The sequence below is a fragment of the Pithys albifrons genome, chromosome Z (assembly GCF_047495875.1).
Source record: "Pithys albifrons albifrons isolate INPA30051 chromosome Z, PitAlb_v1, whole genome shotgun sequence".
NCBI classification, from domain to species: Eukaryota; Metazoa; Chordata; class Aves; order Passeriformes; family Thamnophilidae; genus Pithys; species Pithys albifrons.
Genome location: NC_092497.1, coordinates 24,818,027 through 25,025,079, shown reverse-complemented (window position 1 = coordinate 25,025,079; position 207,053 = coordinate 24,818,027). Strand labels below are relative to the sequence as shown.

The 207,053-nt window shown below is 38.9% G+C and overlaps 2 protein-coding genes across 4 annotated transcripts; one reads left to right on the top strand and one right to left on the bottom strand.

The window, feature by feature from the left end:
* The first annotated feature begins 34,099 nt into the window (after positions 1 to 34,099).
* Positions 34,100 to 100,889, top strand: JMY (junction mediating and regulatory protein, p53 cofactor). The gene is made up of 11 exons (XM_071579827.1): positions 34,100 to 35,218; positions 53,655 to 53,828; positions 69,202 to 69,352; positions 71,376 to 71,545; positions 76,636 to 76,801; positions 78,884 to 79,071; positions 86,136 to 86,222; positions 88,645 to 88,740; positions 89,941 to 90,490; positions 92,010 to 92,320; positions 95,489 to 100,889. The coding sequence occupies exons 1-10, from the start codon at positions 34,379 to 34,381 to the stop codon at positions 92,315 to 92,317; spliced, it is 2,730 nt and encodes a 909-aa protein (XP_071435928.1). The 5' UTR covers positions 34,100 to 34,378; the 3' UTR covers positions 92,318 to 92,320; positions 95,489 to 100,889.
* A 655-nt stretch (positions 100,890 to 101,544) lies between these two features.
* HOMER1 (homer scaffold protein 1) lies at positions 101,545 to 204,745 on the bottom strand. Of its 3 annotated transcripts, XM_071580763.1 has the most exons (11): positions 203,612 to 204,745; positions 199,255 to 199,368; positions 196,459 to 196,573; positions 178,986 to 179,142; positions 171,368 to 171,499; positions 166,619 to 166,711; positions 157,042 to 157,184; positions 132,517 to 132,673; positions 118,457 to 118,567; positions 116,794 to 116,874; positions 101,545 to 112,045 (listed from the first exon to the last, which is right to left on the bottom strand). In XM_071580763.1, the coding sequence occupies exons 3-11, from the start codon at positions 196,497 to 196,499 to the stop codon at positions 111,857 to 111,859; spliced, it is 1,104 nt and encodes a 367-aa protein (XP_071436864.1). In that variant the 5' UTR covers positions 196,500 to 196,573; positions 199,255 to 199,368; positions 203,612 to 204,745; the 3' UTR covers positions 101,545 to 111,856. The 3 variants fall into 3 exon arrangements, with proteins under 3 accessions (XP_071436864.1, XP_071436865.1, XP_071436863.1); XM_071580764.1 differs by lacking the exons at positions 196,459 to 196,573; positions 199,255 to 199,368; XM_071580762.1 differs by lacking the exons at positions 196,459 to 196,573; positions 199,255 to 199,368; positions 203,612 to 204,745 and having other exon boundaries at positions 178,986 to 180,768.
* Positions 204,746 to 207,053: the final 2,308 nt, after the last annotated feature.

Sequence of the window (207,053 nt, the reverse complement as noted above, 5' to 3'; positions counted from 1 at the left end):
CTACATTAAGGCAGCTACCTTTATGGAAATCCCGTATGTCAGGTATCCTTTTCAGACTGTTTTTGACATACAGATTTTAGAAAGAGCCATCTCCCTCCGCCAGGTTTATAACATATTGAAATACTAGCTGGAAATTTTGCCTGAAAGCCAAAAGCAGACAAAACAAGAAAGTAGATATTTTAAAATGTAGATTATTTGGAAAGCACCCATTTGAGTATATATGCACTACATTAACTCCTTTCTAAATGTTTCTGGGCATTACCTCTGCAGAAAGTGGAATAATGTAAATCTGTAAAACCGAAAGGCCAGATATTTCATCAACACCAAAATGCATGCAGCATGAGTCATATGTGTGATAAAGTGGCTTAAAATACAGGCTACAATCAGTAAAGAAATGTTTTGAACAATCATTACCAGTTTAGGTACTTCCTGTGGCATAGAATGCAGCTTGACCATCATACCCAATCTATGTAAGCAGCTGAGCTGATTTTTTGGAAACTGTCAAAACATGCAAATATTGAAGTGAATGACTTCATAACAGAAGAACCTAGTAATTATGAAAAAATTTTAATGTTTAGATACCCAGTTTGAAAAGGATGAATTTGAACACACCAGTGATGAAAAATATTTAGAGATAATTTCAAGACATTAAAAATGAGATCTGACCCAAGGAGGAAGCTATATATTCCCTATTTGACTCATGTCACAGGCTGGGCTTATAAAGGAATTGACAGTGGGATGAAAACAAGTTGTCAGGGTGCTTTACTCATGACTAAAGAGGCCCAAACTATCAAAAATACCACAACAAAACAAAAAATCCAACACTTTCTGACTTAAAAAAAAAACCAAAACCCCAAACAGCAAAAAAACACCAAGCAGCAAAGCCAACCAAGCTTTATTTCCTATTTATTTCTGTGTAACATCTTAGTGAGGCACAAGGGAACTATTATATTTGTTACAAGTTTCACAGAACATGCTGAGTTGGAAGGGACCCACAAGGATCATCAAGTCCAGCTCTCAGACCTGCACAGGACCATCCCCAAGAGTCACACCATGTGCCTATCACCCAAACACTTCTTGAACTCTGTCAGGCTTGGTGCTGTAGCCACTTCCCTGGGGACCCTGTTCCAGAGCCCAACCAGCCTCTGGGGGAAGAACCTTTTTCTTATATCCAACCTTAACCTCCCCTGACACAATTTCATGCCATTCCCTTGGATGCTGTTACTGGCCGCTACAGAGAAGAGATCAGTGCCTGTCCCTCCTCTTCCCCTCACAAGGAAGTTGTAACTGCAGTGAGGTCTCCCCTCAGTTTCCTCTTTTCCAGGCTGAACTGACCAAGTGACTTCAGCAGCTCCTCACACAGCTTTCCCCTCAAGGCCCTTCACAATCTTCTAGTGATTAACTGTTAAGGAAATAAGACAGGCTGACAGCACAGACCTAGGAAGTTCATTTCTTTAGAAAGCCTGCCTGAAAACTTAGTGTTGTAGTTGTAAAATCTTTCATGGAATTTTTTTGGTATCCCTTACCAACACTGTTGTTTGGGAGTTGGAGGCCAGGACAGATGGCTTGTTGAAGCCCAGCCCCCACTACCTGCTCCCAGAGCAAAGTAACCATCTAAAGCCTAAACAAAGCTATAGCCAATAACTTTGTATTCCAGCGTGATGGTTGGGGAGAGGACTGGTGGCAAGGTGGCAGGGGAGGCAGGTTTCCTGGGGCTTGCCACTCTCCTCCAGCTGTGTAGGTGGCAGATGCCACTTGCTGAGGTGGTGGAAGCACTGGGAGGTGTGTCCTGGCTCGCTCCCTGACTCCATGTGCCCTGTGCTGTTCTTTGGAGGGAAGAGTGGCCACTGCCTGGATTTGCTACAGACTCCTTTGAGGGCTGACACCATCGGCAGAGGAGTTGCTACCCATCCCACAAGCTTTCAGACAAAGGACAGTAGGAAAGGGTCTTTACACTGCCCAAGGGAAAGGTTTCAGCCTGTCCCAGTGGCCACCATTCTCACACAAGTTTTCAGAACCAGCATCTCTCACTACCCCTATCTTTGCCTTGCCAAAGCCCATGGGTCATTGCAGCCTCTGCCTCTCAAGGCGTAGCATCACCACCTGCTGTCTAATACAATTCCACCGAAGGGGCAGAGATAGGACGTGATTTGTTTGAAAGTTTTGGTTACAATGTTGCTGTTTGTTCTGGTTTTCCTGGTTTTTATTTTGGGTTTTTTTTGGTATATATTTGTAGTAAAGAACTACAATCCTTTTTCTCTATATTTTCTAATTAAAAAGTCTCTTAATTTCAAAGGTTCTGGTGGTTTTTCAGGAGAGGCCCTCTTCCTAGTTCAGAAGGATTCCTCACTTTCCTTGATAGACATCTTGGTTTCTTTTAAACAGAGACATTTAGATAGGTAGTGAAAGGGGATTTAGAATGTTAGCTCCTGCATTTGGTACCCTAAGGCAGGATCATTTATTCCTAAAGGAAGGTATTTGTTTAACCTGTTTGGAAATACAGCTAATGATGAAGCTTCCATGCCAGTGCCAGGCAGTCTGGTTACTTCACTCTTCTTAACAAATTTTTCCTAATTTGAATATTCCTTGATGGAATTTAAATCCGTATTTCTTTCCAGCTCATTAGAGACACGAAGAATTTCTTTCTCTTATCTTCTGCGGAAGTCTTTCACATATTTGAAGATTTACATACATTGCTTGTTTCTCAATCAAACAAACCTTGTTCATTCATTCTTTCCCTGCAGCCTCCAAGTCTGTGGTTCATCATAAATCCAGAGATCACCTCCATCAGAACTCTTCCCAGAACTTTCTGTCTCTGTGCTTTCTTTTGCCTGCGAGCAGAAGTAAGTGATCGGAACCTTGGAAATCTGGATCCAGAAGTGAAAATCCAAAGTTTTTGCTATCTAAAGAATAAATCTTTACTCAGGAGGCTGAATGTTAGGACAAGAGGGATCAGAACAAACTATAAATTTATGAAACTACTAGCTATCTGGACTAGATATGAGAAGATGGCTGCATATGTAGTCAGGTCTGAAGCTTCCAAGAACCTCATACAAAAAAAAGGCCTAAAAATCCACTGTGTAAGGCCTCACTTATATGTAAACCACAGGAATCCAAGGAGGGGGTTGTAAAGAAGGAAATTTGGGAGTAAGTAATAAAATGTACAGAAAACACAGCATTTTCCTTGTTCTTTTGAAAAGAAATTTTTCTAAGAATCCTACTGAATCTGACATCTCCAGGTACCACCAATTTCTTCTTAAAGCACTTTATGACTCTGCCTTTTCTTCCAACTCTGTATACATATAAACACAGTGGCAGGTCCAGTGAAATTTTTTTTAAATCTAAATATCAAAAGTGGATTCACCTACCTGTCTTGTTCTATTCCATTGACTTTATGAAATACTGAACACAAACTAATCTAACTTAAACCTGTATTAAATTAAGTATAGACACCATTGAAATAGGATGGGCAGAATAATATCATTAAATACATTACTTCAGCAACTTTCTTTGTTACAGAATTCTTCATTGCCTTTTCTTTATATTCCACTTTATTGAGAGAAATGGTATTTGGCATAAATTTTATGGAATCATGATACTAAATTTTGCTAATTGTGTGTATCTCTATATGTACAACTCCTGACACGGATAGCAATTAATTGCATCTCAACATTAGGAATCTGAAGATGGACTTACCGTATATTTTGGCCATCTTCACTTCAGATCTTCTGTGTCCAGTAAAGTTGTGTATCTGAAAAGAAAAACAAGTTTGGGTAATGGAACTTGATGCAATCAGAGTGAAGAGTAGTTGCTAAGAAATTAATATCAAAGCAGATTGAGAAATGTATGTTTTGAATAGGGAAATGAAGTGTGACTCTTATTGCACAATTAAAAAAGCAACAGCAAACATGCATCAATAAAATGAAGCTTTACAAGCATTACCAGTTGTCGTTGGGTGGTTCAAGAGTGTTTTGTAGCATTCATTTGCAAACATTTGCATGTCATTGTTTCCGTGCACTGGGGAAAGGGGAACCTCAAATGGCTCCTCAGGTCTGTGTACACAGACAGAAATTAGAACAACTCTTAATTTCTACTTAATTTCAGAACAGATTTAATTACACCTGTATTTGTTACTTGTGAAGGAAATGTTTTCTTTACAAGAACTGTAACAGCTAATTAAGTGTCCAGTCGTGCTACATTTCAATCTAATGAAAGGAATGGTCCAAAGTTTGTCCTTGAAAATAGCCAGATCCACTCTTATTTTAAAAAAATCAAAGGCATACAACGTAGACAAACATTTTAAATTATTAGGAATGGGACAGTGGAGAAAAAAGTTGGAACAGGGACAGGATAGAGGCAAAGAAGCATTGCATGCAATAGTAAATGCTAAACAGCACTGCATCTATCACACAACAGAGCAGTCTTAGATCTGATAGGCGTGAAAAGCTCTGTCCTCTGCAGCCACTGCTTTTTGCAGGGCTACACTTTGTCAGGTTTCTGTCGTTATGCTGGCAACAGTGCCCCATAACTGAACAGCAAATTCAGGCTATATTCTTTAAACCTTCTACTGCTTTTCCTAATGCTTCTTTTCATATGAGAGCTCATCTCAGACAAATCATTGTTATTTCACCCTACTTTCACACTGCTACACCTGTGTTTAATGTGACTGGTTCTGCTGGTTCTGCTAGACAGACAAGACTCTTAAAGATAATTAGTATTTGCACCATTGACCTGAAAGATTTTTTTTCCAGGCCTGATGCTATATGTACCCCATTCTGTTCACACTGATAAAGCAGCACAAAGAGGCAGAGACTGGATTAGATGTGTTTGCCCAGAAATGCAGCAATCCTTGTGTGTCATAAAGATGATACAATTGACTGTTACCTAGGAGCTTCTTCCCACATGTGGGAATATAGAACATTGCAAAGTGTGTGAATGTGGCCAGGACAGCTTATACTGCAGTTGCCTTTGGCTAGAAAATTAAAATAGTTCATCCATCTTGTCATGTTAGCCTGTGGAAGGAAGGCTGCATAGGAGAACGAAAGTAAAGAATTATAATCTGTACATGCTTCACATCTATACTGGACAGAATTGTTATGAACTGCACAAGATGTAACAACTCAAACTTTTGATTTTTCATAGTAGTTAGCTTAATGTCCCCAGGTGTTACTCAAAAACTGTGTCCAGAAGTTGCCCTCATCTGAGAACAGAAAGGACATAGAAATATGTCTAAATAGTGATTGTCAGCACTTTTAAAAATACACGCAGAAAATTGTTTGGTTGAACAAGTATTTGGCCTTTGGTCCAAATCTTCATGCAGAAATCATGCAGAAATTCCCTGCAAACCTGATTAGCTATTCTGTTCTCAGTAATAGATGAAGAAGAATCATAGATCGAATTAGACAGATCACTATTTCCTTGGGTTATTAAAAACTGGGGATATCACACAGGTAAGCATCCAATGCTAACAGGCCAGTGTGTTTCCTTCCAGACCCATGAGATGGTCTGAGTCCCTATAGTGCAGCTGAACAGCCAGGACCAAGGCAAACAGACAGTAACATAAGGTAGCTAAATACAGCAGATGTCCTAGAAGTAAGGATGGGCTACATTCACTATTAGGTATGTCTTTACTGTTCATAGCTCAGCTTAATATTCTGTCTAGAACAGGATTTGTTTTAGTAGGGTGTCTGACTGTTATTTATCTGAAGTGTACAGAGATTTCTGAGTAATATAGCCTATTCTGTTAGTCAGCTTGTTAGCTGTAATAAATCTAACTAATAAATCAAAGCTGTTCTCATTCTTTTGCCCTAATATCCTGGCCTCATTTCTAAAAGTAGTGCCTAAATGTGTGTTGTGCATGTGACAAACTTACTCATCAGTTGAGTCCTATGGGCACTCTACAGCTATAAACGGTGCTTTACAGACATATCTGGTAGAACATTCTTCCGTTTTTTCCTACTAATGGAGAAAAACTACATCAAGCTTGAACAGACCAGCAAAAATCACATTCATTTACAGGAGCACAGAGTGACATTTTTGTTATAATCTTCAGCAAACTGATTGATGGAATTCATTACAATAATAAAATGTGCAATACTCACAGGTCAAGATTTCCTTACACATAAAAGACGGTAATATTTTTTCTCCGTGAAAACCTGCTGCCCCTCGGCGGTTTCTGAAGGAAACAACAGAACAATGTCATCGATCGCTCAGAACAATGGCAATGCTTAGAATACAGAGGTCTTGGTCAAGAATAAATTAACACTTTATTATTACAGTGAATTATTCGGTTAATACTAAAGACCAGCATAATGCCAAGGAATAGTTTGTAAATAGTGTATTGATGATAATGCCAGCTTGGTCTACTTATTTCCCAAACCTACTATGTCCACCTCCTTCCACACAAATAGTGTCTGTTGTCATTTCCTGTAGGGTGACAACGACCTTTGAGTTAGATGCTAATAATAGGTCCCAGTCAATCCTGAAAATGTCAAAGAGGAAAATGCTATAGTAAAGAAATTTTAAAATTCAGAAAAAAGACCCCAGTGTTTAGAAGCATTCAGTGTTTGCAATTTTGGATTGAATTAATGCAACCCTGCAATTTGCTTGACCCCAAAAAAATTCTTCACTGAGAAAAGAAAGTAAGATTGGGATTCATCATCTCACCATCTATTCTTTACAATTACTAATAGCATGAATAAACAATAAGGATGTAGCAGAAGGCTTTGGTAATGAAAGTGCAATTCATCTGAAGAGCCTTATATAAATTAGATTACATTTATATAACCTCATCTCTTGCAATATCTCAGTGCTCTATATTGTTTTAAAGTCTTTAATTTTACAGGAACCCAGTCAGGTAAAAAAAAATACTGACCACCTTTTTAACAGCTGGGAGGCCAAAGCAAAAGTATGAACAGAGGCTACATTCAGACTGGCTCACGTAAGTTTACTTCACTATCATAAATATGTCCTCCACTGGTGCTATGGGAATCTGGATCCTCCAGGCTTGTATCCAGTGCTCTGAATTGCTGAGTGGCACATTCTTAAACTTAGATGCCACAGCAGTTGTGAAACCAAAGGTTTGTACTGACAGTGAGTGTTTGACTATGGCCCTAAAGAGCTTGTCCATGGTCATGCTGAGTTTGAAGTAGAACAGAAAGTTGACATTGGATGCTTCGCAAGTCCAACAGGTCAGACAGGAAAAGTCTTCAGAAAGAAGGATTTCTGAAAATAATCCTTTAATGCAATGGCTGTTTAGGCAAGTCAGAGGGAAGCACGGTGCCTTTACCTAGTTTCTTAAGTTCCTATAGGCATTCTTGCTGAAGCCCAGTTTGCCCTGGGATTCCTTTTTCCCCAATAAGAAGTTAGCTCCCTCTGTTCTCTGTAAACTTTTTATTTTCCATTAAGAGACCAAGAGCCGCATTTTCAATTCAAGTGAAGATGATTATAATTGATGTGAATTATGCAAAGCTTTTGTTGTGTTTTCCATTCTGGCTCAGTCAAAGACTTGGATCTGAAACACCACTCCATATTGCTGTTCCAGGTTTGAATCTGTAGAGCAATCCTATTTTCAGTTTCAGAAATCTTTGTCTGGTTGATTCAAACTAGTAATTATGATTAATATGAATATAAGTCACTACATTTATATTTGAGTCAGTGGATGAATACTATCAAATTAAACTGTCCTTTAGGAAGCTCTTTGCAATCCATAAATAACTCTGCTGAGAGCCTAACAAAGGCCCTTTGTGTTATTGCACAGTGGAGCCAAAAATGTTCTTGAAGCAAAGTTTGTTTTCAGTATAATTACATACAGCTCATACATAAAACAGCTTGCTGTGCTGAAGCCAAAAATGTAGGCCCTTAGATGCTATGAAAATCCTCATCTGTATTAACAATAGAAACAAATGTATGGCAAGACCATTTATATTTCACTGGTTCATTTTATTCTGCTTGAAATATTACTTCTTGTCTAAGGACACAGTCCTGGAAGAATCTTACTGCTGGCACAAATGTCTGCCTGTACAAATAGCCTTGCAGCACTGGGAGTTCAGTCAGTGATTTCAGGGCCATTTTGATATCTTTTGCAGTAGAGCCTGTTACTGATCCTGACTGGAGAAAAAATCTTCAAAAAATGTCGAAAATATATTTTAAAATACTCCAGAAAAAGTTGAAAATAAGTACCGAGGGTTTTATACATATATATACATATATATATATACATATATATTATATATATATGTATGTATATATATATATAATCTTCTCCGGGGACACCCCCTTGTCGCGGGGGAGAAGCTTGCGTGCCCTCATGAGGTTGAGAGCTATGCTGGAGGTGGTTTGTGCCGCCGGTAGGGTCTCCCATGCCAGACAGGTCTCAGCTGAAGGGTCAGACAAAGTGTGTCCATAGGCAGGATGGACTCGCTAGCCGTCTGGCAACCACCCTAGGAGAAGGACAACTCCAACCCCAAACCCAGGCAGATGGAGCTCATTTAGCTCTGTAAGGCCATCCATCTAAGAGAAGGATACTCTAACCAAACCTACGTCCTGAGGTATTCGCTGTCACTGTCCAAGCTCGCTGTGCCGTGGCAGATGAACCTTAGGAGTAAAGGATGGGGCCAGTTCTGTGCACGCTGTGCCTCACGTAAAAAACCCATTGCGCGGGCTTGAAGGGTTCACCCGCGTTGCAAAGCCCTGTAGCAACAGGTGAGGGTCGGAAACGGCAGGTGATAGGAAGCAGCTGGAAGCCGCAGACCCAACCCTGCATGCAGGTGGTTCAGGATATGGGTCATTAGAGACTTGATCCCGGAGATGACAGTCTCTTGCGGCAGCATCCTGAATGACCAACCAGCCTTTTCTAGGGACAGCACTGCTTGCTCCACACGGAGAGGGGCCTAGCAAAGGTGGCCTAAACAAAGCTCATCTCCACACCCGGTTGGATAACCGTGGCCAACCGGCATCTTCCATGCGGTCAAACAAAAACAAAGAGATTTCAAAGGCATACACCTGCCTGCAAAGGTGTGCTCAAACTAACACTCACATGTTGGAACATCAGAACCATGCTTGATACTGGGGATAGTGGGCGTCCTGAGCGTTGTTCTGCTCTAATTGCCCATGAACTGTCATGGCTCAACATTGACATTGCTGCTCTCAGTGAAGTTTGTCTTCATGAGGAAGGCAGCCTTAAAGAACATGGTGCTGGCTACACACTCTACTGGTCAGGCAAACCCAAAACCAAAAGACACCTTTCAGGAGTTGGCTTCATGATTAAAAACTCCATTGCCTCCAAACTTGAAAATCTGCCGACAGGTCATTCCGATCGCATTATGTCCTTACGCCTCCCTCTACACAACAAGCAACATGTTGTTCTTTTTAGTGTATATGCCCCAACTCTCCAAGCGGACACAGCAGAAAAAGACAAATTCTACACAGACCTGCACTGCCTCACCCAAAATGTTTCTGCAGATGATAAGGTCATAATCCTTGGTGACTTCAACACCAGAGTAGGTAAGAATTCTGAAGCCTGGAAAGGAGTCCTGGGCAAGCATGGCATTGGAAACTGCAACAACAACGGACGCCTCCTGCTAGAGTTTTGTGCAGAACGGCAGCTCACCATCACCAACATTGTCTTTCAACAGAAAGACAGCCTGAAGACAACCTGGATGCATCCTCGATCCAAGCACTGGCACCTCATTGACTATATCTTAGTACAACAGAGAAATGTCAGTGATGTCCGTCATACTCGAGTGATGCCGAGTGCAGAATGTCAAACAGACCACTGCCTTGTGCGCTGCAAACTTAACCTCCACTTCAAGCCCAAACCTGAGAGGTGGCATTCCAAGGAGGAGGCTCCAAGTCAGCAATCTTCAAACAGCCACAGTGAGAGACAGCTTCCAGGGAAACCTTCAAACTAGACTTAAAGATAATCCCATAGATCCCTCTCCTGAAGCGCTTTGGCAACATATTAAAAGTTGCATCCTGCAGTCCTCTGAAGAGTCCCTAGGGTTCTCCTCCAAGAAAAACAAAGACCGGTTTGATGAGAACAATCAAGAGATCCAGGAATTGCTGAAGAAGAAGAGCACTGCTCACCAAGCACACCTTGCTCAGCCATCTTGCCATATAAAAAAAAGCCGCCTTTTGTCTTGCATGCAGCAAGCTCCAAGAGAAACTTCGAGACATCCAGAACAAATGGTGGCTCGACCTAGCAGAAGACACAACTATGCGCAGATTTGGGTGACCAAAGGGGATTCTATGAGGCCCTGAAAGCAGTGTACGGACCCACACACCAGGTTCAAAGCCCCCTACTCAGTGCAGATGGTCAAAGTCTTCTAACAGATAAAACCTCCATCCTGAACTGATGGTCTGAGCACTTTCAGACTCTCTTCAGTGCCAACTGTGTAGTCCAAGGCTCAGCAATTTAGCACATTACACAACAACCGATGAAACATGAATTGGATGCAGCCCCTACTATGGGAGAGATACTCAAGGCCATACAACAGGTGAAAACTGGCAAGGCAGCTGGGGTTGATGGAATTCCACCTGAAATCTAGAAGCATGGAGGTCAAGCACTCCACGCCAAATTCCACGAGCTTGTTGTGCATTGCTGGGAACAAGGGGAACTACCACCAGATCTCCGTGACGCAGTCATTATCACCCTGTACAAGAAGAAAGGAGAAAAATCAGACTGCTCAAATTACCGAGGTATTACTTTGCTCTCCATTGCTGGTAAAATCCTTGCAAGAATACTTCTGAACAGACTAGTACCCACTATTGCAGAAGGTCTTCTACCTGAAAGCCAGTGTGGTTTCAGAGCCAATAGGAGCATCACAGACATGGTGTTTGTTCTCAGACAACAACAAGAGAAGTGTAGGGAGCAGAACAAAGGTCTCTATGTAACCTTCACTGACCTCATCAAAGCTTTCAACACTGTGAGCAGAAAAGGCATGTGGCAGATCTTGGTATGTTTAGGATGTCCCCCCAAGTTCCTCAAAATGATCATCCTGCTACATGAGGATCAGCATGGACAAGTCAGATATGACAATGCACCCTCTGAGCCCTTTCCAATAACCAATGGTGTGAAACAAGGTTGCGTTCTTGCACCAACTCTATTCCCAATCTTCTTCAGCATGATGCTCCAAAGAGTCACAGCAGACCTCGATGAAGAAAATGGCATCTACATCCGATATCATACTGCTGGAAGCCTATTCAACCTAAGGCAACTGAAGGCCCACACCAAGACCCTGAATCACCTTGTCTGCGAGCTGCTTTTTGCTGATGATGCCGCCGTCGTTGCTCACACAGAAGCAGCTCTGCAGCGCTTAACATCCTGCTTTGCAGAGGCTGCTGAGCTTTTTGGGCTGGAAGTCAGCCTGAAGAAGACGGAAGTTCTCTACCAACCTGCACCTCAAGAAGTCTTCCATCATTCTCATATCACCATAGGCAATTCAGAGCTTAAGTCAGTCCAGCAGTTCACCTATCTGGGAAGTATCATTTCCTCAGACGGTAAGATTGACAAAGAGATAGACAACAGGCTAGCAAAGGCATACAAAGCCTTCGGAAAACTCCATAAAAGAGTCTGGTCCAATAAACACCTGAAGAAAAGTACAAAGATTAGTGTCTACAGAGCCATTGTACTGTCTACTCTTTTATATGGGTCTGAATCCTGGGTCATCTACTGCCACCACCTGTGGCTTCTCCAACGCTTCCATCAGCGCTGCCTCCGTTCAATCCTAAACATCCACTGGTCTGATTACATGACCAATGTGTCTGTTCTTGAACAGGCAGGGGTCAGCAGTATCGAGGCCATGCTGATGAGAACGCAGCTGCGCTGGGCAGGGCATGTCTCCAGGATAGAGGATCACCGCCTTCCGAAGATTGTGCTCTATGGTGAACTCGCCACCGGCTGCCGCAAGAGAGGAGCCCCAAAGAAGAAATACAAGGACTCCCTGAAACAACACCTCAGCCTTGGCCATATTGACTGCCACCAATGGTCCACTCTGGCCTCAAATCGGGATTCATGGAGACACACCATTCACGACGCTGCTGCTTCCTTTGAGAATGCACGGAGAGTCAGTCTGGAGGAGAAAAGACCACGCAGAAAGAACCGTTCCTTGCCAATGTCACCTAGGGAGACGTTCCGCTGTGCCTTCTGTGACCGGACCTGCCCATCCCATATCGGCCTTTTTAGCCACCAGCATGCTTGCAGCAAGCGTGGGTAGTGCCCTTCTCAAATCTTCGTTCGCGAAGCCTAGCCATGATATATAATGTATCCTGAGATGGGTTCAAACTTTCCAGTCACCGCTTAGGTGGTTGAGATTTTACTCTAAGAAAATGAATATGTCCTCAGACATTCTATTGGCATCTATGAAGCATCCTGTCAGGGTGGTCCATTTTGAGACACTTCCACAATCAAATAATGATTCTGAAGTTGAAATGATGGAAACAATTTTGTGTTCCCCAATGTTGGTGGGAGAACCAGACAATACTTCCTATCAGCAAGTGCCATAATTCAGCTAGGAAATTTTGTTCTTTTGTTCCTTAAGTCATTTGTCCTTAGATCCCTGTATCCATGCATTCCACAGTATAACAACTATTTAGGAAGATGTCAATAATATCCTAATTCTCCATTGAGTTCATTCCTGCATTTCAGCATTCAGTATCTTTCTTTTTGAGAGCACTAGCGGGAAAACACATGATGATATTCCACAGTGCTGTCTTATTCCTAAGTAGTATATGTTTCTCTGCCATTGTAACATCTGGGTTTGTATCACTCCAGACAGAATCACATTTTACAGAAATAATTTTCCCTTTATAGAAATTAGTAGTCATCAAAGAGCTGCTTTAGAGACCCATCCTATCCTCTTCATTGCTCCTAGTGAAAGAACAGAATAAATGCAATGGCTATGCACACTGAGAGGTGGAAGGACAGAGGGAGCTGAAATACTTCATATAAATGATACCCTTCTCTGCTGGTGACAGGTCAAATTCCTGGAGGCCTTAGATCAACATAGCCAAGACTTGTGCAGAGCACAGCTGACTTTGCTAGGAAAGCATGAATGAGATGCCACCATTGGAAAAGTTCTCCTTTTTCCATCTCAAAACTCTTTTCCATCTCAGTTCATGTTTTTCTTTTCCAAGAAGCAAAAGGCAGTTCTGATTCTGACACAACCTATACAATTGGAGCAGTATGTAGCCAATATTCCCACTAACAGGATGAGAATCAGAGATTCTTAGTACTCTGATTCTTTCCTTTCACTTTCTTGCACTTCTATGGGAAAGAAAAGGATTCTTTTGGGTATGCTACTTTACTGCAACATAGTCTGGCACCTAACCAGGGGAGAGGTAATGTTTGAGCACCAGCTGGCTCACCTCTGTCAGAAGAGCAGCTTGTAATAGGAAGTAGTGGCTTTACAAGAGTTCTGCAGTATGTTATAGTGGTTGCTTTGCCCCTCTACTAATATCCCCTGCATTTGTTTACACTTCATAGTCTCCTCACTCTACTGGTAGCAACAACTGGAAGAAATGAAGGCATCAAAAAGCCTTTTGCATTTACACACACACACACAAACACACAAGCAGGTCAGACTAGTCTTGTCCTAAATCACAATCTATATAAATGCAGCTGGGAAATTATAGAATTATTGAGGTTGGAAAAGACTCTTAAGATCATCAAGTCCAACCATTAAACCAACACTACCAACTCCATCACTAAAAGGTCCCCAAAGTCCACACTTACATGTTTTTCAAAGACCTCCAGGGATGGTGACACAGCCACTTTCCCGGGCAGCTTGTTCCAGTGTTTGACAGCCCTTTTGAGAAAGAAATTTTTCCTAATATCCAATCTAAAACCCAGATCATAATATTGTCATTTTAACAATGGCAACACAGAATTGTGACACAGCAAGAAAGAAATCCCTCGCTGGCTCACAGACTTCTGGCTTTGATAAAAATGAACAAAACTCTAAAATATGTTTTTCAGCAGCACTTAAAGACAGGAGCTAGAAAGAAACAAGATAAAAGAACATATATTACCTAGGCATACACAGCCTAGAACCTAAAAATAGCCTATTCATTACCTTGCAGAAAGCTAAAATGCAATTTCTGGGGGGGGGGGGGGAAGTAAGTTAAGTATGTAAAATACAAGGTCCCTACCCATGATAGATAATATAACTGCATGGAAAGTATAACTTTTCTTGTTCCATGGTAAGGAACATCACAAGGAAAGAGGTTATTTTGTTGGTATAAATCAAAGCTCATAATCAAAAAGAAGACTAGCTTCAAGGGTCAACATGCATTTTATATTTACTGATAAATCTCTGGAAATAAAATAAATGACTGCTTGTCTAAGCAGTTTCAAGCCAGTTTATAGGTTGTACTGACAAAAATACTTCTTCATATGAGAGCCAGAGGAAAACATACACTATGAGGAGTATTCTGTGTTAGGGAAGGAAAGCTCCTTAAACAGATTTCAAATATTTGTCAGAAATAAGGGCTGGTAGATATGGGATCCAGGAGAGAAGAACCTACAAAACTGCCTTTTTAAATTTAAAATTCCATCAGAAAACAAAACTGAAAAATTAACAAATTTTTACTCTTGAAACTTTAAACAGTGGGGAGAGTCTAACAAAGCAGGACACCTGCAGCAAACTTCAAGGTAATGCTGGACATAGTCTCAGCATAACCATCCATATGTCTCTGTAAACCACTAACACACTGGAAGGATGGGCCCTAATTCTATCTTTAGGCACTATCTGCCTGCATTTCAATTAAAACTTCAAAATTAAATAATGAAAATAATGATCAACACTAGATACCAAAGAGGAAAAATTAGAAAAGCTGGTCTGAAATTTTTATTAAAAAAAGTCATTAAAATATGTGGCTTTTAGACAATCCAGTGCTCACTGAAAAGCAATCCTAGAAGCAGAACTAAAGCCTGTGTTTTACTTGGTTTCCTAACACAGAGCCATAACGAATATCCTGTAGTTCTCCATCAGCTAAGTTCGCAAGGAATGAGGCTTTGATCTGTGGGCAATGGCAGCACTTCAATGAAGTTGCTGGCGCGATAATTATTTTCCATTCAGCCTATTTCAGGAAACAATTTAGAGGACCCTTGTTGTTCAGCAATAGGTAAAACAGCAGCAAACCAGTCACACAAGGACTAAGCCACCAAGGGCGGAGCAACAGTTGAACTGTAGGGTCCCATGAGAACACTCTGAGTGTGGGAAATGGTGCAGAGATACGGGATGGATTTGAAAGCAGAGCAAGGTGTGCGTGAGTGTGTGTAGGCATTCACATATACATGAATGCATGTTTTTAACAAACAGAGCAGCGAAGAGAATCTCTGAAAATGCAGAAAAATAAGTCAAGGAAAAAAAAAGCAAGACAGCCAATGAAAGAGCAGCAAGAACATGACACAGCCATGAACAAAAGCAAAGCAGCTCTTTAGCTGTCTAGTCTGCAAAAGGCTTGGAACTGAGAACAGAGAAATTTCACCCTGTTGCTTGATCTCAAAAATACTCATGGAAATATGCTCAGCCTCTCTAAAAACCCTGGATTGCATCATAAAATACCTTGCTGCATCTTCAGTTTCCTCTTTCAGTGGAAATATCTCACAGTTCTTTCAAAAATGAATTATTCATGCCAAATTGGTGAAATAATATTTAGGCAGAAAATTTGCACAGGAACTGGAACTAAATCCTAAAATCAGAAGATTATCTGGAATGTATAGGCAACTAGTTTAATTTGAAATTGAAATAAGGAATGTCTTCAACTACTTGATTTATGAAAATTGCACAATCCTATGTTTGTACTTTATGTTTATGTAAAACCATTGAATAAAACTGGGTTGGAATTCAGTTTTGACGCAAACCCATCTCCTTGCTGCTTTGCAGTAGCCAAACTGCTACCTCCAGGGTGATGTTTTACTCTCACCTGCTCCTTCCTCACCTTGCCTACCAGGAAGTAAACTGAATGCATATACTGACCTCTGTAGCAAGAGCAGTAGAAGCTATTACTTACTGAAATCACTATGTTGGAAAAGAAACTATACCACATATATATTACAAATTAATTAAAGAATTTTCTTGATTAGCAAGCAAACAAACAAAACTTAAAAAGAAGAGACAAGCAATGCAATGACTTAATCAATATATTACATTGTATTTCAGGGTGTCTGTGCTGATTGAAGTCCACACTTTTGTACCTGCTGAATACTGAAATATATTCAAAATATTGCTTTCCTCCCTATTATTGCAAGAGCTAACAGAAGTTGTAAATGATGACCCTTTCATAGAGATGACTAGACATTGTAATCAAAAGACTACAATATGTCTCATAGGAACTGGGAAGTGTAGCTAGAAATAAAAAATAAACTCTGCAATTGGAAGTGCCAATTGCAAAATGAAAGAAAACAGGAGTAAAAAGCTTGCAGAAAAGAGATGATCAAAGATGAGGCACAAAGACTACTGCTGTGATTTAAATTTTGGTAATTTGTGAGGGAAGAAGATAAGAAAATAAAATACCTTTTTCTCTATGATCTATATGCTTATAAGCAAGTGATAAAACAACTTGGAACCATTAAAATATAAAATCAAGATTTTAATCCAACTTTGTCATCCATCAAAAACATTTTAAGCAAAATTACACTGTCTAAGAAAAATGTAGTAGAGGAAATTTTTTCAAAGCCAAAAGTGTAGTTGGATTTCAGTTGGAGCACTCAAACAAGGCCAAGCGACAAGAATACAAGTGATAGAGATAGCAAAGAGGAAAACAGCAACCAAATTAGGAAGAGAAAAAAGTAGAACAGGAGAAAAGAGTGAAACAAACCACTTACCTTTTGATGCAGTACTCTGAAAGATTTTCTGTTTCACAACTCTTTCACACTGACCGTGACCTTCCCAAGGACCTCAAAGTTTCATGGCTGTAGATATTCATTATCATGAAAATGCATTTGTATGGCAGTATATCTTACATTTTTTCAAAATTCATTTTTCTTGAGTTTCCTCACACCTCCAACACTGACTAGTCTGCAAAAAATATTTAGAGTGCATTTGTGAGCTATCAGACTGTCTCCAACAGTCATGATCACGGACTTCCACCCATCAGTCTCCCCTCTACAACTGCACCTTCCATTTCCCCCGAGGCTGCAGATGCTCTCGTTGATAGAGTTCATAGGTAGTGAAATGTATTCATGTGGCTAAATTGGAGCAACTGCTTCTTTCAGAGCAATGAAATATCTAATTACACAACAGTCCCCAGCCCTTAGCCAGGCACCAATTAATTCCTTCTAGGCCCCAAAATCCTTTTGTCTTCTACATAGAAGGCACAGTACCTCCTATTGCTTCTTTGCCCTTTCCAAGCCACAGTATTTCCCCAAAATAAGTTTGAAACTGCTCATTATTTCACAAGAAGAATGTTTATATTATTCAAAAGATTCCTACCTTTTCACTTTCATAATGAAATAAAAATGTTTTTGCCTGATCTTTGAGAAATAAAAGAAACAGAAAACCAAAAACCTATTTTCTTTGCATTTCTTTCTATTGTCACTGAAACAGCTTTTATTTCCAGTCAAACTGAAGAAGAAATTTGAACAAAATTTAAAAAATGTCTTCAGTTTTCTTCAAATCTTTTCATATAAAAACAGCAGTCTTTGCCTACAAGCCCAGGGAAGCGAAGGGGCTGCGCGTCCCACCAAGACCCTGGCCTGAGTGGCAGAAACATGCCTCAAGTTGTCCAAAGCACAAAAGTCCAGCTCAGTGGGTATGAAGAAGATATGCAGTATAACTGATATTGTTCAGTAAAGGTGAGAACTACTTACTAGACTTTAGGATGAAAATGAAATATCTGATTAAATGTAGATGAAGAACACATTTGCTACTGGCTGAAGAGAAACATGGGCATTGTGTCCTGTGTGAGGCACTGGAACAGGTTTCCTAGAAAAGTTGTGGATTCCACTTCCCTGTAAGTGTCAAGCCAGGGATGAATGGGACTGAACAACTTGGTCTAGAGGAAGTCCCTGTCCATGACATGGGGAGGTTGGAACTGGATGTTCTCGAAGGTCCCTTCCAACCAAAACAATTCTATGGTTGTCTTATAAGTTAAGGTTTCTTCCCAAGGTAAGGAAGAAGATGGTTAATGAGGGGTAGTTGATGTTTGCCCTGTATCCATTCCAGCTCAAATAAAAGTGTAATGGTTCTTTAAAGAAAATACAGTCAGTGGTATGACAAATCACAGTATTCAAGGAGTTATGCATGGCTCTCAAACGGTAATAGGAATAGTTGTTCAGATTATCTAATTATCTGATATTCAAAGGCATTTGCCCTGAAAGAAGCTCAGACAGGGAAATAGCAGCCAGGAAATATCAGTGTTCAGCAAGTTGTCAAATAGTGTTATCTATACAAGCCAGAGAAAATTAAAGAAATTAAAGATCTCCAGGTACCCATCCAATGACCATGAAAAGATTGTGTGGCAAGCAAGTACACCCACTATGACCTCTCTAGGTCTTCTTTCCTCAGTCCCAAGAAACACTCTGACTAGAGCAGTGGCCTGGAGGGGTGTGTGCATGATACTGACTCTTCCTACATCTTCAGCAAATGCAGCTGCTGGAAGACAACTTGCATTTCTGACACCACATCTTTTCACTTGTGCCTCTTTTCTTTCCCAACATCTTCATTCTGGTTCTCCTTGCTATGCCTTCATTGCATGTCTTGGTTGGCTAGATTACTCTTTTTGGCAGCACTGGTGCAGAACTAAAACAGGAAGACAGAGTAAGCCAACATGTTTGAACTGCTGAATGCTCATAAAAGCCAAACCTTGAAGTCTCCGTGTGCTACCCTCAGTCTCCTCTAACAACAATGCTATAAATTAAAGTCAGAGCTGAAACAGAAGATCCATTTTCTAGCTTGGCTTCCCCCCTCCCATCTTTCCTCTTTGTGTGTGCATCTCTTAATTTATCATTGAGGAGGCAGATTCAGGGTCTTGCCACAACAGTAATAACATTGACTCTGGCTCATCATCTTAACTTCTTCTTAATCCTAAAAGAACAGTTATTACCATCTTTAATACCACCTAAAAGGCCCCCAAATACAACAGTTTCCCTTATCATAAAATACAAAACAAAAGTAACAGCCTCTACTGTAGCTAGGGGGAGAGGAAATAAGAAATGTGATTAAAATCTCCCCAAACTGTTTTTCTGCTCTTTAATAAAGGTTTAAACTTCTGGACTTTCCTTTTTTTTTTTTTTTTAAATATGAGTGCCTGTTGATAGATGTTTGGGTGTCTCTGAATGGCCAGACTTTAATTATTCAGTATTTTACAGTGGATCATTCAAATAAATACCTTTGACCCTTCTGATTAATTTGTTCCAGTAAAACAGGCTTAAAGTTTCTAATTAATACAGTATGCCACCATCATTTCTCCATCCCCTACAGATGATGCTATAGACACTGTGCCATTGTTTCTTCATTATTTTCTTCCTTCTAGCGCTCTTCCTCTCTCTGCTTAGCTGCCATTATTTGGATTATGCCCCCATTCTTTCTAATTTAGGAGCCTAAACTGTGTCTGCTGTCCTTAAGCAAGAAGCAGCTTCTACTCTGATATCCTTTATTGAAGTGAAAGGCAGTTTGATATGCTAAAACTTAGAGTCTTTCATTTTGTTTATATAAACCTAATAAAACACAAGATGTTTTTTCACAACAATTGAGGCCAAGTGCCCTTTTATCGTTTAAGTAATTCATGTTTTTGCCTTCCAGACTCTGGTTTACAACTCCAGTATAATTTGTTGTACTGCAGCTCTGTCCCTCCCTTCTGGCCTCAGCAGCCACTGCAGGATCTCCAGTTCTTCTCACAACATCACTCTACATTGTCTTCTGAGCAGAAACTTTCCTTGGAAAGACTGTCTATGCATGCCAGGCTCCCAAGCATATGGGAGGCTTCCTGCTAATATGGGAGATTCTGGCCAAATATAGAGCCAAAGCACTTCATCCAGCATTCAAACTGAAGAAAGTAAATAAGTTAGACACAAATAAACATCTTCCCATCCAAAGAAAACTCAGTGGTATAATAGTTCACCCAACAAGACTGAGGAATCTTTGTTGTTGGACACTCAGAAAACAGATGGCAAGAGTGAGTTATCTGTAGTGGACTGTGTTCTGGGGCAATGGATGTTCTGCCTGATCTGTCAAGGTCCTTCACGGACATAGTTCCTGATCCTGTAATAAAAGTAGCAATATCTGAGTTCTGTTCAAACAACCACTTAAAAATCCTGGTCAAAGTACACTACAGCCAAGCTCTTGGGAGAAGTATGTTGCCACCACCTATGACCCCATTGCAGGTTGACCCTTTTATATCAGCCTTTTCCCAGGTTGCTCCCTGCTTCTTAGTGCCTGCTAAGACAGCAAACAGGTCATGAGAAATAGCAGGAATATTTGTCATACTACTTGGAATGGAAAATATTCCTTTCAAGTCAGTGAGACAATACAGGGTAGTAAAGTTAAGCACAGAATGTCTGTGAAATGTAAGTATAATAACATTGCAAATTCGAGGGACTGTGGAGACTCACATTCAGAATTACAAATCAACTACATTGAAGATAAACTTTTGATGAGTGAAATGGCATTGAAGCTTTCAAGGTGCAAAAATTAAAAATAAGATCTTGCATTAAAAAATAATTTTCCTTGCTATATAAAATAGATTTATAAAATAGCATGAAGAATCTTCTGGATAATTCCAAATGCAACTTGTGAAATTAAAATGAAGGGGTGTTAAACAAAAGCATCAAATGGGAAGTCTCCTGTCATTAACAAGGTGAAACAGGCATTCCCAGAAAGAAATGATCAGTATCTCAGTGAAGCAAAGGTAAACTAAAGACAAGGTGACAGGAATTCTTGATTCAAGATGTTAAACTTCTCTGATATATCCAATAAAATAAGAATACAATCCAGCTGCCTTGAATTAGTTGCAACTGGTAAAGTTCTTCAGTAGATCCATTTCTGTCTGCAGACATATTCAAAACTTTGACTGAAAACTATCAAAATACACAATAAGCTAAAGTACAACAAGTCTTGTAGAAAACAGGAAGCCACTATAAAAAATGTAGTAGTTAATTACAGAAGAACTACCAATATTTCAAATAAGCAGAAACAGAGTGACTAATGCATAAATGAGTTTTCTGTGTGGGTAAAATAACAATGAATTACAAAGCAAAATAAATAGGGCCATCTTTCAGTGTTCAACAAATAGCAAATAATATAATCACAGAGAAAACAAACTTTATGCTACCAAAAAGGATCCTGTAAACAGCGTAAGAGAAAGAGAATTTAACAGCTACAGATGCTATCCATCAACAATATTTAGAAAGAGCATGCTTTCCCCCAGCTGTATTTGTCTAATAAAAGACTTGTCTCCCTTATTTTAACCATTGTTACTCTAGTTTTTTTATAACTATGGTTTTGACAACAATACCTCCAAAAGAAGTAAACACACAGAATATAGCTTTCATACAACTTAACAAAGGATTTGTCATGGGATGATGACAAGAAATTACCAACAGGAACTTGGATAACAACCCTGAATTCTTTAGATCTGGCATCAACAGCAAAGGATGCGAAGATGTATTTGTCATATGGTGTAATTCTAGGAATAAAGACTGACTGGAAAAGGTGTTAGCTATTAATAATGACAAGCACATGACAAATCTGAATAAAAGCTATTCCTATGGATGACCAGTTTCTCTGCAAAAGGAAACAAGACCACAGTCACAAAGCAAATATACAATACCATAACAAAAATTGGCTTCTTTTGCATTTGCTATACTATGTTAAAACCAAACCAATGACTGTTAAAATATATAATAGCCCATAGAGTTATTAGATTTCATTTCAGTAATGTCAGGTATGGAGCAAATTTACTGAACAGATGCTGATGGTAAACTTTGGTAACATGAGAAGCAGGGCCAGACCCAGCAACACTGAAGGGACAGTCTTGGAGTCCACTGCTGGGTATGCCACACTAACACTATCCTCCAGGAAAACAAGGCTTTCACAATCACCTCCCATTACTCTGCCTCACTGCCATTCCACATCTAATAATACTTGAATGGCCAATTGTTTAATTGAATTGCAAAATAATTCAGATTGGATGAGTTTAACTGCCTAAGAATCCAAAGGTAAATTAATTTTAATGATTGAAATCACCAAACAATTTGGATTGGATTAGATCTCAAGAGGTCATCTGGTTCAGGTGGTGAAGTGTCACTGGATAAATACAATTTTTTCATAAGTTTAAAAAAAATTCTGCCATTAACATACATATATACACATAATTTATGCTTTGTATCAGCTGACTGACCAGATACACGCATGTGTACTAACATAGCTTTAGGTGAGTCACAGCACATGCTTAGGCATACCCAGATGGGATGGCACCTTGGGGGCTGCTGGGTGACTGAGAACACTGAATTGAGGATATAGGACATAAAACTGTAAAAAATTAGTTTTGAGCATTCTATTGCTCATAGAATAAATTGTTTGCCTGAGGCATAAATGTAAGAACTGAAACCTGTAAAACTTACTAAATGGGCTAGAGAATAGTAGCATAAAAGCTGACATAGGTAACCTTCTAATTTCAGTTTTAAAGGCCATGTTTAATTTCTGCCTACAAAAAACTTTATAAAGTAATGATATGGACATTGTTTCTAGCCTGAAGGGCCCACAATCAAAAGGTGAATTTTTATGCAGTTTGAAATACTGCTTAAAAGGAAAAATATTTATTTCTAAAATGAAAGCTTCCTCTCCTTTTTTACAAGGTTGATTTTTTTCAGACCAGTTATTCACCAGCAATCACATGAAAGTAAAAAAGAATCAAAGAAACAACCATCCTATGCAAATGCTAAACATAATTCAAAATGATGAAAAAAATACATACCCCCCTTCATCAATTTCATTTAAATTACACATTATAGCTCTGTATGATTCTCTTAGACTTTGCTACTCTTCAAAATTTGATCTTCTGAACTTAAAGAGGGATTTTATCCATCTGCTGGGAAGCATGAAGTCCCCTCATCAGAAGATTTGTACTTCTTTTTACCAGGACTGTTCCACTTTCCTCAGTGCTGGCAGTGGGATCACATGGCAATTCATCTGAAGATGGAATCAGATGAAGATACCATCTGTTTCTCCAGTACTGGGTAACTGGATCAGACTCAAGTATGTAGCAGTAGCAGCTTTGGGTGTAGCTTTTTCTACAGAAAGCAGCTGATGCTATCCGTTACTTCTCCAGAAAAATTTAATCGGAATGAGAACTTCTTTGGTAAGTGAAGGTAAATGTCATGCCTTCTATTGCTGCAGAGCGAAGAACACCTCATATCTCCTAGTTGTAGGTGTCTCATCCTGACGTGGTTTGACATGAACACTCGCCTGTACCATCAGCAGCATCCTTGTCACCTTTCACTCCGTAAGTTGAGTTTGTGCCGTTATGTGGAGTATCCCTACAATATTCTGGAGAATTTTGTTGCAAGACCTTCTCACTAGCATGCATTTCCTTACCCAGGAGGCTGTCGTCTGTCTTGAACTGCCACCAATCTCACTGGATCCCAAAATGCTTGAACACATATTTGCCAAACTATTGTTGTTACCAGTAGTTATTTCTGCTCAAAAGCTGCTAAGGCTTTCAGCTTTACTCTAGCCTTTTGACTTGTGCTTTAATAGGAGACAGAATTCCAAAATGACTAGGAAAATACTCTATGCTTAGTAAACCTCATGGAAGTCTAATATTTTTTTATGTTTCAAAGTCTGGTAATACAGGTGTTAGCTTGCTTTCATTTTAGCCTCAACTCTGCCTCTATCTGAGCATACTCTGTTGCTCTTCTGGCAACCAAAAATGAATTTTCTAAGATGTTTCTCTTCAAAGCCTTTAAGTATGTCTGTATTGCAGTCAGAACTATGACTGATCTCTGTACAAATGTATACAAGGCAGCTTTAACAGAAGCACACAGGATATTTCGACAAGTACAGCTGACACAGCAGGGACATAACACACAGGCTGGAGATACACTAGTTTTTTGGTGAGGCTGCAAAGTGACTCAAAATGTATTGGACACCCTCGGGAGAGTGAGAGAATACTACAGAAAATCACCAAGTATTCATGGTCTTCCCTGACCTATATGAAAGCTGAGCAGAATGATGTACGTCAGAATACTGTGTTGAAAAAAATTAATGACAGTGTTCTTGTGATTATAAATGACAAATACTTAATTTTATTGTTGTTGCCATTTAGAATCTTAAGAAATACAGATAAAGCAATAAAGATTAATTGAACAGGAAAAGACAAATTCCCAGTCAATCCCTGAAGGGGTTGCCTTGATTGGACATCAAATTCCTTGTCTGTTCATGTAACTTTGAAGATACAAACAATGCAAAATTATGCTTTTATGGATTAATGATGATTTTTGTCACTTTACTAGATTAAATTTACCAGGTTTGAGCTAAGACCTCTTGAGTATTGGCTAGAAATGCTACTCTTGCCCCTTAATCATGTAATTGAGCAATTTAGGTTCATTACTCAATATATTCTTAGCCTTTTAGAGAAATGTATTTAGAAGTTTTATGATCCAAACTGTGACCCAAGGACAGCACTGGCTATGCTTACAATAGTTTTACAGATCCATCTCAGCCAACATATAATGCAATGACATAAGCCTTGCAGAATCTTGCACAGGTCAGATGGCCTAGAAATGTACTGGAAATATGAATGACTCATCAGAGCTCAGTTTTCCTCCCTCAGACCAAAGGAACAACAGCTTAAATGTTTATGGGATATGCCACCCATGAAAAAGATAAGGAGTTGCAGTGGATTGATCTCTGCTGCCAGGTGGCCACCAAGGCTGCTTAATCACTGCCCCTCCTCAGCTTGCTGAGGGTGAATATGATGAAAGGCTTGTGGGTCAAGGTACAGACAGGGAGAGATCAATCACCCACTACTGCCATGGGCAAAAGAGACTCAGCTTGAGGAAATTAATTTAATTTATTGGCAATCAGATTAGAGTAGGATAAAAAGAAATAAGAACAAAACTAAAGGTACCTTCACCTCACCTCTCCCTTATTATTGTGGGCTCAACTTCACTCTCAGTTTTCAGTACCTCCTCCCCTTCAGCAGCACAGTGGAATGGGGAATGGGTCTGCAGCCAGTACATCACATACTGCTTTGCCCCTTCTTCCTCCTCATACTCTCCCGCTGTCCCAGTATGGGGGCACTCCCATAGGAGACAGTCCTTCCTGAACTTCTTCAACATGGGTTCTTCCCATGAGCTGCAGTTCTTCGTGAACTGCTCCAGCATGTGTCCCTCCTGCAGGGCAGTCGTTCAGGAACAGGTTGCTCCAGTGTGGGTCCCCCATGGGGTCCCCCCATGCCAGCAAACCTGCTCCAACTTGGGCTCCTCTCGTTGTGGGGTAGGAGACGGTTCCCACAGGTCCCTCTGAGGCAGTCAGCACATGAGAGATCTGTTCACTCAGACAGAATGGAGGCAAAAACCATCTTATTGCACAACCACAAGGGCTTTATAGGATTGTGAGGGGAAGGTACTGGAACTTGGACAGGATTGGGTAAGGGCTTAGCACAAGGAGTGACTTGGGTACTTGGCTAGCCAATAGGAGAAATGGAACAATCAAATCCAATAGGAACCAAGGGACGGGGGATACACAGAGGCAATAACCAATACCTCACCATGGTCTGCACCACGGGGGCTTTGATGCCTTCGATGCCTTCGATGCACCTCCTTCTTCACTGTCCTTGGCGTCTGCAGAGCCGTTTCCCTCACATATTCTCATTCCTTTCTTTGGTTGTGTTGCACAGGTTATTCCCCCTTCTTAAACATATTATCCCAGCAGCTCTACCACCTTTGCTGGTGGGCTTGGTGTTGGCTAGTGGCAGGTTCATGTTGGAGGAGATGGCACCGGCTCCACTGGGCACAGGGGGAGAGTCTCACAGAGCACACCCGCAGCAGTGCTGCCAGTACCAAAACCCACGTAAACCCAATTCAGAGGCCAAAAGCTAAGTGGTCTGGAATCCATTCTTTTCCTTCAAAAGTCGATCCAGATTTCTTCAGCTAGATTTTTTCCACACATTCAGGTAATTTTAGCAGAGGCCTGGTGTGATCTTGCAGACAGATGAGGAATGTCAGGCTCTTGCATTGCATCAGGGATAGAGAGGATGACACCTTCAAAACATCTCAGCTGTTCTCATACATTCCACTGATTAATCAGAAGGCAGATTCTATTCACTGCCACAGAAACTACAATTTTATTTTTTTAAGCTTTGTGTAGGTATTTTATCTGTTGTAACTTGATGGTTGTTCTGTGGTTTGTGGCTACCCTGCCCAGCTGCAAATGTTCTTGATTGAGTAGAATTGTAGATGTGGCTAAACATATTGCTTCCTCTTTCCTTGAGTAATATTTTCCAGTGCTCCACTACAGTTTTGCTGTTGCTACACAGCTCAGTAGACTGTACTCAGAGACAAAAAAACATCTTCTTTATAGAGCAGCTTTTTGAGATTCCTCAGCAATGACTTATGACCAGAGTTTTTCACTCTTGTCCTCAAAGAAAATAAGACTTTCAGGAAATGGTTTGATAAAATTATCACTGTTTATTTCTCAAATATTAAGTATGACAAAAAGTAATTTTTATGCTAGAAATATGTCTTGCATTTTTGCATCTAAGACAAAAATCAAGTATCTGAAAAAAAATTGCATTTATCAAAGCTCAAAATTGTTCTCTCTGTCATCAGGGTAATTTTCCCTATCCCCATATACTTTCATGGAGCAAGTAATAATAAGGTTTTTGTAAATAAACAAGTTGACAAATTGCTTTCTAAACTACCAAAAAAGCTGCAAGCACCACCACTCCAAAAGCATCCAGCCTGGAAGACAGGACTGTTCCAATTGTCTCGCTTGTTGCAAAACATTTTCTATCTACCACAGAGACTAATAACTTTCCTGCAATGTAGTAAAATTCTTATTAGTTAAAATAAAAATTAGTTAAATGGCATGTTTACATTGGAAACATAGGTTTTTACTCATCTGAACTTTCAAAGAGGAATTTTTGAGTATTATCAATATTATATTAACTCCATTACGTTAATTTTGTCTTTCACTTGATCAGACAAACATATCATTGTCAGTGTACTTGTTTGACTAGAAGGAAGAAGATAAACTTTTATGAATCATTCTTTTTTTCAGGAAAAATTTAGGCTGCTGTGTCCTCTCAACACTAAGGAAGAGATTACATTACAACTTCATTTGTAAAGCTTACCACACAGTAATAACTTCATGTATTCTACAACTGCAATAATATTTGGTTGCAGAAAATTTGGAGCCAGCATAAATATTCAAACTATACAGTTTTCAACCATAAAATGGATGGACTATCACATGCACTGCAGCTATACTGGTTCTGCTGTATAGTGCAATTTCTTGTTCCTGGAAACAACCCCAAATCTCTTCCATCAAAATTGTTAAGGGTAAGCACTTCCACAATTTCAAGTGCAGATACAATTATTATTAGAAAGTAGGCTTTAGTGTGGATGTTTCATGGCTACTAAGACGTCACAAAGTCAAGAGTGCTTTAATGCAGCCAGCTTCTTGTCTCAATTCACCCAAACAGAAATTCAGAAACATGACTAAAACTTTTGCCAGAAAAGAAAAAAGACTCCAACTAATAACAAACAGACATGGTTATTTGGCTAGCCCACATTAAAATTTCATCATGCTATCAACAGAAAACTACTAAAAATGCTTGTCCAGCATAGCTGTGCTGAGGACAATACATAACAGCAACTGCAGGACACCTAAACCTACTCCTGATGCTATGGGGCTTTGAAGCATGCTATTAAATAACCCCTCACTTCCATCTCAACTACCGTTGGGAATTGCACAGCTGGTTAACTGAGAATTCTACAGTCTTATGTTTGGACACAAATAACCTTGACACAGCAGTTGTTTGGAATTGATCAAACTTTAAACTAGACTTCCCAGATGAGATCTGGTTTCTCAAGAATGCTTTGTACTAAAGGTAGTTTATTCAAGGTGTTCAAGTATTTAGATCAAGACAGGTATAACTTTAGTTCAGACTTCAGCATGCTGCAGGAGTCACAGACCAGGTGCTGGAATGCTTGGACAAACACTTACAGGAATATTTCTGTTGTAATTCACAACATTAGCATGCAGAAGACAATTTAGGCAGCATCAGGTGAGGTCACTTTGCAGTGGTTCAGGTTATTCTAGCTACAGAGCACCCAATCTTTTACACCCAGCAATTACTAATCCTCCTTACACACATGCAAGTAAGTGTGTATGTGCAGTTCCATAGTATTTCATACCACTGCCACTCCGGTTCCGCATTTATGACACATGGACCTGCCTAGGCAGACTACCTTTTCTGCCATATTTAGAGTCTGTAGTTTCATTGTTCTCCCACCACCGGCCTGAACTGAGATCATATTGGAGAATACAGACACAGGCTCAAGTTGATGACAGTGCAAGGCAGAAAAAGCAGAGTTAACTCCTGGAAGTTTGCAATCCTACTCTTCACTGTCTTACTAGTTCAAGATCTTACTAAATATCACTGCTTGGACACTGTCCAGGAACAGCAATGACTCAAAGTACTCCCTGCCTTAAAAGTTCTAGTGCTTGACCCACTTCTTACAAAGAAACAGGACATCAATTGAATTCCTAACCTTATATTTCAGCTCACAAGTGACAGGACTCTTGTGGCTCTCAAAAAACTTTGGATCTATAAACATAATAGTCTAGCCCAGCAGCTAATTAACTGCTACTTCCAAAAGCCCTGTTGGTAGGGTAACTAGGCCTCTCATGCATCTACTTTCCGTGATAACAGCAAGATCCTCATGTGCTGAAGGGTCATGTGCTCGGCACCAGGATGGTGGCAATTCCCTTCTCTCCTGACAGCTTGGGCTTTTTTCAGAGACACTCCCCAGCAGTTCCTTCAGTTGCTGCTAACTTGTCACGCTTTTAAAGCAGATGAATTCACCAAGTTCAGTGGATTGGCCACTATCTAATTCACCTCTGCTTAGTGCTGAAGGGTACACCCCACCACAAACCCCCTTCAGAAACAAATTGAGGTATTTTTGAATGCAATTTTAATGTTTTGTTGATTTGTTCAGTAGAAATCAGTGATGTGTTTCCTTCAATCACCTCAAGAACAATTCAGCAACATCTGAAAAGACTGCCCTTTGCTATTTCCTTGCAGGTTTTTCTGTAAGGGTACAATTTTAGTAAAGTATAGCAGCTACTGAGAGCTGATGGTTTAGAATCATAGAATCATAGAATCATAGAATCGATTGGGTTGGAAAAGACCTCCAAGATCATCAAGTCCATCCCTTGGTCCAACTCTAGTCCATTTACTAGATCATGGCACCCAGCGCCACGTCCAATCTGTGTTTAAAAATCTCTAGGGATGGTGAATCCACCACCTCTCTGGGCAGCCCATTCCAATGCCTGAGCACTCTCTCTGGAAACAATTTTTTTCTGATCTCCAACTTAAATTTCCCCTGGCAGAGCTTAAGCCCGTGCCCCCTTGTCCTATTGCTGAGTGCCTGGGAGAAGAGACCAACCCCCACCTGGCTAGAACTTCCCTTCAGGTAGTTCTAGACAGTGATGAGGTCACCTCTGAGCCTCCTCTTCTCCAGGCTAAACAATCCTAGCTCCCTCAGCCTCTCCCCATAGGACCTGTGCTCCAGTCCCTTCACCAGCCTTGTTGCTCTTCTCTGGACCCGCTCCAGCACCTCAATATCCTTTCTGAACTGAGGGGCCCAGAACTGAACACAGTACTCAAGGTGTGGCCTCACAAATGCAGAGTACAGGGGAAGGATCACTCTGCTGGTCCTGCTGGCCACACTATTTTTGATACAGGCCAGGATCGCATTGGCCTTCTTGGCCACCTGGGCACACTGTTGGCTCATGTTGAGCTTCCTGTCAATTAGTACTCCAAGGTCCCTTTCTGCCTGACTGCTCTCCAGCCACTCTGTGCCCAGCCTGTAGCGCTGCAGGGGGTTGTTGTGGCCAAAGTGCAGGACCCGGCACTTGGCCTTGTTGAACTTCGTCCCATTGGAATCAGCCCATCTCTCAAGTCTATCCAGATCCCTCTGCAGAGCCCTCCTGCCTTCCAGCAGGTCGACACTCCCTCTCAACTTGGTGTCATCAGTAAATTTGCTGATGATGGACTCAATCCCCTCATCTAAATCATCAATAAAGATGTTAAACAGGACTGGACCCAATACAGAACCCTGGGGAACACAACTGGTGACCGGCCGCCAGCTGGATGTAGCTCCGTTCACCAGCACTCTCTGGGCCCGACCCTCCAGCCAGCTCTTAATCCAGGAGAGGGTACACTTGTCCAGGCCATGGGCTACCAGCTTCTCCAGGAGTATATTATGGGAGACAGTGTCAAAGGCCTTGCTGAAGACCAGATAGACCACATCCACAGCCTTCCCCTCATCCACCAGGTGGGTCACCTGATCGTAGAAAGAGATCAGGTTGGTCAGACAGGGCCTGCCCCTCCTAAACCCATGCTGGCTGGGTCTAATCCCTTGTCCACCCTGAAGGTACTGTGTGATTGCACTCAGGATGAACTGCTCCATAACCCTGCCAGGCACAGAGGTCAGGCTGACAGGCCTGGAGTTGCCAGGGTCCTGCTTGCAGCCCTTTTTGTGGATTGGGGTGACATTGGCCAACCTCCAATCACCTGGGACCTCCCCAGAGAGCCAGGACTGTTGGAAGATGATGGAGAGAGGTTTGGCAAGCTCTTCTGACAGCTCCTTCATCACCCTGGGATGGATCCCATCTGGTCCCATAGACTTGTTAGGATCCAGCTGGCTCAGTAAGTCAGTAACTATTTCCTCCTGGAATACAGGAGGGGTATTCAGCTCCCTCTCCCTGTCCACCAGCTCCAGAGGCCAGTTGTCTTGAGGGCCACCTGTCTTACTGGTGAAAACTGAGGCAAAGTAGGTGTTAAGTACCTCAGCCTTCTGAGGTACTTAAGGTACTTAAAATACTTAAGCAGCTTTGCTGCTGCCTGAAAAGAGGCCTATCAGAAATTTGATTGTAGATAAGTACTTTTCAGACTAGTTTTCAGACAGCTCCCAAATGTGATATTTACCTAATGCCTGCTCTAAATCACACTGGCTTGCCCCTCTACAGTCTGATTGCATCCAGGTTAATACTGCTTTGAAGATCTCAGCCTTGAAGTAATGTACTTGAAATACGAGGACACATCCTTTGCCTGATGAGAAATTTTGGATCGTTAAATTTCCTTAAGCCTGGAGATATATGGAGATATATATATGGATATATATATATATGTATGTATGTATGTATGTATGTATGTATATATATTGGGCTGCTGCTTACATTCATCCCCTCAAAATTCGTTTAGCAGAATCACAGAATCATATAATCAAAGAATAGTTAAGGGTGGAAGGGACCTCTAGAAATTATGTAGTCCAACCTCTCTGCCAAGGCAGGGTCACCGAGAGCTGGTCACACAGAAACATGTCCAGATGGGTTTTGAATGTCTCCACACAAGAAGACTCCATGACCTGCCTGAATACTTAACAGACAGATTCTGCATTTCCTCCACCAATGTATTATTTGCTTGCTTGTGTGGCCACTTCTGCATGGGGTATAATCGAATCTTTTTCACACCTTTTCACAGGTGCTTTGATCTGATGCATAGGTTAACAGTAATAGGAAAGAATGCTGCACTCCAAGATGTACAGTATACATCTCCCTTTAGTTTAAGCACACACATACGGTCTGTCTTCTGGATGCTGAGTCATAATTTCCTCCTTTTTTCTAACAGCTAGGACTTTGGGTATTTCAGACATAACCTCCATTCTCCTGTACACATGAGGTAGCTTTGTTAATGCCCAGAGAATGTTGGAACTGCCAGAGGCCCTCCTCAAACACTTCATCCTTGAAGGACAGGATGCTAGTCAACACAGAACTTTAGAAAAAGGCTGTTCCTCGCTCTTGCTTTTCTGGCAAATGGAAACGGAAATTTTTTATTTCCCCAGTGCTTTCTCTGACTTGGAGTAGGAAATCAATATCACTGATGGACTGTAATGGATCTGGCTGAGATGGAGCTCCTTTCCCCACAGCAGCCCTCACAGTGCTGTGCTTTGCGTGGGTAGCTACAAAGGTGCTGATAACACACCAATGTCTGGGCTACAGTTGAGCTGAGCTGGCACAGGATCAGTGCTGGCTCCCCAACATTCTCCCCATCAGCTGGCTGGGGATGGGCAAGATTCTGGGAAGGGACACAGCTAAGGCAGCTGACCCAAAGTGACCAAAGAGGTATTCCAGACCATATGATGTCAGCATCAGCTAAGGAAAAGAGGAGGAAAAGCATACATTTTTTATTTACATTTGCCTTACAGAGCAACCACTATGCATGCAGAAGTCCTGATTCCCAGTAAGTGTCTGGACATCACTTGTTGATGGGAAGTAGTGAATAAGATTTTTTTTCATTTGCTTGTGCACATGCAAACTTTCCCTTTTGCTTTAGTAAATTGCCTTATCTAAACATACAAGTTGACATCCATCTAATTTTCTCTCCCTTGTCAAGCTGAAAAGAGAGACTGATGAGCACCTGGCCTGGTGAACACCTGGTGTCCAGGCAAGGTGAATGCACCACAGTCATTTTTGGCTGCCACTGTGGGGCGAGAGGCCAGTTTTATATTATGCATGCTATAATTAAAATAGCTATTAATTATCAAGCTTTCATGTGGAACACAGAGTGTATGAGCTGAGTTTGCTGAGTTTGGGAACATGGTAATCTAAACAATATCTCTGTGCTTTGCCTTTATATTGGTGGCTTTGCCATGCTAGGAGAGCTATTTGGCGGAGATGATGATGCAACACATCTCCCCCTCCCTACCTAGAGTTGATGTGGGCAGTTTTATTAAGCAGTGTTCTGTGGTCCTTGTTCATCCTCACTTGTGCTGTTTAATACTTTTAATTAATACTGTTAGTGTGTTATGAAGTTCATGGAATCTGCTGCTGATTTAGTGTTAGGGAAAACAGGAGATGCGAGCACTACATATGATGAAGCACCTCTTCCCAGGAAGTGGCCAGGCACCATTTGCTTTGCTTATGGAAAGCAGAGAGTAAAATCTTTTTCTTTTGCTTGTGCACACACAGCTTTTCACTTTTGCTGCAGTAAACTGCCATATCTCAGCCTATGAGTTGTTTTCCACTGTTTTTTTCTCCCTTTCCAGGGGAGAGAAAAGCTGAGATGGGTGACTGATAAACTGGCTTGGTAGGCACCTGGTGTCCAGCCAAGGTCAACCCACCTCAAGGGCCAATGCATAGTGTCCTTGTTTGTGATTCTAGTATTTTTGGATTGTTGTAAGTAAGAAGCATTTTTTTTCATTTGTACATGGAGAGAAATGGGATATCAAAAGGGCACCAGGAAACTGGCCCTTAAGGTCGGAATCACTCCTTTCAGACAAAGTTATTTGACTTGGCTGTGAGTGAAACCTACATGCTTTGTAATAAGCTTAGAAACCTTGGAGAGCACCTCAGTCCCATGAAGAGCTGGCCAATGCAGCACAAGAGGCCGTACCCCAGCGCAGTTTGCTCCAGCCATGAAGCACACACTGCCCAAGGCCGCTGGGAGTTCTGCCTCGCCGCCAGGTCTCGTCACAGAAGCTGCGCTCTTTTGCAGCCTAACCAGAAGTGCAGATCCCCATCTCATGGCGTCTGTCGTCACGGTCTCCTGGTAACTATTCCTTTAAGCAGTCCCCTTCAGTGCCTCATCATAACTGAGCCCCACAGCGACAACTAAACGCAGCACCGCTCCCGCCCCTCCCCGCGCGCATGCGCCCCACGCCCGCCCCGCGCGCCCGCCCCCGCGTTCCGGGGAGCCCCGCCCACCGCGGGAGTGTGAGCGTGGCGGCCGCGGGGAGGGGGCGGGGCCGCGGCGCGAGGCTCCGCCCGCGCGCAGGGCCAATGGGGTGCGGCGGGGGCGGGGCGGGGCCGCGGGGGCGGGGCTCGCGCGGAGTTGCCGCAGCGCCGCCGTCGCTTGTAAACAGATCCCGCCCCACGTGACGCGCGCGCGGTGCCTGCGCGGGGGCGCGGGGCATTGTCCGCGCGGGGACCGGGACGCGCGCCAGCTGCAGATCCCTCTCCGCCCTCCCTCCCGCGCCGCTCCGGCCGACGCGGAACCGGAGCGTCCCCTCCGCGTCCCCCTCCGCCCCGCGGCCGCTAAGATGGCTGGTGGTGGGCGGTGAGGCGTCGCGGGGCTGCGGGGCGGCCGACGGGGCGGGATCGCGGAGGCCGGGCGGCTGTGCCCGTGTGCGGAGCCGCGCAGCGCCATGTCCGCCTTCGCCCTGGAGGAGACGCTGGAGGCAGACTGGGTGGCCGTCAGGCCGCACGCCTTCCAGGAGCGGGAGAAGCACAAGTTCGCCTTCATCGTGGCCTGGAACGAGATCGAGGGCAAGTTCGCCATCACCTGCCACAACCGCACGGCGCAGCGCCAGCGCAGCGGCTCCCGCGAGCTGCGCCGCGGCGGCCCCGAGGCCGCAGCCGCCCCCAAGGCCGGCGGCGCCGCAGCGCGCAGGGACGTGGGGCCGCCCCGGAGCTGCGCACACCCCCGCGCCGAGGCGCTGCCCAGGAGCCCGCTGCGCGCCAAGGGCAGCCCGGCCCGGAGGCCGCAGCGCGGCTCCGAGGCGGCAGGTGCCGCCGAGGATATCGAAGTGCTCGAGCTGGGGAAGGAGGACGCGGTCGCCGCGCTGTCTCTGCCGCCCTCGCCTCCGCGGGCGGGCGAGCCGAGCGCTCCCGACGCCGAGCCCGCCGGGGAGGAGTGCAGCTGGGCCGGCCTCTTCTCCTTCCAGGACTTGCGGGCCGTGCATCAGCAGCTGTGCTCGGTGAACTCGGAGCTGGAGCCGTACCTGCCTGCCTTTCCCGAAGAGCCCTCGGGCATGTGGACGGTGCTGTTCGGAGCCCCGGAACTATCTGAGCAGGAGATGGACGCTCTCTGTTACAAGCTACAAGTTTACTTGGTCCACAGCTTGGATACCTGTGGCTGGAAGATCCTTTCGCAGGTACTCTTCACCGAGACCGATGACCCCGAAGAGTATTACGAGAGTCTGAGTGAGCTGCGACAGAAGGGATACGAGGAGGTGCTGCAGCGGGCCCGTAGGCGAATACAGGAGGTGAGGCCGGTCCAGATACCTGCACTTTAGTGTCACCTTCAATTCAGTCTGTGACATCTTTTTTAGTCGTTTGAATCCTTGTTCTTGTCCCATTCCTTAGTGAGAAAATGAGGCTTAACCTTTCCAAGGTCTCTAGGGCCAGGATTTAAGAAGGTGCAGGTTTCGTTGCTCATCTGAGTGTGACTCGGTACTTTATTCTGTGCAATCAAATGTAGATGTTTGTGAAGAAGAATCTGATGGATTTGGCAAGATCCCGTATTTTTGTTCTTGCGTTGTCTTGGATGGGGTGTGTTAGAGTCTGAATTTTTCTGTTAAATGGGAGCAGCAACATGTGGTGTTTATTTTGACAGTACCATTTAGGCACTTGAGGCCAAGAAATTCAAGGTTCCTATAGGCTCTGGATGCTCAATATGGTATTTATATAGTGAGTTGTTTTCCGTTGGAGTAAGTACAAGTTTTGTTAAGCAGATAAGTTCCTGGAGTTGGAATTCTAAAAATCAAGCTGTCTGGCTCTAGCAGTTAGTTACTGTGTTGCCCTTGGTAGTGTCTGTCAAGACTTGGATGTTTCAGGACACGCCATGCCTTTCCCGTACCAAGTAATGTTTAGACAAAGTAGTTGAGGACTTCCTGCTGACTCGCTTCTGAAGTGTATGAGGACCAAGATTTCTCCGTTATAAAAGGAGAATTTTATGTTAGTTTTTTTTGTTCCACTGGCCTTGGTCCAGAATGGAATAAGATCTCTCTAGGTGTGACTGTGCGTATGGATCAGGTTATGGAATTTTTAATTGTAATTTTGTTGTATGGAAATAGGTCAGGTTTGGCTGGTTCAGCTACCTGCATGTATCCTACCAACCTTGTGTTCAGAAATGTGTGGTGGCGACTGTTTTTTCCATGATAGAGTGTGAGCATATCTCCTCCCTTCTGTTTTCATGGCATAGTTTTCAGTCTTTGTAGAATTCAGGCTGAGCTTTTCCTTGGTGATTGGAGTTAAGAGTATGAGAAAATTGTTTTGTCAATGATGTAGTCATGGTAAGAACATCCAAGTACAGCATTGTCAGGTAGAAGTCTATTTCTGAACTATTGTGTTAGGGTATGTAATTTTGATCTTTTTTTCATGTCTATTTAAAGGGCTAAATTAGTTCTTGCGATTTGGTATGTAGCTGGTAATTAGTCTGGGGTAACCTTCAGCAGTAGTTTTAGTCCAGAGAATAAGAAATCATATTGTCTTCAGTGTTTCATTTGACTGCGTGAATACTTGGGAGTGTGTGCTTAGATTCGACTGAGTGTTCAGCTCAGTAGTTTTTACAAGGAGCTGTGCAGGACTAGAGAAATTCCTTGTAAACATCTGGAATTTAGGAACAGTGTACCTAACTCAAAGGCATGTGGTGTTTTTGAGGAGGTACTGATTAGGAATTTCTAACCAAGAACCATTTGTTCCTTGGAGACTCTCAATTTCTATTTTGTTCCCACCAATATCGTTGGCAAAAAATAAATTGGTTATCAGTATACAATGCAAGCTTTATCCATCAATATCTCCACACCACAACATCTTATTCTCTGTGAGTGTTCTGAACTTGGTGCAGACAAAATGCAGGAGCCTGTGTATGTATTTGACTACAGCATAACCTTTCTTTACCATGGTACCCAGTCCAGTAGTATACCTAAAGTCAATACAGCTGTACTTCTGTCACTGTCAGTTGTGTAAGTTGATCCTTCTTTAATTAAAGCTAGTTCATGTTTAAGAAAAGAAACCAGTGGAATGACCCACTCTTTCCCTCTTGGCTCTCAGGTTTCTCTTTACCTTACCTGTTAAAAGTTTGCTTGGTCTACAGGAAATGTCTTTCTTTTAAGCAAATACTGATACTCTTTGTCATTGCAATTCTAAGCAAATGAAGCAATGGATGATGGGTACTGCTTGGTATTTCTGAAGTAAAGGTTTTTCTACTTTAAAGCAAACCTGCTGAATCCATGTTTGATCTCACTCTTTAATTTGCTTCTCCATCTGTTCTTGAAGTCCGTCTGTTAGCTGATTGCAGGAATGTGCAGTTTTCAACCATTTTGTCTCTTACAAGAACTTTCGGTAAAAAGAGGAAGTGATTGAGCAGCATTGGTAACTGGAATGGTATCTAGGAGCACAGGGAATGTGAAGAGTCTTCATTAATGAAAAATTGTGCAATAAACGAATTTGGAAGTCACAAGACCTTGATTTAGCATCATAAAATATGCCTCTCTGGTTTATAGTTATGTCACATATTTCTTTTATTTCCTAGGACAAATTGTTCTGTGCAGTTAGAGTATTACTTGAGAAATGCTTGCTGTTTATGTTGATTGTATTCTTAGGGGTGGATAAGCAAGTGAGCCACAAAACTTCATGTTCATTGTTTTAGCATCCCCTACTTGGCCATTTGTTGCTTTCTGTAAGTTCCACACAAACCAGTTATTTTCACAGCAGTTAATAATTGTTGCTTTTTGTAATACTAATTTTGATCTCAGTCTGGATTTTAAACTTTTAACAAGCCTGAAGAATGTTGCAAGTAGAAACAGATCCAGGATGAGTAAGTAAAATAGTTGTAGAGGAAGTGTGTGACCTGGAATTAATTTCTTCTGCCTGATTTGCAGTTTTGAAATAGCACATCTTTTACTTTTTTCAAATAAAACTTTTTAAGTCTGGAATAGTTTAGGAATTTAATTTGCATTAAAGTAAAAACCTGTTCATTAAGCTTGTATCTGTTTATAAAAATTCCTCAGGTGCTCAGCTAAAAACATAAAGAGCTGTTATTTCAATAGACAGTATGCCACTGAATTCTTATTTATGATTCCTGCTTCAGACAGTATTTCCAAAATTTGTGTCTAGAAGGCAGAAAATGTTTGCCTCTGTACTTTTGATCCTGCCAGTTTCCTGTCTATGTTCTTCCTATGTGTGGTTTCTCTAGGATGAATGTACAGGCTTGTAATTTTTTTTGAGTTTGGGGATACCAAAGATGGTGCTGTATCTTGCTGTCCATGCCGCGTTCCCAAAAGGTTGAATGTAGTCACGGTTTTCCTGAATAAAAAGTGGTGTTAGTGTGAACTATTATTAAGAGGGTTTGGTGGCTTAGTCATGCCTCAGACATAGTTCATTATTGCTCTTGCACAGGGAGTTGAATGTTTGGGAAGCCTATCCGTGCATCACATGTCTAATTCAGCATCTTTGGTTAGTGGCACCTGGGAATGTTCCTATTACTGTGAGCTGTGACAAACCAAAATTTGATGAGTGATAGTCTAAAGGATCTTAAATGCCAGGTATGAAACTAGTCAGAGGCTTGTTTTGGTTTTCTTGTTGCTTTATAAAATCTATGGATCCCAGTGTCTGCAGGCAGACAAAGACCATTTGGTATCTCTGTTCTGTGTGTGTTCTTTTGAATTGCTGTAATACAGAAGTTCAAACACTTTTAAGTACATAATTAAATTCTGAAGAAATTTTGAAAGCGTCTTACCTTCTGTAGCTGTCCTGAGAGTGTGAACCTACTACTATTTTTAATCTCCATCTCCTGTGTAGGGATATATTCACTAAGCATGAGAATAGACCTGAAAACTTCTATCTTGTCTTGGTTGGCTTAATTTTCTTTTGATTTAAAGGACTGGAAAGGCAAAGTAGAAATAAATATTTTTTACAGTAACAACTTGAATGAGAAGAAAATACAGAGGTTTTTGACAGAAGGCTCTATGGTCACTTTAATTTCTTCTTAAATCAGACACAGGGTTTTTTAAACTACTTCTGCAGCTTTAGTAGGCAAATTTTTTTGGTTGTTTCGAATGAATGTAATAGAATGTGGTAAGGAATTGGTTCAGTTATATGTCATGGAATTTCATATTTGTTACTTTCCAACATGTATTTCTTCAATATTGTCATTCATTTATGTTTGCATTAAAAAAAGCTAAATATCCAATATTCTGATGTTTTCTTGAAGCTATTAGAGTATTTTAGTGAAAAATAATACTCAGGATCATCTCTGTGACTAGGAGAATTTTATTTCATTGCTTTTGGTCATATATGTTTAGTTCTAAAATAAATTTATGTATAGTAGATAGCGGGACACTGTAACAAAAATGGAAGTTTTCCAAAAGTAAGATGATTGGTTGCTGTTTAGTGATCTACTGCTAAGTACAAAGAGATTTAAAGACAACTTCAACATCAAACTCAAAAATAACGCAAAAGTAAATGTAAAACATTACAAAAAATTATTCAGTGTTCCAGGAACACAGAAAAAAGTGTTAGCAGCAGTATTTCCATCAAACTAATGTAACATCTTGTTAGGCAAGAAGCAACGATAAGTGAATATAGTATGTGAGCTCCAGAGTTACATTTAGAAGATAACACAGGGTGTCTCAGAGGAGAACAGAACACTGGTTTGGATTTAATTTTGGGAGCACAGGGGATTAAAATAAGATCTACTGTGCATTTCCCCCCTATTGATGTGAGTAGAGCAGAGCTAAGACTAATGCTGAGCATTCAGGAAATACATGCTGTTTTTGTTTGAAAGTTTGTATTTAGATACTCGTTATTTGCAGTGTTAACACTTGTCTCCAGTAAAACTGTTTTGAATCTGCATCCTTGGTAATTAGGCTGTCTAAGTACTGAACTAGTACTGTAAGTTAATACTAACCAAAGGAAAATACGTCAGCAGCTGCAGGGCGTGCTCTGTGGAAGAGCAAGTAGCCTCACAGCTCTGAGGAGACACCTTTATGGTATTACTACTCTGGCTAGTACTGAGCCAATACTCGAGCTAGCTGAAAATGACTACTGCAGCTGTCTCTGAAAACATCAGAATGCTAAAATAACATCGATTTCTTCAAAACAGGGACAAAATTGTGTTGTACACAAAGAAAAGGAGGACTTCAGCTTGAAAAATTGAAAAAAAGATTTTTCTTGACAGAATTTAAATCTTACATGAACAAGAAGAGTACATTCTATAGAACATAACAATATTAGTTATCTAGTAACCCTGGACTTAATTTTTAGAAACTGAAGGCAGCAGCTTGCCAGTCTCATAATTAAATTTCCTTATCAAAATACTGGGGAGGAAAAAAAAAAAACAAATGCACTGCATGCTCTGTTTAACTGCTTAAACTGGAATTGGGGAACCATTTATGTTTTGTACTTGGGGGAGTATTCTGCTGCTCAGATTATTTTATCTGATATTCCACTTGTTTCCACAGATGTAGAGATAGACTTTCCCCTGGTTTTTGTTTAAAGTTGCAGCATTTCCATATGACAGAATATTTTGAAGAGTGTGAACAATTATGTAATAAACACTCTGCAACCCATTGTGCTTCTCAGGATTCACAGCCCACTTCATTTCTCTAGCTTTTAGAGATGATGTTGGGTTGTCCTTTTTTTGTTTGCCTTTGTCTTGCATGCTTTTTCTCATTTTTTCCAGCATTATTTTCTTTCTCTTCAGTTGAATGTCCTTTCAAGGTAAATGCTTTTTAAAACATCTTTCTTAATCCAATAACATCTTCTTCCTCTCCTCTTCTGGCTGAGATAGTATTCCTCAAGCAGCTTCAGAATTTGAAAACGGATTCTTTCTAATAATTTAATAATTTTATGTTTCTTTCTGTAACATGACAAGATACTGTTTACAGACAGTCAATGAGGTTTGTGTTCTTTGCATATATAAGTATTACTACTGCAGAGCTGAAGAAGGCATAATGAAGCAAGGATTTTCAGAAACTACTTCATTTTTAGCTCCTTGAGGTTGTGCTTTTAACATTTCTTCTTTAATAGTGGTAGAAACAAAGCATTGCAATCCACCAGGATGTTGCTGTTACTGGAGAGAACTTTATCTTTGCAAGAGATGAAAACCTGGCCACCAGGAATACGGTAGAGAGGGAAGAAAGGGAAGGTAGGATAGGAAGAGAGGGAAGAAGAATTGATGATATTCTGAAGATACACAACATCACTGTGTTAGTTAATATGAATGTGTGAGCTGTTGCTCAAGATCATGGTCTGCTAAACAGGCAGTAGAGTAAGAGGGAATTGTGGAACGTTGAGCCTGTGGCTTCAGTGGTTCAAAGTATCTTCTAAGTTGGCACAGTCCTCTTTCTCCTCTATTTTCTCCAGAGAAGAATCTCAGTTATTAACATTTGGTGAATGCCATACTGTATTTTTTCAGTATCCTACAAAAGCAAGTGAAGAAAATGATATGCATTGTGCTCTTTAGAGAAGCCTCCATCTAGAACCTATTTTGCACTTTGGTGGCAATTGGAGGTCTTAGGACTTGTCAGTAATAAACCTGCTACATTGTTTCTTCTCTCTTTCAGAAAACGAACACAAAAATCACCCTGAGTTAAAATAACTATTTTAAAAATCTCACAAGTTATTATTAATGTGCTCTGTTGTAAAAGTTTGTAAATAGTATACTCTGCTGTTGTAAACAATTCATTGTGTTAAAAATTCTGTGTCCAGAAGCTTTGTCCTGCTACTGTCCTTCAGTGTGATGGCCCTTCTAGGGAAGGGGAAGGGACATACGAGTCTGGCGGCAACTGTCCGTTTAACTGTGTAGTGTCTGCTGATCTAGATGAGCAGATTGGGAGTTTCTTGAGGAAGGGAGATGAGGCCAGTAGGTATTGGAACAGTTCATGTAATTACTCATACACCTTGCATAGTGCGAACATCACTGTGTCCATTCAAAACTAAGGTCTTGGGTAGTTCACTAAAAATACTTGCTTTAAGAGTAGTGCTGTTTTAAGAACGGTGTTGGAAGAATTGTGACTTTGCAGGAAGCAGGAGTATGAGCTCATCAGGAATCTGTTGGTGGGTGTTATTTGCTAGAATATGGGTTAGTCTTTAAACACTTTGATGACTAGGGACAGGATCATAAAAATAAAGAGAACAGTCTGAATTTGTTGGAGAGGAAATTGGATGATCTCATAATATCTTCCAGTCATAAGCTGTATCAACTAATAAAGGAAATATGGTTTTGTTCTAATTAGTTTGCTGTTGAACCTTGCCTAATTTCCATTTTAAGAAGAATTTGGATTATTATTACCTTGTTTGAAAACCTCATGAAGAATTTTAACACAGAGTAATAGATGGTGACTTGATTTCTCCACAAATGTCTCCTTGTTTACTCGCTCTTGCCTGTCAACTGTGTAAATAACCTTTTATTAACGGGTCATTTGTGCAGTTTGGATTTTACTTTTGAATTAGCTCTGGTTGTAGACAGAAAGGTGTTTTGAAGTGAATAAAGCTTCCCTGGCCGTCTAGTCTTTGAGAATGATCATCTGGAGCCACTGAGAGTAGATGTAAATAGAACACTGGTGGTACAATGCATGTCTCCCCTCGCAAAAATTTGGGCAGATATTCTTTCACTAACAGACTTTCACTGGTAAGACCCCTCTCTCTGGGTTTCCTTTCTATCCTTTTCTGTTTGTGGTATTTTTGTAGTAGTATCAAATATATGATTGTGATTTTTTTTTTTTGGCAACATAAGGGACAGACAAACATTACCTATTCCGACAAATCTGAACACTTAGCAGACTGTTTTGTTATGGGTTTCCTTCTGGAAAGGTGTTACAAAAGACTTCCAGTCATTCAGCAAACTGTTTTGCTTTGTTTTGAAGGAAATTGAATACCTCTGCTTTCTTTAATGCATAAAACAAGCAAACAAAATTTTCATTATCTACTGTTTCAGTGCTTTCCAAAATGCTTTTGTAGGCACATATTTATGACATTCTTTTGGAAAAAATGCTGTGGTATTAGTGTGAGGGCACTGGATGAGTTTGATTTTTTTTTTCCTTTGGAAAATGTTTAGATAATCAATTAGCCTTTGTTTGTGTTGATTTGCAGACTATTTATGTGGGTCCTCTAAAATTAATAGGCAACTTTCCAAATAACAGTATTGCATTATGACTTGTTTTGAGCTACTTTAAGGAGAGAGTATTGTAAAAGATTTTCAATAATTTAATCATAGATTATTATGTTAGAAGGAACCCTCATTGTGTTTTCTCTTTGAACCTCATGCTTAAAATATAACTAGTTTTGATTAGGATTTTCTTCTTTTAAAAGAAACCCCAAACTTCAAATAACACTGTGTTTTATATCTGTTGTAGAGAAATTAAAAAAAAAGAAAAAGAAATTAGTGTATTAGTGAAGTTAAGAAATTTTCAAGTAGATAGTTCTAGAAGTTTCTGAGAGTTTGTGATTTTTCTACAAGTAGCACTGTGCTTCAGAGCTCAGCTCAAATTTCTCAGCTTTCAGTAGTGTGATACTTGTTCATAATTGTCAGATGTTAGAATTTTAAGTTCTACCATTTTGTCACTTTAGAGTAGTATAATTCATGAGAAAATTCGTATATGGATAAAAGAATCCCAGAGTACTGGCAACATTGGATCTGTTCTGGAAGAGTTAATAGGTAAATGGTATGAATTATTTTGATTTTATTTTATCGTGCTGCTTTATCACGCATAGATTTTATTTTTCTGTAACATTTAAACTCTTTATCCTTTCCCATTCATTTCTCCATAAGGATAGGAATAAACCCAACCCAAACAGTTAACCCCACAGAATAAAAGTCTGTTCACCTGGTGCTAATGTAAATAAATTGCTTTTGCCTGAAATACTGTTCTGTTATGAAAGTGATATAATAGCTTATAATTTACATAGTATTTGCTGTTGAGGTAGGAGGAAAAGAAGTGTGCATGGTATAAGATTTAAGGATTTTCTTGGTATCTTATTTAGCCTTTTGCTATTAATAGTGGACTGTAAAGGTGTCCTTTCTAGTGTGCTTTTTGGGGATGTTTTATTCCACTTTTAAATAATGAAAAACAACATAATTTGAGCTTGGAAACTAAACATTGCATTTAGTGATGCAAAATGCTGTTTCCTTCTTAGGCCTGCCTTTCCATGATTTCAGTTGCATGAGGTCCTGTAGAGGTTGAAACAGTGAACTCTTAACAGGTGGAAAGAACAGGCAGAGGGCCATTGGAGTTACTTACCAGGAGTCACTCAGGTTTAAAGGCAGTTCATCAGCTGTGTTGGTGAAGGAAGCTGAAGAACTGGATCAGGAGCTTGCTAGTGTTGAAAGGGGGGTTGCTGTTGCTTTCTCTCTGCCCCCCCTTCAGCTTTGTGTTTGTTCCTGTTCTGCTTCTCTGTCCTTGCGGTGTGCTGATCCAACTCAGTAAACCTCAGTAAATTAATCCAAGAAAGTACAAAACCAGCTTTCTGCCAGATGCTGAGTTAGTTTATTGAAGTGTCTTCACCCAAGCTTGGCTTTAAGAAGTAGATTCACCCATACCAGTGCTTAGAATCTTACATTACTGTAATGCTAACCTGCTTTGAATTAGATTTTTAAAAGTCTAACAGAAGACTTTTTATCAGACATTTGAGAATTATCTGTTACCATGCCAAATGCATTGTACAACTGCATCTAATTCCGTACTGCTGATCTAATTCCCATGAGCTGACTTCAGAGTGAAATTGACTGTACCTCTTAGATTTTTTTTTTTCGCATCAAATGTTCTTTGTTTTCATAAAACACCATGTGCTTTTTAGTGGAGGTGGGTATTTGGCTGGGACTCTGTCCTGACATCGTAAATCTTACATGAAATGAAGGATTTTAAGAGTAGCACTGTAATACCTGCTAAGTAAATGTATTCATTCTATGCAAATATTTTTGTTTAGGCAATGGCCAGTTTTGATGCACTTTGAGTGTATTCTCCAGACTAACTGCATAGTTCAAGAAGCACAGAAGAATAGGATCTGTGGACTCAAAGTTAATGTATTTTATGGCACAGCATGCACACTTATGTAATGTATGTTCTCAGTCTTCTGGCCTGCAGAAAAAAAATTACTTAGAACTCATTAGGACATGTGTAAAATAAGTTCTTTGCCAAGCCTTCAGGGAAAGGTGTTGTCCAACTGATCAGTGATTCATCAGTGACTTTATCTTTTAGTTATTTTGCCCCTTTCCAAAGGAAAGAAGTCATGGGGTGCCATAATAACTCTGAAGTACAGTAAACAGCTCTATTTCATTCATCAAATTACATTGCACTGTAAATATCTATTTCTGTGTTAGTAACAGAGTAAAACTCCAAATGGCTCCTATGCAATTAGACCTTGTTCATTCACTGTGATTTCTGTAGCTTATCTGTGCCTGTGCTATTCTAAGTAATAGACTAAATTCAAGAAAATGCCCAGTTTTTACAGGCACTCATTTGCCTTGATACTTAACTCAGGAATGGTACAGGCACATCACGCAGGAAGGTAAGTTGACCAGACTAGTGCCATCTTAAACAGAAACATGTGCTGTTACATATTTGTCTTGTTTACAGGAAAGGAGATGCGTAGTTTTCAGTTGTTGGCCTCTCCCTCTCGAGCATTAAGAGATAAAGTTGGCTATATATTGTTGTCAGAGTTGGCAGCTTTATGCCTGAGCCTTGGGATAGTCCAACAAGTTACATATATATGCCTACAGTTCTGCAGAGATTTTTATTTAGAACATTGTGTGGGAGGAGAGAAGTGGATTGTTCGGCAGTGATACATGCATGCAAGTAATGTTTTGGCTCACTTGACTACATTGAAATACTACTTCAGTTTTTCTTAGTTCAGTTCTTATCCATGAAGTTATGTTTTGGGTAGCACGTTGAAATGAAGTGCATTTTGTTAGGCAGTGTAAATGAACTTGGCAAAAGTAATTGTTTGTCTCCAGGTGCTATTAACCAAAGTATAAGAGAGGATAACTGATAGGAGTGAAAAGAGGCCAGGCAATCTGCAGCATGCTGGTTGTCGACTTCAGATGTGTTTGTTCTCTTGTAGTGGGTAGATGTTGGCTGCCAGGTGCCCACCAAAGATGCTCTGACTCCCCTCCTCAGCTGAGCTTGGCAAGAAAATGATGGGTCTCATGGATTGAGATAAGGAGAGAGAGATCACTCACCAGTTACTGTCACAGGGAAAACAGCCTCAGCTTAGGGAAATTAAATTAACTTATACAATAATGAAAAATAGAACTGAATCATGAAACACCTTCACACCACCCCTCCTTTCTCTCTGGGCTCAACTTCCTTACTGATTTTTTTAGCTCCTCTCCCTAGGTGGTGCAGGGGGACAGGGAATGAGGGTTGTGGTCAGTTCATCCCATGCTGTCTTTACCACTCCTTCCCATTCTCTACCCCTTCTTCAGCATGGTGACCCACTCAGAGGAGACAGACCGACCTCCATGAACTTCTGTAGCATGGATCCATCTTACAGGGTGCAGTCCTTGGGAAATAGACTGCTCTGGTATGTGTCCCCCATGGGGCCATAGGTCCTGCCAGAAAACACCTCCAGTGTGGGCTCCTCAGTCTGTGGGGCCACAGGTTGCCAAGGAGCCTGCTCCATCATGGGCTCTCCATGGAATGACGGTTTGCTTCAGGGCCCATTTACCCACTCCAGTGTGGGCTCTTCCACAGGCTGCAGGGCTATCTCTGCACGCTGCTTGGGCAACCTGCCCCTGCTGCTTCATCACTGACATTGGTGAGTGCAGAGTTGTTCCTCTCACCTGCTCTCGTTCCTGTCTTGGGCTGTAGTTGTTGTGCCAGCAATCTTTCTCCCCCCCCCCCCCGTCTCAACTGTGTTACCCCACAGTTGCAGCCGTAGTTGCTGAGGGGCTTGGCCTTGACCAGTGGTAAGTCCATCCTGGAGGTTGCTGATACGAGCTCTGTTGGACATGGGGAAAGCTTCTGATATCTTGTCAGAGATGCCACTCCTGTAGCTCCCCAGCTACAAACCCCTTGCCACCTATACAAAATACATACCTACACAGATATGCTGAGGAACACAGGCCCTCTGTACCCAGGTAAATAACTGTTTTAAAAAGGGTTTAAAGAGAGTTGTTGTGGCTCACTTCCTATTAGCAGCTCTTCAGAGGCCTAGAAAAAACATCTTACTTCTTGTGTGTTAAGCACCCTGTATTTTGCTTTCCAGTGTCTTTGTTGGGTTTTGTTTGGTGTGTATGGTGTTTGCTGTTTGTTTCTCAGAATAACTGCAAGCTTTGAACTTGTTATGTGTGTTTATATGTGCCTTTGGTTTGATTAGTTGAATTAGCTTAGTTTTTCCTTAAACAGCCATTTAGAAAACTCTCTCTAAGTCCAGACAATAACCTTGGCAGTGCATCAGCGTACACTTCCAATTCCCTGTTTTCAGAAACCTCTTTGAAAAAAAATTGTGCTTTTTGTCCACTTACTAGGTGGTCGATTGCTGTTCTTTCCAAATAAGTTGACATGGAATTCACTTGTTCATGTCTTCTTTTAATCTTAAGAGGTTAAACAGATGTAGTGGTGGTACCAGCACTTCTCATGCCGTTTAGTATTTGTTTATGGCATCCTCCTTCTGTATCCATATTTTGTATTTTCTTAGATGATTTCTGCCCCAGCAGTAGAATATACTTTAGATGTGTGTTGGAGAGTCAGTCTGTTACTGCTACAGTAATCCAAGTGGTCTTTTTACACAGCAGAGTTAAGAATTGTTGATGGCAATTCAATCATGCAAACTAAAAGCTGGATGTCCTGGCAAGGCTTGATCTTTGAACTGTGATGAGTGACGTTTAAGTACAGCACTGTGAGTGTAAGGGAGAGAAAAGCTGTTTGCCTGTAGTGAAGATTTCATGTAGTTGAGACTCCTGTTTATTTATTGACAGGACATGTTGGGAGTGTGTTTGCTTTTAACAATAATTTCTTTTGTTTATTTATAGATAGCTTAAATAAAGGCAGTTTTAAGCATGTTCTGATGCAAAAAAATGCAGTCTAAATTCAGTTGCTGAAATTCCACATACGGATTTTATATACTGTTCAGTTTCACTTCATTGTAACTCTGTCTGAAGCTCATTATGGACAATTGCAAGTGTATCAGTAAGAGGGTTTGGTATTTTAGGACTGCTGTTCTGGGCAAAGGAGGGAGTATCTAAAAACTACTGTGTTGTAGTGTACGTCTCACTGACAACAGCTGTCTGTAGTTTTACTTGTGATACTGAACATGCTGCTTCAATTAAAAATCCTGGGAGTTCTTCCTGGAAATAACAGATAATACTGTCAGGCCTCTGAGAACCTAAATTCTTAGGAAAATAGGGTATTCCATAGTTACTATTATCCTGAAAGTGTGAGAAGCTTAGGAAGATACTGAAAAATATCTTCATGGCTGGTTTTACCTAAAAATTTGTATATGCCATATCACAATATCTTTATAAAACATGCAAAATAAAGTAGGAGTAACAGCAAAAGTTTTTGGAGTAATAGCAAAGAAATTTTAGACTTGACTGTTCAGTGAGTAAATGAAGCCTTGGATTATGTACCCAACTGAGGTCAATCTGCCCATAATTATGCTGCTGTAATTCTTTTAAAGCTTTATGGACAAAATATTTTTTTTTAAAAATAAATAAGAAATAACCTTAGTTATATAGTTCAAATATATGTGCTTTATAGTTTTATTAAAAAAGTGTTTCCTGCTGCTTAGAGTGTATCTGCATAATAGTTGCCTAAAATATATGGATTCATTTAGTTGTGAACAATGTAACATCTGTGAAACATGATTCTTAAAATAAATGCAGTATTCAATGGATATAGGACTATCACGCCTGTACAGGATGTTAGGTCTACTCTCCTCCACCCACTGTTGTAATATAATTTAAAAATTGTGAAAGTCAAAAATTCATATTGAGACTGTTGAAGTAAATGAGCAGGAAGACTGAATATGCTGAAACTAGTCTTAACTGGGGCATAAAACTTGCCACAAAAATTGTTCATGTACTTTTTGCTAACACCTTGAAAACTTTGTGGTTTTAACTTACCAGATTGGTCTAGACATTTGGCCAGGTACTGATTTAGATACTGCCTGTGTAAAAATTGGAACATACAGAATCAGACTACCTGAGAGCCTGGTTTCCCTTGTGGCATTGTCAGTTCTGTAGATTCTGTGTTAGTCCCAGCACTATGGTTATTTAGTAGTCTGAGTAGTGTCTGGGTGGCAGCCAGCTGAAAAAATGGTTCAGCTGACTTTGATCCAGAGCAGGAACACTCCTCTCAGATTGCATTATAATGGAAGTTGCTGCATGCAGCCAGTTTTGCACCTTCTGTTTTTCTGTCAGTGTCTTTGGATTGGTGGCAGTAACACAGCCTGGACTCTTCATCAGGCTTACAGGGCTCTGTTTAGCAGTAGAATCAAAGCTATCACGCTTCTGTTTATGCTACACTGTGTTGGTGAAGACTTGGTGATTAGTTATCATGTCTGTTTCAAAAGGTAAGAGAGAATAGTTCTGTATTCCTTTACGTATATAAGATAATTTAGATTGGAGAAGACCTTTAAGATCACCAAGTCCAACCACTAGTGTAGCCACTGCCAAGCCCACTGCTAAACCATGTCCCCAAGTGCCACATCTGCACAGCTTTTAAATACTATGGGAATGGTGACTCGACTCCTTCCCTGGACAGCCTGTTCCAATGCTTGACAACCTTTTCCATGCAGAAATTCTTTCCTGCTATCCAGTCTTAACCAGGCACGATTTGAGGTCATTTCTTGTCCTATTGCTTGTTACCTGGGAGGAGTGACTGCCCTCCACCTGGCATCACCCTCTAGTAAGAAAATTCAGACACCAGTAAGACAAACTGTACATTTAGTGAAGAAGTAGCACTTCATTAGGACAATCCACAGCAACCTCCTTCGTTAGGCAAGAATGTAATATAGACAGTGGTATTTCCAAGTGCTATATTAGATATACTATCTATTTCCCTTTGTTTAATAAACTTACGGAGTTGATTTTGATATTTCATATTGTCAAGGTGATCTACTCAGTACTGGAAAATTGGATATTTACTAAAACGAAAATACACCTTTTCAAGTGGGGCTTTAAGTTAGCTATCATACCATTTTGAGAAGTGCTGTGTCTAGCTGTCCTATCTATTTTTTGTAGATATTTCCCCCCTTCTGTCTTTTCTTAGGGGAAATGCAGCACAGTACAGTTTGACTGCTTCTGCTTCCTACTTACCTGGGAGCTAGTAGGGCAAGCAGCAATTTTTAACCAAAAATATTTAGATATTTTGATTTATTTAGGCTAACCTCATAAGACATATTCTCTAGACAATTCACCAGCTCCATTCCCCTTCTTCAGTTTTGTTCTGCATCTCAATGCCTTTCTTGTAGTGAGAGGCCCAAAACTGAACACAGTATTCAAGATCAATGTTCAGATGTTTTTCATGAAAACGCCGAACGAGCCTGTGGGTTAATATAGCGATGTTTGTAATGTAGCCAAATGTAACAAGTACTAGCAAGCTGGTAACCTTCTTCTCTGCTTTGAAAAGTATCCATCTGTACAATAGCTCATTGGTCTTTGGACAAACCAAATGAGATGGTACCTTTGGTCTCCAAGTAATGTTTCATGTTTCATTAAGTCTTTTTTGTCAATTGCAGATTAAATGAAATTTCATCACTGTTTTCTTTCAGGAAGTCCACCTTAGTCACAGGAAAAATACATTCTGCATGTGTCATTGCCTAGAGAGGAAGAATGGAAGCTTACCATGTGTTAATAGTTTAAGAATATCTGTCTGTCTGTCTGTCTAATTCTGTATATATAACTGCCCTGAATTCTGGTTTGGGTTTTTTTTTGTGCATGTGTTTTTTATTTTATTGAGGGTTCGGTATTTCTGAAGGAGTTGGGGTTTAGGATTGGATTTAGGATTGGGGTAACCCCAGCAACAGGCTCGGTAGAACTGGACAGAGACAAGACCATGGAGTTATGGTCATTTACTTACCTTCTATATACACAGGAATGTATTGATAATTCATTACTTTAATGCTGTGGTTTCCACAGATGGACATGATTTTGCTGAACAGCCAACTAATTATAATTAGCTACTAGCTTTTAGTATCCTTAAGATGTCTTTGTACTGTACTGATAGTCATAAAATTGTAATGGTCCTTCATTTCTTGACAATTGCACTCCAGCTTCTGCAAAGTTCACCCTGTCTTTCAAAATATCAGAACTATTAAATAGGTCTTAAGAATGGTCTGCACAGAAAAACCCCAAAGATCCTGCATTGTCTTGTTCTGTTCCTGGAATTAATTTACCTAAGAGTCTGCTTTAACTGGTAATTAAATCTTCACTTGTCATTTTTGCCCTCTAGAATTTGTACCCTGGTAGCTCTGTAGGGTTTCACAGTGCAACAAAGGTGTTAATTTATTTAATACTAAGATACTAATAGCCTTAGCAACCAGAAGGAAATTAACATGATAATGTTCTGGTAGAGTTGTTGCTAATAATGAAGACCCTTGTTGCAATTAGTGGCTTGAGAAGAAAGATTTAGTTTTTCAGTAGGTTAACGTAAGGATAATTACAGCTTTGGGACTGCAAGAGGTTTTTCTGACAGTGCCAGGGAAAGCAGGAGAAAGCTGGAGTACAAAACTCTGCTTGTAGACAGCAGCGTGCAGAAAGAGGAATGGAGGAAGAAGGTGGCTTCTTAGACTAGATGGTTAAAACAATTAGTGGGCTGGAATAATGTGTGAAAACCATAGGGACTTAGTACTCAAATCCAAAAGCATTTGGGGTGACTTCTGTCCCAGTAGTTTCAGGTTATTTTAATGTGTCTAATCCTGAAAGTTCATAAAATGCCTGTTTTACAGATTGCAAGCCACAAACCACTACTCAGTGGCATGTTCTTAGTGAGAACTCAAATGCTACAAAATAGTAAAGAGAAGAGTAGAAGGGCATAGTAAATTACTTGAAATAGCAACAATTCTCTGTGTGAAATCGTTTAGGTAATACAACCAATTGCCTTGTGCTGCTGAGGAATTTCACATCTGTTCTACACCATCTGCCCCAGACCTTTCTTTTCTGCAAGCTTTAATGAGGGAAAGGTCTTCCTGTCTTGTCATCTGACCATTATTTTAAAGCTGAACATGTAAATGAAGCTACTGTGAGCATCTCTGCATTCTGCTCTGCATTTTCTCTCTCATTTTAACCCTTCTTTAGTGCTTCAAAGGCAGGCCAGGTGGAGAGTTAGAGATCTGAAACAAACTTTCAATTATGAAGAAAGAAATTTTTCTTACCTGATCTGGAATCTGAAACATAGCATAATAATCTAAGTGTAATGGAGCAAGCTGAGTGAACAGTATGGTAATCAAGGCTTCTCTTCATTGTCTTGGGGTTTAAGTGAACCAAATATCAAGGCCTCTTAACCAAAGCTTTAATTTCTAATCTCTAGTTCCATCCATTTTGTCTTCCAGTTATAATACTTGATGCAGTTCACTATACAGAGAGTATTCCAGAGAGGGTTGGCATCCAACTTGAGCAAACAGACAGAAGATATGATGTGCTCATTCTGTGGGGTTCTGATTCTGTGTGAAATTTAAATAAACTTGCTATGAATATATGCTTTTGAGATGGTAACATAAAGGACAAGCAACTTTGACTTAGAAATTATATGGGGGAATTAATTTCAGGTAATCTTGTCTTTTTAAATACATCAAGCACTCCACATGTCTGTCTGTATGAGATTAGTTTTTATTGAACAGCTGAATATTTTTTTTAGAAATGGTCAAAGATTTCCAGCAGCATGAGAGGTCTGCCCAGGCATATGCCCAAAATAGATGCAAAACAAGTTTATGAAGTAAAAAATATGCCTTGTAGACAATTTGTACAAAGAGATGAATTTTATTCTTCCTAAGAACTAAAGGAAGGGACAGACTTCAATGTTGTGCTTTCTTATATGAATTAAAGTATTTTTATACTAACATCTAAGATGCTTAGAAAATACCTGTTGCAAAAAAAAAATGAAATCATCACACATTTGAAATTTCATAGATAAACTGTGTGGGAATTCAAAACTGGAAGCATAAACTGAAAGGCAAAATTACCAGAAATACAGATCAGTGTTTTGTTTCATAGAGATTCCTGTCTGTGGCTGAAGCCACACTGATATGTTGGAGCTGTGTGAGTCCAAAGAACAAACTGGCAACCCCCCCAAAAAAATCCAAACACCAAAAAACCCCCAAAATGTAAAAAATTCAAGATGCGACCTTTTTTTGTCTCCTTTCCTGTCACTCCTTTTACTCCAGTGGTGATATCCAGTAGTGGGAAATGCACGAAGTAACGTACTTGATTGCTGTGTTGTAGATTCTTTTACTAAGTTGCTTTTCGTGCTGTCTTTGTGCTCATATTCATTACTTGCCAGAAAATTTTGGAAACATAACAATCAGTAGGAGTGCTGCTCATTCTCAGTTAAGGTTATCAGAGATGTGCTTATACTTGACTGGGTAAATTGAACATGTATGTTGGGGACTTGAGATTTTTTTTCTGTTTGATTGTCTGATGGTTTTGTGGGAACAGGAAGATGGTACAAAAGAATAGACTAAAAAAAGTTTTTTAAAATTACTATCACTTTTAGCAGGAATGTTTGAATATTTTCACTAAAACTGATGCTTTTTCTGCAGCTTCTGGAAAAGCATAAGAATACAGAGAGTATGGTAGAGCTGCTTGAACTGTACCAAATGGAAGATGAAGCCTACAGTAGTCTTGCAGAAGCTACCATGGAGCTGTACCAGTACTTACTGCAACCATTCCGAGATATGAGGGAACTTGCCATGCTTAGAAGACAGCAGATAAAGGTATGGTAAAGGTAACTGAGCTCTTTAGTTGGCAAGTCCAGGTTTTTAGTTGCCTGTTTTTACTATGCGGTACATGAAGGCATGCTTTTTCCACTTGATGTTGACCCTGTTTTTCTGGATTCACCCCTCAGCTGAGTGCTTTTGAAGAGTGAGAACAACTGACATACGTAACTAACCACCACCTCTTTATCTCACTGTCTTTTACTGTCCAAATGCATGGCTGAATTAAATGGGTCAAACTCAAAATTTTGTGGTTACTGGGAATATTGACTAATATATCAAGCAGAAAGAGATGTGCAGTATATATACTACTGTTAATTCTTTTAAAAGGTCACATAGGAAGTGACTTTTCAGTTTAGTTTTCTGAGATAATCTGATAAACCATGGGAATTCAGTGGCTTTTTATCTGATACTGTGAAACACATAAACAGGGAACCATTTTCCAAGTGTATAATTTGTTGTAACACTTCAAAAGTGTATTTTCCTACAGGCTAAAAAGGTGTGCACAGTTGAAGAATACTGAATTTTGGTAAAACTGTTTTAGAATGAGTATGCTTGTTTTATTTAAAATAATTCTAATCTTGAATACTTAGCCAAAATTAAAAAATGTTTTCTTTATTGCATCTCAGAAATACTTTTGAAAAAATTATGAGTTCCTAAGCAGATTATTAAGAGTGCAGACTTCTGATTCTAAGGTAAAATGGTTTTGTTTCATTTAATCTGTATTGCAAATGCCATTTTATCTCAGCTTGACACCTTGTTTAGTTTGTCAAAATCACTTCTACTGATTTCAACTTAAAAATAGTGTTAATCTCTGGTTTTGAGTATAGAATGAGGTAGAGAGGCAAAAGGATTTACGATTCCCAAACTCATTTTATTTTGATGTGTTGCTTTGTGCCTAAAGTAGTTTTTCAGAAAGCTCAGCATATGAAATAAACTCGGTGTTATAATGTCATAGTATTTGAATTATAAGTGCTTTTTTTTGTTCTTAAATCTTGCTACACAGAGAATTAGCATATTTTTTCAGATGTATTACACAGCTGAAGATTCTGAATACTACATTTATTAAAAAGCTTTCTTCAAAGTGTGGTAAAATAATTCCCATTTTATTTGAATTTGTAGCAGAGAAAAAGATTTTTTGTTCTTTTGTCAAATAGGAAAACAATATTACAGTGAGCAGGAAATATGGATTGAGAGTTGGTTTGTTTTGCTTTCTTTTGTTTTTTAAACATCAATGATCTCTTGAATTCTGGTTTTAAAATACTTAATTTCATATTTTTCCTGAGAGAGTAACCTTGGTAACCTTAAAAGGTGTGTTCTTTTGTAGATTATTTTAGTCGTGCATAGTTGTATCTAATGTACATTGTGTTTTCTTCTTAACTTGGAAAGTCTTGAGTTAAAAAACTTGGTCATCTATATTATGTGGTAGAGAAAGATACCATCTCTTGTTTTTCATTTCATTGTTTGAGGGAAAGCAGTACTTGTATCTATGATGACACAACATATCTTACAGCTGGTGTTGAAGAATTGCTTTATAAATAGAACTTGTGCATGGAATGGTTTATATTAGCTTGCTGCATATGTATTTCTGGCAAGCTTTAACATTTTAGACTTTTTCTGTATTAGGTATCTGTTTTTGATTTGTGGGGAAGTTGATTTAGTTTGGTTTTGGCTTTGTGGGTTTTAGTGAATTTCGGACGTTCTAATAATTTCATTTTCACAGTGAGTTGAGAAGGATGTTATTTGCATTACCTGTAATCTTTGAGAAGAATGTTTTGTGTTTTCTCCTTTTGGATCAAGATATAAAAACTGAAATATCTATCATCTGGGTGTTAAATTTCTGCTATTGCTGTTTAAGCAAGATACAAGCTTACAGGAGACAAGGGAGAAACAAATTCTCTGTGATCAGTGGAGACTGATTAGTGTAGGGCAGCTGTATTGTAGGCAGATTCCTTCTTGGGAAAAAACCTGCCACACAACAAACTAGCCCAGAATGGAAGTTCATGACAGTTCAAACATGTAGAAGCTTGGAAATGTAGACTAATTTCATCCATTATAGACAAGAAAGAATCTTGGTTTGGTTTTATACTTCAACTTCTTTTTATGTTTTGGGTATATTTTGTCTCATTTAGTATAAAGGATGGAACATTTAGTAAGTTTGAGGAGTCAAAAGGTATATTGTGATGTACTTAAGTATCTCTGGGTGTGGGAAACATAATTTAAAAGATCAAGATCATGGAAGGAGAAAAGGTTGGCTTATTACGAAATGAAATGTCACTCTGGAAAACTGACTTCTGCTGAAATTCCTACGTAATTAATGAACTAGTTATCTGACTCTAGAACAATGTGTTCATTAGTGAAATACTTCCTTTTTTTGACTTCCAGCATCAAAAATGTAGTTTTGTTTGTATGAATGCTTAATATTTGTAAGCTGCTCAAATCCATGGGGACTTCCCTCTAAGCATGTCAGAATACTTACCAGATACCGTGGGTTCTTCAAAGAGATGAACACTGCAAGCACAGCTGTGTTTTGGACTTAAATTTTATCTACAGGGTATGGGAACAGTCTTGCTCACCCCAAGACTTTTATGGAGAACACACAGATGAAAGCCATTTCGTGATTAATGGTATTATCAAATTGAGAAATGCTTATCAAAGAAGCAGCTCTGAACTCATTTAAAGATTAAAATTTAAGATGTATTCAGTATGATCATATTTTGTAAGATAAGTCTGAAAAGTTGTATTGATAAACCAGGCAAACAGTCAGGACTATGGTTATATTCTGAATGTTCAGAAGGTATAATAAAGGAATTAAAGACAGTATTATGAGTAATATATACATAAAAGCTGTGCTGAATTCTTTGGGCATTTTTAAATTTGCTTATGGACTTTCTGGTTTAGTTGTAATATTAATTAAAGACATCCAGCCAGTGAGTTTTAAATTGTTTTCCTGTATGTGTTACTGGATCATTTCTTTTGATTTTAGACTCTCAAATATAACATAGGGATCAGGAAAGTGAAACTTGATGTTTAAATGCTGTGTTTTGGGCTATCTATATTCCAAGAACTGGGAAGGCAAATATGAGCTTAAAAACCACAGGTCATGCTCTTTTGCTAAGAATGAGACTCCTTATGAACTAAAAACCCCTCTAGCATCTTTGATAATGTTTCATGATTATACCCAGAAATTTTTCATTAATCAAATTAGATCATTCCCTTGAAGGGAAGTTCTAGCCAGGTGGGGGTTGGTCTCTTCTCCCAGGCACTCAGCAATAGGACAAGGGGGCACGGGCTCAAGCTCTGCCAGGGGAAGTTTAAGTTGGAGATCAGAAAAAAATTGTTTCCAGAGAGAGCAGTCAGGCATTGGAATGGGCTGCCCAGAGAGGTGGTGGATTCACCATCCCTGGAGATTTTTAAACTGAGATTGGACGTGGCCCTGAGTGCCATGTTCTAGTAAATGGACTGGAGTTGGACCAAGGGTTGGACTTGGTGATCTCAGAGGTCTTTTCCAACTCAGTCGATACTATGATTCTATGAAAATTCTGCAGTTTTTAATGTGAAGAACATACATTGCCATAATAGAAACGTGGGAGGTGGTAGGCATCAGGAGGTGGAAACACAAAAGTGAGATACTTCTGAAATTTAGAAGCAGCAGAGTAGATACTTGTGTTCTAATGCCTTAGATTTCAGAAAGTTTAATCTAAATTTTTTGAGATCCTCCATATATAGTGCAGTGCTCTTCTCAAAGTTTGTAGGAGTGGTACTAAGTTAGTTGTGGATATTTGGCTGTAGGACTTACTGATGGGTGATGGCTGCTAATGGCAGAGACGGCTCCTCGCACACACTCCACGTGGGGCAGTGGAGAGGCGTAGGAGCAAGTTTATTAAGGAGAACAAGGACTTTTATAGGGTCGAGTAGGGAAGGTGCTAGAAACTGGGAGGTGGTAACAAGGATGGGATTGGATAAGAACAGGGGTGGAATATGTAACTAGGCAACGAGCAACCAATGAGGGAACAGCCATCGAAGAACCGATGGGAACAGAGTCCTGAGCAAGGTGGGAAAAATGTCTAGGGGAGAAGACAACACAGAGGGAATGACTAAGGGAAAACAACAGCAACAGGAAAGCCATTTTGAAACTGTGGGAGGGGTAACACTACAACATTAGAACCATGCAACTGAGAACCATACAATTAAAATGCAATCATTAAACTTGTATAACATCAGTCCTGGTATTTTTTAAAAGTCTCAGTGAGTTCCAATCCGTGGCTGTCCTTGTAAATCCATTTCTTGTAGTGTCTTTTCCAGTCTTCGTTAACCATTCTCCCACAGATAGGTTAATATGATTAAGCTTTAAGTCATTTAAGTATAAGATATGAAGTCTTCTTTGATGAACGATACCAAATCTGGTTGTTTAGGAAAAAAATACTTCAAAAGAACAACTTCGTGGGTAAAACCCCAAAACCTTTTATGTCCATACAGTTGTGTTCACCAGCCCTCACACAGAGAAAGAAACTACCTTGCAGTGTTTTTGTGGCCTTAAAACTGTGGACAGTACTTCATAGGCATGATAAATAGGCACTCAGTTTGATCACACACAAGGTGATACCGGTGGAACGCTTACTTTTTTCATGCAAGGTTGTTGTCTTTAATGTCCTTGGTATTGGACTAAAGATAAAATGTAACATACTGTTTCACAGCTACTTGTATACACCAGCAAAAGTTTGACACAAGCATTCTTGAAGGTCTGTGGACTGAGAACTGATGCTTGTTACAGGTGAAAGAGTACAGCCACCATTTCAGTTCATCTCCAGGAAATGAGACTATTAACATATTTTCATATATTAAATATATTAAACACACTCTTAGCTTCATTGCATACATAGTAATTGCTGTTACTGACATATCAATTCACTTGAATTTGGGGAGGCTTTAAGGAATTTAAATACATGAATGTTGAGGTCTAGCACTGGAAATTAGAGATTAGAGAGGATAAACACTGAGAATTCATCACATCCTGTTTTTAAATAATTTAAAATGCTTTATCTCTCTGTTGTGCTTCCCTTTCAAGTTCCTTTATGTAGATTCTGGTGTAGTTGGCTCAGCTGTATGAGGATTTATTTGTTTGTCTAATACATGATGGTAGATTGCAGTAGTGAACTTGATAACTAATTTAACTTTGACTTGTGCAAAATTACATACTTAGAAATAGCTTATGTTGAATTGAACATGTAAAATTTTGGTTAAAAAATACTTTAAAGTATGAAACAAATTCAGGGGTGTAGAAATTTAGTGATGAGAAGAGCTAGTAAAGCAGAGATAATTACTTTGCAGAATATGTACAGAATACCTTAAAAAAGTCTCACCATCAGCTAAAGGTATTTTGGGAAAGGAAGTAGATGTCTGTGCTTCAATTTGGAGTGTTGCTCTCATGCATCAAACAGACCAACTCTGTATTACTAAATCCACATTTTTATAATTGGCTCTTGAATAAGTGATGTCTTAGTGAGCTGTTTTGTGAACTCTGCTTTTATTAAGCATCTTACAATATTTTGTAGCACCGTCATGGTGTTGAAGTGAAGAACATGAAAACAAAGGTACAGAATACATACTGGAGGACACCAAAGCAGCACTGACTAAAATGTATAGATTGTTTGCATGGCATTCAGCTCAATTTCCTTCACTTTTGTGAACCACACCCTCCAGTACTCAAACCAGTGACTTGCTGAGAACCAGTTGGTGAAAAATGTCTGGTAAAAAAAGCCACAAATCAATACTTGCTGGAGAAACTGTTAAGACTTCAAAGCATTTTTAACTTTCTTTTGTCTATTTGTAGTTGAAGATGTGTCCTCCAATCATCAGGAATAATAGTTGAATAAACTTTTGAAAAAACTGTAGAGTAGGAAAGAAATCTTGACTTCATACAAAATCGCTGGATTTGGAAATTAAGGTCATAAACTCTCTTGAAAATATTGCTTTCTTGTTTGAGAAACTGATGTAATATGCTGAGTTATGCTGTGATCATCTTTATAGACTCCAAGTCTATTTCAGAAGGATTCTATGTCAGTCTCTGTTTACAATCTGAACTATAAATCCTCTAGACTGTTGTATGAACTCAGAGCAGAACATTTTTCTGACTTAAAAGAGCCAGGGGTTTATGGACTTTCTCAAAAAAAATAATACCCTAAACAGGTGATATCATGGAAGGCAGACTGGGAGTCTGAATCACTGAGGAAATTTAATTCATGGTAAGAGGTTGCTGACTACAAAACTCTGGCATGTATCTCATAGCTTAAATCTGCCTGTCTGCAAAGGGAATAGAGTCCAAAGCTAGTCTGGGTGTTCAACTGTAGAACTGATTATAAGACTTGTAGAAAAATCTCATTATGTATGAATGCTGAAAGGTTTGTTGTTTTGTTTTTTAAGAAGTTGCCTTACAAAAAACTTGGCTGGATAATAAAATGGTAAGTGAAATTTCAGTAAATAAAAATTAATGCCTGTGCAGAAGGTTGATGGCAACCCCCAAAAGTGTATATGCACATTCATACACGACTAATTAACTATTACTCCTGAGGAAAACTCCTGAGAGTTATCTTGAGGGGTTTGCTGAAAATATCTTGCCATTCAGCATTTTGAAATAAGAAAGAAAAGTTTTGAATTATTGGGGAGATAAAAAAAACTTAGCACAAAAGAGAAAACATCACACTTCTATATATGCTATACTTGCATCTTGAATGTTGCAGTTTTAGTTTCTCCCTTCCGAAAACATCCTGTAGTATTAGAATAGTTACAGTATGGATGATGGGTGTTTCCCTATAAACATCCTCAATGCAAGACTAGAGTAAATGAACCAGATTATCTTAGTTTGGAAACCATGTGATTCATCTAAGATAAGAAAGTTATGGATAAATCTTTAATGTTAAGGGGCAGAAAATTTTGAGTGTTTTCTTTAATCTTTCTTGTACTAAAAGAAACCAAATAGGGTCCTTCAATGAACTTGTGGTGCTTTAAAACTACCCGCAAATAAAGGGGAAAACAAACTCGTAGTACAACTTAATGCACCAAGTATAGATGTGTTCCAGAAAGAGACAGAGCCATCAGTGGCTACTAATGATTCTGATTAGCCATCAGCTGAGGAAGCCTCTAAGCTGTTTAGTAACAGAAGTTGTGAGTTACCGATGTATCCATACCTTCTGTCTTAATTTTTTTCCTCAAGTGCTAGTGGTAGAGGAAATGGTAGAGAAAGACGCAGAATCAGTGTGTCCCTTCAAAAAGGCATCTTAAAACTTTCAAAGGCTGTTAAACATGCAAAAAATACTACATTTTGTGTGACTGGAGTCAAGGAGGGTGAAAACTGGAGATCTCTGACTTTTGCAGTGTTGGAGATAGGGAAAGAGGAAAAAAAAAAGGAGACTTTGATGCAATGTTATTCAGGCTGTGGAGGTCCAGGATTGGGACTCAAGACCTTCAAACTTAAATAAAAACTTGATGAGAGTCTAAATTTTGAAAGTCTATGCAATCTGAGTCTGTAAATAGTGTGAAATTTGGTACTTTTTTAAGGAGAGCTCTAAAAAAATTATTTCTGTAAGCTTTCATCATATTTGCTGACTTTATACTGAAACTTACAGGGCTGTATTTGCCAGTTGTTACTCTTATGTTCTGTATCCATGTTCGTGGGTAGTTGTATGTCTTTAATCCGATTTCTTCGTCTCTAATACTCGTGCCATTATTTTTCTTATTTCAGTATATCAGTATGTAAAAACGTCAACCGTATTTTGATGAACACTTGATAGATGTGATTAACATTTTTTCTGTTGTATATATTGAGAGTTTTTAACTGACTGTTTAAAAACCCATCCAGTCATTTTTGTGCATAAACAGAATCTGGAATGTCTGGAAACATTCAAGCCCACTTGCTTTACTGTTGAAGTTAAGTTGGCTTAAACACCATTTTCAAATAACCAGTAGAACATGTTGTATTAAAACTGTATTTTTAACAAAATAAAGCCTCTTTATTCAAGGTGAACTCTTTTTTTAGCCTGGGGCCCCATCAGTGAAGCAGAAATGTAAATAAATGTTTTATGATATATAGATGGGTACATAAGGATGGCATAACGCAGGGTGCACCATCCAGTTTAATTCTGTGAATTGCCAATATAAAATACTGTAACTTAGTGTTTTCAATGCTCCTTTATATACACACTTATGTGTCTGCAGGAAGAAAAAACAGTTGAATAAACCCAGTCATACCTCTTACTCTTGCCATAACCTAAATCTTACATGATTTTTCACTTCTGACTACTTCTTAATTTTTCAGCATTCTCCATAGTTCTGGAAGAAACATTCACCAGAGCACTTTGCAGTATGATGGCATTATTGTTTCAGTCCTGTTTCTGCATGTCCTAACATCTTGGTTGCTTTTTAATTTGCTACTTCCATTATGATCTCTACTGAATTGTCTGTTGTTTGTATTTTTATTCCCAGTGCCAGATTTTTTAAGGAATCTACCATATAATCTAAGTTGCCTTGTATATATTAACATTAAAGTTCATGTCAGTATTCCTTTGGATAAAACCAGTAAAACTGTAAAGCCCCATTTACAGCTGAGTGCTTTCACTTATATTCAGGGGTGTATGTATGGAATTAGATTTTGGAAAATACTGGTGGGTTTGTGTTATTAACTGGGAGCATAGTTAAATTAAAAACCTGTAAGACTAACTCTGAGAAGTCCCTGACTGGATGATGAAGCAGACATGCATGCTTTCTGGCTCCTATGTCTATCATGCTATCATTTATGTATGAAGCCTTTCCTTTTTGTCTATTGCTTCTGTTGTCTAGAGTGCTCCCTCAGCTTTACTTATTTTGCTCTTTGAATTAACTGTCCTGCTGTTAAATCTTGCATTTTTCTCCTTTTCTGCCTTTACAAGTCTTTCTAGGTGAAGGATAGCAAAGGAGGCTGGAGGGATGTAACATATCCCTGCATAAGCTTTTATGTGGCCTGGCGCAAGTCTGTTTCTGTGAATCTTGTCCATTCTTCAGAATAAACCTGGGAAGTATTAAAGACCGGCATTTAGTAGCTGTCCACTGCATGTGTATCTTGTAGTTGCTGGCCTGTTTCTTGTATTTTCTTGCCATAAGCTTACTTTACTCTCTTCAAAACTCAACAACAATTGCAAGTAGTTCCAGAGGAGAATGTTTCCAGTAGAAAGGTCTTGCCTGTGTTGATTCATCCTCATTTGCTCACAAGCTAGTTTAAGAATCTCCTTTCAGTTTGTTTTCTATGAAGAATTAATTTGTTTTTCTTCAAAAACATACCAGAACAGTGTAAAAATGTGTTCTTTTATCTTCCATTACTCTGAAGCAATAGCTGATGAAAACAGCTGTTTGTGTGATGTGTGGAAGTTAATGGCTTCTGCTGTTTCTATCCCTTCTTGTGTTGTTTCTGACAACCACTTTTGTGAAAGCTGTCATAATTTTCTTTGTTTCAAAGCATCATCTGAAGTAAAGCTTGCACAACATGAAAGTATTCAACAGCAGATTTCATAATCGGGGAGGGGGACGTGGAGGAGAACTCAGCCATTTTTACTGTGAAGCTTGAATTCCTCTCAAGAAGAATATAGGAGTTTTTTTTAAGGAAGAATAACTGGAATGTGTTTTGGGGTTTGATTGTGTTGCGCTTTGCCTTTTTTTTTTTTTTTTTGAGAAAGTTATTACCAGAAGAGAAACTGTAGATTTGGCTACGTGGTGTGGTTGTGAGATAAAGGGTTTTGCTGATAGACTGTGCTTTCTCCAGAACTTTGGGTCCAAATGAGGAATTCCAGGCCAAAAGCTCAGTTTGAGAAAATGTTAGGTAACTGAAAAGCCTTTTAGGTTGGGAAAAAGCTTCATCTTTATTACAGCTTCTCAGTTTTAACTGAAATTTTTACTGAATCAAAAGGAGATACATAAGTTTACAAGAAGGGTCAATTTGATGACAGCACTATTTAGTTTTTCTTTCTTTGTCCATTTCAATTCTTTGTTGTCTTCTCTTTTTCATATCTAACATGGACAATAGTAATTTAAAAATTCTGTTTCTGTTTGATCTCTAAAATGACCCCTGCTCTTTTATGAGCAATAAAAACTGAAGATGTTTGCATCATAAAGGTGAGCAAAATAAAGCATAAACATGTTATGCGTACATTGCAAACAGTAATGGAATGCAGAAGCACATAAGAGCTTCCTTTAATTCCATAACGAGAGTTATTGTCTTACATCAAGGGGGTTAATTATTGAAGAGAATATGGAAACAACATCTTCACAACTCATGAGCCTGTTCATGTTGCTATTTAATGATCCATATGATTCTCTTTTCATTTTTAAGTTCTTAGGATAAATTCAGAGAATGGTCACTTCTGTCATGAAGGTGTTTATAGGTGAGGAGGAAAGTGGACTTACATTCTTCAAACCTCAACCTCCATAGGCATGATCCCTGTCCTTCCTCCCCAACTTTTCTCCCTATTACAGTGGTGGTTTTCGTTTAGTTAAACTCCATTTTTTTCTTTGTGGCTTACTTTCCTATTCCTGTGTTAACATATACTCTAAATAATTTCTATATAAATATACCCAAATTATATTATTTAAATTGAGTATTGTTTTAATGGATATTTGCTGTAGTGGTACATAATGCCCAGACAACCAGTTTGCAAGAGGACCATATGTATTTTACCACTGTGTCTCAGTTCAACTCAGTTTTTCTCTGAAGATTGTCTGTTCTGCTCTGAAAGGATGACAAGCATAAATTTCATCAATGACTGGTAGATTATAATAATTCTCTAGGTAAGTTGCATTTGAGAACTAGTAATTTTTCTGTTGAGTGATTGGTGATTGGCAGTATTTGCACTTGCAATATGGTCATCTCTGTTTCCCCAGAGCACGCCAAGTACATGGCTGAAAGTGGCTGTTTGCATGCCCTTTACCTTTTAGATTGTCACAGTTATTTTGGTTTTGATTATGAAGAACGGCAATAGTTGCGTTTGGAAAGGTTGGTATCAGTATTTTCTTTTACACTGGGTTGTTGGGGTTTTTTTCTTTTAAAAAACAGGTATTGTTTTTTTTACCTTCTTGATGGAGCAGTTGAATCAGGTGGAATGGACTGGCTGGATGGGAAGAGGTTGCTTTTTCCACAGGGAACGTTGGAGCACACTCAGGTCAGTGGAGAGGCTCTGACAGGCCACAGGGCGTGTATGTCAGGCAAACCCAAAGAAACAAACTTCAGCAGGAACATCGCAAGGCTACTGTGAGAAGCAGGGAGCAGCAGACAGCTGGACTTGAGCAATTGCAGCTTTTAAGGTACCAAATGGAACTCTTACTTGTTGCCACTCAGAAAGTCATTGACCTAATTGAAACAAAGGTGGGAAGCAAGGACCTGTCTTCAAGGATGCAGTGGAGGCTGTATTCACTGAATACCATTTCTGAGTCTCCTTCTGACAAGTCTGCCTTTCCCAAAATTAGATCCTTTCTTTCATGGATCCAAAGAGTAGCAAGGATTTCTGTGACTGAGGATTGTTACTCCAGGAATCAGCCTGGAAACTTGGATCTTCTGAGTATTTGCAGCACATGGTTGTTCTTGAACTTTCTTATTCTGAATTTGCCACCTTGAACCTCAGTTGTCTCAGGCTGGCATAGATGTGTAGTGGTTGTGGGTGTGGTAATCTGGTCTAACAGCTTCAGAAGTAAAGGGAACAAGCATTTTCGTTTAAGGCTCATCCTTACCTCCTAGCTAGTCACCCTTCTTAAGAAAGCAGCTGGGGTTTTTCACCTGTCAAAGACTGTTCACCACTGGCACCTAGATTTCGTCTTCACCTGTAGAGCTGACGCTCTCTTTGTAACAATGAGAGCCTCTTTCCTTGTCATGGTTTAGCCCTAACTGGCAACTAAGCCCCACACAGCTACTCACTCACTACAACTCAGTGGGATGAGAGTGAGAGAATCAGAACCGTAAAAGTGAGAACTCATGAACTGGGATACAGTTTAATAGGTAAAGCAAAAGCTGTGCATGTGAGCAAAGCAAAACAAGGAATTAATTCACTACTTCCCATGCACAGGAAGGTGTTAACCCATCTCCAGGAACACAGGGTTCCATCATGGTTAACAGCGTACTTGGGAAGACAAATGCCATCACTCTGAACAATTCCCACTTCCTGCAGCATTATTGCTGAGCACAATGTTGTATGATATGGAATGTCACTGTGGTCTGCTGGGGTCAACTGTCCTGGCTGTGTGCCCTCTCAACTTGCTGTGTACTTTCAGTCTCCTCTCTGGTAGAGCGGGGTGAGAAGCAGAAGAGGCCTTGGCTCTGTGTCAGCACTACTCAGCAATAGCGAAAATACCCTTTTGTTGCTAACACTGTTGGCAGTACAAATCCAAAACATAGCCCTATACCAGCTACTGTGAAGAAAATTAACCCAGCCAAAACCAGCACATCCCTCCTCCATTGTTTCGTAGCTTCAGAGACAGAAAGTTAATGCTGTATGTCCCCTATCAAGCTGCAAAGTCCACACATGAACATTATTTGTACCTTTGGTGTTTTGATTGTTTTGTTTGTGTCTTGTAGTAAAATCTTCATCTATTTATGTTCACACTCACTAGTTCAAAGAGTCTTGACGGGCTAGATAACAAGCTGTGTAGGTGTGGGCTAAGCATGAAGACAGGTCAACTCAAGCACATTAGGGAAATGCTTGTGTCTTTCTGGGTCTCCTTTCAGCATACTATTCCTGCCACCTTAAGAAAGGTTGTTTGTTGTTCTTGTTCATTCAGCTGCTTGGGGTCCTGCTTCCAGAGAGCAGTGATTTGTGGAGTATGTTCCTCCGTGTCTTTTGGATGTACATGAGGATGTGAACAACTGCATAAAGCGAAAGGGAGGACACATCAGTGCCAGATTGAACTGGTCCATAACAATATTTACAACCTTGTGTTCTTCCTTTCTCTGTTCCCTGAGTTGCTACAGTTTTGCAGGAGCTTTATGACCTGTGCTTATGGTTGCATATAATTATGCATATTTGTATGGGCATTGCTAAAGCAATACTGGGCTTTTCTGTGTGTTGCTGTGTGAATACCTTCAGTGTGAATGATGGTATGGATGGCATACTTGGGATTGCGGTTAATGAAAAGGTGCTTCCCTTTTTTGCTACTTGTAAATACATGCTCTGGGAACACAGATACAATTGTATTCGGCAATCATAAATCTCTTTGGCTTGCACCGTATGTGAATAATGTTTTGGCAGGGAAAACTTCATGAGAAAATGTTACTTTGAGGCTTCTTACTCTTATTCTCCTAGAACTCATGCCCAACAACGTTAGTCACTTTACTCAGTGATCCTGTATTGATTCAGTGTCAAATTGCCTCATCCTTACCAAGGAATAGAAAAATGAGACTTTTAATAGTGTTGGGTTTTATCCAGCTTTTCAAAATAACTTGTTTCAGAGTTCTGTGTAAATGGAAAGCATTCATATTTCTCCAGTCATCATTCACTGGTGTGTATACACACATGCACAGTTTGACATTTGTTTGGAAACTCCTGTCTGTCCACTCCTAAGTATTGCTTGTGGAAATCATGGGACAGACATACTCCATTGAATTACATGTTACAACCTAACTAGTAAAATGATTACTCACTTACCACTTTTCTCCATTATACTTTGCCTGTTGCCTTTCTAAGGGTTTTGGAATTACATAAGGAGTAGGTTAAAATACCCTAGTTACTTTAGACATTTTTCAAGAAATGAACAAGATACTTAGAAGGCGCGTATGTATTTTTACTTGGTAAAAAATTATCCCTCTAAGAGATGGGACAAATGGATATGCAGAGGTATGACCTGAGCAGTTACTTAAAAACCTCTTATTTGCTATGGAATTACAGAGTGGAATGGTTTCTTTAGACCAGATTGAAGCTTTGTGAAATCAAGATTGATACTTGAGGCATTAGCACTTCAGATTTAAATATTTGAGGACATACAAGGTTATGAGCCCTTTTGGGAGGTTTTATCTCTGCTACTGAGGTGTCTTCTTGACTAATGTAAATTGAAAATATTCAAAATTAAGACTTTGGTATTGCATCAACAGGCTTAAGATATATATTGTCTGTAGTGGGAAAAGTGTGTCAAAATTTTCAGTTCTGGGAGAGAAAAGTACATTTTTATTAATTTTTAAAAATTATCTCCAGATCTTTTGCTTGCTTCAGACAGTTGTCATCTCAAAATAAAATTGCCTTGATCTTGGCAATGAAAGAATATTTCAACTCCTAGGTACTAGGAAAAAATATTTTTAAAAGTCATCTGTGTGCTGGTTTAAAGGTGAACCAGCAGGGGAAATGAACTCACCACGAGAGAGATTATAAGTCAGAGCTAAAATTTAATAATAATATTACAATAACAACACTGACACACAAGGGAAATTGCTTTCAACTCACAAAACCCCAGCAGTATAACCCAGTGTCCTGGAGCACAAACCCAAGGGGGTTTGTTTGCCCTTGTGCTGAGACCCCTGTGGTTCGCCCAAGTCCAGAGCAAAAGGAAAAGAGAAACCTGTTGGTGCAGGCGAGGGCTGTGGTCTGGGCGAGAGCGGGGATCTCCTCCTGTCAAGGTCCTGCTGCTCCTCTGGATCCGACAAGAAGTTCCCAAGGTCTTCTTACCCACCACTTATGTACCCTCAGGGAGCACCCAGTCCCTCCCCCTGGGCGGGGACTCACACAATGGGTGATTAACTCTGGGAGCCAGGGGGTGTTGAACTGTTGATGGCCCATTTGCAGCTCCGCCCCCTCAGGCTGGGTGTGAAGGTGATAATGGCTCCCTGGGCAGCTGCTGCTAATGGCTCATTGTCCTTGGGGAATGAATAGAGGGGGTAGAATACACAGCTTTGATCACCCCCACACAGGGTTAGCTGGTCCCTCCTACTGAACTAGGACAATCTGTGACAGAAAAAAAACCCTACTAAAATGTTGATGATTATTTGCCATTACTTCAACACATGCCTAGTTTTCTGGCTTTGTTCTGACTGAAGATCATCTATTTACTTCAGATTTAAATCCTCCAGGCTAGAAGAAAGCCTGGATGAAGAATGGTTGTTATCTGCAGGTAAATAAGATACTTAACAAAAAGATGCTGACAAATCAAACTTATATTTGAGTTTATTATGCTTCCAGTTGTGAAACATGGGTGTACTTTTTCAAGAGAAGGGAGCACTTCCAAGGAGTTTTTTACTGTTGAATAGAAGTTGTAGTGTTATGCTGGTAGTTTTATCTCCTTTTTGTTTTGTTTTCCTTAATTACCTGGAAACTTTGCTGTTGGCAGAATAGCTGCAATTAATTGTGTTGTTAATTATGGACTGATTTATTTTCAGATCTCAATAGAGAATGACTACCTAGGCCCCAGAAGAATTGAGAGTCTGCAAAAAGAAGATGCTGATTGGCAGAAAAAAGCCCACATGGCTGTGCTTTCTATTCAAGATCTTACAGTCAAATACTTTGAAATAACAGCTAAAACACAGAAAGGTAGTTATTTTCTGATGTCCATCACATAAAAGATTAAATTATTTAATGTTTACCATGTTCTGTTTTGTATCAGTCCTCCATGAAGAAAATGCAGTTGTCACTCCTTTTTTTTTTCTGTGTCGAATCTTTCACCAGTAAGCCTTTTTAGAACATCATCACAGGTGAGCAGAACAGAAATTTAGATGAAAATTTTAGAGTCACTTTCTCAATGTGATTGTATTAGCAGCACTCTATACTTGCTAAAGATTTAGGAAGCATAGATTCTGTTTTCTGTACTGGTATGGTAGACCCCTAGAGGAAGTGTTTATTATCTTCCACTTATTTTCTTTTTCCTGTTGCCCATGTCTTTCAGTAATTTTTTTGTAGCTCTAAATATTAAGCAACAGCTCAGTTTTAAATACTCAATGAAAGATGCTGTGTTATTCAGAAGTCTTCATGGATATAACATGGGCATTTTTGTGCTTGAAGAGTTGAGGTGGTTTTACTAAGTAGCTGGTGCAGTAAAACCATATACATTGCCATATACTTCTGTGCTCTCATCCTTGTACCATTTTAACTTAAATAATCAATTTATCAGGACAAACACCTGAGGATGAAGTTTAATGCCACCTTTTTCAGTTTGACTGAAGGCTGCTAGTGACAGACCTTTTCCTGGTGTCTACCCCTGCCTGACTGCAGGTCTCTTCTTGGTGTTGGGGTTTTTTTGGTTTTTTTTTTTTGGCCTTGGTGATAGTGATTGCTCAACCAGATAAATGAAAAACCTGGTAGGAGAAAACATCTTTTGACTGGTAGGTTTCCTGTCCTTTCCATGCAGGACTGCTCTATGTGCCTCAAGAAAGGCAGTAACGGCAAAATTACTCTTTTCACTGACAACCCAAGTTAAGGATAATGTAAAACTTCATCTTATTTTGAAAAAGTGACTAAATTGATTAAAGCATGCTGGAATGAATTTAATTAGAGCAAATTCTGAAAGTATTGGTTGGCTTCACTGTGTTTCTAGTATGACGAGGGCAGAAAATAAGATAGGCCATTAGTTGATAATGCATATTCACAAATATTTACTTGTTTTGTTTAAATGCTTTTTTTATGTACAGCAGACACAGTCGTGGAAAGTGAAGTGCCTGGAGACTGTTTACAGACCTTTAGTATACAGGTTGTTTGCCTGTTTGGTTATGTTTTGGGTTTTCCATGGCCTCCTGCTGACCACAGGGTGGTCTTGCCTACCAAAATACTAACAGATGGCAGAGGAAAAACACATGAGAACGCAAAGGTGTTTCTTACTACCTAACATCAGCATGTAATAGCTTCTAGCACATGGGGACTGAATGCTAACCCTTTGATTCTGTGATTTTTGTGGGTTTTGCTTTTCAGAGCTACGCGTGGTTGTTCTATATTTTAACAATGTTGAAAATCTCATGTGTGTCAGCCTAGATGTTGTCTGGGACTCATGAATAGTGAATCTGAATCAGGCAAAGCACTCCTGCATTTTGAGTTAAAAGATAGGTATTATTCAGTATTCTTACAGAATTGTGCCTAAGGGTAAGGTAAACTTTTTGTTTTAAATTGTAATTTTTTTTAACTCTTCAGATCTACCTAAGTTTCTAACTGCACCATAAATATTATTAAGGGTGTCTTCAGTAGCTGATAATTGATTACAGAAGTGGGGGAAATTTTGGGATGCAGTCTAAGGCCACATGGTAGCATTAGTGAGTTTTTTATTAAGAATTTTGAACCTGTGGTTTAGGTGTTGAGGTCTTCATATTCAGAATGGTCCATGTGTGAATAAAAAAAATTGAGATTACAGTGATAGAATAATCAGCAAATAGCTAATTACATTTTATGAGTATCCTAAGAGTACCTGTATCCTGGATTTTAACCTTGGTACCCTGTAGAATGACTGTTCCCTGCTAAGAGAGGTTTGGATGCTTTTGGGTACAAATGTGTGCGTGGTTTCTGCAGCAGGGTCATTAGTGATCTGAGGAGAGCAGACAAGTAAGCCAGCTGTCTTTTTTCCCCTCTGTAGCTGTGTATGATCGAATGCGAGCAGACCAGAAAAAATTTGGTAAGGCAGCATGGGCAGCAGCAGTGGAACGTATGGAAAAGCTTCAGTATGCAGTTTCCAAGGAGACTCTGCAGTTGATGCGTGCTAAAGAAATCTGTTTGGAGCAGAAGAAACATGCGCTGAAAGAGGAGGTAATTTTTCATGCCAATAAATAGAAAATAAAAATGTGCAGGAAAAAAGCGTTAGACATATGGTGTTGCAAGGTAGGTGTGGTGAGTTTTGTGCCTTTTATGTGTGTTTTCTGTTCACCTTTTCCTGGTTAGTCAACCAGAAGGACTGTTCTTACTGTTAATTTTTACAGCTGTCCACTGAGATAAATGAAAGAAGATAAGAGATAGGACAGAAATGTGCTGCTATGTAATCTCCATAGTTCAGCTCTCAGAGGCATGACCACCTTTTTTGAAATAGTTCTGACATTCCAGATGAAGATGTCTGAACATTACTAAATAGAAGATGACTAGCTGGTTAGGCTGCATTCACTATCTCTGCTTATCCTGGTTATTAGGGTAGTCTTTTCAGTGAGGGCTGTGCTAGCTGCAGCTTTCCTGAGGGAAGACTGCATGCATAAAACCATGTTTAAGTGTCTTAGCTGAAAAAAAATACACATTTATTGGGTTTTATGACATCTCCTCAAGCCTAAAAATGCTTCAAATCCTCTTTTAAACTTTGCTATCAGATGGATATTTGGTGCTAAGAACATTTTTGTCACACTAATGTTAATGTACATTCTCTCAAATCCATTCCTTGTTTTAAGAGAACTTTTCAAATTTTCCAGCAGAATTTTATTAAACGTCTGCCCCTGTTACATAAAAGTTGTCCAGAGAACTCACAACTTTAGCACTGTATAGCCTGGTAGGTGTGTAAGCCTGATAGCCTATTTTAGGAGCCTCTGTAGAAGACAGCTTGATCTGCAAGGAGAAGAGAATACATGCAAGACTCAGGGCACAAAAATAATTTTACTGTATTTCAATGCTCTTTAGATTTAGAAATCTAGAAGTTGTGTGGAAACCTGAGTTTATGAGGCTGTTGCCATTGTTAGCTAAGAGTGGATGAGACAATCCAGCAGTATTAACGAAAATGGGGTATTGAGTATGCTCACATATTTAGAGTAACCATACATCATCTTTTCCATAGTGCATCTAATTCTTCTGCCAGTGTAGACCTTCTGTGAATGTTTTTTGAATGACATCTCACTCTGGTAAATGGGTTATTGTTTTGAAATGCTGAAGCGTTGGGAGCTGCATGGGAAAAGGAAGGGTTAATTATAGTATACTTTGGGGTGAAAGTGCTGAACTGGAAACTGAAGCTTCTGAAGGCAGAGAAATAACATCTGATGGACACAGTGCTTTTGGATGGTGTATTAACAAGGCATAGAGAGCTCTGGGCCTGAACATGGTGATAGCGAGATATGAGGAACTGCTCTGAAACATTGTTTTGTTTTGAAAATGTAAAAACTCTAAGTATACAGAGTTGAATGTGAAAACATGAGTAGGTATCCCATCTTGGAGAAGGGTGGGTGGCAGCCTTACAAAGAAAGTATTTGTAGACCAGAAATACCTTTTCTGGCAAACCATCTAGCTGCTATATTCCAAAAGATAAAAACGGGATGCTCCTTTAAAAAGAATAAAATTCTCAAGAAATTAATATATCTGAATTTGAGATGAGAAAGAGTGACAATTCTGAACGAAGATGGGATCTGACAGTTTATAAGGACACTGTTGGTGTTCAGCAGGTTGTCTATGGATTTTTGCACATTCAGTCTTGAAAAAAAAAATTTTTACAAGGGCATATCATGATAGAACAAGGGGGAATGGCCTTAAACTGAGAGTGGGTAGGTTTAAATTACATATTACAAAACAATGTTTTACTTTGAGGGTGGTGTGACACTGGAACAGGTTACCCAGAGAAGCTGTGGTTCCCCATCCCCCGAAGTGTTCCAGGCTAGGGCCTTGGGTGGAACACTGAGCAACCTGGTCTAGTGGAAGGTTTCCTTGCCCATGGCAAGGGGTTGGAACTTGATGACCTTTAAGATATGTTCCAACTCAAGCCATTCTGTGATTCTGTGACGTTCTTTACTTGGTATGAATGCAACAACAAAGACCGTAGAGATTAAAATATATCCTTTTGTTAATGCGGGAAATTGTGGCATAGCAAGAAATTGAAATTGTATCTCCTCAGCCTGAGCTTTTTACTCAACTGCTGGCTGATTTTAATGTAGCTGCTCGCTCACTTTCCCAAGAGTGGGATCTGTGAGAGAATTGGAAGCATAAAAATTAGAAAACTTATGAGTTGAGATAAAGGCAATTTAGTAGGGAAAGCAAAAGCTGTACATACAAGCAAAACAAAAGGAGTTAGATTCATTTCTTCCCATGGGCAGGCAGGTGTTTAGACCCAGAGCTCTCCAGGAGAGCAGGGGGGGCCCATCACGTGTAATCATTTCTTGGGAAGACAAATGCCATCACTCCAAATCTCCCTTCCCTTTCTTCTTCTTCCCCCACTTAATGTGCTGACCATGATGTCATGTGTCACAGAATATCCCTTTGGTCAGTCTGGATCACCTGTCCTGGCTGTATCTCCTCCTAACCTCCCAGACACCCCCAGATTCCCTGCAAGCCTTGCACTGTGGAAAGTAGAAAAGGCCTTGGCTCTAAGAACTGTTCAGCAGTAACAAAAATATTCTATCTTACCAGCACAACCCCAAAACACAGCCCCATACAAGCCACCACTGTGAAGAAAATTATCTCAGCCAAAACCAGCACAACTGCAACATTTTTCTTTCTGTAACATTCTCAAATTAAACTTCTAGTGTTTCTTTCACTGTGTTGATCAGCCTGAGACCTCTCACCAAGGATGCTGCAAGTTAATAGTAGAGATTGGGGAGAAGAGAGTCTTGAGAATTGCTATCAATTAACAATAGAACCACTCTGAAATTTTTAACAGAAAATGCGGAAATATTCTCGGAAGTGATGATACTGTTTTGAATTATCACGCTTGCACAGTATCTTGCCTGAAGTTTTAACCTGAATTGTTCAAATTCATAGTCCCTATTTTAGTTTTTCACAAGGGGCTAGGATGTCTGTCCATGTAGCTAAGATACCTGCCCATGAACCATACAATAGTCATTTCTGATTTCTGTTGCAGCTAAAAACTGAATGTAGTGGTGTTGTACCCCTAAAAAAGAGCAGGCAACTAGTATCATCTGTAATGTATGCTGTGTACAGGACTGAGATACTGAGTTGTTAGGTCCTTTATCAGGCAGACAGCAGTGCAACTGAATGAAATACTCAGCTGCTGTAACTTGATAAGCTGATACTTTTGAAGATGGCCTGTTTATGTCTTTGTCTCTCCTCAGTAACTGTACAAAGACTGTGGATTTAAATTTGGTAACATCTCTTTTGAAACCAAAAACTGAAAATTTGGGGGTCAGTTTCACAGTTCACTGACAAAGCATAAGTTCTTAGGTGTGGTCAAGTTTGAGTGACATTACCTTAATTTATAAACAAACACTTCCCACCCCTACCTCCCCCACTTCCAAACCCACCAAATCTTACTGCATTTTTGCAACAAGAAAATCCTTGAAAAGTGTTAAAGCCCTTGAAAAATGCCAAAATGCCAATACCCTGCCTGAACAATAAGCATTATCCCTCTTATATGGAAGACCTTAAGAGTTCAAGAGAATCAGTCCTTTGCTTGAAAAGTAGCCTCAAATTCACTCCAAATATGCCATCATTATGTCATGTACTATTCTGGTCACAATTAGTAACTTAATATGGATGCAGAGTAATAAAATGACATAACAAGACATTTTTGTGTAACACTAGGCTGAAACATATGTGTGATAACATGATTGGTTAAAATGTTTATGGCGTTCATATAAGAACTTACTGAGCTTTTCAGACTAATAGTTGCTACACACAAGATGCATTCAGTAAATATACAATACAGTAGAAGAAATTTTTAAACTTGAAGTTACAAGAAACGAATCACAGGTCTTCTGTCTAGCAATGTTAAAAGAAAATAAGCACAGTATATGGAACTGTTTGAGTTTGGTTGAGCTGTGAAATCCCTGTCAATAGGTAATGATGCAGGTGCCAACAGCATATAAAAAAGGGATAGGCAATTTTTTTAATGAAATCCAGTAAGTCTGTTTTGTTTAAGGCTTGCTGCAAGCTGTGCTAGAGACTGGTGACACATTTTAGGGAGGTATCACTGCACTGCCTACTATGTTTCACCTTTCTGGATATTTGCAGTTAAGTGGTTTTCTGAAACAGAGTATTGAGTGAAATGGGTCGTTGGTTTAATTTGGTACAGATATCTTTCTAGTTTAATATAGTTATGTTTAAACATATCTCCAGTAACATTTACCATTACTTTCATTCATTATCTCAGCGAAACTATCAGATATACTTTTCTTGAGCAGGTAGAGAACTTGGATGTGTCCTTAATTCTTCTGCATGCAGCTTTTAGAGCTTTTAGAGCTGCAGTATTTAAGATCCGCTTACGTTGGTATTTTGTCAATATGGTCTGAATGGCCAACTGTAGTGAGCAGTTAAATCTCGTTTGACTGTATGAAAGAAAGTTGTTGCAGTTCACTTTGGTTGTTCACATCACTGTTCTGTGTCAAACATGTAACATGAGTACGTACAAAAGTAAGTACAAAAATATATATAAATATTATAAACTCTGTATTCATTCTCTTCTGAAGGACTCCAGAAACAATGGAAGTCCTTGGTTAAATTGTGTTTACAAGAGCATCAGTGCATATATTTATCCCTGTTTGTACAACCTTTCACATTTTTTCCTCAGTTTAGTGTGAATGACAGTTTTAACTGTACCTTTCTAGATGCCAATAGCAAAATAACTCTTGGATTAAAGATAAGAATTTCATTATGTATTTTCAGAGAATCAAATAGTATAAAAGAGCGTGATGGTTGTTTCACATTTCACTTGTCACTTTGACAGTCACAAAGTGTATTTCAGTGGCATGGATTTTTTTCATTGCCATATAGAAAAAAAGTCAGATATTAAAGGTCTCTTAAGAGTGCAGCTGATTAGAACCAATCTTATTGACTTGATGTGTGCAATTTTAACATGTTACATTTAATGTACTAGACAGTATCCAGCTGTAATCATAAAGTCTGTGATTTTGTTCTTCTCATTATCCAGGAGTTGTATGGTTTTTGTTGCTTTGTTGGTTTGTTTGTTTTCTTTTTTCATTTAGATGCAGAGCCTGAAAGGTGGTACAGAAGCCTTAGCCCATCTGGACCACTTAGAAGCTGATTATTATGATCTACAGCTTCAGTTATATGAAGTGCAGTTTGAGATCTTGAAGTGTGAAGAGCTGCTGCTGACAGCACAACTTGAAAGTATCAGAAGACTCATGTCAGGTGCTTTATTTATTTTAATTAATTCATAATCTGTAAAAGGTAATTTTGTTACTAAGAGTCTAGTAAAGCTTGTGTGAATGAAATGAGAACAGAGTCTTTGCCATGTGAAGAGCTGCATCTTCTAACATACATACTGTTAAATTCAAATTTACTCCTGCTGATAAGGCATATGCATACACATACAGCAGTTTTGGTGTGGGTCTCATTACCTGTATTTGGAAGTAAGCATATAGGATACTGTATAAGTTTTGTATTGCTGTATGCAAAACTTATGTTTCCTGAACCTATTGTATCTCATGTACTTACCAACAGTGGAAATCTTACAGCATTTTTTAAGCCAGATTTATCCTTCAGACCCTTTGTTTGATGTTTCTGTTTATACAAGCTCTGTTTTACTGGTTTTGGTGCATGGGGCTTGAATAGCAAAATTTTGTTACGGATAGAAAATTCTTGTAAGAAAGATTTGAAGCTGAATTGTACTGGGAGTTGCCTCTGGAAAAGGAGAAAACAAGAGGTATCACAGATTCTTCTCTCTGTTACGCGTCTCTCCTTTAAGGCTTGTGATGGAAACAACTTGTATTGCATGTATAGACGATGGGGTTTGGAAGCTCTGTAGATGACTTACAGAAATGCAGCAGCTTTGACTGGATGGTTCTGTGGAGAGCTAGTTAGTGCTTTTGAGAGGGATAGATTTTGTACTTGGGAAATCAGACATGTAGCTTTGGTACTGAAGATATGGTATGGTCGGCTTATCTATAGACTGAAAGAAATCCCCTGAATGGGAAACTAAGAGGGAAAGTGTATCAAAATCATTTGTCTTTGAGGTAGTGATAGTAAAAACCATGGAACCTCAAAACATCATAGGTCATTCTGACTTACGACAAAGGTTTTCTCCAGAAATCTCAAAGCACCACCTAGCTTTTGTCCAAATAAAACCCCAGTCAGCTAAACAACCATCTTGCTCGTTTCCTCATATCCACATAATAGTTCACTGTTCGGGTTTCCTTTGCTGTTTTGAATTTGTGAAATACTGTTTAGTAACAAATGCAAAACTATCTCATAGGATGGAAAGTGAAAAATATGTGGGAATTGTTCAAAGAATGCAATTACCTCTTCAGACTTTACTTAGATGAACAGAACAATTAATATGAGGAATAATGTTATGCTGAAGTGGCTATGTATGTTCAAGACTGTTCAGCACCAAATCTGAATTAAAACATCTGAAACACACAGTCTTTTAACATGTGAGGAAAACCCTGCTCATCCCCAAATAATCAGTAGATGATGTAAGGGAAATTACAGTCTTGTTGAAAGTAGTTGATGAAGTTGAAATAAGAAGGATGGTTGGTGCTGTGAATAGACACTTGACAGTCAAGCCAACTGCATCTGCTTGCTTCAGACAGCATTGTAGTGCATATTCCTCTTGGCGTATTACAAATATATCCCACTTCATATGCTAGTGAAATAAAGAGCAAGAGGTCTTTGCTTCTTCTTCATCCAACATTCTACAAGGATTTATAATCATCACTCTTTCCTTCTTGGCAAAAGATAAGAAGGCAGCATTCAAAGATAAGATTGCTGTTTTTCTGAATGCTTTACTCAGGAGGCTAAAAATCATGAATGATGATAAAACTATTACTAATTATCTCCTTGTCAGGCCTGTAATGCTTTGAAGGATTGCCTTGAAGTTTCCCTTCCTTCTTCCCTAAAGCAGTGACTGGGACATCAAAAACCTAAGAGGATTTTTAGTGTCCTGTTGTCTGATTCCCCTTACATGAAATTAACAGCTGGTTGTAACAGAAGAATCTCATGTCAAAGACTTCAGAAAGAGTCTGTCTGTCCTGAACTTCATGGTGAAGACCAGAGGAAATTACTGCACATCAGGGGTCCCTTATGTTAGTAAAGAGACCCAAAGACATGCATGGGCATTGATTTTTTTTGATCGTCCCCTGAAAGGGCTATCATATTCTTCTACATAAAATTTTGCAACTCATTGGGAGGGTGGTCTTTGAGGAAAAAGAAATGTTAAACAAATACAAACTATGGAGTTTATTTTTTAAATTTCTGATATCTTTAAAACAGAGAAGAGAGATGAAGTGGTGTATTATGACACTTACGAAAGTATGGAAGCCATGCTTGAAAAGGAGGATATGGCAACATCTATACACTTGCAAAAAGAGGAGCTGCAAAAGTTACAACAAAAAATCCGCCAGCTGGAATCAAGGCGTGGACGTATTTCAGCCAAGAAAGCCTACCTCAGAAATAAGAAGGTAATATTTAATTACCTTTTAAAAAACATGATTAGCAAATCTAATAAACTTCAAAACGTTTCATTTCAGATACAATTTTCAACTCTCCCAGAGATTTTGTGGATTATATTTACTTCTGGCTAAAAGTTATTTTATAGAACACCAAATGCAACAGCATGTATTATTAAATCGATATATTTAAGATTCAGTTTACCTTCTTCTAGCTTTAAAGGAACTTGTAATTACTTTGAAGTCAACAAATAAACTTGTTTCTATTAACTATGAATACTTTCATGTGGGAAGTGCATGCTAAAAGTCATGTTTTCACTGAGAGTAGTTACATACATGTTTGTAGAAGAGACTTCTCATGGGTGTTTGCTCATTAGTGTCTTCTGTTTTCATTCATGTACCTCATCCTTTTAAACTTAGATCATATGTCTTTGGTTCTCTGTATTCAGCAGATATATATGAAATCCAGTCTGCAGTCTTAATTTGTAAATCTAGGTGTGCTATTTAGATGAAACTTTTGAGAGCACATTGTAATAATTTTTAGAAAATGGATTTCACCGCATGTTTGTACTCTAAGGGTACTGTCAGTTGAGGCCTTACTCTACATTGGGATCAGTGGTTGGTTTAGTTGGTTTGGTTGTGTTCCCAGTCCATGTCCCTTTATGTGGAAGATGACCCCTTATATAAAGAGTTGTAGCAGATTGAGGGTAAAGTGTTCAAACTAATGTATCTATTTCTATACCTAAATCTGAAGCATAACAGAACAAATAAAACAGTAGTAGACACATTTTATATTTTGGATTCTTTATATTCTTCAGGCACTGTCTTGTCTCTGATTACCCCAATATAGAGAAGACTGCAAATAAAGTATTAAAAGAAAGGTCTCTTGTTAGGCAGTTATGGGAAGTAGCTCGCTCAGATTCATTGTGTTTGTTTTACAGGAGTTCGTAAAAAGAAAAAGTATCAAGAAGCTGCACTTTCGAGTATTGTAAGGAATGGAACCTTTTTAGTATTTGAAGGAATAGAACCTGTCTGTTGTGTTATTCTAATTTGTGTAGGCTACATTTTAATACAGTACTTTCTCCTGAATATGAAAAGAGACTGCTGGCATCTTAAGAAGTAGACAGACTTGTTAACAAAGATGGTCTGGTTGCTGTTCTTTACTTACCTTACTGATGTTAACAGGTTTAAAAAGCAACCCTGAAGCAGGAGTAGAGATTTCTTAGCGTGCCTATTGATCTGTATCATGTACTAGTCACCATCAATGGCTCATTTATTTCAATGTTATGCTGTGATAAAATACCTTGATTAAGCTGAAGGAGTTAGTTTTTGGCTGTAACAGGAGTTGCAGCATGCCTCCTTCTGCACTGTGCTAAGAGGCAGAGTTGTATACAGCAGTGTTGCTTGTCTTTTCCTGTGTGCAGGAGTGACATAATTATGTCTGCCCAACATTGTGCTGGAAGAATGTGGCTATACTGTTTTTAGGACCAGAGGTAATGCCTCCATGTGGTACTCAACTGCTGGACATCACATTGCTCTCAGAACTAGTTCCAGCTCTCTTACTGAGTTCATTGCCCAGCATAGCAATATCTGCAGCTGAGTGCTGCAGTGAGATACTTAGCTTTTAGCTTCTAAAGATGTCACAGATTAGAATAAGATGCATTTAAACTTGCAGGGAAAAATCAAAGATCTTTACTTGAGGAAAAAGAAAGGGCAGATTCTGTTGTTGTGTACCCTTGTGTGGCACTTTAGGCACAAAATAACAAGCATTTTGTAGCTTCTCTTCTTACTGCTGAGTAATGCAGAGTCCTATTATGCTTACTGGCAATTACCTGAAATCAAGACTCGCAGCTTTGACTCATCATAAACAAACTTTGTATTTTCAATGACAGTTCTAGCAATACTGCAAAACATTGTTAATGAATGCTATTTGAGATGCCTGTTGTGGGTAGTTGTACTTCTGGGAGTTAAAATGGGTTCTTGCTCTCACGTGTTTGCAGTTTCAGTTAAGCATGCAGAACAGATACAGATGGGATACAAAAGCAGCCTCTAGATGGTGAGAATGAGGGCAGTGATGACTGAATGCTATGTGAACAAAAGTGACTTTTTGAGGGTGAATATGGAAAGTACATACTGTGTGGCAAATCTCTTTATTGATGTCTGTCTCAATTAAGAAACATACATTGTTGATCTGAGATTAGAGTCTACTTAATGCTTTTCAGATTGTGTGACTGACCTTGCTTGTTTCAGCAAAGTATCTTAAAAACAGGCTTGTAAACAGGGGTTCTTTTTTGGATAGGATTGGTGAGATTTCAGTAGTAGTGGGGTTTTTTTCCTTTTTTTTTTTATTTTGTTTTTATACCTTGTCAGTTTTGTAGTTGAAAACAAAAAGTAAGCTGTGCATTAAGTGGTGTATATCGCAGTCATTTGATATATAGAAATTATAATCCTTGCTTATTATTACGTTTTTGGCAACTGAAGGTGCCCTCAGGAGAATGTCTCCTTTCTAGCAGCAGATATCAGGATTAAGGTAACAGTAGGAAATTATTTTCTATCATTAGTTTTGTTTTTTCAGAGAAGGTAATTTCATCATCCAAGCATTTGAAAATCTTTTCTCTTGAGGAGATAACACGGGGAAAGGAAATAAATTACTCTGTGTAGAGTAATATTATATGTAGTAAAAATTTGTATGACTTTTGTCTCTATTAATTTTGTTTTTCAGAAAATCCTTTACTGATTTTGCAAATTGTGATAGTTTACTTTTCAGTGATGTCAAATAATTGTACCAAACCTTTATTTAGAAACTTTTGCTAACAGTTGGTTAGAAACATAATTGAGTTGTGACTCTGATTAACTGAACTGGCATTTTTAAAATCCATAGTTTTACAGAGGTTGATGTTTTTTCGCTGTACTACCATGAGTATAAATTCTTCACTCTCTTATTTTCTAAGACATAACCATTTGCATTAGTTAAGCAATCATTTCCTGATGTTCCTTTGGATTGATGACAGTGAGTTATTAAAAAATAATTTTTTAATAGCAGTTTCACTTTTTTTCTTATTTCTTGGCAGCTAATTATAGATTTTTGATGCTGGATATTGCTATTGTTATGCCAGCCTACCCCCTGCTGGCTGCACATTAATATTAATTAAATTATCATACAGAAAAAGCAGCTGATTTATTGGGGAGCTAGATTTATAGCAAAGAGGCAAGGTGAAAAAATGGTGTAGAAGGTATCTAGAAAAATATATTTGTATAAATAGAGTTGTGATGAAATTGATCTATTTGGCACCTAGGAAGAGTATTCCTTATCATGACTAGACTGGGAGAAGCAATTGGTTGGTGAAGCTGTTTGGGGTATGTCACAATGTGTGCTTTGATCTAGAAAGCTTCCTCACATGCTGTTTTCTTCATTTAATTAGACACCTTTATTACTTGGCAAGCCCACAGTTTAAGACATAGCCCATGCCAAAATAGGTGTTAATTTAGATGTGGTGACAGCTGGCATAAGATCACTTGGGATGCTGCTATTATTATTATTTAGTGTTACAGCAACAGCAATATAAGAGCATAACTACACAGAATGGTTATCACAGAATTGCAGAATATGTTGAGTTGGAAGGGACCCTCAATGATCATTGAATCCAGCCCTTAGCCCTGCACAGGACCATCCTCAAGAATCACACCATATGCCTGAGAGCATCATCAAAACACCTCTTGAACTCTGTCAGGTTTCGTGCTGTGACCACTGCCCTGGGAATCTGTTCCAGTGCCCAATCACCCTTTGGTTCTAGTATCCAACCTAAACCTCCCCTGACACAACTTCAGGCCATTCCCTTGAGTTGTGTTACTGACCACCACAGAGAAGAGATCAGTGCCTGCCCCTCCTCTTCCCCTCCCAAGGAAGTTGTAACTGCAGTGAGCTCTCCCCTCAGTCTTCTCTTCTCCAGCTGAACAGACCAAATGCCCTTAACCACTCCTCACACAGCCTCTCCTCAAGGCCCTTCACCATCATTGTTGCCCTCCTTTGGATGCCCTCTAATAGTTTTAAAATAGTAAAATATGGTTTCTGCACCTGAAAAGCTAACAGATGGTTTTTTTATCTGAAAGCAAGGCTCACTAAAAGTAGTTAAATATAATACTAATGCAGACCTAGTACATATATTACATATTACTAGTCTTAAACATTGTAGTTTATCCAGAGATGAGGATTGGCTCCTCAGCTCTCCCTTTTTATATCTTTAATAGAAATACAACTTGATCCTGTGAAATCAGTCAGGTGATTAAAAGAGAAATGAGCATTACTTCTTTTTGCTTTCCCAGTCCCATATGGTTGATCAATATATTTTTTGAGGTTGGCTGTCACTGGACATTTTTTCTCAGGGAGGTAGGGGAGTCAGCATCCTAGGAGGTGTTCAAGAGGCATCTCAGTCTGGCACTGGGTGATGTTTTAATGGTTTAGGGTTTACAGTGACAGTGCTGAGTGGATGGTTGGACTGGATGATCTTGTAGGTCTCTTCCAACCTTGGTGAATTCATAATAATGCACCTGCTTTCCGGTGCTGTGAAGGAAGGACTGCCTCACATGTGCAGCAGTCTACATTCCTGCTCATACACCCAATTATGATGTTTTGGGGTTTTTTTTTGCCAGAGTTTGTTATGTTCAACTTGTCATCTGCTGTAATAATATAGATACTTTTCTTAATGCTGCCATCTGGCAGTTTTTTATTTCATCCTTTGTTTGGAGTCACTTAATCATGTCTACAAGTAGAACCCTGCATTTATCCCCATGAAATTGCAACCCTTCCTTTTTTTCTTAGACCATTTCTGTAATTAGCTAAGATGATTCAGATTTCTAATCCTATCCTGTAACGTCTTTCTAGCCCCTCCTAGTATGTTTTGTTGTGTCATGTCTTAGAGATCTAATTACATTGAAGTAGGTTATCTATTAATATGAAGCGAGCACCAAATACATTTTGGTCAGGTTTATCCTCTGTACATATTTTAAAACATCTTTCATTATTGCATATAATCAAAAAGATTTAAATACTGATCCTAAAGAGAAAACATCATATAAAATTGGGCCCCCCCCCCAAGTATTTGAGACATGTCAAAAAAACCAAATGTAATTTCTATTTTCCCATTATTTTATAATATATATAAAACCTAAATAGAGAATAAACCATAAAGATGCATCAGTAGTAGCATTAGAAAAAGTTGTGCAGATTCTCTGCTAGTATGATGAAGCCATTGCTGTGTCTTTGCAGTTACAAATGAAACGGATTGATTTTTCCAGATTTAATTCTTTTCACCAGGGGAAGAGAACCCTCCAGAAACAAACATAAAACCCAGCAGTGTTTAGCTATATATATGTGTGTGCGTGTGTGTATTTTTATATATATTTAATATGTGGACCTGGTAGAGTGAGTCCTGAGTAGGTCCACAAAGATTATCAGAGTGCTGGAGCACCTTTCCTTTAAGGGCAGACTAAGATGGCTGGTATTGTTCAACCTGGAGAAGGATCTGGGAGGACTTCAGTGCAGCCTTTCAGTACTTCAAAGGAACTTACAAATAAGAAGGAGTGTGACTTTATTCATGGGACGATAGTTTACATGGACAAGGGGGAACAGTTTTAAACAAGGAGAGGTTTAGGTAGCTGTTAGAAAGAAATTTTTTATTGTGATGATGGCGAGACGCTGGAACGGTTGCCCAGAGACGTTGTAGATGGCTCATCCCTGGAAGTGTTCAGGACCAGGTTGGATGGGATCCTGAGCAACCTGATCTAGTGAATGGTTCTCTGCCTGTGACAGGGGCATTGGAATTGGATGAGCTTTAAGATCCCTTCCCACTCAACCCATTCTGTCATGACATTTGATGAAGCTGGGACAGTATTTCCACAGAAATCTTTGCTTTTGTGAGTGTCCCATATACAGGAGTAATATTGATGATTTTACTGTTCAGAAACATTGAAGATCATGTGCTATTCCTGTTCGTTACAGGAACAGTGGCTGCATTTTTCTGTGATTACAGCATGTCCATAGTCAGCTTGTAGGAGAACATAGCTTTTTCTGCATTTTTTGGGCATCCAAAATAGTGAGCTTATCCCTTCACTCCTTATGTTTATGCTTTCTACTGTGACTGCAGTGCCTTTGGTTGATGACTGATAACTCTGTCAGCTCCCTCAAGCAATGCTTTCAATGACAAAGCTCTTTTCTGGATCTACCCACTAAGTCACACTGACTGATGCCTGGGAAGCCCATGACTTTCATCTTTTAGCTGGAGTCACGCTCCAGACTGCTTCCTAACACTATGCCTGCTTACACAACGGTGATATTTGTTTATGACTGCACATCTGACTTGGTTCTAGTTCCATGGGGTCCTTATACTATGTCTAATTTCATTGCTCGTAATGTCCAATTTCTTGGCCTGGGGTATTGTCCTGTGCAGTTGTTTATCTACCTGAAGTTTGACTGTCATCCTGTTCCTTGTCAGCTGTTTCAGCATGGCCTGGTTTTTTGTTCTGTTTTGTTTTCTTTTTAACCTGTTCTTATTTGCAGACAATGTAATAAATGGTAGTTTTTAAGCCAGATGTTAGAGATGTGAATACAGTATAATAAGTGAACATGATGAGATTTGAACAATTTTATTCATGTTTATACTTGCAGATTGTACATGGAGAAGATGAACTGACACCTGTAAATGGGAAGCTGCCTATTTACATAAACATTAATCCATGGTGTAGTCAAGAATTAATTATTATCCATGTGTGCAAATACATGGAGTTAAACAAGGGCTTTGTGAAGTATCGACAAATCTGTGTTTGTACCAGTACTGCAGAACAGACTTTCAAGCAGCTGTCATTTGTGTATATTCTTTCAACAGTTAAGAGTAATAGGTTTGGGTTTGTCTGGCTTCATTTTGATTCCAGTTGTGGTTTATTGTAAATTAAACTTGCTTGCCTGAGATAGGCTTTTCAGGTTTAATTTTTCTAGGTGCTGTTTGCTAAATATGACATTATACTCTGTAAATCTGTATTTGAAATATATATTTTATAGGTAACGTTTTATGTCTCTACAGGAGATCTGTATTGCAAAGCATAATGAAAAGATCCAACAGCGTCAGCAGTGTCAGGAGGAGTACAAAATGCACCATTCTATTCAGCTTGTAAGTTTGAGTTTTCTGCTGTTGAGTTTAGCCTGTAGTTGATAGTTTGCATTCCTCGTTATACATTTATTAAGAGAGCATTCAGAGTGATAGCTCTTTTAAAAAGATGGTGTGTATCCCTGACCTTTGCACCATGGATTTCTGTGTCCTATATGCTGGTAAGGGGCGTATACAGCTATGTCAGGATGACCCTGGAACCAAGCAAATAAAATGGTTCTTCAATACCAGGTTCACTGAGTGATTACTACTAGGGTGGTAAGCTGCATGCAGTTTGTTACTGTGTGCACATAGATGGTTCTGGACATCTCTGAGTACAGCATCAGGTAGCTGGTATGAATAAGGAAATGATAGACATTTGTTTTTAAATCTCAAGCTTCTTTGTTGTTTTCCTTCTTTCTCTACAAGAAATTACTTGTATTATGTTGTATTAATGTGTAGTTCCAGCTGGATGTTCCATGATTCTCTGTGTACTCTCATCACAGAGAATGGGCTAACTAGTCTAACTCTTGTTCTGAGCATAATTGACTTTATCTTAAAGAATATTCAAATTCTGGACTGGGTCTTGGGAGCTGATACAGTATCAATATTTAATAAAGGTCACTGACAAAGATGCATTGAAATCCAAGTCTCTTTCATTCAGGTTTCAATTAGATTAGTGAAAGTGATTCTATTTCATCCTTATACATTTTTAACATTGATACATTTGTCCAGGAAGTCATCTGCATAATTTATTTTATGGAAAGGCTATTTTTCAAAGGTAGTATATATTGGAATACTCTTTCAGGAACTTAAAAAAAATTTTTTTTCAGTTCTTACAATAGGGCAAAGAAATTTACTGTGTAGATTGTAGCCCATTTATCACTCTTAAAAATAAGACTTAACAAAGCCAAAGGATTTTCCTGTCTCTCAGATACTACAGTGCTTTATATTATGGAGTTGCCTGTTTGTATTATATAAAGAATTTTTAAGTTTGTGGGGGTTTTTTCTGTTAGTAATGTCACTGAAAATTTCTAACATTATTGTAAAACACATTGAAAGTCGCTAGTTTTCCAAATCTGAAACCAAATAAGAATTGCAATTTCACTATTTTATTTAAAAAAAAAAAAAAAACCCCTAAAAACAACAGAAGAAAACCTATTTGAGTTTGCCTCTACTTCAGGAAGTTGAATCTGAACACATGTAACATTCAGATTCAGTAGGCGGTAGACCTACTCTTTCTTCTTGTTATAAGCTCTTCTTCATGTTTCTGTTTTAACTTCTAGCCCCGTTGCTCAGTTAGTTTCCTTTTACCACATGCTTCTTTTCCTCTTCACCTCTTCTGGTTTCCTGTCCTTAGTATTTTTCAGACATATTCTCCTCTTTATCTCCCTATTGTATCTGTAATTTCTTCCTTCCAAATGACAGGAGGTGGCTCTTTATGAAGGACACCAGGCCCCTGGCTCACTTATGAAAATGGCAGGCAGGCAAACACTGCTTTTGTGTGGACTGAAGGACAGTAACAGGTTCACAGAAGTGATCAGAATTTTGAGTTAGGAAGCTGTTCTTTAAAAAGTAATAATACTGTGAGTAATTTAAGGATTAAAACTGCTGCTTTTCTTCAGTCAGCTGTTTTACCACTTTTCCTGGTGGCTTCCAAACTTGCATGCAGTGAATTTCACTGTCTGATAACTAGCTTAGTTTTTCAGTAAATCTGACTTGAGGAGTTATGGTTTGTAAATTTTATGAAATTTTGTGAGAAAGGATGACTAGTTAAAGGAAATGGATCCAGAGGTGTGTTTTTGTGAATATAAGATTGTCAAAAAAATGTGCACAACTGTCTTAGCTGCAAGAAAGAGCTTCAAAGCTCTACTTAAGTGCAACTACATAAAATCAAACTGGGTGAAATAATGACATCTTCAGTTAAGTAAATACAAATAAGAAAACATCTACATAATTTGCTTAGTATTGGATTCAAACCCTTGACACACTGAGTTCTATGACATCTTGTACTCTGAAAATAATAATATTACTTGTTTAAAAGATCAACCTTGCAATTTGGATTGTTATTTTGTTCTTGAAATGAGCAAAACTGGATACTGGTTTGCTGTGTAACTAATATATGCAATTTTTAATTCTAGTAGGCTTCTTTCAGTACAGCATTCTGTCACAGTCCAGTTATTATTTCTCAAAGTAACAAATCTTCTCAGTGTTCTCATGCAAGATTGAAATATTTCTTTACTGACCTTAGTGTTTCTTTGAGATTACAAACCAGGAAATGCATGTTAGTTTTTAAGGGGAAGACAAAGACCAAGTTTTAGAGTTTGGGAATGTGTAACTTTTTAAGTAATTCTTGACATTTAGTAGAACAGTTACTTAATTTTTTTAATAATGCCAAATACAGTGTTGGGTGTAATATTTACAAATTTTCCATATATTTTCTCAGAAGCGAGATCAGTTGCAAGATGAAGAAGAAAGAAAAAGCTCCTGGGTTAGTCAGGAACGACAGAAAACACTGGACAGACTTCGTTCATTTAAGCAGGTAACAGAAGAGTTGTTTTTTTCTGCCAGTTTCCTTTGCAAAGTCATTTCACTCGCTCCAGGGCTATACTGTGCTTCATTGTGCAGCTAACTGTTCTTTGGAAAATGCATAACAAAATACGGCACTGGGGGTAACAGATTCCTCTGGCTGTTGCATTCCCCGCGCCAGAGTAAGCTTCTATTCACTCATACCTATCCCTCGTGACAAGACACTTACCAAATGTTCTTAAAAAAGACGTAATCTAAAAGGTATTTCCCAGAAACAGCATTACCATCTGACATACCCCCTAGCACTGATTACTCGAATACCTGCCAATACCTGCCTCTTCCTATTACAATGGAAGCATCAGAAAATGGATAGAATGAAGGGGAATAAAGGAGAAGGATAAGGAAAGGGCTGAAAGTCCAGGAAAACAGAGACTGTTTTCATGGGTGAAGATATGTTTTTGTTTTGTTGAATACATAAAAAAATAAAGGTAGGAGAAGTTTCTTTACTGGAAAGTTGTCTTGTTCAGCAGTACAATCTTCATGTCCTTATTGTTTGCATGATTCTTGAATTGCATAACTTCTGTAAATTAAAGCAAATTTACTTACATTGTTACATATTACTACTTTAGGCCTCCTACAGTTGTGTAGAATACTTGTCTTTAAGAAGCAGTTTAATTTTTGCCTAAAAAGGCCATAGATGAAACTAATATGAAAAGACAGATAATGAGGCAGCAAATTTAAGAACTAAATTAACAATACTTTGAGTGTCTTAAAACATTTGATGTTATCAAGACATATCTTTTAAAGCAGTATGACTCACATCTAAGGCCAGTGTATTAGGTCAGAGAGACTCTTACTGGTGTCTCAGATCTAATGCACTTTCAGAGGAAGCCACTGACTGTTGCAAGAAGGAATTTATTTTTTTTCTGAAAACTAAAAACAAATACTATCTGGTTCTTAGATAAATCCTAACAACCGGCCATGTAGATCCCTGACAAAATCAATCACATGTAAATTGCGACTTACCTAAGAGTAAAAATGAAGAAAATGGATCTTTTATTTTATAAAGGTCAGGTTATGTTTGCTTTGGTTTTACATCCAGAGCAAAATGAAATCTATTTGTCAGAAAGGCAAACCCTAATGACAGGTACTTAAAATCTACAACAGTTCATTGTAGGTACTTACCTAATTGTCAATACCTTATTGACTTTAGCGGTACCCTGGGCAAGTCATACTTAAATCAACCAGACTACGACTGGCTCATGCAAAAAGAAAATGTGCAGCCAGCTCAGTGTCCTCTGCCGATCAGCCTCAATCTTTGCCAGCAACCATAAAAGTCCAAGAGAAAAGTGAAGAGGCAGAATTGGAAAGTGCAGTTCAGCCTTTGCAAGTGCAGGAACCTACAAGCTTAAAACTTCAAGATATCTCATTGCCTCCTAATGGTGTTACCTCTGAACTGCCCCATGTCAGCACTTCTCCACTCACCAGTAACCAGCTTCAACCAGAGACTGTTACTGGAGAACAGCTTCCAGCCCCTTTGCCTCCACCACCTCCACCTCTGCCTCCACCTTTGCCCTCCAAGGAAGATGCCACCAAACCCTTAGTGAAAAATGACAGCTTTGTTAAACGTCAGAGTGTGGAGAAAGGAGTCCAGCACTCTTCTGGTGTCCCACCAGCACATCTGTTTGATAGCAGTCAGCTAGTCAGTGCCAAGAAGAAGCTTAAGAAGACTGGTGATCTAGAAGGTTTACAGAGGAGGAGAGGTAATGTTTTAATTTCTGCATATTTCATTTATTGTTATTAATTTAAAAATTGTAATGCACATCCATTTCTCTTTTGAATTGTTCTGTAGGAAAGTGTGTACTGTGATTAACTTACTATTAATGGGGAAGTTGTTAAATCCTTTTCAATTGAGAGATACTGGCAACTCAAACCTTAGGACCTTTATGACAGAGTATGACATACTTGTTCAGTTAGAAAATACTTATGAAATTGACTCTTGTGCTATACCATGTTAGATTAGGTAGAAAAAGGAGCCAAATGTTATAAAAGAATCTTTATGTATCTATTTACTGCCAGCACTGCAAATACTATATGCTTCACCTGAGGGTGCAGTGTTTTTTTAATAACAGAATAACAGTAATTTTTCTGTAGTCCTATTGTTTATTTTGCAGGTACACATTTTATCTTGGAATTTCATATAAAGCAACTATTGTATGTGTATGTACATCATAATATGCCAAATATAGTCACATTATATCATCACTGTTAAAGAGTATTGTTACTGTCTGCAGCAGTACTTACCTGCTGCTCTGTATCCCCTGAGATGTTCAAATCTCTACATGGCTTCAGAAAGTTGTCTATGTGCGACAGAAAGCACTTGCTTTACAGTCCTTCCTTCCTCTCTCAAATGTGTAGCTCTGTATGCTTTTACTTCTCTTTTGTCTATTCTAACTGTCCGGCCCATTAGTCTGCTGGACAAAGCTTACTCATAAATGCAAACCAAGTTTTAAAAAATGTATTCTACCATATAACAAAAACCCCTGGAGATGGATATTCGAGCATTGATTGTTAAGTGCTGTACATTTTATATTCTAGTGTATGCAAACTGTTTAAAACATTGTAACTTTATTCTCACTCATTCTCTCGGATGGAGATCTTGCCTACTTGCAGCTCTTCAAAAAGCCAAAGCCTGGGGTCTTTTTCTGCAGAAAACTAGTTTCAAAATCAGTGGTAAAGGAAGGATTCGCCACAACATTTATCTTTTACTTCTCTGTTTTCATCAGTTATAAAGGAAGGGAATTTTTATAGGTATGCTGTGACCAGGTGATAATAAATACATGAAACCAGAGAAGCAGTAAAATGCATGCTGTTGCAATTGGCTATATTGCTGTTTCTCTCACTGGCATGTCGTAATAGTCATGCAGCAGGCAAAATTAGCCATAAAATGCAAGTGGTGAGAATGGATTGCACAGTCCAGTACCTAAGGTATGTATTCATTAACTGAGTTTCAAAGTTAAAAAAAAAAGTTACAAACACTTATCATTGTGTTGGATTCATTTCAGCCTATTTCAAAAATCATAATTGTCTATATAAACCACTTTTGACCTGGTAGTAAGGAAGATAAATTTAGAGGCTGAAACAATATTGAAGCTACCATTATACTTACTGAATGGGACTATCGCATTAATAGTGTGTTGCTATTTTTTGGTCTCTAGGAAATAAAAATTAAGACTGATAAAATGTAGTAAAAAGAGCACTGAATCTTTTGATTTACTGCAGTGAGTTCCCCGATGGATGAAGTGCTGGCTTCCTTGAAACGTGGCAGCTTTCACTTAAGAAAAGTTGAGCAGAGAAGTCTTCCTCCTTTTCCTGATGAAGATGATAGCAATAACATCTTGGCACAGATCAGGAAAGGGGTGAAACTGAAGAAAGTGCAGAAAGATGTTTTGAGAGAATCCTTTACAATTTTGCCTGATACTGACCCTCTGACAAGGAGCATCCATGAAGCACTGCGGCGGATTAAGGAAGCATCACCCGAGTCAGAGGATGAAGAGGAGAGTTTGCCTTGCACAGACTGGGAAAATTAACCTGTAATTAAACTACATTTTAAAAAAATATTTCTGCAACAGTTTTTCTATAACAAATAGCAAATAAGCCTCACACTGTGCATTCTGAGAGACTTAGCACAAATGTGACTAAACTGCCTGACACCCTGTGTGGTAAAACATGCACATATGAATTGAGTATCAGTGACTTTTCAAAGAATTTAAGGTTTATAATAAGGAAAAGTTTGAGAGACAATATCTTTTTATTGTTTGAGTACTTTTGCTAAATATTGACACGACTGCTCCCAGAAAAAGCTCTATTTAATTTAGTAAATTTGAAGGGATAGTTCCCCAGTTACCAAAAAGCTTTAAAAAGCAGCACAACTGCTCTTGAATGCACCTTATACTTATTTTCTAATTTCTTCTAGCCTTGTAAAAATTTGGCATGTGTATCACTTTCAGACTGAGTATCTCTGAAGAGCAGTTAGACTTGAATGCTGAACACATTGAAATCTCATGGGTTACCCTGTGACTGACTTCATGATAGCTTGGTTTCAATTTCTAAAATCTCTGACTTAATTGAATTTCCAGGCTACAAACAGTAAATACACAAAAATAATTTATACTTCTGCTATTCATATGAATTCCATGAACTTGCATTATACTAAGCTACAATGCCTGAAAGTACAGATACTAGATTTCAGCAGATGAAGTTAATGATTTCAGAACAAACCAAAAATTGGCAAGAGATAAGTTTTCACAATTATGGCTGCACCAGTAGCACAAAGAAATTCTTGATTACGACAGCAGCATAAAGCACTATTCTGTGGTCGTTCTTTTCTGCTGCTGGAACTTGAGTATCAATGACGGTTCCCACTGAACTTAAACTTTGAGAAAACCAGAGGTATTACATATCTATAAAGAATTTAAAAATCTGTTTAGAAATCAAAGGCTATTTTAATAGGAAGACAAATATTTGTAATCCTTGCAACACAGCTCACAGTAGAAAACAGCTAATTCTTGAAAATTCACAATCTGGCATTTTTACCCCACTTAGTTACTACCATAGCTGGAGAGTGATTGTTGGTAAAGTGCTACAGATGTTTAAAAACTGATTGTGACATAGCACATCATCTGCTGAATGTTCTTGTGTATATGAAATACTATGTCTCAAACTGTTCTATTGGTATGCCATTTTCAAATAATATTTAAAATTTTTAAAAAGGAAAATAAATGTTGCCTTTATTTCCTCATGAACTAGCCATTAGCCACCCTAGTCATTTAATATTATTTAATCATGGCTTGCTCCTTCTATTCCATACCAAATGTACTGCTAGTTTGGGAGTTAAAAATCCAGGAGTGGAGATGTACTTAACTCTTGCTGAAATTCAAAGTGAAAATAACTTTTCTTGGGTATAAATTTTTTCTACCCTTGCAATACTGAAATCTCCCACTACCACAGCCCTTCAGAAAACAAGTGACAGCTGTAAGAAACGACATGCCTTGGAACTGGCTTGGCTTTCTTACTGAAATTATTCTGATTTCCTAAATAACAGACCAAATTTAAACTTTGTGCTTTGAATTTATGGTTTTAGTAAATCTGTTTTACTGTTTAGGATCTTGTTTGTATTTTTTTGGCAAGAGAAAAAAGAATTTTCCAAGAATGACTTACAATTTTTTTTAGTCTAATTGGTTGTCCTTCTTAGCATTTTCCATTGGAAATACATTGTCTTAGAATTCTTCTACGTTCATTGCCATACAATATAACTACACATTTTCCTCTGCTATTTGCAACCCCGTAAAAGCAGTTCAGATTGCAGTCCCTGTAGTACACTTGTTGTTGTTTCCTTTTTACCAGTCTATATCCCTCCGAGGTCCCATGAAATCACTTGAACCTAAAAGCAGGTTGCCACTGTCAGAGTTCTGAGTGTGCTCCTTGGGAGTTCTTCACATATCTGGGACCTGCTTTCCCTTACCAATGTCCTATTTTATTATGAAAACAATGCTCTATTTATGAGGTGAGATTATTTAATAGATAACAATCTAATGATAAATAGTTGTACAAAACAGCTATAGGCACAGAAAGAAGAAGTGGGCCCCTGCTATCGAAGCACGTGAAATGTTTTGGGAGAACAGAGATGGAGACAAAACCCTTGAGAAATTCAGCTGAATAAATACTTTCCTTATTAGATGAGTGTGCTTGTTCAAATAGACAGGCTTACTAGAATTCATTATACAAAAGTAAAATGTGATGAAAGACTGTCATAGAAATTGCAGACTAGTATTTTTTACTATAGGGCTATCCATTTAATACAATGCTTTAAGACTGACCTACTGATTTTTAAGTGGTAAGTTCTGCACACACCAAAAACTAGCAGAGGGCTTTTTAGGTTGAAAACAGTCACATGACAGTATATTGGCACGTGTTAGGAATGATACTTAATTGCATGTTTATCTATATCTGTATAGGCACTTATTTGCCTTAGCAGTGAAGGCTAATCTGATACAGTGCCAAAAAATGTCCTGATGTATCTGCAGAGAGTATTAACAGTGCTCACTGAAGTGGTTTCATTAATTATTGAACTTTGAAGACAAACTAATAGTAACTAATTCTTGCAGGAGACTTAGTAATTTCTAGTATTACCTTCTACATAAAATTATGACTTACTTCTTTAACAACAGTTCCTTCTTTACAGACACTCTAAACCACATGCAAGGGTGTTGAGGTATTCTGTATATTGAAGCAGCTGAACAAGTCGTATAAATATGCAGTAACTTCTGTGTGAAAAATCCAAGAGATTAATGGTTATCAAAAGTATCCCAAGCATATATGCATATGTGTACATAATGGTACACATAAGGCACAATGGTACATTAAGAGTACTTCTAAGGAATGCAAATCCTGGGTTGCTGTGAGTGGTGGACAAAGCGATACAAAGTGAGCTTTTGCTCTCTGTACTCTTGTAGTGCAGTACTTTGGGCCTGTTTAATCTGCATGCACTGCCAGTAACACCAGAAGGCAAAAAAAAAGACCGGATCATACTATGTGTGTTCTGGCTCCAGAGTATGTCATTACCGTGGGAGTGAAGAGAATCTTTGCTCAGTGCATGCTGCTCAGTATTGCATGTTAGAATTGCCTGATAAGTTGATCAGAGAATATTTGTACAGCCGTTTAGCTTTTCAGATGTTCCTTTTTCTTTTTTTCTCAAACAGGTGATTGACAGCCACCAACGTGGGAAAAGAAACGCCAGCTGAAGATTACTTTTCCTCTGCATTTCTGAAAATTTAGAGCCAGCAGTAACGACCATCAGTTCCACAGGAGGCTTTCTTTGGCAAAGAAATAAATAGTCTTTCTTTGGCAAATAACTCAGTACATGGAAAAAATGGCCTGAAATGTTAATTTCAGGTCACTTTTTTCTTTATTTGTTCAAACAAATCCTGGTTTGGGCAGAAAGCTAAGCTGTTTAGATGTGCATTTTATACTATCAAGGTTGGCCAATTCTTAAGCACTTTTTATATTTGCGTTAGTAATGTGTGGCCAGTTAAGTGAGGGGAGCATTTTTAGTTGGGTGACTACTTGCTGTTAGAGTAACCTTGGGATTCCAAACCAGCTATAAAATGTCCCCTTCACTGCACTGAGTATCTCATGTGCTTGAAAATTCAACCAAGTGGCTCCTGGAAGAGAAGCTTGCTTTGTAGCAATGTGTATTCAAGAAAGAACAGAATTTCTCGTTGCACTACAGTAGCTGAAATTCAGTAACATGCAACTAAGACTTTTTTCTTCTTAGTTTGAAGAACTGTATGTCAGTATGAAAAGCAAAAAGTGACCATAGCACAATGAGAAGTAAGAGTTGAATTCAGTACATATTCCGGAATGTGTTTGTTTCTATCATGATACATTAGCAAGACATTCTGCAGCACCTTTTTAGAAGGTCATTTGTAGTCTGACATCTTTTTAAAGTAGACATTTTCATGCTTTTTTAAAATAATATTTAGCTATGCTGAACCAAGTTAGTTATACTTTAATCATTTGTTATAAGAAGCAATATTTTGTAATTTCATACTTAAAAATATTTTTCTCTTTTGGTTTAAAATGGCTCTTGATTAGTCTAAGCAGCCTTCTTTAATAAAGATCAAAGCACTTAAATGTACTGATAATTCAATTGTGAAAATCATGCTTTTCCTGCTGATTTTCATTATTCCCTTAGTGGCTACAGAAGTGTTTGTATTTCATACCCACAAGCCTGCTGGCTGAAAAACGTTTCTTTTGATTCTGACTGTTTTATTTTTAAAGGAGGGTTACAACTTCCTCTGCAGTGAATACTTAGGAGTAGTCCTAAACTTCATGACTAATGGCTGCAGGCAGCTACTCTTACAATACCACAGTACCAAGATATGTGTCAATACAATGATACAGATAGCCTTGTACCACCTAAAAACCTCATGTGGTATTAAAGTCAGCCCATTCACTTCTAAGAAAACTGAATTTTCACTAGCATTTTGTTTTTACTAGTGTGACGTACACTGTGTTTGAGAAATACACAGTCCTTGTCCTTTGTGTAATGTGGTCCATTCACTGTTCCTCTTTTGACAGATAAACTACTATGGGGATTCGGGTTCTTTTAAGTGGAGTTACTCATTGCTGCTGTCACATAAAGGAACACGTACTGTGTTAAAATTTATAACAGGGGATTTTGTGTCTTGCCGTTTACTTATAGAAAGAGGAGCGGGAGAACTTACTTTAGCAATAGGCTGTGTAACCTAAAGGAACCTCAGCTCTTGGACCCTTCAGTTGTTTTGCTGTGGCTGTCCAAAAATTAAAGCTCTGTCAAACATCTTGAAAGGATTTTCTTAACCGTGTTGCCTTACTTATAAAGTTAGTGAGCATTCATTTTCAAAGCACGTGCAACCAGTGTTACTGCAGAGTTGTATCGATTTTGCTGTGTTAGTTGTCAGGTCTATTTGTCTGTCCTGAGATCAGCTCTGTGAAATACCTGATACTGGCTTTCCATAGGCCTAAAATAGCTACATGATGTTTTTTTCTTAAACTGCTTATCTGCACTCTGAGTTACATGGTATGGTTGCAAGCTGTCTAATGCTGTGTTCGTGCAGCAAAAGCATCAATTTCAAAGTTCATCATAATTATTTGACACTGCCTATACCATAAGCTGTGGTGCACTTTTGTTCTGCATTTGTCTGTAATTTGTCACCACACATTAAAACCAAGGTAATCAAATAAAGTTTTGGCTGTAGCACAGAGCAGAACTATGACATAGAATGGTAATTCACATTATACAATTCATTTGAAACTTAGTGCTAAATTAACAGTGGTGAGAAGCAGCTTCTATATCCATATTTTCATATTTTTCAGCCTGCAGTTTTATTCCTTGGCATATGCATATAGGACATGAGGAAAATTACAAGCCAAGGAAAAATAGTGTAATTTTTAAAGTATAGGTGCAGTGGTTTCCTTGCACAACATGTTTGTCTGCAGTTTACCACTGTGTTGTGATTTATCTTAATAGCTTCATGCTGTACTGTAGTACAGTTTTCAGATATGTTTACCATGTGATCTGTCATCTTTGCCTTGAAAAATGTGTGCATGATTGATAAAAAGTTACTATGTTTCATATTTAGCTGAAATCTTAGATTCCTGTAATAGCTTAGTCTGTATAGAAATGGAGTTCTCATATGAGCATGTATTTTATGCGCACACAAGAAGTAGTTGTTATGCTGAGCATAGCAGTATATATCAGTTCAAAACTGCCATCTTCTGTGTGGAAAGTGAATGTTTGGTTTTTTCACATCCTGCTTTAAAAAAAAAAACCAAAACACCTGAATTTTAATCCTCACTGAGTCACTAGATGTCACAATTTCAAACTAACTTTTCTCTTTGATATAAAAGTTGTGCATATGTAGTGTACAGGGGCTGATGCACAAGACTTACATCCTTTGTAATGTGACATTTTCCAGTGGGTTGGCTACAGCAGCAAATGAGGAAAGTTTATTTACAAGAAACTTACGGAAATGATGACAGTCCCGCATTGAGGTCTGTTCTTCCATAGCTGAGAAAAGTGTAATAATTGTGTTGGTTCTTGAGAAATCTTGGCAAGCATCACTAAGAAACAAGACATAAGCACATGCAAGGAGCCTCCATAAAAAGACCTCTCTGCCTATTGGTATTTTTTATTTCATTGTTCTGACTGCATTGTTTTGTTGCTAGTTATTTATCTTACGCAGTTTGTCGGCTTTTGGGCTTTTTCCATTTTTAGAAACTTCTTTCCTTGCTCAAATTAAAACTTTTACTATGGTGTAATTGATCCAGTGAGGTAAAGAGTTGGAATGCATAACGTTTATTGTACAAATGCTTATGTAAGGACTGAAAAATATTTACTGAGTGGGAACAAGAAACTAAATACTCAGTTTCTACTAAAATAACCAAAATGTAAGGTGAAGAGCAGTAGTCTTTTGTTCAGAAATGGAATTTGCATCAAAAAAATGTCATGCTCTCATTCACAGAGGTTCCAGATCCTTTACAAATGACCAATAGTCTTACTCATGTTAGTGTATTTTTGTGTGTGAGTCACCTGTCTAGGGTAGATGAAGGCTTTTTTATTTTTCTCAAACATCCCTATCAAGGTTTGTTGTTTTTTTTTTTAAATCTGACAGTCTGCATCCTACACCAGACACTTGTAAAATAAATTAGTATGATTATATATTGTGTTCTTTTGTGACTGCATTGGGGATAGAACTTAACCTACTTCACTCTATTATTTGTAAAGAATCATTTTGAGTATAAGCACTATATTCTGTACTGTTTAATATTAATGACAGATGCATTATTGAAGATGCAACTTATTGAGGAGGCAGAAACCTTATTGGTTAATGCTACTCTTATTCCAGTTGTTGCACTGAATTTCAAGAGTGTAATTTGTAAATCAAGTTTGCTCATGCATGTAATCAGATTTTATTCTCACTGTAGTGCTTATGTAATGAAATTACTTGGATATATTTCTGGTAATGATTCCATAAGCATGGACAATATGTTGTTGTGTTTCGCATTACAGAATTAACATTAGAAACAAGCAAAGCTTCTTGCAAAGAAAAGGAGTAATGGAAGCACCTTACTGGGAGAGTGTGTTGCATGATGTCAGTGCTGTTAGAGCTGACAAACAGTAGGTCATCCTAGACTTGACTGCAAACTGCTCTTTGGTGTAATAAGCACATTGACCCTATTGCTATCAATGCTATCAACATCAGTGACTATTTTTAACCTATAAATCTACTGTAACTTAAATTTTCCTACAAAATGAATTTATATTTAATTGATTCCTAGTACATAAATACTTAAAATTAGAGCTTTTGGGAGGGTCGAGGGAGGGAGGGCATGCCGGTATATTTGTGGGAGGGGCTGTTTCATGTACAGTTCTTTGCACTTCCTGTTCAGTTTGACTGTTAGTCCAAAACTCACAGCTCTGACTGTGGTGAATCTGTAACCTGACATTTAAGTATTTCTGTTGTGATTTGGGTCTTCTATATTCTGTGGCCCAGAGCTTTAGAATTTGACAGAAAAGGTCAATTCTCAAATGTGAATGCTCTGTTCCTCCTTTATGGGAAATGACCAAGCAATGAATTTTACTCTGCTGAGTTTCCAGTATCAATGTAGAGCATTATTTAAAGCTGTTACCTAAGGCTGTTACCCAGCATTTTGTCCCTTGAAAGCAAGTAAAAAGGTTGATTACTGTTTTGGTGCATATAGTCCAAACTCTGCAGAGATTTTATTCCAGAGACTGTTGCCTATTCAGCAATTTGTTGTAGACTGGCTTAATTTTCATATTACGAACTTATTTTTGATTTCTGAATTGGGAAATAGGTGTTGGGCAAACATATTTTTATTTCTGAATTGGGAAATAGTTATTTGGCATTGGGGATACTCAATATCTGTCAGTGTGTTGTTGCAGTTGCCATATGTTTTGAATTTCATCTTAAGTGTATACAAAATGCATCATCATAAAAGGAGAGCTTAAGAATTGCAGATGGCTGCAAGTTGTCTTGCATGAATGAAGCCAGTGAAGCTTTGTGAAACTAACTTCTTTGTTAAGCTGTTGAATAAATAAGAAATAATCTAAAGAAAACAATTTTCCATTCACTAGCTTTGTGCAATATTATCATTAGACTCAGACACTACTAGCACATTGTGCTTGGCTTTAAGAAAGTTCTTTAACTCCATTATATTCAAAAGGACATATTAAATGCGTATTTTATTGTAAACAATTCTGCAACTTTACTATGCCTGAAAATGCTCAAAGTTATACAGTGTTAAGCACATGTCTTAAAAAAAAAGGATTAAAAACTAAACAGACATTTCTAGCAATACCTAAAAACTAAAAAAAGTTTTAATTGTCTGCTTTTTGTTTTTTTTCTTTAGTGCAGCTTTTCTGCAATGCAAGTTTATTTCTGTGTATTTCATGTTTTTTTTATTATCATGATTCAGAAATATAAACCTGTATGCAAAGTACTGCATTCACTGTATTATACATGCAATGTAACATCATACTCACAGTTTTGGTGCTTTAAAATTATTCTTTTTCTTTATTAAAGGATATTTATTTGACCACTGTCTTGGTTTTAATTTGTAATATGTACCAACATTAAAAAAATATTTTTTGTAGAGTTTGGTTCCCACAAAAGATTTCCGATCTAATTCATTTAGGTTCCCTTTGTTGCTCTTTTAACTCTTCAAGATGCCTGTTACTCCTTAATGGCAGGTGGTTAAGTCTAAGCTATGTTGCAGCAGGGAATAATTATATTTAGGTAACACCTTTGTAAACAAAGTCCCATGAACAATTTAGTATTATAGAAGAATCTTGCTCTTAAATAAAGCAAGATAGTTGTGCGTTAAATACAAATCACATCCACTTTCCATCTCTTAGTCAAAAGGCAGAAACATTCTATGAAAAAAGGTAAAAGTTTAAATCCAGCAATGTTAAGAGCTTAGCTCTGGGCAGCGTGTGACCCTGGTGTGGGGGCCTCTGCAGGACACATTGATGTGCCATCAACTGGTATCTGCTTTGGCTTTGGCTTCAGTAGATAGGTAGGTGTTTTTTATGAGTTTGGTGGGTTTCCCTACAGACTGGAAGTGTATTTAATGCATGGATCAAAATTGCAGATTAGTGATTATATCTGTAGGCACACTTGGAAGGCAGTGCTGTGCTATGCAGAACAAGGCTTAAATGCTTGTAAAACACATAAAAGATGAAAGATACATATAACCATCCTTTATTATTTTTCCTGTTCATTACATGTCAGATATAAAGCAAAGGTACATTGTAAATAAATGTTCACTGGGCCACAGTGCCTTTGGAACTTCTAGTAATAAATCCCCTCTTTATCACGGGAACCACTGATAATATGCAGGGTTTCTTTTGGTTCCACCACTTGCTACTGAGCAGAGGCAATAGGTACAAGGGAGAGAAGTAAAAATGGAACACAAGTTTGTCAGATCTATTTTCCAAACAGATGAACCTTTCTCAGCATTTCTTACTGCTGCTTCCCGTCACAGGGAGAAGCTCGTCTCATAGGCTTCATTCTTCCTGCTGTAAGGAGGAAGCTTACAGGAATCCTGGACTTCTGCAGTATCTGAATCTCCAAATCACCGAGCCACTAGCATGTCACTGCCACCACCACAGTCTGAGCTCTGCTCATGTCACAGATCACTATCTTGAGTCTAGTGTTGGGGAGTTTTGCCATTGTTTTTACCTTTTCGGAGTGAGGGTTATAATTAAGGATAAAATGGCCTCTGCAAACTTTAGATGTACCATGTCAGTCATTAAGCTGTTAGGAATCATCGCTTTGGTGACACAAACTGCCCTGGAGGAGAAAACCATTCCAGAAGTTTTACCAGGAAGGTACAGCAACATTGCCCTATAACCTACCTTGCTCACGGAAGTGCTGCAAGTTTGTGTCAAACTCTACATCCTGCAGTATTGTTCCCATGGAGATGCCTTCCTGCCCTCTCCCCCTCTGCACTAAGATTCTCAGTCTCTCCTACTTTCTCTAAACTTTTTGCAAGTCTTCACTACAATCATGCTCACTGTCTGGACTTTCATCAGCTCAAAAGACAGCATATCTGCCTTGAAACGTTGCCTCCAGAGGAAGGGCTGGTGAATAAAAACAGGCAGAGATTATTATCTACTGTTAAATCTGCTGTCTGTCTGTGTTGGTGCTGGGGTTCACTCATTAATCAACCAAAAATCTGGGGGAAAAAACCCAAGCCGGAACAAAAATTACATTTGCATTTATCTGTTGTCTTATCCCTTTATTCGTACTGTAGTTGTGTGCTCTCTGTGGGATGTTTGTTGGAGATACTTGTGCCACAGGCAAATTACCTGTATTGCCTTCTTGTGACCCTTTCTCCTCACCGTGGAGACAACAGACTTCTTGACATCTCTGAGACATCTCCCTACACTCCATATTGCTTATATAAGGCCACGCGCATTGATGGTCTTTCAAACAAAAATCACTGTTTACTTCATTCTTTTTAACTATTTCTCTAATTAGCATCACAGTCCCTCTGTACATTTGCTGTTTAAAAGTCACAGGAATAAGAAAAATTGAAGAACCATGCAATTCATACAAAGCACTTACATTAACTATACTTTTTGTTCCTCAGTACTTTATTTTAACCCCATTAAATTCAAGTAAGAATGTAACTGAGCTCTTAGCATACAGAGTCATCAGTGCATGCTCAAACTACCATGCATGTTATATGCACAATTTAAACAACACAACAGACGTTTCATGAATCAACTTCAGTTGAAGCATCTTAGAGTAATGGCCTTTTTTCCCCCCACACTCTCTTGCTGTGAGTAAAATAACTGTTGGAGTGGATAGAGTCCTGTGAAAACAATTTCACAGTGAAACCATTGCACACTGCTCTTGGTTTCCAATGATATGTTAAAAAAAAAAGCAAACTGGCATTAAAATATAAATTTGATAGTATTTAAAAAACATAAAAATCAGAAATCCTATACTTCTGTTGCTGATACTTTTGTTGTTCCTGTAATGGTTTCCTTAAGATTTCTACTGCTAAGTAATCCACTGAAGTGCCTACTGGTTGAAGGCCTCTCTTAATAGCAAACTAAGATGAAATATAAGCTCATTACTTCCCCTTCTGCCCAGCACCACTGTATGAGCAAATTATTTCCACCCCATCTGCAACAGCATTTTATGTGTCCTGTCATGCACCCTCTGCCTTGCTCTGTCACTCAGCTTTAACTCAGCTTTAACTCAAACTGTGCTCAGTGGGTCAGGTTCTCAGCTTTTGCGAGGTCTGGCCATTCATGAGCCATTCTTCTGGTGCCTGTGGCCAGCAGACAGGGTCAAGAAAAGCTGAGAGACACTTGCAGCATGTCTACTGTCATTAACATATTCTGTGAAAATATGGGAGGAGTGCAGGAATTGCCCTGCATCAAAGGTAATATTAGTTAACTATGCTTGACTGATAAAGCAAATCTCTATTCAGGAGATTAGGTTTGCCACTCTTAAAAAAAAAAAAGGTGTCTATTTGGGCCATATTTTTGGGGAGAACATGAGACACACATTGCCTACCAGGACAAGCTTTGCTTAGATTTGAACAAATATTACATCTAAACCACATTTAAGTACTCAAAAGCAGTTACAGTTGCAAGCAAATGCTCTGTCCCATTTTGTAGAAAAAAACCCCAACCCTTCAAGTCTTCAGCTTTTAATCTCAATTTCAATAAGAAACTTTGAACAGAAATTTGTGTCCCAGCCAGTATTTGTTGAGACTGCTATCAGTCATCTGGGATAAACCTGGGCTCTGTTCCCAGCCACCAGCCCAAGATAACTAAAGACTCCCTGCCTTTTGAGGCCCAGATGATTTAATCTGCTGCAGTCCTTGAGGAACACTTAAGGTTGCACCAATGCTTCTGAGTAAGAACTACTTGATACTGTCAGTACCAGGTTGACTGAAGGCAAAATTTAACTTCTGCTCCCTTTGGAGCTCACCCAGTGGACAGAGCCTAACTGTTTTCCAAGAGCACACTACAATGTTTTTCATTTATACATCAACATGTCATTGCAATAGCAAGTCATAGAGTTTTGTTTAAAAAAACCCAAAACAACAAAAACCCCCAAACTTAGCCTGAAATACTGTAAATTAGAATCTGTCAAGACCTTCCAGGCAATGAAGGCCTGATCCCTTGACACACCACTGTCACCAGCTGTTTTCCAAGTAGCTACATGCCAGCATTAATGTCACAAAGGATGCAGCACCATGCTTGTGGGGGTCAGGGAGGTCAGTTTATGACTGCCTCTAGTAGCGTTCCTCTCCTGGTGTAGCGTCTCAAAATAGAGACTTCAAATGTTACAGCCAGTTCCACTGCCACCTAATAGCTACTCTCGAGCTGTAAAACCAGCCTCAAAGGATGGTGGTGAATCCATTCTTATCCTCTAAGTAAACCCTCATCACTGCCAAGGTTACAGGTGGTTGCCCATTCGGACATTCTGGCAGTTCCTGGTGCAGTTGATTGTCCAGTCACAGAGCTAACACTGCGCTCTGTGAGGCCTTGTTTCCTTATGCATTTTAGATACCTATGTCCTTGTTACAGCTTCAGTACTACAATTTGGCCCAAGTGTCAAAATTCCCTTAAAACTCTCGGAAATGACAGCACTGTTTGCCACCTGCCCAACCTGCCAGTCTGGACTGTGTCCCATAGCAGAATTTCCTGGTCTGACTTGGGCACACTGCAGCAGTTGCACAGAGATGTGCTCCCATCTTTGTACTGATTCTCTCATGGAGGTTTCCAATGTTGGAAATCTTTGCAAAAGACCTGTCACCCATCCTAGCTGATGACAGAAATTCTCTGGCTTAATGGGAATTTTTGCTGCTAGGTATAGGATGCCTTTGTTTTAGCGGGAAAATCAGATTAGTTTCTTCTTAAAGCAGCCTGCCAGTCCTAAGACATTTTTATATTTGGACTTCAGGAGTTACATGTGCCTTATTGGGATTTGTGCAATGCAGTCATCATCAGCAAAACCAAACAAACTCCTGTCTTCTGAAAATATTTGCTTTGGTCCCTTTTAGTCCTCATGGCGTGCTTCAGTCGTGCTTGTTTAGAACATCCCCAATGCTTTTCACTGCCTCTTCTCTTGGCATGTTTGGCTGGCTGGCTCCTTCACTGAGGCTGAGATGTTCATTTACAACAGTCAACACTTCATCCTGACAGGTATCTTTTATGAAGGTGGGTTTTGGAGGTTGCTGATGTGCCTGATAGGTAAGCTTGGACACTGAATTTTTATGTGTCCTATCCCATAAGCAGTTTAGGACTTATATTTACTGTAAACATGTGCTTTGTTGCTCCATGTTATGCAGGAGAAAAGAACATAGGAAAAAAGGAAAAATACAAGATATACAGGATAAAGAAACTTTTTGACTTTCAAATGGTAGCAACAACCACCTCTAACAGAGCTTTCATAATTTTTTTTTTCAAAGAGGTGGGGGAAAGGAGCTTGTATCAAACCAGTACATTACTCTGCTTTTTTAAGATATGCAGAATGAAATTTCCCGTTTTCTCCCTCTGCAAGCAAAACTCTGAATGTGCAGAATGCTCTGGACGAGAAGGGCTTGACTAGCAATGATGGGGCTGCAGTTTGAACAGCAGCTTCTGAGCCAAGGACAACTAGCCCTTCTGGATTGCTTCTGGGACAGACACAAGTGCAGGTAGCAGGTGCAGCAGTCAGGCTGTGCAGCAGGGACTCAGTGCAGGATGCTCACACAAGATACTACTTGAATCACTCAACTACATAGCACTACCCTGGCTCCTCTCACTAAGCGAAAGTCAAAGAGAGCTGTGCCTTTCATGGATAGATTTCTGTTTTCCATTGCCTAAAGATTACTGAGAAACAAAACTGCTGGAACTATAAAAATAACTGTACATTCAGATGTGGACAAAGTAGATTTCATTTTTACATTTCCATCCATAGGTAAGGGTTGTGATGTCTTTCCTGCAGGCAAGTACAAGATCATTTTGCTTCACATTTCTTTTGTTTAGAGACAACTCCATTGATCATTTAACAAAATACAAGCTAGACTCAAGAATTCCGTATGTCTTGTTCCCTCTCTGAAAATATCAACCTTGCAATTATCTGCATGACCATATTTAACTCAACGGGAGGAAATCCATTATATTTGCACATACCTTGTCAGTGTAGCTCTTCCTCTCCCCATAGCACCTGGATGCATGTATTGTTTGTGAAGGTCCTTTTTTCTGCCTTCTTCTTGATCTACTGGGAAAAAAAATCCTTCCTCTTCAAGAATTACCACAGTCACAGAAATGCAACTTGTCTTCCAAGAAAATGTCTAGGTTGCTATTCTCAACCTAATGAAAGCAAAAGCAGCTGGCACACTGCAGGATCCGTGCAGTGAGATGAGGCTTAGATAAGAGCAGATGAGAAGCCCCAGAGCAGAAGTGGACAAAGTTGGAAAATTCTTCCAAGTTAAAAGAAAGAAAAACCCTAAAACCCAGCTCAGAATTCTATTACACAAACACCACAGGTGATAGGAACTGATGGCAAGAAAAAATGGGGAGCATCATCAACCGCTACTGATGACTAATACTGGTACCAAACCTCTAGAGATGTAAAGGTAAAAGACCAAAAGGACATGGGGTTTGCAGACTGTCAGGACTTCAGCCATGTTCATGAAACACACCGTCAGTGCTGACCTTGAGAAGCCTATAGCAATCAGAACAGAGTTTTGGCAAGCCAGGTGTGCTCCATGTCAGGATGACATGAACACTTAAGGAAAGTGAGATCCTTTCAGGTGGTTTGTCCTTCCCTATGCAAACCATACTTGCCTATTTTACAACTACACAAGGGTTCCACACTAGGGAATCTTTTTGAAATCTATGTTTCCCCTGCCCTGCCCCAAATTGAAACCATCTTTGACAGTTACTCTTCTTCCCATGCCTTTATGTGAAAATGATTAAACCTGCCGGATGTATTGTTGCATCTGAGCTTTGCTTGTGCAAGACTCAGCAATGAAGGAAAAAGTTATTATATTGTGTTTCTTTGGTCCTAGGATGAGCCACCAGCAGTACAGAAGCAATACTGGCAACTACAGGTCCCTGAGAGGTTGTGGCGGGCAAGCTATGAGACCTCATATGGTGTAAAAACCCACTTCTGTCTATAGTATCTAGAGGTATTGTGATATTTACACTGGCACCTGCTTTTTGGCTAGGTTGTATGGCCACAAGAGTGGACATGAGCTCAACTGATTCCAGGATCTAACAAAAACCTCTGCTCATTGTTCCAAAACATTTAGTGTAATGGGGCAAATTAATCCTACTTGTCTGAAGTAAGTGGAGTAAAATGAGGAACTAAGGCTACTAAGCAAAATCAGATTTTAAATAACATCTGTTATGTTGTGATATGCTCTCTGCTCAGCACTGTTCAGAGGTAGTGCACATATGCAGCATTACTAAGAAAATGTAAACAAGACAAATTGAACATTGCTTTGCAGAGTCAGGTCCATTTCCTGAAAAAAAAACCCTAATGTATAGGTGTGCACTTAACTGGCATGTCCAGTTACTGAGACTGAACTACACACATTTGGATGGAGTTTCTTGGTGGTCCTTTTTTAATTGCTTTTTTTTTTTGTGGCAACCAGACCTAATTTCTAAATAGATTCATCTTTGGCCTCAAGATCCAAGATTTCTGCAGTCAACCAAGTGAAGTGCTTTTACTGATATCCACAGTGCTGCAGAGAATTAAGATCTGTAAGAGCTTTCCATTCCTCTCTCTATGTGGCATTTCTGAAAAATGGTTTTGATTTTTGAATGCGGTGTTCACAGAGTGCTGTTCAGCAACCACTTCAGTACAGAATATATAAGATGATATAGAATGGAGCCTGTTATTGAAGGTAAATCTGATGTTAATCTCTAACTGGTAGAAAAATTAGCAGAAATCAGAAACCTTTTGCAACTGACAAGTGAAGACACATCCCCAAATATTAATCTTTAATTGATGCATTGTTCATTCTTGCAGGGTTTTCTTTAAAGGAATTATCCTGGGAATGCCACCGACAGCATTAAACAATACTTGTTTGTGTAACATCTGGTTTAGCCCTTTATTTATTTATTTATTTATATTTTACCTGAAAATGTATTTTCTTAGAGACCTTATAACAGCATTTCTGCATTATCAGTTCATTTTTTTCTCCTCTTTCCTGGCCAGGAAAAGGAACTCCCAGTCTGCAACAGACAGTTTAATTCACATGTTTTACTTTGTCCACAAAGAAAAACGCAGTTTCTGGATCATTGAGGCAATATGGATTATGAACAAGACACTCCAAAAACTAGCTATCCAGACAGGGATATACTTACAAAAAATCTTTTATGTCAAAGTCAGGATTTCACAACATAACATGCTAATGCAAAATCCAGTAGCACCTGAAAGAGTAAGGTAGCTGCTGCTATCACTTGCACATACTTGAAAAAGATTTAAGGGAAAAAAAAGGTGTAAAAGTACATTCGCCAGAGAAAAACACGTGTTTTTCAAAATAAAAAATTGTGGGTTTGATTTTTTCTCTTTTTAACTCTTTTTCTCTTTTCCTTTTTAAAATTTTTGTTATTACTCTTCCGTATTTCTGTGAGGCTTACGGTAATTCTTTTTGCTTTGTTCAAGACTAGTTGCCATGTAACAAGTTATACACAAAGTGACTGCCTTCCCCTTCAGTGCAAGTTGATGGTCATGTTTTCAGGCTATTGTACTGAACACTGTTTTCTTGTATACATATTTCCATAGTTTCATCAAAGATAGATACAATGTACAGTACCTGTCTCTCAGACAGTAACGGTTTAAACCGTAAAACTTTTATCTTAAAACAGAAGTGGAGAGGCTACAGTAGGTATAGCCACCTAAGTATGAACTTTAGATCACAATTTCTAAACACTTGCCTACTGTACATAAACATTAAAAATAGTCTCAGACATAGGATTTTATTTATATGTGCACGTATGTCCACCTTATCCCACATTTATGTTTGGCAACTATTTGGGAATTCAAAGGTGCAGCCCTCAGTAATTGCATTATTAAAAAAAAAAAAAAGAAAAAAGAAATTAAGTGTATCTATTCTATGAGAAAAGAAATTCTCAAATATCAATTTCCAATTTTAAATTTAATTTGAATAGGAAAATATTAAAAATGTGCACATCTAAATTTTTCCATGTTCTCTATATACATATGTGTGTGTACTTATACATAGAAATGCTCATGTACCACACATATTCACAAAATTTAAGTGGAAATATTTCAGTCCACTATCTTCCCACACGTATGACATCATATCTTTAAAAATGTCAATAATAGTATCATTAAAAATAATATTACATTTATTCCATCATTAACTTTTTATTCTTCATCCTTATTATGTCCACTGAGCATTAACAGGCGAAATTCTCCTTGCACTTCCACAGATGTTATGCCAACGAAATGTTGCTGACATCACATCAAAGACACATGGTTTACAGCAGCACAAGTGACAGGAGAATCAGGCCCAAATATCCCCAGGAAAATTAAAAACTGGCTGTATCTGCTCAGCTGGACCTGATGAAGATATACACATCACTGTCTAAAATCCCCTGAATGAAAAACATATAGTTCACCACAAAGTTTTCAACCAGTAGCACAATGACACAAGCTCCCCCCACCCCTTTAATAAATGTGAGAAAATACCCTAAAAAATATGGAGAAAGCGTAAACATTGTGTATATTACATACCATATAATACAAGACAGTTTAGCATTTGACCTAAGCCATTTCCCTGACTAGTCAGGGGAAACCTGAAAAATCACTGGTAAATAAAAAACCCCCAAGGTATTTTAGAAATAAAGCATGTCTTTCCAATATAAATGACAACCCGTGTGTATTATATGGTATATACACACAGTACACACATGAAAACAAACTTATCTTTTCTACTTTGAATATCAGTCTCTAAGTGAAGAAAATTGTGTTGTACAAATTTAATAAGCAGCTAGACTTCATGTTTAACATTCAAATTAATTTGGGGAGCAAACAAGGGTTCGTGCATCTTTCAGCTCTGAAGTCTGAAACTCATTCATCCATTTTAAAAAAGCCCTCTTCAACATTACAAGCAATTTATGGCAAGAATGCACTGTGATGCAAGACATATGACACTTGGCTTACCTTTCAAAAAGCTGGGTCATTTTAAATAAATCTATTATATAAAGAAATGTGTGTTTGCCAAAAGTCTGTTAAAATTACATCAAAACAACCTTAAAACTTGCTCACGGAGGGTAATAGAATGCAATTTCCTGTTTTTAAACACTTAGTTAACAGTTCAGAATATTGCCTGGTGTAGTTTTGATAAAGATGTGATATGAAGACCCATAAAAGAGTAAACATGTCTTCAATTCAATTTGCTATGACAACAGAACTTCAAGAACTGGCCTTCTTGGCTAGACAAGTTCAGTGTATGAGCAATCCCTTGCAATTGCTCCATAGCTCTATGCCCTTAATGCAATCTGTAACAAAACAGTGCTCCCCATAAGTCATTATTCACAAAACCTGAATTTCATGTGACATTCTGAAAAAGCCTCCTGCAGAACAGGTTAACAGTTAATTGAACATTCAATCTATGTATCAAGGCCAGAGAAACAATTGGCCATTCCTTGTTATTTGTGCATGTCAATTTTAAAATTAAAAATTTCCATTTAAAATTCCCAAGGGGTTTTGGGCTTTTTTTCCTCAGGGGACTCACCTTGCATCATTGGTTGGCTTGAAAATATGGTTAAGCGGAAGATAGTATCTCACTGTAATTACATGGAATTCATATGAAAAATTACACCTTACATCGGACAATATTGTAGAACACCAGAGTAGCTCCATAAAGAAATACGGTATCTTCCAGTATATATATATATATAAAAAATCAAAAACCAACCAACCAACCAAAAAAACCCAAAAAGAATAAGTTTATACAAGCAGTTATAGTAAATTTGTTTCAATTAAAGATGCAGCTCTCTCTCATTTCTGGCAAGAATAAATTGGTACCAGCACTGCTTCTCCACAGTGCAATGTATCCTGAGAAATTATTTAGAATAACAAAATACTGGGCTGTCATCACTAAGTTCTTGCACAAAACACAGCAATTAAATATCTTAAATAAATAAAACAGCAGAAAACCTCTATTGTATCTACAACAAAAAGGGGATGTGACCTGGGACACTGCTAATTCTTCCATCACTGATAATTAGAAAAGGATTGCATTCAATTATTGTTAACATCTTTCAAGTTATCTGTGGCCAATAATGTACAAGGAGGTAATTTGTAATTCAAGTTTTTTGTTTGTGAATTTTCTTCAACTAGGTACAAGCTGAGTTCTAAATTTTACATTGAAATACAACTCAAATTTAAAACAATCCCTCTCAGAGGAGCATTGTCTAATTTTGTGCAACTTTGATGCAGAGCCCAACACAGTCCTATGAAGAGAGACAGTGCATCTTTAAGCTGATTGGCACTGAAATCCCATTTTCTTTAACTGCATTCTATTAACTTGGCCAAGTTATCTCGTAATTCTGTTAGTTCAAATATTTTTCCATCAAGAATTTCTAAAAGGGTCTTCAAGTTATTGCGAAAAGCTTCTTGCTCATTCTGACTTTTCTCCAGACGTTGCTCTAGATCAGACAGCTGGCCTTCCAGATCTTTGTTTCGAATTTCTACTTCCTTCAGAGAAAACACATAACATGTTAATGTGTTGTCTGCAAACAGAAAGCAGTCTAACCTCCAGCTGATCTTTGTGTGCTATTTCTGTCAATGGCTTTTTAAAACAATTGATGAACCTTTACAGTTTCCAATAAGCCCAAACCAGAACCTGAATTGTTACTGTGATTCCATATATACTGCCACTTCCTCCTTGATTTCCATAATTATCTGAAGGACAGAAACTTTTGGAGAGGGATAAAATTTAGTCAGTGAAAAAATTATACATCTACTCAGGTAAGTTACTACTTCTATCATTTAGAAATCTACCGCCTAATAAAAACAGCTTCTCAGAGGTTTATTTAAGTTCAAGTATGCCCTAATTTATACAACATGAATTGCTCAAGGACATGTTGCCTGTCAAATAGTCTCATGGAGAAACCCCCCCGGAACACTGCCTTACAGACAGAGGAGTATCTGACAGGCCTTTGTACTCTGAAAATTCAGACGGGAACATAACCTACCAAGAGTGATGTCAAGGTGACATTGACTGTAACAAATGTAAACCATGAAGTGCAAGCTGCACATCTTGCCTTGCTGCACAGGTGGAGCCGCACCTGTAAACCCCACAGCAGCGCAGCTGTGGCAGCAAGGATAGCGAGACACCTGTCACTGCTGTATGGACAAGCCATTCCCATACAGCAGGTGCAAAGATGAAGAGGCAGCATTTTAGACACAGCTGAGGAATCTGACCCTGGGCAAGCTCAGCTCTCATTCACAAGGAGACACCCCTGGCATCAGCCTGCTGGGACTCCATGCAGCTCCAGCTTGTATCTGACAAGGGAGGGAGGTCACGGCTGCTCAGCACTCGGCAAACCAGGTGCCTGCTCTTTGATCAGATTACTAATGTAGCAGTCACATGGGTCTGGAACAGCATATTGTTCTTTGTTCCACTAATCGCACACCTCATAAATTCATGCTAAATTTTGTCATTTCAGTTACAAAAATCACTTTCAAAAGCAGCACGGGGACAGTGTGTTTAGCACACCATACATCCTGCGTGGCCATTCTCTGGGAAACTGCATAGTTAATTCATATTTATGTATAGTAACATGTTATTCAACACCTCTTCCCTTTATGGTGCCTTTGTGTCACAAAGCTTTAATGCGCCTGCTCTGAGTTTTTACTAGTTTCACAAAGCAATAGGGAGGAAGATTTGGCAGCAGGCACTGCTCCCAGCATGAGTGACTCCTTTTTCAGCCCTCCAACTCTCCCACAGTTTTTGCTGTGATTTTTCTGACACCTCAAACCTAAGAAATATATTCCTGTATACAGTGGGTTAACCTATACAGAAAATATATCTGGGCATTCAAGAGTAGCAGGTATAAAATGGCAGCCCTGTGTCAAAGTCCATGGCCTGAGAAACGTTTCCACTTGTTCAGAGGGGTCTGATGGCAGCATTGATTGTGTGCTGTATCCCTGGCTAAAGGAAGGATGGGATGATGCGGTCAGTGCTCAGTTTCAGCTCCCAACCACTGCAGCAGGTGGGAGCTTCAGGACCCCTTCAGAGGTGCAGATGGAGAAGACAGAATATCAGGACTGTCAGTGCCTCATAATTGCAGCTGCTTGTGGAGCCAAGGGTTACATCTAAGCCAAATTGAATACCTCCCTTACTTCTTGTTTGTAAATGAGCAAGTTAAAAACTATGGAGCATTGGTCTTGAACATCACAGCTGAGAGCAAGAATTACCCTTTGCTGGCAGTGTCAAAAGAATAAATAACATCTTTAGCACTGAACAATATAGTTGCCAAAGCACTAAAAGAAGTTAAATGAAAAGAGCATTTGTAGAAATTATATAAATAAATTACATAAACATGTGTGTAGTGATCAGTACTCCACAGCTGCTACAAATGAAGAAGCAAAGTGGTTATAACCCAGTCATACCATACAAAGGCTCCTGCCTTCCAAGCTGAGTACTTACAAGTACTGCCTGGAGCAGTGATTGCACAGGTTAAAGACCCTCTGAGGCCAAGTGACTGCAGTGTAGGACAAAAAGGGAAATCCAAGGTCCTCTCACCGCACAGTCCTTTCTTTTCACAGAAAACTGCTTGCTGTTTTTCAGTATTTGTTCACACGTACTGTGTTTCCTGTCAGTGCTCCCCTTCTGCTTAACAAATTTGTATGCACTAGGAAGTCTCCTCACCACTGCTCTTACCCCAGAGGTAATCAATCTTTGTAAGCAGGCAAGCCAGTGATGAAAGGGACCACTTTGAAACAGATCCATAGATATATATAAGGTTTAATATTGTGATATCTGGGCCTGAATAAAGCTGTTAGCCTGTATCTAGCACTGAAAATCATCTTTCTGGTCCTCCTCAAACAATATGCCAGAAACTGTTGCTTTAAATTTCTTGAAAATGCTTCTTCCCAAATTGTCCTTTGATCCTTAAGCATATTTGCCTTAGATTAGTAATAACACTTTTTGCAATGTTATTGCATTGTAAGTTCATGTCCAGCTTACATGCAGTTTCCTATTGCAAATCAGTCTACTTCAAAACCATAGCTTCTTAATTGGAAGAGTTGGAGAGGTATCCATATAATGTAATCTATTCCCCTTTATTTGCAGCTGATCTCATCTAACAATAAACTGACTCTTTGACAAAGTCAGGCCCTTTGCAGAGTGTATTTTACGCTGTTTTTTTCAAGCTCTTGCATCAGATACAATGATTTCTCTTACTGTTTTCTCTTACAAAACATATAAATTATTATTAGTTATATTTGTTGTTTGCACTGTAATAATCACTTACAGATTTCAGTGCAAGCATTTGAATAAAATATTCCAAGCATACACATTAGGTATATTTAGGCATCAGTCATTCTAATAAAGATATCCTGACCTATTGTGAGAGTCACACTTATTGTGACTCATTGATCTGACTTCTCTACATTGCTAATGAAGTTACTAAGTAACAAGGGCCCTGGTACTTCACAGTAGTAACATATTGGTCTTCACTGGAGTTTGCCATTAATTGATTTCTATTTAATTTGCTGATATGAGTGTATCAGAAATGCAATATACATTGAAACGGTAATTTTTTTATATAGCATTTTTTATACAGGGTATTAACCTAAATATTTTAGAGCTGCATTTTGAACGCACAAGAGGGAAAAATAAAGCACAAGAACAAGTAAGACAAACAGTATAAACTCTGGAGAGAATCACCCTGAAAATAAATGATGAGTCAAGTAAGTGAACAGATGTGAAACAGTCTGGAGCTGAAGAAAACACCATTTCACTGATGTCACAGATGCAGGCTGAAGTGGCTTAAAATCAAAGCAGACAATTATAGCAAAGCGCAGACTCATGATCTTTTAGATGAGTTTCATCAGATCAGTAATAAGGCTTAAGCTTAAGAAAGGCACCTTTTAACTCAGATCCTAAGTGAGCTTTAAATTTACTCAAATAGAGCCATATGGGACTATTTCCACAAACTGATCACTTGCAGTTTGACATATGCACATACACACAATATATCCATTTTACCTAAAAATATAGAATCACAGAATCATAAAATGGTTTAGGTTGAAAGGGACCTTAAAATTGAACTGGTTCCAATCCTCTGTCAAGAAGACTTTCCACTAGACCAGCTTGCTCAAAGCTCCATCCAGTCTGGCCTTGAACATTTCCAAGGATAGGGCATTCACAGCTTTCCCGAGAAACCTGTGCCAGTGCTACACCACCCTCACAGTAATTAATTTCCTCCTAACATCTAATCTAAACCTAGTTTTTTCCATTTGTACCCATTACTTTTTGTCCTATCATTACAGTTTCTTCTCGGTTTCCATGCAGGTTCAGTTCAGATACTGAGGTCTGCATGCAACCTGCTCTTCTCCAGGATGAACTACCCCAGACTTCACAGCCTGTCTTTACAAGGGAGGTGCACCAGTCCTCTTAACAACTTTGTTGCATCCTCTGGACTTGCTCCAGTAGTTCCTTGTCCTTCTTGTGCTTGGGACTCCAGAGCTTGATACGGCACTCCAAGTGGGGTCTCACAAGAGCAGAGTAGAGGGGCAGAATCACCACTCTGGACCTGCTGACCACACTGCTTTTATTGCAGCCCAGTATTTCGTTGGCTCTTTTTGCCACCTAGCATCCCCAAGTACTTCTCTGCAGGGCTCAAATGGAGCTAGGGAGGATACATCCTAGGGCACAGCGATTCCAGTAGCCTCAGGTACCCAGCATTACACACAGTAAATAAACAACTCCCTAAAACCAATAAAAGCGCTATGTTTCTAAGTAATCCCAAGAAAATGCAGAAGTGTGTTTTTAAAATCTGTACTACACAAGAATGCTTTAACCCATGCTTTCTCAAGGAATGTTGAAAAGCTGAATACAAACTCATCCCCGCTCGATGATACACGGACTGACAGTTTCAGTGGCACACAAAACCTATGGGATGACAATGCTGTGAAAATGAGACCAGAACTGCCCAGGACATGTTAATGAATGATGTTGGCTAACCTGAGAGCACTCTGTAGACTTGAAAATGAAATTTGGGTCTGTTTCCTTAAGTTAAAATAGCAACTTAAACCAGGTAGAAATTTTTATACAAATTCCCAAGGATCATCCCAACCCAGCACTTTCAGTGCAATCTAACTTACATATTTATCTGCCACCTCCAAGGAATATAGCACAAGTTGCTAATGTGAACTGCTCACTCGATGATTATTTTTCCCTTTTCCCTAAATTAAGATTATGCACTATAGCTCACCTGTAACTTCTGGGTCACAGAATCCCTCTGTGCCTGGAGCTCTCTGGCATTTTCGATTTCTTGTTTCAATCCTTCTATTTCCTATGGAAGAAGAAACAACCTTGTTACTTGAAGAAGAAACAACATGTTACCTGGCTTGGCCTCAGTGCTGGCAATCTGGCTGCTGCCTCTTCTCCTGAGCAAGTCGTTGCAACAATACCAAAACTTGCAGATGGCTACTGCCCATCACACAGCACATGAAGTGCTCCCAATATTTCTGAATTACAGTTCCAAAACTGCAATTCCATTGTGCATTAACAACAATACAGATAAGCATTTTCTTTTATAAAAGTCTGAGTTTTCTTTTTCCACACAAAAGATATGAAATATTTTTTCCTGGAAAATTAAGGGTTATTATAATTAGAAAAACAAATTTATACTTTAAATTCTATTGGAATCTATCCTTCTCCATTTTTTCAAGAAAAAAAATCCAGTTTTCAAATAGAATTATGTCAGGGCTGAGCATTAAAAAATAGCCTGCTTTGACTATTGTTTTATATAAAAAGAAAGTCCAAAAGAAATGGCATCTTTAACTTGGTAAGAGGAAAGTAGTAAGTTACAAAACTAAGAAATAGAGAGCTTACTTGGAGGAGACAAGAATAGAAACAGTTACTGAAACTTAAAGGTATCAAACCTAAAACGATTAAGTACTCTTCTCCACAAGGGCATATTCACATCCCAGAACTCCTTTTGGCAAGATTTCTTTGCACTCAGCAGCTCAGCATAATTCAGAACCAAATGGGCAACAAAATGGGAAATATTACCAATCCGAGTCTAATCTATTTTATGAGGGAGTTTGGAAAAGGCTTTGTTCCATTTTGAGAGGATATTCTGTAATGACTGTGCCTCTCCTGCATCATTCTTGAAAACATCTAACAACCACTGAGGGAAGACCCTGCAAGAACATGCTGACCCCCAAATATGTTCAGCAGTGCCCACTGTGCCTGTCACAGAGGGCTTTTTACAGGACAAAAAATCCTTCATATGCAGCTCCTTCCACCTCCTTTCTGCCATCCATAAAGTAGGTGATTCTTGATCATTCTGTGGCACAGATCTGCTTTCTTCTAGGACCTGTGCCAGTGCAGGTGTTACTCCAATTTCTTTTATTTTCTTGTGGCTGGTCCAGCCCAAAGTACATGGCACAATAAATATCAAGTTTCAGGCTGGCGGCTTGGCATGCGTTCAAGGAAAGTGCTGATCTTATGGATCATAAAAGTCAGATATATTAACAGAGCCTGAAAAACAGACTGGCTGGAGAAAGATATTGATCTATTGTTTTAAATCCTACTCTCCACAAAAAGGAAAGCATGCTTAAAACTTTCTTAGGGAATCTGGACTGCATCAGTGTGAAACCACTTGTGACTTACTTTTGCAAACAGAGATGTTTGGTAAAAGCAAAAAAAAAACAACCATGATAACATTTTTTATTGTTATTCAGACACTCCAGCTCTACAATGGACTGACATAATTACATAAATGAAAAAAAAATTAACAATTCCAAAGCTGAAAAATTACTTTGTAACATCTATAGGAAATAATTCAGTATTTAACAGCCATCACAACCTTAATATCAAAAGGCATTAGAAATTATGTAGCAAAAATGCCAAAACCAAATGTTAGATACCTCTTCTTTTTTCTTCAATGTCGCCTCTAGTTCCTGTATTGTCTGGTTTAATTCTGTTTTATGTGTGTGGACGGCATTGGCTTGACTGCTCACACACTCTAGCTCAGTCACCTGTTGAAATAAGTAGAAGTGATACATAACAGAATCAATTTCAACATATTCAAGGTACTATTACTTCTTTGCATCAATATCTACATTTGAAATACACCCTTAGTTCTGGGTGACTTATGTTGATTAAAATTGTGAAGGTGTTCTTACACATTGTTTCACATACAATGGTTGCTTATGACTTCTTGGAAATAATAAATTTTACATGTTATAGACTGAAAAGAATATTAATTAAAACTTCCACTAAGTTTTGAAAATTTTAAGAAATATGTTGAATTGCCATTTCAGAAACAGTAATGACTTGATGACTAAACACAGATGTGTCTAACTTACCTCTCCATCTGACACTTTGTAATATTATGCTACCTTACTAAGCCACAGTGCTCACACACTTCCTAGCAAGTCAATTAAAATTTCACAGTCTCACTTTCTGACTCAGTATCAACATTGCAATAGCAAATACTCAGCTACCAAGGTCCAGCCTCAAGCTTCTAACTTCCCCAAGTTCTAGATCTCATCTCAGTCACAAAGACAACAGCTAATGTCACTATTTGGATTTGCTCAGTTCTTCTTTATTAGCAGAGAGCAGGCATTTTCCATCTGCCCTTGGGTAAGTTAAGATACCTGACACTCGTATGCCCTTTCATTTTATTTTCTAATCAAAAGGATTTTAATATCCTGACATTCACAGATAAACAGTTGTCGAAAAATAGCTTTTGCATCAAAGAAATAAAATCCATGTAGGTAGAGTCTATGCAGAAAATTCTCTGTTCACGTCTCTCTCACATTTCAGGTCAGAATGAGAACTCTCTCACTGCATGTCTGCATGGATGTGTGCACTAAGACATTTTTGTTTAATAACAAACTGTTAAAATATTAGAATTACTATTTAAAACCTTGTGCTGGTTTAAAGGTGAACCAGCAGGAGACATGAACTCACCACGAGAGAGATTATAAATCAGAGCTAAAATTTAATAATAATATTACAATAACAACACTGACACAAAAGGGAGATTGCTTTCAACTCACAAAACCCCAGCAGTATAACCCAGCGTCCTGGGGCACAAACCCAAGGGGGTTTGTTAGCCCTTGTGCTGAGACCCCTGTGGCTCCCCCAAGTCCAGAGCAAAAGGAAATGAAAAACCTGTTGGTGCAGGTGAGGGCTGTGGTCTGGGCGAGAGCGGGGATCTCCTGTTGAGGTCCTGCTGCTCCTCTGGATCCGACAAGAAGTTACCAAAGTCTTCTTACCCACCACTTATGTACCCTCAGGGAGCACCCAGTCCCTCCCCCTGGGCGGGGACTCACACAATGGGTGATTAACTCTGGGAGCCAGGGGGTGTTGAACTGTTGATGGCCCATTAGCAGCTCCGCCCCCTCAGGCTGGGTGTGAAGGTGATAATGGCTCCCTGGGCAGCTGCTGCTAATGGCCCATTGACCTTGGGGAATGAATAGAGGGGGTAGAATACACAGCTTTGATCACCCCCACACAGGGTTAGCTGGTCCCTCCTGCGCAACTAGGACAAACCTACTAGCTAATTATTTTCCCCAGAAGTTATGAGACTCTTAATCTTATTATACAGACAGACCTGTATCATGTACCTAAAAATCTGTCCCAGAAACTCCTTTGAACAAAGTGTCACCGAATTATGCAATAAAAACCTTTAAGTCTCCACTTAACTTTCTTGCAGAATTAGCCTTTCACTACTTCAACAGATAGCAGACATTCTCCAAACCAATTTTATTTCTTAGGTAAAATAATGTCTTGCAGAATCAAGGTTGATGCCCTCCAGTAACAATGTACTCTAGCTAGTGAAGCCACTGTGATGCCAGTAATTTCAGACTCAACTATTTGTAGGCTTAAAAATAGGTTACTAAAAGAAGTCAAACGGAATCCAAGGTGAAATACAAGAAAATTAAAACAAAGTCTCCATCAACTTCTTTCTGAGTCACAGGCCACAAACCTCTGTAACAGCCATGCTGAATCTAGTTTCTTCTGCTGGAAAGCAGTTGGTTAGACATTTTTGCACATCAGGTTTATAAATGTAGAGAACTGAAATTAGACTAAGTACTTAACAAGTGTAAGGGGAATGAAGGAATAGGATATAGCTTGGTAACACAACACATCACCACCCCCACCCCAAAGTACTTTTTTATTTGCTGATATTGTCCCAAAAGAAATACCAGGGCTCATGGCAAAAACTAATCGCAGTTTGCCTAGTTTTATATGCCACTGAGCATAACAGCTGAAGTCACATAATTTTTTCAATTTGCTTCAGTAACACAAAAATATCTCTTTTTAAATTCCTATAATACTGTTACAGTATTCACCACTACAATTAGACACAGACTTGAAACACACTGACAGGGACAAAGCTATTTCTGCCCAGTGTTTCAACTAACATAGAGATAAAGCAAGAATCACAGAGGCAAAGAGTAATTTAGTCTAGAAGAGGACTCTGGTGGTCGTCTGGTGGTCAAGGCTGCCTCCTCAAAACAGGGACAATTTTGAGGTCACATTTGGTTGCTCATGGTCTTGCCCAGACAGGAACCCTTCACCATCCAGCTGCCACAATTCTGACATTCATAAAATGAAGAGATCTAGCGCCTTCCTAAGTTTTGCTGGAACTGTCAAACTCATTCACCTCTTCAGATGTTTAACTTCTTAAACATTTCCAAGCTTTTCTGTTGAAATGCTGAATGGTAACCTCCAAGAAGACAATCTGTCCTTTAATGCTGTTGCACTCAGCACTGCTTCCACCAAGCACTAGAACAGTGAATGTTCACCTACATGAAGTGTAAGAGCCTCAACTGGAGAGACAGAAGTAAGGCCAGTTCTCAAACTACATCTGTCCTAGAATTTCATGCCTTAGAAGCAGGTGTGCAGAGGTCTCTCGTCCTGTGACTAAGGAAATGCTTGGACTCCCACTGTACCCCACATGGTTTCTTCTTGGCTGGTACACACTGAGAGGATATGTTGGTTCAAGCTTGGAATCCAAGAAGGAAGGTGAATTGAACTGTGGTGGATGAAGTGATAGTGCTCTAGGCTCCCTCTATTGTTGCTGGCTAAAAACAACTTCTGCAGCAGTCCAGCTCGAGGCACAGCCCACATGAATGTTCACAAGGACACTCTGGTCCATACTAACTCAACACACTTACTGAAATTTCTTAAGCAAACACAGCTGATTATTCTTAAGAAAGCAAGGAATGCTCTCACAAACCTTATTCCCAACAGAGGCAATTGCTCTCAGCAGGTCAATTAATTACCAGCACTAAAAGGGCTGAGATGTCTTACTCTAGTCCAGCTTTCTCTGGGCAAACATCCATCTCTTACTGCTTATGCAAGAAAATAATGTACAGCTGTTTTGTTTACTGTTCCTTGAAAAATCAGCAAGATAGAAAAAGAGAACAAACTCGATTAAAAAAATAGGTTACTTATCAGTCTTATTTAAGTGTCCATTCCTATAGAGACCTGAAAAGTATCATCATGTTGTCTTGTACTTGTAACTGTGCCTATGAAATCGAAAGGCACATTGTGATCCTTTCAAAAAGATCTGTAGAGTGAGATGGGCTGGAAAAAGATGTGATATAAAGAATAAGCTATTGAAAACACAAGTCACAAAAGATAAAGCTCTAGGCAAAAATATGAATAGCATTTTCTTGCTCCGTTTCCTTGTTTCAAATTTAATTTAATTTTCTCATGACCAGTGGTCCAAAAATCATTTCAAGTAACTGTTTATGCATTATGCACAGAAGGGGGCATAAAAGGAAGTCAAAATGCTTTAGTCTGACTCTCCCTCATGCCATTGACAGGGACACCTCCTCATTCAGTGTTTCATGTTTAAGAACAAGGCTCAATCAATCATTCAAACCCTTGCACAGCAGTATCAAGCGATGTGCCTGTGATTATGCCTTGTTTCCAGTACAGAATTCAGACCGAAAGAACAGTCTTTGAACAATAACTAAACAAGGTTCTTTTGTTGTGCGATCATAAGGCTGCACTGACTTGCACATCTGAAAAAATCAATACTGTGGCTTGCTATTTGATACTAAAATATAAAAAACATATTGTTCTTAGCCTCTGTTTATTTATTTTGTATTTATCATCGAGGTAAGGATTGCATGTGGGAAAAAATTCTGAAAGGGTTTTTTAATGACTATTTAGTGTGCAAAATCTTCTAACACATGGATGGCATTATACTTAACTGCATACTTCAGTGACACAGCTGCCACAGAACAGCAAGACAACTTGTTTTGGCACAGCTCAGACCTTCCTAGCAGAGGCCATTCTAGAGTTTTCTGGAAATTTTAATTTAGGACCAACTGCCCATAAATGCAGGAGGATTCCGGGCAGAGGTTTTCATTGCAACAGAGAGGTAGGACACACTGGGCTACTGGGAAGGCTGGAGGAGTGAGGCTTTGGTCCACATAACACAACAAGGAGTAACAGCTTTGATGTGAGCTTAAGTCAGTGACTGCCGAAAGCTTCAGAAGACTGAAAAATCTCTCAAAGCAACCTCAAACACAGAAAACTTCTTCACAAGTAAAGACTTTGGGTAGACAGAGGCAAAGAAGTGGGAATGGCAGAACTATATTGAGTGATGACTTTCCCCAAGGAACTTCTGAATGAATGACACTGTGCTATGCTTGCTCCCTTTTTCAAACTACTTTCTTGAGATAGATTTGTACAGTTCAGTATCAAGAGATCACGAAATTCCTCCTAAACCCTGTACAGAATTTTTTCCAATATCTGCAGAAATGCAAAGTAGCTTAGAACACAGAATCACACAATTGGAGAATAATTTAGGTTGGGTAAGATCCTTAAGATCATTGAGTCCAACAATTTACCCAGCACTGCCAACTCCACCACCTATCCATGTCTCTGTGTATCACATCTACAAGTCTTTCAAACACCTCCAAGGATGGTGACTAAATGACTTGCCTGGACAGCCTGTTCCAATTCTTGACAACCCTTTCTGTGAAGAAATTTTTCTTAATTACCAATCTAAACCTGGTACAACTTGAGGTCATTTCCCCTTGTTCTATTATCTGTTACTTGGGAGAAGAGACTGACCCACACCTGGCATCAACCACCTCTAAAATAGATACAGGGAGTGATAAGGTCCCTCTCGAGACTCCTTTCCTCTAGGGTAAACATACCCAGGTCCCTCGGCTGCTCCTCACAGGACTTGTGCTCTAGACCCTTTTCCAGCTCCATTGCCCTTTTCTGGACATGCTCTAGCATCTCAAAGTCCTTGTCTTGAGGGTCCCCACACTGAACACCTGATTTCAGGTGTGGCCCCATCACTACTGAGTACAGGGGGATGAACAGTCACCTGGTCCTGCTGGCCACACTATTGCTGATCCAAGACAGAATGCCATTGGCCTTCTTGGCCACCTGGGCACACAGTTGGCTCACGTTCAGCCACTGTCAAACAGCACCCCTAGGTCCTTTTTCCCTGGGTGGTTTTCCAGCCACTCTTCCTCCAGCCTGTAGCACTGCCTGGGGTTTCTGTAACCAAAGGGCAGGACTCAGCACTTGGCCTTGTTGAGCCTCATACATATGTTGGTCTTGGTCCACTGATTTAGCCTGTCCAGATTCCTCTGCATAACATTCTTGCCCTCCAGCAGATCAACACTCCCATTTAGCTGGGTGTCCTCTGCAAACTGACCAAGGGTGCACTCAATCCCCTCATCCAGATCATTCATGAAGATATTAAACATGGCTGGCCCCAAACTGAGCCCTGCGTAACACCACTGGGGACTGGCCACCAGCTGAGTCTAACTCCATTCACCACTAATCTCTGGGCCCAGCCATCCAGACGGATATTTACCCATATTAGGAACATATATTCAGTGTAGCTGCAGCCTATTTCATATACTTGATACTATTAACTTGTTTACTCAAGGGATTTTTCTCCCTTCTATTTACAGTAGAATGCAGTATCAAAGGTTTACTAGCCCAAGCTCCAGTGCAGAACAGGCACAGGGCTCACATGCAAGACTGAATTCAAGTATTAATTATGTATTTTTGGCTGATTGAATTACATCCCTAAGTGCATCATAAATAGGACTGTGACAGTATAATTCAATCAATAATTCAAGATGAACCTCCCACAAAGAAAAAAGAGCCCTTTGCTTTCCAGGAGGAGAAGAGAAGTGATGTTTCATGGGTCAGTAAAACTACAACTAACTGCATAAATTTTCACATAATTTCTGTAGAGGAAGCTTCTCAGTTCTTAATGGTGGACAGTAGTAAGATGCACAATAGAATCCAACAAGCTGATCATAAATAAACTCCAATGTATCCTTCAAGAATAAAAAATATGGAAAGACTTCTGGTGTCAGGAAATGGAAAATGGAAAAAACAAGGGAAATTGCTTTTCAAGGCAACTGTTAAAAGAACAAAAAATACATGAATCTATTTTGTTTATTTATTTATTTATTTCTCTATTTATATAAATATAAATAAGTATAAATATAATATAACTATAACTATAAATATACCACTTCTGACAGCAAATTAAGTATTGTAGTTTTCCAAGATTTATCCACAGATAAAATGATAACCTAGGGGCAGGGGAAAGTATTGTCCATTACAAATAATACATTATTTTTTCAGCAAGAAAACAATTAGATTTTGCTGAAAAGGACATATTTTTCTCTGTGGGCAGTGATGCCTCAAGCCACAGAAATACCAAAATGTTTTTCACAGCTAGTCATTTCTGCAGAGATGAAAGAGGAATAATCCATCATCTGCTTGATTTTTGTACAGGAAGTAATGAAACTGTAGTTGGAGAATTTGAAAATATAAAAAGGTTACCAAAATTGATGCTTCAAGCTTTGGCCCTGAATTATTATTTGCAACAGATAATGACAATACTAAATGCAGAGGACATCCCTTTCCCTGCAATCTAATTAGCAAATACTATTTCCAGCTACCTGGCCAGTTCATGAAACACATGCAATAGCAAACACTGTACAGATATGCCATCCTTCAATCCAGAGGATTTTTTCAGTAACTTTCTCATCCTCTTGCAGAGTTTTAGAAGTTCAGGTTGTGCTTCATTCTACAAAGCTTTAACTACCTAAAAATCCTGTGGGATGCCTCCACAAAGCATGCCTTTTTTAGCTTGCAGATAAATGTATCCTAACACTTTTTCTAGTTTTTTTTTTTTTTTAGAAATAATAAGATGGGGATGAGAGACCCCTTCTGTGAAAACTTGGTTTTTTATTACCTAGAGACAGAGTAGTTTGGTTGGTGCATTGTTGGGGTTTTTTGCCCCCAAATTATTATCTCATATGTGACATGTTTAGTGAACATAAATTCCCAGAAAAAAAACCTAACAAAATAGTTGTGGGGCCTAAGTGCAAATCTACTATAAAACTAATTAAGGCAAACTGAAAAAGACAGAAAAGACTTCAGTTCACCATAGATTAAAAAAAAGATGAATTTACATTTTGATTAGAGGAATATAACCTCATGCTCTGTCTGAAAAAATCCTGTCTTCTAAGTAAATTGTAATTATTAATGAAGAATTAAAACTTTATAAAGGCTATTTGTACTAGAAATCACACATACAAAGGGAGGTGAAAGTATATGCTGGATTTCAGAATTTCTTTTCCAGGAAATTCTCTGATGGTCTATCATTGAGACTGACAACACATACCATTTCAAAAATAATACAGAACTTGTGATAGCTGAAATGGATATTCTGAAAGGTTAAATGTACATCTGAGAAAACAAACAAATAAATAAACATATTGTCTGAAATAAAATGCTTGTATTGTTTTCCTTGGTATCCCTTAATGCCGTGCAAAAACAGTGGTCAGCCTCTGCAACAGTTCTGCAAAGATTTTAAAATATTACTCTGCATGTCTTTTTATTAGAAATTAGCACTGCATCAATGTAATGCAAGTAATTACAACCTGTTCTGAAACATAAACACTTTCTTCAGGCAAGATTGTAACTTAAAAGTAAGAAGCAGTCACTAAATTCTCATATGTCCTCTAAAAATTCAGATATTGCAGCTAAAACAATCAACCTTTCCAGATCTTACCGTGCCATAAAACCCCTTAATATTCTCTAGAGCATCTTTCTCGAACATTTGGTCAACATGTAGCATTATGAACATTCTTTGGCAAGAACTGCCTTTTTTTCTAGGTTTGGGGGTTTTTTTCTTTTTAGGAGTTTTTAGTACAAAAGAGATTTCTTGCAATTCCAGAAGAAAGGACTGCCAGACCTAAATACAGGGACTTAGTTACCCATTTTTTTTGCACTTACAACTTGTCCATCTGCAGATAAATTTATTTCAATTAAATGCATAGATAAATACTAATGAAATTATAATCTCACTGTCTTGATTAAACTGTCAGCCTATCCATATATACCTTGCAAAATGGTCAGCTATTTTCACTGTAAACAAATAGTACCAAGCTGCCGTGTAGCCACATGTGAATTACAGTATCTTATGAAGAAGATTATATTTGGTTATCTTCTTTTGTCTAATCAATCAAAACTAATTTATAACCATGTTTGGATTGTTCAGTGAGGATAAGGACGGGCACAGCCTACAAGTGCAGATGAAAAGAGATAGGCATCATATGAAAAAAGGTGCATTGCAAATAAATTTTTGGATCAAAATTCCCTTTATAAATTTCTTGTTACCAAACTTTCTGTCACCATTTCTCATATTTTGTAGATAATGTTCTGCCTTGGGCACCTAAAGCCCAACAGTTACCGTAGTCCCACAGTGCTGCCAGTAAGACTTCTCAAGCAAGTATGGAGTCCACAATACAGACTCCAGTTCAGCAGGAAACTTCATCACATCTGTATGTTCAAATTTAGTTTTGGTTACTCAATTATTAATGCAGGTAGTGGAAATATGGAGGTGACTTCTAAGGGTCTGTAAGGATTTTCTACAGATAATGAGAGCACATGGCTTATACTGCATTCCATACTTCTTGTGAACTTTTATAACTGCTTTTAAAGATTGTTTTCTTCAAGTAGCACAAGATTGCCCAATAAAATGACCATGTTTTTTCTTGTTGTGCTCATTCATTTTTTTAATATCTATTTTTAAATTTCTTAACAGCAGTGAAATCACAGTCCATTATTTGTCAGTAGTTTTAATAACTATGTAAGACATCCTCATACTTACTTCATTCGTTTTCCTTCCGGTAAAATAACAAGATAGAATTCAAGACTTTACCTCTCTATTCTGTCATGAATACCCAGGAGCTTGATCACTTCCCTTCATCTCTTTTTATATTAGGTTTCCTTTCTTGCAAATGAATGATCATCAAGGACTGCAGTTCTTATTACTATGCACTGGTGTTATTACTTTATGCTATTGCCCAGTGTCATAGGATGATTTACTTTAGCAGTTAGAGTGCATGAAAAAATTCATCATTTTCATTTTTAAAATGACAAAGACAGAACTTCGGGTTACTTTCCATAATTTATATCACCATTCAATCCTTTCGTCTTTGTGGTATCAGGATTAATGTTAGTGCCAGTGCTATTCTATTTGTCTGAAGTAGCTTACTTCAGGGTTTTTCTTTTTGTTACTGAGCTGCTCTATGAATCCCTTTTGATGTCAAAAAGCTATGCAAGGTGTGTAGGAGTGCTCCCCAACCCTGTTTAAGGGAATTTTTTGTTGTTTCTGAGCAGATTAGAGAAAGCTGAGAGCTCCAAATTTAACTCTTGGTTGGGCATCATATCTTCCCAGAGTTATCTCTTTGTATTTGAGAGGCAAAAATCTATGCATTCATTTAGCAAGCTTCTGAAAAACATAATGCCTAACGAAATATCGAAGTACTGTATTTATGGATTAAGCTCATAATTTATCAGGAGAAAGCACAAAACTTTAATTTATTGAGGATGTTTCACTTAGCCATGCTGAAGCTGTATTCTATTTCATCTCAGCTGTAGCCACTATTAAGACAGAGATCAAATGGAAGAAGGAAGATAAAGGCCTCAGGGAAAGCAAATAAGTGTAGGTTAATGTGAAAAACTGAACTGATGAGTATATCTTATACTTAATCAGAGAAGGCAAAAAAATCAGTGAATTTTAAAAATGCAATGAAAAATCAAAGAAAGGGGTATCTCAGCTTTGTTTATGTATTTTGAAAAGTGATAACAGAAAAAGTATTCAGATTAAATTTGAGAACAATTATAGAATAAAAAGTGTTGGTTTAAATTAACTTAAAAAGGAACTTAAACTACTTAAATAGCATTTTACAACAAATACTGCACTAGACAAAAGACTAAGTTTACCACCGTGAATAAAAAAAAAGATAAATTAATGTGATTCAATGTAAAATGAATGGATGATTACAAAAAAACATGATAAAGTTCAAACTATGGAGAAATTATGATAAGAAGTGAACTAGTAAGATAGTATTCACAGTAATACTTTTTAATATAAAAAGGAAACTATTTATGTAAATAAGGTTATTTATAAGGGAATTTATATAAAGGAGAAATTAAGATGAAAATATAAAACAACAGCTACATTACAATTGAGCATGCAAACTAATTTCCAAAATTTTTTTCTCTTTGAAAACAATTTTCTATGCATACTTCTAAAAATCTGATCTATTCAACTTTTCTCATCAAAGTGTCTTTTGGATCAAACCCCATTTTGCTTCTGAACTGGCAGCAGATCTGAGTTTCAGCATGGCAAATTTCATTCAGCTGTTAGGAAAAAGAATTTGAAGTCTGGTCAGTTGATGGTCAAGGGTGGTCAATTGGAATGTGCTGCCCAGATTGTCTATGGGAACTCGTGTTTTGAGACTTGATTCACAGCTTCAAAAATGGCCCTTATTTCACTGGCAGATTGGAGGAGACAACCTCCAAAGTTTCTTTTCATCCCAAATTACTCTGTGATTCTATAAAATAAGGATGGAGTTCATTTCCTCTGACTAGAGATATAGGCCTATCTAGATGACTATCCTATGGGTAAAGACAAGCACTTAGAGAAGAAAATTCAACTTGACACATTAGCCAGTTTCTTTAAGACTGGCACACTTACTCTTCATGCTTTTGTCTCTACAAGAATTACAAGAAAAAAAGATGACCGTCTTAGATTTGATATATAGCATAGATAATCTCAGGTGAGATCAATTCAAGTCTGAGGAATATTTCTGGATAAACTGTAGGTATGTGTTTATACTGAACATATAAACAGAACATAAAGATAGCACAAGACTGTGACTGAACACTGCTTGCTAACACATGTACCATAACCAATAGTCTCCAGATCTGCCATTTCAACTGCACATTTTTGATCTCTGTAAGAAAGAAGCATCTGACTTGCAGCTTCTTTTTGAAGTGAGGCACTAATTCAATTTGAAAGATTAGCCTCCAGCATGCAGGTTAGAAAAGCTCTTGTATCACGCTGCACTGTATGGATAACAGATTGAGACTGAATTTTTTTTAACATGATATCCATTCTTTTCCAGTTTATTGGGTTAGCCAAGTCAACATTTTTTCTAAAAGCAATTCCAACAGAGGGCAGTCCTTTTGATGAACAAACTATCTGTTGTAATTTATTGGCATTCCCACAGAGACACAGGCACAGACTATTCCTGTATCTTTTGTGAGTTATCAACAAGCCCAGAGGCCACAGATTACAGAAACGTTTCATAAAATCATGCAAACAGTGATCAAAAGAGCATAGTGCAGCTGATCCTATGCTATAATATTTTGTCTTTCCTCAGAAATACAAAATAACTGCAGCAAATTTGCTGTGAAAATGTTACAAAAAATCACCAACTATTAATGAATGCAGCCTCAAAGACTCAATTATTAGTGTTAGCTGCACTATCATATAAAAGCAAAATAACATGCTAAAAATTTCTATTTTCATTCTTTTTCAATAACAGATTTTAAATAAGATTGACATTTTATTGAGAGGAGTGCTACTTTATTACATCCATATTTTAGTGATGAGTTCTTCACTATAAAGCCTTTCTGGTGGTCAAATCCATCTGAACATTTGCACTATAGTTACTTTAATAAAAGGTTGTCATTTAAATAATTTTATCAACAGTGACTGTTATAATCTAATCACAAAACCTGGAGCACAGGTTAGAACGCCCACCCTTCCAAATGAGAAGCTTAAATAAGATGACAAAGTAAATCTCCCTCTCTACAAACACACATGACAAGCTTCTGCCTGACTTAAACATTTCTGAAGCAAAGAAGTTTTGTCAACAACTGCCAATTTCTTGATTGAAAGCACTTTGCAAAAAGCATGAGTCTTAATTACATTTAGTGCACTCCGTCCAGTCAGCTATGGCACACAGTTACCGTCCACTGGAAACAGTCATTCTTGCCCATCAAGTTGTGTGGCTGGGACTTCAAGATTGTTGTCTGCAAGTCAGTCATGGTACATCCCCAAGAACTTGTCATTTCCCATTTCAAAAAACTTGCCATTTCTTAAGCTCAAGGGTATTCTTGTTTCCCTTACACATCTCCAAGTGAGATGTAACCTGCTGAATTCTTCCCCTTCAGACAAATACGATCTTTATTCTTGGGACTACTTGAACAGCCTCCAGTTAGACAGGTTCAGCACAGGTCTGAAAGAAGCCTTTGCAACTTGCAGGATTTCGCTAGTTGTAATTGCTATACCTTATTTCCTATAGGTCAGTATGGAATATAAAACCAAATAAGGAGGTCTGCTATGTCCACTACTTGATGCTCCCCTTCTTTGTCATTATATTCATGAAAAACATTTTCATGCAAAAAAGTGCAATGGTTTATTTTGTGGGGTTTTGCATTTTTTTTTCTGTACTAAGAATCATTGAATCATAAAATGGCCTGGGTTGGAATGGACCTTAAAAATCATCTCATTTCAACCCTCCTGCCATGGGCAGGGGCCCCTTTCAGTAGACAAGGTTGCACAAAGCCTCATCCAACCTGGCCTTGACACTTTCAGGAATGAGGCATCCACAACTTCTCTGGGCAACCTGTGCCAGTGTTTTAACACTCTCACAGTGGAGAACTTCTTCCTAACACCTAATCTAAAGCTACCCTCTTTCAGTTTAAAGACATTCCCCCTTGTCCTACTGCTACATGCCCTTGTAAATAATACCTTTCCAGTTTTAAGTTCCTCTACTTAAGTTAATCTTTACTAACAAAAGTGATAAAGCTTTGTCAAAGACATCTTTCCTCCACATGTGTTAATCTTACCTTCATTTTGCACAGAAATGTGTCCTATGATTAGAAATTCATATGTATAAAGGTCATTAGATTATACAACATAGAGAGAGTTACATGTGAAAAGAGAAGAGAAATTAAGATATTGAGTATGTGTTTTCATAATTTAGCCTTCAACCTTGCCCGTTTTATGCCTTCCTCGAGGATTGCCTTTCCTTCCCCCACTGTGAACTAACTTCTGCTTTGTCAAATGACCTCTGCAAAATTAACAGTGAAAGGAACAGGACCCAGTCACTCCTGTATGAAAATGGGTGCAGATCCCTAGTTCCATATAATGATCTTGGTTTTGAGTTGTGTTTAGGTTGTCCAGTTTTCTTCACATGCAAGGATGAGAGGAAGCTGTTCATCTGTTTTATATGAGGAAACTATAACAAGGTTTCTTGAACTTAGAGATTTCATGTCAAGTTTTTCTGAGTTGAAATGCAATAGAGACTAAACTGTAACACTATGGAGAATGTAATGAAACAGGTGTAATGGCATCAAATGAAGAGTGAAAGCTGGCAAATATCATAAGGTTAGCTAACTCTTCTTGCATCAATAACCTTTGCAGGAAAAGAACTGTTACAAACGAAGTAACTTCCCTTTGGAGGAAGTACTTTAAAGAAATAATTAATTTCTTTTTCAAAAATTATCCTAAAGCCCCAGCAACAAACTTGTTTTACTTGAACATGAATAACTACAGTCACCAGTACTTCTGCCTCCAGGATACTGGCCATTTGCCGAGACTTACCCGCTTATGAAGACGTTCTGCTTCCTCCTGATATGCAGCAAGTTGCTGTTTCCATTGTTTCACGTTGGCAGTGGACTCCAGCAGGGCTGCTGTGAGCTTAGCGTTATTCCCCTTGAGTGTGGCCAGTTCTGCCTCCCAATGCTTGCTGATTGTCGAACTGCACAGACAGAATGAGAATGGTCAGAACTCTAAAATATCTTCCTTTATTCTTTTTAAATGTGTTATAGATTTTTTTAATACTCAGGAAAACAGAATTATGAAAAAAATCCTATGACTGAATGACTGAATGATAATCCAAATGCTCAAATCATCAAAACTATAAATTAAGAAGGTCTAGGTATAGCATTATTGGAAAACAATGTCTACGCGCCCAGTTCTACACGGTATTTTTATAAATAAAATGTTAAAGATAATGAAATCTACATCAGCTTCCCAAAAACAACAGCATGCAATTCTAGAATATGTGTATGATTGGTCACTATTTTAATACATGCACATTGAATGAAGGTGTCTTTCTAATCTACTGTTCTATGAAATATATTGTAGAAAAAATTTGTCACTGACTTATGAAAGAGAGCTAATGTAGTGCTTTGGAAGAACAGCATGGCTGTCTTAATGCAAAGCTTCTATTCCTGAAATATACTCTTTTATTAAATACCATAATTAATTTGTACTTGCAAAGTCAAAGATTGTGAATTTCATAATACTGTTAATACATTTTTCCTCAGTAATATCAGCAAAGAGAATAAAGATCGAGTAGCATATATATGTTACTGCCTTATTTTAGAGTAGAAGCTGATGTAGAGGTTTCCTGTAGTAGCCTGTAGAGGCAAGTCCTTGCTTACAATTAGTCATTCTCTGAGCAAACACAGGGCTTTAATTTTCACAGGTAATTAATTTGGCATCATCCATACACCCTATCTTTACACTCAGTATGCAAAGGAAAAATATAGCAGACACATCAAGTGAATCTATTAGTATGCAAATAGCTCATTAACAGCATGTGAGGTGCACACGAACATGGAAAATACAAACAGAAAATACTTCAGTATGTCTAATCCCCTTACTATTAAAGATATCTTTGAAAACCAAAGATCTGTAACTCTGACCAAAATGACTTTGTATGTAGGTTAGTGACAAATTATGAGGAATTATTACAATTATTTATTTTAATAAATATATGTTAAAATGATTAATTTAATTATAATTTAGTGCTATTTTACATGTAAATTTAGAGATTTATTTGAACTTTGTACACATGTGCAATAAAACACTGTAATCATTTTGTCCACTTAGTTACTTTCTTCCACTTCCTGAATATGCAAAGTCCATCCCACTAAAGCATCTTTCAAAAACATGATTCCTGTAAATGCTCCTCAGGTGTTCAAAATCATCTGGACACCAAGGAACATTCATTATCAATTCAGACCACGTGTACCGTTTCACTAAAACATCCTATCTGATTCTCCCGTGCTCCAGCATTTCCCTCCGAACACACTGCTTTGTCCCCTTGAACAGCAATGCAAGTTACTTCAGAAGAGAAACATGGTTTTTTTCAAATTGCTCTGGCATTTCATAATCTTTGCAATTAATTAAAAGTTCATCACTGGAAATTTTAGATCTTAAATTAATAAATTAATATAATAATGATGCTACTTCATTCAGAGAACACTGACGCACATATTCAAAAAGATAAGTACAAATTTCTGGAACCATATCTACTTTCCTATTTCTCTAATCAGACTTAATTTACACTTATAGCTGCCCAGCAGATCAACAAATTGTATTAAAAATGCTAAAATATCTAGTTTGTTATTATATTCATAACTCCTTCTGACATTCTGATCTGACAAAAAAATAACCATATGAGTAGTTTCTAGTACTGCAGGACTACTAGCAACTACTAGCTACTAGCAAATCGTGTACCTGTGACACTGATACATGCTTATGTGCTTTACTACTTATCTTGCCCACAGAAGAAACATGCACACAAAATATTACATTGATTTAACACAGTGGTATCTGGGATAGTTACAGGCTGAGAACTGTTTGATCATTTATTGCCCTAAGGAAGTGATTTTTTTTTAAATGTAATAATTTGTATATCCATGTTGATACCCTTCTAAGCCACAAAGAACCCAGAAGACAGACTCTCAGGGAGTGATGAGTAATAACAAGATGGCAATTTATGATGCGTTTCATTTTAACCTTCACCTGGTGCCCTTACTACAGTGTCTCCCAAGAAAACATCCAAGAGCTCTTACTTATTCCTTGCATAATGGAATGTAAGCATGAAGTATGTATTTTCTATTACTGCTACGATTACCTTGGTGCAAAAGTTGTAAGGTTTCTTTGGATCTGGCTATTTTTCAATTGGTTGTTCTCAGCAGGAATGCATCAGTATTATTTCTGAAGCATACTTTTTATTCCCTGAGAGGTTTACACAGTGGGCAGGAACACGCCTATTGTAATGTAGGTGTTACTGGTTTGTAGCATATATTGGGGGGGTGTTTCTACAAATAATTGCTAATGTATCTTCTAGAGAGTGTACTATAGCTCCATAAAATGGAAACATATTACTTAAATTAGTCCAGTTTTGTATCTGATAATACACAATGACTTACCAACTGTCTAAACTTACCCTGTTTCTTCTTAATGGATATCATACCAGGAAACACAGAATGAAATGTGTGGATTCTTTGTTTCATAAAATCGTAATTTGATTAAAATAGCCCATAACCAAAGTTAGCAGTTCTGACTGACTTTTCTCAAATACCTTCTTGAGAAATTAACAAAATTTTTTTAAAAAAAGAAAGATAAGTAAATTATGCTCTGCAGATTACTTTGGTTAAACCTTCAGTTAGACTAACTACTTTAGGACCAGATAAAAACACACTTTCAGCTGACTGGTAAGGTAGAGTGAGAGCATCTGCAACTCCTGTATCTGTAGAGCTATATTGGTCCAAATTTATCAACACTTCCTGAGGAAACACTCAGAAATGTATGATTCAGACACAATGAGCATTCTCCCTTGGAGGAGAAGATGCTGGGGCTGACACCTGGGAGAGGAAACACACAGATCCAGAAGCTGATGGACACGTGGAAAATTCAAAGGGCTCCCAAGAACTGCTAAAGCACATAGCCAGAATTTTGATGGTGGAACAACTGCACTACAGTCCCTTGGAACAGATACAGGAGAACTGCACATACTCTTAATTAATTTAATTCCTGTCTGGAAGGCTTTCTGCTAACAGGAATTGATTTTGCCCTCAATGCATTAGATTCTGTCATAGAAAATACACACAACACTGCCCTGTCAGGTTGTCTTAACAGTTGTAAATATCTAAAAGTAAACTTATGATTCATGGTGTGTTTCAGATTATGTGCTCTACAAAGCACTTTGTCTTGGTTTGAGGGGAAAAACCAAAATGTTTACCCACAAGCGGGGGAGGGGGCCTCCTCCACAATAATCACTCCACTCTTTATCAAATTTAAGAAAAAAAAATTTTAATATAAGAAGGATAACTGTTCTTAACAGTATATAAACAGACTAGTGCAAACCGCTTCCCCAACACCACAAAAGAAAGAAAAAACAACGACAACAAAACCCAGCAGGTTTTCCTCAGCGAGCCGACTAGAAGCAGTCCTGGGGACAGGCAGCAGCAGCGAGCCGGCTAGAAGCAGTCCTGGGGACAGGCAGCAGCAGCGAGCCGGCTAGAAGCAGTCCTGGGGACAGGCAGCAGCAGCGAGCTGGCTAGAAGCAGTACCAGGCAAGGCAGCAGCAGCGACCCGGCTAGAAACAGCACTGGGCAGACAGCAGCACCAAGATGGCTTCTCCTCCACCCACACCCAACTCCCAGCCGTGTGGTCGTCCCCAAGAACAAAGGAGACAAACCTGCCCCCGCCCAAGTGATCAGCAGTTAACTACTTTTTTTTTGTTAACTACTGGCATGGGCAGTTAGTGGCAGGGGAGAGAATTTACATAATAATTCCAAACTACAACACACTTGAAATATAAACACTTACTGAGTGATCATCACAGTGATCTAAAGTGCAGTGTGACTTCCACCAGAACACCTTCAGACTCTGTATGGTGGTGCAAAGCTGTGTGTACACACCTGGTGACATCCAGGCATACATGCTTGCAGTCCTGTGGTACAGGAATTCAACCTGCATACATGTTTTGTTTTCTTCGGAAAGCCATCCATCCCTCCACTGACAGCATCACAATGCTAGCACTTATTTCTTCAAATCTGTGACAACATCACTGACTGCCTGATACAAAGTTTCAAGGCGGTCCTTCAAAAATACAAATATCCTTAACGTTCCAGTTTGTTGCTTGTGCTTCAGCATGAATAGCTCCACCAAACTTTCAAAAATGCCCTAAGGAGAACAAAGCCTAGTAATTTCCCTTGTGAAACTTCTGAACATCTGAAAGCAAGAGAAAGAGCTATTTTGCATATATTCCGTTAGTGTCAAATACAAGAGGGAGAAAGGGGTGTCTAAGGGATTGGAAGCCTTTGCAGCATTATAGCAAAAGATGAGTTCTATTGGTTCAACTGATCATGCTAATATTAAAAAAAATTTCCATAGCAGAGGCTTGGATCTGATAATGACAACTATTCATGGGATCACAAGCACCTGTTAGTGAGCAAAAGGCCTAAACTGTCCCAAATCTCTTATCCTTGGTGCTGGCCACAATCTGGTACGTGAGTAACATCAGACATGTCCACAGTTAGAATACCACATCGTGCTTCACCGTAAAGGCAAAGGATTCTATATGAGATATTTAACATCTGTGACATTCAGTAACTCAATCACTTCCACAAAACACTCCTAGAAAAATTGTTGGCTGGTATCACTCAGACTAACTGTGACACCCTCTGAAAATTGAAGTAGGAGTCAATGATCTTCCTTCCATACTTTTAGGCATTCAAACCAATTAACATCAGGCCGATCTCCTTTCTCGTTGGGGATTAGTTACAAGCCCATTTAATCACTGAGGAATAGCTTTGCTTTCTGTCCATCTGTGACCTGAATAGTGTGCCAGAGGCTATAAATGCATGATTATCTTTCTCTGCAAAGTAGGTCACTTAAGGAAAATTAATCCAAAAAGCTCTAGTCACCACATTTAGCCAGTTGGAGAAGGCTTGCAAATGGAAGGAGGAGGAAGCACACACTAACAAGTTGCATTTAGAGTGAAGTCATTTTGAGAGATGCCTTCATAGAAGAAAGAAACAAAAGCGCTTCAAATCGATTTTCTGGTTTTTTAGTCATTATTGCTTATTCACTGTTTGCAGAGTTGCATGCAGAACCAACATTGTATAACATGGTTTAAGCTTTATTTCAGATTTATAGAAAAATAATGTGTGCAGAATTATACCTTATTAATATTTACGGGGGTTAATACTGCATTTGTTGCATACAATTAATTAATTTAAAGATTCTTCTATAGCATAGTCATGGTTTCAAAAAACTACAGTTACTCCACAGCATCTTTTCTGAAGGTGTCACTGTGATCTGCACTGCAAGTATGTGGTGAGCAGCCTTGTCTTGGCATAGAAGAAATCAGCAGAAATTCAGCTGAGTAAGAATCAAGTAGTTTCCAAAATTTGGATTCTGGTATAGTAACTAAATCTGTAAGACTTGACAAATGTGAACAGAACAAGTTCCTGTAGCTGCTGCCCAGATTATAAATAGTGGCATGAGTTGGAATCAGCCAAAGAGTCTGGTGGAGTAGCATTACCAAACAGGGGGAAAGATAAGTCAAGCAGCTGGTAACAATGCATCAGCTGTGCTGGCAGCAAGGCATGATCCCTTCTGATCGCCTGGCTAGTGAGCCTTACAGAGCAGCTCTTCATGCCTGACCAAGCACAGGGTCATTGTGAACCATTTGGTTCTGTTGCAGTAGTATCCAAGAGGTCCACTGAACACAAGCAGTGTTGCTTCTTTTTGGAAGTGTAAAGCAAATATTTGGTTTATGTAAAACTCCACAGTGCATTTGGAAAGCAATTCTGCAAAACATCCATATGAAATTCTCCATATTAAATAAGTTAATGCTGAAGGCTTGAAGGGTGAGATCTCTGCCACAGGCTGTTGCCTACATTGATATGATGTGACTGTCTGATTGGATGGAGATGGTGACTCTGGTGGCACAGAGTAATACCCTCAAGGTATTACTAAAAGTTCACAAGAAACCTCTTTGGGACTTATTCTCCTCAGTTTATGTCCTGATTTTTGTAATCTCACCCCTTTTCAGAAAAGAATTTTCTGTAGTCATCTATTAAATGTGTAAAACTGTTTTATGACAGAAAGTATTTAAACATGATTGTTTTGGAGAGTTTGTCCTCTTGCTAGCACAAGGCACCATAGGCCTTAAGAAAGGATATGGAAATCTCTCCCTCCGTCTTGAATATTCAAAGAAAAACTGGAAAGAAAAGGGAGTTTTGTCCTCTATTGAATTATACCTGATTAGTAGCCCTACATTGAGTGGGAAATTGAGGAAAGAGCAGTGGAGTGGACCAGGATCTATCTCACCATTCCAGGAAGAGACATTGAATGGTTTTGAGTTGTTCTGTCGTTTTAGTTTTTGTACAGAACTTCTGTTTGTATGGTCCCAGCAGCTCAAACCACTCAAAAAACTCTACATTTTCATACATGAGGTGAGGGAGGGACAGAATCACTCAAATAATTAAACAGGAAAAGGAAAAGAAGGAAAGCTATGGTAAGAATGAAAGGTTTGGTAAGAAGAAAACTTTTGAAACAAAACAAAACAAAAATTTGCACCTTCACAGCCACTGCTTATTGTCTTATATGTAGTTGTGATTAACTTGGACACATACAAAAGGAAATCCTATATGATAAACTGGAATTTATTAAAAAAAAAGTAAATCCTCTCAAAATAATAATCCAGAGATAATTACCAGGAAATTGCTTTGAGTTAAATATTTTGAGTAAGGCCAATGAAAAACTAATTAATATTCAAAGAGATCCTTATCCTTAATTAGAGTATTCAAAAGAATTTTTAGCAAAGGAGGGATAGGTCCCCTGAGGAGAGAAGGAGGAACATTAACAGAGCATGGAAGATGTGTTCTTCCCTTTGGGATAAGGAATAGCTACATGATCTCAGTGGAGTTACATCAGCATAAAACCAGGGAAACATGGTTGTGAATGAGCTCATAGCAAAAGAGATGAAGAAGGCCCTTGAAGCACATCATACTTTAAGTGAGGTGCCCACTATGAAAGCTACACACACCTGCTGGAAAGTGAGAAAGGCAGCTGAGTGAATGAAATCAGCAGCTGAGAGCATTATTTTTCTGGGAGCCTATCATTCTGTACAAATGTTGAAGGTTTATCCCACTCCAGGATGTATTGTTTTGGTTTTTGGTTTGCACATCTCTTTGCTCAACTCTGGGTTACAATATGCTTGAACTCTCCATTTCTTTGTCAGTGTAGAAGACAAAGGCAGAGGCTTTTTCTGAACATTTGGGCAGCCCCAAATATGGAGGTATTACAGATTTCTTCTTCAAGGTGTTTCACATATGATATTTCAGTTTCATTTAGCCTTTCAGCTTGACTATGCTCTAGACTGGATTCTCAATCATCCAGACTATCCATGCAGTCTATAGACAGGAAAAGAGTTGCCTTTCCAGTTCTGTTACAGGCAGTCTTACTTTTAGAAAGCTCTTGTGCTTGCATTATCAGCTCACTGAGGAAGGATCAGTATCTTTGCAGATTTCATAGTTGAAAATCACAAAATAAGTTGATACAGACTCTTTCCACTATACAGCAGACCACTATGCAAGACAAATTAGTGGCTATACCCTATTTAGATCTACTACCTAAATCCAAGCTCTGTATTTTGTAATACAGCCTTTCATGTATCACAGGGCCTATACAAACCTCTACAACACACACTGCTTTCAATATGGGAACTTGTCACTGAGGAATTTTCCTTTTAAGGAAGGAAAATTTCTCATAAATATTACATTTGGTAACCCAGTATGGTATTTCTGCAAAATGCAACAAAGACAGAGCTAAAAATGGCAAGTATTGTGCTGTTCTGCTTATTGAAACTCTAAGAGTCAATAGAACAGAAGAGCTCTTGAAAGGCACTCCATAGGATACAGAAGGTTGGGTAATAACACGAAATTAATGCATCAGCAATGATCTCTATCCACTGGGGACTTGGGTCCTACTCCTAACCCAAGATAAATGGGGGTAAAAAGAGGAGAGTCATTCTTCTTTAAGAGAAACAATGACATTTCCAAGTTTCTTGTATTGCCTGTTAGTGTACACTGGATGTGTTTATATAGATGACGTTTTAACTTTATTTCTCCTTAAAATTGTACTGTTAAGAACAGTTTTAAATATGCTTTTGTATACTACACCACAAAGTAAAAGACATATTTAATCTGAAGAAAGTCTCTGATTTCTTTTAAGGGGCTCAACTTTTAATGTGATCTCATTTTAAAAATATCTCATTTTATCTTAGTCATTTAATTTTGCATAGCAAGCAGACAGATTATCTCTTCATGAAGGCCATAGAGCATAAACAAAAAACAGTAGCTCTTTCTTATAACTTTTATGCCTTTGAAAGAGCAAGTATGACTAATTAATTTCTAACTTTTTTGCACTAATCATTAAAACCTTTTTGACCAAACAATTATCACATACTCTGAAATATTAAAAAATATATTCCCTTTCTCCCTTACTGAACTTGCTTATTGGTATCACTACAAGTATTGTATTCTCATGTCTGTGAGACTCTGCAGACCTAAAGTATTATCACATATTGGAAAAAATTAAAAAAAAAATTGCCCTTGTTCCTTTATTGAAATTGCATATTGGTATAATTAGAAGTAGTTTATTCTTAGTTCTGTAATGTACCCTATATTTTTCACAACTAATATCAAATAAATTTTTTCAGTGCATTGAACATTAGGCATAATTCCTTGCTGTTGCTATGGTGGTGAATACTTCAAATATTCCAACAAAATTGCATTTTCAAAAGCAACCAAAGTTATTTAGGAACTTACATCCTATTCTCTAAAATGACTAGGTATTTGGCTGCAAAGAATGTAAAATTGACTCTGGCATCACTTTAAGACAGCAATTAGATGATGTGTCTATCAGCAAGTCAGATACTAGGACACAGCAACCCTGACACTAAAATGATCTAAATTATGGCCACTTTCATTGTGGAACTGATCTGTACACACAAGAATTTAAAGCAGTTTAACTGGAAATTCACACTATGAATTAGTATGGATTAACTCTACTGAGGTCCTGGCTTCGCAGAACTCCAAGTTTCTTTAAAAAATCCTACGATAATGACAATTTGTGTGTGCATTGAATCAATCTGCAATGTAACAGAGTAGAGATTCGACTTTCATACCCATTTCTCACCAGGACTCTCATTTATTGAGTGCTATTCACAGTTTCTCTGATCTGCGCTTTCAATTACACCTCGAGGAGTTTGACAAACTTCCCTAGCTTTACTACAAAAATGCTGTGGTAGTAAGGACCAGGAATAATTCCTTCTGTAGCAACTGTGTCCTCCACTTAGTAAAACATGGCCAAAAAAGCCTGAACTTCCAGAGGCTGTATGGACTAGGCAGTTTGTACTCTGCAAACTACCTTGCTCAGTGGCACCTGGCAAGGGAGATTCTAAGCACAGGTTGCACAGTCACCTTCAGCAACCTTCCATCTCTACAGTCTTCCAAGGCTTTACTGGATCTGTAACCCTCCCATTCCCACTTCAAATACTCCCAGGCATACAATGTAGATCTGTGCTTTTGTGCAAGGATAATACCACTCAAGTGGGTGGCAGGGAAACCCTCTGATCATTGCAGGTATGCCAAACTGGAAAAGGACTCCGTACAAAACACAGTAACTGTGTCCTACAGCTGCAAGGACACTGAATGGAAACAGAAGAGATGCAGCATCACTGCTGCATGTGAGGAAACAGTTCGGCCCTCAGTGCCAAGGCTCATTTTGTTTAGCTGTATAGATGTGGCTCAGGAGACCATGCCAGCTACAGGTCAGTTCTAAGGAGCTCAGCACAGATTTTCAGCTCTGCAGTAACAGAGTGAAGACAGTAACTCTGGGCAACTCCAGCCACATGCAGAGCAGTGACAGAGCTAAAGGGACCTCTCCCAAAACTGTTAGTCTGATGTATATCACATGCCAGTGGTGGAGATCCTCAGCATAAGCCTCTCTCTGCAATTCTAGATCCTGTGACAGCTGTAACTGGACTGTGCTGTGCCTCTGCTGAAGACAGAGCAGCTGTTGCAGTAGCTCGATGTGAAAGATTTACAACTGCCTATTTTAGATCTTGGATGAACCTTCAGTTACTGATATCACAGGACAGTTCAGCCTCCAAGTCCCCTTAATGCTGGTTCCCATCTCACTTCCATAGCAAACACTAATCTCAGCAGAACACTCATTGCAACTGCAAGGCCTGCACTGCCACTGCCAGCAGCGGAAAGGCATTCTTACAGAATGACCAATGGAAATAGTTCTGTATGATTAGGCAGTTGCATAAAGATTCTGAATTATGACTACTTGACCTCCATCCAGATAGTACATTAGGTTATCTTACCATATGAAATAGTGACTGCTGGCGCAATTCACCTTTGCATTACAACTTCCAGTTTGCTTTTTCCAGGAAATACAATGACATGGATTAATCACACAGCTAGTGCTGGAGGTGAACTGTCAGTTTACATGCTGACAGCAAAATTAGCTTATTCCATTAAGAAAACTGAAGATATGCAGAAGCATTGAAAATTTAATTAAGTTTCATTTATTTCCTGTGGTAGTTGTACAATTGTTTAAGAGTCAATACTCTATATATAAAGTCCAAAATAAACCAACTATGGAGCTTTCAGAAGTACTCTGAAGAACAAGCAGTAAGTCAAACAATATGATCACAGTAAAACATTTATGGACTGTATAGGTTTGAACAAAACAACCTGCAAGTGAGTTGTAACACAAGTGGATACTGCAACTCCTATTTTTTCCCATTCCAGTTCTTTAAGAGAATGGAAGTATTACATTTGCTTTGTTTAAACCAAATCTGAATTCAAGGAGAGACTAAATTGCTTGCCCTATGTCAATCCTAGAATCAAATTTACTAAAAACAAATTAAATTGATGATATAAAAATAAATTTAATACATGGAAGTCGCTGATACTGGTGTTTTTCCCATGAACTACAGGTTCAGAGGAAGTCATCCCTACATAAGTTCCTCTCTCTCTCTCATTGTAAAAAATTCCAATTTTTAAGAAAAAACCTAACATGGCATTTTCCTTAATTAACTGGTAGTTAATAGTTTTTAATTACTCAGTCTAGACTAAGTGATCTTAGGTTTCCTTCATCTTCTTTTCAGAGTAATGCAGATGACTTGTCTCAGAAACTCAGCTGGAAGTTAAAACAATTTATAGACCTGTTCTTCCCAACTCAACCCTTAACTGATGCAATGGTTCCAAAGAAGAATATAAAGCTTAGCTCCCCTCTTCTCTCCCCATCCCATCTTACTTAACTCATTACAAACCCAAGACGGAAAGAATGAAGTCGCATGTGAGTTTTGCTAGTTGTCAATTCATGGACAGCAGAGCAGATGCTCTGCTTTCTTCCTTTCATGAGGCTATGCCTACCTGCCATGGTTTAGCATGTTTTAGTATTGCAAGCTTTATTTCACCTTCCCTGATAAGGCCCTTAGACTAGGGAAAGAGCAGGGCAAAAAAGCCAACCTTCTTCAGCCTCTCACTGTGCTGAACACAAGCCCAGCACAAACGATCCCTTAAGTGCCAAAGTAGAATTAAATCAGAAGACTAAAATCTCTGCAGAGTACAGAAGGAAGGCTCTACCCAATTGGTGTTGTCATGTAAATATATTCATTTTAAATTTCAAGGTATTTCCTATATCAAGTGAGCAGGTAATTCACAGTTATACACAATGATCAGTTAGATCACACTTCAGGCATGTAGGAAACTGTTTTTGCCACCCTCTTAAAATTCAGGCGAAATTAATCTGGATGTAATATCTACATGCATCTGGCTTTAGACAACAAAACCATACCTTGCTTCTATACCTACTATCACTATAGGGGAAAAAGACCTTCAATTTTTCTTCCTTTGGGAAACTACCAGAGTTGGGTAACTTAGAATTCAGTCAATTCACTTTGGCTTGGTGTGGGGTTTTTTCTGAGCCATGTTATTTGAAGAAAATTACTTCTTAATTACCTGCAGGATTGCAGGCTCCTAGAAGAATAGTTTCCACTATTCTAACTTCAATTTAGAAAGCAAACCCTTTGCATTTCATATCAGGAAGGCAGAACATCATTACATCACAATACCACAGAGTGAAATCTGCAAAGGCAAGAACCATAAAATTAAAGCAGATCAGAAGAAGTGGACCACACATAAAGGTTTACTATTGTATACTTGAGAAAACAGAATTCTAGACATTCTGGACATTTTATTTCAGCACCTTCAGCCATCTCTAGCTTCCTTCATTTGCCAAAGGGCTTAAGAGTTGATTAGAAAACTCTCTTCTATTCTAGTTCATTGCTGATTTTTGCCAAATCAATTCATTACACACAAAATTTGATGGTTGTTTGGTGTCACTGTGAAATACTTTGATGAATATTTATGAATTGCTAGTTGTCCACATTTCACCAAAGTGCTATTCAGCAACTTAAATTAATTTCAGCAGAGCCTCCTGTTATGTGATCAAACACTGATCAACTCAAACTGCTTTCTGTCTGTTCTATAAAATGTCACTGACATATACAGAGATTATAAAGGAGCTCAAAATGTGTGACTCTTTAGGTATAGAAACCTTCCCTCAAGCATAAAGCTGATGGAAAAGTACAGAAATTGTTGATCTCCATTTAGCTGTATTCTGCAAGAGGATATATTAAGCATGTATTTTTGACAGACAAAATAGCCTACTTCTGTGTTTAGATGTGCCTGCCCCTAACCTCTACTTATGTCTGTCAGAAGTAGGTTGACACTATTGAAGTCCCACTGCAAGGCATCTGCCTACTACAATGAGACAGAGGATAATCAACATGACACAATGATATTCAATAATACAACTTGTTCATGTGGAGCCTGAATGCTGTTTGCAAGTTCAGACACATTCTGAAGAGGCTTACAAGAAAGTAACTTTGGACTTCTACTTGATCAATGAGTTCTTAGTCTAGTCTTCACAGGGCTTGCTCTGCCTGTGCAGGAGTATCTGATGAGTAGAGATAGTAATTTAAGTAGCCCATAAGGGAGCCAATGGTAGGGTAACCACAATGCCAGGGAACATGACACTGTGTTGCCTCCATTGAAAACAGGAAGCAAAACTCTGGATCACAACATTGCCAAGAACTACAAATCAAGGTTGGACCTGGGAAAGAGGGCTTAGTGAATGAAACCCATCTACCATGGGTTTAGATGTTCAAAAGCTAAGAGAGGTTAAGTATCCTGAGATGGCACTTCATCTGCCCAGTCTTAGGTGACTACCTAGCAGGAAATGCATCAGGCACTATGGAGACCCCTCAGGTGTAATTTATGGACCTCAGTATCACGTGGATGTGACAGAATTTGCTGGTTCTCCATCAGAGGACCCAGGCCACAGTATCCTACAAAGGAATTACTACCTTGGTTTACTTGTAAACCCTATCTCTAAATAAATCTTTAGCAATCCTAATTCATCTGACAAAAATAAGACACTTACAGAGTATCATACTAGGAATACAGCATGGATCTTTTTGATTAGACTTGAAATTAAGCATTTAACTTCATGAGAAAATTAACAGTGCCTTGTGTCCTTGGTCCTACATCTCTTGCAGGGATGCAAAATGATGTCTCAAACAATAGATATATTTTATATACATCTACATACACACACACACACACACACACATATACATACATACATACATACATACATACATACATATATATACACATTTTAGGAATTCCACATAAATTCTAGAAAAAATAAATTTGATGAAAACTCTTTTTGTAGAAGAGATTAATTTAAATGTGAACTAATTCTTTTAACAAATACACCAAGTTAGTACTCATGCTATGTATTTTAATATAGAGTTTTATAAATTGCTTTTCTCTGCTTTGTCAAACTTTAGGTTTTTAGACATGCATTCTTTCAGAAGCAGGCAGAGGTAATCCATTTGGCTGAATCCTACCAAGAAATAGCTAAGACCAGCCTGTGGCTTCATCAAGCTCATCATGATTTCTTTCCATCATGCAGAAAACTGTATGTTGGCTCTGAGCTGGTGAAATCATCAGGCACAACAGTTAGTTCCTAAGCCACATGTGCCTGGGAGTGAAAAATATTCCAGGGGACAGAAGAGTTCTATCCAAGACTCCGTCCTATGTAACCACTGGAAGAGTTTGTACCAGCTGCTCAAGGTACAGTTGCCAGTTCCGAAGCTTTACTTTGGGATCAGTGATGCAGCAAAGGAACAGGAGCTGCACCCACATGACAACTCTGCCTCCTTTTAACCCAAGCAGATTTAGGTACAGTAGCACTTCTACCTCATATCTTTTACAAGAAAGAATTCGTAATTTAAATTTAACTTGCTGGCTATTATTGGGTCTGACTTTCCAAGTTAATCCTCTAGTTTAAAGGTATCTAATTGACTAAAATTAGCTAATTTGAAGTCCATATGGGCTTCATTAACACCATCTAAGAACTATAAATGGCAAAGCCTATAGATCCAAGGATCCATGTAGTGTGTTTTAGGGGAATCCACAGTTAACAATTCAGCAAGACTCAAAGTTGAAATGCTTCACGATTTAAGATACTTGGCATATTGTAACTCAGGTCAGATGTAATGAAGTTCCTCTACCACATATCTACTAGTATTCTTATAAATGACAGCAGGAATAAAACGAATGACTGCCTCTTAAGCTTAAATATTTGCAGATGATGCTAGCCATCTTCCTTCTGTTTCCAAAGTGTACCTCTTCTGCAAGGAGAGGGGGTAAATAGGAAGGAAATAATGCAAGAAATTCTAAAAGGAATAAAATTCCATTAACTAAATTGATCCTTTAACATGAGATATTAAAGGATGAAATTGTGTTTATTTACATTCTGCTTGGAAGTTTCAGAAAAAAAATGAGTTCTATACTGTTTCAAGAATAGTAATTCATTACTCTTCAACTTGTCATCATAGTTGTCTGTTTATCATCAAGCCTACCAGATGGCAGTGAAAACATAGCCATACAGTATAGATATGATTTCAGAAGCAGATATCTATCTATCTATCTATCTATCTATCTATCTATCTATCTATCTATCTATCTATCTATCTATCTATCTATCTATCTATCTCTTTCTCTCTGCAGCTTCTTTTATGAGAAGTCCACATGACATCTGAGATAACACAAAAGGCAGAGTAATTTGTTGGTATCAGTAAAAAAGGTCTAAACTTGTATCAACCATATGCATCCACTGGAGCTTCAACTTTGCTAAAATGTACTCAGTAAGAGACTGTGTTCTTCCTTCCTTCCTTTCTCCCTCCCTCCCTCTCTCTCTCCCTCCTTACCTCCCTCTTTCCCTCTTCTAAAAAATACTTCATTCGAGTATTCCACTGGGTTTGGCCCTGGGGCCTAAAAAAGGTAACATTTTCTCTTAGAGTAAAGCAGACAGATGAGTGACAGCAACACAGAGATGTTTCAGAAGAACACAGGAGCAGGCAAAACAGACACTATATCTAGTACAGGGTATAGAGGCCAAGTGACCTGGAAACAAACACTAAGACCTTACATTTTCAAAGAGACACTAACTGAAAGATTCAGGCTTGTTTTGTTTGTTTGTTTTATAATAGAATCATAATGTTGCTTGGGTTGGGAGGGATCTTAACGATCTTCCAGTTCCAACTGCCCCTGCCATAGGCAGGGACACCCTTCACTAGACTAGGTTGCTCAGAGCCCCGTCCAACCAGGCTTTGAACACTTCCCGGGATGGGGCATCCACAACTTCTCTGGGCAACCTGTTTCAGTGTCTCATCACTCTCATTATAAAACATTTGGGTGAAGATATGCAAGTACTTGAGCAACTGAACACCTGGAGATGTTTCTCCATTAAAAACATACACTTCACAACCAATTGAGGAAGTATGGCTTTAGGGGGCAGGTTTATGTGAACTTTCAAAGGGTACGGCTGTGTTTTGAGACTGTATTGTTGCTATGAGTAGTTACCTTTTAAAATAACAAAACTGGAAAAAAGCCAAGTTTTCTTCTGTGTCTGAGGTTTTTTATTTTTCAAGAATTTCTAGGTGGATGAGAACATGTAACTTGAAATGCAAGACCAGACTATTCTTGCATTTCATATAAACACATTATAATGACAGTCAATTTAGAGACAGAAAACAGTAAATGAACAAGTCTGAAAACGTTTCTTTAGCATTTGACTACCCATACAGATGGTTGCATAAGCATTGTATTTTGTGTTGGCAGAGATAAGAGGATTAAGCACCAGCTACTAGGAGTATTTTATTATCTAACATATACACTTCTAAATGGCTGTTGGGGCATAACTTGAAGATGTCTCTTTGGAGAGGTAAAGCACGTCTGTGTGCAGACAGGTGCAAACTCTGTAATACTCTTACCTGCAGAACAGACTGACATAGGAAAATCTCATTGCAAAATTCCAGCCTCTGAAGAAAGCCCTCAGTTTCTCATCAAAAATTAATCCCAGGTTGAAGGCATGGGCATGTATAGTTCACACTACCTTGGTTGTGAAATACTTTAATGCATCACCTTCCCTATCCAGTGAGGAGGAGACAGAGACATTTGAGTGATCAAACATGGTGATAAGTATGTTTGTCTTGCAAAATATCCCCTCCGCCTTTGTTAAAAAAATGTTCTTTTCTCAAGGGTCATGACTGTTCGGAAATCCATTGAGACCCAGGAAATCAACAGCTATGTGTTTGGGGGGTTCTGTTTCCTCTGGCAACTTCAGGTTTTACTGGCTTTCTGGTTTTGTTTCTTTAATGGGAGGCTTGAAAATGGTAAGTGTGCAGTGAGGCTTCCAACCTGAAGAAAGCAAGACATTTGTAGATTCAAAGTACTAGGTCTTTCCACAGGTGATTGAAAAACAATTTTATAAAAGTGACTATTTCCTCTCAAAATTTTTGATTGTGTTTTTTTCTGAAGATTAGTGTATTGAGACCTGCAGCATTTCTTTGCTGTGTCTGTTCTCTTTGAAACTAAGGGCACTTTTCAGTTTTGAAAAAAAAAGTGTTTTAAAAGACACCTCAAAGAGATCTCTGGGCTATTACAGACAGGACCTCGGATTCCTTCATGTGCCCAAGGAAAGTTCAGTTTTGCAGCTTACAGAATCATAAAATCATAGAATGTTAAGTGTTGTAAGGGACCTTAAAGATCACTTAGTCCCAACCCACCCTGCCATGGGCAGAGATACCTCCCACTACACCAGGTTGCTCAAGGCTTTATCCAATTTGGCCTTAAACACTGCCAGGGTTGGAGCATCCTCAGCCTCCCTGGGAAACCTGTGATACCTTTACTGTGAAACCCTTACAGTAACGATTTTCTTCCCAATACCTACCCTAAATTTCCCCTTTCCCAATCTGTACCCATTACACCTTGTCCCATCACTACAGTTCCTGATGAAGTCCCCCTCTGCTTCCCCTGTGGACCCCATTAAGATACTTCAAGGTTGCTGTGAGGTCTCCTCATATCCTTCACTTCTCCAGGGTGAACTGCCCCAACGTTCTTAGTCTGTCTTCACAGGGAAGGTGCTCCAGTTCTCTTAATCCTAATCCTTATATCTAATCCCTATTTACTGGTTGAAAGGTTTCCTATGATGACACTAAACCATATAAAAAACACCGATGGAAGTGAGAGTAAAGTAGATGTAAGGCATCAACTGTCTACATAAAATCTTCTAAAAATACTGTTTTAATAATTCTTCTTGAAAAGATTATTGTGTCTTTGATCTTAGAACTGAAAACCCAGCAGATTCTAAATAACGTATGTACAAATCGTACAATAAAACAAACCTCACAGACACTGCTCACAAATTTAGACAAGTATTCACAGTGGTATCAAAATGCACAATAAAAAAAGCTCATTATTCAAGTAAATTACTTGGAAAACCCAGAATAAAAAAAATAGGCCTTCCCTCACTGCTTAAAAATGACAAAAAATGGCCACTGCAAGCTAAAAGTAGATCCCTAAAATGAAAAACACAGTTCAAATAATGTATTCTTGAGAATATTAACGAAAGTAATGACTGTGAAATAATGGGCACCATAAAAAAATCCAACCCACACCATTCACCCTACAGAATAGGATTTAGTGTTACATATTTCAATTCACAAAGCCAGTGTTTACAGTTGTCAAGGTATATCTTTTAATGTCATCCATACTTTGGATAGGTTGAACACAATGGATTTACTTCAAGTAATGAAAGTTCATTCCTTAAGCAAGATAGATGTTTTTTTCTCTCCTTCTTGTTGTTTTGTTGTTGTTGTTTTTACTTGTTGGGTTTTTGTTTTGTAAAAGGGCTTTTTAAAAATAACTAATTAAAGCCAGAAAAATCACACAGTAAAAGTAATATGGTTTTGGCTTCAGGTTTGAGGGGGGGGGCATTTTTTTTGTTTTGGGGGTTTTATTGTTTTGGGGGTTTTTTCGTGGGTGTGTTTGTTTTGAAATATAAGCAGCATAAGGATTACATTCCTCTTCTACAAATGTATTTGACAGGTATGTTTCAAGAGGGCTTACCAGTCCCTGAGAACAACATTTATATCACGTAATTTCAAACATTCAGCTCACATCATCTGCATCACTCCCTTGGAGTTCTCGCTAAATATACGTCAGGAAGTAGGCAATTCACATGCCCCAAATTAGAACATGCCTAGGTGCACAAGGGAGATGGTGAAATTACTTTCTTAAGTGTTAGATTATTTTTAGGTTTTTGCTCTTTTTTTGCTTTCAGCCATTCTCCCAGATATTAAAATTAGCTCTATAAGATCCAGAGTTCTTCATTTTGAAGAGTTAAGCAACACATACAACACAGCCATTCTTCCACTCTATCTCTCCTTCCATTACTAGAGACAACTTATGAAAATAGTTTACTGTGTATTCCAAATACACCTTGAAGAATTTGTCAGAAATTGTCAAAATCAGGAAAGTCAGACAAAAATATTTACACAATGTAAGATTTTCCTTTCAAGTTAATAATTTCCTAGCAAGAACTTTTAATTTGAAGGAGACCCTACTTAAGCAGACCCTACGCAGCAGCTTAGGCAGAATGCAGGAGTTTGGGAAGCAGCAAGAATTGGGTCAGGGAAGGAGAGGGAAGCACCAGGCTCTTGCTGGTGGAGTACAAAAGGCTGAAGAACAGTACAGCTATGGCCTTCAAAACATGAAACAGATGTTGGTTCAAGGGAAGTCAAGATCTTGGTCCAAGTTTCTGCATTAACCAGTTCTTTGCTTACACTGACAGCAGGAACATATCACCTTTGGTTTCTTCTATTAGTGTGACTCAAAAAATAATAAACTTTTTCAACAGAGCAACTGAATTTACTACAATTCCACTGGTGTGCCCTAAAATGTCACAGTTCATTACAGTACTGTGCAATGTGAAGACAGTTACTGTCTTTTATGTTACACAGAAAACTTCCAAAAATGCCCGACTTTATCCATTTCTATTACAGGTTTTCAAAGTTCAAGTGGGTAAAGCTTAGAGCAGCTTGATCTGATCTCAAAGCTGTTCTTTGAGCAGGAGCTTGGATTACGGAGCTTGTGAGCTTCCTCCCAACAATAAACCACCCTCTGATCAGGTTAAGCAACATTCAAAACAAAGAATTTTAAGAAAAGAAATACACACCTCAGGCCTACTTGGTGAGGAAAGAACATCTAAATACTAGGATTTGAGTATAATTTCAAATTACAAAACAACACAATAATTAACTCAAAACTTCTCCTTAAAGCCAAGTTAATAGTTTCATATGATTCACAAAGCACCTGTACTGTAACAGTATTTAAGCTTGTAGAAGTGAGTAGTTTGAACACACACAGTGAAAAATCTACTAAAGAGATTTCTACATACAACTTTTAATGAAAATCCAATGAAAGAACATGATTTAGCAGCAAGACTTTTGGTTTTTCTTTGTTGTACAGCATTAGATTTACATGCAGCATTATTAAATAGTAACCTGTCTAGACAATAACACATCTAAGATATAAGCATCATGTGAATTAAGTCCATTTTCACTAAGGCAACGAGTCAAAATTCCCTATTAAAAATTTGTTTAAATACAAAAACAGGAGTTTCAACTGACAAGTAACCAACACACACACATATATTGTCTGATCAAAACGTTATGTAATAGAAATTCCAAGTTTATGAATTACAAGTGAAAATGAGGTAACAAGTACAAGTCATGGTTGACAGGAAATTGAAGACTTTCAAGGTTTGTCTCAGAAGAATCCTTTTATATTTTGTTTCTGAAAATGTGTTTTATCAGCTTCTTAAGGTGCCAAAACTGAAACAAAGCTTGTTATAAACAAATGTATTCTCTTAAAGAGTGAAAGAGCAAGTTCATCAGTTATCAAAAAGCAGCAGTTGTAGAGTTCACTCTATTCAGCCTTGAAATATAGTTCAAATATTAAAACTGAATAGTTTTAATAAAAGTTTTAAACCTCACAGTGCATAGTAAAATTCTTGGTCATCTGAAAACTTTTATTTAAAAGCCAGTCACATCAGAAGTATGTAAAATTTTTTGCAACTTTTTTCTCTCAAAACTCCAATTTATGATCAACAGGTTTTGGCTAGAGAAAAAATAAAAAAAAAATTCACAGCTTGAAGAATGTGAAAAACATTTTTTAAACAAGGAAGATGTCTGAGGAAACTAAAATTTACGTAAGAACAAAAACATATACTTAGAAAAAAATATGTGCTTTTTTCAGTCTTAATTATTTTAAATACTAGATTTGATTAACTAGTCTCTGCTAGAAAAAAGTCTTCCTGGACTAGCTATTGTTCAGATAGGGACCAGTCAGTATCTCAGACAAGATTTTTAAAGATTCTAATGCCAGACTTAGGCTACATTTTACTTCCGTTTCTTCTGGCAACATTTACCCATGAGAGCAACTCTTAGGCTATAGCAGATTATAGAATGTGTGAGTTCACAATCATATTATTTCATAGTTCAGCATTAGCTATCATACATAGTTTAAAAAAGACAAGACATTTAATTACAAGCGTTTATCTTTTGTGCAAGACTCTTAACTGTTTAATACTCTTGTTTCAAGCAGTTGATTTGAGTTACACTGCTTGTGAAGAGCATTAGGACTTTCAGATGAGAATAAATTGTTGAAACTAGACTTCAGCCCTACCAAGCTCATGGGATATGAGTGGAACTTTGAACATATTCTGGAGAATGTTCATTTCAATATGTAGAATTATTTCTTGAAATAATAAGATATTTGAGTTCTAATAAAACTCTGGTGATTTAACTAATGCTGGTTTTCAGCTTTTGGGTATAAATGGTCAGAAAATACCCATAAACACAAACGTAGTCTACACTTGATGCTGCTGAAATAACAGGCCTCAGCTGCTTATGCTAAGACATAAAGGATGCAGAGAAGAATGCTTGCAGAAGACATCTCTGGCCAGCAAAGACATGTTGTAACAAAATCCAGCTTAACAGTTTTGAGGTGTGCAAATCAAAAATGACAAGCAGTAGAATGCAAACTAAAGCATGATTTCCATACCTGTGATTTCTTACCTTTCCACTCCTGTCAGACTCTTCCAGTTCATGCAAAGACATGAAACCCCATACCTAAACCACAGTTTTTACAGTAGCTCCCTTCAAACCTTTTCACCTCTGTATTGTCTGCCACAGAGACACCTGCACTCTGCTGTGGTTGCTGACCCTCTTGGCAGCAACACAGTGCACCCCTCACAGGCACCCTGCAGCACAGTGCAGCAGCACCTCACCCTGCACACAATGCTCAGACACTTGCACCGTGACTGCCTGGGCTGCTGCCATGAAGCCCCACACATGCCCTCACTGTGCTCCAGCCTACACTGAAGACCACTCCTTTTCACTCTTGACAGGACAAGTATGAACTGTCAATGCCAGAGCAGAACAAAGCTTTCCTATTTATCAAAAAAAAAAAAAGTGCTATGTCAGTGTTATTTCAGTGCAGCATTAGCCAGTCTCAGTGCCTTTCATGTCCCCTACAGCTGAACTCATTGAGGGAAATTCACAACGCTTTTTCTTCTGAAGGGCATCTAGACACTGATCAGCAGCTCCTGGACTAAAGGCAAGTAAGTAAAAAGAAGTGCCATGAAGATGACATTCAAATGCCCTTCCAGCATTACCCTCCTCATCCTGAAGTGCTGACTAAAATTTATCTTTGCTGAAACATAGGATGCAGAATAAAAAGACTCAGGATCAGCAGAAGTTACCAGGGTGCACAAAGAAAAGGTTTAGTTCAGCAACTCCTCTCCATCATATGTGGAGTGCCACATATGTATCACACCATGAGTTGGGCCGGGAACAAGGAGAAGCACAGTACATTTCTGTATCCCGATACATGAGAAGTTCAGGGATTCTCCAAGGATCACGGTGTAATGTTTAAAAAAGGTTTTTTCCTTTTAAATCATGGTAAGCAGACTGCAGAGAGCACCTTTTCAGACAGCACAAACAGCTAAGTGTGTCTACTTAGTTGCTAATTTATTATGAAAAGCATCTACAAAAACATGCCCATGTACTGAGGATTAACACAATCCTGGAGGCTTCGCTTTTCATCTCTTTTGTGCATGTGTTTCATGCACCTTTATTGATTTATAATGAATAAATAAACTTTACTTAGGTATAATAAAACCATTACCTATTCCAAAAATTACTTTAATTCAAAGGGTGTAAAAACTTAGTTTTCTTCAGTAATAGTTCACTAATGAACTTGAAGCTACCATTAGTGAGACAAAACATTGGTCTTTCAAGAATCAACATGAAAAGTAAATCTTAAAATGCAGAGTTACTGTTGGAAAACCAATCATAGCTGGTGGTATTTAACAGAACAAAAATCTATAACTAGGCACTCACTGCAGACATGAAGTAGATAGAAAAATTGAATGCAAGTAGAAATTTTGAAATCTCTATTCTACACCATCAATAATGACAGCTGTGTAGTTTCAAAAGCAGCTTCAGCCATACTCAATAGAGAGCAAACCTAGTTACTATACTGGCATACCAGAAAACACATTTACATATGCAGAACAAGAGGAAAGATCTCCAAGCTACTTTTTGAAAAAACAAACCACATTGCTCCTGTGTGAACTTTATCACAACTCTTTTTCACAAAAATATTGATAAAGATTTTCAACACTTAAACAGTTTAAATAAACTCCTTACAGAATACTAATTGAAGTGCAACATTAGTAAACTCCTTCAACATGCACATAGCACTCTTACAGCACACCATTTCTTCTAAAACATATAACAGATGCACTGATGACAGTATAAAAATAAATACAATCACTCTGTTAAAAAAATAGTGTCAAAGTTTGGTTGGAGGTTTTTTTCTCATTTGAAAATGTATATTGTTTTTTTCCAGATGCTTAATAGTATTACTGTCTTACAAAAACTGAGACATCCTGTAAATTTTCAGTTTCACGTCTGCTTGCTTGGAATAGCATGATGCATCTGAAGAGCTAGTATTCCTAAACCTTTGACCAGGAACTCTTTAACTCTACTTAAACTGAACAACATTTAAAAAAATAAATCTAATATTTCTAGCTGTGTTCTAAGTTTATTAAATGTTTCACTTACTCTCCATGGTCCCAATACATTATGTGTTTTATTGAGACTGAGTCCTCTACAATTACATCTAATGGACAAGATATATTCATTGTAACTTTGTGTCATTAAATAAAAAATCTTACTTTTCTTAAAGAAAACAGGGAACAGCATTCCTAGTGTAACAAACTATAATTCAGTCTGAAGCAGACTTACACTTCTCTTGTACTTAAAATAGTTGAAAAATTTTGCAGCTGTCAGAGAACTGTTCAATGAAGGGGTGCTTTAAACTTCATAATCCAAAAGTGCTGCAAGAGTCCCTTTTCTTCCAACAACTTGTCAACAAAAGGTTGGCATCCAGTCCCATCAGTCATTTAACAAATGTGTGCAAAAATAATTAAATTGAAATATTCTATGAAGTAGGTAATTTTACTAAGATCTCAGACATTGAAATAATAATTCCTGTTAAAGGGACACCTACACTAGTCAGTGTTCAAGGGCTGAATATAAAGTAATGTTCCCCCAAATCTTAATCCAAGAGATTTTCTCATACACTTTTTAAAAAAATTAAAACAAAGATTATATTGCAAATCCAAAAGTTGGTCCATTTTTGGGGGGACAGGTGGGTTTTCTTTTTTCTCCCATGCAATATGGGAGAAGGTCCCTTTAACAAGGAAGGAGACAAGTATCACTTAATCAGGATGTGGGAATGGAATCTGTACCTATGGGTAAATGGCAATGCGTTCTGGGTTGGTTCAGCCCTTGGTTCTGAGTTCTGTGTCACTTCTGGCATCGCTCTCTCGTCATCTGTCCCATTAATACTTTCCGGTGTTAAGGGAGACTGAATATCCCCTCCAGCTGATTCCTTAAGGAAAACAAACAACACATTAAAATTACAAACTGACCTGCTCAGGAAAACTATGCACATAAAAGTACTAACATTAATTCTTAAATTATACACAGTTGTTAGGCAGTATTAATATGAGGTTCAGATTGCCAGCATCCCTCACGGTCACATATCATCATATGTATTTAATATAGAAGTATATTACCATAAGAGTCACATTATCTTGTACAAAAAAAAACCCTGGCTTATGAATTCTTTGAAAGTATTCAGCCTTCCATTTTTACAGATCACTCTCTCACTGATTCAGCCCTCATCCCAATACACCCTGGGTGACTAGTGACACCCAGAATTCTTGTCTTGTAGTTTATATTCTAACTCAGTGAAACATAAAATTCTGAAATTTGTTTCAAAATCTAGGTTTTGTACTGCTTATTAACCAAAGTGGACAGCGGAAGGGCACCTGTGGTGCATTCACAGTCTCACCACTGAGCCACCTGGAAAGAACGCGTGTTCAGCAGAGTACAGGCTTGCTACCGTGGCCTAGCTCATGCTGTTCACCATATTATCTGGGAAGGAGAATACTCCACGTAGACCCAGGTAGCTTCTGCTATGGCTATGTAACTGGACACCTGAGAAACCTACTGGTTTCCTCTCAACAGAAGGCACTGGCATGTTTTACATTATCCTTCATCACACTAGCATGCACATTCGTGTGTAAAGAGAACAGCAAAATAAAAAGGTAAATATATATGAATTGTATGGTTTTGTCTATTATTATCCTCCAACAGGATATTTGAAAAACAAGTTTCCACTGACAATAAATGAAAGCCTTTATGGTCCTGAAAGTTTTTCTTCTCTTTCTTCTTCTTCCCAAACTACACTAGATATTTTTAAAAATTACATATCACACTGTACAAAATCTGGATGGCTTGTATCTTTAAGAAAAAATTCCTTCAACAGTATTATTAGATACATAAAATCAGAGCATACTTATTAAAATGTTTTAAGTGTGGATGCATAAAAATTATTTCAGTAGAAGGAAAAAAATGTGCAAAGCTGATTTGTAGTAAAGTACTTCCAGAGACTTCTAATGTGAATGAAATTCAAGTAATAAAAGTTAAGGCAGACAAACATCCCAGTCTATGTAGCACCTAAAGGTTCAGGGCCTTCAAAATCATGAGCAAGAGAAACATCGGGTTCTAGTGTGTCTCTCTTACAGAAATAATACAGATTAATCAGTGCTTTCACACTTTCACATCTACACTTATCTGATGAATAAATTATTTGTATACAAATATAATTGAATTGACCCTGAACAAAGAACCAAAGAAGCAGTTCTTTACTTACAGTGAACAAATGATTTAAAAATATTTACAAATATTTACAAATAACATATTTCCATTCCATACTAATTAGAGAGAGTAAAAATTTTAGAAACATTTTGTGAGATGTGCATCTGTAATGAAGGTTTTATTCCATACCTTTATAACTTTCACTCCAAATTTTAAAAAGCTGGGGGAGAAATTGTGGTCAACTTAAAAAGATATTTTTATCCTTCCCTTCCAGCTGGAAGAGCGGGTTAAATTAGGTCTAACTTTGAACTGTATGTACATACACACTGTATTGAAAAAAAAGGAGTGCTTAGACTGAAAATGACAAGTCTTCCAAATCAATTATATATTTTAAAATCTGGTATATCCCATTTGTAACAGCTACAAATAGATATTTCAAACATTTGAGAAGAAAGATTGACAGGTCTGTGGTATAAAATCATTATTGTATCATACCTTCATTTCTGGAAGATACTGAATTTTAGGTCACTCACTAGTACTGGACTTACACATGGACTGAGAATTAGTGTTTTTACACATGACAAATAAATATGAGAGTCTGACTCGGGCATATTTTACTATTTAAGAGTTTGCCAGAGATCGGCACTGTCTAAAATAGCTCTGGTCTATTAACAGATGTGCAGAACTCTGGTGATCCTAAGCATACGAAAATAACAGTGTCTACAGTATCTAAACTAAACATAACAGTGCAGTATTCATCAAAAGATGCCTAAATCTCAACATCTTAAAAAAAAACATATGTGCTCACAAAAGAGTCTTTAAAGTAAAACAAGTAGACTTTACAGTCCAAATCAAACCATCTTTGAATGGTAACTAAAAAAAGAACAGGTGGTTGTCAAATCATGAACAAACAAAAGCACACCCAGCATATTTTCTTATTGAGTATTATACTATCTTCCAATTAAGTATTCCATACAGTTCTCTGGCACAGCTGTACTTCACAGTGCTTCTCTGTTTAGTACTGATTGACAACGACATAAGCCTGCTAGCTACTGATTCAGACACCATAACACATGTGAAACATTTGTTCCAGTACAGAAATTGATATAACATCCCAGAACGTTACTTGCTTCACAAGCTTTAAGTAGATTTTGTGCTTCTACAAAGAAAAAGACAACAGATGATAATGCAGGACCATTTTAGAATCATAGAATCATAGAATTATAGAATCGATTCGGTTGGAAAAGACCTCAGAGATCATCGAGTCCAAACCTTGGTCCAGCTCTAGTCCATTTACTAGATCATGGCACTCAGTGCCAAATCCAATCTGCGTTTAAAAATCTCTAGGGATGGTGAATCCACCACCTCTCTGGGCAGCCCATTCCAATGCCTGAGCACTCTCTCTGGAAACAATTTTTTTCTGATATCCAACTTAAATTTCCCCTGCAGAGCTTAAGCCCATGCCCCCTTGTCCTATTGCTGAGTGCCTGGGAGAAGAGACCAGCCCCCACCTGGCTGGAACTTCCCTTCAGGTAGTTCTAGACAGTGATGAGGTCACCTCTGAGCCTCCTCTTCTCCAGGCTAAACAACCCCAGCTCCCTCAGCCTCTCCCCATAGGGCTTGTGCTCCAGTCCCTTCACCAGCCTTGTTGCTCTTCTCTGGACTCGCTCCAGCACCTCAATATCCTTTCTGAACTGAGGGGCCCAGAACTGAACACAGTACTCAAGGTGTGGCCTCACCAACGCAGAGTACAAGGGAAGGATCACTTTCCTGGTCCTGCTGGCCACGCTATTTTTGATACAGGACAGGATCCCATTGGCCTTCTTGGCCACCTGGGCACACTGTTGACTCATGTTGAGCTTCCTGTCAATTAGTACTCCAAGGTCCCTTTCTGCCTGGCTGCTCTCCAGCCACTCTGTGCCCAGCCTGTAGTGCTGCAGGGGGTTGTTGTGGCCAAAGTGTAGGACCCGGCACTTGGCCTTGTTGAACTTCATCCCATTGGAATCAGCCCATCTCTCAACTCTATCCAGATCCCTCTGCAGAGCCCTCCTGCCTTCCAGCAGGTCGACACTCCCTCCCAGCTTAGTGTCATCAGCAAATTTGCTGATGATGGACCCAATCCCCTCATCTAAATCATCAATGAAGATGTTAAACAGGACTGGACCCAACACAGACCCCTGGGGAACACCACTAGTGACCGGCCGCCAGCTGGATGCAGCTCCATTCACCAGCACTCTCTGGGCCCGACCCTCCAGCCAGCTCTTAATCCAGGAGAGGGTACACTTGTCCAGGCCATGGGCTACCAGCTTCTCCAGGAGTATATTATGGGAGACAGTGTCAAAGGCCTTGCTGAAGACCAGATAGACCACATCCACAGCCTTCCCCTCATCCACCAGGTGGGTCACCTGATTGTAAAAAGAGATCAGGTTGGTCAGACAGGACCTGCCCCTCCTAAACCCATGCTGGCTGGATCTAATCCCTTGTCCCTGAAGATGCTGTGTGATTGCACTCAGGATGAACTGCTCCATAACCCTGCCAGGCACGGAGGTCAAGCTGACAGGCTTGGAGTTGCCAGGGTCCTGCTTGCAGCCCTTTTTGTGGGTTGGGGTGACATTGGCCAACCTCCAATCACCTGGGACCTCCCCAGAGAGCCAGGACTGTTGGAAGATGATGGAGAGAGGTTTGGCAAGCTCTTCTGCCAGCTCCTTCATCACCCTGGGATGGATCCCATCTGGTCCCATAGACTTGTTAGGATCCAGCTGGCTCAGTAAGTCAGTAACTATTTCCTCCTGGAATACAGGAGGGTTATTCAGCTCCCTCTCCCTGTCTACCAGCTCCAGAGGCCAGTTGTCTTGAGGGCCACCTGTCCTACTGGTGAAAACTTAGGCAAAGTAGGTGTTAAGTACCTCAGCCTTTTCCTCATCTTCCTTAACTATATTTCCCTCCAAGTCCAACAGAGAATCGAGGTTTTCCTTGCCCCTCCTTTTGTTATTAATGTATTTATAAAAGGACTTTTTGTTATCCCTAACTGAAATAGCCAAATTTACTTCAAATTCCACTTTTCTTTCCCTAATTTTTTTCCTGCATGACCTAGCTCTATCTGTAAATTTTTCGTAAGTAGCCAGCCCTTTTTTCCATAGTCTGTAAACTTTCTTTTTATCCCTGATTTCTTGCAGAATCTCCCTATTTAACCAAGCCGGCCGTCTTCCCCTCCGGCTGGCCTTTCGGCACACTGGTATAGCCTGTTGCTGTGCACTCAAAATTTCCTTCTTAATACATGTCCAATCCTCCTGGACCTCCTTGCCTTTAAGGGTTGTTTCCCAGGGTATGCTCTGACTCAGTTTTTTGAATAGGCCAAAATCTGCTCTCTGGAAGTCCAGAGTAGAGGTTTTAATGGTGGCTCTCCTTACATCCCTGAGGACTGAAAATTCTATTATTTCATGGTCACTATGCCCCAGGCGGCCTCCAACCACTACATCATCTACCAGCCCCTCTCTGTTTGTAAACAGTAGGTCTAGCAGGGCCTTTACCCCTGGTAGGCTCATTTACCAGTTGATGAAGGAAATTGTCCTCTATACACTCCAGGAACCTCCTTGACTGCCTCTTCTCTGCAGTATGAAGCTCCCAGCAGATATCTGGCAGGTTAAAGTCACCCACAAGAACAAGGGCTGGGGATTTTGAGACATCCGCCAGCTGCTTGTAGAATAATTCATCCCCTTCATCATCCTGGTTAGGCGGTCTGTAACAGACTCCCACAAGGGTGTCAGCCTTGTTGGCCTTCCCCCTGATTCTGGCCCACAGGCACTCAACCTTGTCACTGATGACCTCAACTTCAACAGAGTCAAGAGACTCTCTAACATATAAAGCCACCCCTCCACCTCTCCTTCCCTGCCTGTCCTTTCTGAAGAGCTTGTAGCCCCCCATAGCAGCACTCCAGTCATGTGAGTCATCCCACCACATTTCTGTGACAGCAATATGTCATAGTTTTCCTGCTGCACTATGGCTTCCAGCTCCTCTTGTTTGTTTCCCATACTGCGTGCATTGGTGTACATGCACTTCAGCTGGGCCATTGATTTCATTCTCAACTCGGGCTCTAAGCCCTTAGGCCTATCTCTGGAGAGCCCAGTTGCCATCCCTTCCCCCTTCAAACCTAGTTTAAAGCCCTCCTAACCAACCCTGCCAAAACTAACCCATTTCCAATACTAAAAATTATGTGAGACTAAAATTTTTCAGGCAATAGCTATTCCTCAGTCTGCATAGGAGGAGCTTAGAATCACAGACAAGACTATTCTGAGTAAATTACTCACCACATAATTTCAGAAACCAACAAAGGTCTTAATCGGAAATGACTGAGGTCAAAACAAGTATCGGAGTATAGTCTTGCTTAGAGAACAAGAACAAAGGAGGTTCAGATGACAGCTGGTTGGGCTGAAACCCCTCAAGCCTTATGGGCTGCACCTGCAAACTGGAGAAACTGCTCTGTTTGGCTCTGTACTTAAACCTAATTAAGGTTAGCCTAAAAAAGGAAAAAAAGGGGGGTAGGTGGACATGATTTTCAGGATATTGGTTCATGCAGCTCAGCGAACTCCAGATCAAAGTGTTGCTCTTTAAGTGCATAGGCAAGTTTGTAACAGAATACACCATGGCTGATTTATCATTGCACGACCCATGAGCATAGGACAAGAGCAAAATAATTCCCTATCTTAAAGGATGGATGTGGGAATTAGGAGGTGACAGAGCAAGTAAGCTGGTGTTTCAGTTTTATATAAACAAGATAAGAGTCTTCAAATTTTTATTATCTAAGGCTGAGTTAAATGGACAGCAGATGGTGCACCTCTGTACATAGGTGGTCTTTGAAGTTCCAAACCAGACACTTTCTTTCTAGACCAAAGCCTCCAGACATACTACATATGTCTAAAGCATGGAATATCATATGAATACATCTTAATACAGATGAGTTTGAATGTACAGGTTCTCTGACATAGAAACAATGCTTTCCTCACCATTTCAAGAAAGCACTGTGAACTTTATGGGACTTAACAAAGCAACATTTCTCTTGTAATTCATTGGTTCAGGCCACTGTCTTTCTCTGGGGAAGTTAAATTCTTTTTATAGTAAAGGTAAATGGTGATTCTATTTATTATCTGAGAAAAATCTGAGAAATTAAAGCAGAGCCTGCTGATAAACAGGTGAGGAATAAGCAGGATTAAGATGAGATGCAGAGGTTAAAATTGTCGGCAGTATTGCTAAGGAGAAAAGGAACTCCTGCTACAAAGTAACTGTAAATTAAGCTCTTTTATTGTATTTGTATTGTTTTATTTCTACTACATGCTTCACACACACACACACATACTCCCCCCAAAATCCCAAGAATATCCATCAGATGAAACTAAATATCCAGAACACCCATGGAACTACTACTTCCTGGCCATTAAAGCACTTTATAGGACCAACACCATGCTAAAGCTTGTAACTCTCCAGAGAAGCGGCCAAACTTCAATGAAGTTCAGGCAAGATTCTTCTGAAGTTTTAACATGGCTCAAGTCTGCTCAATACTTTAACTACAATTTCTGAGATATTTCTGGTTTTATCTCTTGTTTTCTATCCTCTGCAGTTTCACAAGTTTTTGCAGGGCATTCAGAATTGAAACTCACATATGCCAGTGGTATTTGCAGGCTTGCGTCAAACAGTAGTGAACAGCAAATAGCTTGTGCAGCGTTTTGTTACATTAGTTTTGTAGATATTTCGATAAAGATTCAATCCATAAGGACATGCTGAGGCAGAAAAAGGTAAATATACTTTTACTCTTTTAGAACTGGTACTTGAATTAACTGGTAAATAATAAGGACATCATTTAAAGCAGTACCAAGATAAATAAATAAAGCCTTTTATTTAAGCTTTGATGTGTATTTTCCAGTGTTGATATGCAATATCTTGCTACCTATTATTTATTTAATGCAGAATGATATCTGCAAGTCTAAGACAGCAGAGGGAATGACACTTGTAGGTAACGGGTCTACCATTACAGAGATTCTCACAAGCTACCTTGCAATGACTTTCTTGTCAATCCAGTCAAAATGTCAGTTTCTACAATCTTGATTGATCACTGAGAATATCGCCTTCCTCTTTTACTCTCCCTCTCTGCAATGAATCATTATGCAAAAGGCAAAGAAGAGCTGTAAAATTATTGAGAAAGGCAACAATTGAATTATTTGCCTTGCAGCCACTCTCTGGTAGATGATGAAAATGAGAGCAAGTGCTTATTCAAATATCTCTAGGGTTCTACCTTCCCTGCCCAGTACCAAGCATCCTCTTCCTCCCAGTAGTAAATCTCTTTGAATTAGCCCCAGTGCCATAGAAGTGCTGCAGTTTGTCACAATGCCATCACTCCTCATATGTTCCTAACTCTGAAGTTCTTGATTCAATTCCCTTCCCTCTGGGAAACTAGTAAGTTCATGTGTCAGCACTTGCGCTAACTGTATTATTCAGAATAATACAGCAGCTTAACACAGTGAAAAGCCAAGAGAAGAAAAGTAAGGTCTGAATAGGAAATTATTCCCAAGTGTGCCATAATGAAATTGCAGCCCTCAACAGGCATTACGGAATCGTTCAAGGTAACATTTCTGTAACTGCCTACAGTATAGAAGGTTAGGTTTCAATTGTAAAGGAACACTGTACAGGAAAATGAACAATATTAATAGCTCACAGAGTTTAAGAGAAAGCTTTAACACTGAGGGACTGCTACATGAAATCATCTTGTCTCTGAGTGAGAAGTTCCAATTTATATCCAAACCAGATAATAAGTCACTCAGTTTGACAGCATCAGATTTAACTTCTGAGTCCAGAATATTAATCAACATGTCAAAAGAGAACAGTAATTTTTTGCCTATAACATCAAGAAACTGGAGGCCTGGCTGAAGCATTTTACTGTTTCTAAAGCCAAGTGTATGTTATCAACAAGTGTGTAATATTGAAATACATACTTCCATTGTCTCTGTGGAATTTATCAGAAACTTAGTCATGAAAACTAATAAAAAAAGACTGCCTTATTTCTCTCCCATTACAGCAGAGCAAGCAAGTTCTCATTAACAGCAAAAGCCAACCTAGCTGTGGGCAACATCCCGATTGAGAAAACAGCACAAGCTTGGTTCATTGTGTATGTTCTTCTGGTTTCCACTGGCTTCTCTTGAAAGGCCATCAGGTATAGCTTTCTGGTGGCAATAAAACTATTTGTACAACACATTGCAAACTACCTGTCATCCTTGCTCCACCAAAGATCAGAAGCCTATTACAGTGCAAAGTGCTTAAGAGACACAACTGATTCAAAATTAACAAAGACTCCCCAGAAAGAAGACTCAGCTATATTAATCCTACTCAACTCAGGAACCCCAGCTGTAGTTTTAAAGCTGCTGCGTTCTCCAGGAAAAGCAATTTCCTTTGTCTTTACTATTGTTTAAAACCAAGCAAATAGCTAACACTGAGTCAAAAATACTGGGTTGGAGGGCAGGATAGTTGAAGCATAAAAGCCTTACACAAATTTGTTTTTTCAAAGCAAATTCAAAGTAGTCATAATTAATTTTAGGCATGACTAATGATCTAGTAACTTAGCCTCCTATTAGGCCTATATTAACTCAGTTCCCGATTTGAGATACCTTTTATAAACTCCTCTTGTACATCATGGCTAACTGTAACAAAACTCCAGAACCAGCATGTGAATCTGTCATCTCCCTTCAACACATTTCACAAGAGAAACCTACACAGTGGGAAATAAGTGGTTTGCCATTTTAACTTTCATTTTTGTTGCAATAATTGTTCTGTAAAGCTTATTTACAGTGCACCACCTGAATTTTCATGGATACAATAAAAAAACATACAGAAAGTATTTACTATAGATTCTTTCTGTTTACTTGTTTTCTTTGGAAAGCTCAAAGAAAGGAATAAAAAATCCCCTCAATTTTATTTTAAAACAAGTCCCTTTGACACTTCTCCAATGTATGTGAAATGTATTCTTGAGACTTCTTGGCATTCTTGTTGACTGATGAGAGAACTCACAGTAACTGAGAAATACCTTCTTAATTTTTAATACATATCTGTGTAAGAAACAATAAAGTAAGTAGCACAGATGCAAAGTACATGCTTGAATCAGGCAATAAGACTCACTTGAGAGGGTGTACTTGTTAGCTCCATCTTTTCATGGGATTTTTCCTTTGCTATTCGTGCAGCTTCCTTGAATTCCTGAAATTTTTCAGCAAACTGAAGGTACATATGTTTAAAGAAAAAAAAAGAAAAAAAGAGAGAAAGAGTAGGTGTGAAGCAATACATTACATGCAGAATAGGATGATGTACTTTGCATTTTACAAAGTCAATTTCTGTCATTCAATTTTAAAATCTTTCTCCTTATGAGATACTAATTTAACTGAGTTTCCCAGTGATACACTTTTCAGAGATAACGAACACTGTTTACATATCAGGAAAATTACAATGCAACGAAACATGATCTGTTGCCTATGATTTTGAAAAAACTTGCCTTATAGATGGCCAATAATAGTGACAAACTGCCTTACACAGCTGCTTTCAGATGCAGGTTTTACCCTCCTCCTGACAGTAACTGATCTAATTCTGAAGCCTAATGCGGTCACCTTTAGCCCACATCTTTCACTGGGCTTCATTTTTTCATGGCTGAAACAAAACTGATTTATTCCCAAGTTTTAACTGCATTTATTATTTAAATAGCTAATTAGGAAAGCAACAGTGGAAATACTGAATTAAGTTCATCTCTTCATTGTTCATGGACATCAATCAAGTTAAAAACAAATCTATTTAACTAAATACTTGCATGCACTGAACACTGAATCAAGGAATTGCACATGGAATTGCCATATGAATCTTTACTTCTATGCTTCCAGAAAACAGCTAAAGCAGCAATTTAGAAATACAGGTACCCTTAGACTTCAGAGAGTAAATCAATTTAATAAAGAATAGGCCTGGTTTCTCTTGGTAGAGAAAAATTTGGCTTCCTGGATCTCATCTTGACTCTCCATTAACTGCTATAGTAGTTGAGCATTTGTTTTTGTGACCTACAGAACATTACCTTACTATGATCAGTTTAAGACTGAAATGATTCTGCAAAAATATTGGAGTCTTCAACAACAGCTTCTAAATCTCTCTGGCAACAGCATATGAAGAAATTGTTTTTCACTCCATGTACTTAGAAGGTACAAAGGCTACCTTTCTTCTGATATAACTTTGTCAACTATTTTCAATTAAAACTTCACCTACTATACAAGACCAAAAAAATCTTATGGTCTTTGAAACTTCTCATGGTAAGCTACCAGTATTCGAGAAAACATAATTTCTCTCTAATTGTAGCTTATATTTCACCTGTCAGGTTATTTCAAAGCTTATTTTTCCTCAAGTTTAATCCACTATCAAAAAAACCATCTCAGAACAGATAATTAAATTGGCAACAGATCATCAGAACTAGATGATACTTGTACCTAAACAGCAAAACTGATGGGTTACCTATTATTTAAATCAGCTTTAAGACCAGAGGATTGTTAAATGGAAAACATAATTCTGGGGTTTAGAATAAATGGCTGAAGATATAAAGGCAGTAAATATGGTTATCTGTATCACAGCCATAGAAATTGTAAAAAACATATAATAGATAGATCAACAGGTAGCATTCTGAGAAAGGGCCAATTTAAGGCAAATTTAGTAGAAATTTTCACAAATCTTCTAGAATTCCTTGAGATAGGCGATGGATAACAGATTTTCCTGATAAAATTCCTGAATAATAAAGACAAGGACCCATAGCATGCAAGGAAAAGTTAGCTGGAGGATCAAAATTTTAAGGAAAAGATGAAAAATTGTGTAGGAAGACTTCATGCAGCTCTTCTAGTGACACTTCCCATTTAGCATACTCTTTAAGCTTTATGGAATAAATCAGATCAACCAATTCAAAAGGGTAAGACAGACAGCAAACTCTAAAAGGAATATTTCTTCTAATATATCAGGATACTTTCAGAATCATAAACATATTCTGAATGAGAAAGTAGTCTCAGTTTTTCCTGAAAATCATGGCACATTCTATTTCTCCTACTGGATCAGCAAGAGGGGCTCTGCTTACAAATCCTGACCCTGTGAACAGAATGTTCTTCAACAAGGTATCTTTCAGGTCTCATCGACTTCCAATGGGACAGCCTTGAGATGAACTTGTGGTCTAATGCATTGAGAAAAGGTCTAATGAAGATAAATAAATATTTAATTAATTTTCTTCCATACTGTTTGTATGTGAAGTTCATTAGTGTCATTACTTTTTTATGAGTCTCACTCAACTAATTCTCAGTCACAATAATTGTACAAAAAGAGGTTACCACTGTTGCACTCTACTCTACCAACTAGTTCAGAAGGACAAGGGCAAGTGAACGAAGAACACTACAAAAGTCAAACATTTTACTGTAAGATAAGCAGATAATGATGTGAGAATAAACAGTTTACTTTGTCTGCTGTGATTATTGCATCATTAACCTGTGGAAACAAGTCACAGACTGCACCAAGTCTTTTCTGTGATTGCAGGTTGTCTTTTGCTCCCTGAAACTTGAAATATTTCACTGGGGCTTACAGACACTACTGCAACACAAATTACATGCAACAGGGCTGTTAACTTAAGGACTTTAACAAATCAAGTACAGAAAAGAAGTCCAGAACAAATCTTTAAGACAACTTCTAGAAGCAATCTGCTTCTAAACAAATCTATTAATCCCTTAACACAGTTTATTTGTTAGCCCTATTACAAATATCCAGGTGCACCTTGAGCGCTGAATTATGTTTCCTGTTCTGCAGTGTTCAGTGTATCAGAGTGCTCTGGTAAACCTGGCTCCAAGGCCAGAAGCAAGAGTTAGTAAACTGAGGGTGGGACAAAAGAAAGAGAATATAGATGTGATTTCTCTAAAACTACACAGTAGATCTAACTCAGCATTTCTGATTCCAAGACAAACATATCTATCAATGCCAGTGACTGCATAGACTGTAATCTAAACAAAAATTTTCCTTCCCCCATCAGTATGTTTATCAATTTCAGAATAACACAAAAAGTTTTACCTTCAGGAATTTTAGGAGCAACAATCAGCAATTGCAATTCACATCAATATCAGTTTGATAACTAAGATACAATAAAACAGGAACAGTTTGCTAAAAAAGTCCCACAGATTTGTCCTCATAATCTTCAGAAAAGATCCGTGACTTCATATTTTTCTTGACAGATTAGCTTATTCTCCATAAAACACAGCAATCTGAGCAACTGCTCATCAAAAATACACTCAAGACAAAATGTCTACTGTAGCTTTTCAGATAAATTTTTTAACAGCAAATAGAGTTTTACACCAAAGGCATATTTAAAAGTCTTAGATATCTCCTTGAGGGCAGTGAAAAGAATGAAATTGAAATAACTATCATTAAGAAGGCAACAAGTACCACACGGGGAGAGCAAGAGAAGAGTTGAGGATAAAATAGATTAAAAAAAAGTATTCTTGCTGGCAAGGATAATCTCATGTTTAAAGTCAAGCAAACAGTGTGCAGGAGTACAGCAGGATGCTTTGCCTTCAAAGAGGCATTCTGTGATTAAGAAAAACAAGATAAGTCTGTGAAAGAGGAAAACTAGATTGGCATTTGTGCTAAAGTTATGGAAATATTAAGAAAAGTTCTTACCATGTTGGTAAGCAAAGCCCTCTAGGACACATACACCAATTTGACTCAGTGAAAAGGTTTCCAGGTACACTAAACCAATGACAGGTGCACAAATGCATATGCAATACCAGACTCATTCAGAATTTCCTGTGTTTCTATTGCTTTGTGGAAAGGAAAACTATCTGATATGAAAGGAAAAAAATCTTACAAGTTTGACACTTGCCCAAATAAAAGAGATTGTACTGACCCTCATTGTAATGGTTTTCTGGCCCATGCTTATCTTTGGATAGGGAAAAGTACTTTCTCAAAAGGGTTGCTATGATTACTTTTTTTAAAAATATCCAGTCTTCATTATTCTTTTTATTGCACTTGGGATGTCCAGATCTTTTGTATATTTCAAATATGAAAATTCTCTGCTTAATACAACACAAGTTCTTAAACTGAATTGAAATTCCTCAACTGAAGAAAAATGACAGTGGCTTGTACATGTTCCAGGTCTCATCTACCAGAGCAGCAGCAAAAGGAATATGTATTGCAGAATGGGTGCTCAGAGGAACTATACCACCAGTTTAAGAAACAGAGATTACTGCTTTCCTCGGAATAGGGTGTATTTCCCTCCTGCACAAGAAGACTGGAAAAGAAACTCTCATGTATGGCACAAAGTTACTTTGGCAAACATTTCAACTTTGGCATTCCAATAGAAAATGCATTTTTCTTTTACACTGAATATATTTCCCAATAGCTTTACTTTAAGCCTGCAGACTTTGAAATAACAGTAAATTGATGCACTACATAGTAGAAAAGTGAAAGTGAATTTATCCTAAAAGACAAAAATGCATCTGAAGAATACCAGCATTTTTTTTCCTAGAATATCTAAATACAGAAGAAACACCACATTGTTTACTTCTTTAAATTCTACAATGAAAAACAGTAATGGAAGACCAACTTCTAAAAAAGAAAAAACTAACAAATCAATAATTAGAAAGGATTAACAACATACACTATAATAGGCTTAAATGTCCCTCCATTTCTTCATCAGTTAAAAAAAATTTGCAGGTATCACACTTAATCTTGTGTTTCTCCGTTATAAGGATTGATACAGAACACTTTTTTGTAAATTACTGTTAAGTAACAACAGTAATGAGTCAAGATACAGTGAGCAGGAATAAAATATACTCAAGTGGCTTCACTAGCTGAATAGTCGCTGCTGGTCATACTTACTTTTGAAAGGTGATGTTCAGATGAAAATCCCAAGCCATAGACTGTATTCGCCCTGCTGTCTGCCCACTGGCCAAACTTCTGGGATGTTTTAGTAAATGTCATGTTAGGGGTGATGGTGCTATTTATTATTGCCTGAAAAAAGTAACAGTTGTAAAAAATGGGGTTTCTGGTTTTGAAGTTTTTTTAAAGACTACTCATAATTTAAAATGCCGATATTTTAGGCAAGTGTCTTTGTACACTGAATGAGACATACACTAGAAACTAATTCAACACAGCCACAAATTGCAAAAGCATATATTTGCACACATTCTGTAAAAGGAGGAAAAGCTTGCAAACGGGAAGGGGAGAAAGGGGGAGGGGGTGCAGGTGGGGATGGGTGAAGCATCAATTTACAACTGCAAGCAGTCCTTTAAGTCCTTTATAGCATCTGCACAGAAAACAACAGAGTCCTTTTTTATTCTGCAAGTGTATTTCTTTGTCCCCTAAGGCAATGCCTCTCAAGTTCCACTGTAAGCTCCACTATTTACTCACCCCACCCCAGTTGCATATGAGATTCTCACTGAAAAACATGCAATAAAACATGGAACACAGTTTCTTTTTAAATTACTGTACTACAAGAATTTGTTTCCTTTAACACACATGCAAGCACACTGAACAATGCCAGGGTCATCCATCAACTACAGAAGTAGAGCTAGCCTTGGAATAATTTTTCTTCTCTAGTTCTTGTTATCTGCAGGATGGAAGAAGCACATATTCCAGCATGTAACTTCTGCTAATGCAAACACAAAGTGCAACTTTTAGATGAATGGTGGTTCTACCAAAAGCAACTGGAATTTCACCATGGATTTCAATAGTTTTTCATCACATTAAAGTATCTTTAGCATACTCTAAATCTGCAGTGTGGAACTGCCCAGCTGACTTTAAAATATGACAGGATAAAGTCTTGTACTGATACCAATGGGCTTCATTTAACTAAAACAATGATGGTCCGTACAGTTCATGAACACCTGGTGCTTTGTTACCCCCAAGTGACAGAGAATGTCCTAAAAACTTCTCAGAAAATAGCACACGGTATGAGTAGAACAATTCAGCAAGCATTTTTCTTACATGCAGCTACTGTCCTCCAAAGACTATTGTTAGTGTATGTCCTACTGCAGTTGTCTTACAGCACCAAGCTGTGAATCTTTTGAACAGCAGTGCACAGTTACCGCTTCCCTGAAACCACAACCCCTCCCTTAACCCTGGCAGGTTAAAGACAGTGATTAGTGAAGAATCCTGGAGTAGCAACAAAATCCACATGGTCCAAACTACCTGTTGTAAATAATATAATCTTTCCTTTACTCCTTGACTAGCATAAACTGTATGGATGTGAAGAACATAACATTATTTTCTCAGGATGGTGACAGTGAGAAACTTCAACATCAGAGAGACCAAGCACTGCTCTTACAAGCCCCAGATCTTCTAGAAGTCAAAATCAGTCTATATTACTTGCGTGGTATGGTCTTCTGGATGAATATGACAATAAGTAGTTATGGAATTTACTTAGTACCCTTCATTTTCACTGAGATTTGGGTACCACTGGAGCAGTGCTACCACCAACTTAAAATTTTCTATGAACTCTACAGGGTAAGACTGCAAAATTTAAAGCTGAAGGGCCTACTAAGCACACAAACAGGTTCTATGTGCATATGGTCAGTCTCAGATGATGTGGCAGAGAGGAGTATTGAAAAAAAAGAACAACAAATTGTATTGTTTCCTTGCAAGGGACAAATGTAGGAAGAATACTTTAAAAAAATTGTACTGAGAAAGAGTTGCTGTGATTCTTCCATTTATTTTCCAGGACAGAAAAATAAGGAGGCTTCACTTCAGTAGACAGTCTTAGCCCAAAGACAGCAAGTGTCTCACTGAGAAGACTACAGTCCCAGGGAAAAAAAAAGAGAGCCCTGTCATTAGAATTACCAACCTTGCAAGGAAATCAAGGTTTTCAACCTTCTCTGAATTAAAAACATCAGTATGCTAGATCTCTCATGTGCTAAATTACGCTTTTAAAAGTGAAGTGCTAGAGCATCCTACAGATACAATCAGTGTCAGCTGCTTCTGGAAAGAACTAGATATTAACCCTTCATATATTCAGCTTAGAAAAAAAAAATTATTTTTTTCATCAGAATTTATACTTAAGCCTGTGTAGTGGTTTTAGCTAGGCCTCAAATTGGAGGGCTCAGAGAATCTATGTGGATTGAGAGATAGCTATCACCTGACTGGGTAACCAGGAAGTATTTCATACCAGATGACGCAAACTTAAGATATGGAGCAGCAGTGGGAGGTGTTAGCTCTGTTCCATTATGGCTGGAGTGCAGAGAAGACTGCTGCACTTGTTCTCTTCTGTTAGGCCCTGCCCCTGCTGCCGCTGCTTGCAAAAGGGAGAGTTGTTTCTGGCTCAATGAGCCCATGATGGCTCAGCCCACCTGTAGGTGGACGAGGCCGAGGGGTGAATTTAACCATGGACATTATTTCCCAGGTTATCCACAAAAGTGAAACCCCTGAGAAGGGGATAGTGACCCCTGAGAAGGGGATAGTGACCCCACTGTGGGGATAGAAACCCCTGAAATGGGGATGGAGACCCCTGAGAAGGGGATGGAGACCCCAGTGTGGGGATAGTAACCCCAGTGTGGGGATGGTGACGCTAATGAAGGTATGGTGACCCCTGAGAAGGGGATGGGATAATCCCAATGTGTGCCTCAAGGACATTTAACCTTGAGAAAAAAAGGTAACTTGCATTTTGAGTTCTGTGTTGCAGGACATAAACCATCAGATGAAGAAGACCTGAGCTGAACTGGTGTTGGTGTCCAATGACGAACTGTTTTTTTCCTGCCTGAAGTACCTACCCCATCCTAATGAACTACTGCCTACAATATGGAGGGGTGAAAGACAGCCCTGAAAAGAACAAAGACTGTTTAAGCATGGGAATAAATAGATGTAGACTTATAGAATATAAGTTTGACGTCATTTAGTATGAAATAAGGGGTGGACGTTGTAATGGTTTTAGCTAGACCTCAAATTGGCGGGCTCAGAGAATCTATGTGGGTTGGGAGAGAGCTATCACCTGACTGGGTAACCAGGAAGTATTTCATACCAGATGACGCAAACTTAAGATATGGGGCAGCAGTGGGAGGTGTTAGCTCTGTTCCACTATGGCTGGAGTGCAGAGAAGACTGCTGCACTTGTTCTCTTCTGTTAGGCCCTGCCCCTGCTGCCGCTTGCTTGATTTTGTTTGCATTCAGGGAAGTAGAAACATTTTTGTTGTTAGTCTTTCTGTTTCTTGCAAGGTGTCTTTTAGAGTGCTTATTAATCTAGAGTAATGGGCTTTGTATTAACTGGGGAGTGGGAAGGTGGGAAGTTATTTCTTGTTTCATATATAACTTGTGAAAGTGTGTTATATTGTAGTTTTCTCTTAATTTTCCCTTTTCTGTATAAATACATATTGTTAGTTTCAGCATAAACCTGGTTTGAAGGGTTTTTTCCCCCTCTCTACCTCTTCTTTTTCCCTTGGCTGGTTGGGGGGGGAAGAACACTTCCACTCTGTCTTGGACAGTTGGTGTTTTGCCAGCTCAACCTGGGACAGCCTGTCGTGCACATTCCAGCAGGTACGGCTTTAAGTGCTCTCCTCTACTCCAGATTTCACTGTAGAGTTACCAGTATAACAAGTGTCAAATATTTCATCAACTTTTAAGAATGTTATTTGCATAAATGAACAAGAATATCTTAAAAACAGAACAGAGTCAATCTGACAGGCAGACACTTAGCTTTTGAAGAATACCAATTTAGTTATCTTCAGAAATTTTTGAATTATAAAATAGCTTTCATGTTTTCCTTTCATATTAGTTTAGCTATGAGAAAATAGGGCATGTATCTGGGCTGTTCATATCACTGACTGCAAACTCAACAGCTGCAAGATACACAGTAGTGGTCAAATATAATTTTATCTTGTGCTAAAATTGATAAGAATAATAATTAAAACACTGTATTTTTTAACTTCTTCGAAGGAAGATCACTGAACACTTGAGCTTACAGGCCTTACTTAAAACCTTTATCAAGCATTTAAAAGATTATCACTTTAAAGTGAGACATCTATTGAGGTAACACTGATGGGAAACTTGACTAAGTAATAATACGTACAAGGCTCATGGAACCTAAGACTGGAAAACAACTCCAGTCTTCCCTTGTTTTAGATGAACACAAAATTTTTGCTGTCCTATCTCAATGGCAAGAATTACACTACTTGATGTCCTTCCTTTTCTCAGACACAGACAGAGACTGAATGCAAAAGACAATGGGACTCGCGGAATAATCCTGACGTCTGTTTGGACTTTTGCTGGAGAAATAATGAAGGTTACACTCCATCACCCAGGAGAAAGAAGTACTAAAACACATTTACCAAGGAACTCTGAAATGACTATATAATTAATTGGAACCAAAAGCCTCAGCAACAACTGCTCAATGTTGTCATGCCATACTGCACAAGAAATTTTATTTCTTGAGCTTTCTCTTGATGCTGGTAGTTGCACTACTGTGGGAGTTTAGCTTTGATTTTAGTAGGGCTCAGTTTGGCAGGCCCAGGTTGTGTGACATAGATTAGAAGGGACAAGCATCACCTGACTTAAGCAACCAAAGAGATATTTCATACCATCTGACATCATAGAAAGTATAAAAAGTGAGGGAAGTGGAGTTTCTGCCTCTTTTTTGCTCTTTGCCCAGCACCAGGAGGACGTTTTGCTGCCGCTTGTGGTTAGGCCTTGTTCACCGCTATGGCTGTGTTATCTAGGGAAATAGCATCTTATTATTGGGGTTTCTCCTCTCTTGCTGGGAGTTTCCTCAAGAAGAATCTTTTTAGAGTTTTTTTGTGGGTCTGGGTGGTTGAAATCTGTATTATTTGGTTGGGCAACTCGGCGGAGTTATTATTTCTTTTCACATTTGTATATATATGTGTATATATTGTATTCTGTTTTTTCTCTCTCTCTTCTATGTAAATATAAAACCTGGCCATTTTAAGTGTTAGTTCTAAGTTTTTTCCTCCCTCCCTTTCCCTTAGTGGGGGTGGCTCTGACAGGCTATCGGGCAGTTGGCATTTTGCCAAGTTAAACCAAAACAGAGTGGCAGGAGGAAAAGGTGGCATAAAAGATATTTACTCAAGTGGTCACAGAAACCACCTTCAAGTTCTATTAGATTACAGGATTTCCCTACCATGGGCAACAGGGCTCCAAATATTGCACAAATGTATAAAATATAGACTGTACACTGAATACTTTATGGTCCTAGAACACTTTATGTAGTCATGTTAGAGGGACATGTTTCATTTCTGGTGCAAGGTATTTCAGGAGGAGACCGTAGCTTCAGAAAAAAAAAGGAAGCAGAAGTTGCTTCTGTAAGACCTATCTCGGCTGAATCTGACTCAAATAAGGAAAAAACCCTCTCTCACAAAATAAACCTGAATAAGCAAATTCAAGTGGTAAATGGCAATGTACAAGAGGTGAGTGAAGATCATATCTTTAAAATGTCCCTCTTTTCAAGAAAAGATTAAATGAGTTTTAGACAATCAGTATAGAAGTCATATTTTATCCAGGAATACTGCTGAAACCCACTGACCTAAAGAGAGGGAAAGGTATGGGACAAAAATAGGATTATCACTCAAATCTAAAGTGTGTCTGTCTCAAAGCTCCCTTACTGCAGTCTAAGTGAATATACACGAGTCACCTACTGACTTACTGCTCAGCACTTAAGCATCTGAGCAGCCACAGCCAGATCATTCTCTCTACTATACAAATGCAAAGGGTTTTGCAAGCCCCACCCAGCATCCAGGTATACAATAACACCTGGCTGGATCTATTCCCTCTGAGGGAGGGGCATGACAGCTTCAAAATGGGTTTGACAAGTGTGTTTGGCAACTGGCAACATGTATTGCCAGTAGGGTTACTGACACCCAGCTGTATCCATGCAGCAGAGACATTACCTGGATTGCACTTAAAACTTAAGAGTATTTATATTTAGCCTTTTTTACATACTATATTGTGTATGTGCAGACGTGCTAAAAAAGATGAGGGCTTAATTAAAAATAAAATAACTCTCTGGGAATTATGTGGGAACCCTCCTTAAAATGCCTCCATGGGTCCCTCTGCTTTTCACCTGTATATGTTTCAGAGCAGAATGCCTAAAACAATGAGTCTTTCTTAATAATGATTGGGATCCCAAATTTTAGTCATCTAAGACTTGGATAAAAACATTAGGATTGCAGCACTCTGAGTAAATAAAAGTCATAAACTGCACTATCAATATACCTTGCCAATAGTACTATGAATGTAAATGGAATGCTGCAGTAGACAAAAGAACAAATAGATGAACAACTACTTAACAATTTCATTCAGCAGGCACTTGGTTGGAGTTGCAGCCTTGGATGAAGGCAGAGGAACCATAGAGGCTACCAGAATAAGGATTTTGGAAACTCTCCAAATCATTTAAAACACTACATTTTGTAACAGGTGATCTTGATTTCATACATCATCTACTTCCAGCATCAAAAAGGTGTGTTAATTATTTGACAGAACTAATAGAATCATTTGAAGGAGGGCTGGGAAGGGCAAAAACAAAGCAAGACTTAAGCTCAGAAAAATTCTAGTAGGCTTTAATACCAGAGTCTCAATCACTTGAAGAAGAGATCTTTGACAATGAGATCTATTTCTATATACTTCTTTAAGATAGATATTTTTAAAAATATTTTTCTGCCTTTAATAAATAGTCAAAAAATCTCTACATATACTGCTGTGTTCTCGCAGAGTGTTCAAGTTCCAACCATCATGAACTTCCAAAAGTTTCAAATCTCTGGAAGATATACTTTCTGTATATCTTTAATGACCTTATTGAAGAGTTTTTCTGATATGCTGTTTGTAAAGTTACTGTTATTACACCTTCTTGGGGTACAACCTTAGAAACAGTCAAGTATTTTTGGCATATCAAATTAATTTCTTAGACAACATTTCTTACAGCACATTATCCTTTCTAATTAGAGCAGAAAAGAAAAAAAACACCAAAAACCATACTCCCCTCCTCCTAAATCCAAATCAAGTGAGTTTTGATGAAAGCTTACCATGGAGAGCTTTATTAAGCAGGCTTTATTAGAAAGGAATCCTTGCATTCTCTACAGCAAAAATTGGAAGATTATGTAACAATGATTTACTAAGTGATTATGGGCACTGAACAGATGTCCTTCACAATGCTGAATCTAATTATATTGGTAAATGACTGAATGCAGAGATGAAAACATGTTATTGTAACCCTATTTGTACTTTTTGTACAAATTTTTGTCTTTTTAGCCTCCTCATAGTATTAACCAAGCAACAGGTCATCACTTGAATTCAGCAATAGTTATTGAAGCAAATACAATCACATGGAAAACAGACTTTCAAATAAACACTTATAACATGAAATGAGGCAATGTTACCATTTTAACATGTCAGTAACCTCTCAGTCAATGACACCTACATCTGAGAAGAAACAGGAAGGATAACAGACTAGAAAATAAACATGAAAACATTTGATGCAATTAGGTTGTCTGAAATAAATTTACCTTTGAGCCATCCAAACTGATTATCCTGTAGACATTTCTTGTGCTGTCATAGAAGTAGGACACAGTAACAGCATGCTTGCTGGTGGGAACCCAATTCTTCTTAGTGTTTGGGTCAATCTGGAAGACATGAGCTCGGGTGCTGAAGATGGGTTGTTCCCTGAAGAACAGAGAGTAGAAGTCATGAATCTGATTTGTATGTACTATTATTGCACACAAGTTATCTGCCAGTCTGCCCATTGAAATGTACTCAAGTTGCTTTGAGTGATAAACCTTGCCTGAGAAGTTCTGTTTGTGTTGCTGCATAGAGCAGATAAGTGTATTAATATCCATATGCAACCAAATGCAAGTCTTCTGAGGAAAAATCAGCACCCAGCTGTAGAGTCGGATAAACACAAACAACTCTAATATAGATTCAGACCCAGTCCAGCATCTTCCCACTTCTCACCACCCATCTATCCCTTTAAACTAAATGGCATCATTATATGTGTAACTTCATCTCATAACGCTGCACACTGCAGAATGTGGATGGCTTCTTCTCCTAACTCTTTCAATACCCTTTTTATTCTAATCAGTTTTAGGCCATCATCTGGAACTGAGCTGACTGATTCAATACAATTTCTCTAAAACTAACATTGATTAAGGCCAGGAACACCTGTTGTGAAACCTTCATTGTTTCGAGCTTTATACCTGAATGTATTCATACCAACACTAAATAATGTATAGAATACATGGTTCAAAGTAAAGTGCTTAGCAAATTAAAGTGGATAAGGTAAAAAGAAAATCTATTGTACTTTAGAATTTACAACTTATTTACCCCATGACACCCACTAGGGCATATAGCATTGCACAGAAATCTAAAAATATTTCAGTATCACTAAGGTGGTTAAAAGATGGCCTTCTACAATGAAAAGACACATCAGTGAACAAGGGAAGGGCTGTGGATGTCAGTTATCTGCACTTCTGTAAGGCCTTTGACACAGTTCTCAACAACATCCTTCTCTCTAAGTTGGAAGAGATGGATTCAGTAGGTGGGCCATTAGGTGGGTAAGGAATTAGTGGACAGTTGCATCCAGAGGGCAGTGGTCAATGGCTCAGAATCCAAAGGGACATCAGTGACAAGTGGTGAACCTCAGAAGTGGGGCCAATACTACTTAATATCTTCATCAGTATAGAGAATGGGATTGAGCGCCCCCCAGTAAATTTGTCCTTGACACCACTAAGCTGACACACCTGAAGGATGGGATGCCATACAGAGGGACCTGGACAAGCACTAGGAGAAGGTCCATGGGAATCTCATGACTTTTAACAACACAAAGTGCAAGGTGCTGCACCTGGGCTGGGGCAGCCTCTGGCACCAGTGCAGGTGGATGAACAGATGGAGAGCAGCACCGCTGAGAAGGACTTGGGGATTCTTGTGGAAGAGAGACTGGACATGACCCAGCAATGTGCACTCACAGCATAGAAAGTCAGTTGTCTCCTGGACTGCATGAAAAGCAGTGTGGCCAGCAGAGTGAGAGAGGAGATTCTGTCCCTCTACTCTGCTGTGGTGAGACCCCACCTGGAGTGCTGTATCCAGCTCTGGGGTCCTAGACAGGAAAGGTATGGACCTATCGGAGCAAGAGCAGACAAGGACCACAATGATGATCAGAGGGATAGAGCACTTCCCCCATGAGAAAAGGAGGACAAAATTCGGAATGTTTAGCCTGGAGAAAAGAAGGTTCCAGGGAAACCTTATAACAGCCTCTCAGTACTTAAAGAGCCTACAAGAAGGCAGGAGAAGGATATGTAGTGATAGGAGAGAAGGGAATGGTTTTAAGCTGAAACACAGCAAGTTTAGACTGGGTATTAGGAAAAAATTCTTCACTGAGGTTGTGGAGCACTGGAAAATGTAGCCCAGAGAAGCTGCAAAATGAGCCATCCCTAGAAGTGTTCAGTTCCAAGTTGCATGGGGCTTTGAGCAACCTGGTCTAGTGTAGGTATCCCTGCATATGGCAAGGAGGCTGAAACTAGATGATCTTTAATGCCTCTTCCAATCCAAACCATTCTGTGATAGTACAGTTGACAGTTTAAATTTAGCTACATTTTAATGACAAGTAGATTGCTGTATTCTTCAGGGAATGTTGCCATCAAATTCCAAAGATGTTAATTAGCAGGACTTTAAGTTGGATTTAGCTTTTCAGGTTTTTTGACTCTCTCGTTTTTTCCCCATTTCCAAGATGTGAAAAAACATACCCTTTGCTCTGCCCTCATTTCCTTTTCAGAGATAAGTTTTGAATATGTTTTTTCCCCAAAACAAATGGAAATGTACAAAAACCCACATAGTTTTGGGTATTTATTTATAGTCAAGGGGGTTTAGTTTGGCCTCCTTACAAAGGGGATGCAAATTCTCTGAAATATCGCTATTGCTTGGCAGGAAGCACAGCTTTCAGTAGCAGAAATGTACTGGAGTCAAGGGCATCAAGGTTCCTCAAAGCTCACCTGACAGCACATGTGGTGTTCTCCTATGTTGGAAGAAATGACAGAAAGGATGCAGAACAGATCAGAGAAAGCAAAACCATTTCAGTGAACCTCAAGGAGAAGAAAGGCAGGCCAAGGGGATCAATGCACATGCTAGTTCTCCATACAAATGTCACTGTAACGTCAACATCAACTCATCTTCTCCTAAATCCCCAAGCTGTAGGAGGTTCCATAGCTGTTCTCCTGATACAAGATCTCTTGCACAGGAAGATTATGCAAAGGTGACTGGCCCTTACAGACCTTTTGTTTAACAGAATTTTTACTCACATCCTTTCCGGTCTTTTGAATATCTACAATTACTTCTTCAATCACACTTAAGTTGTCTTCAACATTAGATATATTTTTCCTCCCAATTAAGCACAAGCAAATATAAAGTGATGCATATTACTGTAATGCAACCAGCACTTTAACTCTGGAAAGTTAAAGAGTCCATTAAAAAAAACAACTAAGAAGCCTGGCAATTACTTTGATGACAATTGACATTGAAGGGAAAGTACAAAGGTTCTGAACATATTAACTAAAGACAAAAGAAGAACTGAATCCAGGTTGTAGATGTATGGTTAGTGATACACACTTGACTGGCACTGATATTCAATTCAGTCACAGTACAGTATATCACATAACTGTGACTTTCAACACATCACAGAAAAAATGCAAATGTAAAATGTAGGTGAATACTATATGACTGAAGTGGGAGTGTCAGTAGAAGTCAACTGTTCAGCCCTGAAATGCTGCTCTCCTTCACTGTCAGCACAAAAAGCTTCCACTGCACCACCTAAATATCTTCAATCTGTTTGATGAGGTGGCCTGCGTGTTCGTGCTGATTCCCAGCAGTGCTGCTCAAAAGAAACCAGAGCACTTTGAAGGGCACATGTGGTCTGGCACAGACATCGCAATTAGGTATGAAACATCATAAATGAAGCTTACTTACACTTCTTTAAATAATTCTGATAAAACTACAATTATGGTCTTTTCAAGTTTTAACTACAGCACTGAACGACAAGCTGTCTACACTGTGGAAAAAGTATAGCTGCCTTTGTTAAACTAGCTGGATAAATCATGATTTTGCCACATTACTGGGGTAATTAGCATTTTTTTTCTGGCAAAGATGCTAAACTTAAGATGAGTCTAGAATTAGAACACTGTTTTGACACTTCACAACGAACATTTTATAAAGATTATTTCTGAAAACTAACAGAAGTTATGCACTTTATGTCTATAGGACTAAATGTGTTATAGACTCAGTCACTGATGTGCTATTGAAGTCCTTCCAAGCTGCTGTACAATTAGGTCATCTGTACTTTTCTGTAGCAACATATCATAGAGCTACTTAAATTTTATATTTTTGAAAACATCTATAAGTAAATAAAAGGCAATATATAAAACATATTAAAACATTAGTAACTTTAGCCAATTCATCTTTACACAAAAGGTTTGGCTTTCCATTATCCACACAAGGACATGATACCCTCTCAGTTTGGAAGTTTCAATCAATTCAGTTGAAATAATATTAGTTATAGGAGTATTAGTTAAATAGGAGGATAGTTTCCTCTTTGCCTTGCTAAGTGGTCAAAATGAACATATATTCTAAAAAATCATAATATATATTTCCATATATATGATTTAAGTCCCCTGCCTATATGGAGTTAAAAAGGAAGAACAGCTTTAAGTAAGAGAAAATGATCCTGCAAAAAACCACCCTAACACTTTCTTACTCTTCCCTCTGTTCTCTTCCTCTTCCAGCTTTCTCTTCCCAATCTTTCATAATTAGAAAGTATTTAATATTCATTAAAGACACTAATTGGAACTAAAACAAGCACTCCTCGTTAATTAAAATGAAAAGCAATTTATTTTTCCAGAAATATTCTGATGCTGAACAAAAAGAAAACAAACTAACAATAATGCCACAGTAACACACTTTTGACTATTCAAAATGTTCACTCGGGCATGGCAAAAACATTAAGGCTAATATCCTGCTGTTCTTAATTGGCTTAGACTGTAACATTAGACTGGTCAAACACAGACTACCAAGAAGTGCCAAGTCCTCGTGGACCTGAGTGGGAACATAAGGACTAAAGAAGTATGAGAAGTACAGTGAGCAGACAGAGTCATACCAGCTTTTTTTCATCATCAATACAGAAATTCATCCACTGATATGTAAGCAGTCATAAGCTAGGCTTAGGAGATAGGCCTGTGTCCAAACAGTTGAATGAACAGTTTTTGAACACAGCCTTTACCAAAAAATTCAGACTACTCAATATATGAATGGTATGTCATACAAGCTAAAGTTCTCACGAAAGAAGGTTAAGTTAGTACAGAGGTTAGAAAGAACTTTTCTTGCTAATCCATAATTAACATCTGCTTTTTTTAAAACAGTGTCTCTTCTCTGATGTGTCTACTGCTTTCAGATTGTGCCAAAAGTAGTGGCAATGATGTCCTTTTCCTTATTTCTTTCCCCACACCACTGTTTATCATCACTCCAAAGTAACAGTCACTGCAATTAAACATAGAAATTTTCAAGGCTGAGACTGTGTTGTCTTAATTACTGTAAAAACAGTATGGTCACTGAAAAGAAGGCATGAACTTTTACACTATGAGTTGATGTCCTCCTTGCCTTCCTTTATGATGCTAAAACATTAAAGATTACACACAACTCTCCCTTCCCTTCACATACTGGGCTAAATTGGCAGTGGTTTGGTACAGAGGTTGCTGCACTGAGGGATGAAGTCAGGCACCACCATGTGTAGACACAAAAACTTCCCAGGACTGGGGCTGAAATAAAAATGAGACATGGGCAATGACATCTAAACAGGGCCTAGAGCAAAGGCTGTCCAAGCAGGAGTGGACAGCAGACATGGTAGCACATTAACACTGAGAAGACTGTGGCCCACAGAGGAACTGAGTTTTAAAGAAAAAGGAACCACCATGGCCACTGATCACCATCTGGAAGTTTTACATTTCTCAACAGAAGTATTTTCCTCAACCAGTAAGACAAAAAGGCGATCAATAAGCATGTCCAGTGAGGTGTTCCTACTCAGCTAAGCTTGGATAGTACCTAAGTTCTATTGTGTAGTGAAAAGTTCATGAGAATGAACGTTTAAGTCATTCATTTCAGCAACTTCTATTGCCTTGATATGGATCAAGTGTATTATGCAGACTTACTGGCTTTGATACCCACACACAGGACTGTTTTCAAGGTTAAGTCCAACAAAATGTGCCTTGGAGGTTCTTTTCTGGTTGCAGACCAAGATTTCATTCATCAGACTTCAGCCTAAGAGTTTCAGAGGAAGGTGATGCCCCACGCATGCCAAAACAGGTCAACATCCCTGTGCTCAGAATTGGAGTGCAATCACACTCCAAGTTCCCAACTTGCAGTGAAGACTGGACAAAAAGCATTCAGTTCTCAGCTCATTACAGCCAAGGGCACAGCAGACTCTGCCACATGACAGCCTGCATCCTTAGCACACGCTCCCCAGCAGTCTTGAGGATCACAAACCATAGCAGCAGTCATGTGTTTTTCAGGTGGCAATTTTGCAAACACTTAATTATGAGTATCTACAAAACCTGTCATTCAGGGTAATTTCTGCCCAGTTCAGGCAATATTAACACTGCACATGATTTCTCATGCATTTGTTGATTATTCTCAGATTTATGATAAGATGAAAACCTTTTTGCTTTTTCAAAGTATCAGCATTCTAAGCCTACAGCTTTCTCCCAGTTCCCTGCTAGTCTTAAAAAATACTCTCCCCAGCTTGTTTCTGAAGCTGTAGCAAGCTTTGGTTGATCTAGGCAGCTTGAGGAAAGATGCCTGAAAAGAAATGAGAAGAGGGATTAGAAGTGAAGCCTTTATCAAAATAATGCATAAACTACAGCCTCCAAGCATGATCACTATGTTGTTTAAGAAGTCCAAGTCCACAAGCTCTGCAAACACAGTTAAAAGTAACAGAAAACCACAGAATTTTCCACATTCATAAAAACACTCTGAAGTCTGATAAAAACTGTATATGGTAGTTTGAGGGGAAAGTATTGCATAACACTGGCTTCCATTGTATGGAAACTGCTCTGAAATAAAATATTTTTCTGGACAGGAAGTGACTGACAACTGGCATCTTAAAATTAAAATTATAAAATTCTTAAGCAAAGACAGTGTACTAGTGTAAGGAGTACAACTTCAGATTTTGCTTTCTGTCTTAAACACATACAACAACTTCCATGTCTCAAAACGAGGTAGGAAGAAAAGAGCAAGTTACAACTGAGTAACTGGATCAAAATCTCTCCGATACTACCAATGGTTTATCTGGTTTTATATCTACATTCTTAGACCTGCTTTTGCTGCTGTATTTTGGGTTTGAGCAGTGCCTTCAAGCTCTTTTTCAAAACTGTTGTGCTCCCATTTAAAGTCAGCCTTTAATATTAAATTTGTACCCTCTCTGAGTTACCACACCATCACAAGTAATGCCAGCAATCCTTCAGGATTTGAATGGAGAAAAATTATCTAGAAACTTCCATTAAAACCGTAAGGTTAACTAAAAAATACATTTATCTTTTCCAGAAACATCATTATATACTGTCCATTAGGTTTTCAAGTATATGAAGCTTTGATCAGCTTGTTTCATCTTGATACAAGATATTGCACAGTACTTAAGAGACATAAGGTACAGGAAGCCACTAGAAAATAAATGAGTGATCTGTTCACAATTAAACTTCTATAAAGTTCGTGCTTTGTCATGGCTGATCAGGAGACAATGCCTTTCACATATGCCACAAGACAGCTGCCAGGCCTATGGGTTTAATCAGCTTAGCTAGCTCCAGAACTGTGCTTTTTCCAGGGTAAATTGTAGCCTATGGTTTAAGATTTATTTTTACAAATCTACAATACACATTTTGATGCCCAGTGTTGCCTCTGTTTCAGAATAAAAGGTGAAACCTCAGCCCATAAACTCTGCCCCTGCCCCTTCCCCTGCACCTCTGCCCACACAGCAGCACCCATTCTTCTTCATTCATGTTCTTGCTAAAATCTCTATTCTTAAACATGAATGAAGAAGTTTCAAAGATGGTAGAAATACACACATGGTTTCAACTAATTCCAATCCTATGAAATTACAGATCAGACTTTGAAAACACTTAAGAATTATTTAAACATTAGATTTTTAAAGTTCCTTGCATGTCAAATGGCTTTAAAAGATAATATGACCTCCTGCCCACTGAATCAATGAAACAACTTCTAACATCAAAAGATATATATATATAACCATAAGCATTGCTGGACTCTCCACTTAAAGTGCACTGCACAATGGTGACACACACTAATGTTAAACAGATTGAGTCATAGCTTGTTTAAAAATTCAAATTGCCTTAATAACTTTAGTTTAGTGGATGGGAAATCACAACATGACCTAATATACTGTCCAAGTTGTAAAAGCTGTTTACTTCTGCAAAGGTTTCTGTGATGGGTTCATATAAAAGTTCCTGGAAAACAGCTTGCAGGTAGCCATTCCAGTGGATATGGAAGAGAGAACTTCGTGTTCATCCTATTTTACATCTGTGCCATTTTGCATCATCCTGAAGACACAGAGATGTCAGAGATTCCCCACACTGATCAGTCAAGAAGCTGCTGCTGCTAACAGCAACTCCTTTTCCTCTTCTCTAATAAGCTTTTAAATATTTGTACAAGTAGTAGAACTAATAAACATTGTTTGAAAATAAAATTATAACTCACAGTTGGACCTTCAGTGTCTAACAAAAGAAAACTTCCACCTGAAACCTTCCTGCATTTTGAGACAGACTATCTGACCTGAAAGATTCCTGTGTGACTATTACAAGTTGAACTCTTGCTGTCTCAACAGGCGCTCTTTCTGACATGGTTCTTCATGTTCTTAAAATGATCAGAAACCTATTATCTTTGAAATGTCAGTGTCTCTAGAAAGACTAGCTGAAATCTGAGAGCTATTAGAACAGGAGAGGGAAAAGCTGCACTTTATTTGCATACCTTAAAACCCCAGGCTTTTGAAAAAAACCCCAAACAACTAACTCACAACATTTTACTATAGGCTAGAGAAGTATATGGAAAACAGGTATGAATACAGCTCGGTGCAAAGAGTGCAATTCCACATAAGACTAAATTTGATGTCTATGAACAGATAGAACTTTACTTAAGTCAGCAATTATGGACTTTTATTAGCAGAAAAACAGTCCACTTATGATTATTTGCATCAATTAATAAAGTTTCTGTACTACATAGGAGGCAAGTCAAGAAAGCATGTAACTTCAAACATTTCTGGAATCAATTCCTTTTGGCAACATTTTGGCACATCTACTAAGGTGGCTGGCACCTTTAGAAAGGCAATGAAGCTGGTGAAGGGACTAGAGCACAAGTCTTATGAAAAGCAGCTGAGGGAGCTGAGGGTATATAGCCTGAAGAAAAAAGAGGCTGAGAGGAGACCTTATCAGTCTCTTCCACTACCTGAAATAACGTTGCAGTGAGGTGGGGGTCAGCCCTCTTCTCCCAGGTAACAAGTGGCAGGATGAAAGGAAATGGCCTCAAGTTGTGCCAGAGGAGGTTTAAATTAGATATTAAGAAAAAATAATTAATGGAGTTATCAAGCATTGGTACGGTGTGCCCAGAGAAGTGATGGAGTCCCCATCCCTGGAAGTGTTCAAAAAATGTGTGGATATGGCACCTGAGGGCATATTTTATCTGGTGAACATAGTAGTGGTTCTAGGTTGATGGACGGACTTCATGATCTCAGAGGTCTTTTCCAACCTTAACAATTCTATGATTTACAGGTATGTAATCCTACAAACCAGTCTGTTTGGGGAAAAAATTAACCACTCTATATATGTCAGTCTCAACTAAGTGCTCAGAAAGCCCATATAGAGGTCTTTCCAGAGAAGGAAGGGAAAGAAAAGAAATAGAGGAGTATCATACAAATAGGTAGTGTAAGGAAACCACTGACAGCCGTTAAAAAGAACAGTCACCACGTAAAATCACAAGAGTTAGATTAACTTACCTAGGGAAATAAAGCTCTTGCTATTGAACAAATATGAAGAGCAATGAGAAAGTTTGTCCAAACTCATTCCTCTTCTGTCTGAGCTTCCCATTCATAAAAGACCCATGAAGGATCTTGGTAAGCTTTAGAAAAGAGTTTTTTCCACAGCACAGATTTAAAACTAGCTGTAGGACAGCATAGACATTACAGTTTCACAAATTTAGTAACATCAACAGCATGGAAGCTGGAAGAGTTGCAAAGCTGGGGACAAATCAGTGCCCAGTACTGAAAATTACAACTTGTATGGCTTGTAGAGCACAGAAAAAAAACCAACAGACCTTTAAAATTTTTGGTATAATGTCAGTGAACATGGCATTGCTTATACTAAAGATTAATGAAGCTACCTGGAGGCTATGTATAGGGTAATGTTAACCTGATTTTTTTTAAAAAGCAAGAAACATAGGTAAATCCTGGATTTGCTTTATTTCTGCAATTCTTTGGGTTTTTTAAAAAAAATTCTGCTCTCCAATGCCTCTGGCTGTCAGATGCTGCTAAAGTTCTGCAGGTAGGCAACCAGTTGAAGTGTTACAGGGAACATTCACAGCAATATTTTATCACTGACTATGAAAGTTCCTCCAACAGCTCCATGAAGGTCCACCTCTCTAAGGTTTTCCTTTTCTGTCCTTCCATACAACCTTGAGAAGTGAGAGCTTTGAGAGTCAGATGAGGTAACAAAAAGCGTACCACCAAGAACAAGTACTCAGCTTTATCTACACGTATTTCACTTCAGTTTATTAAGTTATTCCAGGGATATAGATATCTTAGGAACTTTTCCAGGTACCTAAGTGATGATGCCTCTAAATTGTGCAAGTAAGTGGATAAAGGTACCTCTGAATAAACCTTGACCTTAAATTAGTTTTTAAATTACAACATTGGAGAAAACTAATCATTAGACTTTAACATCTTAAGAGCTGCCAAAATACGTTAGGTTGAATTTTAGGATAGATATTTACCTATAGCGAATATACTAAGAAATCATGATAGTAAAAATGTTGCATTTCAATACTGAATTTTGTTCTGTCCAAAAAGTCTTGTCAGAAAATCAAGAGAGGAGTTCTTCTATCTTTAGAACTAGACAATTAAGTTTAAGATGTACAGGTATTTTTCACATCTAGTCACTGAAAATATTAGCCGGAAGCAAGCAAAATATCAACTTAATATCCAGTTCTATTCTATGAACTAAGAACATCAGAATGACAGGCTAATGAGACATTTCTGAAAGAAGTCAAGATTTTAACATTCCTTCAACAGCCCGTACATACAGTAAACTACACTAAGCTGCATCTGCAATAAGAAACAGACAATATCAATCTAAATCTAAAAATATATATTTCTCTCCATTGCACTGCATCGAAAACCAACTTTAGCACACTTGATACACAAGAGAAATGAGAAGAATGAAGCCTCTACAGAACAACGTAGGAAAGGAAGATATAATGTCATTCATGCCTGTTAGTAAAATAAGTTTAGAAAGACCCAAAAGCAATTCATAACAAGGTTTTCTTGTTGGTTCCCAATATTCATTGATAGTCTCTGTATAAGGTCAATTTTTTCTTTGCAATCTTCATCTCAAATCTCCCAAGCAATGGAGTTGTGTCAGTCAGATTACTCTTAGAGAATTCATGCAAATATTTTAAGGGAGAATATTAAGCAGCTTAAGTGTTCAGCTTGATTTTCTACTGTTAGTTCATACAGCACTTTAACATACAAGTTATGCAACAGTTAAGTTAGTTTTCTATCCTCCTTGACCATCAGTTTTCTTGAGTTTAAAAAAAACAGATATTTTCTAGATATGGTCCTCAGGGACAGTATCTGTAATCTTCAGAACCATTATAAGATCTACAGTTCTAAGGAAAAAAAAAACAAACCAAAAAAAAAACCAACACCAACAAACCAAAAAACAAACACCCCCCCCCCCCCCCCCCAAAACCAGAAGACCAAAAAAACCCAAAAGCCTTATGCAAGCAGAACAAGCAGAGCTCTCTAAATACAGTAGCAGAGAGAGCAAGACTACAAAGCTGCTTTGGGATCCAGAAACACTGCCAGTGAGCCAGGAGCACATGCACTGCTTTATAAGCAGGTCCAGCAGTGCTCTCCTTCCAAGGGGCATGGACGAGAAGGATGAGGAGGAAGGCTCCAGATGGGACACAATTTTCACTCTACTGCAATCTCCAGAATGCAATCCTAATCCCAACCCGCACGTTTTGCTTGTCATGTTTCACAGACACACTCAAATTGATTTATCATTCTTTCAGATCTAAAGTTCACTAGTTTCCTTTGCAAAACAATTTTCAGCTTGTGGTAAGGGTTGTTTATGCCACTCACAAATAACTAATTAGACCGACTGATACTGACTAAACAAGGTGAGAATTAAGCCAAATCTCATGGGGCCACTTAGGTGTTGCTGCTGAGGCACAGATAAAGAAAAACAGCACCCTGCAAGTGGATGATGGCTCTTTGATGTTAATCATATTGTTTCGTGGGATATAAGGGTCATAAAACAGCAGTGGTAGAAATGCCACCCAGAGCAGTAGATTCAGACAACTGACAGACTGAAACTCCTTGCTTTGTCCTGACATAAAAGCATAAAACTGACTGTAAACTAGCATCCTCTGTTCTGAAGTTTGCTTAGGTAAATTTAGTGGCTGTAATGAAATCCTTCAGCAGCAGCACCAAGTGTCACCATGCACAGCTAGTGCAGCATGAAGAAATGGAGAATACAAAGTTGGCACTAGGACACGAAGACATGCAGAGCACTAAAATAATAAGAGTGGCAATCCCACATCAGTTTAGGTTGCATAAAATATATCAGAGTTCAATAAACAACGTGAACACAGAATTTTCTAATTTGACCTTGTGTGATTTTGCACGCTCCATCAAGTCTCATCATTGCCTGTGACATGAATTTCTGGTCTGATAGCTGTATTTCACAGGTGTGAAGCAGCAGAGACAAAGTTGGGGTTTTTGACAATAGAGACAGACGAACATTCTGGAACTTAAAAAATAACAGAGGAAATACAAAATCATAGAATTAATTAATCATGTGTTTCCACTGAAATAATCAGTAATTATACAGTAAACAGCAACAGTATTTAAAAACTAGTGTAACTGCTGTTTTTCCAAACATCTTTGACTTTGAAAGACAAGACTCAACTAATCCTAGTCATAATTTTCCTATTCTAAGCACTAGATCTATTAGAAAGTTGCTCACAGCAGAAAAAACAAGGAATACATATCTTCCTTGTTTATTAAGTTACATTTGGAATTTGTCTCAAATGTAATTCTGGAGCAAAATAAGGTTTCTTCATTTGGCACCACAATCTTTAGCAACTCCTTGCTTCTAAACAGTTTGAATTCACCTCCTTATTGGCGTTAAACTTCCATTTTGCTCCCCTGGAGGGTTACATACAGGAAAAAATCACATCTCTTTACCACTACTTGCCCCATCAATCCAAGACCACTTTATTTTCTTCCACATCTCCAAGTAACTAATTTTGATAAGCCTTCTCGATGTGAAAAAGTTTTTTATTTTAGTGGGCCTGACACTTGTCATGCCCTTCATTTCCAGCTTAAAACCCACAAACCACTTATCTAACACTAAGAAGTTAACAGTCATTTTTGAGAGGTTTTGCACTTAACCCTCATAAATAAACACCCTGAAATAAACCATTAGCACAACCCCCAAGTTGACTGCAGACACCTCAAAGCTGAATTCCTGCTTCCACCAGTACCTGTGGAAGCAGCAGATCTTACATAAGGAGTGAGCAGAATGAACTAGGCCAAATAAACGTGCATTTCATCACCACCACCATCAACTGATCATCAAACAATTTGCAGTCACATCCAGAGTGCTACAGCTTCATGCTAAGTTTAAAAAAAAATCACTGGTCTACATCACAAGATAAGAATTGGATTATTTTATTTGTATCAAGGGACTGAATTAGACTCCTGGAAAGGTAAACAAATTAATTTTATATTCATAAATAACAAATCAATTTGAATCATCCCACTGAGCACTGCAGGAATTATAAAGTCTTTTTAATTCACTTTGAACATGCCATTACCATGTCAGCAAGTCCCTCCCTTGTGATAACTTACAGCCTAGTAAACACTATTGAATTTTGGATGCAGAGGTTGAACCTATACTGACTGAGCTGTAACTGGGAGTAACACACCTTTTTCTCTGATTGTTCACACCACACATATGCCAAACATTCTGAGACATTCAAATACCATTCCTGACAGGATTTCAGGCTGGGGGCTGACCTGCTGGAAAACAGCTCTGTGGAGAAGAACCTGGGGGGTTCTGGTGGACAAGAAGCTATCCATGAGCCAAAAGGTAATGGGACCCTGGGGTGCATTAGGAAGAGCACTGCGAGCAGGTCAAGGGAGCTGATCCTGCACCTCTACTCAGCCCTGGTGAGTCCACATCTGGAGTGCTGTGTCCAGTTCTGGGCTCCTCAGGACAAGAGTGACAAGGAACTCCCAAGGAAAGAATGAGGGAACTGAGCCTGTTCAGCCTCAAGAAGGGACGACTGAGACAGGACCTCATCAATGTATAAAAGTATCTGAAGGGAGGGTGTCAAGAGGATAGAACCAGGCTCTTCTCGGTAGTGCTGACCCATAGGACAAGAGGCAAGGGGCAGAAACTGATGCACAGGAAGTTCCATCTGAATACACCACACTGGGCAGGTGACTATGCATGGGAGCAGATTGCCCAGAAAGGCATTGGAGTCTACCTCACTGGAGGCATTCAAAAAACACTGGGATGCAATCCTGTTGGAGATGGGGACTATATGGATATGCAGAAATGGAGAAGGGCCAGGGATCGAAGAACAGAATTTGATGTGTGGAAGGTCCAGGAGGACCATTCCAGACCTGAACTATGACACCATACTATGGACTTTGCCGTTACTACCCCCATTCCTTTTTTTCTTGGGTTCATGTTGCCTCTGCCCTGTTCCAGAAGTTTCCCCGGGCAGGCAGGAGCTGTCACTAAAGGTACAGCTGCCATTGGTCGGCTCCCTCTAGGGGGCGGGCCTTGTCCTGCCTGTCATCAGTCCACACCCCTGTTCACACCCCCTCAATTCTCTTACCCAGTAGTTTGTGGCAGATTTGCATGCTCCACCTTAGCTCCACCCCCTTTCCAGAACCTTCCCTACCCCAGGTTATATAAACCCCTCGTTCCTTTAATAAAGTTGGATCAGCTCTGATCTCCGGATCAGTTCAGACCGTCCTTGGCTCCTGGGTGTTTGTTTCTTGCGCGAGGGCAAACCTTACCCGGGGCTTGGGAACCCTGCAAATGACAGCTCAGCAGGCAGTCTGCGAACCCCCGTCGCTGGTCTGGTCCCTTCCCAAAGAGACCAAGACTGCGACACAATCCTGTGCCATGTGCTCTAGGATGACCCTGCCTGAGCAGAGAGGTTTGACCTCTGTGGCCCTTTCCAACCTGACCAATTTTGTGATTATGAGATTCTGTGAATATGGCCGTTCCTGAAACACAACAGCTGTATCAGTACTACCTTCAGTATAACTACTGGAATAATTTCTTCATTGACAGCTCATGTGCTTGCTTTGATTGTGCTGGTGAAGGCTCATAAGAACAAAGTACAACGTGGTAATTGCACTGGAACTAGATTACCAACCTCTTTGCAAACAATACTTCAAAACGTAGCTTATACTTAAGAAAGGCACATACTTTAGTTGTGACCCCAGAATAGCAGGTAGGTGGCACGGCTCTACTCACATGAGAACAAAAGTAGGGTCTCAGTAAACTGCTCAGCAGTTTGACAAACTGAGCAACAAAATGGATACCATGCAGTTTGTGCAGAAGTTTTGGCTCAAATATCTGTGTGACAGTTAAATCTGGAATTTTCTTACCTATTTCACGTAGAATTGCTTTGCCTACATTACAGGCCTATACTTAACAGCTCAATAGATACACCTGGCTATAAATGCATGCTACTAGAGGGAAGTATCTAATCAAAGACCAGGAACCAGTACTTGTTAAGAGTCAGTTATTTCAGCATGACCTTCTTTCATGAACAGGAACAATTTTCCTTACATGGTACTTAAATGAACTGGTAGAGTCCAAGGCATTCAAAACGTATGGGAGAGCTAAGAACTGGAAAAGCCTCTCTCACCCACTCCTTTGCACAAATATGAGAACAGGTATTAAACGTAAGAAGTCAAGCCCTAGTGTTTCTATATTCACGAAACAAACAGTGACCAAAACCAAGTAGGTTCATTAACTACTTATAGAATGTTTGCATTGCAAAGTCAGTTTAAAAGAAAGTTGTATTTAAAAATATTTTATAGCTTATGCTAAACATGGTGTAGTCTTCTCAAACTGGAGCACTTAGTGCTCACATGTCTATGTCCAAACGAGGCTTAACTGAAGCATCAAATACTAGTCCATGTAGCAGAAACTGCCGTTCCCCGCTCACTAACAGCTTTTTGATTTAGAAACAGTATACATGCTATATGACCATGTAACCCAGTAAATAGAATGCCATAAGCAGGAATTACTAATACCACACTTAATTGCAAAAGTTTTTTTGTGTTTATAAACAAATAGAGAGGAAAAGCTCTTCAGGAAGATGAACAATATACAAAATAATTTCAGGTTCTCTGAATCAGAAAAGTCCTGAGTTTGACAAAAACAACAGCCAGTGGCAGAACTACCAACACAAAAAATCAAGCAAGATAGTGGAACAGAAGGTCACATTTACAAGATCTAGACTTAGGTCCTATCTGTAAAGGCTGATGTGTTGCAAGGGATTTGAGGAATACCACATCCCTCTCTGAGCACTCAAGAGCAGCAGTATTCTTTAAAGCTAGGATTTAAGGTTGTTACTAAGGAGCAGAAGAGAAGGACTCTAAATATATTTTCATGCTAAGTAAAATTCTTCTTTGTAAGAACAATTGGGGAAGAGTCAGATTGTCTTTCTGTATCTAAGAACTCCACCCTACAATACTAATTCTCAAATCCTGCTACCAATAAAAGTGGCATATGTCATAGCAAAGGCCCCTCTAACACTTCATCAATCCACCCCAGCAAGAGAAATATTCTAACTTTTGTTGCAGCCTGATTTTAAAAACTGTAATTACTGGGGACAAAAGGGGAGGATTTTAAAAAAAATACTTACGTTACATTTAAGGTCACCAAATACATAATTATGAATAAAAACTACTTCAGATCTCGAGTGGTCACTAGAATCCATTGTAAAGAGACATGGGCAGCACTTACATTCAGATGTGAGAAAAATTTACAGTTCAGTGCTCATGTTTCAGAGAATTCAACTAAAATGGATCATTATGTAATAATGTACTTCAGTGCCTTTGTCTTTTTCCTGAAAACTTCTCAAAGAACCTTAGAGTTTTACTACTGTACATACCTAGACATGCTGCCATCTGAGCTGTGCAATGCTTTTGAAGAACCATGACTCAACTCAGCAGGATACTACCTATTTCCAAGCACTGCCCATCATTTCCTGGTAGAAACCCACCTCCTCCCTCTGTCTAGATGCAGAGAACTCCAGATGCCTGGACAACAGGCTCGCTAAAGCAGACAAAGGAGTTCATTAGATATTTTGTTAAAGGACAAGAACAAATCTTGACATGGAAGGGAAGTATACTCAGATATTGAAAAAGCACTTGGAAATCAGTATCCAGACGCTGAAAATAAGTTCATTTAAGAGAAATGTTCCTAATTGTAATTTAACTCCTTTAGTCACATAGTGAAAAATATGACCAATGTAAAATTACAGGTGTTTCAGTTTCAAAGTCAATCACCAAATAGCTTCTTAGGACCTCAGTTTACTGCATAGAATTATTTTGACTATAGAGCTACGAAACATATATTATTCCATATGCTTATTTTTGTTGCCATGAAAAACACTTCATACCTAAGAAGCCTGACATGGCTGCATACTTCACAGTAAGTCATTTGTAGGCGTAAACACTCTTTTCTCCAATATCACACAGTATATTCTTTTGTACCGACAAGCCACGGTCAGCAGTCTGTTGGAAACAAACAGGTCTAAGAATTAGGAATTGTGAGAATACATTTCAAGGATGATTTAATTCACCAACACTTCACTGTAAAGTGTTGACCATTTAAAGTTCATTCTTCAGTTTTCAAAACTCACCATATGTCATCTTACAAGAAAAGCTTCAAGATTAACTATGGATCCAAGACTAGAACATACTATTAACAGAGTAATTAATTTAAAATCATTTTAGAAACCAAAATTTTAAACCCCTGCAATATTACCTATTATGGTTTGGATTTGCATTTTTTGTTCATTTGGGCTTTTTATTTTGTTTTGTTTTGAAGTCTTTGAGGTGGAGGGTTTGTTGTTGTTTTGGGGGTTTTTTTGTTTAACTATGAAATACACTCTAGAAAGGGGGAAAAAATGCTATTTCTCAATAGGCTGAGACTCAACCTAGTGGACAGTCCCAACAAAACTTTCAAAACTTGAGCTTCAAAACTGAGGAGCAAGCTTGAACAGAGATAGCTCTGACTCTGGATCTTTGTGAAGATTTCCCATCAGAATAAAAAGACAATGTTGTAGTAAAATGTAGGTCTATCCTACATCTAATGACACTTCCCTTGTGGATGTCCCTGTATTTGCAGTCAGCTAGGTTACAGTACTGGAATGCCTCACTGCACAAACGTTGGTGTCACAGCAGACAACTGAGAAAAGCAGTCCCGTCTTCTGTGGTTCCTATTGTTTGGTGGCTCCGTGAAACTAACAATCAAGAGGTTTGCAAAGAGTACAGCCACAAAGATCAATAAAACAGTGCCTGTGAATCATTTGTATGTATGTGGAAGAAATAGAAAGACCAGAGAAGAACTACGTCTTTCAAGTTCTTCCCTCTTTACTGAGGTAAAAGCCATTAGACAAAACAAGAGATGCAGACTGTTATGTTAAATGAATTGATACCTGAAAAAAAAAATCATGACTAGTTACTGAAAATGTCAATATATGCTTGTATGTGGCAATCCAGCATCATCTATTGCATCTTTAAACTGTGTCTCCCTAGACTAATTTATTAATGATGACTGGCATTCACCACTACTTGACACCAAACAATTGTGTTGGAATGTAGTGTGTTGCCAGAAGCATGTTTGTGATGCAGTTTCAGAAAATCAATAGAGTACTGAAACACAGTTCCATTACTTTGCAGAATGAAGCAATACCAATTCTGTGTAGATACAACTGAGTCCAATATTGCATGGTGCAAGGCCCATGTGGAACAAAACCACAGCTTCCTCTAGCCTCATCTCCCCTCTAATCTCCTTGTCATGAACACAATACTAATTTTGGCAGATCTCACATGGCTGAGCCTTGGAAAATACAAAAAACTTGAAACAGAATGGGCAAAAGAAACTTACCATCAACATTGGATCTTAAACCAGATTTTTCACCATGCAATACTTTCACACCTATGCACCTTAGCTTTAAGATAGAATATATCTGAAAAGGCCTTGCAGGGAGAACAGCACAATACTCTGAACTAGAAAGTACGCTCTCCCAATTTTTTAATAGAAAGCTTTTACCGTAGTAGAGTTTTTAAATATGCTTCAACCTAACATGCTGTCTTAAAAAAATAATGGAAAAAAAAGGATTTTTGTTTTCACTTCAGCTAACACAGAATACTTTGTCTCTTGTTCAGTGTTACAGTTGCTTGTTACACTATAACCACGCACATGACCAAACCTGAGATTTCCCACAAGGGCAGGACTCTCTCAGACAAAAGGCACACCTTGCTAAAACACAGGCAGACATACAAACACATACGAGTTCTGTTCCAGATCTGGTCTCAGCCTCTTCAGGTGTCTCTACATCACACTCAATTTCTTGCTAAGCACCTCTTAAACTGTAACTTCTGGACTAGAAGAGACATTGGTTCTTGGTAATCACTTTGGATCTCAACAGCTTCAAACGACAGATATCTAAAAGAGTAGAAGAACTAAGTTCTAATCTGTATGAAAAACCTGTATTGTTTACATGGTCACTCTGGAATACACTGGAAAACCATAGTCTCAACTAAAATGGTGTCCCAGTCACCTATACCAATGAGAAATTACTAGTAAATTAGTGCTACATGACAAGATAATGCTCTTCTTTGTAGTACACTAATGCATAGATGCAGATTTAGAAAGCAGTTTAAAGAGTGTTCAGCTAAGAGCTTTAAATCAAATTACAGTTTTAAGACACAATCATAAAGAAGAAATATTTTGCAACAAAATTCCCATAAAAGTGATAATCTAAATTCTCCTTAAAACTTTAACTAACTAGCAAGCACAAACACCCTAATGCTAGTTAAGTGTCATTGCCTCTCCTGATTATAAGTGCTGGCCTGTTACAGAATTTTAGGCTATTGCAATCTCTGTGGCTTCAAGACTATGCATTTCCCCAGGTATTGGCTTGACATCTAGTTACAAGTCCTGCAAAGATAACAGTGTAGGGCAAGCACTGCTTGGAAGAGAGAAATCACAAGAACATGCGCAGAGCATTTATCTGATGCTTACCTTGAGACACTGAAAATAAAAATTATGTCAACATGAAGAATGGGAAAGACTTAAACGTTTTCAGCAGAACAAGGATTTTGCTCGAAGCATTGAATTATACAATCTTAATAATGCATGGAAATACTGAGACAGGCCAACTGCAACCTTAAGGCATTAAAAATACCTTCACTAGATCAGCACAGAAGTCACCTCCTATGGGGTTCAGGACACTCATTTATATGTTGCCAGGCCTGAAGATCTGGTTGAGGTTTCTGCTTATTTTGCAGTCGTAAAACTACTGCAACAGAAGATAACGTAAGCATGGTAAAAGTCTCCATTCCAAGCTGATGTACATACAGTTCATCTCTCATGGTATTTATACAAACTAATTCTTTACAGATAACCAAGTACTGTAGATGTTATTTGTTACATTCTCCACACTGCTACAGAAGAGAGCATGAACTATTTTGCTGTCATTGCTTTCCCACAATAATCATCTCATTTTACTCCTGAGACAGCAAGATGGCCAGGAATTGCAGTATTGCTGAACCACTGCTAAGAAGCTACACCTTCTGCTCTACTATCTGCAATATTTAGGTGTCAGAGAAATACAGCTCATGGAAGTGTTGCTAAGACAAAGTTTTGAGAAAGCTGCCATTAAGTTTTGTAGGAGGAAAACAGACATTTTAAAAAAGAGGAGTTGGGTCAAATTCAGTGGTCAGTAAAGCTTCTGGCTTCTAACAGCTTTACAGTGTTCCTGTCTTGTTACCACCTGCAGAAAGGAAACTGAAACATTTCAGGACAAGGCTGCAGTTTGGAAACACCTACAAAACCAAGTCAGCCGGCAGCATACCAAAACCAGTTTTCATAGAAAGAGTTGTCTATCTCATGTGTTCAAACAGTATAAATGTTCACATATTTTTAGATTTTAAAACTCCAAGTGGGCTTTGCAAGGATTATTATATCCTGTAGTTTAGAATTTGTATGATTTGACAATTCCTCTACAACTATAGTATCCTTTTTCCAAAATGGATCCTGAGTGCTTAAAAAAAATGCATTTGACTAACTCCACATCCTCCAAATAGGGTAAGAACTAGGAGTGGGTCAATGAGCTGCAGACTTCCAAAAATTAAAATACTTATTTCTAGGCAACTGCAACACTAATAAGTACACCGTAAAATACAAATCTTCCACAACATTCTCAAGCCATCTTAAGAACCCTAGTATTTTAATTCTGCCATCTCAAACTGACACATATCATAACCAACTTTATGAAGATAGCATACTAAATATAGTCCAAGAAAACTGAAGAGAAGATGAAGTCTTTATAAAGACACATTGATTAACGTGACATGACAGAGATGAGCACATCTTATAGAAGCTTTCACCTAGTAATTCCTTATAATTCAGCATGAGTGAAGTGAAAAGGTAGTAACATAGATTATTTGTCCGCAGCACAGAAAGCCATAAAGAAAAGACTTATGGAAAGACTACCCATCAGAATCAGAAATTAACCCTAGAGATTATGTTTAACAGGATAACAACTTCCCATCTCTCCCAGAATTCACGGCTGTGCAGCTTCTGCACTATGCCTGGCAAGAATTGTATTCATTCCAGCCTAAGCAATGACTGCATTATAGTCCACTAACATAAATCTCTACCTGCCCTGCCCACAGCATGAAGTTAAAGCAGTATCAATGACCAGAAAAATATGGCAATGGTTCCCCGCTTTATCACAGTATTTACCTCGTTAATGCATAGAATAGCCTAGGCTACCAATATACATCCTGGGTATGTTTACTTTAGAGCTGTTTCTTGAGGATTTTTAATGTAATCAAAGCTCTGCGCAAAGAAGACTGTGCTATACATGGAATTATGCATCACTCAACATATAGAATAAAGAGAGACATATTATGAACTACGACAGAACATTCATAGGTCCTCTTATTTACAAAAACCCCATGTCTTCCTGTTAAAGAACATTATATTCTGTGTAGTCAACCCAACAAAAGGGTGTTCACAATGGTTATAGCTCTCAACAGTGACTTCAATAACTTGTCTTTATACAACAGGGATGATGAACTAGGAGAGGTGAGACAGTTTGGCAGGTGGAGATGCAAGAGTAGACATCCTGTGTGTCTGGCCTATACAACCTCCAGGGCTTGATTCACTTACCTTCTCCTGTGAGACAAAAGACACACATACAGGATACAGTATTAAGTAGAATGCCTCTTGAACTGTTCTAGAGACCATTTCTCTAGTTTCAAGTTTCTCAAAAAACTATTTAATAGCAGCACTGATCCAGTGCCCAGTCACTCACCAGTTGGTATCCACCCCATACACACTGCATAATTACCTGGCTTGCCTGATGGTGTTCAATGTGCCAGTCTGAACTTTTGGCAGAACAGTGAATTCTTTAATACAGTAATTAAGACAAAGCCATTGTTGGCTTGACAAGCCAATTCCCCTTCCCCATCTCAAATTTTCTCTGTTCTGACCATTGGAATAACTAAATTCTCTACCAGTCATGTACTACAAGATCACTGTACAAGCTTACACAGCATAGCAGTACCTATTAAATACTGAATAACAAACACAGCCCCTTATGTGGCCTGGGTACATGAATTATTAACCATTTTGCAACTTGCATCTAGAGCACTCAGTTTTTAAACCTTAGTAGAATGCAAGTTGCTTTTACAACTGCAGAATTAAGAGTTCAGTGCAACTTGGTCTAGAAATACTCTGAAATCGAACTGCATTTAAAAATTAATACAAAACAACTACTGAGTCAAGACATCTGCTCTGAACAGTGGCAAAGGTCTGATATTTAACTGCTGATCCAGAGCAGATGCTGGCCCTGTCTTGGGTATGCTCACTCACATTTAGAGAGTGGGGAGTTTACCAGTAACACATACCTACATTTCTGGGTTTGCCCGCCTTGTCAGAAAATGGTCTGCAAAGGAATTCTATATTGTTATACCCCAATGTAAACTGCCTAAAGTCTTAAAAATCTTTGCTAGCAAATTTCATCCTCTTGACATCAATGTGTGAAGATACTATTCAAGTCATGACACCAAAAACTGCAACGTTTAAGATAATTTCAACTCTCTACATATATGTATTTGTACTGTTTTTAAGAAGCAATGACACTAAAATACCAGAAGCACTGAAGTTCTCAAGAAAGAGTGTTTACTACTCCTCTTTAAAAGTTCTGTAGATTTGTAATATGATACACTTAAATTAAATACCTACAAACACAGTACTGATTTTAAATAAATGAGAGGGTTTCCATTATTTTAATTTTAAAAGCTACATAATCCTGCAACTGCCTAGCAGTTTTAAGAATATATCCCCAAAAATTATATCATTTAGCCTTTTGGTACATTTTTAAAACACATCACCTTCTTGGATATGTAGACAGCTGCAAGTTTGGGTTTATTCTGTTCAGATGGTTTGGTTTGGTTTTTAATAGAAGGGAAGACAACAGAAAATTAAAAGATAACCTACAGAGATGTTCCTTCCCATATCTTGAAATGTGAACTCAAGTGACTAGGGCAGAGATAAGGATGCCACTGTTAAGACTGCACATGCAGAGAAGCTAATAAATTGGATCCAAGTGTCCTAAATGACTTGAGGAAAGACACAGCTGTAACTTCAATAGTAATATGCCAATTTCACATTCAAATTCCTAAATGACCAAAATACAAAGGACACGATTTGTAACTTTTGTAGACTTTGAACTATTGCTGTCTTACAAAAATGGCATCCTATTAATGCATTAAAAATCCGCCTCCACCGTGCAGTTTGTCAAATCATACCAGGTTTCTGTTGCTTTTGAACATGGACGAGTTTCCATTTCACTATCAGACAAGCCCAGGAGCAAGGATTATTTTTCCATTTCACTATATAAATTTCTAAAGATACAACTGTGGAAAGTTTTGGCAGGTATCTATGTCACTTTTTTATCTACTAAATTAGATGACATCTGACGAATTTTATATTTTATTCCTTCTCTTTTCCTTAAAACCTCAAGTGGATGCACCATTTTGCTAGGGGACCTGCCGTAAAGACGATTTCCTTAAAGCCTCATTCAATTTATTGTGGAATTCACATGTTGTTTCATATCCTCTAAAGACTCCAGAAGAGTTAAAGCGAACCTTCGCTGTTCTGGAATTTCACCTTAGCACACTGAGTTTAAAGCGCTCGATTTCCGGACTGATCATCCCTTAACGACCCGGGAAGGTCCTCAAGGAGGGGAACTGGAAGCCGAGACGGCTCTTCCAGCGATCCGATGTGGCTACGGCAGAAGCAAACCTCTGCAGATCGCGGTGCGCCCCTCACGGATCGCACTGCTTGCCTCTCAGCGGGCTGATGCACAGCACCGATTGCAGCAGGATTCCTGCTGCTGGCGCACCCCGCCAGCGAGATCCCTCGCCTCCGTGCGCATCCAGCAGCGCCCGCTCGCACCGCCGCCGCTCCGCGGGCAGTCGCCCCCACCCTCCGCCCCGGCACCAGCCCGGCGGCCCCGGCGACATCCTTACCCCATGGCGGCCGGCGGCGCCTGGCACCGGCGGTGCCGCGTCCCCGGGGCGCTCCTCGCCGCGCCGGCAGCTCCGCAGCCCCGTGGCGGCGGGGACGCTTCGCTGAGCTCGCCGCAGCTGCCGCCGGCCGAGCGGGGCCGCCCGCGCCCTACGGAGCGCCCCCCGCGGGCCGGGCTCCCATGGCCGCCGGCCCCGCCGGGCGCCCGCAGGCAGCGGCTCCGGCCCCCGGGCGGGCGGCAGCGGAGGCTTCGGGGGCGGACGGGTCCCCTCCTGCGGGCGGACGGGGAGGCGCTCGCCTTCTCCGCGAGGGGCTGGCGGGGGCTGCGGCGCTCGTCGCCGGGACGTGCGCGGCCGCCGAGGGCTCCGCGTGCCTCAGAGGCGGAGCGGGATGGGGCAGGCGGTGCGCACAGACCTCCACGCCGCCGCTCCCCCTAGCACCGCCGCCAGCAGCGTGGCGGGCACGGATGCATTTTCCGGAGGAGGCAGAGCGAGCCGTGGCACCGGCCCTGGCATCTGACTCCCGGCGTGAGGACGCTACGGGCGAGCTGCGGCCGCGCGTCGCCCGCGGGCACCGGCGCGCCGCGCTCCCCCGATCTGCCCGCCCGCCCACCCCCGGCTGCGGAGATGCGGGCGCCGCTCCTCCTTCCCGCGGCGGCGGGCCCGCTCGTCGCCGTCACGCCTTCCTCTGCGGCGGGAGGGAGAGCATCGTTCTGGGGCGCGGCGGATCGGTCACTGACGGCAGGCGGCGGGAGGGGCTGCCGCTGCCGAGCTCGCGCTGCTCTGCGGCGGAGCCACGGGCTCAGCCCCGCCGGTGGGACGGAGGGAGGGAGCGATGGCCGCGTCAGGAGGTGCCCGGCTGCTCCGGCGCCACCGAGCCTCTGTCTCTGCCCGCTCGCATCCCCCGCCTCCGCCTCACACCTCCGCCACCGCCCGCCCGTCCCCTCGGGGTGGGCAGGCGCAGCCGGCTCCTGCAGCCCGCTCCTGCGTTCCCGCTCCTTCTTCCCGGGCAAAGGGAAGGGAAATGCCGAGCAGCGCCGCGCCGCGCCGCGCCGCGCCCTGCCCTGCCCTGCCCTGCCCTACAGCCCTGCGCCGCACGCGGCCAGCGCGCTGCTGCCTGCGGCGACACCTGCCCGCTCTGCCTCCATCCTCCACCCGGGGAGCTTTAAATAGAACGCGTCACCGCGCTCCCCTACGCATCGACGTCACGCCCCGCTCCCGGCGCTGACGCCACCGGGGTGCGGAGGATGATGTCAGAGCGGTCCTCGCCGCCGGAAGCTCTTCTATAATAGGGCAGGGCGCGGGGGCGCGGCGCAGGCGGGTGCGGGGCGCTGGCGGTGCTCGTGCCGCCTCCTCCCGCCCCGCACCCTGCGGCGCCGTCTCCACGGCAACGCCGCGTCCGCCCGCTCGGCGGGGACAGCCGGTGTCGCGGGGCCACGAGCGAGGGCGGCGCGGAGCGCGCTCCGGAACGCGGCTGCGTCAGCTCCCCAGCATCCTGCCCTTGGGCAGGGAAGGGCAGGGCCCTCCACTCCGAAGGCGGCTGGTCCCCTGTCGGAACGTGGGCCCGTGTCCCCTTGCTCTGCAGACACTACGGTCCCCTGTCGGAACGTGGGCCCGTGTCCCCTTGCTCTGCAGACGCTTCGCACCCGGCAGTGTTGCCGGATAAACGGGAAAGAAACACGGCAGCCATTCTAAAATTGTTCCCAAAAAAAAAAAAAGAAAAAAAGTAGCTTCCAGCACATCCGTGCTAGTACTACCGCAAAGGAAGAGCCAGCACTATGAGCTTGATTGGACATACAATATTTGGCTCAGTTCCTCAGCGGTGCCGTGAAAACATTATGCATTGCTGCTTCTGATCCATCAGAGTAGCCCAAGCTCCAGCACCACACAGTACCTGGGAGGGCATATACCTCATCTTAGGGTCTGTAAATACCTCCAGTAACTCTCTGAGATTCCCTGAGTTTATAAACATTAGGTATAACTGCTCCAAGACAATGTAGATAGAATCGGGATACCCCACGAGAAACATGCTCTTTGCTCCTTGCTAGGATGAATTTCAGCATTTTCATGGTATTTTCCTGCTTAAATGAAGTTGTAGCCACCAGAGGCATATTAAACTACAATGAACATAAGAGGGAGATACCAGTGCAATAGTAGGTGCCAATCACCACATGAAAATTAAAACCCCAAGTTTTACCAATGTATGTTACAGCATTATAAAGCAAGATAAAACCAGCCATGGTATGTTCAGAGCTGCTGCTTTAACAAAGGGTTGTTTGTCCTCTCATAAGACCTCTACTGTCACCAAGTGTATCCCAGAAGGAGGCTGGAATGAAAGAGAAAATGTTTACCTAGCAATCTGATCTCCCCAGAGTCAGGACACACATTTCCAAAGGTTATTTTAAGTTACACGTGCACATGTTTTACAGACTCTTGTTTCAACATTTTGACCTATAACTGTAATCAGCTATGGGAAGAGCAAGGATGACAAATTAAATATCAAGGGAAACCTTCTCTAATCGAAAACAACCATAGGAAACCCATATGAATCATTACTACAGCAGTAGCAGTGAGGTATACTGCCTCACGAGGCATCAAAGAGCAGCTTCCTCAGTTTCCCATTTCTAACACAATACCTCATACACTAAAGTGAAGCCACTGAGCTAAAAAAAACTTTGAGTGGCAACACTCTGCTGTGGGCAATGCTCAGAACCTTCATAGTTGTGATGAGGCTGCACTATTTTTCTGAACTGCCATTGTCATTTTCTGATTGGGTTTCACATGCTAGCACTGAAACATATGCAGCTCTATGTAATTTCTTCTAAAAATCAAACTATGTGTACAGGCTTCTATCAGTAAAATGGATTCAGTCCCTGCGTTGGATCAGGAGGGGAAGATGAAGATTCACAACAGTTCTTTCTTCCACATAATTAGAGTGAAGAAGGCTATGATCAAAATTTATGCAGACTAAGCACGCATAAAAAACACATAGCTTGTGTATGTATTCATTGATGCCAAGTAGCTATGAATCTATATTCATTAGCTTCTAAAAGCCCCAAATGCTATTCTGCATGCAGTAACAGCAAGTCAACAGCAAAGAATCTAAGGCTTTAAATCCATATATGAGTAACTGTTGCATCAGTTTTGTTCTTTCAGCTCAAGCTCACACACTAATGCAAATACTTTAGTATTTCATTATGTTCACAGTATTTTGTTTAGATATCACAAAGATGGTTCCATCTGTCTATGCCTTTCAACTTGTTCACATATTTGTCTTGCATGAAGTATGCTTTCCTACAGTATGGGTACAAAGCCAGAAATCACCAAGAATATAAAAGAAACAAAACACACTGAGCCTTGGGATAAAAAATTGAGTGCTCACTTGAGAATCAGAGGTGTGAACAGAGTCAGGGCAAAGAAATGTGTGGAATACCAAGACTGTCTT

What these genes read in the sequence shown, in the direction of transcription:
- JMY (XM_071579827.1), top strand. Translation starts at nt 34,379, where the DNA reads ATGTCCGCCTTCGCCCTGGAGGAGACGCTGGAGGCAGACTGGGTGGCC. An exon ending in TGCACCATTCTATTCAGCTT is followed by an intron (nt 86,223 to 88,644) that starts GTAAGTTTGAGT and finishes ATATTTTCTCAG; the next exon opens with AAGCGAGATCAGTTGCAAGA. An exon ending in GACTTCGTTCATTTAAGCAG is followed by an intron (nt 88,741 to 89,940) that starts GTAACAGAAGAG and finishes TATTGACTTTAG; the next exon opens with CGGTACCCTGGGCAAGTCAT.
- HOMER1 (XM_071580762.1), bottom strand. Translation starts at nt 179,315, where the DNA reads ATGGATATTAATACACTTATCTGCTCTATGCAGCAACACAAACAGAAC. An exon ending in TAACAAGTACACCCTCTCAA is followed by an intron (nt 157,185 to 166,618) that starts GTGAGTCTTATT and finishes GTTTTCCTTAAG; the next exon opens with GAATCAGCTGGAGGGGATAT. An exon ending in GCATTGCCATTTACCCATAG is followed by an intron (nt 132,674 to 157,041) that starts GTACAGATTCCA and finishes CTGTCTGTGCAG; the next exon opens with TTCGACAATCAGCAAGCATT.